The sequence below is a fragment of the Myxine glutinosa genome, chromosome 12 (assembly GCF_964187855.1).
Source record: "Myxine glutinosa chromosome 12, kmMyxGlut1.1, whole genome shotgun sequence".
NCBI classification, from domain to species: domain Eukaryota; kingdom Metazoa; phylum Chordata; class Myxini; order Myxiniformes; family Myxinidae; genus Myxine; species Myxine glutinosa.
This window is the reverse complement of record NC_136272.1, coordinates 36,241,912-36,522,922: the sequence shown is the minus strand read 5'-3', so window position 1 is coordinate 36,522,922 and position 281,011 is coordinate 36,241,912. Positions and strand designations below refer to the sequence as shown.

The following is a 281,011-nucleotide window of genomic DNA, read 5'->3' as shown; positions in this document are numbered from 1 at the left end:
CTGAGTTGGTAACAGGAGAATACGGAGAGCCTGACATAATGGAGCTCCAACAGATGCCGACATCTCCAGTGATTTGCGAGCATGCCAAATGGTCTGGAAAGGAGGTACCTGGAGATGTTACAACAGGTGAATAGGTGAGTCGTTGGTGGATTCTGGCATCCATGGCGGAAGCTTGTGGACGGATTTGGACGGGATTTGGCAGGGAAATCGCGAATTTCACAAGAACAAATGATTCGATTTGGTGAGGATTTGAGTATGGATTTGGATATGAGAATTATTTAATTTTTGTTGAAGTGATTCTTCACCATTGAGTGATGTGGTCAACCAGGTAGAGTTGTGTTCTCTACTGAGTGCCATTCTAGTTGTAAAATGATAGGGCCAGAAGGCATTTTTGCAGAACGATGGGAAGGGTGAGGGGTATGCAGGGAGAGGGTGATGGTCCGCATACATGGCAATGTTCTGATTTTAGTGTGCATGAGAGAATGTGTTGCAGGATTCGTGGAATGTTCAAGGTTGGACATGATCGATGGAGAACTTACATTGATTTAAAAAAGTGAATTTCCATAAAATACTTTCATAAAAGGAAGAAAATAAAATTGAATGCAGATATTGGCAAATTCTGGAAAATTGATGGAGAAATATATTATATGGACAAATATATGGACAAATGATGGACAGATATTGGCAAATTCTGGAAAATTGATGGACAGATTTTATGAAAATGACCAAATAAGGATACAATGCTATCTATGGGTAGAAGGTTTACCAGGTAGAGGGTGGTGATATGCCTTTGGGAGTAAAGTTAGCCAAAATTGTAAGGGATCTTACACGAACTTAGCAGAGTACTCTGCTCACGGATTTCTGATACATATAAATTTGTATTTTGTCAGAATGTAATATTATGCTGTAGGTATCGACGGTTCGGCCGGACTTAAGGGACACGCCATTGGATATTAAAGGAAGGCGTGTCCCTATCAAATGTAAGACAGTATAAATTACGACCAGAGGCTGACAAAGGGCATTGTAGCGGTCATCAAAGCATTGCGTAAGCAAGGGATAAGTGGTGAAACAGGTGCATGGTAAACAGGTACATTAATTAAACAGCTGCATGATGGAACAGGTGCATGATATGCTGGGGGCGGGACCCGGGCAGAGGCCGGGTGGATTGGAGTGGATTGGATTGGTGTGGAGTGGATTGGAGTGGTGTGTGTGGTGGCGACCACCGACTGGTGCCTGCTTTCGGGATGTGTTTGGAATCCACCTGGGGGATGGACCGCATGGGATTAATCGGGCTAGGCATTTTAAAATATACAAGATATTTTGCTTTGTGAAATTGTAATTTTGGGGTCCAGATGTAATTTTTTTTTTGGTGGCTTTGGTAGCTTTGGTGGTGGGAGCTACTGTGTAAATTGGGGTGTGCTGTGTTGTGCACAAGGTTTGCAGAATTTACCCGTGATGACAAACTATTTGGCATGTTGGAGTGTGAGTGTCGAGCTGTGATCAAAACGCTTGGCCTGTGATTGAAATCTCAAAATGTTCAAATGAGATTTTGAACATTGGGGGTGGAACACGAATCTCAAAGAGGACGCAGACAGGTGTGTCAGTTGACGGATCGACAGGCAGAATCGACAGTCTGGATCAAATGGGCATCTGTGAGAGCTGTACCTTTTGTAGTGGCTGAAGGAGACAGAGAAAATTGGTTTGTTTAAATAATCGTTGGAATTGTAGCGGTTACCGCTGGATGTACATAATCGCCTTGCACCGGCCAGAACACGGCCAGACGCGCCTCTCCCGGGCATGCCCGGACTCACTGTTCCCGGGCACGCCCGAACCTCCCGGGCACGCCCGGTCTCGTCTTTCCCGGGCATGCCCGCTCTCGCCTTTCCAGGGCTTGCCCAGAGCGTCCGGGCATGCCCGCTATCGCCTTTCCAGGGCTCGCCCGCTCTCGCCTTTCCAGGGCTCGCCCAGAGCGTCCGGGCATGCCCGCTATCGCCTTTCCAGGGCTCGCCCAGAGCGTCCGGGCATGCCCGCTATCGCCTTTCCAGGGCTCGCCCAGAGCGTCCGGGCATGCCCGCTATCGCCTTTCCAGGGCTCGCCCAGAGCGTCCGGGCATGCCCGCTATCGCCTTTCCAGGGCTCGCCCAGAGCGTCCGGGCATGCCCGCTATCGCCTTTCCAGTGCTCGCCCAGAGCGCCCGGGCACGCCCAGCCTCGACTTGCCAGGCCGCAGCCAAACACGCCCGGGCAGGTCCAGACTCGCCTTTCCAAGGCTCGCCCTTGATACCCGGGCATGCCCGGTATAGCTTTTGCCGGGCAAACTTCCCGACATAAATGTGTATATATATTGTTGCCCGAAAAACGGGCTTGTCAGAATACCTGAGCTGTTTTGTTTCAATAAAGCAACTCGGACGAATTCCGTCTTTGGTCGCGTCAATTCTTTCGACTCGCGTTGGAGCGCAGTTCCTTCATTGGTGACCTACCGACATGGATACGGCAGTGACGCTTAAACTGCCTACCTTCTGGGAGGCTCACGCGGCTGTTTGGTTCGCCCAGGCGGACTCTCAGTTCGCCCTGCGAGGCATCACCGCGGACGACACCCGCTTCCACCATGTTGTGGCGGCGCTCGGTTCCGCCACCGCAGCCCGCGCCTTGAGCCTCCTCCAGCACCCGCCGGCTGCTGACAAATACGACGCGCTGAAGACGCTCCTCCTCGGCGCTTTCGCCCTCTCACCGGCAGCACACGCACGGCGCCTGCTTGACCTGCCCGAGCTCGGCGACACGCGCCCGTCCGAGCGCATGGACTATATGCTCTCGTTGCTCGGCGAGCACTCTCCGGCATTCCTGTTCCGCGAGCTGTTCCTCCGTCAGCTACCTAACCCGGTACGCCTCGCCCTGGCTGGCACGTTGATCACGGATTCCCGCGCCCTCGCCAGGGAAGCCGATAAGATCTCCTCGGCGGGCCAGCACATCGGCGCGGTTACCTGGAGCCCGCCGCCGTCCGAGGCGACGCCCGAGCGCCCTGCGCGGTTGGAGGCCGAACTGCCGGTGCAACTGGCGGCCGCCACGCCGCACCGCCCGCTTCCGACACGACGGCCGGGGCCTCCACCTGACCGGGCGTGGTGTTATTACCACGCCAGGTTCGGACACAAGGCTCGGACGTGCCGGCCCCCGTGCACTTTCGGCAGGTCGGGAAACGGCCGGGCCGGCGTTCATTCCCAGCCATGAGCGCCGGCCACTCGGGCAACTTGCTGTTTATTCGGGACAAAGCGTCTGGACGGCGTTTCCTGTGCGACACCGGCGCCCAACTGAGCGTCATACCTGCCTCCGAGCAGGACAGGCTGGACGCAGTTTGCGGCCCCTCTTTGGTCGCTGCTAATGGCTCGGCCATACGCACATTCGGCCCACGCGTCGTCACCCTCTGCTTCGGCAGCCAGCGCTTTCAATGGACTTTTGTTACCGCCAGCGTCCCCGTGGCTTTGCTGGGCGCCGACGTCCTCTGCGCGCACGGGCTGCTGGTCGACGTCAAACGACGTCGCCTTGTCCACGCCGAGACCTTCAGCTCCCTGGCGTGCACAATGAGCAGCTCCGCGCCGACCGAACTGGCGTGCGCCCTCCCGGCAACGAACGAGTTCGCTCGCCTGCTCGTGGAATTCCCGGCCCTCACGCGGCCGACGTTTTCGGCCGTCGCGGTGCGGCACGGGATCGAGCACCACATACCCACTACGGGCCCGCCGGTCTACGCCAGGGCCCGCCGCCTCGACCCAGCCAAGCTCGCCGTGGCAAAGGCCGAATTCGACGCGTTGGAGCACCTCGGCATCGTGCGGCACTCCGATAGCGCGTGGGCCTCGCCACTGCACATCGTGCCAAAGCCGGGGGATGGATGGCGCCCGTGTGGCGACTACCGCCGTCTCAATGACGCTACCACCCCCGACAGGTACCCGATCCCGCATATTCAGGACTTTTCCGCCCGTTTGGCGGGACGGGTCATCTTTTCGAAAATTGACCTGATACGGGGCTACCACCAGGTACCTGTCCGGGCGGCCGACGTCCCGAAGACGGCCGTCATCACGCCGTTCGGCCTGTTCGAATTTTTGCGGATGCCGTTTGGCCTCAAGAACGCGGCCCAGGTGTTCCAGCGCTTGATGGACGGCGTGCTGCGCGACCTGCCGTTTCTTTTCGTCTATCTGGACGACATCCTCGTCGCCAGCACGTCCCGCGCCGAACACCTCCTCCACCTCCGAACACTGTTCGGTCGCCTCAGCGAGCACGGCTTAATTGTCAACCCGGTCAAATGCCACTTCGGCGCGACGACCGTTGACTTTTTGGGCCACCGCATCACCAAGACCGGGGCCGTGCCGCTGCCGACCAAGGTCGAGGCCATCACCACGTTCCCGTGTCCCCGTTCCATCAAGGCCCTCCAAGAGTTCCTCGGCATGGTGAATTTTTATCACCGATTCGTGCCCCGCGCTGCTCAGCTCATGCGGCCCCTTTACGAGGCCCTCCGGGGCAAGCCGGCCAAGCATGACATTGTTTGGTCCGCGGCCATGGACGCGGCTTTCGCCAGTGCCAAACGGGCCCTCGCCGACGCAACGCTGCTGGCTCACCCGGTGCTCAACGCGCCCATCGCCCTCACTACGGACGCCTCCAACTACGCGGTGGGCGCCGTCCATGAGCAATGGGTGGACGGGGTTTGGCAGCCACTCGCTTTTTCAGCCGGCAACTCCGGCCGAACGAGTTAAACTACAGCACGTTCGACCGCGAGCTGCTCGGGCTATTCCTGGCCGTTCGCCATTTCCGACACCTCCTGGAGGGCCGCCCGTTCACGGCTTTCGTCGACCACAAGCCGTTGGTCTACGCAATGGCTAAGGTCACGGAGCCGTGGTCGGCCTGCCAGCAGCGCCACCTCTCCGCCGTGTCGGAGTTCACCACGGACATCCAGCACGTCGCCGGCAAAGACAACGCCTTGGCCGACTGCCTTTCGCGGGCCAGCGCAAACGCGGTCCACCTCGGCGTGGACTTCACGCTCATGGCGGCCGACCAGACCACCGACGCCTCGGTGCAGGCACTCCGCGTGGTGGACACGGGCCTCCGCCTGGCCGACATCCCCTTCGCGGGCACCGTCCTGCTCTGCGACGTCTCCCAGGGCCAGCCTCGCACCATCGTGCCCATTTCCTGGCAGCGCCGCATCTTCGCCTCCATCCACGGCCTTTCTCACCCGGGCCGGGAAGCTTCTCAGGAGCTGGTGTCGGCGCGTTTCGTCTGGCACGGCCTTCGACGAAACATCCGCGACTGCGCCAACGCCTGCACGGCCTGCCAGCGAGCCAAGGTCCACCGCCACACCCAGGCCCCGCTGGCACCTTTCGCCGTGCCTGAACGGCGTTTCGACCACGTCCACGTGGACCTGGTGGGTCCCCTGCCCCCCTCGCGGGGGTTCACCCACCTGCTCACCATGGTGGACAGGACCACCAGGTGGCCGGAGACCGTGCCCCTCACCTCCACCACCACCGCCGACGTGGCGCAGGTGTTCATCGCCACCTGGGTCGCGCGCTTCGGCGCACCAGCGGACATCTCGTCCGACCGCGGCCCACAGTTCACGTCTGAGCTTTGGGGCGCGGTCGCCCGTTCGTTGGGGGTCACGCTGCACCGCACCACGGCCTACCACCCCCAAGCCAATGGGTTGTGCGAGCGGTTTCACCGCTCCATGAAGGCCGCACTCATGGCCGGCCTTCAGGACGACGGTTGGGCCGACCGGCTGCCGTGGGTCCTTTTGGGCCTTCGCACGGCCCCCAAGGAAGACCTCCAGGCGTCCGCCGCCGAGCTCGTCTACGGCCAGCCACTCCGCGTCCCGGGCGAATTCGTGCCTGACGCTACCAGTCCCTGGTCCGCCGCTCGCCAGCGCTCGGACCTCCAGGAGGCCGCCCGACGATTTGCCCCCGTGCCGACGTCCCGCCACGGTGGCCCCCAGTCCTACGTCCCCCCGGCGCTTCGCACAGCGGAGTACGTCTTTGTGCGTCATGACGCGTACCGGGGGCCACTCCGGCCGCCGTACGACGGGCCCTTCCGGGTCCTGCGACGGGGCGACAAGTCTTTCATCGTCGACTTCGGCGGCCGGCCGGACCGGATTTCTGTGGACCGCCTCAAACCGGCGCACATGGACGTCGACCGACCACCACGGTTGGCCCTTCCTCCGCGGCGAGGCCGCCCCCCGTCCACAGTTCCCCCCGCTCGACCACCCACCACCACGTCAGACCCCTCCCCACGACCCTCCAGGGGTCGCTTCGGCCGGGTCATCCGGACCCCCCTTAAATTGACCCTGCCGGTGCAGGTCGATTCTGGAGGGGCGTGTGTAGCGGTTACCGCTGGATGTACATAATCGCCTTGCACCGGCCAGAACACGGCCAGACGCGCCTCTCCCGGGCATGCCCGGACTCACTGTTCCCGGGCACGCCCGAACCTCCCGGGCACGCCCGGTCTCGTCTTTCCCGGGCATGCCCGCTCTCGCCTTTCCAGGGCTCGCCCAGAGCGTCCGGGCATGCCCGCTATCGCCTTTCCAGGGCTCGCCCAGAGCGTCCGGGCATGCCCGCTATCGCCTTTCCAGGGCTCGCCCAGAGCGTCCGGGCATGCCCGCTATCGCCTTTCCAGGGCTCGCCCAGAGCGTCCGGGCATGCCCACTATCGCCTTTCCAGTGCTCGCCCAGAGCGCCCGGGCACGCCCAGCCTCGACTTGCCAGGCCGCAGCCAAACACGCCCGGGCAGGTCCAGACTCGCCTTTCCAAGGCTCGCCCTTGATACCCGGGCATGCCCGGTATAGCTTTTGCCGGGCAAACTTCCCGACATAAATGTGTATATATATTGTTGCCCGAAAAACGGGCTTGTCAGAATACCTGAGCTGTTTTGTTTCAATAAAGCAACTCGGACGAATTCCGTCTTTGGTCGCGTCAATTCTTTCGACTCGCGTTGGAGCGCAGTTCCTTCGGCGGGTGTCGTCCGCGGTGATGCCTCGCAGGGCGAACTGGGAGTCCGCCTGGGCGAACCAAACAGCCGCGTGAGCCTCCCAGAAGGTAGGCAGTTTAAGCGTCACTGCCGTATCCATGTCGGTAGGTCACCAATGAAGGAACTGCGCTCCAACACGAGTCGAAAGAATTGACGCGACCAAAGACGGAATTCGTCCGAGTTGCTTTATTGAAACAAAACAGCTCAGGTGGAGAACTTACATTGATTTAAAAAAGTGAATTTCCATAAAATACTTTCATAAAAGGAAGAAAATAAAATTGAATGCAGATATTGGCAAATTCTGGAAAATTGATGGAGAAATATATTATATGGACAAATATATGGACAAATGATGGACAGATATTGGCAAATTCTGGAAAATTGATGGACAGATTTTATGAAAATGACCAAATAAGGATACAATGCTTTCTATGGGTAGAAGGTTTACCAGGTAGAGGGTGGTGATATGCCTTTGGGAGTAAAGTTAGCCAAAATTGTAAGGGATCTTACACGAACTTAGCAGAGTACTCTGCTCACGGATTTCTGATACATATAAATTTGTATTTTGTCAGAATGTAATATTATGCTGTAGGTATCGACGGTTCGGCCGGACTTAAGGGACACGCCATTGGATATTAAAGGAAGGCGTGTCCCTATCAAATGTAAGACAGTATAAATTACGACCAGAGGCTGACAAAGGGCATTGTAGCGGTCATCAAAGCATTGCGTAAGCAAGGGATAAGTGCTGAAACAGGTGCATGGTAAACAGGTACATTAATTAAACAGCTGCATGATGGAACAGGTGCATGATATGCTGGGGGCGGGACCCGGGCAGAGGCCGGGTGGATTGGAGTGGATTGGATTGGTGTGGAGTGGATTGGAGTGGTGTGTGTGGTGGCGACCACCGACTGGTGCCTGCTTTCGGGATGTGTTTGGAATCCACCTGGGGGATGGACCGCATGGGATTAATCGGGCTAGGCATTTTAAAATATACAAGATATTTTGCTTTGTGAAATTGTAATTTTGGGGTCCAGATGTAATTTTTTTTTTGGTGGCTTTGGTAGCTTTGGTGGTGGGAGCTACTGTGTAAATTGGGGTGTGCTGTGTTGTGCACAAGGTTTGCAGAATTTACCCGTGATGACAAACTATTTGGCATGTTGGAGTGTGAGTGTCGAGCTGTGATCAAAACGCTTGGCCTGTGATTGAAATCTCAAAATGTTCAAATGAGATTTTGAACATTGGGGGTGGAACACGAATCTCAAAGAGGACGCAGACAGGTGTGTCAGGTGACGGATCGACAGGCAGAATCGACAGTCTGGATCAAATGGGCATCTGTGAGAGCTGTACCTTTTGTAGTGGCTGAAGGAGACAGAGAAAATTGGTTTGTTTAAATAATCGTTGGAATAATGCTTTTTATTAGATGCTTGAAAAATTCTAATTGTGGCTGTTGTCTGAAGTTTTTTTGTTTTTTGTTTTTTAGCAACGGAGATGCTACAAATGGCAGGTGGGTATTCTCAGAGCCGCAACACCAATAGGCTGCTCAGGGAACACCTGCACTCGCCCAGGGCGCCAAACAACCCCAGCACACCATGTTGCACACCACCAGCACACCGATGCGGCTGCTAGTCATGATAGAAACACCGCTGGTACAGAGCAAAGCTCTAACTTGCGCCATCCTAACAAGCAGAGATAGATTTATTTGATAACTGGAAGGGGGACATGCTAATTTAGTTCGGAGATAACCAGAGGTCCTTTTGTTAGATGGCCTCGACAATTGTGTTAAGTGTAAAAAGAAAACTAATACTAAAAATATATCGTATGTTAAAGGTAAAAAATAATAGAGTTTATCAAAAGGGAATATGTTTAGTGTGTGGCTCTAAAAAGTGTCAATTCATTTCTAAGCATAAAAGTGGGGGAGATATACAAAAGTTTTTGTCAGGGAGTAAATTTACAACAACTGGAAACCAGGGGAATTACACCTACCAAGGGTATTCTTTCTGTGGTCGGGGAACAAACTTGGATAAAAGATTAGATGAGGCTGACAATCCTAAACCTTGGTCTAAACCTCCAAATAGGGTTCATGAAGTGTGTATGAAGCATGATATTGATTATGGGAATACCACTACATTGGATGAAAAACATGAAGCAGACAGAGAAATGTTGTATAAATTGTCTTTGATACAAAATCCAACATGGAGAGAGAAAGTTGATAGGTTTATTGTGAAAAAATTGATAAGCGCTAAATCGAAACTTGGTCTTGGTTATCCAGGTGTTTCACCATGGGCGAAGCCCTCAAAAAACTATTAAGCTCTTTTTTTTTTTTTTTTTTTTTTTTTTTTTGTATACAAGATCGAGGCTCGTGAAAGAGCGAACATTAATCACACAGAAAGACAAACCGACACATAAAACATATACCATCGGGAGCGGTAGACAAGATGGGGAGAGAGGGGGAAGGACACAAACACAACATTTGAGAGCAGGGACCGAGAGACATGGAGACATCGAGAGATCTGAGAGAGGGCGAGGGCTTTGGGGGGGGGGGCATGGGAAGGGGGCGGTGGGAGAGGTATAAAACATATGGACACTGCCAGGACTTCCAGGAAAGAAGTTGGAATTTCAAACAAGGTGGATCTGGGGTGAATTAGCGGGGGTAGAAAAGATCAAGGTTTTGGATGGGGGAAGATAAGAGATGGTGGTGAACAGCTGTTTTAAAGACCTGGAGGGAGGAGTGGGATTGAAGGGAGTGAGGGAGTTTGTTCCAGAGGCGGGAGAAAAGAGGAATGAAAGAGTGAAGGTGAGCAGAGAGCCGAGATTTCGGCAGTTTAACCATCAGAGGGTTGCTGGCAGATCTTGTGCGACCTGTAGGAATATTTGGGGGACAGAGCACAGAGAGAGCTGGGGGTGCAAGGCCGGAGAGGAGTCGGTAGAAGACAGAAAGACCACCTACCTGCCTGCGGTGAGTGAGTGAAAGGCCCTCAGAGATAGCTTCATCGCGGGAGATTCCAATAATTCTGAAAGCTTTGGTTTCAACAGCGTGAAGCCGAGCTAGGTGTGAGGCAGGAGCACCGGCCCATAGGGGAGAACAGTATTCCATTGAGCTGCGGATGAAAGCCTTGTATGTGGTGAGGAGCTCAGGTGTGCCGAGGAAGGACTTCGCACGACGGAGGATGCCCAGTCGGCGACTGGCTTTGGAGGCCAGCTTGGAAATGTGGTTTTCCCAAGAAAGATCATGGCAGATAGTGAGACCCAAAATCTTGAGCGACAGAACTTCTTGGAGAGGATTGTTGAGAAAGTAGATGGGAGGGTTGTCCAGTCGATCTTTTCGGAGAGACATAGTAAGAGTGTGAGATTTGTCAGGATTGAAAGACATGTTCCACTTGTTTGACCAGTCTGTGATTTTGTCCAGGTCTTCAGAGAGTGAGGAGGCAGCAGACTGCCGATCTGAGGGAAGAGGAATGGAGCGGCAGAGAGTGGAGTCATCAGCAAAGAGATAGAGAGGATTTTCGAGAGAGTCAGAGAGATCATTGATGAAGACCAGAAAAAGCACGGGGCCCAGAACACTGCCTTGGGGAACTCCAGCCTGAACAGGAAGAGGAGATGAGAGAAACCCATTCAGGGCCACACGTTGACGACGACTAGAGAGGAAGTCCGCCAGCCATGCGTGGAGATTTCCATGGATACCAAAGGAGGAGAGTTTGGTGAGCAGAGCGGGGTGCCAGACCGTGTCGAAGGCACGTGATATGTCGAGGGAGACAGCTCTAATTTCCTGTTTGGCATTGAGGACCTCCATCCATTGTTGAGACAGCAGAAGCAGCATGTCCAGAGTAGAGTGACCTGGTCTGAAACCAAATTGATGATCAGAGATCAAGCCATTGGAGAAGAGGAAAGATTTCATATCCGAAGCAATGATGGATTCCATGACTTTGCTGATAATTGGGAGAAGGCTGATTGGTCTGTAGTTGCTAGGATCTGTTTTTGCACCTTTTTTGTGCAAAGCGGTGATGTTGGCTGATTTCCAAGCAGATGGCAGTTGACCTTGAGCAAAAGAGAGGGTGAGGAGAACAGAGAGAGGGTGAGATAGAGCGGCAGAGCAGGATTTTAGGACCCGTGGGCTGATGCCGTCGGGTCCAGTTGCAGAATCAGAGTCGAGGGTTGACAGAAACTTTTCAACCTTGTCAGGAGGAAAGGACACGGAGTCCAGGAGCAGCAGGGTACAACTGGGTATGGTGGGTACAGAGAGGGATGGGTTTGGGACACAAGATTTAGAGGCAAACACAGAGTTGAGGCATTCAGCTTTTTCACGTGCGGAGTCAGCTGTGTAGCCGTTTGAGGTAAGGGAGGGGATGGAGGGGGAACAAACACCAGAAACGGATTTGACCAGACGCCACCAGGATTTGGAAGAGGGAGACAGATAAGAGAGTTCGGTCTTGAGAATGGAGAGATATTGTTTCCTGGCTCTCCTGAGGGTGGACACACACTTGTTTCGGGCTTTGTGAAAGGAAATGAGATTTCCTTCCGTTGGATTTGCTTTCCAGGAGACGAAGGCAAGTTGTTTCTGGGCAACAGCCTCACCACAAGATTCCGTGTACCATGGACGGGAGGAAGGGTATGACAACTGAAGACGAGATGGGATAAATCTGTGCATGAGAGAGAGCAATTTACTTTGGAAGAATTCCCAGGATGAGTTGATGTCAGAGGTGGTAGAGATGGGAGACCAGTCCAGATGATTGATGGCTGCTTGAAGACCGTGCCAGTTGGCCTGAGTGAAATGCCAGACTCGTCGACGCTGAGCAGGCTCCCTGAGGATGGTCAGAGAGATGTCCACTTTAACAAGGACATGATCAGATGATCCGATCGGAGCAGAAGAAGAGCAGCAGACATTTTCAGGGAAGTTAGTCATAACCAAGTCCAGAAGAGAAGATGTTCCGTTGACTGAGATCCGGGTCGGGAAATTGACAGATTGTGTCAGTCCCAGTGAGTCGCAGAAGTCCTTTGCTGAAGAGCCATGGCTGGTGAGAGAGGTACCCACACCCAGCCAACTGGCATGGTGACAATTGAAATCACCACATATGAGGAAGAGAGAGTTGGGATGAGTAGATAGAAGTTGGTCCATATCATCAGACAGCGAGATGTAGATGGAGTCATCACTGTTTGGTGGACGGTACAACACACATATGAACAAGAGGTGGGAGCGAAGGGGAAGCCGTAGCCAGAGGTATTCCTGGGGGTGAGGTGGAGAGAGTGCAGTGCAGGGCGAGTGAGGAAGAGAGTTTTTGATAAAGATAGCAACCCCGCCTCCAGGACAAGGCTCAGGTCTATCATACCGGAGGAGGGAGTAGCCCGGGAGAGATACTATGGAATCAGAGACATCATAAAGGAGGAAAGTTTCTGTTAAGCAGATCACGTCTGGTTTGACAGCAGCAACCTGTATGGAGAGATCAGTTAAGTTTGAACGAAGGCCCCGGATGTTTGAGGTCCATACCGTTAATGAAGAGGAAGGGGGAGCATCAGATACAGAACAGGGGGGAGGAGGGGTAGGGTAAGATGTGGAAGAGGTGGAAGAGATAGGGAGAGCTGTTGAAGGTGTGTCAGAGATTTCAGAATAGCTCGGAGAAAGGGAAGGATGGGGCGGACAAAAGGTTTGATGGTGATTGGGTGAGCCACAATGAGGTGTTATTTGAGGAGGGGGAAGAGCGAGGCAGAAGGTTGGGGGAGATGGAGGTGAGAGTTTGAAGGGGGAAGAAGCGGGGAGGACGCTTTGAGGAGGGGGAGTGAGAGGGGGGAAATTGAGAAGCAATGAGGGTGGGGAGATTTGAAGGGGAGGGGTGAGGGGGTAGTTTAGGAGGGAGGGGGCAAGGGGGGAGATTTGAAAGGGATGGGTGATGGGGAAGATTTGGAGGGGAGGGGTGATGGGGAAGATTTGGAGGGGAGGGGTTATGGGGAAGATTTGGAGGGGAGGGGTGAGATTGGATTTTTGAAAGTGTACGATTTATGGGAAACGAACATTTATTGCAAAATGAGTTTCTTGTGACCTTCGAGTTAAAAATACGTTTAAGGATGCTGGATGGAGGATGGAGTGCAGGAGAGTTTAGGGAATGTAGAAAAAAGGCACTATAGGAGATGGATATTTTTTTTGGGATGAATTGATTTGGTGAGCAAGTCGAAAGCAGCCTTTTAAAGAAGAAGAAGAAAAAGGTGTTATAAAATATGACGGAATACATAACTTGAGGGGAAAGTGTAAACATTGAAGGTTAATGAGTGAAAACTATCTGGGGAAATGGGGGAGAAACACGTGGTCGAAGAACGAACGAACGAATAAGAATGAATAAACGAATGAGAACAGAGAAGGAAATGTTTTGTTTTTTTTTGTTGTTTTTTTTTTAGTTGAGATTTACACAAGGAAGTAGGCTATGGGTGAAAAGCCTGGGAATACAGAGAACGAAAGTTATTGGATCACAAACGACGGACCGCTGAGAGAAAAACAAAGCCTCAAGGTTGTACAGTGCACACTGTACAAGGCCTCAAGACACGACACGGCAAACAGACGATCAATTTATGAAAGATAAACACCGAGAAACAACCAAAGTTGCACACAATAACTTCACACACCGAAATATAAATACAGTTTCGACAAAATACAATTGTGAACAGACTTAACTTCGAAAAACGTGGAGACCGTGTGGAGCTTCGAAAATCCCTCCCACCGTCTCCGAGATCTCGCGAGAGATGTTATCTCTAATGATGTTATCAAGACTGAGGAGCTTTTGGCTGATGAATTGCATAAACCTATAATCACAAAGTTTAAAACAAGGAAGGTTTATTCTAAAGGTGTTGATTACATCTGGTCTGCTGATTTAATTGAGCTAAATAATGATAAGGGATACAAGTATGCTTTAACCGTTATTGATTTGAGGAGTAGATTTGCGTGGGTTGTTCCTTTGAAAAACAAAAAGGGTAATACTCTTATGTTAGCTTTCAGTGGAATATTTAGTAAAACTAAAAGAAAACCAAAGAAGTTATGGACTGACGAGGGAACAGAGTTCTATAACAAAATATTTATGAAATCTCTTAAGGGGGAGGGTGTTAAATTATACAGCACCTTTAATGAAGTAAAGGCAGTTGTTATTGAGCGTTTTAATCGTACTTTGAAAGAGAGGCTCTATAAAAAATTCACACAACTCGGTTCTCAACAATGGGTATATTTAATTAACGGTATTGTTGATAATTACAATAATACAGTTCATTCATCAATAAAATCAAAACCATCAGAAACATTTACAAAATTCGAATATGAAAAGGAGATTAATTTGAAAAAACCAAAGTTAAAAGTTGGTGATATTGTAAGAATATACAGATGGAAAAGTCATTTTGAGAAAGGTTATACAAAGAGATGGACTAATGAACTTTTTAATATCGTTGATGTAATGGATACCATCCCTTGGACCTACAAATTATATGATATGAATTGGGAAGAAATCTTGGGTTCATTTTATTCACAGGAATTATTAAAGACACAAATAAGCAGATAATGCCCCTGAAAGCAATGGGTTGGCGCTTCACAATCCTCTACTACACACCGCCGTGGACACTCGAGGGCCAAGTCCGGGGTGTATAGAAGGGGGCATTCTGCTTTTCCTCACCCTAAACCAAGACCAAAGCAAATTATACCCTTGAAAGCAATGGGTTGGCGCTTCAGAATCCTCTACTAAACACCGCTGTGGACACTCGAGGGCCAAGTCCGGGGTGTATAGTAGGTGTATGCTTTGGTTTTGGTTTAAGGTGAGAAAAACTGAACCCTAACCCCCACATTAAAACACTAAATTTGTAAGTCTAAACAACTGTATCCATTACATCAACGATTTTAAAAAGTTCTTAACTCCATCTCCATGTATAACCTTCCAATTCTATTCATCTTTTTCCAACTTTTTAAAACAATTCAATGATAATACAAGATAAATGAGTCTGTGAGGTATGACATTCATTCAAAAATTCACCTCACATCCAGAACCCTAACCCAACCCCAACCCAACCCTAACCCAGCATAATTTATTTCCTCTTCTTCCAATTCTGTCTTTCAAGGCTTGCAAGTTTGAAGAGGTAGAAATCGAGGGCCAAGAAAGAAAGAATTTTCGAATTCGGGGAGAAAGAATTTTCCCTCATTTTCTTCCTCAAACTTTCTTGATATTGCTGAAATATATATATATATATATATATATATATATATATATATATATATATATATATATATATATATATATATATATATATATATAATCTAATATTGAATTAAATAACTTATATAATTTTATTTATTTTCAATCAACTGAACTTACCTTAAATCAGGCGCCATTAAACGAAGAACATTGTTCATTGCTTTAGAATCCAAAGAGTCCACAATATTGGCCCCACAAGTAGAGTCTCCAAAATGAAACCAGTTTTCAAAGTCTCCAAGGCAAAACACTTTTCCTGATTTTATTAAATTTAGTGAGTCTCCAAGGTAGGTATTGAAACCATCGAGGCAGACCTCATATTATGTTTTTCCCAAATTTAGTGAGTCTCCAAGGTAGGCTCCACAGTTAGAACCATCGAGGCAGACCTCATAATATGTTTTTCCCAAACTTAGTGTGTCTCCAAGGTAGGTATTGAAACCATCTAGGCAGACCTCATAATATGTTTTTCCCAAATTTAGTGAGTCTCTAAGGTAGGCTCCACAGTTAGAACCATCTGGGCAGACCTCATAATATGTTTTTCCCAAACTTAGTGTGTCTCCAAGGTAGGTATTGAAACCATCGAGGCAGACCTCATAATATGTTTTTCCCAAACTTAGTGTGTCCCAAGGTAGGTATTGAAACCATCTAGGCAGACCTCATAATATGTTTTTCCCAAATTTCGTGAGTCTTCAAGGGAGGCTCCACAGTTCGAACCATCTAGGCAGACCTCATAATGTTTTTCCCAAATTTAGTGAGTCTCCAAGGTATAACTCTTTGGCTGGGTCATCAGGATAGAACTCATTATGTGGGTCTTGGTTGCTCAAAAGGTCTTCAAACAAATCAATCATTTCACCGCAAGTTGTGGTAAAAGCGGTATTTTCATATTGCATCTCAGATACAATTTCCTGTGAGAGAAAATAACAATGTATTAATTTAATACAATATTATTATATGTATAAATCAAACTTTGTAAAAAAAAAAAAAAAAAAAAAGATTTAATAAATATTTTAAAGAATTAAATATATAAGTGTAAAAATAAAATAAATAAATAAATAAATAAATAAACAAACAAACAAACAAACAAACAAATGAAAAATCGGTAAGAGACCGAGGACTTGCCGGAATTTACTTTTTTATCGGCCATTTAGGACAAACATGGGGGCCGAACCACATGACCGATGATGTCATCATTAACATATTTTATTCCGCATGGAGAGTTCTTTACAATGAGCCATGTCTCAATTTTTTCTATTCAGCACTTTTGGAGATATGGAGGTGATAGTTTTTTCGTTTTTTCCAAGATGGCGGCCAAACCACGTGACCGATGACGTCATCATTAACGTATTTTATTCCCCATGGAGAGTTCTTCACAATGAGCCATGTCTCAATTTTTTCTATTCAGCACTTTCGGAGATATGGAGGTGCAAAGTTTTTCGGTTTTTCCAAGATGGCGGCCGAACCACGTGACTGATGACGTCATCATTAACATATTTTATTCCCCATGGAGAGTTCGTTACAATGAGCCATGTCTCAATTTTTTCTATTCAGCACTTTCGAAGATATGGAGGTGCAAATTTTTTCGGTTTTTCCCAGATGGCGGCCGAACCACGTGACTGATGACGTTCTCATTAACATATTTTATTCCCCATGGAGAGTTCTTTACAATGAGCCATGTCTCATTTTTTTCTGTTGAGCACTTTCGGAGATATAGAGGTGCAAAATTTTTCGGTTTTTCCAAGATGGCGGCCGACCCACGTGACCGATGACGTCATCAATTGGGCACAGTCTATTCCGGGGCAAGACAAATACGTGTGCAAAGTTTGGCGATTCTATGTACAACGGTGTAGACATAGTGCTGTAAACAGACAGACAAACAGACAAACAGACAGACAGACAGACAGACAGACAGACAAACGAACAGATCAACATACTTGCCGGAATCTTTTCCGGCAAGTAATTACCTCCATTGATAAGAGGTTTGAATCCAGTCCATCAATTTGAAGGTTGAGTTCCATACAGGTAGTAGAACTCCAAGGAAGTGCAAAGTCATCCCACTCAAGCTCTGGATAGTAGTCCATTCTCAAGAGAAGCAGGAATTCTGATAAAAAAAGCCTACACTGGAACCCTTTATATAAGAATGGTTGGCGTGTGTCATTTCCTGTGGAAATTCCCTAGGCATGCCTGGGCAAGCCTTAACTGGAAATTCCCTGAAAATGATGTAATGGAAATTCCCTGAAAATGATGTAATGAAAATTCCCTGAAAATGAAGTAATGCCTTAACTGAAAATGAAAAATGGGGAGAGTGAATAAGTTAAATGCAGGGAGGGTGTGAGTCAATAAGTTTCCTTAATTTTTCCTACTGACTTCAATGTTAAATTTAATGTGTATTAGTAGTTGGTAAATGAGCTTAGTTGAAAGGGAGAAAAAGGGTGTAATTTAACGGGAGATGGGCTGTGAGTCAATAAGTTTCCTTAATTTTCCCCATTGACTCCAATGTTAAATTTGATGTGTTTTAGTCGTTGGTAAATGAGCTTAGTTGAAAGAGGGAGAAAAAGGGTGTAATTTAACAAGAGATGGGGTTGTGAGTCAATAAGATTTTCCCTTTTACCCCTTTGACTCCAATGTTAAATTTGAAGGTGTCCCAGAACCCTCATTTTCCTACTACTTATGTATGTATGTATGTCCCCTCAAACGTATACCAATCCGAGCTGAGGATCTGGTCACATGACAGGGTGATATGAATACGTCTGATGTCATTACGGCGTACGCGGCTGACTCTCCAAACACCGCCATTTTGATTTATATGCCGTTCATGCCGAACATATCGTCGAACCTGTCATATATCACAATCACCATGCTCTACCTTTACGCTTTTCATTCAGTGTGAAACACAAACAAACCGATTGTTAAAATGACCATCACATATCTAAAGCATCCGCGTTACGGATCATCAAACAATACGGTACGTATAGGCCTTCGGCTTTATGCCTCATCTTTGGACCGCTTTGGACAAATTAAGCCCAGGTTTCTTAATACACTATTGTATCCTTTCAGTAGTATCGTTTTCGTAATAATAATATAGTAAATATAACCATAATACTTCAAGCCCAATGTCATGAATGGAAGGTTAATGAATTGAAGCGGTGTATGGTTCATGATCAGTGATGAGCGTTGTTCGGCACTAATATTAATAACCGAGGAAGTAAGGAATTAGCCTCGGATTTTGATAGTAATATCATATTCGAAATAATGATAACGTAACGTTAATATTGTCGTGTGACTGCTCTCAGTTAAGACCGAGAGTAAGCCACGGATGGAAACGAGCATTAATGAAGGCGTTGTTCAATTGATAGCGGATGATACGCGATTAGGAAGACGAATACCGACTTACCTGGACGGCCTTGATGATGTCTTCACCCTTCGAAAAGAAACTCAAACCGAGACGGATTTTAGGTACAAAAATAAACAAGGCTTTATTGCCGGAACCCGATACAAAGAAAGCGACGATAAAAACTAAAACCTAAATTGGGATCCCACACACCTCACTTCAACAACAGACAAAGGAAGAATTAATGAAAGGAACCATTGTGTTCTATTGTGGGGACGTATCTCGTCTGGCTGAGCGTCAGGGATCGTCAGGCCTGTTAGCGGAAAGAAGGCCTCGACGGGCCCTCGTTCACCAGGCCTCAATGCGCCCTCATTCACCAGGCCTCGATAAGGCCTCCCACGCGAAGCTAGCGAGCGGGCATGCAACCCGCCTCCTCAGCTGTGCAATGTCCTCGCGGATTCGGCATGGAACTGTGATGCACCCAACATTCGGATCAGAAGGGAGAGAGGGTCGAGGGTGAAGGAAGGCATGAGGGCAAGAGGTCGGAGCAGAGGAATTGTGAGGGCAGGAACAAATGAGGTCCAAGCACCAAGGTCTCCAACAACGAGCAGGAACAAGAGGGAAAATGTCGGTCAGCCAGTTGTTTTATCGGCCGTCTCTTTACGTCAGTTCTCTTTCTCCCCCAATCAGTGCATCGCTTCTCGACCTCTCGAATGTTCTTGTCACGTCCGTCCCTTCCCATTGGCCAAGTGCTTTGTGCTCTTTTCCTCATGCCATCGCTCGGTGGCCAATCAGTCTGTTGCTTTTGCTCCGTTCCCTCCACCAATCAGTCGCCAGCCCCGACCCCGACCCGACCAGTTGCCCCGACCAATCACTAGCCTCATCCCGCCTCGTCTCCCCACCGATGGCGTCCCGTCCAATCGCTGCCCCTCTGGGCGTGTCCATTGCCTGTTTGCTCGATTTTTGTCTGCCAAGTCGGGGTAATGCGTGGGCGCTTCCTGTCTGTTCTTTCGGTAAGTTTTCTTGTGAGCGGGAAATTTTATTCGTGTATGCGCTAATGGGGATGGATTCCTAATCTACGTGTCAATGTGCGTTGCCATACGGGACAATGGAATGATCACAGAGGGAACAACGTAGAAGGGAATTTTACCCTTATGCCCTAATCTAGTTAACAAGCCCCCCCCCCCCCCCCTCCCGTGACGAGGACGAATAAACACTTAATCCGAACAAACTGCCTAAACAGAACTTATTACATGTGGGGTTCCCTATCACGACAACCGGAGCATGATACCTACACAGATCTACCTAAATCTATATATGTCACAACCCCAAAATTCATAACACAGCCGCCCCCCCCCCCCCCCCCCCCTCCTGGAACCGTAGCCCCTGCAAGATTCACTGCAGGCGCTACCATTCCAGTCTTAACACTTACTGCCTCACACTTAATTAACCTATGAAATAAATCAGGAGGGCTGTGGGAAGTGAGCCGAAGCTACCTGCCTATTCTCCTTAACATGCTATCCCCGTAAACAACCATGCATTTCAAATATTTACAATCATTTGGAATTCGTCGTTCCTGCGGAGAGAGGAAACAAACAACACGTAAACCTAACTTAACCACAGAACTTAACCAAACTTGAAAAAAAATTCAACACCATCCGACAGCCCACATCCCCCGGTGGATGCCACAAGACTCAACATTACCCATGGGGCCATCCCAATGCAAACCAAATTTCCGCGGGCCCTGTCCTGGTGTTACAGGTGAGTGACATGGCTCTGTGAATTTCTCCCCCATTCATTCTATACAAACCCATAACCACTCATACACAGTCCAAAAACCAAACATATTTCAAAAAAATCATTGCAACATGTATTTCACCCCCTGCAGGACCATGGCATAGATGTCATTCACATGTGTGTGTTTCTCTACTAGGCAGCGGGGAGATACCGCACAAGTAAGATGGTGGGGGCGCTCCGGGCTGTGGTGCCCGCAGTCCCAAACAAGTCGCCCGACTTACAATTTCTTTGCCCCCGCCCCCGCCCTCCCCCCCCCCCACCCCCTTTACCTCTTGGCCCGTGACAGCCAAACAGCTCCTTACGCTGTTACCCTTCCGGTGGGGTTCTCTACACACCAGGCTCCGTTGCCTCCAGCTTCCTTGCAGCCTCATGGGCCGCCAGGATTCTCTCACCCCAGGGCGCCCAACAGACCCCACCACCGACGGGCTCCAATTTCCAGACACCACTGGCTGCCAAGGGTAATTACTGCAGAGGGGGGCCGCAGTCATCACTCCTCCAGAGCTTGATCCATACTTGTGGACACACACACACCTTCCCCACCCACAAAATCCACAAAACACATTTCCTCCCCCGCTGCCATTCAATTCTCCAACACATATTTCAGAGAAGATGTTACAAAAAGTTTTTGCCATGGCCTGCCATTATGTGAAATCCCCAATTCACATTTAAATCACATTTTACAAACACCTTCCACAATAATCACCACTCATCCATAATTCTAACTCCAACCTCACAACCACATGAAAACACATAACCTCTACACATAAACAAGCACCACCCACAAGACACTGTGGCACACATTCCAATCCCCTCACCGGCCATGTCATCAATGCAGCGAGAACATAAAATTAACAACAATTTAACTAGCTAAATCTAAAATAAATCGAAATAAAACAATTATTTATTTATTTATTTATTATTATTTTTTTGTATACAAGATCGAGGCTCGTGAAAGAGCGAACATTAATCACACAGAAAGACAAACCGACACATAAAACATATAACATAGGGAGCGGTAGACAAGATGGGGAGAGAGGGGGAAGGACACAAACACAACATTTGAGAGCAGGGACCGAGAGACATGGAGACATCGAGAGATCTGTGAGAGGGAAAGGGCTTTGGGGGGGGGGGGGGCGTGGGAAGGGGGCGGTGGGAGAGGTATAAAACATATGGACACTGCCAGGACTTCCAGGAAAGAAAAGAAATTGGAATTTCAAACAAGGTGGATCTGGGGTGAATTAGCGGGGGTAGAAAAGATCAAGGTTTTGGATGGGGGAAGATAAGAGATGGTGGTGAACAGCTGTTTTAAAGACCTGGAGGGAGGAGTGGGATTGAAGGGAGTGAGGGAGTTTGTTCCAGAGGCGGGAGAAAAGAGGAATGAAAGAGTGAAGGTGAGCAGAGAGCCGAGATTTCGGCAGTTTAACCATCAGAGGGTTGCTGGCAGATCTTGTGCGACCTGTAGGAATATTTGGGGGACAGAGCACAGAGAGAGCTGGGGGTGCAAGGCCGGAGAGGAGTCGGTAGAAGACAGAAAGACCACCTACCTGCCTGCGGTGAGTGAGTGAAAGGCCCTCAGAGATAGCTTCATCGCGGGAGATTCCAATAATTCTGAAAGCTTTGGTTTCAACAGCGTGAAGCCGAGCTAGGTGTGAGGCAGGAGCACCGGCCCAGAGGGGAGAACAGTATTCCATTGAGCTGCGGATGAAAGCCTTGTATGTGGTGAGGAGCTCAGGTGTGCCGAGGAAGGACTTCGCACGACGGAGGATGCCCAGTCGGCGACTGGCTTTGGAGGCCAGCTTGGAAATGTGGTTTTCCCAAGAAAGATCATGGCAGATAGTGAGACCCAAAATCTTGAGCGACAGAACTTCTTGGAGAGGATTGTTGAGAAAGTAGATGGGAGGGTTGTCCAGTCGATCTTTTCGGAGAGACATAGTAAGAGTGTGAGATTTGTCAGGATTGAAAGACATGTTCCACTTGTTTGACCAGTCTGTGATTTTGTCCAGGTCTTCAGAGAGTGAGGAGGCAGCAGACTGCCGATCTAAGGGAAGAGGAATGGAGCGGCAGAGAGTGGAGTCATCAGCAAAGAGATAGAGAGGATTTTCGAGAGAGTCAGAGAGATCATTGATGAAGACCAGAAAAAGCACGGGGCCCAGAACACTGCCTTGGGGAACTCCAGCCTGAACAGGAAGAGGAGATGAGAGAAACCCATTCAGGGCCACACGTTGACGACGACTAGAGAGGAAGTCCGCCAGCCATGCGTGGAGATTTCCATGGATACCAAAGGAGGAGAGTTTGGTGAGCAGAGCGGGGTGCCAGACCGTGTCGAAGGCACGTGATATGTCGAGGGAGACAGCTCTAATTTCCTGTTTGGCATTGAGGACCTCCATCCATTGTTGAGACAGCAGAAGCAGCATGTCCAGAGTAGAGTGACCTGGTCTGAAACCAAATTGATGATCAGAGATCAAGCCATTGGAGAAGAGGAAAGATTTCATATCCGAAGCAATGATGGATTCCATGACTTTGCTGATAATTGGGAGAAGGCTGATTGGTCTGTAGTTGCTAGGATCTGTTTTTGCACCTTTTTTGTGCAAAGCGGTGATGTTGGCTGATTTCCAAGCAGATGGCAGTTGACCTTGAGCAAAAGAGAGGGTGAAGAGAACAGAGAGAGGGTGAGATAGAGCGGCAGAGCAGGATTTTAGGACCCGTGGGCTGATGCCGTCGGGTCCAGTTGCAGAATCAGAGTCGAGGGTTGACAGAAACTTTTCCACCTTGTCAGGAGGAAAGGACACGGAGTCCAGGAGCAGCAGGGTACGACTGGGTATGGTGGGTACAGAGAGGGATGGGTTTGGGACACAAGATTTAGAGGCAAACACAGAGTTGAGGCATTCAGCTTTTTCACGTGCGGAGTCAGCTGTGTAGCCGTTTGAGGTAAGGGAGGGGATGGAGGGGGAACAAACACCAGAAACGGATTTGACCAGACGCCACCAGGATTTGGAAGAGGGACACAGATAAGAGAGTTCGGTCTTGAGAACGGAGAGATATTGTTTCCTGGCTCTCCTGAGGGTGGACACACACTTGTTTCGGGCTTTGTGAAAGGAAATGAGATTTCCTTCCGTTGTATTTGCTTTCCAGGAGACGAAGGCAAGTTGTTTCTGGGCAACAGCCTCACCACAAGATTCCGTGTACCATGGACGGGAGGAAGGGTATGACAACTGAAGACGAGATGGGATAAATCTGTGCATGAGAGAGAGCAATTTACTTTGGAAGAATTCCCAGGATGAGTTGATGTCAGAGGTGGTAGAGATGGGAGACCAGTCCAGATGATTGATGGCTGCTTGAAGACCGTGCCAGTTGGCCTGAGTGAAATGCCAGACTCGTCGACGCTGAGCAGGCTCCCTGAGGATGGTCAGAGAGATGTCCACTTTAACAAGGACATGATCAGATGATCCGATCGGAGCAGAAGAAGAGCAGCAGACATTTTCAGGGAAGTTAGTCATAACCAAGTCCAGAAGAGAAGATGTTCCATTGACTGAGATCCGGGTCGGGAAATTGACAGATTGTGTCAGTCCCAGTGAGTCGCAGAAGTCCTTTGCTGAGGAGCCATGGCTGGTGAGAGAGGTACCCACACCCAGCCAACTGGCATGATGACAGTTGAAATCACCACATATGAGGAAGAGAGAGTTGGGATGAGTAGATAGAAGTTGGTCCATATCATCAGACAGCGAGATGTAGATGGAGTCATCACTGTTTGGTGGATGGTACAACACACATATGAACAAGAGGTGGGAGCGAAGGGGAAGCCGTAGCCAGAGGTATTCCTGGGGGTGAGGTGGAGAGAGTGCAGTGCAGGGCGAGTGAGGAAGAGAGTTTTTGATAAAGATAGCAACCCCGCCTCCAGGACGAGGCTCAGGTCTATCATACCGGAGGAGGGAGTAGCCCGGGAGAGATACTATGGAATCAGAGACATCATAAAGGAGGAAAGTTTCTGTTAAGCAGATCACGTCTGGTTTGACAGAAGCAACCTGTATGGAGAGATCAGTTAAGTTTGAACGAAGGCCCCGGATGTTTGAGGTCCATACCGTTAATGAAGAGGAAGGGGGAGCATCAGATACAGAACAGGGGGGAGGAGGGGTAGGGTAAGATGTGGAAGAGGTGGAAGAGGTAGGGAGAGCTGTTGAAGGTGTGTCAGAGATTTCAGAATAGCTCGGAGAAAGGGAAGGATGGGGCGGACAAAAGGTTTGATGGTGATTGGGTGAGCCACAATGAGGTGTTATTTGAGGAGGGGGAAGAGCGAGGCAGAAGGTTGGGGGAGATGGAGGTGAGAGTTTGAAGGGGGAAGAAGCGGGGAGGACGCTTTGAGGAGGGGGAGTGAGAGGGGGGAAATTGAGAAGCAATGAGGGTGGGGAGATTTGAAGGGGAGGGGTGAGGGGGGAGTTTGGGAGGGAAGGGACAAGGGGAGGGATTTGAAAGGGATGGGATATGGGGGAGATTTGGAGGGGAGGGGTGAGGCAGGAGTCTAGGAGGGGAGGGGCGAGGGGGCGTCTTGGCGGGGAGGGGTGAGGGGGTAGTTTAGGAGGGAGGGGACAAGGGGGGAGATTTGAAAGGGATGGGTGATGGGAAAGATTTGGAGGGGAGGGGTGATGGGGAAGATTTGGAGGGGAGGGGTTATGGGGAAGATTTGGAGGGGAGGGGTGAGATTGGATTTTTGAAAGTGTACGATTTATGGGAAACGAACATTTATTGCAAAATGAGTTTCTTGTGACCTTCGAGTTAAAAATACGTTTAAGGACGCTGGATGGAGGATGGAGTGCAGGAGAGTTTAGGGAATGTAGAAAAAAGGCACTATAGGAGATGGATATTTTTTTTGGGATGAATTTATTTGGTGAGCAAGTCGAAAGCAGCCTTTTAAAGAAGAAGAAAAAGGTGTTATAAAATATGACGGAATACATAACTTGAGGGGAAAGTGTAAACATTGAAGGTTAATGAGTGAAAACTATCTGGGGAAATGGGGGAGAAACACGTGGTCGAAGAACGAACGAACGAATAAGAATGAATAAACGAATGAGAACAGATAAGGAAATGTTTTTTTTTTTTTTTTTTTTTTTTTTTTTTGAGTTGAGATTTACACAAGGAAGTAGGCTATGGGTGAAAAGACTGGGAGCTTTTATAATAATATAATTATATAATAATTTAATAGCTTTTATAATAATTTAATAGAATTTGGAATCTGTCAATCACGAGGACATCGGCGACCATCGAATCATCCAAGTAACCGACTACTCATGAAGTAATCGATTACTCCACCATTCTTAACAGTAATCAAAGTAATCGATTACGTTTAATCGATTACGCCCATCACTAGTCATCACTCTCACCCGCCCCCTTCTCCAAATTACATGTCCCCAATTTACATAGCAAGTCCTGAAGCCTGGGACAGTACACATCCAAGCATTTACCTCAAGTGCAGGTAGTTGCAGGTTGGTCGGGTCCAAAGTGCCATCCACCCTCAAAATCCCAAAATTTATCCCATTGGGCCTGCCAAACTCACCAAATTGCCTTTTGCCCCATGGTACTGGCAGGTATGTGGATCCGCCTCCAACGGTGAACTGTACCAAACTACTACACTTGGCTACGACAGCTCCGCACCTCCACCGTGCAAGGGCCATTGGGACAATCTGTGCAGTCAAAACGTTAACATGGCCCATGAGTGTCCATAAGGGTGCGACCCACCATCCAACCTTCGGCCCCCCTGTAAGGAACACGGCCACACTAGCCCCAGCTGGCCAATGTGGTGAGCACCTGCTGCCAACACTACCACACCCACAAACCTCGCCCCTGGGGGCAGCGGTCGCAGTGCATGGCATCCAAATCACGTCACCTGCACTGCCCACATCCCCCAGTCCACACAACTGCAGCCCCCAGTGCCCACCCACACTTGACCATGCCAAGGTCTAGTCGACAGCCATGCTCCACCAGGAGGCTCCTCCAGAACACATGGTCCACACACCTCAGACACGCACAGCACCACGTTGACCTCCAGATTACCCAACTAAATCACCACAACCCCGCGTCCCAAATATCGGCACAGTCGCCCCTGTAACCAGTTGAAGGCTGTGTCCTGCTAACCTATCAATTTTTATTCCAGCCTCCAACACTTTGGTCTAGCACACCTGGATCAATAATGGTGCCACTGTGCAGTGTCCACCATGGCATCACAAAATTCACCCTTAAACTTGCATCTACCCTCAGATTACCCGTGCCAAATATTTTTCACATTTTATTAATCTCACCAAAGAAGGATGCTTTTCCGTACACATGCCAGCCGAGCATGGTCCATATGCTCAACTCGTTACAATCTCCCGATTCAACAATCCCATGGCTTTCTTCCCAAGCCGAGAGTCCACAAATCATATCAGAACATCTGTGGAAGACCACTCTCACACCATCATGTTCCACAGATGCCCCAATGGTTGTCCGGTGGGCTATACTTCATCTCTGTCCATGCGGTTCGACCCGCATCCATAGACCAGCACAGCATGGCAGGTCACCACATGCTGGCTGTTCCAGAGTCTCAGGGAGAGGCTGTCAGGCCGCATGCCCGGGCGGTCACCACATCAGGCCCATGTTGGCCATACGTTGTGCCACTACGAAAGCACGACCTACAACATCTCCCCCTCATGGTCCTCATTATACACCATCCCAGGTACCTGAGAAACCACCGCGGACCCCCGGATGTCTTAACCCCCACCAGGGTCTAGTGACCCTGCCGGCCCGAGACACACGCTCGGGCAGCAGCCCGATGGACAAGGAGTGCCACACTCCACCAGACCCCCTGTGGGGCCCAGGTCATACCACGACATCCATGGTCGGACCCCACGTCCAAATCTCGCCAGCACAGCCCACCCAGCTGGCTGGCATACCCAAAGTTTGAAAGGGGCAGGTTTTCCCCGAGGCCATCCCCAATGACCTCTCCCAGTCCAAATCCTGTGGCAAAGGGACCAACTCACACCAAGGCTGTTCCAAATCAAATTCCCATTTCAATTTAATTTTAGATTTTCTTCAAAAAAATTTGGCCCCAGGTATCCAACAACCACAGCTACAGGTGACAACCCTTTCCTCGGGTTGTTCTACCCCTTCCTGCAGCTGCTCCACATTCCCTACGGGGACCAGTTCCTCCGATGCTCTATTTTCCGACTCTTCCGTATCCAAATCCAGCTCGGAGCCAAAACACTCCCCCTGCTGGGAATGCAATTTCGCAGCCTCCTGTACCAAATTGTTGTGCATGGTGAGGGTCCCCTCGGTCACTTCAGTCTTCTCCTTGGACCAACTCACCTCATCCCCCACGCTCCCTTGGACCTGGTCAACCTTTTCCTCCATGGGACTGTCACAGGTATTCAGCCGCTGGATCAAATCATTCTCATCCCCATCAGTCATTTGCGGTCCCCACAGTAGAGTCCCTGTATAAAGAGAGTTGCGCCATGCGCTGACCCGAGATTTCTGGGCATGTGATTTTGTGGCGCCATTTTGTGTCTAACTTCACCGTGCGTGAACGTCAGCTTGGTACGGGAATGTTGTTTATTGCCAAACAAAATGACTGGTTGTTCTGCTTTTGGTTGTTCAAACCAATCTGGGAAATATAAGATGTATAGATTTCCAAGTGATAAAGTCAGAAGACAAATTTGGGAAGCGAAAGTCAGACGAAAGAGCTGGAAAGCGATCGACTCCTCGAAACTCTGCCAGGTAGGCCCACGCTGCTTGATGATCGATGGTCAAAAGCAATTCTATCTGCTCAGTTTTTTTTTGGTTGTCTGTCCGTTGAAAACCCTTTTAAAGGGAAGTGATTTGTGTTTGTTTATAATCTTCAAGGAGCTGACCAAAAATGCATTTCCGTGGGAAGAACCCTGCTCAATTTTTTTCGGGTAGTCCTAGCGGACCGCATATTGTCATTGATTGATGAAATGTCCCGGTACAGTGACATTGCCTGGTCTGCGGTTGGGTAGTCTGCGGGTTTTGTCATACTGAATGTATGAACCAAGTTTTGTACTAAATGTTTACTGTGTTGGCCTCATCGTGTTCCTGGTGAAATTAAACAAGTTATGGTGAATACGACGTCTTATCTGTGCTTTTCCATATCTGTTCGACTCGACGAACCGTGGACACTGCGGGTATTTTAAAAAGTTTTTTCTCTGTTTAATTACGGCTTGGCGCAGTCGAAAATTAAGACAGTGTTAATTAAGTCGCCAGCTATGAAACATATTAATCGATCAGGCAATATCCATCAGAGTTCTGGGCAAGGGTGTAGTAATAAATGAACGTTTCAATCTTACTAGATGCCGATGACGTTTTCCTTATGTCAGAGACAGAAGCTGACTTGCAGCTTGTTAAATCATTACAATGGAAATTGAATAGAAATGTCGATAAAACTAAAGTTGTACACTATAGAAATATGGCAATACCACGTACAGAATTTGTTTTAAGTGTGTTAGACTATATGTCGGCTGGAAGTCCTACACCGGAATTGCTCTCGGCACCCTTTAAAAAATATTGGATATGCCCACACTCCTTTCTAAAAGTTATTAAAATTCAGAGAACGACAGCATTGGTTTGTCTTACTTATAATGTTAGCTCTTATATGCAGTGTTGGCTTGTAATATGCATTGCCATACCACTTTTAATATCACCACACAGCTCTTTTTCACGGCAATAGCTGAGTTTTTGACAAAACAAATATCACCTGTATGTAATAATAAGACTAAATATGTGTAGTAAATTTTTTTTTAGCAGGTTTAGAATATATCACCCCATATCGCGAATGTACATGTATATCTAATCCGACACACTTAGACACAAAATGGCGTCCAAATTTGAGTTGACACAACTCTCTATATACAGGGACTCTACCCCACAGGCCTTCATCAATAGATACCCGGTCCATTTCCGTTACACGGACCCCCAATACCTCTACCCCCTGTTGCTCTGCACAACTGCCCTTGTGCTGCACAATTCCAAATTAATCCCACTGTTGATGTGTTGTGGCATCCACTCCGCCCCGATAACCTTCCAGGCCTTCATGTAACAAACATTCCCCATTTAAATTTGATTCTCCCCTATTTACATCTTGACACTCCCCATTCACCTCCAATTGTTCATTTATCTCCCTTATTTCATTCCCCTGTTCACTCATTTATTCATTCATTCCCTCTATCTTTCCTTCCAACCGATCACTCATCTCCTTTATTTCCTTCGTTTGTTCTCTTTGGGTTTGCGTCTTTTTAATCTGGGCATCCAATCATTCACTACCTCCCCTCATTATCCTCCCCATTTCTTCATGATGGGCATCCATTTCGTTATTTATTTCTCCCATCTTCTTACTCATTCTCTTCATTTCTCCCTTCAATTCTTCCTTCATTGTGTCTATTTTGTTATTAATTCACTCATTCTGTCGATCCCCCATTCCCTTTATTAGATTTACCCTGGCTTGGAAAGTTATCGGACCCGTCTCTGTGGCGGAGGAGGTTCCATCTGACCATCAAATTAACTTCCGGGTCATTCGCCTAGCAGGCTGAGCTGAGTCGGTCGTCCTGTGTATTTGATTGATTCTGTTGGATTTAGCGTGTGCTGTCATGTTGTGCTTTGTGTGAATGATTGTGATGGATCCCTGTTTCGTTTCCTGGCTTATGGCGGCGTGTCTGCCCGTGAGATTTGCAGTACTTTGGTTTTTACTCGCCACCAAGTTGAAAATTTCGAACTGTAAGTACCCGCCATGTTTTTTCGTTGAGCCTCACGCAGCCCCGGTGTGCGCCTCTCAACAAGACAGTTCTTTTCCCCGTCTCGCCCCATCGCTAGTCCCATCGCTCGCCCCATCGCTCGTTCCACCGCTCGCCCCATCGCTCATCCTGCCGCTCGCCCCACCACTCGTCCCATCGCTCGTCCCACCAGTCGTCCCAGCGCTCGTCCCATCGCTCGCCCCAATGCTCGTCCCAGCGCTTGTCCCACCGTCGCCCCATCGCTTGTCCCATCGCTCGTCCCATCGCTCGTCCCATCGCTCGTCCCACCGCTCGTTCCACCGCTCGTCCCACCGCTCGCCCCACCGCTCGCCCCACCGCTCGTCCCATCACTCGTCCCACCGCTCGCCCCATCGCTCGTTCCACCGTTTATCCCACCGCTCGTCCCATCGCACGTCCCATCGCCCACCCCATCGCTCGTCCCACCGCTTGCCCCACCGCTTGCCCCATCACTCGCCCCATCACTCGCCCCATCACTCGCCCCACCTCTGCACACACCCCTGCATGTACCGAGCTCGACTATCCGCTCAAACTCCTCTATCCCGAGGCCTATTCGCTACACTCGGCAAAACTTTTGTCTTGAAACAACACCACTCGATTGACTCCTGGACTCGTGTCAGGCCTCAGAGAACTTGAAATTGGCGTTGGTCTCCCGAGAAAACGCACAAAGCGAGGCGGGAGGAGAAAGCAGAGAAAAATACCGATTGTGATTTCTCTTCGCGACCATCGACGGCCCGACCCACATTTTAATAATTCCTGCGAAAAAGTGTCCCCTGAAAACTTCAATAACCTCATCTATACCTGTAGAACATACACAGCACCAAAACAACACCGTTCTGACCTGTATCTCGCCTTATTCAACGCTCAGTCTGTAAGTAGTCCTGACAAGCGAACCGAAATTACCTCTTTTATTCAAGATAACGATATCGACGTGTTTTTTCTGACCGAAACTTGGCTCCGACCCAGTGGCGACGAAGCGAGATGTGCTGATCTCACCCCACCTGGATACACCCTGCAGTCATTTCCTCGCTCCTCCAGGGGTGGGGGCATGGCTGTTATTTACAGAGACAACTTCTCTCCCTTTGTCTCCTTCACCACGACTTTTTCGTTCGACCATTCATCCTACGAGCTATCCCATGTCACCTTCACTCTGTCAGAAAACACTCTTCATTTCTTCTGCCTCTACTGACCTCCACCTAACCGGAAAAACAAGCTTACTGACTCTATGTTCGTGACCCAGCTTCCTAATCTGCTCGACCACTGCAATACTCTTCCTGGTTTCGTCTTGATTCTTGGAGATTTCAACGTCCACTACGACCAACCACAACTTCCTCTCACTTCAAAGATCATTGACCTCCTTTCTACTTTTAATCTGTCTCAGTCTGTCTCCCAACCTACACACGTTAAAGGACACATCCTGGATTGGTTAGTGCACAGATGCGATGATCAGTTGGTGCAGTCCACGTCAGTGACCTGTGCTATCACCTCGGACCACTTCTGTGTCACCAGCCACCTGAGTATTGCTGTTCCTCGTCTTCAGCCCACCTTGATCACTGCCCGCAACATTCGTGCCATCGACCGTTCCGCCTTTAAAGAGGACCTTCACACCCGTCTCTCTGGCCGTTCCTATGTCACTGCAGAAGACCTCGATTGTTGCCTCCGCACAGCGTTGGACTGTCATGCTCCAGCGACACGGCGCGCCGTTCCCAGACGCAGGAGTACTCCGTGGTTCAGCGCAGTCGGCGACGAAGTCAGGGCTGCCAAAAAGGAACGACGACGTGCCGAGAGACAGTGGCTGAAGACTGGCCTCACAGTCCATAAACAGTTGTATAACATAGCTAAAAGACTCGTCATAAAAATCATTCTGAAAGCAAAAACGTCATATATTTCTGATCGGATTACTAGGAGCTCCTCCTGCAAGCAACTGTTCAGCACTACCAACCGCCTGCTTGCCACCAAAAATAAATCCGTTCTTCCCACTGTATTTCCTCAAAACGAACTACCCCAACGCTTCCTGCATTTCTTTCACAATAAAATTCAGTCAATAAGAAACAATCTTGACAAGCAGTCACTCCTTTCCTTCGATGATGCTGAACACTGCTTTCACGGACGACCTCTTAGTTCGTTTACTCCTGTTACTGAGGAAATTGTCAAATGTACAATCCTCAAGTCAAACACAAAAACATGTGATCTTGACCCCCTTCCCACCGATTTGTTTATTGAGTGTTTGGACACCCTCCTCCCATTTATTACTGCAGTTATCAATGATTCTCTGACTACGGGTTCATTTCCGCTTCTCTTTAAACAAGCTCTTGTTAAACCACTTCTTAAAAAGCCCACCCTTGACCTTAACGACATGAAAAATTACCGTCCTATCTCCAACCTGTCTTTCCTGTCAAAGATCACAGAAAGAATTGTGCTATCACAGATGAATGACCATCTAGTTTCAAATAATCTTTTCAATTCTCGCCAGTCAGCATATAGACCAGGCCATAGCACCGAGACCGCTCTCCGAAGAATAACCAATTAACTTCTGACCTCTCGACTGTGGTAAGGTTTCCGTTCTTGCTCTTTTGGACTTGTCTGCCGCCTTTGACACGATTGACCATAGTGTCTTAATTCGTCGTCTTGAAATCACATTTGGTATAACTGGTACTCCCCTTTCTTGGCTGATGTCCTATCTTACTGATAGAGTGCAAACAGTTGTTGTCAATGGCCAGAAATCAGCCCCTTCTCCACTTTCCTTTGGCGTTCCCCAGGGCTCAGTCCTGGGACCTATCCTCTTTCTTTTGTACACTCAGCCTCTATTTGATCTTGTTGCCAGACATTCAGTTGATCACCACGCCTTTGCGGACGACAATCAGCTGTACAAAGGAAGCACGATTCAACAAATCGTGCCCACTGTTGAAGTGTTAGAAGGCTGTATTGCCGACGTGAAGGCGTGGATGACCCAAAACAAACTTCAGCTGAACGATGCTAAAACAGAGTCTATGATTGTAAGATTGCACAGATGTCCTCTACAATGTTCTTCACTTCCTACCACTATTCATGTTGGTGAAACCGATGTAAACTTTGTTTCGTCGGCCAAGAACCTTGGTGTGGTTTTCGACTGTAACATGACATTTTCCAAGCAAGTACTTAAAACTTGCAAATCAGCATACTTTCAGCTGCGAAAGATCGCATCCATTCGCCACTTTCTTACTCCTCAAGCTGCTCTGACTCTGGTCTGTGCCCTTGTCCTCTCAAGGCTAGACTATTGTAATTCTTTGTATGCTGGCTGCCCTCAGTTTCTCTTGGATAAGTTACAAAAGGTTCAAAACTCTGCCGCTCGTCTTGTCTGTAAGGCGAAGAAGTCCGACCATGTTACTCCGCTTCTTGAATCTTTACACTGGCTGCCTGTCTCTGCTCGTGTGCAATACAAAATTTGCACACTATGTTATAAATCATTGTGTGGAACGGGACCTCACTATCTCTCCGATTTGCTCACTCTCTATGAACCTCGGCGACGGCTTCGTTCAAGCGACGACTCTATGACCTCAGAGCCGCCGCGCACCAGCACCAAGTCGTTTGGCGAGAAATCCTTTTCCTTTGCTGCACCTCTGCTCTGGAATGACTTGCCTTCCTCTGTTCGACATGTTGACTCTCCTCCTGCCTTTAAAACCTCCCTCAAAACCTATCTGTTTCACAAGTCTTTCAAAGTCTAAGTCCTGTTTTCCCTTTGGTTTGAGGTGGGACAGAGATCGAGAGTATGTCTGTGTGCATGTGCGGGGGAGGGAGGGGAGGAGGGCGGGGAGTACACATCTGTGGGTTTTGAATGGGGAGGGAGAGGAATAGGGCAAGAGTGAAGGTGTGTCTGTGTGTGTGTATGTTTGTGTATGTGTGTGCGGTGTGTGTGCGTTCGCATGATAATGTAAAGCGCCATGAGGGTCGTTTACTCTGCTTGATGGGGCTATATAAGACTCCTTTATTATTATTATTATTATCTCTATGCTCCACCCCCTCTATATTCGGCCCACTTCCAAGTTCCAATGCCTTCAGCATCCCAACCCGTTTGGCCATCTCACTCGCTTCTGCCATCCGCAGTGAGAAAATAGTTCCCCGCGTGTATATTTTACCTCAGAAAAAAAAAATATTTTAAAAATTTTCGAAAACGTGATGTTGCGCTTCGTATACCCCAATTAAACTACAAAAGTTGACACCCCGGTACTATGACGACCTCCCCCTCCATGAGGGAAAGACAATCGTTAAAATTTTGAATAACGAACGCTAAGCGCAATTTTGCCCTCAGCTGGTGTTGAACTCACAACCTTTGGGCACCGAATGTCTGCTAGGCTGGAATCCTAACTCTTGATTAAAATCGTCCAAGGAAACAAATTAGCCGATCAAGCTTTAACTCCGAAGGCGTTCAGTTCGAATATGGCAGAGTTCATACACGCAGGGAAGGAGGAGGGGTAACGAGGAGGGTGAGGCTACTGAAGTTCCTTACCTCACGGTTCCGATGGCAGCCCTCAAACCTGTGGAGATTAACTCAAGCAAAAACGGAATTATGTACAAATATAAACAGATTTATCAAACGGAACCCGATAACAATGAACGCGCCGGTAACTAAAATCCCCCTCATGAGCGCTCCTACACACAGACACTCACACGCACAGATGGGGAGGATAAATGAAAATAAACGTTGTATTTGTCGTGGGGACTTATCTTGTCTGGCTAAGGTGTGTCGGGGATCGTCAGGCTCGTTGGCGGAAAGAAGGCCTCGACGCACCCTTGTTCGTGCGCTGCTAGCCCAGCGTACGCTGCTGCGGCAGGCCTCACATCCCTGCGCGATCGCTCGCGAGGTCCTGTGCGTGAATGCAGGGAAGGAGGATCGTCAACGCTCCAACGTCTCTCCACCATCCTTCGTCGCCCAACAAGCAAGGGTCCAAGGTCAGAGAGCAAAGGTGGCGAAAGGAGCAAGAGATCGAGGGAGAGGAATCACGAGGCAGCAGAGGGGGGAGGTTCGGGCATGAAGGGATCCAAAAACGAGAAGAAGAAAATGGGAGAGAAAATGTCAGTCCACGACCATCCGCTATGGCATCCAGAATGAGAAGAAGCAAATGCCGGCTCACGAGTCGTTTTGTCGCTCGTCGTCTGACGTCACCGGCCCTCCCCTACAATCAGCGCTTCGCTTCTTGACCACCCGAATTTTGCTCTTCCGTCAGTCCCCAACCATTGGCCGATCACCTCACGCTCTCCTCCTCGCGTCATTGGTCGGTTGCCAATCAGTCTGTCGCTTTTGCTCCGTTCCCTCCACCAATCAGTCACCAACCCCCCCCCCCCCCACCCCTACCCCGACCAATCACAAGCCTCATCCCACCTCGTCTCCCCACCGGTGGAATCCCATCCAATCGCTGCCCCTCCGGGCGTGTCCATTGTCTGTTTGCTCGATGTTTGTCTGCCAAGTCGGGGTAATGCGTGGGCGCTTCCTGTCTGTTCTTCTGGTAAGTTTTCTTGTGAGAGGGGAATTTTATTAGTGTATGCGCTAATGGGGATGGATTCCTAATCTACGTGTCTATGTGCGTTGCCATACAGGACAATGGAATGATCACAGAGGGAACGACGTACAAGGGAATTTTACCCTTATGCCCTAATCTAGTTAACAAGCCCCGCCCCCTGCCCCTCCACCCCCCTCCCCCCTGTGACGGGGACGAATAAACACTTAATCCGAACAAACCGCCTAAACAGAACTTATTACATGTGGAGTTCCCTATCACGACAACCAGAGCATGAGACCTACACAGATCTACATAAATCTATATATGTCACTACCCCAAAATTCATAACAATATTATAGTAAATCTAATCATAACACTAATCCATTCGTAGTGACTGCAAACGTACTGGAAGTTAAAATATATCATGTTCTACATATTAAAGTACCGGTAGTGGCGATTTTGTGTCTGTTACGTCATTACGTCTATGATGTCATCACGATGGCTGATTGCACCGACCGACATTTGAACTTACAAGTATACCCGCTCACTACGGGAGTGGCAGGAAGGGCCATTCATCTTTGGGGTATATAGATTATAGTCGATCTATGGTCCGGTCTCAAGAACATTGGATGTGTGTTAATTTACCGAGGTTCTTGTGGAGAGATCGCCATTTGGTTTAAGCATTCGAGCAAGCACTCCATTCAAAACCGTTAAGGAACGGCTGGCTTGGCAAGGGCTAGCCAGCTGCTTGGTGAATGAGCACACCTCCAACCCTTGTGGGGTATATAGATTACAGTAGATCTTCCCTCAGTTCTGAAAGTAAAACTTACCGCATGGATGTCGAGATTCCTCCAAATTTCTTTGTTTAATGTTATAAACAGCATTAGTGACTGTTTGAAAATCTAATCATATGTGTGGTTTATAATATTTTACAAGCCCGGCTACGCCGCTGTTCGCCTTATGGTCTTGTTTTTTATTGCATGAATAGTGTCACTGCAAGGCTTATGGTGTTGAGTTCCTTTAATGGGGATGATTTTGGTATTTTTGGTGTGTGTGTGTGTGTGTGTGTGTGTGTGTGTGTGTGTGTGTGTGTGTGTGTGTGTGTGTGTGTGTGTGTGTGTGTGTGTGTGTGTGTGTGTGTGTGTGTGTGTGTAAAAAAGCATGTTGGACATTTGTGCTCCACTAAGCACTCCAAGTGCTTCCACAGCGATGAAGTAAAAGCCACATAAATGTTGTAAGTACCTCTAGACTTTTACAAGGTACATAATGGCTCGTTAAGAGGGTAAATTATGGCCGGTACTTGGTTCTGTCCCTCCCACGTTTCTGCAGGGTGCATACCGTCGGCCAATAACCCTCTACTTGATGCAGTCCCAAACATCCAGGCTCACCATGCTCACCTCCAACACTTTTCTCTCACATGTGGAACAAACTTCCCCAGGTCTGTTCAGTCACATTCTCCCTCCAGTGCTTCAAGACAACTGCTCACGACTTCCCCATGTCATCCCTTATTCAAACTCATGATCTCTTCAACCTCAAATCCAAATGACCCCATTTCCAAGCATTCTTATATTCCCAGGTTATTGTGATGTTTTTCCCCTTCCCCCTCACCTAATTCGTTTGTTAGTTGTCAGTTTATACCTGGTGTTGGCCTAATGGTTAGGGTGGTGGGCTTGGGATCCTAAGGTCCTGAGTTCGCAATCCCGTTGAATTAATGCCAGGTGGGGTTGACTCAGCCTGTCATCCTTCCGAGGTCGGCAAAATGAGTACCAGATAACTGGTTATAGAGAGGCACTGCATCAACGACAGACGTGCCCACAGAAAAATGATGCAACCAGCAGCTGGGTTGTTGCACACGAACCACCCACCAGTTGCCAGTTGGTTTGCTCCTTTCCTGTTTCATTCCCCCTTTCCTCCTCTTCATGTGTTTCATTCATCTTGTGTGCAGCTTGTTCAACCCTGTCTTTTTATCCCCTCCAGATCTCACTCTCACCTTTTACGATTATTTTGTTATTGTGGACCGTGTGGACTTCCAAGATGTGCTTGCATCATTATAGTATACTAGCACTAAAGTGTGCACCTGATATTTGATTCGTTTACAGAATGTGACAATAACAAAAAACACCATTTTCATTATGACATAATTTACAAAAACACCTTTGATTGTGAACTAATTAACAGAACACTTTTTATCATAACCTTTTGATCATAACTTCAATAACTTTTCAGATTGTGACCTAATTAACAAAAAACACCTTTTTGCTCATAACCTTTTTGATTGTGACCTAATTTTAAAAACACCACTTTGCACATAACCTTTTTGATTGTGACCTAATTAAAAAACTTTTGTGACCTAATTAACAAAAACATTTTTTTGATTGTGACCTATTTAACAAAATCACCTTTTCATCATAACCTTTTTGATCATAACTTCAATAACTTTTCAGCTTGTGACCTAATTAACAAAAAACACCTTTTTGCTCATAACCTTTTTGATTGTGACCTAATTTTAAAAACACCACTTTGCTCATAACCTTTTTGATTGTGACCTAATTAAAAAACTTTTTGTGACCTAATTAACAAAAACACATTTTTTTGATTGTGAGCTATTTAACAAAAAATACCTTTTCATCATAAGCTTTTGATCATAACTTCAATAACTTTTCAGATTGTGACCTATTTAACAAAAAACATCTTTTTGCTCATAACCTTTTTGATTGTGACCTAATTAAAAAACTTTTTTGTGACCTAATTAACAAAAACACATTTTTTTGATTGTGACCTCTTTAACAAAAAACACCTTTTAATCATAACCTTTTTGATCATAACTTCAATAACTTTTCAGATTGTGACCTAATTAAGAAAAAAAACCTTTTTGCTCATAACCTTTTTGATTGTGACCTAATTTTAAAAACACCACTTTGCTCATAACGTTTTTGATTGTGACCTAATTTTAAAAACACCACTTTGCTCATAACCTTTTTGATTGTGACCTAATTTAAAAACATTTTGTGACCTAATTAACAAAAACACATTTTTTGATTGTGACCTATTTAACAAAAAAACACCTTTTCATCATAACCTTTTTGATCATAACTTCAATAACTTTTCAGATTGTGACCTAATTAACAAAAAACACCTTTTTGCTCATAACCTTTTTGATTGTGACCTAATTTTAAAAAACACCACTTTGCTCATAACCTTTTTGATTGTGACCTAATTAAAAAACTTTTTGTGACCTAATTAACAAAAACACATTTTTTGATTGTGACCTATTTAACAAAAAACACCTTTTCATCATAACCTTTTTGATCATAACTTCAATAACTTTTCAGATTGTGACCTAATTAACAAAAAACACCTTTTTGCTCATAACCTTTTTGATTGTGACCTAATTTAAAAAAACACCACTTTGCTCATAACCTTTTTGATTGTGACCTAATTAAAAAACTTGTTGTGACCTAATTAACAAAAACACATTTTTTGATTGTGACCTATTTAACAAAAAACACCTTTTCATCATAACCTTTTTGATCATAACTTCAATAACTTTTCAGATTGTGACCTAATTAACAAAAAACACCTTTTTGCTCATAACCTTTTTGATTGTGACTTAATTTAAAAAAACACCACTTTGCTCATAACCTTTTTGATTGTGACCTAATTAAAAAACTTTTTGTGACCTAATTAACAAAAACACATTTTTTGATTGTGACCTATTTAACAAAAAACACTTTTTAATCATAACCTTTTTGATCATAACTGGAAAAACTTTACAGATTGTGACATAATTTTAAAAACACTTGTTTCATTATAACTTGAATAATTTTTTCTCCGACTTTCATGATGTTGAGTTTTATGGATAGTTTGTAGATGGGGACACATTATCTCTAAGCTTCGACTGTGGGAGGCTTACCCTTGACAATCACATTGTAATCGCAGCTATCTAGTTCCTGAATGACGTCATTATAAGCGTATCAACAATCATGCAGACAAATAAAGTGATTCTACAATGGTGCCGGTACTGTCTGAAGTTATGCGATGAAACAGCTTCAAAACCAAATAGAATCCACATTTTTTAATACTGATATGTGCGATTTTTTTTATTATGCCGGGATGGGTGAAGAGGTGGCCCAAGGAGCCATGATAGGGGGAGAGCTGTCTTGAGGAGTCGAGATAAATTGAGAGGTGTCCCAAGAGCCGTGATAGATGGAGAGGTGTCCCAAGAAGCCAGGATAGCTGGAGAGGTGTCCCGAAGAGCCGTGATATATGGAGATGTGTCCCTTGGAGCCAGAATAGATGGAGCAAGAGAGGTGTTCCGGGGAGTCAGGATAGAAGGAGAGGTGTCCCAAGGAGCCCGGATAGGTTGAGAGGTGTCCTGAGGAGACAGCATAATTGGAGACGTGTCTCGAAGCGCAGTGATAAATGGAGAGGTGTCTCAAGGAGTGGGGCTAGTTGGAGAGGTGTCCCAAGGAGCCCGGATAGGTTGAGAGGTGTCCTGAGGAGCCAGCATAATTGGAGCCGTGTCTCGAGGAGCAGAGATAAATGGAGAGGTGTCTCAAGGAGTGGGGTTAGAAGGAGAGGTGTCCCAAGGAGCCCGGATAGGTTGAGAGGTGTCCTGAGGAGCCAGCATAATTGGAGACATGTCTCGAGGAGCAGTGATAGATGGAGAGGTGTCTCAAGGAGTGGGGATAGATGGAGAGGTGTCCCGAGGCGCTATGATAGACTGAGAGGTGTCCCGAGGAGCCGTGATATATTGAGAGGTGTCCTGAGGAGCCAAGATAGATGGAGAGGTGTCCCGAGGAGCCATGATAATTGAGAGGTGTCTCAAGGAGCCATGATAAATGGAGAGGTGTCCCGAGAAGCCGTGAAAAATGGAGAGGTGTTCCGAGGAGCCGTGATAGATGGAGAGGTGTCTCAAGGAGCCAGTATAGATGGAGAGGTGTCCCGACGCGCCATGATAGACTGAGAGGTGTCCTGAAGAACCGTGATAGATTGAGAGGTGTCTCAAGGAGATGTCATAGATTGAGAAGTGTCCCGAGGAGCTGTGATAGATTTAGAGGTATTACGAGGAGCAGTGATAGACGGAGAGGTGTCCCAAGGAGCCATGATAGATTGAAAGGTGTCCCGAGGAGCCGTGATAGATGGAGAGGTGTCCCAAGGAGCCAGTATAGATGGAGAGGTGCCCCGAGGAGCCATGACAGACTGAGAGGTGTCCCGAGGAGCCGTGATATGTTGAGAGGTGTCCTGAGGAGCTAATATAGATGGAGAGGTGTCCCGAGGAGCCAGGATAGATGGAGAGGTGTCCTGAGGGACCCTGATAGATTGAGAGGTGTCTCAAGGAGACGTGGTAGATTGAGAAGTGACCCGAGGAGCTGTGATAGATTTAGAGGTGTCACGAGGGGTGGGGATAGATTGAGAGGTATCCCGGGGAGCTGTAATAGATTGAGAGGTGTCACTAGGAGCAGTGATAGACGGAGAGGTGTCCCAATGAGCCGTGATAGATGGAGAGGTGTCCCAAATGAGCCGTGATAGATGGAGAGGTGTCCCAAGGAGCCAGTATAGATGGAGAGGTGTGCCGAGGTGCCATGATAGATTGAGAGGTGTCCAGAGGAGCCATGATATATTGAGAGGTGTCCCAAGGAGCCGTGATATATTGAGAGGTGTCCCGAGGAGCCGTGATATATTGAGAGGTGTCCCGAGGAGCCGTGATAGATTGAGAGGTGTCCCTAGAAATAGATGGAGAGGTGTCCCGAGGAGCCATGATATATGGAGAAGTGTCCCGAGAAGCTGGCATAGGTGGCCCGAGGAGTCGAGATAGGTGGCGAGGCGTCTCAAGGAGCCGGGATAGGTGGAGAGGTGTTGCAAGAAGCCGGGATAGGTGGATAGGTGTCCCGAGGAGCTGGGAAAGGTGGAGAGGTTTCCCAAGTTGCTGGGACAGGTGGAGAGGTGTCCTGAGTAGCCAGCATAGGTGGAAAGGTGTCCCGAGGAGCTAAGAAAGGTGGAGAGGTGTCCTGAGGAGCCGGCATAGGTGGAGAGGTGTCTGGAGGAGCCGGGGGATGAGGTGTCACTTGGAGCTGGGAGAGGTGGCCCGAGGAGCCGGGATAGGGGCGGCGCGGAGTTCGACGTGGAAATGACGGAATAGAGAGTGAACGGTGGAGGGAGAGGGGGTGCAGCGAGTTCAGCATTGAGATTCAGCTCGCTACGTTCCCCCAGCATCCGAGTCCCCTCCCTTCGATCCAGCGAGTCGTTCTCCCGCTCACCTCGCTTGGGCTCCAGCGGCGAGGCCGGGATGGCGAATAGACCCGGGCCTGGTTCGCATCTCCCGCGCATCCTGCTGTCATCCTTGCTTTTCCTCCTGTTTTTCTCGTGCAAACGAGCCTGGTAAGGTGTGCGTGTGTGTACGTTTGTGTGTGTGTTTCCATCTCCATTCTGACCCCCGCCCCCCTCCCCGAACCTGGTAAATTGTGAGTATGTGTGTGAGTGTGTAATCCACCTTCCCCACTCTGGTTATTTAAACGAAAATGCAAACCCCATGAGGCAAAAATGAAGAGACGAGGTTTTAAATGAGCAGATAAAGTGAAATGTTGAGGTAAATGTGGTTTTGCGTTTGAAAAAGCCCATTTTCTTCATCGGTTGTGGTTGTGAACCATCACGATCCGCGACAGCTTTTCCACGAGAAAAAGAGATACAGACGTGGGAAGTGAAGTGCACGTCGACAGATCTGGCCGATGACAGCCTGACAGAGTAGGACGTGCACGTCAATGGATTCTGAGGTTGGAGTTTCGTGTCCGACTCGTCGAACCGTCGACGTCTCTTTATGACGTGCACGTCCTAACCTTGGCCTGGAGAGGGATAATCGTGAGATTATAAAATTATTATATTTATCAAATTCAAGGACGATTCAAAGACTGTTTATAAGGAACGCGGATAATGCCTGCCGGGGTAACGTGACATTAACAATAACGTGTGACGTTGCATTAATAATAACGTGTGACGTCACATTAATAATAACGTGTGCGTGTACGTGTGTACCTGAGCAATGCCGCACGTTTGTGACGATACCTAATTACGCTCCATGCACTTGGATGTGATGCAGTCGACAGGGTTCTGGGTGTGCGTTAAATTTATCTCTCGAGTTGTTAATTATATAACAAAGAGCGCAATGAGACAAACAGACATGCTGGATGACATACAAGCAAACAAACATAGGGAGGCAATATGTGTATGTGTGTGTGTCTGTGTGTGTATGTGTGTGTGTTTATCTATGTGTGTATGTATGTGTGTGTGTGTGTGTGTGTTTGTATGTGTGTGTGTATATCTATGTGTGTGTATGTGTGTGTGTGTTTGTGTGTGTGTATATCTATGTGTGTGTGTGTATGTGTGTATGTGTGTATACGTGTGTGTGTATATGTGTGTGTATGTGTATGTGTGTGTGTTTGTGTGTATATGTGTGTTTGTGTGTATATGTGTTTGTGTGGATATGTGTACATATGTGTGTTTGTGTGTGTGTACATTTGTGTGTGTGTGTGTGTGTGTGTGTGTGTGTGTGTGTGTGTGTGTGTGTGTGTGTGTGTATATGTGTGCATATGTGTATATGTGTGTATATGTCTGCATATGTGTATGTTTATGTGTGCATAATGTGTGTGTGTGTGTGTGTGTGTGTGTGTGTGTGTATGTATGTGTGTGTGTGTGTGTGTGTGTGTGTGTATATGTGTGCATATGTGTGTATGTGTGTGTGTGTATATGTGTACATATGTGTGTGTATATGTGTGCATCTGTGTGTGTTTGTGTATATGTGTGTGTTTGTGTGTATGTGTGTGTGTATGTGTGTTTGTGTATGTGCGTGTGTGTATATGTGTGTGTGTGTACATATGTGTGTATATGTGTGTTTGTGTGGATATGTGTGTATATGTGTGTTTGTGTGTGTGTATATTTGTGTGTGTGTGTGTGTGTGTGTGTGTATGCGTGCATATGTGTATATGTGTGTGTATATATGTCTGCATATGTGTGTATGTGTGTGTGTGTGTGTGTTTATGTGTGCATAATGTGTGTGTGTGTGTGTGTGTGTGTGTGTATATATATGTGTGCATATGTGTGTCTGTGTGTATGTGTGTGTGTGTATATGTGTATATGTGTGCATATGTGTGTGTATATGTGTGTATATGTATATGTGTGTGTGTGTATATATGTGTGCATATGTGTGTGTGTTTATGTGTGTTGTGTGTTGTGTACATGTGTGTTTGTATGTGTGTATATATGTGTGTGCATATATATGTTTGTGTGTGTGTGTGTGTGTGTGTGTGTATATGTGTGTTTGTGTGTGTGTGTGTGTATGTGTGTATATGTGTGTTTGTGTGTGTTTGTGTGTGTGTTTGGGTGTGTGTGTTTGGGTGCACGTTTCCCAGCATTGTCACCATCAGCACTGTAATCTATGCATAATTATCCTGTATATTTTATCTTCGTGTTGATTGCGCTATAATTTGATAATAATCAATGCTGGTGCTACAGTTTTATGTGTATATACATACACACATAAATGCACACACACACACACACACACACACACACACACACACACACACACACACACACACACACACACACACACACATATATATACGTATATATATATATATATATGTGTGTGTGTGTGTGTGTGTGCACTACATGGCCAAAAGTATGTGGACACCCCTACTAATTAGTGGATTTGGTTGTTTCAGCCACACCCATTGCTGACAGGTATATATAATCATTAATCAAGCACACAGCCATGCAATCTCCATAGACAAACATTGGCAGTAGAATGGCCCATACTGAAGAGCTCAGTGACTTTCAATGTAGCACCGTCATTGGATGCCACATTTCCAACAAGTCAGTTCATCAAATTTCTGCCCGACTAGAGCTGCCCCGGTCAACTGTAAGTGCTGTTTTTGTGAAGTGGAAACGTCTTGGAGCAACAACAGCTCAGCTGCAAAGTGGTAGGCCACACATCACAGAACGCGACCGCCAAGTACTGAAGCGCGTAGCGCATAAAAATCGTCTGTCCTCGGTTGTAACACTCACTACCGAGTTCCAAACTGCCTCTGGAAGTAACGTCAGCACAACAACTGTTCGTTGGGAGCTTCATGAAATGGGTGTCCATGGCCGAGCAGTCGCACACAGCCTAAGATAACCATGCGCAATGCCAAGCTTTGGCTGGAGTGGTGCAAAGCTCGCCGCCATTGGACTCTAGAGCAGTGGAAAACGCATTCTTTGGAGTGATGAATCATGCTTCACCATCTGGCAGTCCGACGGACAAATCTGGGTTTGGTGGATGCCAGGAGAACGTTACCTACGCAAATATATAGTGCCAACTGTAAAGTTTGGAGGAGTAGGAATAATGGTCTGGGGCTGTTTTTCATGGTTTGGGCTAGGCCCCTTAGTTCCAGTGAAGGGAAATCTTAATGCTACAGCATACAATGAGATTCCAGACGATTGTGCTTCTAACTTTGTGGCAACAGTTTGGCGAAGGCCCTTTCCTGTTTCAGCATGACAATGCCCCCATGCACAAAGCGAAGTCCATACAGAAATGGTCTGTCTAGATCGGTGTGGATGAACTTGATTGGCCTGCACAGAGCCCTGATGGCAACCCCATCAAACACCTTTGGGATGAATTGGAACGCCGACTGCGAGCGAGGCCTAATCGCCCAACATCAATGCCCGACCTCACTAATGCTCTTGTGGTTGAATGGAAACAAATCCCCACAGCAATGTTCCAACATCTAGTATTCTAGTGGAGGGGCTTCCCAGAAGAGTGGAGGCTGTTATAGCAGTAGAGTGGGGAACCAACTCCATATTAATGCCCATGATTTTGGAATGAGATGTTCGACCAGCACATGCAGGTGTGATGTTCGGGTGTCCACATACTATTGGCCATGTAGTGTATATGTGTGTGTGTGTGTGTATATATATATATATTTCATTATATGTGTGTGTATATATATGTGTGTGTGTATATATATATATATATATGTGTGTGTATATATATGTGTGTGTATATATATGTGTGTGTATATATATGTGTGTGTATATATATATATATATATATATATATATGTCCCCTGATATTTCATTCATTCATTCATTCACACACCACCTGACCAAAAGTATGCGGACAACCCTTCTAATTGGTGGATTCTAGTATTTCAGCCACACCCATTGCTGACAGGTGTATATAATCAAGCACACAGCCATGCAATCTCCATAGACAAACATTAGCAGTAGAATGGGCCATACTGAAGAGCTCAATGACATTCAAAATGGCACCATCATAGGATGCCACCTTTCCAACAAGTCAGTTAGTCAAATTTCTGCCCTGCTAGAACTGCCCCGGTCAACTGTAAGTGCTGTTATCGTGAAGTGGAAACGTCTAGGAGCAACAACAGCTCAGCCGCAAAGTGGTAGGCCACACAAGCTCACAGAATGGGACCGCTGAGTGCTGAAGCGTGTAAAAATCGTCCGTCCTCGGTTTACAAGGTGGAGAAGTTTCTGTCAAACATCGACTCTGATTCTCCAACTGGACCAGACAGCATCAGCCCACGGGTCCTAAAATGCTGCTCTTCTGCTCTTACACACCCTCTCTCTATTCTCTTCACCCTCTCTTTTGCTCAAGGTCATCTGCCATCAGCTTGGAAGTCAGCCAACATTTCCACTTTACACTAAAAGGTGCAAAAACAAATCTTTGCAACTGCAGACCAATCAGCCTGCTCCAAATTATCAGCAAAGTTATGGAATGCATCATTGCTTTGGATATCAAATCCTTCCTGTTCTCCAATGGCTTGATCTTTGATCATTAATTTGGTTTCAGACCAGGTCACTCTACTCTGGACATGCTGCTTCTGCCCTCTCAACAATGGATGGAGGTCCTCAATGCCACTCAGGAAATCAGAGCTGTCTCCCTTGACATATCACATGCATTCGATATGGTCTGGCACCCCGCTCTGCTCACCAAACTCTTCTCCTATGGTATCCATGGAAATCTCCACGCGTGGCTTGCGGATTTCCTCTCTGGCCGTAGTCAACGTGTGGCCCTGAATGGATTTCTCTCATCTCCTCTTCCTGTTCAGGCTGGAGTTCCCCAAGGCAATGTTCTGGGCCCTGTGCTTTTTCTGGTATTCATCAATGATCTCTCCGACTCTCTGGAAAATCCTCTCCATCTCTTTGCTGATGCTTCTACTCGCTACCGCTCCATTCCTCATCCCTCAGATCGGCAGTCTGCATCCTCCTCACTCTCTGCAGACCTGGACAAAATCACAAACTGGTCAAACAAGTGGAACATGTCTTTCAATCCTGACAAACCTCACACTCTTATGATGTCTCTCCATAAAGACCAACTGGACAACCCTCCCATCTACTTTCTGAACAATCCTCTCCAAGAAGTTCTGTCACTCAAGCTTTTGGGTCTCATTATCTGCCATGATCTTTCCTCGGAAAACCACATTTCAAATCTGGCCTCCAAAGCCAGTCGCCGACTGGGCATCCTCCATCGTGCAAAGTTCTTCCTTAGCACACCTGAGCTCCTCACTGCATACAAGGCTTTCATCCGTAGGTCAATGGAATACTGCTCTCCCCTCTGGGCTGGTGCTCCTGCCTCACACCTAGCTCGGCTTCGCGCTGTTGAAACCAAAGCTTTCAGAATCATTGGAATCTCCCGCGATGAAGTTAATTCCGAGGGCCTCTCACTCACTCACCGCAGGCAGGTTGGTGGTCTTTCTGTCTTCTACCGACTCCTCTCCGGCCTAGCTCCCCCAGCTCTGTCTGTGCTATGTCCCCCAAATATTCCTACAGGTCGCACAAGAGCTGACAGCAACCCTCCTCTGGTGAAACTGCCAAAATCAAGACTCTGCTCACCTTCACTCTTTCATTCCACTTTTCTCCTGCCTCTGTAACAAACTCCCTCACTCTCTTCAATCCCACTCCTCCCTCCAAGTCTTTAAAACAGCTGTTGTTTAAAACCAGAGTCATATGCATGATTATACAAGTCATGTGTCAAGTTACTGCTGGGGGATACGCCGCTAAATGGAGTAATCCGGTGAAAGAGACAGTTGCCTGTGGGACCCCCCTCTGAACCTGTATGGAACTCCATGTATAGCAAGCTCGTAAGTAAAAGATCTGGTGATCTCCAATGGAGACCTGATCCACTGGATAGTCCCCTCCAATAAGTTAATCAACCATTTCTCTCCTACATCCACATGTTGCCCATTCTGCATATGTACGGAGGACGTGTTCCACGTCTTCATTAATTGTGTGAGATTGGTTCCTTTGTTTCGGTGGTTTTACCTTGTGGCACACAGAATGAATGTTGTTTTCTCTTTGCGTTATTTTATTTTCGCTTTAAAGCAAGGAAAACATGTTCATGAGGTTTCTTGTTGCAACATCCAAGCTGGCAATATATCTCTCAAGAAGGGAGAAATTGAAAGGTAAACCTGTCGGGGAATGCAATGTAATGTTGTTTTTCAATGCCCTCGTGTCAGCAAGACTTAAACTAGAGCTTTGTTTCTATAAGGATGCAAACTATCTTGATGAATTCACCAATGCTTGGTGTCATGAAGGGTTGTGTGAGGTTCGTGAGAACCAACTGGTAATATTTTTGTAGTTTTTTTGTAGGTTGTATAAAGTTACTGGTTTATTTTGGCAATTTGTGTGCCGTGATACTTCTGGAACCTTTTCGTTCATTGCTTTTCATGTATTTATGGTTGGTGTAAATATATAACTATTGTACACCGCTCCTTTCCTATGCCATCTCCAGGCATTGCAAATCGTCATTGCCGGGCACCGAAGGGGGCTCGGCAGTGACGCACGCTGAAAGGGAGTACTCAGTTTTCACTCTGGTTGTTTGTTTTCTTGCTTTCTTGCTTTCTTTCTTGTTTGTTTGGTTGTCCGGGCGATATCTCAGCCATCCTTTGAGCTAGGAAGCTGAAATTTTGGCACAATAGTGAGAAAGTGCTTTGTCAAAAACGGTATTTTTTGTTTTTTGATTAATCAATAAATTGAGGAGTTATTTAATTATTAGCGATTAATTAAGTACTTATTTAATTAATCAAATTTCCTTTCTCTTCTGACCATTAACTCAGGCACCTTTTGAGTTAGGAAGCTGATATTTGGACATGCCAATGACCAGGTGATTTGGCTGCAAAGGATATTTTTGATTTATTAATTAATCAATTAATCGATTAATTATTTAATTATTCAATTAATGACCAAAAATTTTTTTTTTTTAAAGTTACAGATTCTGATGAAATAGTGGTAGTTTATGTGTTCTCTGACCGAATTGATTAATAATTTAATTTTTTTATGATTATTATTTATTTATTTTCATTATTAATCATTTATTTATTTTCTTTCTCATTTGGCCAATATCTCAGGCACCTTTTGAGCTCAGAAGCTAATATTTGGACATGAGTGACCAAGTGATGTGGCTATCAAGGATATTTTTGATTTATTGATGAATCAATTAATCAATTAATCGATTAATTATTTAATAATTCGATTAATTACTCAAAAAAAATTTTTTTTTTCAGTTACAGATTCTGATGAAATGGTGGTGGTTTATGTGTTCTGTGACCGAATTGATTAATAATTTAATTTTTTAATGATTATTATTTATTTATTTTCATTATTAATTATTTATTTATTTTCCTTCTTATTTGGCCAATATCTCAGGCACCTTTTGAGCTGGGAAGCTAATATTTGGACATGACTGTGACCAAGTGATGTGGCTGTCAAGGATATTTTTGATTTATTGATTAATCATTTAATCGATTAATTATTTATTGATTAATCAATTAATTATTTAATTTTTTATTAATGACTTATTTAATTAAATTTCTAAAAGATACATCTTCGGATGAAGCACTAGTGGTTTAGTTATGCCAATTGATTGCCAATTGATTATGAAAATATTTTGTGATAATCTTTTATTGATTTTAATTATACAATTAATCAATCAATTAGTGTACACCTCTCCCTCCCAATGCAGCTTCAATGAGCTGCACTGCGGTATTGCCGGGCGCCAGAGGCGCCCCGGCAATGCCGCGCTGTAGGATATTTAATTATTTGGCATGGGGGCGGTGTACTTTGAATGTATCTTTACTTGTATAAATATTTTTTTTGTATTATTTTTATAATAAAATGACTTCAAAAGTCAAAAGTCTCTGTCTCTGTCTTGCTGGTCGTTGGTGAGTCGTGCGTGGGTGTGGCATCATGGTGGCTGTGAGTTCTCTGTCGTGTTGGTTGGTTTTCCTATCCCCCATTTCGCTCCCTTGTGTCCTTGCTTATGTTTGTAAAGTTTCCGCTGTGTGTCCTTTCATTGTTGAGACAAGAGAGAGGGAGAGAGCGGACACGGTAGGTGGTGTTCGGTTGCCTTTTTTCGAACCTCCGGGTTTGAGGCCTGGCCTCCATTTTGCCGTGTTTTCCTAGTCCAGGCAGCGCTGTTTCGCTGCTCTAAACGGTTCTTGGACCTCGTCCATTAGTTTTGGGTTTACCTCCACTTGCCGGTGTTGCTTGTGGTTGGTATCATTTTGTTGATTTCTCACCTTTTATTTATTTAATTTACGTTCGCTATGGCAAACGGTTGTTTGAGGAATAGCATGTACGAGTCGCTCACTCGCAAGCATGGGCTGGTGTGCGACCCTCCGAGTGAGGTAAAGATGGAGCAAGTGCTTCTAGCAATCGGGAAAAGCGTCGGCTCGCATAATATCCGTGCAGCCTCTCGAATGAACAAGAAGGAAGAACAAGAAGGTGGAAGGATACAAACGTATCGGCGGTGCACATGGTGAACTCCCTTGTGGAGCAAGGCCTTCTCATAGAACCCGACCTGTTTCTAGTGGTTTCCCCAGAATAGATACACCTGCGGTGAAGGTCGATGTGTCTAATGCCCCTCCCTTTGTTAAAGGTGAGGACTTGTGTGCTCAATTGAGCAAGTTCGGTACGATCGTATCAAAAGTGACAATGGTGCCGATACATGCGGCAAGGGGTGAATTTCGACATGTGATGACTTTTAAAAGGGTCGTTTACATGATATTACCCGAAAATGAGCAAAAGCTAAATGTAGTTTTGCATGCAAAGATTAATGGCCACACTTATAGAATGTATGCCTCCACGGACGTCATGACGTGCTATGGGTGTGGAGCTTAAGGACACCGGAAAGAGTTCCTGTCCCGGTTTGGTGAGACAATTAGAAAATCGAGACCAGGTGATTGCAGATTCTCCTCCCTCCCCACCTATAAATGGGGCGGATGATATTGTAGACTCCTCCCCACGACCTAATGGTGATCGGGAAACAGTTGACCCCCCTCCCGCTCCCCCTCCCCCTCCCCACCTACTGAGATACGTGGAATGGTAGACCCCTCCCTACAACCAATGGGTGAACTGGAAACAGCAGACCACTCCTCCCTACCTGCTGGTGTGACAAAAGTGATTGATCCCTCTCCTACTGTACAGGACTGTACGGGTGACAATATGCAATGGTTCGTAACAGTGGCTCGTAAAAAAGGACATAAACGTTCATGTCCCGTCGTGAAGGATGCAAGCACAGTGCAAACAAAGTAAGGTACTTGTGTGCTTTCCCTCGCGGTCCCCCTGTGCTGTCTTTCCCTCGCGGTCCCCCTGTGCTGTCTTTCCCTCGCGGTCCCCCTGTGCTGTCTTTCCCTCGCGGTCCCCCTGTGCTGTCTTTCCCTCGCGGTCCCCCTGTGCTGTCTTTCCCTCGCGGTCCCCCTGTGCTGTCTTTCCCTCGTGGTCCCCCTGTGCTGTCTTTCCCTCGTGGTCCCCCTGTACTGTCTTTCCCTCGCGGTCCCCCTGTGCTGTCTTTCCCTCGCGGTTCCCCGCAGTCCCCCTGTACTGTCTTTCCCTCGCGGTCCCCCTGTGCTGTCTTTCCCTCGCGGTCCCCCTGTGCTGTCTTTCCCTCGCGGTCCCCCTGTACTGTCTTTCCCTCACGGTCCCCCTGTACTGTCTTTCCCTCACGGTCCCCCTGTACTGTCTTTCCCTCGCGGTCCCCCTGTACTGTCTTTCCCTCGCGGTCCCCCTGTACTGTCTTTCCCTCGCGGTCCCCCTGTGCTGTCTTTCCCTCGCGGTCCCCCTGTGCTGTCTTTCCCTCGCGGTCCCCCTGTGCTGTCTTTCCCTCGCGGTCCCCCTGTGCTGTCTTTCCCTCGCGGTCCCCCTGTGCTGTCTTTCCCTCGTGGTCCCCCTGTGCTGTCTTTCCCTCGTGGTCCCCCTGTGCTGTCTTTACCTCGCGGTCCCCCTGTGCTGTCTTTACCTCGCGGTCCCCCTGTGCTGTCTTTCCCTCGCGGTCCCCCTGTGCTGTCTTTCCCTCGCGGTCCCCCTGTGCTGTCTTTCCCTCGCGGTCCCCCTGTGCTGTCTTTCCCTCGCGGTCCCCCTGTGCTGTCTTTCCCTCGCGGTCCCCCTGTACTGTCTTTCCCTCGCGGTCCCCCTGTACTGTCTTTACCTCGCGGTCCCCCTGTACTGTCTTTACCTCGCGGTCCCCCTGTACTGTCTTTCCCTCGCGGTCCCCCTGTCCTGTCTTTCCCTCGCGGTCCCCCTGTCCTGTCTTTCCCTCGCGGTCCCCCTGTGCTGTCTTTCCCTCGCGGTCCCCCTGTGCTGTCTTTCCCTCGCGGTCCCCCTGTGCTGTCTTTCCCTCGCGGTCCCCCTGTGCTGTCTTTCCCTCGCGGTCCCCCTGTGCTGTCTTTCCCTCGCTGTCCCCCTGTGCTGTCTTTCCCTCGCTGTCCCCCTGTGCTGTCTTTCCCTCGCGGTCCCCCTGTGCTGTCTTTCCCTCGCGGTCCCCCTGTGCTGTCTTTCCCTCGCGGTCCCCCTGTGCTGTCTTTCCCTCGCGGTCCCCCTGTGCTGTCTTTCCCTCGCGGTCCCCCTGTGCTGTCTTTCCCTCGCGGTCCCCCTGTGCTGTCTTTCCCTCGCGGTCCCCCTGTGCTGTCTTTCCCTCGCGGTCCCCCTGTGCTGTCTTTCCCTCGTGGTCCCCCTGTGCTGTCTTTCCCTCGTGGTCCCCCTGTGCTGTCTTTCCCTCGTGGTCCCCCTGTGCTGTCTTTCCCTCGTGGTCCCCCTGTGCTGTCTTTTCCTCGTGGTCCCCCTGTGCTGTCTTTTCCTCGTGGTCCCCCTGTGCTGTCTTTCCCTCGTGGTCCCCCTGTGCTGTCTTTCCCTCGTGGTCCCCCTGTGCTGTCTTTCCCTGTGGTCCCCCTGTGCTGTCTTTCCCTCGGGGTCCCCCTGTGCTGTCTTTCCCTCGCGGTCCCCCTGTGCTGTCTTTCCCTCGCGGTCCCCCTGTGCTGTCTTTCCCTCGCGGTCCCCCTGTGCTGTCTTTCCCTCGCGGTCCCCCTGTGCTGTCTTTCCCTCGCGGTCCCCCTGTGCTGTCTTTCCCTCGCGGTCCCCCTGTGCTGTCTTTCCCTCGCGGTCCCCCTGTGCTGTCTTTCCCTCGCGGTCCCCCTGTGCTGTCTTTCCCTCGCGGTCCCCCTGTGCTGTCTTTCCCTCGCGGTCCCCCTGTGCTGTCTTTCCCTCGCGGTCCCCCTGTGCTGTCTTTCCCTCGCGGTCCCCCTGTGCTGTCTTTCCCTCGCGGTCCCCCTGTGCTGTCTTTCCCTCGTGGTCCCCCTGTGCTGTCTTTCCCTCGTGGTCCCCCTGTGCTGTCTTTCCCTCGTGGTCCCCCTGTGCTGTCTTTCCCTCGTGGTCCCCCTGTGCTGTCTTTCCCTCGTGGTCCCCCTGTGCTGTCTTTCCCTCGTGGTCCCCCTGTGCTGTCTTTCCCTCGTGGTCCCCCTGTGCTGTCTTTCCCTCGTGGTCCCCCTGTGCTGTCTTTCCCTCGTGGTCCCCCTGTGCTGTCTTTCCCTCGTGGTCCCCCTGTGCTGTCTTTCCCTCGTGGTCCCCCTGTGCTGTCTTTCCCTCGTGGTCCCCCTGTGCTGTCTTTCCCTCGTGGTCCCCCTGTGCTGTCTTTCCCTCGTGGTCCCCCTGTGCTGTCTTTCCCTCGTGGTCCACCTGTGCTGTCTTTCCCTCGTGGTCCCCCTGTGCTGTCTTTCCCTCGTGGTCCCCCTGTGCTGTCTTTCCCTCGTGGTCCCCCTGTGCTGTCTTTCCCTCGTGGTCCCCCTGTGCTGTCTTTCCCTCGTGGTCCCCCTGTGCTGTCTTTCCCTCGTGGTCCCCCTGTGCTGTCTTTCCCTCGTGGTCCCCCTGTGCTGTCTTTCCCTCGTGGTCCCCCTGTGCTGTCTTTCCCTCGTGGTCCCCCTGTGCTGTCTTTCCCTCGTGGTCCCCCTGTGCTGTCTTTCCCTCGTGGTCCCCCTGTGCTGTCTTTCCCTAGTGGTCCCCCTGTGCTGTCTTTCCCCGTGGTCCCCCTGTGCTGTCTTTCCCTCGGGGTCCCCCTGTGCTGTCTTTCCCTCGTGGTCCCCCTGTGCTGTCTTTCCCTCGTGGTCCCCCTGTGCTGTCTTTCCCTCGTGGTCCCCCTGTGCTGTCTTTCCCTCGTGGTCCCCCTGTGCTGTCTTTCCCTCGTGGTCCCCCTGTGCTGTCTTTCCCTCGTGGTCCCCCTGTGCTGTCTTTCCCTCGTGGTCCCCCTGTGCTGTCTTTCCCTCGTGGTCCCCCTGTGCTGTCTTTCCCTCGTGGTCCCCCTGTGCTGTCTTTCCCTCGTGGTCCCCCTGTGCTGTCTTTCCCCCGTGGTCCCCCTGTACTGTCTTTCCCTCGCGGTTGTCAGCTCTTTCACGAGCCTCGATTCAGTATACAAAAATGTCTCGTCGAGCTTGCAAGATGGAGCTTGTGTAGAGAATCCCTGTTTGGGATTGCAAACTGAATCGGCACCGGGTTTAAATCTAAGCAATTCGTTTGCACCACTTGCCGAACTGTTTGAGGGTTCTGAGTGTGATATGGACATCGAGAATCCTCGTGCATCTCAGGAGGACACAAGTGGTGATATTGATAACCCTGATGTCTTACATGACATTCATGTAATGGTCACAGAGGTGGGTGCAGGGATGGCCGGGCATAATGACAGAACAGATAAGTTGGACAGCCCCTCAGATGAAACCTGTAAGCCTACACTACTGGAACAAAATAAAAGGGATGATAAGAAGGAAGCTGCATGTGAAGATGAGCAGCTAAACAGGAATGAAAACGATATCCATGTTTCTGATCCTGGGGAGATTTGTGCCTCAGAAATAAGTTTGCATCAGGAAGAGAATGACAAAGATGATGCGTTTGATTTTGATGAACCCTACTCTACCCCGTCAGGTAGTGGGTTTTGTGCCCAAGAGGATGAGGTTGGGGACACTGTAGTTGTAGAAGATGAAATAAAAAAATTCCTCGATGAATCCTTCAGGAAAAGGAATGTCAGAATTCAGGATTATTTCCCAAACCTACATGCTTTTCTAAAAACTACTAGAAACATGATTCGTGAACCCCAGCAAGTTGGGATCTCAGAACCTCAATTTCAGCGGTTGAGGAAGTGTTCCACTAAGGCAGGAAAAGAACTCCAAGAGGAGGAAAATTAATAAAGAATAAATGAAGGTAACGTGTCTCAACATAAACGGAGGCCGTAGCTGTATGTGGCGTCTGGAGGTGTTACAACTATTTGAGAAAGAAAAGATTGATATTTTCATGTTACAAGAGACACACATCAACCAATCTTGTGAAGACGAGTGGTGCAGAATGCTTAAAGGGTGCCATGTTTTCTCCAGTGCGGTTGAAGAAGCTAAAGCGGGGGTGGCAATAATCTTGCATCCTCACCTTCAACCATCTGAGATTCACTATAGAGAGATTTGTAAGGGTTTCTTGATGGTGGTGGATTTTATTAGCAGCAACCAAAGGTTAGCATTATTAATGTGTATTGGCCCAGTGACAGCGCTGAAAGGGCTCTATTTCTTCCAAAATTAGCGGATTGTTTAAGCACTGTTGATTTGACTTGTTTAATTTGTATGGGGGGAGACTATAATTGCACACTCAACCCTCGACTGGACAGGAACACTCCTGAGCCACATCCACCCAGTGCAAAGTCCTTGGCACAACTTGTGAAAAAATACAAACTTAGAGATGTATGGCGATTACAAAATCCAAACACCCGTCAATATACATGGGTGTGCTGTGCAAAAAACCAGTTAACCATGGGTCGACTGGACAGATTGTACGTGAACCATGGAATGGTGAATCTGGTTAAGAGAACATGTATAACTCAATCTGGCTTTTCTGATCACCATATGATTGCAATGGATTGTATGTTACCCTATCATTTCTGCAAGAGTGTACACTGGAATTTCAATGTGAAATTGTTACAAGATGAACATTTAAAAAATGCCTTCAGACTTGTATGGGTAGGATTAGAAAAGAAAAAGTGTTCCGATGTCGATATGCGACAGTGGTGGGACTGTACCAAGTCACAAATTCGGATTTTCTGCCAACAATATTGCTCGTATGCCACCAGTAATATGTCTGGGTTGATAAGTGCTCCAAAAGCAGATATACAGTGCATTCAGAAAGTATTCAGACCCCCTCACTTTTTTCACATTTTGTTATGTTGCAGCCTTATGCTGAAATCGTTTAAATTCATTTTTTCCCTCATCAATCTGCACTCAATACCCCATAATGACAAAGAGAAAACAGGATTTTTGAAAGTTTTGCAAATTTATTAAAAAGAAAAAACTGAAATATCACATTGACATAAGTATTCAGACTATACCCTTTGCTATGACACTTGAAATTTAGCTCAGGTACCTCCCATTTCTCTTGATCATCTTTGAGATGTTTCTACACCTTGATTGGAGTCCACCTGTGGTAAATTCATTTGATTGGACATGATTTGGAAAGGCACACACCTGTCTATATTAAGGTCTCACAGCTGACAATGCGTATCAGAGCAAAAACCAAGCCATGAGGTCGAAGGAACTGCCTGCAGAGCTCAGAGACAGGATTGTGTCGAGGCACAGATCTGGGGAAGCCTACAAAAAAAATTCTGCTGCATTGAAGGTTCCCAAGAGCACAGTGGCCTCCATAATTCTTAAATGGAAGAAGGTTGGAACAACCAGGACTCTTCCTAGAGCTGGCCGCCCGGCCAAACTGAGCAATCGGGGGAGAAGGGCCTTGGTAAGAGAGGTGACCAAGAACCCGATGGTCACTCTGGCTGAGCTCCAGAGATCCTGTGTGGAGATGGGAGAAACCTCCAGAAGGACAACCATCACTGCAACACTCCACTGATCTGGGCTTTATGGCAGAGTGGCCAGACAGAAGCCTCTCCTCAGTGAAAGACACATGAAAGTCCGCTAGGAGTTTGCAAAAAAGCACCTAAAGGACTCTCAGCGTGTGGGAAACAAGATTCTGTGGTCTGGTGAAACCAAGATTGAACTGTTTGGCTTCCGTCTGGCCACTCTCGTCTGGTCACTTCTGTCTCGACCCGGATCTCAGTCAATGGAGTATCTTCTCTTCTAGACTTGGTTATGACAAACTTCCCTGCAAATGTCTGCTGCTCTTCTTCTGCTCCAATCGGTTCTTCTGAATATGTGCTTTTTAAAGTGGACATCTCTCTGGCCATTCTCAGAGAGCCTCCTCAGCGTCGACGAGTCTGGCATTTCACTCAGGCCGACTGGCACGGTCTTCAAGCAGCCATCAATAATCTGGACTGGTCTCCCATCTCTACTGCCTCTGACATCAGTTCTTCCTGGGAATTCTTCCAAAGCAAACTGCTCTCTCTCATGCACAGATTTATCCCATCTCGTCGTCAGTTGTCTTACCCTTCTTCCCATCCCTGGTACACTGAATCTTGTGGTGAGGAAATTGCCCTGAAACAACTTCCCTTTGCCTCTTGGAAGGCGAATCCAACTTAAGGCAATCACAGTTCTTTCCAACAAGCTTGGAACAAGTGTGTGTCTACCCTCAGGACTGCCAGGAAGCACTATCTCTCCACACTCAATAATAAACTCTCAAACGTGTCTCCTTCCTCCAAATCCTGGTGGCATCTGGTCAAATCCGTTTCTGGTGTTTGTTCCCCCTCCATCCCCTCCCTTACCTCAAATGGCTACACAGTTGACACCGCACGTGACAAAGGCGAATGCCTCAACTCTGTGTTTGCCTCAAAATCTTGCATCCCAAACCCATCTCTCTCTGTTCCCACCTTACCCAGTCGAACCCAACTGCTCTTGGACTCTGTGTCCTTCTCTTTTGACAAGGTGGGGAAGTTTTTGTCAAACATCGACTCTGATTCTGCAACTGGACCAGACGGCATCAGCCCACGGGTCCTAAAATCCTGCTCTGCCGCTCTATCTCACCCTCTCTCTGTTCTTTTCACCCTCTCTTTTGCTCAAGGTCATCTGCTAGCATCTTGGAAATCAGCAAACATTACCGCTTTACACAAAAAATGTGCAAAAACAGATCTGGCAACTACAGACGAATCAGCCTGCTCCCAATTATCAGCAAAGTCATGGAATCCATCATTGCTTCAGATATCAAATCCTTCCTCTTCTCCAATGGCTTGATCTCCGATCATCAATTTGGATTCAGACCAGGTCATTCTACTCTGGACATGCTGCTTTTGCTGTCTCAACAATGGATGGAGGTCCTCAATGTCAAACAGGAAATTAGAGCTGTCTCCCTTGACATATCACATGCCTTCGATACAGTCTGGCACCCATCTCTGCTCGCCGAACTCTCCTCCTATGGTATCCATGGAAATCTCCACGCGTGGCTTGCGGACTTCCTCTCTGGTCGTAGTCAACATGTGGCTCTGAATGGATTTCTCTCATCTCCCCTTCCTGTTCAGGCTGGAGTTCCCCAAGGCAGTGTTCTGGGCCCTGTGCTTTTTCTGGTCTTCATCAATGATCTGTCCGACTCTCTGGAAAATCCTCTCTATCTCTTTGCTGATGACTCCACTCTCTGCCGCTCCATTCCTCATCCCTCAGATCGGCAGTCTGCAGCCTCATTCTCTGCAGACCTGGTCAAAATCACAGTCTGGTCAAACAAGTGGAACATGTCTTTCAATCCTGACAAATCTCACTCTCTCCGAAAAGACCGACTGGACAACCCTCCCATCTACTTTCTCAACAATCCTCTCCAAGATGTTCTGTCGCTCAAGCTTTTGGATCTCACTATCTGCCATGATCTTTCCTGGGAAAACCACATTTCCAAGCTGGCCTCCAAAGCCAGTCGCCAACTGGGCATCCTCCGTCGTGTGAAGTCCTTCCTTGGCACAGCTCCTCACCACATACAAGGCTTTAATCTGCAGCTCAATGGAATACTGTTCTTCCCTCTGTGCTGGTGCTCCTGCCTCACACCTAGCTCGGCTTCACGCTGTTGAAACCAAAGCTTTCAGAATCATTGGAATCTCCCGCGATGAAGCTAACTCTGAGGGCCTTTCCCTCACTCATCGCAGGCAGGTTGGTGGTCTTTCTGTCTTCTACCGACTCCTCTACGGCCTTGCTCCTCCAGCTCTCTCTGTGCTCTGTCCCCCAAATATTCCTACAGGTCGCACAAGATCTGCCAGCAACCCTTTTATGGTTAAATTGCCAAAATCAAGACTCTCTGCTCACCTTCACTCTTTCATTCCTCTTTTCTCCTGCCTCTGGAACAAACTCCCCCACTCCCCCACTCCCTTCAATCCCACTCCCCCCTCCAGGTCTTTAAAACAGCTGTTCACTACCATCTCTTTTCTTCCCCCATCCAAAACCTTGATCTTTTCTACCCCCGCTAATTCACCCCTGATCCACTTTTTTGAAATTCCAACTTCTTTCCTGGAAGTCATTGCAGTGTCCATATGTTTTATACCTCTCCCACCTCTCCCACCTCCCCAAGCCCTCTCCCTCCCGCATTTCTCTCAATGTCCCTGCTCTCAAATGTTGTGTTTGTGTCCTCCCCCCTCTCTCCCCATCTTGTCTACCGCTCCCCTTATTATATGTTTTATGTGTCGGTTTGACTTTTTGTCTGATTAATGTTAGCTCTTCCACGAGCCTCGATCTTGTATACAAAATAAAATAAAATAAATTTGAAGTTGAAGATTTAAGTTGAAAAACATTTTTTTTTTCCAAAAATTAAATGAATAAATGAAATATCCATTCTATCCTACTCCCTTCAGACCATATGGCCATCCACACAATAGTATGAATGAACCAGCTAGTCATTCAAAAAGTTATATCTCTATTTATTGGATTAAAAAAGTGAAATAATGTTGAAGAATCGTACATGATGTCTTTGACGGCCAAAATATCATAGTCTGTTATAGCTACTTCAGTGGTACTGTACTTGTGATGACATGCTGGCAATATTCTCCTGATATGATGTTGCTGCTTCTCAATTTTCACCTCATTGTTATTTGGGGGTTTTTTTTTTTTCAAGCATATTCAGGCTGTAGGGTTAGCATAGACGGTTCTTTCTTCTTCTATACAGTATCAGTACAGGTAAAGTACATTGGGAATGCAGTACACCTCACTCCAACCGTCATTTCTTCCCCATTGTGCAAGCTCCTACCCGTGTTCCCACTCCTTCAACTCTTTCCTTTTTCCTGTTTCCCTTCCTCGTTTCTCAACCAACACAACTCTACGAAATGGCAAAAAAAATCTCACAGTGAAGATTCGCCATTGGCACGGTGAGGCTCACCAAAAGGTCTTATATCATCAACATTGCTGTGTGATGCCGATATTATTTTTTTACCATTTATGGCACGCACGCGACATGCTAATCTTTTGCTTATCTCACATGATCAACCAATTCATAATCACAGCAATAGAAGCATTTCCAGAATATGGCACATTTGTGCTTTTTTTTTCTCTGCCGCTCCCAACTGTACCACCCCAGCATCTCTATATTTGTCTTCCTCCTGCTCCTACAAACCATTTTCTAAAAGTGAAGATATAGTGGGTTGTAAAGTTTGACCATGATGTTAAACCTTCTCTCCCATGAGTAGGGAAATTGACATTAATTGGTAATAACAACAATGCCACAGACTGATGTACATAGGATGAGATTTTCGATATCCTCTTGTTCCTGTCTTTCCGAGGAGATGACTAAAGTTAAACTGGGAATAACAATGGTGGAGCTTGCTGACTTAAATGTCAGGCAGCCCATTTCTGTAAAATATCGTCATACCACCCAGCTAAAGGCCTGAGTATGAAATGTAATTTTGTATTGTAATTTGGTGAGACTAATAATAACCAAAATACTTACAAATATGTTGTTTTTTGTAAGTCACATGATCAGCAAACAAAATGGCACCAACATGCTAATTCAAATAAAATTTATGGAAATAAGCTCGTATCACTGGAAACTAGAACTGCGTACTCTGTACCTCCGCATACCACTGGTGCATACCTCCACCAGGCTGAATAGTAGGGTGGTCCACAATTTTCTTGTTTTGAAATGTCATGTTCTCACCCTCCAGAACTGTTCCAATACCTAAGAAAACACTGCTGGTGAAATAAAAATGAAATTGAATAATATTTATGGGTAGCTCATGGTCATCAAAGTTTCCCCATATGGTCTTACACTAACATCTTACATTACCATGGACACTGAAACAGTTTCTGATTGACGCATACTTTTACAGGAAATTTAAGTTGAGTTATGAATACCCTGAAATGCAGTTATGAATACCCTGAATACCCCGGTAATGTAAGACGTTAGTGTAAGACCATATGGGGAAACTTTGATGACCATGAGCTACCCATAAATATTATTCAATTTCATTTTTATTTCACCAGCAGTGTTTTCTTAGGTACTGGAACAGTTCCGGAGGGTGAGAACATTACACTTCAAAAAACAAAAAAATAGTGGACCACCCTACGTGAATAGTTTACGCTTTCTATCCAACTGATAGGCCGGATCTGCATTCGGACCTGAACCAAAATCTAATGAGCTTGTTCTTGTCACCAAACAAACTCATCCACCTAGTTTTGTCATAACTCGTCCATAACTTTTTGAAATATCATACTGTATGTCGTTTTTGTCCCAATATCTCAATGGTGAAAAATCACTTACATTTATAAATATTCTCACATCCAGATCCGTATCTGGATCTTCACCAAAATCGAATAAATTCGTTGTTGACACACACCCAAACTGTCCACCACATTTCGTCTGAATCCATCCATAACGTTTTGAGATATCGTGCTCACAGACAGACAGACAGACAGACAAACTAACTAACAGACGGGGTGAAAACATAAATCTTCTGCACCTTTGGTGGCAGAGATAATTAATACATTGTTGCATGTGAAATTTGACTGGCTGTTCCATCTCACACCTACAAGGAACATTTTACAATACCAATTTCGTTATTTACCTCATTGGAGCCATCAAAATATTTCTTGAGAAACTCATTAGTACGCCAATTTGATTTCCATGTAGGAAAAGAGGAAGACATTGTTAACATTTACTTAATATTCATATCTCCATTCTCATTCCTTCTGCTTTATATGCATTGCTGAAAAGAATCTGCTTCTTCACTATGGTGTTACGTTAAACTTGTGCTTGCATTGATTGACATGCTGCGATGAAACTCTGTTGAAATGATACCATGAGCGAAGGAAGAGATCGGACCGAGCGTGTTGCTGTGTCTGTGCGTCAGTGTGGCGAAGCGGGAGGATGACCATGAAGACATGAATGTAAACAAGACCTGGACTCTGGCGCCAAGGGTGTATGACAGTGATGTCACAAAAATCCTCAACCATCTGCTCGATAATTATGACAACAAGCTGAGGCCTGACATTGGGGGTAAGTATTAGGCCAAAATTTTTTTAAAATTATTTTACTCCTAACCTTTAATTGTTTTGGTATTGAGGTTGAACTTCTGCCTGTGAAATATTGTTTGAATACATCAAGTTGTAGGGGTTGCACAGTGACTCATGGTTGCCAACCACTCAATGTGTGTGCCCGATAAGCGTTGATTTCCTGCAATCGGGAAACCTCTTGCGATGTTCTGTCACAACTTGAAGCAGATACTGGGTTTGCTGTTCATCCTTTGTCAGGAGACAATTGCATTCTTCAATGAGAGCAACCGCATACACCAGAGTACAGCTGTACTGTATTCAATTAACTTAAAAACAACTTCAAAATATGCAGTACATAGCAAGGTCATAGGTCAACTGTAATGGTCAAAATCACGAGTATAGCAGTGGCGAATAAATAATCAACTTCAAACATTTATGCGAGCCAAATATGTGAAATTACAAACTTCATGTGCAACTCCTAAATTTAGTCCAAATGGCTTAAAATTTCACGACAAGGGTTTTTTCATCCATACAAAATTTTTTCAGTTTTAGGAGCATGACTTTGAATTTAACTTTCATTTTTAAGAACCACCCTAGTAAGTATATCCATCAGGATGTAGTTGGCTCTCCAAATTTAAATGGATATTAGTTTTTTTCATTAGAGAAAGAGTTGTTACATTGCTATTAGCAAAGTCTGTTTGGTCGTACTTTAAAAGCAACAATGCTCTAAGTGACAGCATGTACAATATATTGTTACAGACGTGGCTTAGATGTTAGTTTACCGAGCGGTTTTGGTATGACCACGTCTGCACAAGTTACCGATTATACTCGACGTTGACGAAGCCGCGCCACGCTGGCTCAATAAGAAAAAGAAGACACCCGGCTGGATTACAATAACACAATACGACACCAATGTTTCGATTCTCAAGTATATTCGTACGGAAAAGGTTAGATTACAGGGGCTAGAGGTATATTACAGGAAGACAGGCACTTAGACACACTCTTATATTAACCCCGGACAGACGACAGACACACGGGACAACGGCTGACTCACACGGGGGTTTGATGGCTAGGAAAGGCAGGATCGATGGCTCCAGGTCCTCCTGGGCTCGGGGCAGGGTACAGTACGGTCCGGTCCGGTCCAAAGATGCGGAAGGTTGCACAGCGCTCGAGGTGGTAACGTTCTTTCACAGGCGGGTTCTCTTCCTCTCAGCGGTCGTAGGCAACGTTCTTTCTCCAGCTAGGGGCGCATCTGACTCAGCGCTCGCAGGTGGCTTTCCTTCTCCAAGCTGGGTGCGCATCTGACTCACATCCGGCGCGGGGCCGCGTATATCCGGCGGGGAGTGACACGCCCTCGGCTCGTTAGCTCCGCCTCGTGGAATCGGCACGTTGCTTCTCATTGGGTGCGTGCGGGGGGTTTACCAGGCTCCGCCCTTGACGAGGAGCTGACAAGGAGCCCCTTCGTGGTAACCCCGTGGAGCGCATGGTCTATGGCGCTAATCGAGCCGGTGTGAGGACGCATCCTCCCCCGCTCCGCCGCCATCTCCTCTGTTGTTGTTGTAATTGTTGGGGAATAAGATGGAAGGAGGTATGGGAAAGGTCCTAAACTCACTACTGATGCCATATAATCACATTCTGGTGCAACGAAGAGTCATAATTAATGGAGACAAGGCCTTAACTGACATAGAATAAGAATAACTAGGAAGATGTCCGAAAGTTGTCTACGTGTGGTGCGGTGGACCTGGGCACGACATTTAATGGGGGAATAAGGGGAAGGTCGGCTCTACTGATTGTTATTTACATGCAATGGGACTAGGGAATGGGGGATCGGGGAAAGTTGGGGAGTATTGGAGAAAATAGGGGAATATTTACAAGCGGATATGGAGGCCAAATTCCATATTCGCAACATTGCACCCTTCTCTACCCTCGGAGCGTCCCGACCCGATAAATTTTTACCTACTTTAGTGTGGCACGCAATGTAGTTCCCTCTACTATTAACTCTACCCTGAGTGCGACAGTTTTACAGATATTCACAAATGAGTAAATATGTCCCCCTGCGACGTTGCACCCTTCTCCTCACAGAAACACACCCACAGGATAACCGAATCCGGAAAGAATTCTCAAACTAAACATACAGCCGGTAGGGAGCATTATTTACAAGACTACGCTGCTATTTACACTACGATCCAGGACCTGTTTTTGGAGGAACATATGCAGATGTTATGCATAGAGAGAGAGCGCGCTTGCCAACATCGATACACCAACCCACGAGTGCTCTGTGGCCGACGGCCTTTAATAACGTGCAGAGCACCCTTCCCGAGCATCAACAGCACCACCCCACCACCAATCGGTGCAGTCACCATTGTTCATTGGAATAAAAATAAATTCGACAACCCCTAACCCTGCAGGTGTCTCTTGCTCTTCTTGTGGTGCACTTGGTGGTGTTAACTATTAGTGGTTCACCTGTATGGCATAGGTGCCACGTTGATCCATAGGTCCATCCCCGGGTGGTGCTTGGCCGCAAACGAACTGCGGTCCATTGTGGGTGGCCACAAACATTGCGGTCCATATGGTGTATCGATCCCGGCAGCAAACAGCGAAAGTGCAGGCCCACAACTGCGCAGCCAGCACCTCTCTCTCCTCTCTCTCTACCCCAAAGCCAGATCCTCGGAGGTGGGAGACAAAAGAAGAAACAAGTGAGTAAGGTGGTAAGGGCGCAAAAGTGCACGCAATGTAAGGTGATGCACACTGGGGGCACATGGGAACCAGGTGAGACAGGTACGTTCCTATCGTACGCCCCCCCCCACCAGGTAACCTACATGGCCCCTCCCTTACCCCTTACTGCATCCACAAAACACAACACTACCCATAAACATCTACTTTACAAATCAACAAACATCCCTACTGTCTTCCCCGTTCCTCCCATATACCAAATTCGTCTTCTCTCCCTCCTAACCAATCAAATTTGCCATTTTCAACTCTCATCAAAATTTGCCATCTCCAACTCAACATCATAATTTGCCATTACGAATTCATCATCAGTCCCTCCTAGGGAGGGAGAGATGGAATCACCCCAATGTCTCATCCACGTCGTGATGCGTCTCACAAATCCTCACAGCAATCCTTACTTCTGCACAGAACAAAGAAAACACAGGTGTGGAGTCATCATCATCACCTCAGGTAAGTGGCTGCGTATGGTGCGACAGGTTCATCAATCCTAACTATTTCCTAAATGACTTTAACAACTTTACACTACCCGGGGTCTCTCTCCGGCCAAACCATTGGCCCTCTTGCACTATGGGTTCTAAAAACCAATTCCCATTGGCCAGACTGTGGTGCTCTTCAATTTGGGGTCTCACTCCCCCGATTCATCTCCCGGTGCCCTCGCACAATTTCTGGGCTGCGGCGTGTACCTCTCCCAGTGGGTCTACCCACCTGCACACCTCCACCACTGCAGTTGCCTCCGAGCTTACCTGCTCCTTACCCTAACCTAACTACCAGGGGAAGGCCCTCTCGCACTCTCCCCACTCGGTGCCCTCTCTGGCACTGGGCTGCCCGATCCACACCCGGGATCCTCAGGCACCCACTCACAACTACCGGCTCCCAGAGCCCACCTGCGGCCTCACCTGGCCGACATCCTCACAGTGGTGGAGTGCCCAACCAACTACACACACTAACAGGCTACACGCCCAGCCATTTCCACAACACTAATGCACCCATTCACAACACCATTCTGCAACCGCACCACAAATGCCAATATCCAACCACAATTTACCTGCACCCTCTACCTAACACTTACACTACCCGCCCCGGGTGCTCGTGAAAGGGGTCCACTCTTCCCCCATCCACACCTTCGCACCATGCACACCACTCCGTACCACTCACTCCAACTCTCTCCACACACCTGTACCTGCACACCTGTGCTCTCACACTTGGTGCCACCGGCACCCTTCTCTCCCCAAGCGCATTCGCGCTGATCCACAACACTCACTACTCATACACTGCTCCACACACCTGTCCAGTTGCACACCTGTGCAATCACACCTGTTCAATTCTCACAAACACGGCATCATCTCAGCTAACTACTCCCTTCTGAAACTTGCGCTTCCCAGTCGTCCCTTTAAACTATTGCGCTCCCTCGTCATTATCATCCATACTAATCTACCTGCGTCCCCACTACAGGTATCAGTCACTAACTAATCTTAACGTTACCTAATGTCAATCTCTTCTAGATCCCTACACACAATATCCTAACCCACCCGGGCTAGTTTTCACTGCCATACACCCCATAAGCTATTGCTCCTTTGCCCCCCCTGGGCAGGGTGGCAGGGATGCCACTCTTACCCACCGGGCACATCGCTCCTCAATCCCCCAGTCCTCTGGCACTAATACCTCTCGGTGCGCCAATCCCTGTCCAAAGCCCGGCTTCGTAAAGCCAAGCAATGGATGCTGGTTGTTTTGTGCCTGCGGCTGGATGCGTCCGGCACTCGGTGCAGGGACGGGGGCTTACCCGGGCCGAGATCCCATGCATCACCTCGGCGTGGAGCCATCCAATGTCCCGATCTCGACCTGCCGGCACGTCTCAACAAAACGTGGTCGCCATGACGACCCTTTCTATCGGGCTGCCAGCTCCGCCTAGTGGAGCCTGGACGCGGCCGTTCAAAGCGAGGCCCGGCACGCACCGAGGGCCTGCTTCGGCTAAAAGTCGCTCTAACCTCTAACCCGTGTAACGTCGATGCTTCACCTGGACGCTTACACCCCGCAGCCCGTTCCTTGCTCACACATCCAGCCGTTTCCATGCTCCTCGTACCGTTCCTTACACACCTCGGTACACCCATTCCACTCACAGCCTTGGTCACACACCTGACCACCGAACACTTTGGCACACATTCGTTGGTCGCACACCTCACCAAAACACCTCTTCGCGCCCCCTCCTCAGTCACCTCCTCTGTGACAATCACAGGTGTGCTCTCATTCGCACACCCAACCACGTGCCTCACCACCAACTCCAGCGTGCATTCCCACTCACGCTCTACCATTCCAGGTGTGCATCCTTCCATCCCAGGTGTACATCCTCGCTCACCTGTCTCAACTAACTCACGCTCCATGTCACTCTCACTACTTTCACCTCCATTCCTGACAGCGCACTCACCCTTACTCTTGACAGCACACTCTTTCCCCATGCACCTGTCCGTCACACACCTTTCTCGCGCACACTCTCCCGTTACACCCTCTGTAACACTCACCACAGGTGGACACTCTTCCTTACTTCTGACAGCGCACTCTTTCCTCATGCACCTGTCCGTCACACACCTTTCTCGCGCACACTCCTGCGCACACTCTCCCGTCACACCCTCTGTAACACTTACCACACCACGCTTCCATGTGCCCCCTCGCACACGCGCTACGACCGACTCACTCTCGCCAGCACCCTCACTCCTTGGCACACACTTTTTCCTCACACACCCCAGAGTCGGACTTTCTCGCACACCTCCTCTTTCGCACACCAGACCTGTCACACACCTCACCAACGGCCTTTCACGAACACCCGGATCCAAACCAATCCCCAAGCTTTTTAAATCCCCTGGCGCATCATACGCACGACCATATTGGTCACCACTTACACCGGGTCCTCTTCCTCTTCGCTTCTCCTCCATCACCTGCGAATCCCTCATCCGGTTAATGAGCACATCACGATCCAAACAGACTTTGGACCAATTCTTTTATCTCCTCTTTTATCTCTTTCTTATCCCCTCTCCGTCGCTTCTTAATTTCGCTCACCCCTTCTTCCACTTCTTCTAATTTGTGCCTCACCTCTTTTATTCCCCGGTACGTCTCCTCCAGCTCGTCCTCTAAGGCTACCTTGACCGTTTCCAGGTGCGTCCTCACCTGCCGGTCCTTCGTCTCCATTACCTCTATCACCTCGTCCATTTTCCTCGTCAGGTCCTCATGCACCGTCTGGCACTCTTTTTTAATTACCCCTACGTCCTTTTTCATCTCCTTCTGTGTCGATTTTAAACCCTCTATTACCGCTGTGTTCTTCTTTACCTGGTCCGTTAGTTCTTTTTGTCCCTCTGTTAGCTGCTCCACCTCCTGCGTCAGGACCTCTATGCCCCCCTGTAACTTTACAGTCCCCTTTCTCACCTCCTTCTCCATGTGCTCCTTACAGTGCCTCACCTCCTCGCGCACTCCTCCGACCTCCTCACTCACTCCTCTTCTGATCTCCTCTCCCATCACTTGCATCTCCTGCCCAGATGCCACCCTCATCTGCTCCATTTCCTCCCTGTGAGCATCCAGTTTGGTTTCTACCCCCATTCTGACCCCCTCTATCTGCTGCCCCATTTGGTTAACTTCCCTTTCCGCTTGGTCCCTCATGTCCCTCAATTTGCCTTCCATGGTGTTTTCTAACCCCTCTAACCCATTTTTCACTCCCTCTATCTGATTCTCCTGGGCAGCCATTCTATTTTCTACCCCCGTCATTGTACCCGTGCTTTCCTCCGCTTCGCTCAACCAGCGCTTTTCGACCCGCGTTACTTCCTTGTGCACCCCTGGGACCCTTTCGCCCAACTTGCGGTCTCTGTCCCTCTGCTCCCTTTCCTTCCTATCGGCCCTCATTCCGTTTATTGTTGCTTCGATTTGCTCACTCTGAGCCTCCATTTTATTACTCAACCGCTCACTAAATCGCTCAATTTGGCTCTCCATACTCATCTGTACAGCTGCCTGTAACTGCGCAATGAGGGCCTGCATGTCAATCGGCTGCATGTTAAAGCCCGTTGATACAGCGGGCTCGGCTACCGCGCGCTCTTGCGAGGCGCCATTTTGCGTGCCTGCTACCCTCGCTGTTTCGCTCTCCTCATGTCCCTCATGTCCCTCAATTTGGTCCTGGACCGACCCTGCTTCACTCTCCCCTACCGGACCCCAGCCGTCTTGATCCGCCATGGCGCGACTTTCAAAATTCGAGTTTCGTAACACAAATTCGAAATTTCGCCGTTATAATTTCGTCGAGCGCAGTAACCGCGGGACCGCGCTCCGGATCGATTTGGTCGAGCGCCGTACGCGCTCCGGATCGATTTTCCCTCCCAAAATTTGGGCCTAACTAATTTAGTCCCGGGTCCGAATCTCACTCCTCGACACCAATTGTTACTGTACTAACACAATTGGTGTCCACAATTTGGGCTAAATAAATTTAGTCCCAGGTTCGAATCCCACCTCCTGACTACCAATTGTTACAGACGTGGCTTAGATGTTAGTTTACCGAGCGGTTTTGGTATGACCACGTCTGCACAAGTTACCGATTATACTCGACGTTGACGAAGCCGCGCCACGCTGGCTCAATAAGAAAAAGAAGACACCCGGCTGGATTACAATAACACAATACGACACCAATGTTTCGATTCTCAAGTATATTCGTACGGAAAAGGTTAGATTACAGGGGCTAGAGGTATATTACAGGAAGACAGGCACTTAGACACACTCTTATATTAACCCCGGACAGACGACAGACACACGGGACAACGGCTGACTCACACGGGGGTTTGATGGCTAGGAAAGGCAGGATCGATGGCTCCAGGTCCTCCTGGGCTCGGGGCAGGGTACAGTACGGTCCGGTCCGGTCCAAAGATGCGGAAGGTTGCACAGCGCTCGAGGTGGTAACGTTCTTTCACAGGCGGGTTCTCTTCCTCTCAGCGGTCGTAGGCAACGTTCTTTCTCCAGCTAGGGGCGCATCTGACTCAGCGCTCGCAGGTGGCTTTCCTTCTCCAAGCTGGGTGCGCATCTGACTCACATCCGGCGCGGGGCCGCGTATATCCGGCGGGGAGTGACACGCCCTCGGCTCGTTAGCTCCGCCTCGTGGAATCGGCACGTTGCTTCTCATTGGGTGCGTGCGGGGGGTTTACCAGGCTCCGCCCTTGACGAGGAGCTGACAAGGAGCCCCTTCGTGGTAACCCCGTGGAGCGCATGGTCTATGGCGCTAATCGAGCCGGTGTGAGGACGCATCCTCCCCCGCTCCGCCGCCATCTCCTCTGTTGTTGTTGTAATTGTTGGGGAATAAGATGGAAGGAGGTATGGGAAAGGTCCTAAACTCACTACTGATGCCATATAATCACATTCTGGTGCAACGAAGAGTCATAATTAATGGAGACGAGGCCTTAACTGACATAGAATAAGAATAACTAGGAAGATGTCCGAAAGTTGTCTACGTGTGGTGCGGTGGACCTGGGCACGACATTTAATGGGGGAATAAGGGGAAGGTCGGCTCTACTGATTGTTATTTACATGCAATGGGACTAGGGAATGGGGGATCGGGGAAAGTTGGGGAGTATTGGAGAAAATAGGGGAATATTTACAAGCGGATATGGAGGCCAAATTCCATATTCGCAACAATATGTTCCAATATGGGAAGCTCTACTGGTGCTGCCCCCTGTACAAATGCTGCAGCCATTAAAATACTGGACTTTCAAAATGACGTAATCCTCCCCAGAATGCTCAGCGTGCATCTGGTTTATATGCGTACCAGTGTACCCTGCCCCAGCCCTCCCCCTTCCACAGATCTCCCGATGTCTCTGTTCTCTACTGTTGTTGTGCTTCCCTCTCTCTCCCCCTCTTGTCTCCCACTCCCTTTATTATATGTTATATGTGTTAGCTCTTACAGGAGCCTCGACTTAGTATTAAAAAAAAACCACAGGGACAACGCTAACTTAACATACTAGCTAATTTATACCACCTCCAGTGTAACAATACACCCCCTACATTGAATTGAAATACTTGTATCTGACCGTCATATGCTTTTTAAGTGTTGTGCTTAATGGATTGTAAGGTAAAAAATTTAGATTTAGAATAAGATTTGTGGTGAAAAATAAATGTGAGATAGCTGTGATAAAAGTTGAAAGAGGTTTTTCTGCATTACCATCAATGTGGCAGGAGTCCTGATTCCAGAGGTGTTAGTTAATGGACCTTTTTACTATTCGTCATCAGGGCCTGTAAGTGGCCCCATGATTTGGAGTGGGGCTTCCGTCTGTGGATGTAGTCACATATAGCTGTCCCCTGTGGGTTTTTTCAATCCCTCAGCATGTGACAATCTACAGCCAGTGCTTTTGTCTTACTGTATTCTAAAGGTGACGGATTAACTGCAGGAGTGCCAATCCAAAGAGAAGCCTATTCCATTGAATGCTATATGAATGCCTTGTAAATGAGAACAATGTGACAATGTAAAATATACATCAAGGATTTTGCACCTATAAAGAAAAGTAATTTGTCAATACACATTGGTTAATGTGTTTTATACAAAAGCCGATGTTCATGGAGTCGTGACTTTATCTTAAAATAATTTTCCTCGACCCGTGAGGAGGAAAATAATAACATTATCATGCTAAGCGTTTGCTTTTTTAATCGCATATTTGGTTCATGTTGTTCAAATTTAGCAGATCAAAACAGAATTCGGTCCTCAGCTTAACAGATTCCCATTATTGGGTATTATTTAAAGTGATATTAGTCTTTTACACTTGGATTTTTCTATCATGTACAATGATGACAAAGCCCAGATCCTTGGCCATATCAAAATGCCTTTTAGTATGAATGAAAATTATTTGCATTTTGTGACCGTGTTGTTTGTTGAAGTTTGTTGCCATCAGAGTTGTATTGTGTTTTAACAGGATCAAATGAATACAAATAAAACTAGAAGGGCACTTGGTAGAGTGCACAGTCTCTCTGAACAAAAATCTGAATCTGAACATGCGCTCATTCTGAACAAAAATACCATTGTTAATTGAACATGCTACTATTATGGCCCACTGCTATTATGGCCCATATATCCGTATCATCCATGCACCCTATTGTGTCACATACATTGCCATTATTCATAACTTTATTGACTATTGATTGGTTATTCGGATATTTAATGCCCACTTTTGTGCACACGAAGGCTAAAATTCCATAATGAATATGAATGTGAATATGAAAAAAAAAATTCAAACTGTATTCCCCATGGCTAGTCAAACATATGTATGAAGTTTCAAATCGATCTTAAGTGGTTCTGGAGAAGATTGTTTAGGTTTTTATTTTCAATCCAATATGGCCATCGGATCATGTGGACGGATGACATCATAAATTTAATTCTTCACACGTTGAGTTGTAGATGAAATATATAAAGTTTCAGATTTTTACTCTCGCCAGAGGCGAGGGTATTGCGTTTGAGTCCATTTGTTTGTTTGTCTGTTTGTTTGTCTGTTTGTCCGCACAGAATAAATATAATTTTCTCTGCAACCGTTGGTCCGATTGACGGGACATTTTCACCATAGGTGCATCTCCACCTGTATAATTTTTAATGAGAATTATGACGTCATAGGTCACGTGGTTCGGCCGCCATCTTGGGAAAACCGAAAAACCTTGCACCTCTATATCTCGGAAAGCGCTGAATAGAAAAAATTGAGACATGGCTCATTTTAAATACTCTCCATGGGGAATAAAATATGTGAATGATCATGTCATAGGTGCCTCCATTATGACGTCATAATTCGACAAGTACAAAACTTCATCCAATCAAGTTGAAATTTCTTGAGCATAATCTAGGAATAAATTAGTTTAGAAAAAAAAATAATGATAACATCATCGGTCACGTGGTTTGGCCGCCATATTTGATTTAACACAAAAGCCTTAAAAACCACCGAAAATACATCCTGGCGAGGGTTTGCAATCTCCAATTGCTCTTTTTCTTGTTTAGATTAGGAAATTATGGCTGGAATACCACTTCACCAAAGACATAATCATTATCACACTAGATAACCCCATGGGAGTCTGACATATACGAGTATATGTCAAGTTTCAATTTTTTCATTGAGCTGTTTCAGAGACAAAGCTGATGTCCAAATTTTTTCCTTTAATCCAATATGGCTGCCATACCATGTGACCTATGACATCAATTAGAGTTATCAATAAAATATTCTCCATGGGGTGTCCCACCCCATGTTTAAAGTTTTGCATCAATTGGACAAGCCATTGCAAAGAAAAAAAATTAACGTGAAAATATATATATATACCTGGACAAGCATGCACATGCACATGCATGCACCTGCGCACACACACACACACACACACACACACACACACACACACACACACACACACACACACACACGCACACGCACACACACACACACACGCCTTACAATAGTCTCGCAACCCCTACGGGGCAAGATTAAAAAAGACAAGATCCTTGTGTTTTTTTAAACCCTTTGGAATTTGATTTAGTTTCTGCATTTAAATTTGATTAATTATATTTTATTGAGTCAGTGTGGTGGAGCTTATTTAAAACTTGAGACTTGAATTATATTATTTTGTAACCACTTGAAGAGTAAACCAGTTTTTCTCGTTATGTTTGGGAGTAACATTGCAACAAAGGTTTGCCTACTGCAAGCGATGGTGAGAAAACTCACATCTATTACAACACATATCAATAAAATTGCATGCATTTATTTTCTACATCACTGATTTCTTTTCAAATAATGTTCTATTCTTGTTCAATAAACTCTATTTCTATGTTAAACAAAAACAATAAAACGTACCTTCGCAGAGCCACACGCACTTTAGACTTGTGATTTATGGATATTTGGCCTTTTTAAAAACTCTAACAATGGCAGAGGCTGCTTTTGTACGTTAATGTTAAATCTTGGGGGCAGAATTCCAATACGTTCGAACCATTGCATGCATGTTGCATGTGCAATGGTCCGAACATTGTGGAACTACAATATGTCTCCAAGATAAGTGATGCTGGAAGAGTTGGGGAGGTCACAAATGCCTCCATATTTGTAAAGTAAGAATATACAGGAGTCTTTCATTGTTATCCCAAATCTTAAAGTTCTTCACAAAGAAGGAAGAGATAAGAAAAGTAAAAAATAAATAGAGGAAGCGATGAAAAAAGATTGGATTTTAAGAAATATTTATAAACCTTAATTTTTGAGGCTGTGTGACTTAGAAGCAGAGTTCCACAGATAGGGATCATATTTGAATAGTGTGTTTGATCGCTATAGACTTCATCCTGTGCAAGGAATTATGAAGTGATACGACATGCTTGATTGTAGCTTTCTTGCCAGGGTAAAAGGTCTGATTAGGTCAGAAATACAGGCAGGAACCAATTTAGATTTGGCTTTGAAAAGTTATTAACAAAAACTTAGGATGGCATAGATGTATGCACACTTGCCTCCAAGATCTCTAGCTTTGGTTAAAATACTGATCCAGCTATAAACTGTCATCCTGGTGTTTCGCAGGCCGGGCAAGGCATCAATGTGTGCACGGTCCCTAGGATGGACGTTAAACTGGGAGACTCGTGTGGGAGCATTAGTTGGTGGACGTTAAAGATCCCATGGTGTCCTTCACGAAGAGTAGGCAAGCTATCGCCAGCACCATGGCCAAATTAAACATTCCTGTTCTAGCCTACAGGGGATAGGCTAGACTGCCGCACTGCTAGGAAATGATGCAAACCAGCAGCTACTTGCTGCACACAAAATAAATGAATGAAGCAAAGACTTAATGTATACGTTCGTGTACTGGGAGCCATTCACATTTTTGTGAAATGGAGTGATGTGATCAAATTAATGAGCCTTAATGATGAGCCTTACAGCCGTGGTCTTTAATGAACTGAAAGGCCTTGAGAAATGAAGCAGACAAGCCTACTAACATGGAGTTACAGTAATTGAAGCATGATGTTATGAGAGCATGAACGTGAGTTTAATTTGTCATCTGATTTAGGCTTGAGCAGATTTGAGCGACATTGTGCAGATGGAAGAAAATATAGTTTTACAGATTTTAGCAATGTGTAGAATACAGGAAAGAGTTTGGTTCATAGTGACATCTAGATTTGAAACTGTAGAGGCAGAGATCAGGTGGTGATCCCCAAGTGTCACTCTCTGTAGATTGATCTTTTTAAGAATGGATGGAGAGCAGGGGATCAGCATGTCAGTCTGAGCAGCATTCAGGTTGAGGAAGAACATTAACATTCATGAAAAAACTGACGAAATTATATTATACTAGCAACGGTACCCATCCTATCGGCGGGGCTTCAATTGGGAGGCCCAAATGAAAAGGCAAAATATCAGAAATTGAAGGCTTTTATTTTATTTTAAACGATTCATATAAACATCCGTTGAATCTTATCACAGGCAAATCATCAAAATCTAAACAGAACATGGCGCCGATTTTGAAAAAAGATTGAATTCAGCAAAACGGAAGCGGCCGCTACACGTCTTTCTCAGTCGAACGTTTGTGTGAAGAGTGCGTGCCGAATCTGTAACACGGAAGGGGCCGCTACACCTGTTTCTCGGTCGCTTTGCACACGCTGCCATGTTACTTCGGGGCCGCACGTTTATACAGGAAGAGTTCGTCAGGAGTCTATCTACTCTCTCCTCGTACATAGAATAAACAGTATTTGTAGAATTTCAACAAAAGCCACATCACTGTTCATATCGGTAAATATTATTCCATCGTGTTTGGAAAAATGAAAAATTGGAAAACTTGGAAATATTGGAAAAACAATATGGCCTATTTTACTCCCAGGGGTCCCAGGAATACCCACCCAAAATATCGTTGCGATCGGTTGAGCCGTTTTTGCGGTACCTTCAAACGGACGGACGGATATTTGGTGAATTATAGTAAGATGCAGGACTTGTATGTTTTAAGTCAAAGATCACATGTCACATTTTCTATCTTAGATAATTGTACACCGCACCTTTCCTATGCCATCTCCAGGCATTGCAAATCGTCATTGCTGGGCACCGAAGGGGGCTCGGCAGTGACGCACGCTGAAAGGGAGTAATCAGTTTTCACTCTGGTTGTTTGTTTGTTTGTTTGTTTTCTTGCTTTCTTGTTTTCTTGTCCGGACGATATCTCAGCCATCCTTTGAGCTAGGAAGCTGAAATTTCGGCACAGTAGTGAGCAAGTCCTTTGTCAAAAACCTTTATTTTTTGTTTTTTGATTAATCAATTAATTGAGGAGTTATTTAATTATTAGCGATTAATTAAGTACTTATTTAATTAATCAAATTTCCTTTCTCTTCTGACCATCAACTCAGGCACCTTTTGAGTTAGGAAGCTGATATTTGGACATGCCAATGACCAGGTGATTTGGCTGCAAAGGCTATTTTTGATTTATTAATTAATCAATTAATCAATTAATCGATTAATTATTTAATTATTCGATTAATGACAATTTTTTTTTTTTTCAAGTTACAGATTCTGATGAAATGGTGGTGGTTTATGTGTTCTCTGACCGAATTGATTAATAATTTAATTTTTTAATGATTATTATTTATTTATTTTTATTATTAATCATTTATTTATTTTCTTTCTCATTTGGCCAATATCTCAGGCACCTTTTGAGCTGGGAAGCTAATATTTGGACATGACAGTGACCAAGTGATGTGGCTATTAAGGATATTTTTGGTTTATTGATTAATCATTTAATCGATCAATTATTTATTGATTCATTGATTAATTATTGATTGATTAATCAATTAATTATTTAATTTTTTAATTAATGACTTAATTAAATTTCTAAAAGATACATCTTCGGATGAAGCACTAGTGGTTTAGTTATGCTATTAGCCAATTGATTAAGAAAATATTTTGTGATAATCTTTTATTGATTTTAATTATACAATTAATCAATCAATTAGTGTACACCTCTCCCTCCCAAAGCAGCCTCTATGAGCTGCACTGCGGTATTGCCGGGCGCCTGAGGCGCCCCGGCAATGCCGCGCTGTAGGATATTTAATTATTTGGCATGGGGGCGGTGTACTTTGAATGTATCTGTACTTGTATACCTTTCTTTTTACCTCCACCACCAAAGGTGGATGGAGGTTATATTTTCAACCCTGTCTGTCTGTCTGTCTGTTTGTCGGTCTTTCCGTTTGTGAACAAGATATCTCAAAAAGTTGTGGATGGATTTGGACGAAATTTGGCAGAGATGTAGTGTATGTGACAAGGACGAAATTTTTAGATTTTGGTGAAGATCCGGATTCAGATCCGGCTACTAGATTTTTGTCCCCCGTCGCACCGCGGAGCGAAAGGGGGACTATGGTTTTCCCCTCAGTCGGTGTGTGTGTCCGTGCGTACGTGCACTGCAATATCTTTATAAAAGTAAGCGAAGGACCGAATTCTAATTTGGTGTGTGGGTGCAACTAGGCATATGGAAGAACCCTATTGAAAATTAGGTCGCCACATCAAAATCCAAGATGGCTGTCACCATATCTAAACCTTGTGAGCACGATGTCTTGAAAAGTAAATGTCTGAACCTTGTGAGCGGAATATCTTGAAAAATAAATGAACTACTAACTTCTAATCAGGTGTGTGGGTGTATTGAGGCATAAGGAAGAACGCTTTTGAAAATCGGGTCGCCACATCAAAATCCAATATGGCCGCCACCATATATATATATATATGTCTGAACCTTGAGAGCGAAATATCTTGGAAAAATAAACGAACTACTAACTTCTAATCTGGTGTGTGGGTGTATCTACGCATAAGGGAGAACGCTATTGAAAACTGGATCGCCACGTCAAAATCCAAGATGGCCGCCTTGCGTCTTCCACTTTGTCAACTCATCACTTCACCGACGGGGGACCTAGGCGTAACGCTTGTTTTAAAGTGATTCTTCTCCATTGGGAGATAGGGCCAAAAAGGATACATCGCAGGATATTTCAAAAAGCTGTGGATGGATTTGATGAAACTTGTTGGACAGGTTGTGTGTGTTACAAGGAAGAATCGATTAAATTTTGGTGAAGATCTGGATCCGAATCCAGCTAGTAGAACTTTTAAAGTGATTCTTCACCATTGAGTGATATGGCCAAAAACGAGGGGTAGATCAGGGTATGAAAGACTGGACCTATGGTGATTCCTGTGATTGATTTTGATTAAATGTGATTCTGTATTGTTATTTTCTGCTCTCAGATACAAAACGTAAACTGTTCACCAGGCAAAGGTATGCTCTCTACATCCTCTTAAAATTCCAAGTCAATCAGATGAAAATTGAGGATTTTAGAAATTTGGTCTATGTTGACTTCAAAAACAGTTGGTAGTTGAATTCAGTGACCATATATGGCATATGAATACTCCACCGATCTGGGCTTTATGGCAGAGTGGCCAGACGGAAGCCAAACAGTTCAATCTTGGTTTCATCAGACCACAGAATCTTGTTTCTCACAGTCTGAGAGTCCTTTCAGTGCTTTTTTGCAAACTCAGTGGGTTTTCATGTGTCTTTCACTGAGGAGAGGCTTCTGTCTGGCCACTCTGCCATAAAGCCCAGTTCGGTGGAGTGTTGCAGTGATGGTTGTCCTTCTGGAAGTTTCTCCCATCTCCACACAGGATCTCTGGAGCTCAGCCAGAGTGACCATCGGGCTCTTGGTCACCTCTCTTACCAAGGCCCTTCTCCCCCGATTGCTCAGTTTGGCCGGGCGGCCAGCTCTAGGAAGAGTCCTGGTTTTTCCAAACTTCTTCCATTTAACAATTATGGAGGCCACTGTGCTCTTGGGAACCTTCAATGCAGCAGAGATTTTTTTTGTAGGCTTCTCCAGATCTGTGCCTCGACACAATCCTGTCTCTGAGCTCTGCAGGCAGTTCCTTCGACCTCATGGCTTGGTTTTTGCTCTGATATGCATTGTCAGCTGTGAGACCTTATATCGACAGGTGTGTGCCTTTCCAAATCATCTCCAATCAATTGAATTTACCACAGGTGGACTCAAATCAAGGTGTAAAAACATCTCAAAGATCAAGAGAAATCGGAGGCACCTGAGCTAAATTTCAAGTGTCATAGCAAAGGGTATGAATACTTATGTCAATGTGATATTTCAGTTTTTTCTTTTTAATAAATTTGCAAAACTTTCTAAAATTCTGTTTTCTCTGTCATTTTGGGGTGTTGAGTGTAGATTGATGAGGGAAAAAATGAATTTAAACGATTTCAGCATTTAAGGCTGCAACATAACAAAATGTGAAAAATGTGAAGGGGTCTGAATACTTTCTGAATGCACTGCATATTCAGAGCACAAAATATATTTGGCCGACCTCTCCTACCACCCCTCCCTCCGCCCTCCTCACCCCCACCCCCATCATCCCCATCCCAAATTCACCATCCTCCCCATCCCCCCCCCCCCCCCCCTCCACTGTTCTCCCATCCCTCCACAACCCCCTGATCCACCATCACCTCACTCAACCACACCCACCACCCTTCCCTTACTCCCAGAGAAAGCAGGCATTGTCAAGGATGCCTATGCCTCTGCAGCGATGTGTGATGAGGCGCACAAAATGCACCGATCAACGCTAGTACTTATAATGGGCATATACCCTCAAAAGAAGAATATGAATGAATGATCGTTTTAAGGCCATTTTCCCCGCTAGAGCGGGGGTTAGCCTTGCGGGCCCCATGACAATCATGGTTCCCTGTTTGAGGCAATGTTTTTTATGGCCGGATGCCCTTCCTGACGCCAACCCTTGGTCACGCTCTTACGATGTGCAGGGATACGGGGTACCTATTCTAAGTCGGGGTACACACCGTGATCATTCATCCCAGCAAGCTGGTACTCAATTTGCCGACCTCGGAAGGTATGAACAGGCTGAGTCAACCCCCCCCCCCCCCCCCCCGCGTTAATTCAGTGATCGACCGGGATTCGAACTCAGACTCCTAGGATCCCAGGCCAGCACCCTAACCGCCAAGCCAACACCAGGCCTCAAAAGAAGAATATTGCACGAATAACATCCAGCCATCTATTTGAACCAAACCATTCCATATTTATATCTCTCCTTGTACAAGGATCTGAGGATTATGTTATTAGGCTTCCTCAATTTAAAAATATTTTATTATATGCCAACGTTGTCCCACACCCAGTCTAAACCGTACAAACAGCTTGAATCCCCTCTCCCCCACCCCAACACTGACTACACAAGCCCCACCAACACATACCACCCTCCACCACCTTCCACCTTGTATGAAAAAGTCTATCTAATACACAATTAACTACCATAATTATAGAAACTTTACATGTTCATGCCAGGTAGATCATGAGAATTGAGCAAAAGTATAATAATCACTTTCAGTTTGCCTTTGTATACATTTATGGCATGTGCAGGCATACTGTGACCCAGAGTTTGAAAGCTTTTCAGAAAATGTTTGGTATTTTAAAGACAAGGAAATTTCAAACATGCTGTACAAAAATGAGGATCCAATCGGCTAAAAAGGGAATCGTATAAACATGCATGCTGGGAAGGAGCATGCACATGGGATAAATGTGATGAACTAATGATGAACGTCAGCCTCGGGTAAATGATGTGTGAAACAAAATAAATCATTACGAAAGTCAAGACACTTCATTTAGAACTTTGTAGAGTACATATTGGAAACACTATTTTGAGCGAACAATAATTTGCAGACCTGTTATTATCTATAATTGTGACTTGACTGCACATGTGAGGCGAATATTTGCATATACTGTAATGATATTTTAATATAAGCATTTTTGCACCAGAATAACAAAGTGGTTATTCAGGGTGGGTGCAGAGTAATCATTATCATCATGTTATGTATAATCAACAAGTAGTGTTGTTATATTTAGTCACTTTTTATCATCACCTACAGTAAGTATGTAACAATGGAGAGAGAGAGAGAGACTGACTGTTTCTTCCTTTTATTACAAAAGTGAAAAGGATCAGTTATGTACAGCCACAAAGAAAGAAACACAATAACTAAAATGGTTTCAAGGAGAAATTATTAACAAATCATCATCATCGTTTGCATATGACATCATTAAAAACCCACTTTTCTTTAAAACATGTTAAATTCTTGTTCATTTTTAAAAACCGGTACTCTAGCTTTAGTCTTGCACTTACAAGAGCCTTAAAGGTGAGCAGTACATCATATGAAGAACCAGAAACGTTTCCCATTTTTTTCTTCCTGGACTTGTAAATTGCAAACTTGGCCTGACCAATTAAAAAGTTCATTAAAACAACATTCCTAAGGGAAGACGGTCCTAGAACACCATAAATAAAAACATTGTAATTGAAGAGAGAACCGAGCTTCACAAAGCGTTCCTGGAGGAAGGTAAAAAGAGTTTGCAATCGTTCACATTCAAGGTATATATGCGGTAAAGTTTCAACGGATGCACAGAAAGGGCATAGATTAGAATTAGCAGTAAAAAACCGGTTCAGTAAAACATTATAAGGTAAAATCCAGTGTACAAGCTTCCATTGAATATCTCCAACATACTTTGGAGTAGGCAAGAGATAAAAACTTCGCCAATTGAGACAGTTGGGGGGTATTGGGGGTAAAAAATCCCGCCATCGAAGCCTCGGGTGCTCAGAAAATGTTTTTGCATATAAAATTTTAACGTACGCGTTGTACAAAGTTTTCTTTGGAAAGGAAGGAAGGGATAATGCAGTATCATCAGGGCTGTTCAGGCCAGGGGACAGATTAAGTGGCGGACTGAAGACAAGGAGTTTAGGGAAGTCACCTGTTGTTTCCTCGGGGGAAGGTCCAAGTTCCTCGCAGGTACTACGATACGTTGTGGATATCTCTTGAAGGAACCGAGAGATGATCCTGACAGATTTTATTCCAGTTTTTTGTGCCACAGCAGCAGCACTCACCCAGCAGCTCCCAGACTCTGTCATGAGGTCTTTTACTCGCAGCAGCTTGGCATCAACAAAACGTTGAACGAGTCCCCTATTATTTAAACTGTTTTCCAGGAAGGGTTGTAGCATAGGGGTTCATTCAACAACATTTCCACGTTGTATGTTGCCATTTCACGGGAAAAGGACAGGGCTTGCCAGGCATTCATCACCCCTTGGTAAAAGGTGGGCAGCAAGGCTAAATCGATTTGATGAGGGTTCATCAAGAAAAGTTCTCGGCAGTAGCCCAGCTTGCATGTAAGCTGCGATATGCAGTTAGCCAGAGGCCTCCAGAGTAGGGCTTCATCTCCATATATAAGTTGACGAACGATATGAAGCCGGAAGACCATAATCCGGCTGCGGATGTCAATGAGACCTTGGCCACCTTCAGTGGTAAGTATGCCACGGCGGGTTGGAGCCAGTGTTTCCCACTCCAGAAAAAATCGACAATGCTCTTTTGGAGTGTGATAAGAAGGCTCCCAGGCGGTTGTAGGCATATCATCTTATGCCATAGCGTAGAGGCGACAAGATTGTTAATGACGAGAGTTCTTCCGCGGTAAGAAAGTTGAGAAAGAAGTCCTTTCCAACGGGCTACTTTTGCGATTACCTTGTCCGGTAATCCGACCCAGTTCTGCTGCTCAAAGGTGTTGTCTCCTAGGAAAATACCGAGGTATTTGATGCCATTTTTCTGCCAGTTCACTCCTCCTGGCAGGACAATTGGTGGGCAATCTCCAGGTCCTATCCAAAGGGCTTCACTCTTCTTCCAGTTCACCTGGCCTGAACAAGCTTGACAATATGTCTCTAATGCCTGAGCCACCGCAGTGACATCAGCATTATTTTTTACATAAATACAGACATCATCTGCATAAGCAGAGACTTTTAGCGGTGTGGTAAGAATTGATCCAGTGAAGCCAGAAATGTGCGTACGTAATTGGAGCAGAAGAGGTTCGATGGCAAGAGAGTATAAAAGTCCAGATAGAGGGCAATCTTGCCGTAATCCCCGTTGCACAGCAATGGGGCTACACAATACTTGATTAATTTTAAGAACACTGGATATATTACAATACAAAAGCCTAACATACGAGATAAAAATAGGCCCAAAACCAAAATTCTCCAAAACTCTAAAAAGGTACATGTGGTCAATACAATCAAAGGCTTTTCCTTGGTCAATGAAAAACAGACCAACATTCTTGTTAAACTTGTTACAAAACCGAATGGTATCACGGATAAGAAAGACATTATGAAAAATAGTACGTCCAGGGATACAAAAGGATTGATGTTCTCCTCTTCGTACTGTTACGGATTCGTCACTTCCGTTGTTGTGGTTTTCATCCAATGCAAACATTTTTGATTCCATGTACTATTATTGTTGTTGTTTGAGGGAAATAGAGATTACTATTTTCAAAAGGTGAAAAAGTTAATGTTTTAAATGAAACCGGAACCGGCCGACGACGAAGAGGAAGAGGAGGAAGAGAAGGCGGAGCGAGTGAGTCGGACAAGAAGCCGAGCTGCTTCGAGGTCTGGAGCGAACGATTGGCGAACGAGAGTCATGAGTGAACTTTGGGTTTCCCGGGAAAGGGATTCCTGCGACAGAGTTGTTATCGCTGTGACAGATCAACCTGCGTGTCAGGTTTTGTGGTTGATTCCGAGGAGAATCATCGTAGTGCCGTTACGCCTCGAGAACGGGCCGTTGGCCATTTCGACTCATGCGCTTTGCGCATCGCTCAAGGTTTTTCACTTCGCTTCAACCATTCTCACCGCATCCAGACGTTAAATTTGGTGTGTATGTGTGTACCGTGGCTTTTGAGTGGGAAATCTGCGGTTCGCCGATTGAGAGCCGTCAAACGTCCATACCTGAAGGTGTGATTTCCCCGTCGCTTCTCGGGGACACCTTCGCCCATCTTTGGCAGTGTAACTGTCAACCCAACGGGATTCTGTTCTCGATACGACATCGTACGGACGATCACTGGAGTGGATCGACTTTGGCTTGAAGCCGGATTCAACTTTGGCTTGAAGCCGGGAAAGAGACATTGGGAATGTTCTTCTTTTCGCTCACTTGGAGCACAGTGAGTTATATTGTACGAACCTGATGGTACAACAACAACAACAGGCATTTTAAGGCCATTTTCCCTGCAAGAGCGGGGGTTAGCCTTGCGGTCCCCATGACAATGTTCTCCATTTTGCCCTATTTTCTGCATCTCCCCTTGTTAACCCCCTTGCCCGCATTTCTTCTTCGACCATCTTTAGCCAAGTCTTTCTCGGTCTTCCCTGTCCTCTACTTCCTTCTACATTCATTCCCATCACTCTTTTCAACCAGTCACTTTCATCCTTCCTCAACACATGACCAAACCATCTCAACCTGTTTCTCTTCACAGCATCCATCACAGGCTCTATTCCCATCATCTTTCGCAATTCATCATTTGTCTTCCTCTCTCTCAACGATACTCCACACATCCACCGAACCATTCGCATTTCCACCCTTTCCAGCCTTCGTTGCTGCTCTACGTTCATTACCCATGTCTCACTCCCATAAATCATAACACTTCTCACACATGCAGCATACACCTTTCCCTTCAGCTTCAATGACACTCCCCTCCTCGTCAGCACGCCACTCAGTTCCCGAAACTTCTTCCATGCACACCTCACTCGAGCAACCGTTGCCGAGTCTGATCCACCTTCTCCATTCAGCATGTCTCCAAGGTAACAAAATGTTTTCACACCTTCCAGCTTCACGCCATCTCCAAGATCCAACTCAACATTTCCTCCATCTGCAGCTCCCTCTGTGCACACCTTACACTTGAATGTAGCTGCCACACTGGTTAATGACCCTCTCAAACCACTACATTTTTGATGAACCTACTCAGCGCACATTGTCCATTGAATGGAATTCACTTCGACACCCTTCCTGCACACAGCACGCGGCCACTTCCCAGTTCTTTCCACCTCACCACATGCTTTACCACTTGCCATCACCTTCGTTTTTCCGATATTCACCTTCAGACCTTTTGTCTCCATACATTCCTTCCACTTGTTCATCTTCTCCTTCAGTCCATCCATACTTTCTGCAATCAACACCAGATCATCTGCATACAACAACTCCCAATCCTTTACGTTCTGAGCCAGCACCTCCATCACAGCTACAAATAGTAGTGGACTTGGTACCGACCCTTGATGCACTCCCACCTTCACCTCAAACTCACCACTGTTCCCGTCTTCATCCTTACAGCTGTGCGCGCTCTTTTGTACATTGCCATCACGACTCTGATCAACCATTCCTCCACTCCTAACTTCCTCAATGCCCATGTCACTACTTCACGTGGAACCCTATCGAATGCTTTCTCCAGATCTACAAACTAAAGAAACAACTTCTTCCTCTTCTCCATATACTTCTGCAACTGCCTCACAATAAAAAGCGTGTCGTTCCTCTTCCTGGCATAAATCCAAACTGCATTTCATCAATCTTCACTTTCTTTCTTATCCTCCTCTCCAACACCCTTTCCAATACCTTCATTCTATGCTCCAATAACTTTATCGCTCGATACGAGCCACACTCCAGAGGGTCACCTTTCCCCTTGTATAGAGGGACGAGGGTACTCAGTTCCCAATCCACTGGAATGCGGCCTTCTTTCACCACCAGATTGCAGATCTCTGTCATTCTCTTCACACCCCAATTTCCCGCTGCCTTCAACATATCTCCCACAACTCCCGTCGGCCCTCCCGCTTTTCTACTCTTCATTGCTTTTATCGCTTCCTCAACTTCCTTCTCGGTTATCTTCTCTGCCGGTCCAAAAACTGGGTTACTCTCTATGTTGCCATCCCATTCATTCTCTGCATTCAACAGTATTTCCATATATCTCTTCCATCTTCCTTTAATTCCATCTGGGTCCACAACGATTTGTCCCACTTCATCCTTCAAGCAACTCACCCCCATCACATCACACCTCTCTTTCGCTATCTGCTTTGCAATCCTGAATACTGCTTTCTGACCCTCTTCCGAATCCAAGCGCTCTCCGAACATTTTCCTACATGCCTCCTGGGCCTTTATGCCACACACACACCTACACACTCTTTCTTTGCAGCCTTCTTGGCTGCCTTATAACTTTCATGCTCTGCCTTTTCTGCCCCCATGCCCTTCGCCTTCTGCCACTCCTTGAACTTCTTCCTCTTCTCGTCAATCTTCTTTCCAACTTCATCATCCCACCACCATGTTTCCGAGTGCCTCGGTGGTCCTTTTGTCCATCCACATACCTCACCAACGGCTCCCAACAGGCTATCTTTCATTGACATCCAACCACTTTCAAGCTCAACCACATCATCCTCCACCATACTCAGCCTCTCTTTTAATGCCTCCCTCACTGTCACCTCTTTCAACCTCCACACCTTCAATCTTGGTTGGTACTTCACCCGCCGAGCTCTCCTCGCACCTTTCACCCTTATGTCGCAGACAACCAAGTGGTGCTGTGAAACAGCCTCCTCCCCCGGGATCACCTTTGTGTCCCGGAGGTGCCCCCTATCTCGCCTACGCACCAGCAGGTAGTCAACGGTTGTCGTCGACCCACCTGACGTGTATGTAACAAGCTTATTATCTTCTTTCTGGAACTGAGTATAACAAATCAGCTCCATCAGCAAACTCCAAAATCCTTTCACCTTCTTCATTTCTCACACCATATCCGTAACCCCTATGAACTCCCTCAAAACCGTCCATACTCCTTCCCACATGTCCATTTAGGTCTCCTCCTACCACAACAACTTCCTCATCTTTCACGTTTTCCATCAGCTCCTCTATTGCACACCAGAACTTGTCCTTCTCTTCATCGCTCCGACCAACCTGCGGAGCATATCCCCAGATGATGTTCACCAAGAGCTTTCCAATCATCATTTTCACCATCATCAACCTTTCACTCACTCTAGTCACACTCACCACACTGTCTACAAACTCCTCAGAAAACAGGACATCAACACCATTCACGCTCTCCGGGCACCCTCGCCACACAAACTTGTATTTCTGTCCCTGCCTACCCTTCACCATTCTCACACCACTTCCCTTCCATCTTGTCTCCTGCACACAACATATGTCCACTCTTCTTCTGACTAATACTTCCACCACTTCTCCTGATCTCCCTGTCATTGTCCCTACATTCCATGTCCCAAATCTCAGAAACCGATCTCCACGTCGGGCATCAGACGTTTCGTCGTCATAAATGGAATGATTTCCACCCTTGCTTCGATCGGGTTCCCCACCTTGAGTTTTGACGAGAGCGAGTGGGGTCCCCCACGGGGTACTTCGGGCTGTACCCTGCCCATATGTAGTCGTAATTGTCATGGTTCTCTTTTTGAGGCAATGTTTTTATGGCCGGATGCCCTTCCTAACGCCAACCCTTTTAGTCGCCTCTTACGACACGCAGGGATACTGTGTACCTATTCTAAACGGGGGTACACACCGGGTACGAACCTGATGGTACCATCATAGGAAATATATATTGGTTGTACAATTGATTACTATTGTTGTTGTACTGTTATTCTTGTGTGATCTTAATACAATACTTGTTTGTTGGTAACAATTGGTGTGGTTTCACCATTGATCTTTGACATACAGAATAACACATCTTTCTGCCGTGACTCCTCTCGGGGCTCGGAGATGCACCGTGACCGGGGTCTGGGGAGGAGCACGTAACAGTACATTCATAAAAGGTTTCATTCGATTGGACAAGGCTTTGGCTAAAATTTTATTATCCGTACATAAAACAGAAATAGGATGCCAATTCTCTAAGTTGAGTGTCCGCTTTCTTAGGAATTAAAGTGGTGACTGCTCTCCGGCAAATCCACGGCAGTTGTCCGTCCTCTAAACATTCATTCAATACCTGCAGTAGGTGAGGTCCAATGGCGTCCCAAAAACACTGGAAAAATTCGCTCGTCAGCCCATCCAGTCCAGGGGCTTTATCGGGTTCCAAGGCCTTCAAGGCAGCGGTGAGCTCAGGTAAACTAAGAGGATCCTCCAACTGCTGCTTCTGATCCTCCACCAATGTTGGAAAGTTCGAAATAAGTTCAGATATTGCCTCCTGGTTAATGTCATGCCGCATAAACCGTTGTTTAAAATGTTTCCGGGCACATTCCCTGATTCTGCAATCTTCATAAAGGAGTTCCCCATCATGCAGCAAGCGTGTAATCACTGACGAAGAGGCCCCCCTTTTAAGGCTGAAGAAGAATTTGGTTGGAGCATCAAAGTCGTGTATGTACCTCATCTTCAGACGCAATAAAGCATTTTGTGCCCGCCTTTCAGATATGGAATTCAGCAAGGCGGTTTTTCCATGAATTTGCTGCCTCATTTCCTGGTGGCTCACAATTGCAGTTCCCTGGAGCTGTTCCTGTAATTCCAGGATTTCATCTTCAAGTAAGGTTGTGGTTTTTTTCCCCCTTGAACACCATACGCACGATATTGTTGGCAGAACAGTCTGATGTGCGTTTTGGCATTATCCCACCATTGTCTGAGGTTTGGGAAATTCCCTTGGGAGGCAACCAGGATATTCCAAATTCCGGAAAAAAGTCCTTAAAGGTACTATCATCAAGGAAATTATTATTAAATTTCCAAAAAGCACTCTTGCGTTTCGGGCAGGGGGCAGAAATTTTGAGAAATGTTGCGCTGTGGTCTGAGAATCCTGATGGGCAAATTTGGGATGACAGAACAAGGCGTTCAAGTGGAGGATTAACATAAAACTTGTCCAAGCGAGCAAGTACAATATTATTCTGAATGCATCGACACCATGTGTATTGCCTGATTGATGGGTGCTGTACCCGCCATATATCTGTGAAATTCATTTGTTTTAAAAATTTGGTGAGAGGGGTTGTGGAGGGAGGATGGGGCTCTGCACTGTTCCTGTCTAGCTGGGGTTGGAGGGTGCAATTAAAATCTCCACCAATACAAACATGATTGTCTTGGTCTTTTAGGGCATTTTGGCTGTCGAGGGAAGTTAGGTGTGTCCCAAGGTTATTTTAAAAATCTCGCCGAGCTGCAGGCGTACTTGGGGCATAGATATAAAAAATAGTATAAAATTTTCCACAGTAGTGGAATTCTAGGATGCTAGAGATCCCGTTTTGTATTTCGTTAAATTTAAGCAATGAAGGCGAAAAGGAAGGGCTAAGAATTATTGCTATACCGCCTTTACGGGAGTCACTGGTACTAAAAAAGGAAAGGCCAGGGAGGAGCCTACACCACTCTGCGACACAGCAGTCGTTGGCATGGGTCTCTTGTAAAAGGGCAATGTCAACTTTCTTCTGTAATAAAAAATTTCTTACTTGGACTTTACGGACAGAGCTACATCCTCCGTTAATATTCAAGCTACAAATCGAAAAACTCATTACAAACACATGGAGTGACAACCACTCAATTTTTTGATAGCAGTTCATTCTTAGCTTTTTGTATACACTTCTTTAAAGCCCCTGTCACACCTTGACGATTTAGCCAGCGTATGCCGACGTATCAAAATTGAGTGCTGGTGTGAGTCATACGCTGGCATACGTCGACAAATTTTGTGCATGCACGAAATTTGTCGACCAGCTCGGCGTACTACGACGTATGCCAGCGTGCTTCAGCGTGCTCTTAACGTAGCCAAATTTTTCATACGTCGGCATACGCTGGCTAAAACGTCAAGGTGTGACAGCGGCTTAACCGGTGACGTTGGGAGGAATTGAAATTAAAAACATGGGGCCGTTTTACCATCAATCTAGCGGAATGTATAAAATCAGGTCGCTCCGGAAAAAAGGTTCCTATAACAACATTCCTTTTTCGGAATGTGCCCTTAAGAAACCTTTTTATCTCAGAGGGAGGGATTGGAGGGGTTCCTTCTTCCTTAAGGCCACCACATTCACTAACAGAGTCATCTATATCAGATGGCTCGGATGATGTCATACTGGTTTTCATCATTTAGTTCCTCACCGTCATCACATCCCTCTACATTATCGGATGGGGCATAGTCCATAGAGGGAGGGGATGGGGAGGCAGATAAATGAGCCATCTTCAGGGGAGGGGGGGGAGGGGGGGGAGGGGGAGGTACTAATTTTTGCGGTTCAACCATATCAGTTTCTAGGTCAGTAGACAAGGGCGAGAATTCATCCACATATATGTCCTTCAATACAGAGAAACGATTTTCTGTGACGAGGGACAAATCTGGGGCAGGGGGGAGGGGCTGTCGGTTTTCAGTTGTAGGTTTATTAAAGAGATGACCGTTTTCATCTGTTGTTTGCAAATGTCTTTTTCCTTTTGGGCAGACTAATTGAAACTCGTCCTGGTTAGTGGGGAGAGATTGCAGGTGGTTGGGGGGAGGGGGGGGGGGGGAGGACGTAATCATCGGGGGAGAAGTGGGGAGAGATTGCAGGTGGTTGGGGGGAGGGGGGGGGACGTAATCATCGGGGGAGGATTTCCATCGGCTACTGTTACGGATTCGTCACTTCCGTTGTTGTGGTTTTCATCCACTGTAAACATTGTTGATTCCATGTACTATTATTGTTGTCGTTTAAGGGAGATAGAGATTACTATTTTCAAAAGGTAAAAAAAAGTTTATGTTTTAAATGAAACCGGAACCGGAGGAAGAGGAGGAAGAGAAGGCGGGGCGAGTGAGTCGGACAAGAAGCCTAGCTGCTTTGAGGTCTGGAGCGAACGTTGGCGAACGAGAGTCACGAGTGAACTTTGGGTTTCCCGGGAAAGGGATTCCTGCGACAGAGTTGTTATCGCTGTGACAGATCAACCTGCGTGTCAGGTTTTGCGGTTGATTCCGAGGAGAATCATCGTAGTGCCGTTACGCCTCGAGAACGGGCCGTCGGCCATTTTGACTCGCACACTTTGCGCATCGCTCAAGGTTTTCCCTTCGCTTCAACCATTTTCACAGCATTCAGACGTAATCTGGTGTGTGTGTGTGACATGGCTTTTGAGTGGGAAATCTGCGGTTCGCCGATTGGGAGCCGTGGAACGTCCACACCCGGGGGTGTGATTTCCCAGTTTCCTTGAGGCACCTTTGCGCAGCTTTGGCAGCTTGACTGTGACTGTCATCCGAATGGGATTCTGGTCTCGATTAGACATCGTTCTGACGATTACTGGAGTGGATCGACTTGGCTTGATGCCAGAATAGAGACATTGGGAATCTTCTTCTTTTCGCTCATTTGGAGCACAGTGAGTTATATTGTACGAACCTGATGGTACCATTATAGGAAATGTATATTGGTTGTACAATTGATTACTATTGTTGTTGTACTGTTATTATTGTGTGATCGTAATACAATACTTGTTTGTTGGTAACATTTGGTGTGGTTTCACCATTGATCCTTGGCATACAGAATAACGCATCTTTCTGCCGTGACTCCTCTCGTGGCTCGGAGGTACACCGTGACCGGGGTCTGGGGAGGAGCACGTAACAGAAATTGAGCACGTAACACTACCTCGGAGAGAGAGATAGGATCAGTTGTAGCAGGAAACAAGCTGTGATTTAACGATGTCGCCTGGGGGGTGAGGGCTATTATTGACGAGATGGCTGCAATTAGTTCCTGCAGTAGAGGGGGGACCCGTTTCAAGGGGAGGGGAGGGGGGTATGGCGGGGATGCTTGGATCGGTGGTAGGAAGGCTTGGGTCGGTGGTAGAAAGACTTGGATCAGTGACAGGAACGATTGGGTCGGTGGTGGGAGGGCTTGGGTCGGAGGTGGGAAAGCTTGGGTCGGTGGCGGGAAGGCTTTGGTCGGTGGCGGGAAGGCTTTGGTCGGTGGCGGGAAGGCTTTGGTCGGTGGCGGGAAGGCTTGGGTCGGTGGCGGGAAGGCTTGGGTCGGTGGCGGGAAGGCTTGGGTCGGTGGCGGGAAGGCTTGGGTCGGTGGCGGGAAGGCTTGGGTCGGTGGCGGGAAGGCTTGGGTCGGTGGCGGGAAGGCTTGGGTCGGTGGCGGGAAGGCTTGGGTCGGTGGCGGGAAGGCTTGGGTCGGTGGCGGGAAGGCTTGGGTCGGTGGCGGGAAGGCTTGGGTCGGTGGCGGGAAGGCTTGGGTCGGTGGCGGGAAGGCTTGGGTCGGTGGTGGAAGGGTTTGGATCGGTGGCGGGAAGGTGGGTGGCTTGCTTATTCTCGGTTAGGCGGGGAGGTTGTACTTGTGAAGAGTTATCTTTTCGGGGACAGTCATGCTTAACATGCCCAAATTGTCCGCAACCAAAACATTTTAGAACGTTGGTGGACACGTAAACTGTATATTCATTCTGTTGATGCTTTAATTTTACTATAAGGTTTAAATCCTTCTGGGAATCTTTTAAAATCATGAACACTTGCCGCGTGTCTTAAATGAGACATGAGACCCACGTGTCTTAAATCGTTGTTCCGTGACCGGAAGGGAATCATGGAGATACGAGACACGATGGTACCATATCGGGATAACTCTTTAATTAATACATCGTCGGATACAAATGGGGGGCAATTGGATATCACGACTTTTATTGCCGGGCTATCAAGTGGGGAAACCATAACAAATAAACCTGGATCGATTGTCAAACCCTGTTCGACAATTTGTGGAACACAATCCGCGTCGGACAGAAAAATAACGATCCGCTTGTTCATCTGCGAAGCGGCAACAACCTTGTCGATCCTGACAACATGACCAGTCGCGATGACAATGTCCTCGACACTAACCTCACGTTCCGGAGGTACACAAAAGAACCCGTTCTTACGGGTCAGGCTCTGAAAAGCCGTAAATCGAGACAGTGCAGCTGCCATGCTGGAACAGCTGCACTTACAACCCCTCCCCGACTCGGGGAGAGTGAATATGTAATATAATCTTCCCTACCCAAACTCCGGGGATGGGAAGTAAACAGACCGGTCCGATTTCCCTAACTTCGGGAAAGGGAGGCAACAAAACAAACTGAAAGAAAGATAAACGAAAGGAAAAAAAGGAAATAGAGGTTTAAGAAAGAGCATGAAAGAGCAAACACCGATAGGGCGACGGCCAAAAACGACGAACCCTTACCAGCAATCACCCTGTGCTCTCCGGCTCTCTCTCCCGTCTCAACATATATGGGAATCACGGGGAAAAAAAAAAAACACAAACAGACACAGGGACACAGAGGGGTGAATGGGGGGTGGGGAAGGGAGCACCAACACAGAGCACTCACGAGAGAGAGAGAGAGAGAGAGAGAGAGAGAGAGAGAGAGAGAGACAGACAGACAGACAGACAGACAGACAGACAGACAGACAGACAGACCGACCGACCAAGAGAGACAGACAGACCAAGACAGACAGAGAGACAGAGAGACAGACAGACAGAGAGAGACAGACAGAGAGAGACAGACAGAGAGAGACAGACAGAGAGAGACAGACAGAGAGAGAGACAGACAGACAGAGAGACAGACAGACAGAGAGACAGACCGAGAGAGACAGACCGAGAGAGACAGAGAGAGACAGACAGACCGAGAGAGACAGACAGACCGAGAGAGACAGACAGACCGAGAGAGACAGACAGACCGAGAGAGACATACCGAGAGAGACATACCGAGAGAGACAGACAGAGACCGACCACACAGACCACACACAGGACACTCCCAATCTCTCAGTAATTAAGAAAAATCTTAGAACCACAATTATGTCATATTGTAGACTAGTATAAAGCCCGTCAAAAATGACGGGTTGGAACAGTTTTTGAGATACAGCCACGTGAGCATGCCAAAGTCTGAAGTCTGGGCCTACTGTCAGGGGTGTTTATATCATCTTTATTTATTAGACATCCTACAGACATAAATGAACACTCGTTTTACTCTGCGTGCATTGCACATCACGTGCAGCAAATTTCACCTCCCTGTGCCTTGTATTTATTGTGATGAAAAAAATACCGCTTCTGTACACTGACCTTGAGACTCAGTTTGCAAGCCACCGTCTACAATTCCAACGTAAGAGGCATAATTAATCTTATTTTAGGTCTTTGGTGTTCTTGGGGTCTTTTGTGTGCTTGGGGTCTTTTGTGTCTTTTGCATCTTTCGTGTCTTTTGGTTCATTGGTGTATTTTGGGGCCTCAATCTGGATCTGTGGGGCTTTGAGGTATATTGTGTATTAGGGGTAATTTGGTGTTCACTGGGTCATCAGGGTCTTTAAGGGGCTCCGGTATCTTTTTGGTATTTTGGATTGTTTGGGTTTTGGGGTCTTTAAGGGTCTATGGGGTATTTTGGGTCTACAGGGTATTTTGAGTCTTCGGGGTCTTTTTGGTCTTCTGGATCTTTTCGATATTTTCGGTCTTCGGGGTTTTTTGGGGCTTCTTGGTCTTTAAGGGTCTTTTGGATATTTTTGTTCTTGGGGTCTTTTGGGGTCTTTTCGGTCTTCTTGGGCTTTTCGATCCTTTCAGTAACCGGGATATTTTTGGTCTTCGGGCTCTTTTTGGTCTTTAAGGTTATTTGGGTCTTTGGGGTCTTTTTGGTCTTCAGGGTATTTTGGGTCTTCAGAGTATTTAAGGGTCTTTGGGGTATTTCGGGTCTTTGGGGTATTTTGGGTCTTTAACAGTCTTCAGTGTCTTTAACGGTATTTGGGGTATTCAGGGTATTTAAGGGTCTTTGGGGTATTTTGGGTCTTTGGGGTATTTTGGGTCTTTTGGGTCTATAACAGTCATCAGTGTCTTTAACTGTATTTGGGGTATTTTGGGTATTCAGGGTATTTTGAGCCTTTGGGTGTTTATGGGTTTTCGGGATCTTTAAGGGTCTTTGGAGTCTTCGTTGTCTTTTGGGTATCTTGGGTCTTTAAGGATCTTGTGGCCTTTTGGGGTTTTTGGGTCTTTGGAGTACTTTGGGTCTTTTGGGTCTTTAGCAGTCTTCAGTGTCTTTGGGGTCTTCAGGGTATTTTGGGTGTTGGCCCATTGGGTCTTTAGTGTATTTGGGGTATTTTGAGTCTTTGGAGTCCTTGGGGTCTTGCGGGTTCTTGTGGTATGTTGGGTCCTCTGGGTCATTTGCGGCCTCGGGATTGTTTGGGTCTTTTGGATCCTCTGGGTCTTTTCTGTCTTCTGGGTCTTTTGAGTCTTTGGGATATTTTGGGTATTTGGGGTTGATTGGGTCTTCAGGGTCTTTTCAGTCGTTTGGGTCTTTGTGGTCCTCAGGGTATTTTGGGTCTTTTGGGTCTTCATTGTCTTTTGGGTCTTTAACAGTCTTCAGGGTGTTTTGGGTCTTTGGGGTATTTTGGGTGTTTGGGGTCCATTGGGTCTTCAGGGTCTTTTCAGTCTTTTGGGTCTTTGTGGTATTTTGGGTCTTTGGGGTGTTTGGGGTCCATTGAGTCTTCTGGGTCCTTGGAGTTTTTGGGTCCTCAGAGTCTTTTAGGTCTTTTAACCGGTTGACACACAGTCGTGTTCAAAGATTTCCCCTTAAACCCGCCCGCTCAAATCCCTCCTAAAGCACTACTCAAAGCCTTTAAAACCTAGCCTTAAGAAGGGGGACAGACACTCAAACACACACACACACACACACACACACACATATACACACACAAACACACACACACACACACACACACACACACACACACCCATTGTGTTTTATATGGTAGAATCTTTATACATATATATATATACGTTTTTGCCAGGGAACGTTTTTGTCCCAAGTCTTTCACAAACCGGCTGGCCAGGCCTGACATTTGACTAAAGATGATAGGAATTTGTAATTTGTTTGGGGTGCTGGTGATAACTCACCTACTCTTTGTGAAGGACACCGTAGGATCTTCAACGTCCATCAACTAATATCGGCAGATGGGGTTCTCAGTTTAACGTCCTTCCAAGGGATAGCACTGATGAATCGCCATCCTTACAAAACAGCAGGTCGACAGTTCATAGATGGGCCAAGATTCGAGCCAGGTTACACTATCCGACCAATTGTGTGTGTGTGTGTGTGTGTGTGTGTGTGTGTGTGTGTGTGTGTGTGTGTGTGTGTGTGTGTGTGTGTGTGTGTGTGTGTGTGTGTGTGTGTGTGTGTGTGTGTGTGTGTGTGAGAGAGAGAGAGAGAGAGACGTGATTCCTTGAGGCAGCTTCAAACACAATATGTTATTGCTCCAATTGATAAAGCAAATAATAATATTGCATTTGTATGTAAAACATTCTACATTCAAACACTTTTGGAAGAATTGGGCTTATAGTCTGTGGGCTTATGTAAAAAAAAAAAGCAAAATTTTGGGTAAATTCATGTTTAAACACATCTAGAAACATCACTGATTAAGAAAAAAATGGGTGCCAGTTTTTTCATTAACATTTAGGGCCATTAATTTTAGGGCCATTTTTAGGAACATTTAATCCGTAATGTCGACACTCCTGATTCATACATGTTGTACCTTTTTAAAAAAGTATCCATCTTCAAGTTCTATAACCGCCAAAATAAATTTATATTGAATTACATGTTCTACATTATTTCTATTAAATGTTTTGGAGGATTGATGAAGAGTGTTCGAATCATAAATATGTTGTTATTATTGGAATCCTCATATGCCAAAATATATGGTTAGACACCAAAAACATCTTCCTATGTCCATTGATTCAAAAGTTATGGCATTTTACATGAAAAAAAAAAGTCTGAAATTTGGTGGCCATCTTTGATTTTTGTTAATTTAGAGTATTTCTAGTGCTCTCATTTTGTTTCCAATGAATTGTTGACCCCTATATAGTATATATGAGTTTAGGTAAAATGGAATAAATATTGTATGACATTTGAATGAATAGTACGGTTAATTGGCAAATATTTTTTCAGAAATTGAGTTATAGTGGTGGCCATTTTGAAATTCAAAATGGAGGCCCTAAATATTAATGGAAAAACTGGCACCCTTTTTTTCTTAATCATTGAAGTTTCTAGATGTGTTTAGACGTGAGTGCAAATAATCTACCCAAAAAAATGACAAACCTGGAAAATGTTACATACGCCTATAGGTTATTACTTATTAGACACGGGAATTTCAAAGACCTACAAAATAAGTAACGATAACAAAACAGACTTGATACAACACCATATAAATCACTCAAAGGTGAGAAGACTGTTAGTTCCGGATAAACACCACAAATTACCATTCATTTAATGGATCCCAAAAATGCACAAACACCCTTGTAAGATGAGGTTCATCATCGCAAGTAGAGAATGTAGTTTGAAACCTGTGTCGGTTGGTATTACAGCGTCGATGAAACTAATTTTCAAATGCTTAAAAAACTACCATGAAAAGGTGAAGTTTTATTCTGGTATTAAGAAATTCTGGTTCATTGACAATTCCAAACCTGTAATCGACAGTATCCACAACGTTAATAACAAGAAAGAGCAATTAGAGATTGCAAAGCCTCGCCAGGATGTATTTTCAGTGGTTTTTAATGCTTTTGTGTTAAAACAAAATAGGGCGGGCGAACCACGTGACCGATGACGTCATCATTTTTTCCCCCTCCACCAATTTATGCCGACATGACGCTCAAGAAATTTCATCTTGATAGGATGAAGTTTTGTACTTGTCGAATTATGACGTCATAATGGAAGCACCCATGACATCATCAAGAACAAATTTTATTCCTCATGGAGAGGTCTTTACAATGAGCCATGTCTCAATTGTTTCTATTCAGCACTTTTGGAGATATAGAGGTGCAAACATTTTTGGTTTTTCCAAGATGGCGGCCAAACTACGTGACCTATGACGTCATTATCATAAAAAAATTATACAGGTGGAGCTGCACCTATGGTGAAAATTTCCTGTCAATCGGACCAATGCTTGCAGAGAAAATCATATTTATTCTGTGCAGACAGACAGACAAACAGACAGACAAACAGACAGACAAACAGACAGACAAACAGACAGACAAACAGACAGACAAACAGACAGACAAACAGACAGACAAACAGACAGACAAACACAGACAAACAGACAGACAAACAGACAGACAAACAGACAGACAAACACACAGACAAACAGACACAGACAAACAGACAGACAAACAGACAGACAAACAGACAGACAAACAGACAGACAAACAGACAGACAAACAGACAGACAAACAGACAGACAGACAGACAGACAAACAGACAGACAGACAAACAGACAGACAAACAGACAGACAAACAGACAGACAAACAGACAGACAAACAGACAGACAAACAGACAGACAAACAGACAGACAAACAGACAGACAAACAGACAGACAAACAGACAGACAAACACAGACAGACAGACAAACAGACAGACAAACAGACAGACAGACAGACAAACAGACAGACAGACAAACAGACAGACAAACAGACAGACAAACAGACAGACAAACAGACAGACAAACAGACAAACAGACAGACAAACAGACAGACAAACAGACAGACAAACAGACAGACAAACAGACAGACAAACAGACAGACAGACAGACAAACAGACAGACAAACAGACAGACAAACAATACAGACAGACAGGCAAACAAACAAATGAAAAATCACTCATAGAGTGACACTTGGCAAAAGCGAACAAAGCAGAATGGCACTCGGTAGAGCATCCTTTTGACCTCACAAATAATTTGTGGTTGAATTCAGTTAGCTGATATGAAAATCCAATTCAAATTTCAAGTGAATTGGATGAAAATTGAGGATTTTAGAAATTTGATATTGTTGTTGACCTTTGGCCTATGTTGCTCTTTTGGCCTATGGTGATCTCAAAAATAGTTGGTGGTTTAATTCAGTTTGCTGATATGTAAATCCCATTAAAATTTCAAGTGAATCGGATGAAAATTAAGGATTTTATAAATTTGAAAAAAGTGGTTGACCTTTTGGTCGATGTTGACCTTTTGGCCTACACTGATCTCAAAAATTGTTGGTGGTTGAATTCAGTTAGCCGATATGAAAATCACATTCAAATTCCAAGTCAATCGGATGAAAATTGAGGATTTTAGAAATTTGAAATTGTTGTTGACCTTTGGCCTATGTTGACGTTTTGGCCTACGCTGATCTCAAAATAGTGGGTGGTTGAATTCCGTTAGCTCATGTGTAAATCCTCTTCAAATTTCAAGTCAATTGGATGAAAATTGAGGATTTTAGAAATTCAAAATAAGTGGTTGACCTTTGGCCTATGTTGACCTTTTGGCCTACGCTGATCTCAAAAATAGTTTGTGATTGAATTCAGTTAGCCGATATGTAAATCCTATTCAAATTTCAAGTCAATCAGATTAAAAGTGAAAATAGAAATTTGAAAAAAGTGGTTGACCCTTGGCCTATGTTGACCTTTTGACCTCAAAATATATAGGATTTTGTCGGACCACGATCTCTACCATTTGGTGAAGTTTCGTGAAGATCGGTTTCAAATTGTGACCTGTACGCAAGTATAAGTGAGCGGACAGACAAACACACAATCACACACACACACACACACACACACAAACACACAAACCGGAGTGATCAACTTACTTGCGATTTTTTTTTTTTTTTTGCCAAGTAATAAACGGACTCAAATGCAATATCCGCTCCTCAGGCTCGGGTAACAAGGGTAAGGCAAAATGTCTTTCAACTTTTGATTTTTCCACCTTATACACAAACATTCCACATAACAAGCTGGTAACCGCATTGGACAGAGCGATAGATAAAGCATTTGCAGGAGGTAATAAAGTATACATTAATGTATATCAAAAAAGAGCACACTGGTCTGTAAAGAACCACCTTTAGAGGCCATTTTCCCCTGCAGAGCAGGGGTTGGCCTTTTTCGGGCACCATGGTCCCCTTTTTGAAGCAATGTTTTTTGGTTGAATGCCCTTCCTGCCGCCAACCCTGTTGGTCGCCCCTTGCGACACGCAGAGAATTACCAGTGAACTGGTACTCAATTTGCCGACCTCAGAAGGATGACAGGCTGAGTCAACCCCCCTGGCGTTAATTCAGCGATCGACCGGATTCGAGCCCAGGATCCTAGGATCCCAAGCCGGCACCCTAACCGCTAAGCCAACCTAGGATCCCAAGCCGGCACCCTAACCGCTAAGCCAACACCAGGCTCTGTAAAGGATAATCAATATGTATGCAGCCTTTCATGCAGGATACAGCAGCAAACTCTCAATCACAGAAATGGAAATAAAAACTGGAACTTCGGAAATATGTGGGCTTGGCGAGAGTTATATTAATGCATAATGGGGATAATAGAAGGGTCATGGCTGTGGATGGTGGATGATCTGAGATGGAGGTGAGCAGCTGTCCCTTGAAGGCCGAGAGGTCTCGTATGAACTGTTGAACTCTTTGGCTTGAATGCAAAGCGTGACATCTGGAAACAGAGCACAGCTCATTACCCATCTCGCACCATCCCGACCGTGTATCATGGTGGTGGCCATCTCACACCATCCCGACCGTGTATCATGGTGGTGGCCATCTAGCACCATCCCGACCGTGTATCATGGTGGTGGCCATCTAGCACCATCCTGACCGTGTATCATGGTGGTGGCCATCTCGCACCATCCCGACCGTGTATCATGGTGGTGGCCATCTCGCACCATCCCGACCGTGTATCATGGTGGTGGCCATCTAGCACCATCCCGACTGATGCAGACTGAGCATCCTCCTTCGATCCAAGTCTTTTCTTGGGAAATCAGAGCGACTCACAGTCTTTAAGGCCTTTATACATAGCCCAATGGAGTACTGCTCTCTGATACGCCCCAGCATTACATTTATCTCTCCAGGATTCTGTGGAATCTAAAGCTCTTAAAATTATTGGAATCTCCCATGATGAGGCCGAAGCTCAGGGTCTGTTGCCCTCACATCATACATAGGAAGGTCAGTAATCTGTTTTCTATCATCTATTTTCAGATATTGCTCCATCTGCTCTCTCAGTTGGCCAATCCTCCATATCTACTCCAGAATTCATGCATTCTTCCAGTATCCCCATTCTGGTTTGCCTTCCAAAATCAAAACTGACTGCACACCTCAATTCGGGTATTCCTCACTTCTCCCATCTAGGTAACAGCATTACAGAGGCTATTCTGTCTCACTCTTCCATCCAGGGCTGCAAGCAAGCAGTGTACCTCTATCTCTAGCCATCACTAATTCTTGTTCATGATTCTCCTCTTTTCCTGTTCATAATTCTCCTCTTTTCTTGCTCATGATTCTCCTCTTTTCCTGTTCATGATTCTCCTCTTTTCCTGTTCATGATTCTCCTCTTTTCCTGTTTATGATTCTCCTCTTTTCCTGTTCATGATTCTCCTCTTTTCCTGTTCATGATTCTCCTCTTTTCCTGTTTATGATTCTCCTCTTTTCCTGTTCATGATTCTCCTCTTTTCCTGTTCATAATTCTCCTCTTTTCTTGCTCATGATTCTCCTCTTTTCCTGTTTATGATTCTCCTCTTTTCCTCGTTCATGAATCTCCTCTTTTCCTGTTCATGATTCTCCTCTTTTCCTGTTCATGATTCTCCTCTTTTGTTGTTCATGATTCTCCGCTTTTCCTGTTTATGAATATCCACTTTTCCTGTTCATGATTCTCCTCTTTTCTTGTTCATGATTCTCCTCTTTTCCTGTTCATGATTCTCCTCTTTTGTTGTTCATGATTCTCCTCTTTTCCTGTTTATGATTATCCACTTTTCCTGTTCATGATTCTCCTCTTTTCTTGTTCATGATTCTCCTCTTTTCCTGTTCATGATGCTCCTCTTTTCCTGTTTATGATTATCCTCTTTTCCTGTTCATGATTCTCCTCTTTTCCTGTTTATGATTCTCCTCTTTTCCTCATTCATGAATCTCCTCTTTTCCTGTTAATGATTCTCCTCTTTTCCTGTTTATGATTCTCCTCTTTTCCTGTTCATGATTCTCCTCTTTTCCTGTTCATGATTCTCCTCTTTTCCTGTACATGATTCTCCTCTTTTCCTGTTCATGATTCTCCTCTTTTCCTGTTTATGATTCTCCTCTTTTCCTGTTTATGATTCTCCTCTTTTCCTGTTCATGATTCTCCTCTTTTCCTGTTCATGATTCTCCTCTTTTCTTGTTCATGATTCTCTTTTCCTGTTCATGATTCTCCTCTTTTCCTGTTCATGATTCTCCTCTTTTCCTGTTCATGATTCTCCTCTTTTCCTGTTCATGATTCTCCTCTTTTCTTGTTCATGATTCTCCTCTTTTCTTGTTCATGATTCTCCTCTTTTCCTGTTCATGATTCTCCTCTTTTCCTGTGCATGATTCTCCTCTTTTCCTGTACATGATTCTCCTCTTTTCCTGTACATGATTCTCCTCTTTTCCTGTTCATGATTCTCCTCTTTTCCTGTTCATGATTCTCCTCTTTTCTTGTTCATGATTCTCCTCTTTTCCTGTTCATGATTCTCCTCTTTTGTTGTTCATGATTCTCCTCTTTTCCTGTTCATGATTTTCCTCTTTTGTTGTTCATGATTCTCCTCTTTTCCTGTTTATGATTATCCACTTTTCCTGTTCATGATTCTCCTCTTTTCTTGTTCATGATTCTCCTCTTTTCCTGTTCATGATTCTCCTCTTTTCCTGTTTATGATTATCCTCTTTTCCTGTTCATGATTCCCTTTTCCTGTTTATGATTCTCCTCTTTTCCTCGTTCATGAATCTCCTCTTTTCCTGTTCATGATTCTCCTCTTTTATTGTTCATGATTCTCCTCTTTTCCTGTTCATGAATCTCCTCTTTTCCTGTTCATGATTCTCCTCTTTTCCTGTTCATGATTCTCCTCTTTTCCTGTTCATGATTCTCCTCTTTTCCTGTTTATGATTCTCCTCTTTTCCTGTTCATGATTCTCTTCTTTTCCTGTTCATGATTCTCCTCTTTTCCTGTTCATGATTATCTTCTTTTCCTTTTCATGATTCTCCTCTTTTCCTGTTCATGATTCTCTTCTTTTCCTGTTCATGATTCTCCTCTTTTCCTGTTTGTTATTATCCTCTTTTCCTGTTCATGATTTTCCTCTTTTCCTGTTTATGATTCTCCTCTTTTCCTGTTCATGATTTTCCTCTTTTCCTGTTTATGATTTTCCTCTTGTCCTGTTCATGATTCTCCCCTTTTCCTGTTCATGATTCTCCCCTTTTCCTGTTCATGATTCTCCTCTTTTCCTGTTTATGATTCTCTTTTCCTGTTCATGATTCTCCTCTTTTCCTGTTTATGATTATCCTCTTTTCCTGTTCATGATTCTCCTCTTTTATTGTTCATAATTCTCCTCTTTTATTGTTCATGATTCTCCTCTTTTATTGTTCATGATTCTCCTATTTTCCTGTTTATGATTCTCCCCTTTTCCTGTTCATGATTTTCCTCTTTTCCTGTACATGATTCTCTTCTTTTCCTGTTCATGATTCTCCTCTTTTCCTGTTCATGATTCTCCTCTTTTCCTGTACATGATTCTCCTCTTTTCCTGTACATGGTTCCCTTTTGCTGTTCATGATTTTCCTCTTTTCCTGTTCATGATTCTCCTCTTTTCCTGTACATGGTTCCCTTTTCCTGTACATGGTTCCCTTTTCCTGTACATGGTTCCCTTTTCCTGTACATGGTTCTCCTCTTTTCCTGTTCATGATTCTTCTCTTTTCCTGTTCATGATTCTCCTCTTTTCCTGTTTATGATTCTCCTCTTTTCCTGTTCATGATTCTCCTCTTTTCCTGTTTATGATTCTCCTCTTTTCCTGTTCATGATTCTCCTCTTTTCCTGTTTATGATTCTCCTCTTTTCCTGTTTATGATTCTCCTCTTTTCCTGTTCATGATTCTCCTCTTTTCCTGTTCATGATTCTCCTTTTTTCCTGTTCATGATTCTCCTCTTTTCCTGTTCATGATTCTCCTTTTTTCCTATTTATGATTCTCCTCTTTCCTTGTTCATGAATCTCCTCTTTTCCTGTTCATGATTCTCCTCTTTTGTTGTTCATGATTCTCCTCTTTTGTTGTTCATGATTCTCCTCTTTTGTTGTTCATGATTCTCCTCTTTTGTTGTTCATGATTCTCCTCTTTTCCTGTTTATGATTATCCACTTTTCCTGTTCATGATTCTCCTCTTTTCTTGTTCATGATTCTCCTCTTTTCCTGTTCATGATGCTCCTCTTTTCCTGTTTATGATTATCCTCTTTTCCTGTTCATGATTCTCCTCTTTTCCTGTTTATGATTCTCCTCTTTTCCTTGTTCATGAATCGCCTCTTTTCCTGTTCATGATTCTCCTCTTTTGTTGTTCATGATTCTCCTCTTTTCCTGTTCATGATTATCCTCTTTTCCTGTTCATGATTCTCCTCTTTTCCTGTTTATGATTCTCCTCTTTTCCTCATTCATGAATCTCCTCTTTTCCTGTTAATGATTCTCCTCTTTTCCTGTTTATGATTCTCCTCTTTTCCTGTTCATGATTCTCCTCTTTTTCTGTTCATGATTCTCCTCTTTTCCTGTTCATGATTTTCCTCTTTTGTTGTTCATGATTCTCCTCTTTTCCTGTTCATGATTATCCACTTTTCCTGTTCATGATTTTCCTCTTTTCCTGTTCATGATTCTCTTCTTTTCCTGTTCATGATTCTCCTCTTTTCCTGTTTGTTATTATCCTCTTTTCCTGTTCATGATTTTCCTCTTTTCCTGTTTATGATTCTCCTTTTCCTGTTCATGATTTTCCTCTTTTCCTGTTCATGATTTTCCTCTTTTCATGTTCATGATTCTCCTCTTTTCCTGTTCATGATTATCCTCTTTTTCTGTTCATGATTTTCCTCTTTTCCTGTTCATGATTCTCCTCTTTTCCTGTTCATGATTTGCCCCTTTTCCTGTTCATGATTCTCCTCTTTTCCTGTTCATGATTCTCCTCTTTTCCTGTTCATGATTTGCCCCTTTTACTGTTCATGATTCTCCTCTTTTCCTGTTCATGATTCTCTTTTCCTGTTCATAATTCTCCTCTTTTCTTGCTCATGATTCTCCTCTTTTCCTGTTCATGATTCTCCTCTTTTCCTGTTCATGATTATCCTCTTTTCTTGCTCATGATTCTCCTCTTTTCCTCGTTCATGAATCTCCTCTTTTCCTGTTCATGATTCTCCTCTTTTATTGTTCATGATTCTCCTCTTTTCCTGTTCATGAATCTCCTCTTTTCCTGTTCATGAATCTCCGCTTTTCCTGTTCATGATTCTCCTCTTTTCCTGTTCATGATTCTCCTCTTTTCCTGTTCATGATTCTCCACTTTTCCTGTTTATGATTCTCCTCTTTTCCTGTTCATGATTCTCCTCTTTTCCTGTTTGTTATTATCCTCTTTTCCTGTTCATGATTCTCCTCTTTTCCTGTTCATGATTCTCCTCTTTTCCTGTTCATGATTCTCTTCTTTTCCTGTTCATGATTCTCCTCTTTTCCTCTTTGTTATTATCCTCTTTTCCTGTTCATGATTTTCCTCTTTTCCTGTTCAAGATTCTCCTCTTTTGTTGTTCATGATTCTCCTCTTTTCCTGTTCATGATTCTCCTCTTTTCCTGTTCATGATTCTCCTCTTTTCCTGTTCATGATTCTCCCCTTTTCCTGTTTATGATTCTCCTCTTTTCCTGTTCATGATTCTCCTCTTTTCCTGTTTGTTATTATCCTCTTTTCCTGTTCATGATTTTCCTCTTTTCCTGTTCAAGATTCTCCTCTTTTCCTGTTCATGATTTGCCCCTTTTCCTGTTTATGATTCTCCTCTTTTCCTGTTCATGATTCTCCTCTTTTCCTGTTCATGATTCTCCTCTTTTCCTGTTCATGATTCTCTTCTTTTCCTGTTCATGATTCTCCTCTTTTCTTGTTCATGATTCTCCTCTTTTCCTGTTCATGATTCTCCTCTTTTCCTGTTTATGATGCTCCTCTTTTCCTGTTTATGATTATCCTCTTTTCCTGTTTATGATTATCCTCTTTTCCTGTTCATGATTCTCCTCTTTTTCCTGTTTATGATTCTCCTCTTTTCCTCGTTCATGAATCTCCTCTTTTCCTGTTCATGATTCTCCTCTTTTATTGTTCATGATTCTCCTCTTTTCCTGTTCATGATTCTCCTCTTTTCCTGTTCATGATTCTCCTCTTTTCCTGTTCATGATTCTCCTCTTTTCCTGTTCATGATTCTCCTCTTTTCCTGTTCATGATTCTCCTCTTTTCCTGTTCATGATTCTCCTCTTTTCCTGTTTATGATTCTCCGCTTTTCCTGTTTATGATTCTCCTCTTTTCCTGTTTATGATTCTCCTCTTTTCCTGTTTATGATTCTCCTCTTTTCCTGTTTATGATTCTCCTCTTTTCCTGTTTATGATTCTCCTCTTTTCCTGTTCATGATTCTCCTATTTTCCTGTGCATGATTCTCCTCTTTTCCTGTTCATGATTCTCCTCTTTTATTGTTCATGATTCTCCTCTTTTCTTGTTCATGATTCTCCTCTTTTCCTGTTCATGATTCTCCTCTTTTCCTGTGCATGATTCTCCTCTTTTCCTGTACATGATTCTCCTCTTTTCCTGTTCATGATTCTCCTCTTTTCCTGTTCATGATTCTCCTCTTTTCTTGTTCATGATTCTCCTCTTTTCCTGTTCATGATTCTCCTCTTTTCCTTTTCATGATCTCCTCTTTTCCTGTTCATGATTCTCCTCTTTTCCTGTTCATGATTCTCCTCTTTTCCTGTTCACGATTCTCCTATTTTCCTGTTCACGATTCTCCTCTTTTCCTGTTCATGATTCTCCTCTTTTCCTGTTCATGATTCTCCTCTTTTCCTGTGCATGATTCTCCTCTTTTCCTGTTCATGATTCTTCTCTTTTCCTGTTCATGATTCTCCCCTTTTCCTGTTTATGATTCTCCTCTTTTCCTGTTCATGATTCTCCTCTTTTCCTGTTTATGATTCTCCTCTTTTCCTGTTCATGATTCTCCTCTTTTCCTGTTTATGATTCTCCTCTTTTCCTGTTTATGATTCTCCTCTTTTCCTGTTTATGATTCTCCTCTTTTCCTGTTCATGATTCTCCTTTTTTCCTGTTCATGATTCTCCTCTTTTCCTGTTCATTATTCTCCTTTTTTCCTATTTATGATTCTCCTCTTTCCTTGTTCATGAATCTCCTCTTTTCTGTTCATGATTCTCCTCTTTTGTTGTTCATGATTCTCCTCTTTTGTTGTTCATGATTCTCCTCTTTTGTTGTTCATGATTCTCCTCTTTTGTTGTTCATGATTCTCCTCTTTTCCTGTTTATGATTATCCACTTTTCCTGTTCATGATTCTCCTCTTTTCTTGTTCATGATTCTCCTCTTTTCCTGTTCATGATGCTCCTCTTTTCCTGTTTATGATTATCCTCTTTTCCTGTTCATGATGCTCCTCTTTTCCTGTTTATGATTATCCTCTTTTCCTGTTCATGATTCTCCTCTTTTCCTGTTTATGATTCTCCTCTTTTCCTCGTTCATGAATCTCCTCTTTTCCTGTTCATGATTCTCCTCTTTTGTTGTTCATGATTCTCCTCTTTTCCTGTTCATGATTCTCCTCTTTTGTTGTTCATGATTCTCCCCTTTTCCTGTTTATGATTATCCACTTTTCCTGTTCATGATTCTCCTCTTTTCTTGTTCATGATTCTCCTCTTTTCCTGTTCATGATTCTCCTCTTTTGTTGTTCATGATTCTCCTCTTTTGTTGTTCATGATTCTCCTCTTTTCCTGTTCATGATTCTCCTCTTTTGTTGTTCATGATTCTCCTCTTTTCCTGTTTATGATTATCCACTTTTCCTGTTCATGATTCTCCTCTTTTCTTGTTCATGATTCTCCTCTTTTCCTGTTCATGATGCTCCTCTTTTCCTGTTTATGATTATCCTCTTTTCCTGTTCATGATTCTCCTCTTTTCCTGTTTATGATTCTCCTCTTTTCCTCGTTCATGAATGTCCTCTTTTCCTGTTAATGATTCTCCTCTTTTATTGTTCATGATTCTCCTCTTTTCCTGTTTATGATTCTCCTCTTTTCCTGTTCATGATTCTCCTCTTTTCCTGTTCATGATTCTCCTCTTTTCCTGTTCATGATTCTCCTCTTTTCCTGTACATGATTCTCCTCTTTTACTGTACATGATTCTCCTCTTTTCCTGTTCATGATTCTCCTCTTTTCCTGTTTATGATTCTCCTCTTTTCCTGTTTATGATTCTCCTCTTTTCCTGTTCATGATTCTCCTCTTTTCCTGTTCATGATTCTCCTCTTTTCTTGTTCATGATTCTCTTTTCCTGTTCATGATTCTCCTCTTTTCCTGTTCATGATTCTCCTCTTTTCCTGTTCATGATTCTCCTCTTTTCCTGTTCATGATTCTCCTCTTTTCTTGTTCATGATTCTCCTCTTTTCCTGTTCATGATTCTCCTCTTTTCCTGTGCATGATTCTCCTCTTTTCCTGTACATGATTCTCCTCTTTTCCTGTTCATGATTCTCCTCTTTTCTTGTTCATGATTCTCCTCTTTTCCTGGTCATGATTCTCCTCTTTTGTTGTTCATGATTCTCCTCTTTTCCTGTTCATGATTTTCCTCTTTTGTTGTTCATGATTCTCCTCTTTTCCTGTTTATGATTATCCACTTTTCCTGTTCATGATTCTCCTCTTTTCTTGTTCATGATTCTCCTCTTTTCCTGTTCATGATGCTCCTCTTTTCCTGTTTATGATTATCCTCTTTTCCTGTTCATGATTCTCCTCTTTTCCTGTTTATGATTCTCCTCTTTTCCTCGTTCATGAATCTCCTCTTTTCCTGTTCATGATTGTCCTCTGTTATTGTTCATGATTCTCCTCTTTTCCTGTTCATGAATCTCCTCTTTTCCTGTTCATGAATCTCCTCTTTTCCTGTTCATGATTCTCCTCTTTTCCTGTTCATGATTCTCCTCTTTTCCTGTTCATGATTCTCCTCTTTTCCTGTTTATGATTCTCCTCTTTTCCTGTTCATGATTCTCTTCTTTTCCTGTTCATGATTCTCCTCTTTTCCTGTTCATGATTATCTTCTTTTCCTTTTCATGATTCTCCTCTTTTCCTGTTCATGATTCTCTTCTTTTCCTGTTCATGATTCTCCTCTTTTCCTGTTTGTTATTATCCTCTTTTCCTGTTCATGATTTTCCTCTTTTCCTGTTCATGATTCTCCTCTTTTCCTGTTCATGATTTGCCCCTTTTCCTGTTCATGATTCTCCTCTTTTCCTGTTCATGATTCTCTTCTTTTCCTGTTCATGATTCTCCTCTTTTCCTGTTTGTTATTATCCTCTTTTCCTGTTCATGATTTTCCTCTTTTCCTGTTTATGATTCTCCTCTTTTCCTGTTCATGATTTTCCTCTTTTCCTGTTTATGATTTTCCTCTTTTCCTGTTTATGATTTTCCTCTTTTCCTGTTCATGATTCTCCCCTTTTCCTGTTCATGATTCTCTTCTTTTCCTGTTCATGATTCTCCTCTTTTCCTGTTTGTTATTATCCTCTTTTCCTGTTCATGATTTTCCTCTTTTCCTGTTTATGATTCTCCTCTTTTCCTGTTCATGATTTTCCTCTTTTCCTGTTTATGATTTTCCCCTTTTCCTGTTCATGATTCTCCCCTTTTCCTGTTCATGATTCTCCCCTTTTCCTGTTCATGATTCTCCTCTTTTCCTGTTTATGATTCTCTTTTCCTGTTCATGATTCTCCTCTTTTCCTGTTTATGATTATCCTCTTTTCCTGTTCATGATTCTCCTCTTTTATTGTTCATGATTCTCCTCTTTTATTGTTCATGATTCTCCTCTTTTATTGTTCATGATTCTCCTATTTTCCTGTTTATGATTCTCCCCTTTTCCTGTTCATGATTTTCCTCTTTTCCTGTGCATGATTCTCCTCTTTTCCTGTACATGGTACCCTTTTCCTGTCCATGATTCTCTTTTCCTGTTCATGATTCTCCTCTTTTCCTGTTCATGATTTTCCTCTTTTCCTGTTCATGATTCTCCTCTTTTCCTGTTCATGATTCTCTTCTTTTCCTGTTCATGATTCTCCTCTTTTCCTGTTCATGATTCTCCTCTTTTCCTGTTTGTTATTATCCTCTTTTCCTGTTCATGATTCTCCTCTTTTCCTGTTCATGATTCTCCTCTTTTCCTGTTCATGATTCTCCTCTTTTCCTGTTCATGATTCTCCTCTTTTCCTGTTCATGATTCTCCTCTTTTCCTGTTCATGATTCTCCTCTTTTCCTGTTCATGATTCTCCCCTTTTCCTGTTCATGATTCTCTTCTTTTCCTGTTCATGATTCTCCTCTTTTCCTGTTTGTTATTATCCTCTTTTCCTGTTCATGATTTGCCCCTTTTCCTGTTCATGATTCTCCTCTTTTCTTGTTCATGATTCTCCTCTTTTCCTGTTCATGATTCTCCTCTTTTCCTGTTCATGATTTTCCTCTTTTCCTGTTCATGATTCTCCTCTTTTCCTGTTCATGATTCTCTTCTTTTCCTGTTCATGATTCTCCTCTTTTCCTGTTTATGATTCTCCTCTTTTCCTGTTCATGATTTTCCTCTTTTCCTGTTTATGATTTTCCTCTTTTCCTGTTTATGATTTTCCTCTTTTCCTGTTCATGATTCTCCTCTTTTCTTGTTCATGATTCTCCTCTTTTCCTGTTCATGATGCTCCTCTTTTCCTGTTTATGATTATCCTCTTTTCCTGTTCATGATTCTCCTCTTTTCCTGTTTATGATTCTCCTCTTTTCCTCGTTCATGAATCTCCTCTTTTCCTGTTCATGATTGTCCTCTGTTATTGTTCATGATTCTCCTCTTTTCCTGTTTATGATTCTCCTCTTTTCCTCGTTCATGAATCTCCTCTTTTCCTGTTCATGATTGTCCTCTGTTATTGTTCATGATTCTCCTCTTTTCCTGTTCATGAATCTCCTCTTTTCCTGTTCATGAATCTCCTCTTTTCCTGTTCATGATTCTCCTCTTTTCCTGTTCATGATTCTCCTCTTTTCCTGTTCATGATTCTCCTCTTTTCCTGTTTATGATTCTCCTCTTTTCCTGTTCATGATTCTCTTCTTTTCCTGTTCATGAATCTCCTCTTTTCCTGTTCATGATTCTCCTCTTTTCCTGTTCATGATTCTCCTCTTTTCCTGTTCATGATTCTCCTCTTTTCCTGTTTATGATTCTCCTCTTTTCCTGTTCATGATTCTCTTCTTTTCCTGTTCATGATTCTCCTCTTTTCCTGTTCATGATTGTCCTCTTTTCCTGTTTGTTATTATCCTCTTTTCCTGTTCATGATTTTCCTCTTTTCCAGTTCATGATTCTCCTCTTTTCCTGTTCGTTATTATCCTCTTTTCCTGTTTGTTATTATCCTCTTTTCCTGTTCATGATTTTCCTGTTTTCCTGTTCATGATTCTCCTCTTTTCCTGTTCATGATTTTCCTGTTTTCCTGTTCATGATTCTCCTTTTCCTGTTCATGATTCTCCTCTTTTCCTGTTCGTGATTCTCCTCTTTTCCTGTTCATGATTCTCCTCTTTTCCTGTTTGTTATTATCCTCTTTTCCTGCTCATGATTTGCCCCTTTTCCTGTTCATGATTCTCCTCTTTTCTTGTTCATGATTCTCCTCTTTTCCTGTTCATGATTCTCCTCTTTTCCTGTTCATGATTTTCCTCTTTTCCTGTTCATGATTCTCCTCTTTTCCTGTTCATGATTCTCTTCTTTTCCTGTTCATGATTCTCCTCTTTTCCTGTTTGTTATTATCCTCTTTTCCTGTTCATGATTTTCCTCTTTTCCTGTTCATGATTCTCCTGTTTTCCTGTTTGTTATTATCCTCTTTTCCTGTTCATGATTCTCTTCTTTTCCTGTTCATGATTCTCCTCTTTTCCTGTTTGTTATTATCCTCTTTTCCTGTTCATGATTTTCCTCTTTTCCTGTTCATGATTCTCCGCTTTTCCTGTTTGTTATTATCCTCTTTTCCTGTTCATGATTTTCCTCTTTTCCTGTTCATGATTCTCCTCTTTTCCTGTTTGTTATTATCCTCTTTTCTTGTTCATGATTCTCCTGTTTTCCTGTTCATGATTCTCCTGTTTTCCTGTTCATGATTCTCCTCTTTTCCTGTTTGTTATTATCCTCTTTTCCTGTTCATGATTTTCCTGTTTTCCTGTTCATGATTTTCCTGTTTTCCTGTTCATGATTCTCCTCTTTTCCTGTTTGTTATTATCCTCTTTTCCTGTTCATGATTTTCCTCTTTTCCTGTTCATGATTCTCCTGTTTTCCTGTTCATGATTCTCCTCTTTTCCTGTTTGTTATTATCCTCTTTTCCTGTTCATGATTTTCCTGTTTTCCTGTTCATGATTTTCCTCTTTTCCTGTTCATGATTTTCCTCTTTTCCTGTTCATGATTCTCCTTTTCCTGTTCATGATTCTCCTCTTTTCCTGTTCGTGATTCTCCTCTTTTCCCGTTTGTTATTATCCTCTTTTCCTGTTCATGATTTTCCTCTTTTCCTGTTCATGATTCTCCTGTTTTCCTGTTCATGATTCTCCTCTTTTCCTGTTTGTTATTATCCTCTTTTCCTGTTCATGATTTTCCTGTTTTCCTGTTCATGATTTTCCTCTTTTCCCGTTTGTTATTATCCTCTTTTCCTGTTCATGATTCTCTTCTTTTCCTGTTCATGAATCTCCTCTTTTCCTGTTCATGATTCTCCTCTTTTCCTGTTCGTGATTCTCCTCTTTTCCCGTTTGTTATTATCCTCTTTTCCTGTTCATGATTCTCTTCTTTTCCTGTTCATGAATCTCCTCTTTTCCTGTTCATGATTCTCCTCTTTTCCTGTTCATGATTCTCCTCTTTTCCTGTTCATGATTCTCCTCTTTTCCTGTTTATGATTCTCCTCTTTTCCTGTTCATGATTCTCTTCTTTTCCTGTTCATGATTCTCCTCTTTTCCTGTTCATGATTGTCCTCTTTTCCTGTTTGTTATTATCCTCTTTTCCTGTTCATGATTTTCCTCTTTTCCAGTTCATGATTCTCTTCTTTTCCTGTTCATGATTCTCCTCTTTTCCTGTTTGTTATTATCCTCTTTTCCTGTTCATGATTTTCCTGTTTTCCTGTTCATGATTCTCCTCTTTTCCTGTTCATGATTTTCCTGTTTTCCTGTTCATGATTCTCCTTTTCCTGTTCATGATTCTCCTCTTTTCCTGTTCGTGATTCTCCTCTTTTCCTGTTCATGATTCTCCTCTTTTCCTGTTTGTTATTATCCTCTTTTCCTGCTCATGATTTGCCCCTTTTCCTGTTCATGATTCTCCTCTTTTCTTGTTCATGATTCTCCTCTTTTCCTGTTCATGATTCTCCTCTTTTCCTGTTCATGATTTTCCTCTTTTCCTGTTCATGATTCTCCTCTTTTCCTGTTCATGATTCTCTTCTTTTCCTGTTCATGATTCTCCTCTTTTCCTGTTTGTTATTATCCTCTTTTCCTGTTCATGATTTTCCTCTTTTCCTGTTCATGATTCTCCTGTTTTCCTGTTTGTTATTATCCTCTTTTCCTGTTCATGATTCTCTTCTTTTCCTGTTCATGATTCTCCTCTTTTCCTGTTTGTTATTATCCTCTTTTCCTGTTCATGATTCTCCTCTTTTCCTGGTCATGATTCTCCTCTTTTGTTGTTCATGATTCTCCTCTTTTCCTGTTCATGATTTTCCTCTTTTGTTGTTCATGATTCTCCTCTTTTCCTGTTTATGATTATCCACTTTTCCTGTTCATGATTCTCCTCTTTTCTTGTTCATGATTCTCCTCTTTTCCTGTTCATGATGCTCCTCTTTTCCTGTTTATGATTATCCTCTTTTCCTGTTCATGATTCTCCTCTTTTCCTGTTTATGATTCTCCTCTTTTCCTCGTTCATGAATCTCCTCTTTTCCTGTTCATGATTGTCCTCTGTTATTGTTCATGATTCTCCTCTTTTCCTGTTCATGAATCTCCTCTTTTCCTGTTCATGAATCTCCTCTTTTCCTGTTCATGATTCTCCTCTTTTCCTGTTCATGATTCTCCTCTTTTCCTGTTCATGATTCTCCTCTTTTCCTGTTTATGATTCTCCTCTTTTCCTGTTCATGATTCTCTTCTTTTCCTGTTCATGATTCTCCTCTTTTCCTGTTCATGATTATCTTCTTTTCCTTTTCATGATTCTCCTCTTTTCCTGTTCATGATTCTCTTCTTTTCCTGTTCATGATTCTCCTCTTTTCCTGTTTGTTATTATCCTCTTTTCCTGTTCATGATTTTCCTCTTTTCCTGTTCATGATTCTCCTCTTTTCCTGTTCATGATTTGCCCCTTTTCCTGTTCATGATTCTCCTCTTTTCCTGTTCATGATTCTCTTCTTTTCCTGTTCATGATTCTCCTCTTTTCCTGTTTGTTATTATCCTCTTTTCCTGTTCATGATTTTCCTCTTTTCCTGTTTATGATTCTCCTCTTTTCCTGTTCATGATTTTCCTCTTTTCCTGTTTATGATTTTCCTCTTTTCCTGTTTATGATTTTCCTCTTTTCCTGTTCATGATTCTCCCCTTTTCCTGTTCATGATTCTCTTCTTTTCCTGTTCATGATTCTCCTCTTTTCCTGTTTGTTATTATCCTCTTTTCCTGTTCATGATTTTCCTCTTTTCCTGTTTATGATTCTCCTCTTTTCCTGTTCATGATTTTCCTCTTTTCCTGTTTATGATTTTCCCCTTTTCCTGTTCATGATTCTCCCCTTTTCCTGTTCATGATTCTCCCCTTTTCCTGTTTATGATTCTCCTCTTTTCCTGTTCATGATGCTCCTCTTTTCCTGTTTATGATTATCCTCTTTTCCTGTTCATGATGCTCCTCTTTTCCTGTTTATGATTATCCTCTTTTCCTGTTCATGATTCTCCTCTTTTCCTGTTTATGATTCTCCTCTTTTCCTCGTTCATGAATCTCCTCTTTTCCTGTTCATGATTCTCCTCTTTTGTTGTTCATGATTCTCCTCTTTTCCTGTTCATGATTCTCCTCTTTTGTTGTTCATGATTCTCCCCTTTTCCTGTTTATGATTATCCACTTTTCCTGTTCATGATTCTCCTCTTTTCTTGTTCATGATTCTCCTCTTTTCCTGTTCATGATTCTCCTCTTTTGTTGTTCATGATTCTCCTCTTTTGTTGTTCATGATTCTCCTCTTTTCCTGTTCATGATTCTCCTCTTTTGTTGTTCATGATTCTCCTCTTTTCCTGTTTATGATTATCCACTTTTCCTGTTCATGATTCTCCTCTTTTCTTGTTCATGATTCTCCTCTTTTCCTGTTCATGATGCTCCTCTTTTCCTGTTTATGATTATCCTCTTTTCCTGTTCATGATTCTCCTCTTTTCCTGTTTATGATTCTCCTCTTTTCCTCGTTCATGAATGTCCTCTTTTCCTGTTAATGATTCTCCTCTTTTATTGTTCATGATTCTCCTCTTTTCCTGTTTATGATTCTCCTCTTTTCCTGTTCATGATTCTCCTCTTTTCCTGTTCATGATTCTCCTCTTTTCCTGTTCATGATTCTCCTCTTTTCCTGTACATGATTCTCCTCTTTTACTGTACATGATTCTCCTCTTTTCCTGTTCATGATTCTCCTCTTTTCCTGTTTATGATTCTCCTCTTTTCCTGTTTATGATTCTCCTCTTTTCCTGTTCATGATTCTCCTCTTTTCCTGTTCATGATTCTCCTCTTTTCTTGTTCATGATTCTCTTTTCCTGTTCATGATTCTCCTCTTTTCCTGTTCACGATTCTCCTCTTTTCCTGTTCATGATTCTCCTCTTTTCCTGTTCATGATTCTCCTCTTTTCTTGTTCATGATTCTCCTCTTTTCCTGTTCATGATTCTCCTCTTTTCCTGTGCATGATTCTCCTCTTTTCCTGTACATGATTCTCCTCTTTTCCTGTTCATGATTCTCCTCTTTTCTTGTTCATGATTCTCCTCTTTTCCTGGTCATGATTCTCCTCTTTTGTTGTTCATGATTCTCCTCTTTTCCTGTTCATGATTTTCCTCTTTTGTTGTTCATGATTCTCCTCTTTTCCTGTTTATGATTATCCACTTTTCCTGTTCATGATTCTCCTCTTTTCTTGTTCATGATTCTCCTCTTTTCCTGTTCATGATGCTCCTCTTTTCCTGTTTATGATTATCCTCTTTTCCTGTTCATGATTCTCCTCTTTTCCTGTTTATGATTCTCCTCTTTTCCTCGTTCATGAATCTCCTCTTTTCCTGTTCATGATTGTCCTCTGTTATTGTTCATGATTCTCCTCTTTTCCTGTTCATGAATCTCCTCTTTTCCTGTTCATGAATCTCCTCTTTTCCTGTTCATGATTCTCCTCTTTTCCTGTTCATGATTCTCCTCTTTTCCTGTTCATGATTCTCCTCTTTTCCTGTTTATGATTCTCCTCTTTTCCTGTTCATGATTCTCTTCTTTTCCTGTTCATGATTCTCCTCTTTTCCTGTTCATGATTATCTTCTTTTCCTTTTCATGATTCTCCTCTTTTCCTGTTCATGATTCTCTTCTTTTCCTGTTCATGATTCTCCTCTTTTCCTGTTTGTTATTATCCTCTTTTCCTGTTCATGATTTTCCTCTTTTCCTGTTCATGATTCTCCTCTTTTCCTGTTCATGATTTGCCCCTTTTCCTGTTCATGATTCTCCTCTTTTCCTGTTCATGATTCTCTTCTTTTCCTGTTCATGATTCTCCTCTTTTCCTGTTTGTTATTATCCTCTTTTCCTGTTCATGATTTTCCTCTTTTCCTGTTTATGATTCTCCTCTTTTCCTGTTCATGATTTTCCTCTTTTCCTGTTTATGATTTTCCTCTTTTCCTGTTTATGATTTTCCTCTTTTCCTGTTCATGATTCTCCCCTTTTCCTGTTCATGATTCTCTTCTTTTCCTGTTCATGATTCTCCTCTTTTCCTGTTTGTTATTATCCTCTTTTCCTGTTCATGATTTTCCTCTTTTCCTGTTTATGATTCTCCTCTTTTCCTGTTCATGATTTTCCTCTTTTCCTGTTTATGATTTTCCCCTTTTCCTGTTCATGATTCTCCCCTTTTCCTGTTCATGATTCTCCCCTTTTCCTGTTCATGATTCTCCTCTTTTCCTGTTTATGATTCTCTTTTCCTGTTCATGATTCTCCTCTTTTCCTGTTTATGATTATCCTCTTTTCCTGTTCATGATTCTCCTCTTTTATTGTTCATGATTCTCCTCTTTTATTGTTCATGATTCTCCTCTTTTATTGTTCATGATTCTCCTATTTTCCTGTTTATGATTCTCCCCTTTTCCTGTTCATGATTTTCCTCTTTTCCTGTGCATGATTCTCCTCTTTTCCTGTACATGGTACCCTTTTCCTGTCCATGATTCTCTTTTCCTGTTCATGATTCTCCTCTTTTCCTGTTCATGATTTTCCTCTTTTCCTGTTCATGATTCTCCTCTTTTCCTGTTCATGATTCTCTTCTTTTCCTGTTCATGATTCTCCTCTTTTCCTGTTCATGATTCTCCTCTTTTCCTGTTTGTTATTATCCTCTTTTCCTGTTCATGATTCTCCTCTTTTCCTGTTCATGATTCTCCTCTTTTCCTGTTCATGATTCTCCTCTTTTCCTGTTCATGATTCTCCTCTTTTCCTGTTCATGATTCTCCTCTTTTCCTGTTCATGATTCTCCTCTTTTCCTGTTCATGATTCTCCCCTTTTCCTGTTCATGATTCTCTTCTTTTCCTGTTCATGATTCTCCTCTTTTCCTGTTTGTTATTATCCTCTTTTCCTGTTCATGATTTGCCCCTTTTCCTGTTCATGATTCTCCTCTTTTCTTGTTCATGATTCTCCTCTTTTCCTGTTCATGATTCTCCTCTTTTCCTGTTCATGATTTTCCTCTTTTCCTGTTCATGATTCTCCTCTTTTCCTGTTCATGATTCTCTTCTTTTCCTGTTCATGATTCTCCTCTTTTCCTGTTTATGATTCTCCTCTTTTCCTGTTCATGATTTTCCTCTTTTCCTGTTTATGATTTTCCTCTTTTCCTGTTTATGATTTTCCTCTTTTCCTGTTCATGATTCTCCTCTTTTCTTGTTCATGATTCTCCTCTTTTCCTGTTCATGATGCTCCTCTTTTCCTGTTTATGATTATCCTCTTTTCCTGTTCATGATTCTCCTCTTTTCCTGTTTATGATTCTCCTCTTTTCCTCGTTCATGAATCTCCTCTTTTCCTGTTCATGATTGTCCTCTGTTATTGTTCATGATTCTCCTCTTTTCCTGTTTATGATTCTCCTCTTTTCCTCGTTCATGAATCTCCTCTTTTCCTGTTCATGATTGTCCTCTGTTATTGTTCATGATTCTCCTCTTTTCCTGTTCATGAATCTCCTCTTTTCCTGTTCATGAATCTCCTCTTTTCCTGTTCATGATTCTCCTCTTTTCCTGTTCATGATTCTCCTCTTTTCCTGTTCATGATTCTCCTCTTTTCCTGTTTATGATTCTCCTCTTTTCCTGTTCATGATTCTCTTCTTTTCCTGTTCATGAATCTCCTCTTTTCCTGTTCATGATTCTCCTCTTTTCCTGTTCATGATTCTCCTCTTTTCCTGTTCATGATTCTCCTCTTTTCCTGTTTATGATTCTCCTCTTTTCCTGTTCATGATTCTCTTCTTTTCCTGTTCATGATTCTCCTCTTTTCCTGTTCATGATTGTCCTCTTTTCCTGTTTGTTATTATCCTCTTTTCCTGTTCATGATTTTCCTCTTTTCCAGTTCATGATTCTCCTCTTTTCCTGTTCGTTATTATCCTCTTTTCCTGTTTGTTATTATCCTCTTTTCCTGTTCATGATTTTCCTGTTTTCCTGTTCATGATTCTCCTCTTTTCCTGTTCATGATTTTCCTGTTTTCCTGTTCATGATTCTCCTTTTCCTGTTCATGATTCTCCTCTTTTCCTGTTCGTGATTCTCCTCTTTTCCTGTTCATGATTCTCCTCTTTTCCTGTTTGTTATTATCCTCTTTTCCTGCTCATGATTTGCCCCTTTTCCTGTTCATGATTCTCCTCTTTTCTTGTTCATGATTCTCCTCTTTTCCTGTTCATGATTCTCCTCTTTTCCTGTTCATGATTTTCCTCTTTTCCTGTTCATGATTCTCCTCTTTTCCTGTTCATGATTCTCTTCTTTTCCTGTTCATGATTCTCCTCTTTTCCTGTTTGTTATTATCCTCTTTTCCTGTTCATGATTTTCCTCTTTTCCTGTTCATGATTCTCCTGTTTTCCTGTTTGTTATTATCCTCTTTTCCTGTTCATGATTCTCTTCTTTTCCTGTTCATGATTCTCCTCTTTTCCTGTTTGTTATTATCCTCTTTTCCTGTTCATGATTTTCCTCTTTTCCTGTTCATGATTCTCCGCTTTTCCTGTTTGTTATTATCCTCTTTTCCTGTTCATGATTTTCCTCTTTTCCTGTTCATGATTCTCCTCTTTTCCTGTTTGTTATTATCCTCTTTTCTTGTTCATGATTCTCCTGTTTTCCTGTTCATGATTCTCCTGTTTTCCTGTTCATGATTCTCCTCTTTTCCTGTTTGTTATTATCCTCTTTTCCTGTTCATGATTTTCCTGTTTTCCTGTTCATGATTTTCCTGTTTTCCTGTTCATGATTCTCCTCTTTTCCTGTTTGTTATTATCCTCTTTTCCTGTTCATGATTTTCCTCTTTTCCTGTTCATGATTCTCCTGTTTTCCTGTTCATGATTCTCCTCTTTTCCTGTTTGTTATTATCCTCTTTTCCTGTTCATGATTTTCCTGTTTTCCTGTTCATGATTTTCCTCTTTTCCTGTTCATGATTTTCCTCTTTTCCTGTTCATGATTCTCCTTTTCCTGTTCATGATTCTCCTCTTTTCCTGTTCGTGATTCTCCTCTTTTCCCGTTTGTTATTATCCTCTTTTCCTGTTCATGATTTTCCTCTTTTCCTGTTCATGATTCTCCTGTTTTCCTGTTCATGATTCTCCTCTTTTCCTGTTTGTTATTATCCTCTTTTCCTGTTCATGATTTTCCTGTTTTCCTGTTCATGATTTTCCTCTTTTCCCGTTTGTTATTATCCTCTTTTCCTGTTCATGATTCTCTTCTTTTCCTGTTCATGAATCTCCTCTTTTCCTGTTCATGATTCTCCTCTTTTCCTGTTCGTGATTCTCCTCTTTTCCCGTTTGTTATTATCCTCTTTTCCTGTTCATGATTCTCTTCTTTTCCTGTTCATGAATCTCCTCTTTTCCTGTTCATGATTCTCCTCTTTTCCTGTTCATGATTCTCCTCTTTTCCTGTTCATGATTCTCCTCTTTTCCTGTTTATGATTCTCCTCTTTTCCTGTTCATGATTCTCTTCTTTTCCTGTTCATGATTCTCCTCTTTTCCTGTTCATGATTGTCCTCTTTTCCTGTTTGTTATTATCCTCTTTTCCTGTTCATGATTTTCCTCTTTTCCAGTTCATGATTCTCTTCTTTTCCTGTTCATGATTCTCCTCTTTTCCTGTTTGTTATTATCCTCTTTTCCTGTTCATGATTTTCCTGTTTTCCTGTTCATGATTCTCCTCTTTTCCTGTTCATGATTTTCCTGTTTTCCTGTTCATGATTCTCCTTTTCCTGTTCATGATTCTCCTCTTTTCCTGTTCGTGATTCTCCTCTTTTCCTGTTCATGATTCTCCTCTTTTCCTGTTTGTTATTATCCTCTTTTCCTGCTCATGATTTGCCCCTTTTCCTGTTCATGATTCTCCTCTTTTCTTGTTCATGATTCTCCTCTTTTCCTGTTCATGATTCTCCTCTTTTCCTGTTCATGATTTTCCTCTTTTCCTGTTCATGATTCTCCTCTTTTCCTGTTCATGATTCTCTTCTTTTCCTGTTCATGATTCTCCTCTTTTCCTGTTTGTTATTATCCTCTTTTCCTGTTCATGATTTTCCTCTTTTCCTGTTCATGATTCTCCTGTTTTCCTGTTTGTTATTATCCTCTTTTCCTGTTCATGATTCTCTTCTTTTCCTGTTCATGATTCTCCTCTTTTCCTGTTTGTTATTATCCTCTTTTCCTGTTCATGATTTTCCTCTTTTCCTGTTCATGATTCTCCGCTTTTCCTGTTTGTTATTATCCTCTTTTCCTGTTCATGATTTTCCTCTTTTCCTGTTCATGATTCTCCTCTTTTCCTGTTTGTTATTATCCTCTTTTCTTGTTCATGATTCTCCTGTTTTCCTGTTCATGATTCTCCTGTTTTCCTGTTCATGATTCTCCTCTTTTCCTGTTTGTTATTATCCTCTTTTCCTGTTCATGATTTTCCTGTTTTCCTGTTCATGATTTTCCTCTTTTCCTGTTCATGATTCTCCTCTTTTCCTGTTTGTTATTATCCTCTTTTCCTGTTCATGATTTTCCTCTTTTCCTGTTCATGATTCTCCTGTTTTCCTGTTCATGATTCTCCTCTTTTCCTGTTTGTTATTATCCTCTTTTCCTGTTCATGATTTTCCTGTTTTCCTGTTCATGATTTTCCTCTTTTCCTGTTCATGATTTTCCTCTTTTCCTGTTCATGATTCTCCTTTTCCTGTTCATGATTCTCCTCTTTTCCTGTTCATGATTCTCCTCTTTTCCTGTTTGTTATTATCCTCTTTTCCTGTTCATGATTTTCCTCTTTTCCTGTTCATGATTCTCCTGTTTTCCTGTTCATGATTCTCCTCTTTTCCTGTTTGTTATTATCCTCTTTTCCTGTTCATGATTTTCCTGTTTTCCTGTTCATGATTTTCCTCTTTTCCTGTTCATGATTTTCCTCTTTTCCTGTTCATGATTCTCCTTTTCCTGTTCATGATTCTCCTCTTTTCCTGTTCATGATTCTCCTCTTTTCCTGTTTGTTATTATCCTCTTTTCCTGTTCATGATTTTCCTCTTTTCCTGTTCATGATTCTCCTGTTTTCCTGTTCATGATTCTCCTCTTTTCCTGTTTGTTATTATCCTCTTTTCCTGTTCATGATTTTCCTGTTTTCCTGTTCATGATTTTCCTCTTTTCCTGTTCATGATTTTCCTCTTTTCCTGTTCATGATTCTCCTTTTCCTGTTCATGATTCTCCCCTTTTCCTGTTCGTGATTCTCCTCTTTTCCCGTTTGTTGTGCCTTCAATGGTATCGGTGTTGATTACCAAAACTAAAATAAGATTTTTACCACTGAGCTTGTACGCGAGTAGTTGATGAAGTCTTTTCTTGTATCTCTGCTGCATTTCTTTTTCACATTGTTGTTGTGGATGGATGCATATTCTCAAATTGAAAGGCAAGTCTGGCCTTCAAGTGCCAATGATTTGATGGCCTTTTCAGATGTTGTCGATGTCTTCACTTCACTTTTTACCACTCCAATACAAATTGGAAACTGGGCCCAGACTGGGCTTCACTTTCCCAATGCAAATTGCATGCAGATATCATTGGAGAAGATTTTCACATCCTTTGTCTGACTTTGCCTAAAAATTGACATCGTCCATATGAAGATGACTCATGGTAATATTTGGACGGTGAAGCCAATTGGACCTTTTCTCAGCAGGCCAGTCGATGCTACGAATCAGAAAATGAAGAGTATGGCTAAAAGCGTGAGCCCGCCTGACATGCCAAACCCATTCAGCCACTAAAAAGTTGGTCTCACAGAAATTGAAAATGGTTTACAGCACCGGCAGTTCTATTTGAACAGCCCATGGCAGCACACCGTTTCGGCACGATGAACACCTGATACATTGCGAGCTGACTTCGCTCCCACCATTTACATCGAGCGCCCAAAGGCAATCAAATCTCCATTTGCTGGTTGCAACGTGGGCTGTTTAAAACCCATATTATGCAAAAAGCTATATCGATTGCAGACTTGGTATTTGATAAGTAATGCATTTAAACATCATTTATTAGCATTCGGTGATGTGTTGCAGGTAAATTGATGGGGCAACTTTGCAGTTTCTTCATAACTATACCTTATTAGCCTTGAAACTTGTTTATTTGCCTATTGCTGAATTTTTTTCAATTGCATTTCTATCCTTCTAATAAATAACATGACTTAAAAATGAACACAACCTTGCAGCTTCAGCATCTCGGCATGCTATCTTAATCCTTTCTCAACCATATACAGTTTATCATTACTTTTGTTTCTATTTTGTTGGAGATTTTCTTTTTGTTATTTTCTACATTGTATAGCAGTGCGTATGTTATTAAAAAGATTATTGATGAAATTATGTTCATATTAACAGATTATGTATTTGGCTGTTTGTGCATCACAGTGCGTCCCACTGTGGTCGAGACGGATATATACGTGAACAGCATCGGCCCAGTATCTGCATTGAACATGGTAGGTGAGAGCTTTTTAAACAGTCTATACATTGCAAAGCAGATTGCTTATTGAAGAAAATACTTGTTTAGTAATGGAGTATCCTTGATGAACTGTGTACACATCTTATAGCTGTTGAATGTAAGTTTAGCTTGTTCAAAATGCCTGTTCTTGTCATGGCAAACTTGAAAAAGTAACAATAAGTGCTTCAGGACAAAGAACATTTCAGTGAATATAAACATACAATATCAAACAAATTGGTTTATGATATTATGCTGAGATTTATGTGCAGAATGTTCAGACTTTTCTGTACTTTGCCACATACAGTCACGTGAAAAAGTAAGTACACCCGATGTAAAGTTTTGACTTTTTCAACATATTTCAACATACAGCTATTTGATATTCATTTCAACAATATTGATAGATAAAGGTGATATAACATAACAAATATCATGAAATATTTACATTTTGTAGTCCATTGTATAATTTAAATAAACATAAATGCAAATTTCGCATGTGGAAAAAGTAAGTACACCCTTGGCTCTAATAGGTGGTATTGTCCCCTTTGGCAGAAACAACCTCAAGTAGGCGTTTCTTATAACTGTCTACCAGTCTCTGACATCGACTGGGAGAAATATTTGCCCACTCCTTCTTGCAGAATTCTTTCAGCTGTGCGATGTTTGAGGGGTTTCCTGCTTGCACAGCTCGTTTCAAATCCTCCCACAACATCTCAATGGGATTTAGATCCGGGCTTTGACTTGGCCATTCCAGAACCCTCCATTTCTTTCTTTTCAGCCATTCCTTGGTGGATTTACTGGTATGTTTAGGGTCATTGTCATGTTGCAAGGTCCACGTTCGGTTGAGCTTCAACTTTCCGACAGATGGCCTCACATTATCCTCAAGCACCCTCTGGTACAATGAAGAATTCACAGTGGATTCTATGATGGTGAGCTGCCCAGGCCCTGATACAGCAAAGCTGCCCCAAACCATAATATTTCCACCACCATGCTTTACAGTTGGTATCAGGTTCTTGTGGTCAAATGCTGTCTTTGGTTTTCGCCAAACATGTCTTCTGGTACTGTGGCCAAATAGCTCTACCTTTGACTCATCTGTCCAGAGCACATTGTTCCAGAAGTGCTGGTCTTTGCCTCGGTGTTCATTGGCAAACTTTAGTCTTGCCCTGATGTTCTTTCTGGACAGCAAAGGTTTCCTCCTGGCACACCTCCCATGGCGATCAAATTTGTGCAGCCTCTTTCTAATGGTAGACTCGTGCACTTTGACATCTACAGTGGCAAGAGCTACCTGTAGGTCCCGTGATGACATTCTGGGGTTCTTAGAGACTTCTTTCAGCATCTTGCGGACTGCTATCGGGCTGAACTTGCTGGGGCGGCCTGGCCTGAACAAGTTGGCAGTTGTTTGGAATCGTCTCCACTTGTAGATGATCTTCCGGCCAGTCGAATGATTGATTTCAAATTGTTTGTAGATCTTTTTAAATCCCTTCCCAGACTCGTAAGCATCTATAATCTTCTTTCTGAAGGCCTCAGAGAGCTCTTTTGATCTAGGCATGGTGACGCCGCACACTTCAACAACAAAGAGCAAACCAAACTAAATGTCTGAGGTTTAAATAAGACAGGTTCCTTCAAGATCCTCTCGGATGATGTTCTCATCATTTGCACCTGAGCTGGTGCACCTGATTCTAATTTTACGTATTTGAATAGTGATAAATGTAGGGGTGTACTTACTTTTTCCACATGCGAAATTTGCATTTATGTTTATTTAAATTATGCAATGGACTACAAAATGTAAATGTTTCATGATATTTGTTATATTATATCACCTTTATCTATCAATATTGTTGAAATGAAGATCAAATAGCTGTATGTTGAAATATGATGAAAAAGTCAAAACTTTACATGGGGTGTACTTACTTTTTCACGTGACTGTACATTGAAGAATATAAATATATTGTTGAAGTAAGCTGAATAAATTAATATAAGTTCATTTGAATTCATAAGTTCCTGCCCTAATTCAACTTTCAATTAAGCTCATTCTCTACAATTTCAATTCAAAGAGAGTCAGAAGATTGGACTAAATATGAATATGACAAAGACAAAACATTTATGTTTAACCACAATGCCATAAAGGATGAGATTCAAATTGATCATTGCACATGTACAAGTGAGGAAACCAGCAATTACATTTACTGGGAACAACTACAAATTGATACGGATGACTTTGAAGAAGTGAAGAGACATACTCGAGCAGGATGGGCAGCATTTAGCATTTGGAAAAAGGCCTAAGCCTTTTTGATTAATGACAGTTATATACAAGTACACATTCGCATAAATAAATACAAAACAATTACCAGACATTTGAACACAAATAAATCAAACATTTTCGGAAGTGTGAGAAGTTGGTGGTAAGACTTCTTCTTCTTCTTCTTGGAGAATTAATATATTGATCTCGATCTCGCGAGATCACGGCGAGGTCACGTCTTTTCGAAGCTGCTCCATGCGCTCACGCTTTCGAAGCTAAGAGATATTTCTCAATTGTGTTTTTGTCGAGACTGTATCTATCTTTCGGTGTATGTACCTATAGCGTATCTTTTGGAAAATTTTCGGTGCTAATTTTTCGTACATGTATACACAATCGTCGGTTAATGGTATCGAGTATTCTGCGGCCTAGTACTCGTAGGCTTAGACTACCGTACCGTCTCCGACCTTGTGGTTTGTTTTTCTCTCAGCGATTCGTCGAATGCGCTGAAATTATTTTCGTTCTCTGTTTCGTACCAGTCGTTCACCCCGTACCTCCTTGTTTAATATCTGTACTCACAAAAAAAAAAAAAAAAAAAATTTTTTCCTTCCCAGGTCTTATTCGTTTATTTGTTGTTCTTTTTGTTCGTTCGTTCTTCGTTCGCGATCACGCGGTTAGAAATGTATAATCTCTCCCCTGAACAACTATTTTCTCTCATATATTATAACACCCTTTTCTTCTTTTCCTACAAAAGGATGCTTTCGTCTTGCTCACCAAATCTATTCATTCCAAAAAATATATATAATACCATCTCTTACAGTTCCTCCTTTCTACATTCCATAAACTATCCAGAACTCCATCCCTCCTCCAGTGTCCTCAAACGTATTTTTGACTCGAAGGTCTCAAACTCATTTTGCAAAAAATGTTCGTTTCCCATGAATCGTACACTTTTCAAAATCCAATCTCACCCCTCCCCTCCAAATCCTCCCCATCACCCATCCCTTTCAAATCTCCCCCCTTGCCCCTTCCCTCCCCTCCCTCCTAAACTCCTCCCACACCCCTCCCCTCCGAGACTCTCCCTCGCTCCTCCCCTCCTAGACTCCCCTCTCACCCCTCCTCCTCAAAGCATCCTCCCTGCTTCTTCCTCCTTCCAACTTTCACCTTCATCTCCCCAAACCTTCTGCCTTGCTCTTCCCCCTCCTCAAATAACACCTCACTGTGCCTCACCCAATCTCCATCAAACCTTTTGTCCGCCCCATTCTTCCCTTTCTCCAAGCTATTCTGAAATCTCTGACACACCTTCAACAGCTCTCCCTACCTCTTCCTCCTCTTCCACATCTTACCCTACCCCTCCCCCCCCCCCCCTGTTCTGGACCCGATGCTCCCCCTTCCTCTTCATTAACGGTATGGACCTCAAACATCCGGGGCCTTCGCTCAAACTTGACTGACCTCTCCATACAGGTTGCTTCTGACAAACCAGACGTGATCTGCTTAACAGAAACTTTCCTCCTTCATGATGTCTCTGATGCCTTGGTATCTCTCCCAGGTTACTCCCTCCTCCGGTATGATAGACCTGAGCCTCGTCCTGGAGGTGGGGTTGCTATCTTTATAAAAAACTCTCTTCCTCACTCGCCCTCCACTGCCCTCTCTCCACCTCACCCCCAGGAATACCTTTGGCTAGGGCTTCCCCTTCGCTCCCACCTTTTGTTCATATGTGTGTTGTACCGTCCACCAATCAGCGATGACTCCATCTACATCTCACTGTCTGATAATATGGACCAACTTCTATCTACCCATCCCAACTCTCTCTTCCTCATATGTGGTGATTTCAATTGTCACCATGCCAGTTGGCTGGGTGTGGGTACCTCTCTCACCAGCCATGGCTCTTCAGCAAAGGACTTCTGTGACTCACTGGGACTGACACAATCTGTCAATTTCCCGACCCGGATCTCAGTCAACGGAGCATCTTCTCTTCTGGATTTGGTTATGACAAACTTCCCTGAAAATGTCTGCTGCTCTTCTTCTGCTCCAATCGGCTCATCTGATCATGTGCTTGTCAAAGTGGACATCTCTCTGACCATTCTCAGAGAGCCTCCTCAGCGTCGACGAGTCTGGCATTTCACTCAGGCCAACTGGCACGGTCTTCAAGCAGCCATCAATCATCTGGACTGGTCTCCCATCTCTACCGCCTCTGACATCAACTCATCCTGGGAATTCTTTCAAAGTAAATTGCTCTCTCTCATGCACAGATTTATACCATCTCGTCTTCAGTTGTCATACCCTTCCTCCCGTCCATGGTACACGGAATCTTGTGGTGAGGCTGTTGCCCTGAAACAACTTGCTTTCGTCTCCTGGAAAGCAAATCCAACGGAAGGAAATCTCATTTCCTTTCACAAAGCCCGAAACAAGTGTGTGTCCACCCTCAGGAGAGCCAGGAAACAATATCTCACCATTCTCAAGACCGAACTCTCTTATCTGTCTCCCTCTTCCAAATCCTGGTGGCGTCTGGTCAAATCTGTTTCTGGTGTTTGTTCCCCCTCCATCCCCTCCCTCACCTCAAACGGCTTAACGGCTGACTCCGCACGTGAAAAAGCTGAATGCCTCAACTCTGTGTTTGCCTCTAAATCTTGTGTCCCAAACCCATCCCTCTCTGTACCCACCGTACCCAGTCGTACCCAGCTGCTCCTGGACTCTGTGTCCTTTCCTCCTGACAAGGTGGAAAAGTTTCTGTCAACCCTCGACTCTGATTCTGCAACTGGTCCTGACGGCATCAGCCCACGGGTCCTAAAATCATGTTCTTCTGCTCTTTCACTCCCTCTTTCTGTTCTCTTCACCCTCTCTTTTGCTCAAGGTCATCTGCCATCTGCTTGGAAATCAGCCAACATCACCGCTTTGCACAAAAAAGGTGCAAAAACAGATCCCAGCAACTACAGACCAATCAGCCTTCTCCCAATTATCAGCAAAGTCATGGAATCCATCATTGCTTCAGATATTAAATCTTTCCTCTTCTCCAATGGCTTGATCTCTGATCATCAATTTGGTTTCAGACCTGGTCACTCTACTCTGGACATGCTGCTTCTGCTTTCTCAACAATGGATGGAGGTCCTCAACGCCAAACAGGAAATTAGAGCAGTCTCCCTTGACATTTCACGTGCCTTCGATACGGTCTGGCACCCTGCTCTGCTCTCCAAACTCTCCTCCTTTGGTATCCATGGAAATCTCCACGCATGGCTGGCGGACTTCCTCTCTGGTCGTAGTCAACGTGTGGCCCTGAATGGGTTTCTCTCATCTCCTCTTCCTATTCAGGCTGGAGTTCCCCAAGGTAGTGTTCTGGGCCCTGTGCTTTTTCTGGTCTTCATCAATGATCTCTCTGACTCTCTTGAAAATCCTCTCTATCTCTTTGCTGACGACTCTACTCTCTGTCGCTCCATTCCTCATCCCTCAGATCGGCAGTCTGCAGCCTCCTCACTCTCTGCAGACCTGGACAAAATCACAGACTGGTCAAACAAGTGAAACATGTCTTTCAATCCTGACAAATCTCACACTCTTACAATGTCTCTCCGAAAGGACCGACTGGACAACCCTCCCATCTACTTTCTCAACAATCCTCTCCAAGAAGTTCTGTCGCTCAAGCTTTTGGGTCTCACTATCTGCCATGATCTTTCTTGGGAAAACCACATTTCCAAGCTGGCCTCCAAAGCCAGTCGCCGACTGGGCATCCTCCGTCGTGCGAAGTCCTTCCTTGGCACACCTGAGCTCCTCACCACATACAAGGCTTTCATCCGCAGCTCAATGGAATACTGTTCCCCCCTCTGGGCTGGTGCTCCTGCCTCACACCTTGCTCGGCTTCACGCTGTTGAGGCCAAAGCTTTCAGAATCATTGGAATCTCCTGCGATGTAGTCAACGCCGAGGGCCTTTCACTCACTCACCGCAGGCAGGTTGGTGGTCTTTCTGTCTTCTACCGACTCCTCTCCGGCCTTGCTCCCCCAGCTCTCTCTGTGCTCTGTCCCCCCAATATTCCTTCAGGTCGCACAAGATCTGCCTGCAACCCTCTTATGGTTAAACTGCCAAAGTCTAGGCTCTCTGCTCACCTTCACTCTTTCATTCCCCTTTTCTCCCGCCTCTGGAACAAACTCCCCCACTCCCTTCAATCCCACTCCTCCCTCCAGGTCTTTAAAACAGCTGTTCACCACCATCTCTTATCGTCCCCCATCGAAAACCTTGATCTTTTCTACCTCCGGTAATTCACCCCAGAGTCCTTGCAGTGTTCATATGTTTTAATCCTCTCCCACCTCCCCCCAAGTCCTCCCGATGTCCCTGCTCTCAAATGTTGTGTTTGTGTCCTTCCCCCTCTTCCCCCTCTCTTTTGTGTCCTTCCCCCTCTTCCCCCTCTCTTTTGTGTCCTTCCCCCTCTCTCCCCATCTTGTCTGCCGCTCCCCTTGTTTTTTGTGTTTTGTGTGTCGGTTTGTCTTTTTGTATGATTAATGTTAGCTCTTTCACGAGCCTCGATCTTGTATACAAAAAAAAAGAAGAAAAAAAAAGAAAAAAAAGAAGAGATTGTTATTTACAGTATTTACAGTATTTATTATTTATTACTAGCTGAAGTACCCAGCGTTGCCGGTGGAAGGGAGGGGAGAGGTAGGGAGTACGGGGAGTGCAAGGGGGGGGGGGGTGGGGAGAGTGGAAGGGGTGGGGGGAGGTGAGGGGAGAGGGAGGGGAAAGATATCCGACATATACATCTTTTGTGGGTGGGGGGAGGGGTGGTGGCTTTCACAGGTTACTCTGTTTTGGGGGTAAGAGGGAGAAGGAAAGGAGGAAACACAAAGTTGTATTTGTATTTGAACCCCTAGTAAAGTATAAAAGCGTTTATAGCTGGAGTAGGGGAGAGTGGGGTAAGTTGAGCCTAAGGGTAAGTTGAGCCACCCCATGTTTCTTAGAAAGTGAAATATTTGAAGGTGTGAGAGCGTCATCTATACTTTCATAGCAACAGTCTTTCTTCCTGAGTCCACATGCAGAGGAATATGAAGCAGGGGTAAGTAAGATCTAATGAAATTTGTATTTTTTTCAGAATTTCCCAAACTTTGAGTTATGGTGTTTTGAGGGTGATAACAATAGAATTAATGGAAGCTTAATGAATTGTTTATGTAGTAATGTGAACATGAATGGTGTAGATTATTTACCTGAGTATGAATTATAAATTGAATCAATACGTGAAATGAGCATGTTTATATTCAAAGTGGCGCCCGTTGGGGTAAGATGATCAATTGGGTCGGGTCAAGTTGAGCCATGGCTCATCTTACCCCATGAACATGTGTGCAAGATAAAGTTACTGCTTTATACGCAAGTTGGAGTTGAAAACTGTAGTTCTTGTAACACTGATACTTGTGAGATCTAAATCCTATTCCTAAGAATGATTGATGTAAATATTTTTGCATTAATCACAGGTAAATGGAAAAATGCTTTGGGACTATAAAAGGAAGACAGCACGTGGTTGTTCTTCATAATTATTTGAAATACAAACCAGTTCATCAGCATATCTGACTGATAAATCTTGACGATTACATATGTATGAACATTCAGCCAAAGTTTACTGATAATTCATGTGGCTTACCAATAATCAGAACACAATACATGTATAATTATTTTAGTTCAAACTGTTAAATTTCATTACATCAATTACATCATGTTACTTTGTAATAGACACGAGGTGCTTCTTACATGTGCGTAAATTTCACACAAGGGAAAGGACCATTTATCAAGTTTCAATTATTGAACTGAAAAATCTGATCTGAAAAACGTGAACATTTACAGGAAACTACTTTGTCTTGTTTTGCATTGTTAAAGCTATAAGCAACAGCTTTTGCGTGATTGTTTTAAAAATGTGTATTCATTAATACTTCATGCATTCCCAGTTTCAATGTGTTTTCTCAGTGTTTTATCAATAATAAGCTTTTCCAGTGGATCTGGACTTAAACTTTGTCTCAAACTTGTTTTATTGCTGTTCTGTCCTGTATTGAGCCGGTGAATTTGATGGGACACAAAATGTTTCATGCTGTTTTTTTTCTTGTGGCTCAACTTACCCACTGGCTCAAGTTACCCCGAACCCATGATCAACCTGCCCCATCATTGGGGCAAAATGAGCCATTAGACAACTTTTTTTTGAAGGCCTCTGCTAATTAATTACATGAAAATGAAATGGTAACGTGTATGAGGGGAGAAGCAAGTATTTACACCATCATAATCACTATGGCTCTAATGCACAGCACTTTATATTTGATGTCCAGAAGGCCATTACTGAAAAATGGCTCATCTTACCCCACTCTCCCCTACCCAGCGTTGCTCAAGCGAAAAAGAAAGATTAACATATTTGAAATGAGGGCAAATATAATAGAAAAGCAATTACGTCCAAATCAGAATCCATCACAAATGTCAAATCATCATTTTACCTTTAGACATCTTCATGACCTCAGTGTATTATTGCAGTCTTGGGATATACAACATCTGCAGTTTTCCCATTTGGGGCTCGGATGAAGAGGTTCTTTGGATTTCCAACTCTTGAACATCCGACAAAAAGTTGTCCATGTGAGAAGCATGGTGTCCCCAGGTTAAGGCCAGCAACTTTGAGCGATTGCCCCTGGGCCTTGTCCATAGACATACAAAAAGCTGAGTTTGATGGGAAATTGAAGTCTCTTAAAATCGAAAGGCATGTCTATGGGTATAAAAGGTATTCTGGGAATGAAAACATCTTCGCCTTTGGCACAACCAGTAATAATGGTGGCCTCCAAAACATGTCATTAGCCTCTTCACAGTAAGTCTGGTTCCATTGCATAGCGTTGGTGGGTCCAGGTTTGGCAGTAACATGATGGGTGCACCAACCTTCAGTTGAAGATTGTGTGGAGGCATCCCTGGTGGTTCCAGTGAATTCAGAATGTCTGTTGGATATTGAACTGCTTGATCAGTATCAACAACAGTGTCTAGTGACTTGGAAGATTGCTCCTGGCAAGGTATCTTTGCTCACAGTTTGTGATTGATGATGCTCACTGGGTCATTCCTTGGTGCTAAGATGGCTCTTTCACATAGCCATTGAGGATTCATGTGGTTTGTTTCTATATTTGGGTAGACCTTGAACATCAGTTCTTCCACTGTACATGCAAAGTTTCCACAGCCTGCAGGGATGTAAATTTTGCCATCAGCAGGATCAACAGGTACTTGGTCATTGCCCAACTGCAGGAGAAGTGCAGCAAATGCTGCAACTGTCTGATCTCCTTGGATATAAATACAGTGCATTCAGAAAGTATTCAGACCCCTTCACTTTTTTCACATTTTGTTATGTTGCAGCCTTGTGCTGAAATCGTTTAAATTCATTTTTTCCCTCATTAATCTACACTCAATACCCCATAATGACAAAGAGAAAACAGGATTTTAGAAAGTTTTGCAAATTGATTAAAAAGAAAAACCTGAAATATCACATTTACATAAGTATTCATACCCTTTGCTATGACACTTGAAATTTTGCTCAGGTGCCTCCCATTTCTCTTGACCATCTTTGAGATGTTTCTACACCTTGATTGGAGTCCACCTGTGGTAAATTCAATTTATTGGACATGATTTGGAAAGGCATGCACCTGTCTATATATAATGTCTCACAGCTGACAATGCATATTAGAGCAAAAACCAAGCCATGAGGTCGAAGGAACTGCCTGCAGAGCTCAGAGACAGGATTGTGTCGAGGCACAGATCTGGGGAAGCCTACAAAAAAATTTCTGCTGAATTGAAGGTTCCCAAGAGCACAGTGGCCTCCATAATTCTTAAATGGAAGAAGGTTAGAACAACCAGGACTCTTCCTAGAGCTGGCCACCCGACCAAACTGAGCAATCGGGGGAGAAGGTCATTGGGGTCTTGGTCACCTTGGTAAGAGAAGTGACCAAGACCCCAATGGTCATTCTGGCTGAGCTCCAGAGATCCTGTGTGGAGATGGGAGAAACTTCCAGAAGGACAACCATCACTGCAACACTCCACCGATCTGGGCTTTATGGCAGAGTGGCCAGACGGAAGCCGCTCCTCAGTGAACGTTAATTTTACAAAACTATTATCAGAGTGCGTTGGCACTGTCGACTCTATGTACTAACGTCGGGATGACACGGATTTTAAAAATGTCGGCCCTACCCACTGATACAAAACAAAGGTTGGAGTATCTTTTCGTCCTCTCATCGTAGTTTATCGAGGACATTTGCATTTTCAGTGTATAATAGGTTTTATTGACACTTCAAGTGAACAAAACAGTAAAACCCACTAGTGTCTTTGACATGTCCAGCCGTGCATAAATTCCTCGAGAGGCTCCGCCCCTCCCCTCTGTCCCCGCCCTATTGGTTAGAGCAGTGGTTCTTAACCTTTTTTAAAGGCGCCGAACCCGAACGAAACCCACCGAACACTCGCGGAACCTCTCAAATTTGACCAAAAAATTAAGAAGAATTGCATCTTAATGCGTTTTCTGTTCTTCTTTTCGGGAGGCGATCTGGGAAATGCGTGGTTTTGTTTTGGCAAGGGCCACCCTCAAATCATTTTCGCATGCAAGCCTGCTCCATTTCTTTGTTTTAATGTACCCGGTGTGTACCCTGGTTTAGAATAGGTACACCGTATCCCTGCGTGTCGTAGGAGGCGACTAAGAGGGTTGGCGTCAGGAAGGGCATCCGGCCATAAAAACATTGCCTCAAAAAGAGAACCATGACAATTACAACTACATATGGGCAGGGTACAGCCCGAAGTGGAGATCGGTTTCTGAGGTTTGGGACATGGAATGTAGGGACAATGACAGGGAGATCAGGAGAAGTGGTGGAAGTATTGGTCAGAAGAAGAGTGGACATATGTTGTGTGCAAGAGATGAGATGGAAGGGAAGTGGTGTGAGAATGGTGAAGGGTAGGTAGGGACAGAAATACAAGCTTGTGTGGCAAGGGTGCCCGGAGGGCGTGAATGGTGTTGGTGTCCTGTTTTCTGAGGAGTTTGTAGACAGTGTGGTGAGTGCGACGAGAGTAAGTGATAGGTTGATGATGGTGAAAATGATGATTGGAAAGCTCTTGGTGAATGTCATCTCGGGATATGCTCCGCAGGTTGGTCGGAGCGATGAAGAGAAGGAGAAGTTCTGGTGTGCGATAGAGAAGCTGATGGAAAACGTGAAAGATGAGGAAGTTGTGGTAGGAGGAGACCTAAATGGACATGTGGGAAGGAGTATGGACGGTTTTGAGGGAGTTCATGGGGGTTACGGATATGGTGTGAGAAATGGAGAAGGTGAAAGGATTTTGGAGTTTTCTGATCTAGCTGATTTGTTGATTTGTAATACTCAGTTCCAGAAAGAGGATAATAAGCTTGTTACATACACGTCAGGTGGGTCGACGACAACCGTTGACTACCTGATGATGCGTAGGCGAGATAGGGGGCACCTCCGGGACACAAAGGTGATCCCGGGGGAGGAGGCTGTTTCACAGCACCAATGGGTTGTCTGCGACATAAGGTTGAAAGGTGCGAGGAGAGCTCGGCGGGTGAAGTACCAACCGAGAATGAAGGTGTGGAGGTTGAAAGAGGTGACAGTAAGGGAGGCATTTAAAGAGAGGCGTCATTGTTGTGAGAGGCTTGCAGAACAGAAAGTCTTCCTTGATCTCGTCTCCTTTGACATAACACACAAATAAGATGAGCTGGCTCAAATTCGAAATGTCGGTGGTCTCGTCGAGTTGAAGGCTGAATTTCGGTTGGACTCGTGACTAAATCTGCAACTACCTGGGCGAGGATGTCGTCGCTCATGTCGTCGATTCTGCATCTGATGGTGTCATTTGAGAGTGGAACGAGAGTCGACTTGTTTTCAGCAGCTTTTCCCAGCATGATGTTGGCCATCTTCAACGTGGCCTGTTTGATGAGTGTCTCGCCCAACGGTGTGCGGTTTGCCCTGCTTTGCGATCAGGTACGCAACTTCATACGACGCGGTGAGGATCGGTTTGTCAATTGGAACGAAGCCGAGAGTGGGCAAGGTAGCACTTGCGTCGAATCGGACTCTCTTAAATTTGAATTCATCCAGCGTTGCATCTTTGTACTGCCCCTCGCCGTGCAGTTTTTTGAAGTGTTCTCGTAGTTTTGCTGGTGCTTGGCTGGAGTTGCTCAACTTGACATTGCAAAGCATGCATTGAGGACGCTGACTTCCGTCCCGTTCCGTCAAACACGTGAACCCGTACCGCACGTAATCCTCTGACCACTTCCTTTTTTTGCTCGACATACTGCAAAAAAAAAAGAAGTAACAAACTGATCTTAATTGAGTTCGGGCAAATAATTATATGACAAAAATTAAAAAAGGAACATGCTTAAATATAAATCAGTACCCCTCTGAAAACAGAAATTTTAACGAAGAAAACATAACTTGTAGTTATGATGATGGGATTTATTATCTACTCAACTCCATGTCACCTCAAATCCCATTATAATATTACATAGAAAACTGTGAATTGTTAGTTTTGAATTGCGACCAAAGGAGTTATATCACCTCCACCTAATTTTCTGTGTAATTCAATCATATTTTATAATCACCATCCACTTTTGACTTTAATATAACTCTGAACCTGCCCTGCATATCCACAAACATTTCCAACTTTCTTTTCAATTAATCAGTAACTCCAAAGTAAGGCGCGACCAATGACGCACGGCACACGGCAAGGTAATCGAGGGCTATTCACTGGAATTTCCGAACTTCTGCAAAGTCCAAAATCCAGCAAGTAAGTAAGCAAGTAATCACCATCAACAGAATAATTAGCAAGTTGCTCATTGATTCAACTTACTACAATCAGTGTGAAACAACTTATCTTAAACACAGACCAGAGAAACCATGAATGGGATGGGAATACAATTACAAATAACATTTCCATTCGTTCGTAACATACATAGCAAAATAATAATAATATTAGTAATAAGTGTAATAACACATAGATTCAAAATGATACAAAACTAAAAAAACAAATTGCAATGCGTTTCGGAGGACCTCCGCCGAACCCCCGAGACTGGCTCACTGAACCCCTGGGGTTCGGTCGAACCCAGGTTAAGAACCATGGGGTTAGAGGGAAACCACACCAGTTATTTTGGGCATTTATAAGTCCAGGTCCTTGTGTGGCCTGAGGCTGGATGAAGACATTACTCTTTGAGAAACGAGCAATAAGACAGAACTGCAAGATACAGTCAGGGTTACGTAAGACAATATAGGAACATGTGCAGTGTTTGACATTGCTAACTAAGATATATTGGCACTTTTGCTCCAAGACTGGGTATCCTCTGAGTACCGTACCATTGTGTTATTCCACATTGTAAAAAAAATTACAGAAACAAGTGAATAAAAAAATGTATGCTAAATTAAAAAGGCAATGTGGGGATGACAAACTACAGTCTAAAAAAGGTCCTAAACAAGATAGGGATGATGTTGGTTTAGAGAGTAGCTAACAATATTGCCATCACATAGCAATCCCTCCATCACTGCCTCATTTACACTGAATCAGTTATTGCTTCAAGCTTCTACAAACACTCCACTGGTTACAACAGTACTTGATTACTCCTGTAGTGTAGCCACATACTGAGACTCTACAAATTAGCAGCCTGAGTACAATGTTATAATATCAGTACATGATCATCAACTTCTTACAAACTGCATGAACATCTCCAATGACAGCATTCTTTAATTATCTCCATTTGTGATTGGTTACTCTAAGTTGATAAAAAAGAAAAGTAGGAAAGACAACTGAAGCTGCACGAAGTCCATGAAATTATATAGGAGCTTCTTATACTTATGCAGAAATTAAATATAGGAGCTTCTAATACTTCTAGTTAGGCCTAGCCCTAGGCCTAGAGTCTAGACAATAGTCTGGAGGCAATGCGCCATAACAACCGCCTGCCACACGGTAATATTATCTCTGGTATCCACTCACGATATGGAGTCGACCTTGATGTGGTTGGGAGTAACTAATTCGCATATATAATTTAGTGCTCCAACCTAATGAGCAAACGCCGTGACATCACCGCCACGTGTGTCCACCTTGCCTGCCAAGCTCAGGAGGAGCCATCTGGCAGTGTCATTTTATAGATGTTGATTCAGATACTGTCAATGAATGATGAATAATGATTACGTTAATTCAGTCACAATAAATATACTATACAGTCACGTGGAAAAAGTAAGTACACCCCATGTAAAGTTTTGACTTTTTCAACATATTTCATCATACAGCTGTTTGATCTTCATTTCAACAATATTGATAGATAAAGGTGATGTAAATGTTTCATGATATTTGTTATATTATATTTTGTAGTCCATTGTATAATTTAAATAAACATAAATGCAAATTTTACATGTGGAAAAAGTAAGTACTTTGGCTGCTTGTGTAGCCATTCGAGCACGGCCTCTTGGACCTCTTCGTCGGATTGGAAAATGGTTCTACCAAGCGCCTCTTTAAGTGGCCCAAATATGTGGTAATCCGAAGGGTCGAGGTCTGGCGTGTAGGGTCGATGAGGAAGACACTCAAAATGCAGGTCCTAGATTGTTGCAGCTGTAGCGCAGGCATTATGGGGCCGAGCATTGTCATGCTGCAGCAAAACACCGGTAGGGAGTAGTCCACGACGTTTTGATCTGTTTGCTGATTTCAGATGATTTTTTAATGAGGTCGCAGTGTGATGCACTGGTGACTGTGGTCCCTCTGGGCATGTAATGCTCTACACGTGGGCCTCGGCTATCCCAGAAGAGCGTCAGCATCATTTTTCCAGCGGACGGCTGTGTGCAGAATTTTTTGGGCTTCAGTGAAGTTGAATGGTGCCACTCTTTGCTTGCCCTCTTCATTTCTGGCTAAAAGTACCTCTGCCAAAGACTTCCGTTTCCGGTCTTGCTGGCGAGGGTTCGTTTATTCTCAGCTCTCCATGCTATCCATCGAAATCGAAGTTAAGTAATTGTTCCCATTTGTATTTTCGTTATAACTATTTATTTTATGGTGTATATATTGTCTCCCGACGAAGATTTTCGGTGCAAATCTTTCATACCTGTATTGAAAATCGTGTTAATTCGGGTCGTGTTTTGAGGCCTTGTAGTTGTACAGTGAACACTGTACAACCTTGAGGCTTTGTTTTTCTCTCAGCGGTCCGTGTTTTTGTGATCCAATAACTTTCGTTCTCTGTTTTCCCAATCTTTTCACCCCATAGCCCTCTTCCATGTGTAAATCACAACTCAAAAAAATCCCCAAAAAAAACATTTCCTTCTCTGTTCTCATTCGTTTATTCATTCTTATTCGTTCGGTCGTTCGTTCTTCGACCACGTGTTTCTCCCCCATTTCCCCAGATAGATTGTCAAATTTCAACTCGTTATTTTATCGTCCATGCGTTATTGTTTTGATTATAGTTACTTTTGGTTTGAATTTCCTGTAACTTGTAATTATTTAATCGTGTTCTGCTCCTCGTGTGCGGCCTTGTACTTGTAGTTGTACCCCCGTCGGTGTTTGTTATCTTAATCGTGTTTTGCTTGGCTCTTAGTTTTTTTCCCTTCTACCCCGAACATAATACTCTGTCTAACGTTATAAATCCCCACCTCCCCCCCCCCCCCCCACCCCCAAAAACCAAACAAACAAACAAACAAAAAAAACATTTATTTTCCTTTCTCCACGTGTACTGTTGACTCATCCTGTATTTTCTGTCCAGGTGTGCTGTTCGCCCCGCCCCCATTAACTCCTTGCCATCCACCGTTTGCCCTTCACGTGACTCGTGGTGGTCCCTCTCGGCTCTCCCCCCGTTGGTATTTTTGTGCACATAAGATTGTTCACGGTTCTGTTTAAATATTATTTAAATATGTATAACCTTTCCCCTTCAGTGTTTTACTCAGTGGTATTTTACAACACGCTGTTTTTCTTCCTATTTAAAAGGCTTTTCTCAATTTCCTCTCCAACTCATTCCACCTCAAAAAAAAGAAATTCAATATCTTATACGTCTCCCTCACTACATGGTCTAAATTCACATTCATTCCATCCCTCCTCCATCATTCTGAACCGGATTGCTAACTTGAAAATCACAACAAACCCAATTTGTTTTCAATGTTCGTCTTTCATTAATCATCCACTTTCTAAACTCCCCTCTTGCCCCTCCCATCCAAATCCCTCCCCTTGCACCTACACTCCTAAACTCCCCCCTTGCCCCGCCACTCTTAAACTCCCCCCCTACCCCTCCACTCCTGAACTCCCCCCTTGCCCTTCCACTCCTGAACTCCCCCCTTGCCCTTCCCCTCCTAAACTCCCCCCTCACTCCTCCCCTTCAAAACTCCCCCCCCCAACCCCTCCCATTCAAATCTCCCCCCATACCATTCCTCTCCAATTCTCCCTCCTCCCCCCTCCTCCTCAAAGCTGCCTCCTCCCCACTTCGTCTCCCTTCTATCTCATACCTCCACCCCCCCCCCAACCTTATTCTTTCCTCTGCCCCCCCTCAAACAACCCCTCTCTGTGCCTCATCCCTTCACCTTCAAACCTTTCATCCTCCTCATCCTTCCCTTTCTTGGAACTCTTCTGCAATCGCTGACACACTAACAACTGCTCTCCCTACCTCCCCCTCTCATCCTTCTTCTTACCCTACTCCTCCCCTCCCCTGTCCTGTACCCGATGCTCCCCCTCTCTCTTCATTAACGGTATGGACCTCAAACATCCGGGGCCTTCGCTCAAACCTGACTGATCTCTCCATACAGGTTGCTTCTGAAAATCCAGACTTGATCTGCTTAACAGAGACTTTCCTCCTTCAAGATGTCTCTGATTCCTTAATATCTCTTCCTGGTTACTCCCTCCTCCGGTATGATAGACCTGAGCCTTGGCCTGGTGGTGGGGTGGCTATCTTTATCAAAAACTCTCTTCCTCACTCTCCTTGCACTGCCCTCTCTCCTCCTCACCCCCAGGAGTACCTCTGGCTACGGCTTCCTCTCCGCTCCCACCTTTTGTTCATATGTGTTCTGTACCGTCCCCCAAACAGTGATGACTCCATCTACATTTCACTGTCTGACAACATGGACCAACTTCTATCCACTCATCCCAACTCTCTCTTCCTCATATGTGGTGACTTCAATTGTCATCATGCCACCTGGTTGGGTGTGGGTTCCTCTCTCACCAGTCATGGCACCTCAGCAAAGGACTTCTGTGACTCACTGGGATTGACACAATCTGTCAATTTCCCGACCCGGATCTCAGCCAATGGAGTATCTTCTCTTCTAGACTTGGTTATGACTAACTTCCCTGCTAATGTCTGCTGCTCTTCTTCTGCTCCAATCGGTTCTTCTGATCATGTGCTTGTCAAAGTGGACATCTCTCTGGCCATTCTCAGAGAGCCTCCTCAGCGTCGACGAGTCTGGCATTTCACTCAGGCCGACTGGGACGGTCTTCAAGCAGCCATCAATCGTCTGGATTGGTCTCCCATCTCCACTGCCTCTGACATCAATTCTTCCTGGGAATTCTTCCAAAGCAAACTGATCTCTCTCATGCACAGATTTATCCCATCTCGCCTTCAGTTGTCTTACCCTTCCTCCCGTCCATGGTACACTGAATCTTGTGGTGAGGCAGTTGCCCTGAAACAACTTGCCTTTGCCTCTTGGAAGGCTAATCCAACTGAAGGAAATCTCAGTTCCTTCCACCAAGCTCGGAACAAGTGTGTGTCTACCCTCAGGAGTGCCAGGAAGCACTATCTCTCCTCACTCAAGAATGAACTCTCAAACCTGTCTCCTTCCTCCAAATCCTGGTGGCGTCTGGTCAAATCCGTTTCTGGTGTTTGTTCCCCCTCCATCCCCTCCCTTACCTCAAATGGCCACACAGTTGACATCGCACGTGACAAAGCCGAATGCCTCAACTCTGTGTTTGCCTCAAAATCCTTAGTCCCAAACCCATCTCTCTCTGTTCCCACCTTTCCCAGTCGAACCAAACTGCTCCTGGACTCTGTGACCTTCTTTCCTGACAAGGTGGAGGAGTTTTTGTCAAACCTCGACTCTGATTCTGCAACTGGACCAGATGGCATCAGCCCACGGGTCCTAAAATCCTGCTCTGCCGCTCTATCTCACCCTCTCTCTGTTCTTTTCACCCTATCTTTTGCTCAAGGTCATCTGCCAGCATCCTGGAAATCAGCAAACATTACCGCTTTACACAAAAAAGGTGCAAAAACAGATCCTTGCAACTACAGACCAATCAGCCTGCTCCCAATTATCAGCAAAGTCATGGAATCCATCATTGCTTCGGATATGAAATCTTTCCTCTTCTCCAATGGCTTGATCTCTGATCATCAATTTGGTTTCAGACCAGGTCACTCTACTCTGGACATGCTGCTTCTGCTGTCTCAACAATGGATGGAGGTCCTCAATGCCAAACAGGAAATCAGAGCTGTCTCCCTTGACATATCACGTGCCTTCGATACGGTCTGGCACCCAGCTCTGCTCACCAAACTCTCCTCCTATGGTATCCATGGAAATCTCCATGCATGGCTTGCGGACTTCCTCTCTGGTCGTAGTCAACGTGTGGCCCTGAATGGATTTCTCTCATCTCCCCTTCCCGTTCAGGCAGGAGTTCCCCAAGGCAGTGTGCTGGGCCCTGTGCTTTTTCTGGTCTTTATCAATGATCTCTCCGACTCTCTGGAAAATCCTCTGTATCTCTTTGCTGATGACTCCACTCTCTGCCGCTCCATTCCTCTTCCCTCAGATCGGCAGTCTGCAGCCTCCTCACTCTCTGAAGACCTGGACAAAATCACAGACTGGTCAAACATGTGGAACATGTCTTTCAATCCTGACAAATCTCACACTCTTACTATGTCTCTCCGAAAAGATCGACTGGACAACCCTCCCATCTACTTTCTCAACAATCCTCTCCAAGAAGTTCTGTCGCTCAAGCTTTTGGGTCTCACCATCTGCCATGATCTTTCTTGGGAAAACCACATTTCCAAGCTGGCCTCCAAAGCCAGTCGCCGACTGGGCATCCTCCGTCGTGCGAAGTTCTTCCTAGGCACACCTGAGCTCCTCACCACATACAAGGCTTTCATCCGCAGCTCAATGGAATACTGTTCTCCCCTATGGGCTGGTGCTCCTGCCTCACACCTGGCTCGGCTTCACGCTGTTGAATCCAAAGCTTTCAGAATCATTGGAATCTCCCGTGATGAAGCTATCTCTGAGGGCCTTTCACTCACTCACCGCAGGCAGGTAGGTGGTCTTTCTGTCTTCTACCGACTCCTCTCCGGCCTTGCTCCCCCAGCTCTCTCTGTGCTCTGTCCCCCAAATATTCCTACAGGTCGCACAAGATCTGCCAGCCACCCTCTGATGGTTAAACTGCCGAAATCTCGGCTCTCTGCTCACCTTCACTCTTTCATTCCTCTTTTCTCCCGCCTCTGGAACAAACTCCCACACTCACTTCAATCACACTCCTCCCTCCAGGTCTTCAAAACAGCTGTTCACCACCATCTCTTATCTTCCCCCATCCAAAACCTTGATCTTTTCTACCCCCACTAATTCACCCCAGATCCACCTTGTTTGAAATTCCAACTTCTTTCCTGGAAGTCTTGGCAGTGTCCATATGTTTTATACCTCTCCCACCCCCCCCCCCCTTCCCATGCCTCCCCCCCACAAAGCCCTCTCCCTCCCACAGTTCTCTCGATGTCTCCATGTCTCTCGGTCCCTGCTCTCAAATGTTGTGTTTGTGTCCTTCCCCCTCTCTCCCCATCTTGTCTACCGCTCCCGATGTTATTTGTTTTGTGTGTCTGTTTGTCTTTCTGTGTGATTAATGTTCGCTCTTTCACGAGCCTCGATCTTTTATACAAAAAAAAAAAAAAAAAGGTAGTGGACCCAGCTTTCATCCCCAGTCACTACGCGGTGTAAGAAAGCATTGCCTTCTGTTTCGTAAAGTCGCAGAAGTTCTTCACATGTGTCCACTCGCCGTTCTTTCAGTTCGGGTGTGAGTTGTCTGGCCACCCACCTTGCAGACACTTTGCGGAACCCCAGCACGTTGTGAATGATATGGTGTGCTGAACCATGGCTAATGTTCAATTTGGAGACCACTTCATCCAGTGTAATGCGACGGTTTTCCATTAGCATGCGCTCAACTCCTGCAACCATTTCTGTTGTGTCAGCTGTGTGAGGCCGGCCCGAGCAGGCAGCGTCTGCCACACTGGAGACTTCACTTTTGAACTTCCTGTCCCAGTCGTACACCTGCTGCAGCGATAAACATGTGTCACCACATTGCACCATATTGGGACAGAACATTGCTCCTCCCTGGTGCATGCTTCTAAGGGAGCCGCCATCTTGGAACTGCTCTACTGACGTCATACGCTCAATGTTGCCAGATCTAAAACAGGCAAAACATGACTTACCCATATACAGGGCGAGTCAATGTCTACAACTACACACATTACATTCTCGAATTTATATCGCCATTTTAAGGTTACTTATTGACTGGCTCTCGTGTGTGTATATATATATATATATATATATATATATATATATATGTTATGTATGAATGTATGCATGTATATATATATATATCATGGTATCTGTAATCTGGTTCTCCAACCTAATGAGCGGACAACATGACCATCGCCATGCACGTCCGCCTTGCCTGCAAAGTTCCAGAGGAACCATCTAGCAGTGTGTCATTACGGATTATAAATACAGATACTGTCACAAGTGCATGCAAAACTCACAGTTACCGACCTGGTTTCGCCCTTGTTGGGGCTTCATCAGGGCAACGCAGTGAGGCTTTCCATACACTTGTAACTCTGTGACCCTTTCGGTTTTTATATCAGTCACTATGCGACCTTCATATGTATGGGACACTGTATGGGACAGTCACTGTATGGGACACCTTGCTGGCGGTTCTCCACTGATGATATGAAGATCGCATAGTGACTGATATAAAAACCGAAAGGGTCACAGAGTTACAACTGTATGGAAAGCCTCACTGCGTTGCCCTGATGAAGCCCCAACAAGGGCGAAACCAGGTCGGTAACTGTGAGTTTTGCATGCACTTGTGACAGTATCTGTATTTATAATCCGTAATGACACACTGCTAGATGGTTCCTCTGGAACTTTGCAGGCAAGGCGGACGTGCATGGCGATGACGTCATGTTGTCCGCTCATTAGGTTGGAGAACCAGATTACAGATACCATTATTAGTAACTCCCAACCGCAACCAGATCGATTCCATATGATGAGTGGATACCGGAGATAACGTTGCCGCGTGGCAGGCGGTGCTTATCGCTCCCAGCAAGGTGCAGCAGCAGCTGTATGGGACACCTTGCTGGCGGTTCTCCACTGATGATATGAAGGTCGCATAGTGACTGATATATATATATATATATTATATATATATATATTTCATCTTAAATGCACTTTCACACTTACATACACATACATACACTCACATCCGGGGTCTGCATGTAAGACATTGGCCATTATAAAGCTTGCAGTGTTAGTGTGAGAAATCTCTGAGGATATTCCGGAGACTCAATAGCTCAGTGGGCTGTCACCGCGTAAGTGATGAGGTTCCTGGGTTTGAGTCCCGGGTTGTCAGAATTTTTCACACCAGCCCCACGCAGGAATTTACTTCCTGTTTCTTAAAAAAAAAAAAAAAAAAATATATATATATATATATACAGACTTGGCACTTAATATGGAATATTTTTTTTGTGGGGGTGAACTTACTTTTCAAGATGTCTTAGAACCAAAAGTTCATTGGAATTATGTTGAAATTATTCTAGATTTTGTTAATGTGACCTTTAAAAGAAACAAAAACCACATTTGACATTTCAAAACAAATAAATTGATCCTTGAAAATGATGTAAACTGATATCGAACTCGATTCATGGACAGTACTGTGTTAAACTTCTGTACGTTTTCCAGAAGTATCTCTTTATTTTGCACATTAGCCAAGTTTTTTTTCAACAAAAACAAAAGTTAAATTACGACTGGGATTACGGACAGTAAAATTACAGTTCAGTACTTAGTGTAACCCCCACGAGCATTCAGGAGAGCACGTACACGTTGAGGCATGCTGTTCACGAGATTTGCCAAGGTTTGGACAGGAATCGCTTGCCATGCAGTGACAATAGCCTGCTGCAATTCATGCACAGAGGTCGGCTGCTGGTCCAAGTGGTCGATTTGACGCGTTAATTCTGCCCACAGGTTCTCTATCGGATTCATATCCGGGGACATGGCAGGCCACTCCATATGCTCTACACCACGGTCAGCAAGAAAGTGTTGGATCATGCGAGCACAATGAGGCCGTGCATTGTCATCTTGGAAGACAAAGTTTCCTCGAAAGGCTGCACGAGCAAATGGAAGCAATGTTTCTTCCAGAATGGCCCTGTACTTGAACTGGTTCAGGTTTCCATTCAGAACAACCAGGTCAGTTTTGCCCCCTGCATGAAAAGCAGCCCAAACGGTCACCCCACCACCTCCAGCTTGGACTCTTGGCACTATACCATCTTTGTTGTAGGCTTCATGCACTTGTCTGCGCACTCGGACGCGGCCATCTTGACGATAGACCAGAAATCTAGACTCGTCACTGAAGATCACGTGATTCCAGTGTCCTGGCTGCCATTGACGGTGCTCTCTGGCCCACTGCAATCGGCGCTGGCGGTGTTGTCTGGTCAGGCGTGGCTTTCTCAGGGGACGCCTGGCATGATAGCCTGCTTGAACCAGTCGTTGGTCGACAAGCCTTCTGGGTACAGGCACATTTGTCAGTTGCTGCCACTCAGCCCTAAGCCGATTAGCTGACTTGGTACGGCCATTGCGGACTAACCGGTGCAGCTGGTGATCATCCCTCCTTGTGGTTCTGCGGGGACGTCCTGGCCTCGGTATTGGAGTAGGGACACCCCTCTGAGCATTTCGTTTCAGGATCTTTCACGCCTGACCTTGAGTGATGCCATACTGCCGAGCAATAGCACGCTGTTTCATGCCCTAATTTCGTAAAGCCACCACTCCATGACAAACAACATTGTCGAGTTGACGGACCATCTCCATAGGAAGCGGCAATAACTTTTGGAGACGTGCAGCAGTTGTTTTCCACTAATACAGAACGCAACAACCCTTGTATACCCGACTGTGAAGCCAATCATCAAATGCACCTGTCCGTACATTTTGCCACGCCACCTGTGATATAATCCTGTTGTTGACTTCTTGCTGCGACAGAAAATCAGTGACATGGTTCTTTTAACAAATAACTCACCAAAGTGTAAAAGAAACTCACCAGATTGATATACTGAGTTAAGAAGGTAAACCCAAGTCAAGAAAAAAAAAATATTCCATATTAAATGCCAAGTCTGTATGTATATATATATATATATATATATATATATATATATATATATACACACACACATATATATATATTTTGGGAGGGGTAAGTGAGGGGAAAGGGGTGGGGGAGAGAGAGGGGTTGGGGAGAAAAAGAAGAAAGAGAGGGGTGTGGGAAAGACAGAGAGGGTTGGAGGAAGGAGACAGAGGAGGGGAGAAGGGAGGGGAAAGGGTTGGTAGAGAGAGGGAGAGGGGTGGGGGGTGGCAAACTACCCATCATTTTCAAACAGCATGTTACATTTTAAAAGATATTATAACATGGGCTTCCCTTATAGGATGTGACTCAACCTGCAGCTGGCACGACTACTACCCATTCCCCTCCATAGTCTCATATTTTCTATGCCACAATTCAGGAATGAGAAAGTTCTCCTGAATGCTTGCTGAGTTGCAATAGCAGAGCCTAATTTAATATAGAGTTCTACAATTTTAACCTGCATTGGCACGTCGTAATGCTCCATCATGTCTTCACCTGTAACACACAAAAATAAATAATTAATTATGCAGATATTTCTTTTAAATATATATGTACATTACAAATGTACCACATATAAATGCCACACCCTGTACAATATACTGTAGAAGCATTTTTCTTGGCAATGCCAGGCCATATCTTGGGAAAGCAATCAGTCCACAGATGTATATCTGGCTCACTGGCGTTCTTCACTGTGCAGTGGATATGAATTGAGCTGCCAAGCCATCCCAGGAATGATTACATTAATTCCACCCCTTCATTGAAATGGTAACTGTGAATCTACAGTATGTGACATAGTTACTACCACTTACTGCAAGAGTTCTGACCAATGTGGGTGTTGCTTTCCTCTTTTTTTCCACACTTTCCAAATTCTTGCTTTTTTCCAATGGCCTGATCTCAGACCATCAGATCGGTTTCTCAACCCTGGACATTCTCTTGCTCTGCTCCCAATATGGAAGTGAGGGCCGGACATGGTGGCCTAGAGGTAAAAACACGACAAATCCGGCTCGGACAACTTAGCCTTAATGAGGTGGAAGCGGCAGCTGCAGATTCGACCAACATGTGGAAATGTGATGTGCAGATGAAAGTTAACGGTCGTACAGACCCACCCGTGCTCCTCATCACTGCTATGTACATATTCCCAATTACCTCTTGTGCTTGCACATTGTGCGGCCCAGCGCATGTTTTAGCGTCTTGTGCCATACTTTACTCCAAAATGTATTCACATAATTACAAATACCATTTGCAGATAGGGCCTCCGTTACACGTAATTGACGTTTGAATTCCCTTTGAGCTTTAACGATTGAACCAGTTGCAAAAATCAGTTCTACAACAGTTGGTCTTCCTCTGTTAGACCAACGATCCTTGTCTTCGCAATTTTAAACCCTAATGTGCAACGAAGGAAATGACTAACTCCTGTTCTATTAATTAACTTCATGATATTGAAGTGTGTGTGTGTGTGTGTGTGTGTGTGTGTGTGTGTGTGTGTGTGTGTGTGTGTGTGTGTGTGTGTGTGTGTGTGTGTGTGTGTGTGTGTGTGTGTGTGTGTGTGTGCGCATATACGTACTTTACAGGATGACCTGGATGTATTGTTCTGGCATGAATTTAATTACATAGAATTAAAAATTTTTTTTATCTATATCGTAATGAGGCATAGAGTACTGTATGTGCATCATGATACTTTACGGACAATACCAACCAACCTCATGGACATGACATCTGTCAGGGGATATCATTAACATCTCTGATGTGGCCTCTTGTGAGCCCGTGCGCAGACTATCACATGCTTTTCCCCAATGTACTTACTCCCGTATGTCATGGTCCCCTACCTGTTAACACAACTATTCTCAATGTTATTCGCCAGCAGGGGTAATAGGATCTTTGGACCATCCTTTGTATATGGAGCATCCCTTACAAAAAAATAGGGATTCTGGCCAGAGGTGATCACCAATGTGAAGTACAGTGCTGAACATTCAAAGTGACTTGCTGAGAATCCTTGCATCAAGTCTTAATCTTTGATGAAAGTTTGTTATGCCATGAAACAAATCACATGGTTTGATACGTATGTGTTCGAGCATGCAGAAGGAATATTGCTTGCCCTATAAGAAAAAGCTAAAGTGAGAGACCATGTGCACAGAGATTCTATATTGCTCATCTAGTATTCCACGTGCTGGCAGATTGTTGAATTGTAGGTAACACCTCCTGTAATGAGAACTTTTCCGAATCCTGAATCGAGCTTCAAATATATAACTAATTAATTAACTAATTGGTGTACACATATGGTGAAAAAGTTTGCACTGGAAGGAAAAGATTGCAATGGCTATTGGTGTGATCATGGTGGCAATATATGAATGTTGAGAATCTGCCACAATAACGCAGAGGCAGCTCACTCGCCATCGAGGTGAGAGTCTCAGGTTGATTCTTGGCCTGAATATAACCTGTTGGGCTCGTGCTCTTCGGGTTGGGTGCTGCATACACGAATACACCTGTCGGTCGAATACGATGTTAATCCGGTGACCTGTCTGCACGCATGATCGCATTAAAGACCTCAGTGTCTTTCACAAAGAGTAGGTCGGTGATTGTCACCGCCACCCTGTTCAAATCCTAAATTCCTTCCCTAACTAATTCTACAAAGTCCAATCCCTGAGTTAAGTCTCTTTCCCCCATGCACTATATTGACCAATGATCCACGACAGAGCCTGACATAACATATGCACTACAACTTATGGGGATGCCTCTTCGTGGTGGTTGTACCCCCCAATGCAAGTGGGGTCAAAATCTTCCCCATTCTTCCCTGCTGTCCGGATTCGTCAGGGCAGCGTGGTCGTGGTCAGAGTGCTGATCGGTCTCCATGGACCGGCCTTTTCCCTCTTGTCCCTGTCTCTTCTCTCTCCTCTCCCCGCGCCCCCAACCCCCCCCCCCCCCCCACCCCGCCCTCCACCTTCTCTCTCTAACTCTGTCGTGGCTCTGACTTCATGAAGGCAGGAGTACACCATCCTGGATGTGGGGGATCTCTGGGTCGCTCCTGCGAGATTGATCGGCTGTCTCCCTGCCGCGGGATTATTCGAGAGAGCTATCTGGGGCTATACAACAACAACAAGAACAACATATATGTAGTGAAATCGTATTAATGCTGAACCCAGGTGATGCTCGCTGCTCGCTGACACCGCTAGGGGGGCGTGGCTATAAGACCCGAAACGGCCGCTGCTCTAGGCGTCTTCTCCTGTGACATGTTACATTGACTAGTAGACTCGTTAACGGTACGTACCGCATAGAATATTACGCTTGCTTTCATTGAATGATATTGTGGATTGACCTATGTGAAACCAAACCTTATTTCTATTGCATCCCTGTATTTGCAGAATGATGTCAAAGGTCTTGATGGAATTAAACCAACAGATGGACTAAAGTTGTGACTTGAATTGATTTCCACAACACTTAATTCCATTAATATCTACGGACATGGCGGGAAGCAAGATGCTGGCGGTTTCGCAATTCTGCGCCGACCCGCAAGCCCCGGATGCTGGTTTGCAACTGACTCACTGGTTGAAAACTTTGGAGAATCAGTTCGCTGATCAGGACACCGTGCCGACCGCTGCCGCGAAGCTAGCAGCGCTCCAGTCCAAAGTCGACTACAAGGTGTACAACAGTATTGCGCGATGTGCGACATACGACCTCGCTGTTGCGGAGCTCAAGCGATTGTACATAAAGCAAAAGAGCGTCATATATGCTCGGCATTTGCTGTTAACGCGACGCCAGCAACCAAACAAGCCGATGGATCACTATGCCCAGGAGCTCCGGCAACTCCTGCTAGACAGCACCCAGGAGCCACGGACTCACGAGCAGGTTCAAGATGACCTTCTCCTAGACGCCTTCATCTCCGGGGTCTCCTCTCAGGACCTCAGGCTCAAGCTCTTGGAGAAGACCGACCTGACCTTCACGGCGGCTCTAGAACAAGGAAAAATATATACCGAAGCGCGGCTGCAGTCGAACGACTATGATCGCACGCGCCTCTTGGCGGGGACCTCGCTACACGCACGGCCGGAGAGTGCTACCGCCGACGACCCGGGAGCGGACCCGCTCGCGGAACTCCAGGTTGCCCCGGCGGAGGATCCGGGGATCCTGATGGCTGCCGCTATGGCCAGACCCAAGGCCTTACGCGGCGCCACATGCTACTTCTGTGGGGGTCAACGACATCCCCGGCCAGTGTGTCCGGCTCGGGACGCGATATGCCATTTGTGCTCGCAGAAGGGGCACTATGCAAAAGTGTGCCGGAAAATCGCACGCGGTTCGCGGCCGCGCGCGACCTTGAATGGGCTCATTGCGGAGCCTACGGGCCGAGCACGGAACACGGCGCCTTACCCGGCTTTGATGGGCAGTGTCCCTCCTTGCGGGCCCCTGGTCGCCCAATCGACCTTGGCAAGAGACACCGAACAGCCACAACAGTCTCATCCTCAATCTGACATGGAACGTGCGTCCTTGACTAAACTCCGGGCAACGCCAGGGCCTTTGGAGCCTCGCCCAACCCCGGCGGTACGTACACGCTACGTCTCTCAAGAGCGTACGGCGTCCTCTGGCGGCAACACGCGTTTGGTACAAACTACGGAGGCCCATACTCGTCAAATGGCGATTTTGAATGGCAAGACTACGGAGGCCCATACTCGTCAAACGGCGATTTTGAATGGCAAAACTGCGGAATGCATGGGGAGGCTCTCTGACAGCTTTAACGAATGCCCCATGAACAACGAATACTCCGGCAACGACCGCAACACTGCAGATTGCATGGGAACGCTCCCTGACAACTTAAACGAAACTCCACGGGCACCCTCTGACGCCCGGAAAACTGCGGCTGGCATAGGACCCACCCGCGAGGCGCGACCGACTCACTCGGGAGGTTCGGTCCCACTCCCAGCAGGCTCGTCCGGCCTGGCTCAAGCCGTTATTCCCCTCATGGTCAAGGGCCATTGTGTGCGGGCCTTGGTGGATACAGGGTCTACGGATAGTTTTATCGATCAGCGACTAGTGCACAGGCATGGTTGGCGGGTCTTGGGGACTACGAGACGGATCTTCATGGCTTCCCAGGGACTTCGGCTCAGCACGAAGGGGGAATGTCGATTGAAACTCGTGATATAGGGACGGGTTTTCCCAGATGTACACCTCATGGTCTTACCTGCTTTATGTGCGGACGTTCTGTTAGGACACGATTTCCTTAAGCGACATGGACGACTGGAAATGGAGTTTGGTGGGCCAGACACGCTTGCTGTTGGTGGGACTGACACGCTTGCTGTTGGTGGGACTGACACGCTTGCTGTGTGTGCCCTAGCGAAAATGGACATCCAGCCACTTTCGCTGTTCCCCAATTTAACCTCCGACTGTACACCTGTAGCGGTAAAATCACGGCGCTACTCTCGAGCAGACGTGCAATTCATTGCGGGAGAGACGGCTCAGCTCTTGAAAGACGGCATCATAGAACCCAGCCGGTCGCCGTGGCGGGCCCAGGTCTTAGTGGTGTGAAGCGAAGCACACCGCAGACGCATGGTAATCGACTATTCCCAAACGATTAACCGTTTTACACAGCTGGATGCCTACCCCCTTCCGGGGATGACGCACTGGTGCGACAGGTGGCCCAATACTCGATCTATAGCACTCTCGATCTCCGTAGTGCATATCATCAGATCCCTATCTCTAGGGCAGATCGTATCTATACCGCTTTTGAGTCGGGGTAACGGTTGTACCAGTTTACTCGATTGCCTTTTGGGGTGACGAACGGGGTCCCCTGTTTCCAGAGGGCCATGGATGACCTCATTGCGAGGGAGAACTTGACCGATGTTTTCGTCTATCTAGACAATCTTACGGTTTGTGGGTATGACCAAGGGCACCATGATACTAATCTGAAGCGCTTCCTCGAGGTCGCGCAGAGGTATCGCTTAACCATGAACGAGGCTAAGTGTCAATACTCCCTACGCAAGATAGATCTTCTGGGGTACACCATGACCCATGGCTCTGTCGCTCCGGATAAGGAGCGTCTGCGACCTCTGCTCGACATGGCCCCTCCCAGCGATCGGGCGTCCCTGAAGCGCGCTCTCGGGCTATTCGCCCATTACTCTAAGTGGGTCCAAAATTTCTCCGCGAAACTTCACCCCCTTGTGACCTGTGACACATTCCCTCTGCGTCCGTCCGCTTTAGCGGCCTTTGGAGGCCTTAATGCCGACATCGCCAGTGCCGCTGTGGCGACGATCGACGAGAGCGGATCTTTCGTCCTAGAGAGTGATGCCTCGGATCATGCCATAGTGGCGACCCTCTCCCAAGGGGGGCGCCCGGTGGCTTTCTTTTCACGGACTCTTACCTCCGCTGAGCGGCGACATTCGTCTGTCGAAAAGGAAGCGTACGCGATCGTCGAGTCGATTCGGCGATGGCGCCCGTACTTACTCGGGCGGTGCTTCCAAATCATCACGGACCAACAAAGTGTTGCGTTCATGTACGACACCTTACACGCCCAGCGCATTAAGAATGAGAAAATCACTCGCTGGCGTATAGAGCTTGCCGACTTCTGCTACACTATCAAATACCGCCCGGGGAAGGATAACCAGGTCGCCGACGCCTTATCGAGGTCGGTTACGTGCGCGGGTATCGTCACTGGAGGGCCTACGCGTTTTGCACGCAACTGCAGGGCATCTGGGCATGACGCGTTTCGCTCATTTTGTGCGTAGTGGTAATCTGCCGTACTCGATTGACGATATCTGCCGTATCTGTCGCGACTGCGCTATATGCGCAGAAATCAAACCGCGTTTCTATAACCCTCCCATGGGGACACTGGTTAGGGCTACGAGGCTGTGGGAAAGATTGGCGATGGATTTCAAGGGCCCGTTGCCGGTGTCGAGTAACTCTCGCTATCTGCTCACTATCGTCGATGAGTACTCGCGATTTCCTTTTGCTTATGCGTGCGTGGATATGACGGCTGCCACGGTAATGCGATGCCTGCAAAATTTGTTCTCTATGTTTGGGTACCCGGCCTACGTGCATACAGATCGGGGTGCGGTCTTTTTGTCTCAGGAAGTGCGAGGCTACTTGTTCCAAAATAATGTCGCTTCTAGTTATATCATGCCGTACAGACCCCAAGCGAATGGGCAGATCGAACGCTTCAACGGGATTATATGGAGGGCCGTCGTGCTCAATCTCCGGACCCTTGGCCGGGGCCTCGATAAGTGGGCTTGGTCGCTACCTGCGGCGCTGAACTCGATTAGGGCTCTCCTATGTACGGCCACCAACCAGACTCCACACGAGAGACTTTTCCACCACCCGAGGAGCTCGGGGTGTATCCGGGCTTTACCCAGTTGGCTCGCTGAGCCCGGGCCGGCCTATCTCAAACGGGCGGTCCGCACGAGCAAGTACGACCCCTTAGTGGACAAAGTGCAGGTGCTCCAGGCTAATCCCGAGCATGCACGTGTGATGATGGCAGATGGGCGTGAGTCCACTGTCTCCGTACGCCATCTTGCCCCATGCGGGGTCACCGACCCTTATAAGGAATCGGACGAGCCAATCTATGAGACTATGGACTCTTCCGACACTTCCGTCGCTGAACGTCTGCCGACCCTCCCTTCGCCACAGCCGCCCTTGCCTGAAGGCTTGGCGGTACCCCCTTCGTCACCTGACTCCGGCAGCTACTCCGACGCCGGGGTCTCTGGGTTACGTGATGCCGTACCCAGAGAATTTCGGACACGTGCTGGCAGGGAAATTCGCCACCCGGACCGGTACGGTTGGGCCGACTGATACCATATTCCGCACCCTGTTAATGCTGACGCCTCGCTCGATTCTAGCCGCACGGCAGTGTAATTCTAACGGCGGGGAGAATGTAGTGAAATCGTATTAATGCTGAACCCAGGTGATGCTCGCTGCTCGCTGACACCGCTAGGGGGGCACGGCTATAAGACCCGAAACGGCCGCTACTCTAGGCGTCTTCTCCTGTGACATGTTACATTGACTAGTAGACTCGTTAACGGTACGTACCGCATAGAATATTACGCTTGCTTTCATTGAATGATATTGTGGATTGACCTATGTGAAACCAAACCTTATTTCTATTGCATCCCTGTATTTGCAGAATGATGTCAAAGGTCTTAATGGAATTAAACCAACAGATGGACTAAAGTTGTGACTTGAATTGATTTCCACAACAATATACACTTAGAATCACGTATATTCAACAATTCTTAATATATTTCCACACTGCGACCATGAAGGAGAGTAAGTTGCACATCATGGGAGGACGTCACCTTTTAATTTTACTCTTTTGCAGTTTTTCAAAACACACCATGCTAGATAGTCTGTTAAAACGGTTGCCTCATCTTTATTTGCCATTGGTTTTGAAAACTATATGAAGAGTCTAAAGTTATAAAGAGTAAGCATTTTTCTTTGTACCCTGAGGAGGTTAAGATTCACTGGGTTCCAAGCTATCCAAAAGCAGACATTAGACCATTGGTTCAATTAGGTTTTAAAGGTGGTAACAGAACATTACGATTAAAAACAGCAAGGCAGTATTCCCTGCTGTTTTATCAGCACCTGTTGTCTTCCTTGTATAACGCAAGGTGAATTTTAATGTAACTGTGCAGATAATCATATTGGAACTTAGAGAACTCTTAAGAGCATGCATGAGCCATTCACATTAGATCTGAGCCTCTGGAGATAAGGAGATCAAATTCCTTAATTGTCATTAATAGAACTGCTAAATGATTTACTTTGAAATACGAATGATAAACCTTATTGTGTTCCAAGGGAGGGTCTCACTATCTGCCATGATCTTTCCTGGGAAAACCACATTTCGAAGCTGGCCTCCAAAGCCAGTCGCCGACTGGGCATCCTCTGTCGTGCGAAGTCCTTCCTTAGCACACCTGAGCTCCTCACCACATACAAGGCATTCATCTGCAGCTCAATGCAATACTGCTCTCCCCTCTAGGCTGGTGCTCCTGCCTCACACCTAACTCGGCTTCACGCTGTTGAAACAAAAGCTTTCAGAATCATTGGAATCTCCTGCATTGAAGCTAACTCCGAGGGCCTTTCACTAACTCACCGCAGGCAGGTTGGTGGTCTTTCTGTCTTCTACCGACTCCTCTCCGGCCTTGCTCCCCCAGCTCTGTCTGTGCTCTGTCCCCCAAATATTCCTACAGGACGACACGAGATCTGCCAGCAACCCTCTTCTGGTGAAACTGCCAAAATCAAGACTCTGCTCACCTTCACTCCTTCATTCCCCTTTTCTCCCGCCTCTGGAACAAACTCCCTCACTCTCTTTAATCCCACTCCTCCCTCCAGTGTTTAAAACAGCTGTTCACCGCCATCTCTTATCTTCCCCCATCTCTTATCTTCCCCCGTCCAAAACCTTGATCTCTTTTACGCCCGTTAATTCAAATCCTGGAAGTTCAAGCAGTGTCCATGTGTTTTAAACCCTCCCACACAACCCCGCCTTCCCATGCTTCCTCCCCCCAAGCCCTCTCCCTCCCACAGATCTTCCGATGTCGCTGTTCTCTGCTGTTGTACTTGTGTGCTTCCCTCTCTCTCCCCATCTTGTCTCCCGCTCCCTTTATGGTATGTTTTGTGTGTCCATTTATTTTTTGTGATTGATGTTAGATCCTACACGAGCCTCGATCTTGTATACAAAAAAATTTAAAAAAATAAAAAATGGAAGCATCTGCACATTTAATCAAGATTTCCTAATGTTCAGGTGCGGACCCAGAACCGGCCTGTCAGTGGGATACAGAATCCGAATCCGGATTCAAGTCTTCACCAAAATCGAATATATTTGTCCTTGGCACATGCCCAACCTGTCCACCAAGTTTCCTGCAAATCCGTCCACAACCTTTTGAGATACCGTGTTAAATATACCGTGTTAAGCCTTATCGTTCATTGGCGAAGAATTACTTAAAAAATTATCAGATACATATCCGGATCTTCACCAAAATCTAATCAATTTGTCCTTGGCACACTCAATCTCTCCACAATATTTCGGCCGAATCCATCCACAACCTTTGGCGATATCCTGCTCACAGACAGACAGGGGTGAATCATCATAACAGACCGGAGTGCACGCCGAGGACAGCTATGAGAAAAAGCTAAAAGGATTGCACACGGGCTGAATCTTGTGAAAACAGGCCAAATGTACTCAGATCCATAGCACTGGAATAATGGAACAAAGAAAAGTAGGAAACAGTAAAGCACTCAGGACGGAAAGATAAGAGGGATTACATTGACAAACAGGCATGAGAGGCTGAACTGTCTGCACCAGGAGACATGAGGACTCCACCAGAAAGGTCTGCAGGAGACTTTTGGCAGCTCAGACTGGGCAATCAATGTGTCACAAAAATGGCTCAGAATGTGTCACAAAGGATTTTCCTATCACGCGAACCCGGGTTACACTCCCCCTAAATAGATTAATTAATTATGTAAAATGATTAAAAATCACGGGGCAACCCGGGTTACCGCGTGGTGGATCATTTGCTTTTAATATAAAATGGCTGCTATACCACGTGACCTATGACGTCACAATTATCATAAAAACATTCTGCATGGGTGCCACTCCTACCCTGAAAGTTTCGTCTCAATCAGACATATGGTTGCTGAGAAAAACGAGGTTTAGCCCGTACAGACGGACAACCCGAAAAGATAATGCCTCCGGCGACTTTGTCAACACAAAGTCGCCGACGACTTTGCCGAGAAAGTCACCGGAGGCATGATGTTTTCGGGTTATCAGTACGTCCGTCCGTCCGTCCGACATATCCAAGAAGACTCGAAGCTATAATTGCTGCCAAAGGCGCTACTCAGGGGGTTGAATATTGTATTGAAGTATTGACTCAGGGGGTTGAATACTTATGTAAATTAGATATTTATGTATTTCATTTTTAATTATTCTGTAAAATTTTCTAAAAAACAAATTCCACTTTGCCATTATGGAGTATTTTGTGTAGATCAGTGACAAAAAAATTCTCAATTTAATCCATTTTACATTCAGGCTGTAACACAACAAAATGTGAAAAAGGTTGAGATCTCGGAGACGGTGGGAGGGATTTTCGAAGCTCCACACGGTCTCCACGTTTTTCGAAGTTAAGTCTGTTCACAATTGTATTTTGTCGAAACTGTATTTATCTTTCGGTGTGTGAAGTTATTGTGTGCAACTTTGGTTGTTTCTCGGTGTTTATCTTTCATAAATTGATCGTCTGTTTGCCGTGTCGTGTCTTGAGGCCTTGTACAGTGTGCACTGTACAACCTTGAGGCTTTGTTTTTCTCTCAGCGGTCCGTCGTTTGTGATCCAATAACTTTCGTTCTCTGTATTCCCAGGCTTTTCACCCACTCTCACCTCCATCTCCCCCAACCTTCTGCCTCGCTCTTCCCCCTCCTCAAATAACACCTCATTGTGGCTTCCTTGTGTAAATCTCAACTCAAAAAAAAAAAAAAAAAAAAAAAAAAAAAACATTTCCTTCTCTGTTCTCATTCGTTTATTCATTCTTATTCGTTCGTTCGTTCTTCGACCACGTGTTTCTCCCCCATTTCCCCAGATAGTTTTCACTCATTAACCTTCAATGTTTACACTTTCCCCTCAAGTTATGTATTCCGTCATATTTTATAACACCTTTTTCTTCTTCTTCTTTAAAAGGCTGCTTTCGACTTGCTCACCAAATCAATTCATCCCAAAAAAAATATCCATCTCCTATAGTGCCTTTTTTCTACATTCCCTAAACTCTCCTGCACTCCATCCTCCATCCAGCGTCCTTAAACATATTTTTAACTCGAAGGTCACAAGAAACTCATTTTGCAATAAATGTTCGTTTCCCATAAATCGTACACTTTCAAAAATCCAATCTCACCCCTCCCCTCCAAATCTTCCCCATAACCCCTCCCCTCCAAATCTTCCCCATCACCCCTCCCCTCCAAATCTTCCCCATCACCCATCCCTTTCAAATCTCCCCCCTTGCCCCCTCCCTCCTAAACTACCCCCTCACCCCTCCCCGCCAAGACGCCCCCTCGCCCCTCCCCTCCTAGACTCCTGCCTCACCCCTCCCCTCCAAATCTCCCCCATATCCCATCCCTTTCAAATCCCTCCCCTTGTCCCTTCCCTCCCAAACTCCCCCCTCACCCCTCCCCTTCAAATCTCCCCACCCTCATTGCTTCTCAATTTCCCCCCTCTCACTCCCCCTCCTCAAAGCGTCCTCCCCGCTTCTTCCCCCTTCAAACTCTCACCTCCATCTCCCCCAACCTTCTGCCTCGCTCTTCCCCCTCCTCAAATAACACCTCATTGTGGCTCACCCAATCACCATCAAACCTTTTGTCCGCCCCATCCTTCCCTTTCTCCGAGCTATTCTGAAATCTCTGACACACCTTCAACAGCTCTCCCTATCTCTTCCACCTCTTCCACATCTTACCCTACCCCTCCTCCCCCCTGTTCTGTATCTGATGCTCCCCCTTCCTCTTCATTAACGGTATGGACCTCAAACATCCGGGGCCTTCGTTCAAACTTAACTGATCTCTCCATACAGGTTGCTTCTGTCAAACCAGACGTGATCTGCTTAACAGAAACTTTCCTCCTTTATGATGTCTCTGATTCCATAGTATCTCTCCCGGGCTACTCCCTCCTCCGGTATGATAGACCTGAGCCTCGTCCTGGAGGCGGGGTTGCTATCTTTATCAAAAACTCTCTTCCTCACTCGCCCTGCACTGCACTCTCTCCACCTCACCCCCAGGAATACCTCTGGCTACGGCTTCCCCTTCGCTCCCACCTCTTGTTCATATGTGTGTTGTACCGTCCACCAAACAGTGATGACTCCATCTACATCTCGCTGTCTGATGATATGGACCAACTTCTATCTACTCATCACAACTCTCTCTTCCTCATATGTGGTGATTTCAATTGTCACCATGCCAGTTGGCTGGGTGTGGGTACCTCTCTCACCAGCCATGGCTCTTCAGCAAAGGACTTCTGCGACTCACTGGGACTGACACAATCTGTCAATTTCCCGACCCGGATCTCAGTCAACGGAACATCTTCTCTTCTGGACTTGGTTATGACTAACTTCCCTGAAAATGTCTGCTGCTCTTCTTCTGCTCCGATCGGATCATCTGATCATGTCCTTGTTAAAGTGGACATCTCTCTGACCATCCTCAGGGAGCCTGCTCAGCGTCGACGAGTCTGGCATTTCACTCAGGCCAACTGGCACGGTCTTCAAGCAGCCATCAATCATCTGGACTGGTCTCCCATCTCTACCACCTCTGACATCAACTCATCCTGGGAATTCTTCCAAAGTAAATTGCTCTCTCTCATGCACAGATTTATCCCATCTCGTCTTCAGTTGTCATACCCTTCCTCCCGTCCATGGTACACGGAATCTTGTGGTGAGGCTGTTGCCCAGAAACAACTTGCCTTCGTCTCCTGGAAAGCAAATCCAACGGAAGGAAATCTCATTTCCTTTCACAAAGCCCGAAACAAGTGTGTGTCCACCCTCAGGAGAGCCAGGAAACAATATCTCTCCGTTCTCAAGACCGAACTCTCTTATCTGTCTCCCTCTTCCAAATCCTGGTGGCGTCTGGTCAAATCCGTTTCTGGTGTTTGTTCCCCCTCCATCCCCTCCCTTACCTCAAACGGCTACACAGCTGACTCCGCACGTGAAAAAGCTGAATGCCTCAACTCTGTGTTTGCCTCTAAATCTTGTGTCCCAAACCCATCCCTCTCTGTACCCACCATACCCAGTCGTACCCTGCTGCTCCTGGACTCCGTGTCCTTTCCTCCTGACAAGGTGGAAAAGTTTCTGTCAACCCTCGACTCTGATTCTGCAACTGGACCCGACGGCATCAGCCCACGGGTCCTAAAATCCTGCTCTGCTGCTCTATCTCACCCTCTCTCTGTTCTCTTCACCCTCTCTTTTGCTCAAGGTCAACTGCCATCTGCTTGGAAATCAGCCAACATCACCGCTTTGCACAAAAAAGGTGCAAAAACAGATCCTAGCATCTACAGACCAATCAGCCTTCTCCCAATTATCAGCAAAGTCATGGAATCCATCATTGCTTCGGATATGAAATCTTTCCTCTTCTCCAATGGCTTGATCTCTGATCATCAATTTGGTTTCAGACCAGGTCACTCTACTCTGGACATGCTGCTTCTGCTGTCTCAACAATGGATGGAGGTCCTCAATGCCAAACAGGAAATTAGAGCTGTCTCCCTCGACATATCACGTGCCTTCGACACGGTCTGGCACCCCGCTCTGCTCACCAAACTCTCCTCCTTTGGTATCCATGGAAATCTCCACGCATGGCTGGCGGACTTCCTCTCTAGTCGTCGTCAACGTGTGGCCCTGAATGGGTTTCTCTCATCTCCTCTTCCTGTTCAGGCTGGAGTTCCCCAAGGCAGTGTTCTGGGCCCCGTGCTTTTTCTGGTCTTCATCAATGATCTCTCTGACTCTCTCGAAAATCCTCTCTATCTCTTTGCTGATGACTCCACTCTCTGCCGCTCCATTCCTCTTCCCTCAGATCGGCAGTCTGCTGCCTCCTCACTCTCTGAAGACCTGGACAAAATCACAGACTGGTCAAACAAGTGGAACATGTCTTTCAATCCTGACAAATCTCACACTCTTACTATGTCTCTCCGAAAAGATCGACTAGACAACCCTCCCATCTACTTTCTCAACAATCCTCTCCAAGAAGTTCTGTCGCTCAAGATTTTGGGTCTCACTATCTGCCATGATCTTTCTTGGGAAAACCACATTTCCAAGCTGGCCTCCAAAGCCAGTCGCCGACTGGGCATCCTCCGTCGTGCGAAGTCCTTCCTCGGCACACCTGAGCTCCTCACCACATACAAGGCTTTCATCCGCAGCTCAATGGAATACTGTTCTCCCCTATGGGCCGGTGCTCCTGCCTCACACCTAGCTCGGCTTCACGCTGTTGAAACCAAAGCTTTCAGAATTATTGGAATCTCCCGTGATGAAGCTATCTCTGAGGGCCTTTCACTCACTCACCGCAGGCAGGTAGGTGGTCTTTCTGTCTTCTACCGACTCCTCTCCGGCCTTGCACCCCCAGCTCTCTCTGTGCTCTGTCCCCCAAATATTCCTACAGGTCGCACAAGATCTGCCAGCAACCCTCTGATGGTTAAACTGCCGAAATCTCGGCTCTCTGCTCACCTTCACTCTTTCATTCCTCTTTTCTCCCGCCTCTGGAACAAACTCCCTCAATCCCTTCAATCCCACTCCTCCCTCCAGGTCTTTAAAACAGCTGTTCACCACCATCTCTTATCTTCCCCCATCCAAAACCTTGATCTTTTCTACCCCCGCTAATTCACCCCAGATCCACCTTGTTTGAAATTCCAACTTCTTTCCTGGAAGTCCTGGCAGTGTCCATATGTTTTATACCTCCCACCGCCCCCTTCCCATGCCCCCCCCCCCCCAAAGCCCTCGCCGTCTCTCAGATCTCTCGATGTCTCCATGTCTCTCGGTCCCTGCTCTCAAATGTTGTGTTTGTGTCCTTCCCCCTCTCTCCCCATCTTGTCTACCGCTCCCGATGTTATATGTTTTGTGTGTCGGTTTGTCTTTCTGTGTGATTAATGTTCGCTCTTTCACGAGCCTCGATCTTGTAAACAAAACAAAACAAAAAAAAAAAAAAAAAAAAAAAAAAAAAAAAAAAAAAAAAAAAAAAAAAAAAAAAAAAAAAAAAAAAAAAAAAAAAAAAAAAAAAAGGCAAGTGGTGTGAATACTTTCTGAAGGTGCTGTATAAGGTAGCCCAGTTCTTTTGGAAGAAGGACGATTGCAGTCCATACCAGTTAATCTGGATACACAGCCATATTATGCCATATTATGCGGTATTGTGGATGCTTCCTCACAATAGCCTGGGAGATAGAGACATGAGTTTTCATAAGAACATGGTCAGATGAGCCAGAAGACGCATAGGAGGCACAGAATCAATGGGATTGTTTGTCATTTACGATAAGTTTGTCATTGCCATGTCCAGGGAGGTGAAGGTACCACTTGCAGAAATCCAGGTTGGGAAGTTTACAGATTTAGTCAAACCCACAAAGTCACAGAAAGCCATTGCTGGAATGCCATGGCTGGTTGGTGCTGAACCAATACCCAGCTAGCTGGCATGGTAACAGTTGAAATTGCCTCAGATGAATAACAGAGTTGGGATGAATCGTTACAGATTGATCCATGTTCGAAGAAATAGAGATATTGTAGCGGCTACCGCTGGGTTTTCACAATCGCCTTGCACCTATCAAGGACGCGGAGCGATCACCATGCCGGGCTCGTCCAGGACGCCCGGGCAGGCCCGCACTCAACTTGCCAGGCCGCAGCCAGGACGCTCGGCCACGCCCCCTCTCGCCTTTCCTGGGCAAACGCTCCAGGATAATGTGTGTATATATATTGCTGCCCGATAAACGGTCCTTTCAGAGTACCTGAGTGTTTTGTTTGAATAAAGCAACTCGGACGAATTTCAGCTTTTTGTCGTGTCCATTCTTCCGATCGACGTGGGAGCCCGAGCTCCTTCATTGGTGACCTACCGACATGGGCACGGCAGTGGCCCTTAAACTGCCTACCTTCTGGGAGGCTCACGCGGCGGTTTGGTTCGCACAGGCGGACTCCCTGTTCGCCCTGCGAGGCATCACGGCCGACGACACCCGCTTCCACCATGTGGTAGCAGCGCTCGGTTCAGCCACCGCGGCCCGCGCCCTGAGCCTCCTCGAGAGCCCGCCAGCCGCTGACAAATACGGCGCGATTAAAAAGCTCCTCCTCGACGCTTTCGCCCTCCCATCGGCGGAACGCGCACGGCGCCTGCTCGACCTGCCCGAGCTCGGCGACACGCGCCCTTCCGAGCGAATGGACTACATGCTTTCGCTGCTCGGCGAGCACTCTCCGGCATGCCTGTTCCGGGAGCTGTTCCTCCGTCAGCTGCCTAGCCCGGTGCGCCTCGCCCTGGCAAGCACGACGATCACGGATCCCCGTGCCCTTGCCAGGGAAGCCGACAAGATCTCCGCCGCAGGCCAGCGCATCGCAGCAGCGACCTGGGGCCCACCGCCGTCCGACGCAACACCCATGGCGCCCGAGCACCCGGCACGGTCGACGACCGAACTGCCGACGCAATTGGCGGCCGCTACACCGAGCCGACCACCTCCAGCACGACGACCGGGGCCTCCACCTGACCAAGCGTGGTGTTACTATCATGCCAGGTTCGGACAGAAGGCCCGGACATGCCGACCCCCGTGCACCTTCGGCAGGCCGGGAAACGGCCGGGCCGGTGTTCATTACCAGCCATGAGCGCCGGCCACACGGGCAACTTACTGTTCATCATGGATAAAGCGGCCGGACGGCGCTTCCTGTGCGACACCGGCGCCCAACTGAGCGTCATACCCGCCTCTGACCAGGACAGGCAGTCCGCGGTTTGCGGCCCCTCCTTGGTTGCGGCCAACGGATCGGCCATCCGCACCTTCGGCCTGCGCAACGTCACCCTCTGCTTCGGCGGCCAACGCTTAGCTTGGACGTTTGTAACCGCAAACATGCCCATGGCTCTGCTAGGCGCCGACTTCCTCTGCGCACACGGACTGGTGGACGTCCAACAGCGTCGTTTAATCAACGCCGAAACCTTCAGCTCCCTGGTATGCACATTGAGCAGCTCCGCGCCGACCGAGCTGGCATGCGCCCTCCCGGCGGCGAACGAGTTTGCTCGCCTGCTCACGGAGTTCCCGGCCCTCACGCGGCCGACGTTTTCGGCCGTCGCAGTACGGCATGGGATCGAGCACCACATACCAACTACGGGCCCGCCGGTCTACGCCAGAGCCCGCCGCCTCGACCCAGCCCAGCTCGCCGTGGCCAAAGCCGAGTTCGACGCTTTAGAACACCTCGGCATCGTGCGGCGCTCCGATAGCGCGTGGGCTTCGCCACTACACATCGTCCCAAAGCCAGGGGGCGGCTGGCGCCCATGTGGCGACTACCGCCGCCTTAACGACGCTACCACCCCCGACAGGTATCCGATCCCGCACATCCAAGACTTCTCCACCCGTCTGGCGGGACGGGTCATTTTTTCGAAAATTGATCTCATACGGGGATATCACCAGGTACCTGTCAGGGCGGCCGACGTCCCTAAAACGGCAGTCATCACGCCGTTCGGCTTATTCGAATTCTTACGGATGCCGTTTGGTCTCAAGAACGCGGCTCAGGCGTTCCAGCGCTTGATGGACGGCGTGCTGCGTGACCTGCCGTTCCTTTTCGTTTACCTGGACGACATCCTCGTCGCCAGCACGTCCCGGGCCGAGCACCTCCTCCACCTCCGAACACTGTTCGGGCGCCTCAGCGAGCACGGCCTCATCGTCAACCCGGCCAAATGCCACTTCGGCACGACGGCCGTTGATTTTCTGGGCCACCACATCACCAAGAACGGGGCCGTGCCGCTGCCAACCAAGGTCGAGGCCATCACCACGTTCCCGCGTCCCCGCACCATAAAGGCCCTGCAGGAATTCCTGGGAATGGTGAATTTTTATCACCGCTTCGTGCCCCGCGCTGCTCAACTCATGCGGCCCCTCTACAAAGCCCTCCGGGGCAAGCCGGCCAAGCACGACATCGCCTGGTCCGCAGCAATTGACGCGGCCTTCCAAAGCTCAAAGCGGGCCCTCGCCGACGCAACACTGCTCACTCACCCGGTGCTCAACGCTCCCATCGCCCTCACCACGGATGCCTCACACTACGCGGTGGGCGCCGTACATGAGCAATGGGTGAACGGGGTTGGGCAGCCACTCGCTTTTTTCAGCCGGCAGCTCAGGCCGAACGAGCTCAAATACAGCACGTTTGACCGTGAGCTCCTCGGTCTACACCTGGCCGTCCGCCATTTCCGCCACCTCCTGGAGGGCCGACCTTTCACGGCGTTCGTCGACCACAAGCCGTTGGTTTACGCAATGGCCAAGGTCACGGAGCCGTGGTCGGCCCGCCAACAGCGCCACCTCTCCGCCGTGTCAGAGTTTACCACGGACATCCGGCACGTCGCCGGCAAAAACAACGCCGTGGCCGACTGTCTTTCCCGGGCCAGCGCGAACGCGGTCCACCTGGGCGTGGACTTCGCGCTTATGGCGGCGGACCAAACCACCGACACCACGGTGCAAGCCCTCCGGGCGGCGGACACGGGCCTCCGCCTGGCCGACATCCCCTTCGCGGACACTGTCCTGCTCTGCGACGTCTCCCAAGGCCAGCCTCGCCCCATCGTGCCCGTCACCTGGCAACGCCGCATCCTCGCCTCCCTCCACGGCCTTTCCCACCCGGGCCGGAAAGCTTCCCAGAAGCTGGTGTCGGCGCGATTCGTCTGGCACGGCCTTCGTCGGGACGTCCACGAGTGGACCAGCACCTGCACAGCCTGCCAACGGGCCAAGGTCCACCGACACACCCAGGCCCCGCTGGCCCATTTCACCGTGCCCGAACGACGTTTCGACCACGTCAACGTGGATCTGGTGGGCCCCCTCCCCCCGTCACGGGGGTTCACACACCTGCTCACCATGGTGGACAGGACCACCAGGTGGCCGGAGGCCGTTCCCCTCGTCTCCACCACCACCACCGACGTGGCGCAGGCTTTCATCGCCACCTGGGTCGCCCGCTTCGGCGCACCGGCGGACATCTCGTCAGACCGCGGACCACAGTTCACCTCCGAGCTGTGGGGCGCGGTCGCCCGCAACCTGGGGGTCAAGCTCCACCGTACTACGGCCTACCACCCCCAAGCAAATGGGTTGTGCGAGCGATTCCACCGCTCAATGAAGGCCGCGCTCATGGCCGGCCTTCAAGACGGCGGTTGGGCCGACCGGCTGCCGTGGGTCCTTTTGGGCCTCCGCACGGCCCCCAAGGAGGACCTCCAGGCATCCACCGCCGAGCTTGTCTACGGCCAGGCGCTACGCGTCCCGGGCGAATTCGTGCCCGACGCTACCAGTCCCTGGTCCGCAGCTCACCAGCGCTCGGACCTCCAGGAGGCCGCCCGACGGTTTGCCCCCGTGCCAACATCCCACCACGGTGACCCCCAGTCCTACGTCCCCCCAGCACTTCGCACAGCGGAGTATGTTTTTGTGCGTCACGACGCACATCGGGGGCCACTCCGGCCGCCGTACGACGGGCCCTACCGGGTCCTGCGACGGGACGACAAGTCGTTCGTCATCGACATCGGCGGCAGGTCGGACCGGATTGCGGTGGACCCCCTCAAGCCGGCGCACGTGGACGTCGACCAACCACCACGGGTGGCCCTTCCGCCGCGGCGAGGCCGCCCCCCGTCCACGGTGCCCCCCACTCGACCGCCCACCACCACACCGGACCCCCCCCCCACGACCCGCCAGGGGTCGCTTCGGCCGGGTCATCAGGACCCCCCTCAAATTGACCCTGCCGGTGCAAGTCGATTCTGGGGGGACGTGTGTAGCGGCTACCGCTGGGTTTTCACAATCGCCTTGCACCTATCAAGGACGCGGAGCGATCACCATGCCGGGCTCGTCCAGGACGCCCGGGCAGGCCCGCGCTCAACTTGCCAGGCCTCGGTCGGGACGCCCGGGCATGCCCGGGCATGCCCGGGCAGGCTCGCCCTCAACTTGCCAGGCCGCAGCCAGGACGCTCGGCCATGCCCCCTCTCGCCTTTCCTGGGCAAACGCTCCGGGATAATGTGTGTATATATATTGCTGCCCGATAAACGGGCTTTTCAGAGTACCTGAGTGTTTTGTTTGAATAAAGCAACACGGACGAATTCCAGCTTTTTGTCGCGTCCATTCTTCCGATCGACGTGGGAGCCCGAGCTCCTTCAATATATAGAAAGCCCTCGTCATTCAGTGGAGGGTACACCACACAGATAAACATTGGGTGGTTGCGGAGATATATACACAGCCAGAGGGACTGCAGAGGGCTTGGAGGAGTTAGTGTGGATAATGGACTGTGAGGAATGGAGTTTTTGACACAGACAGAAACATTACCACTGGGAACTGTCTCGGGCCTATATCTTTGTACAAAAATAAATAATGAGGAGGGATATTTGTTGGTGGCAAAATCATGAAATGTGCGTTTTTTGATAATCCAGTGGTAATTTTTTCAGCACCACTGGTGCTATAAGCTGTTAATTTGTTGAATTACTCGGAGGCACATTAAACCCCAGAGGTGTGACCTCAGTATCAGGAGCAAAGACAAGATGGGTGGGAATGAGATGCATTCGATAATCTGTTTGACTATTCATTGTGTTTTAGCCATTGGAGCTAGAGGAAGAGAAAAGCTATTAATATACTCCACATGGCCAAAAGGATGTGGACACCCAAACATCACACCCGTAGGCTCCGAACATGTGCTCGTCAAACATCTCATTCCACACCTCAATTTTCTAGTTTTTATTGGCATTAATATGGAGTTGGTCCCCCCCTTTGCTGCTACTCAGGTTCAGGCTTTTCAGATAGGCTTCAAGCGTTGTTGAGTCGTCTTCAATTCTACGAATTAATTCCCGCCTGTAATTCTGCTTGAATACGGAGATGATCCCCTGATCTAGGGGCTGGATCTTGGATGTAGTGTTCTTGGGGAGGTAAGAAACTCGGATCTTTCCATCACGGCTTACTAGGTTGGCAGCTGGCGGATGAGCGGGACAGTTGTCAAGCAAAAGAAGAGCTTTGGGTTCCAGCCTTTGCTTTCGCAAATGAGCGCGGACGGCAGGGACAAAAGTTTTGTGAAACCAATCCTCAAAGATGACACTTGTCATCCAAGCATTGCTGCTGTGTGTGTACTCGAACGGTAACGACTTCATGTTGACATGGTGGAAACAGCGGGGCGAGCGAGATTTGCCAATCATGAGCGGTTTTAACTTATGTGTTCCAGTCTTGTTTACACAAAACAACAACGTCACGCGATCTTTGCATTGTTTGAACCCCTCATGTCGGTGGGCGTCATCTTTTCTAGCCAGTGTACTATCTGGGATCATCTTGTAGCAGAGGCTTGTTTCGTCACAGTTGTACACTTGTTCTTCCACGTAGCCACCTTCTTCTAAGAGAGTTTTTAGTTCAGCCGGGTATTCGCTGGCGGCGGCACTGTCGGCTGAGCGAATTTCTCCCGACACTAACACTTGAGAAATCCCGTGACGGTGTTTAATCCGGTCTAGCCATCCATTGCTAGCTTTGAAGTGTGAGGTTTCTCCGTTGATCTGCTTGTCAAACTTCTCGGCTTGAGCTTTGAGAATAGGACCGGAAATTGAAAGGCCTTCTAAGCGAGCTTGAATGAACCACTCGTACAGGGAGTCATCGAGGCTGACATCTTTGGCTGTCTTCAGGCGTTTGGCTTTTAGTTCTGCTTCTTTTTCAACTTTGCAAAGCGACGCACGTAACTTTTCTTCTTGATATTTCCAGCCACGAAGTGTTGATTCCGGTATCCCGAGGTCTCGTGCAACTTGAGTTTGACTTTTAGTCTTGATCGCGTCAAGTGCATGAAGCTTATCTTTCACAGAAAAAGATTTTCTTTTTCTAGCAGTTTGTTCCATTTCTGGAAAGAAGTTCTGGAAAGAGCAAAAAAAAAAAAAAAAAAAAGGCCCAACGACTCATCGCGTTATATCCGAATTTGCGGAAAATCGGGCCGCGTAAAATCGGGGTTTCACTGTATATATATATATACACTACCGGTCAAAAGTTTTAGAACACCTCATTTTTCTAGTTTTTATTGAAATTTATGCAGTTTAATGTCCCGTGAATAACCTGAAATGTTACAAAGGTAAGCAGTAAACAGCTCGAGGTTAAAAAAAAAATTTAGGTTAGCAAAAACGGGAAAATAATGCAAATTGCACAGTTATATTGTAAAAAAAAGGCCTTCTTCAGGGAACAAGTTATGGGTTAACAACTTACAGCTGTGCTGCAGCAATGTAAGTAAATGAAGCCTTGAAAGTTTATGCAAACAATTCCTACAGGTGTCCCAACCTCTGCTGATTACTTGATTACAAACCCCCTCCCTGTCTGTATACAAGCAGTATTGGAACAGACTGTTATTACACCCTCTGAAGCATTATTTGGACAATTTTGCACTGCAGGAAGTAGTATATTGGAAACTGGAGGAACCTCTGACAGGAAGAGGTCTGGCAGACCCAAAAGCCACAACAGAATCAGCAGACAAGTTTCTGAGAGTCAACAGCTTGCGTGATAGGCGGCTCACAGGACAACAGCTTCAAGCACAGCTTAACACTGGTCGAAGTAAGCATGTCTCAGTTTCAACTGTGAAGAGAAGACTTCGAGCTGCAGATTTGACAGGTCGAGTGGCAGGAAGAAAGCCATTGCTAAGATGGGAAAATAAGAAAAAGAGGCTTGCCTGGGCCATGAAGCACCGCCAGTGGACTACTGAAGACTGGAAGAAGGTCTTATGGACCGATGAATCAAAATTTGAAATATTTGGTTCATCACGCAGGGTTTTTGTACACCGTTGAGTAGGCGAAAGGATGGTTCCTCAGTGTGTGACACCAACTGTCAAACATGGAGGAGTAAGCGTGATGGTCTGAGGCTCTTTTGCTGGATCCAGAGTCGGCGACTTGCACAGAGTGACTGGCACACTGAACCAAAAGGGCTACCACAGCATTTTGCAGCGCCATGCAATACCCCCCTGGTATACGTTTAGTTGGTCAGGGAGTTCATCCTACAGCAAGATAATGACCCTAAACACACCTCCAGGCTATTTCAAAACTACCTTCGAGGAAAAGAACAAGATGGTAGACTTCAAATCATGGAATGGCCAGCACAGTCTCCAGACTTAAACCCCATCGAGCTGGTTTGGGATGAGCTGGACAGAAGGGTGAAAGCAAAGCAACCTACAAGTGCAACAAGTGGAACGATCACGAAGATGCTGCAGCACAATCCAGCGGTCTTGGTTTGGGGTGGTGATCCGTGGTCTTCCTCTTCGTGGACCATCATTCACAGTTCCAGTTTCATCGTAACGCCTGGCCAGGTTGGAAATTGCAGGCTGTGAGCAACCAAGACGTTGGCCAATTGTTCGCTGGCTTACACCAGCCTCAAGCATCCCAATTACCCTTAAACGTTGTTCAGATGTCAGGCGTGGCATCTGAATTTTCTTGTTGTTTTCCCTGTCAGAAGCCTCTAGAGTGACTATAAACAGCAGTAAATGAATTTCTAACCAGGAGAACTGAAGGATTTCATTATGAGGGTCATTATTTAAAGGGAAAGATCCCTATACAGAACCACTCAAGCATGCCATTGTTGATCAACCAGGTGATTGAAGTGAAGTTCCCATTACATAATCAGTCATTACAATTGAAGAAACGTGTTTGTAAAGCTGCATATTTCAAAAAATGAAAGTGATAAGTTTCTTTTGATGTTCAGTATATATATTTATTTATTTCTATTAATTTCTTTATATATATATATATATATATCTATATATATATATATATCTATATATATATATATATATATATATATATATATATATATATATATATATATATATATACATATATATACAGTCACGTGAAAAAGTAAGTACACCCCATGTGAAGTTTTGACTTTTTCAACATATTTCAACATACAGCTATTTGATCTTCATTTCAACAATATTGATAGATAAAGGTGATATAATTCAACAAATATCATGAAACATTTACATTTTGTAGTCCATTGTATAATTTAAATAAACATAAATGCAAATTTCGCATGTGGAAAAAGTAAGTACACCCCTACATTTATCACGACTTCAAATACCTAAAATTAGAATCAGGTGCACCAGCTCAGGTGCAAATTATTAGAACATCATTGGAGAGGATCTTGGAGGAACCTGTCTTGTTTAAACCTCAGACATTTAGTTTGGTTTGCTCTTTGTTGTTGAAGTGTGTGGCGTCACCATGCCTAGATCAAAAGAGCTCTCTGAGGCCTTTAGAAAGAAGGTTATAGATGCCTACGAGTCTGGGAAGGGATTTAAAAAGATCTCCAAACAATTTGAAATCAATCATTCGACTGTCCGGAAGATCATCTACAAGTGGAGAAGATTCCAAACAACTGCCAACTTGTTCAGGCCAGGACGCCCCAGCAAGTTCAGTCCGAGAGCAGACCGCACGATGCTGAAATAAGTCTCTAAGAACCCCCAGAATGTCATCACGGGACCTACAGGTAGCTCTTGCCACTGTTCATGTCAAAGTGCACGAGTCTACCATGAGAAAGAGGCTGCACAAATTTGATTTACATGGGAGGTGTGCCAGGAGGAAACCTTTCCTGTCCAGAAAGAACATCAGGGCAAGACTAAAGTTTGCCAATGAACACCTCGGCAAAGACCAGCACTTCTGGAACAATGTGCTCTGGACAGATGAGTCAAAGGTAGAGCTATTTGGCCACAGTACCAGAAGACATGTTTGGCGAAAACCAAAGACAGCATTTGACCACAAGAACCTGATACCAACTGTAAAGCATGGTGGTGGAAACATTATGGTTTGGGGGCAGCTTTGCTGCATTAGGGCCTGGGCAGCTCACCATCATAGAATCCACTATAAATTATTCGTTGTATCAGAGGGTGCTTGACGATAATGTGAGGCCATCTGTCAGAGAAGTTGAAGCTCAACCGAAGGTGGACCTTGCAACATGGCAATGACCCTAAACATACCAGTAAATCCACCAAGGAATGGCTGAAAAGAAAGAAATGGAGGGTTCTTGAATGGCCAAGTCAAAGCCCGGATCTAAATCCCATCGAGATGTTGTGGGGGGATTTGAAACGAGCTGTGCATGCAAGAACCCCTCAAACATCGCACAGCTGAAAGAATTCTGCATGGAGGAGTGGGCAAAAATTTCTCCCAGTCGATGTCAGAGACTGGTAGACAGTTATAAGAAACGCCTACTTGAGGTTGTTTCTGCCAAAGGGGGCAATACCACCTATTAGAGCCAAGGGTGTACTTACTTTTTCCACATGCGAAATTTGCATTTATGTTTATTTAAATTATACAATGGACTACAAAATGTAAATGTTTCATAATATTTGTTGTATTATATCACCTTTATCTATCAATATTGTTGAAATGAAGATCAAATAGCTGCATGCTGAAATATGTTGAAAAAGTCAAAACTTTACATGGGGTGTACTTACTTTTTCACGTGACTGTATATATATATACTAGCGGGGTCACCCGTGGGAATCCCACGGGCATGGATGTGTGTGACATTTCGACATATTGAGTTATATGCTGCACATTCATTTTTACAAAATGGTTACTGGCAAGTCATCAGATCCAGAAATGGTGTGAATTTAGTTATTTCACATAATATGTGACCCCTCACTCCTCTCCACCTGACACTCTCCTGTCTCCACCTGACACTCTCCTGTCTCCACCTGACACTCTCCTCTCTCCACCTAGCACTCCTCTCCTCTCCAAACCCTCACATCCCTCTCCTTTCCAATCCCTCACCTCTCCAATCCCTCACACTCCTCTCCTCTCCAATCCTTCACACGCCTCTCCAATCGCGCCTCACACTCCTCTCCAATCGCGCCTCACACTCCTCTCCAATCGCGCCTCACACTCCTCTCCAATCGTGCCTCACACTCCTCTCCAATCGTGCCTCACACTCCCCTCCAATCACTCCTCTCCAATCGTGCCTCACACTCCTCTCCAATCACGCCTCACACTCCTCTCCAATCGTGCCTCACACTCCTCTCCAATCGCGCCTCACACTCCTCTCCAATCGCGCCTCACTCGCCTCTCCAATCGGCTTTCCCCGTCTCGTTTCTCTCCTTTTTCTCCCGTCTCGTTCTTTTTCTTGCTCCAAATCGGCCCGTCGGAATCGGAAATCGGCCCGTCTGGCCCGTCGGAATCGGAAATCGGCCCGTCTTGCTTTTGTGCTTGTGCGTAAATAAATTGTGTTCATGACACCATTTCTGGTGTTGGGCTAGCGGCTAGGGTGCCGGCTTAGGATCCTGGGTTCGAATCTCGGCCGATCGCCGAATTAATGCCAGGGGGGTTGACTCAGCCTGTCATCCTTCCGAGGTCGGCTAATTGAGTACCAGTTCACTGGTAATTCCCTGTTTGTCGTTGAAGGCGGCAAAAAGGGTTGGCGTCAGGAAGGGCATCCGGCCGTAAAACATTGCTTCAAAAAGGGGACAAAAAAACAACAACTACCACGGTCCCCGAAAAGGCCAGCCCCGCTTTGCGGGGAAAAATGGCCTCTAAACGGTGGTTTTTACACCATTTCTGGATCTGATGACTTGCCAGTAACCATTTTGTAAAAATGAATGTGCAGCATCTAACTCAATATGTCGAAATGTCACACACATCCATGCCCGTGGGATTCCCACGGGTGACCCCGCAAGTTTGCATTGACGTTCGTCGATGGACTCGTTCGCCCGTCTCATTCGTTTTCTTGCTGCATCCTGTTCAAGTCTGCGTTCTTCATCGATCGTCTCATTCATTTTGGAAATAGAAGTTTCCACGCAGCGCATGAATTGTCACGATCCTCAAGAGGAATTTGTCTCGTAATCATCAAATGATAAATGGCAAGTAAATTATATTGTGGAAAATTAAAGATTTCAAATAAACCTATTTAAAGTGTATTCGCACATAACTAATTTTAAAAAACGAAGAAATATCTCTCGGTAATTTCCTGAAACATATTTTACTTCCGGCTAATAATGTTGAATTAAATAAAAACGAAGAAATATATGTCGGCATCATTGTTGACGTTTTTGTGACGACTGTCATCAAACGAAAAAGTAATATATCTTAACGGAAAAGCAAAAGCGAATTTTTAATATATATCGACACGTTGCCGTCGGTGTCATGTTGGGCGGTGTATGATACACCATGACGCGATTTTAAAAAATATATCTCTGCATTTTCCCGCGTGTGTGGAATGTTCTCAATTATTGCTGACACCGAGTCCAAAACCATCGATAAAAATGAAATCATATGGTGAGTTAGATTGGAGATAAAGGCGTGAGAGAGACTCAATGGCCTTGAAGTTGAAGTTACAGGCGTTTGAGAATTCATTTCGTTCTATAAACGGCAACTTTCATTGGATTTCCTTCCCGTTTTTTTTCAACCGAGTCGAAAACTATGTTAGCGACTGTGAAAAATGAAATGATATATCGAATTTTTAATATGTATCGACACGTTGCCGTCGGTGTCATGTTAGGCGGTGTATGATACACCATGACGCGATTTTAAAAAATATATCTGCATTTTCCCGCGTGTGTGGAATGTTCTCAATTATTGCTGACACCGACTCTAAAACCATCGATAAAAATGAAATCATATGGTGAGTTAGATTGGAGATAAAGGCGTGAGAGAGACTCAATGGCCTTGAAGTTACAGGCATTTGAGAATTCATTTCGTTCTATAAACGGCAACTTTCATCGGATTTTCTTCTCGTTTTTTTTCAACCGAGTCTAAAACTATGTTAGCGACTGTGAAAAATGAAATGATATATCGAATTTAAAATAGATATCGACACATTGCCGTCGGTGTCATGTTGGGCGGTGTATGATACACCATGACGCGATTTTAAAAAATATACCTCTGCATTTTCCCGCGTGTGTGGAATGTTTGTGGAAAATTAAAGATTTCAAATAAACCTATTTAAAGTGTATGCGCACATAACTAATAAAAAAAACGAAGAAATATCTCTCGGTAATTTCCTGAAACATATTTTACTTCCGGCTAATATGTTGAATGAAATAAAAACGAAGAAATATATGTCGGCATCATTGTTGACGTTTTTGTGACGACTATCATCAAACGAAATAGTAATATATCATAACGGAAAAGCAAAAGCGAATTTTTAATATATATCGACACATTGCCGGCGGTGTCATGTTGGGCGGTGTATGATACACCATGACGCGATTTTAAAAAATATATCTGCATTTTCCCGCGTGTGTGGATTGTTCTCAATTATTGCTGACACCGAGTCTAAAAGTAAAACCATCGATAAAAATGAAATCATATGGTGAGTTAGATTGGAGATAAAGGCGTGAGAGAGACTCAATGGCCTTGAAGTTACAGGCCTTTGAGAATTCATTTCGTTCTATAAACGGCAACTTTCATCGGATTTTCTTCCCGTTTTTTTTCAACCGAGTCTAAAACTATGTTAGCGACTGTGAAAAATGAAATGATTTATCGAATTTGATTTGAAATAAAACTGGGGGAGAGCAAGACACCACGGGCCTACAAAACAGGACTCAAAGCTATGCGAGTTAATAAAATGGTGGATATTTGTTTATAGCCACTCCCAGAATGGGTGGAGCTATGGGTGGAGCTACTCTGCAAACCGAGTAAGCCACACCCCGGACAGACACCCAACAGATAGACAGACAGACAGACAGAATCATCTACGGCTATTATAATATAATATATATATATATATATATATATATATATATATATATATATATATATATATATATATATATATATATATATTTACTTCTTTCTTTCTTTCTTTCTTTCTTTTCTTTCTTTCTTTCTTTCTTTCTTTCTTTCTTCCTACCTTTCTTTCTTTCTTTCTTTATATATATTTAGTTGTTTTTTATTAATTTATTTATATACACTTTTATGTATGTATGTATGAATGTATGTATGTGTAACGTTTTACCATTTGAGCTTTTGTCATCAAATTTTCAACAAAGTTTTATTATAAGAATATGGAGAAGACAAATTAATAATTTGTTCAAAAGGTCAAAGAACAACATCTAATAATATCGCAATTTTCATCTAATTGACCTGATATTCTAATAATTTGCATATCGGGTCACTGAATTGGTTCACCAATCAAAAGAAGCCGATTGTTTTTTTTTTGATCAAAAGGTCAAAGGTCAAGGTTGCATGAAATTGTTAATTTTCATCTGATTGACTTGAAATTTAAACAGGGTTTGCATATGAGGTCACTGAAGCCTATTGCTTTAGAGGTCAAAAGGTCAAGGTCCCCTCAAATCGTCATCTTTTTGTATTTTTGTTTGGCTGTTTTCGTCATGTTTTGCATACAGAAGAAGAAATCTGAAAAGAAAGCAGCCATACGAACAGGCTTTGTAATTTCAGATGCTTTCTAGTTACATCTGTAATTGCATCCTTCGTAACTTAATGGGGTTGTTTTCAATAATAACCTCAGTAACCTGCAACTAGAAGTTACAATACAGCATCCGAATTCAATTTGAGTATTACTCTCGGTCGGCCCAGTCGTTTAAGCACCAAGAGCAATGGTTGATGAGCCGATAACTTGACAACCATGTAAACAACACAAGTGTCTCCGTCTGAAGTGCCAATGATTTGTAGATGTTTCATTCTTTAATGGGGTAATAGTCTTCAATCCTGGCTTGATCGACCTCATCAAATAGATTGTGCAAATGTCCAATGTTAAACACATGAATTAGCAAAAATGTGGAAATCTTTCAACTGAAAATACACAAGGAAACTCCAAAAAAATGCAAAGCCATTCATTCAACCATTTATTTTTTCTCCGATGAAGGTTCGTGCCTTTAGTATTAGCATACTCCGATCAACACCCTCTGATTTAGGGCTTCATTTAACCATTCAATCCTGTTTTTCATTCGGATGCTGTTTACTCATTTTGTTTTCACATCAAAACTTTTATTCACTTACATGACATATACTATACTGTATTATCCTTGTATATTGACATTGTAATAACCAAGCTGCCATCCTGATGCTCTGATACATCTTTGTTTAAATCAAGTAAATGTATATCTCAATATCTTCACAAAAACTAGAAGTAGTTATTTGAAAGAATATGACAAGTGACAAAAGGAACGTAATTTAAAAGCATTCTCTGGAACATTTGGCAATCCACAGTAGCTTGAGATCATTCAAGCTTATGCGGTTACCTGTAAGTTGATCCCATGTACCCCACCCCAGCCCTCTCCTTTCCACAGATCTCCTGATGTCATTGTTCCCTCCTGTTGTTGTGCTTCCCTCTCTTGCCCACTCTTGTCTCCTGCTTCTTTTGTTATATATTATGTGTTAGCTCCGATACGAACCTTGACTTAGTATACAAAAAGAAAAAAACATGCAACCACGTGCCTGAAAACTTTGCATGCATGCTCAGCGAACTCCAAGGTAGTGCATGGATGAAAAGTGGGTATTTGGGTGTGTTTAAACGCCATTTTTGAAGGTAATTAACTGGCTTATTTAATTAAAACAAAAACCGGCTTCATCCTTGGTCAGTTTGCTATCCCTCGCAGGGGTCTTAAGCATTTTTGGCCTGCTCAAAAATGGCTTGCTTTGAAACAGGCTGCAATGGTTTCTGCCCGATTAAGCGCCCAAAATTTACGTTTTCACTTTCCTCACTGACATCTTCGAATGTCTGATCTTAATACCTACAAATCGCTGTATACATCACTATTGTATGTGCTAAGGTTTTCAATTTAGGATATTTGAGCAATTTTATGCATTATATGATGTGATTTTCCACAATGGCCTCTCACGGACTAATTAAAGTATATAATCGAAGTTTTGAGATTTTAAAAAGAGAGCGGGAAATCCATATAGTATTACGGATTACATAAAGGCTCCTTTGTTCATCATTGCTATGTCTGACCACCCCTCCTTGCACTTGCCTCCCTCCCGGAGTGTACAGTATGGCGACATGTGGTGAGGATTCGCTCTCCCTCCTCCTCTCCATCTCTCTGTTCCCTCCCACCCCCTCTTGTCTCTCCATCCTACTCTCCCTCTCTCTCTCTGTTCCCCCCCCCCCCCACCCCCTCTTGTCTCTCCAGTCCCCTCTCTCTCCCCCAACTGAATCCTTCTTTCTCATTTCCCTCTCTCTCCACTCCCACTCTATCTCCCACTCCTCTCCCTTTCTCGCACCTCTTTCTCTCTGTTCCCGTCTCTGGGGTGCTAGGAGTCTGGAGGGAGGGGGTCAGGGTGGGAAGAGGGAGGGGAAGGAGTAGGAGTCTGGAGTCTGGAGGGAGGGCGTAGGTGGGAGGAGGCAAAGGAGGTGTTGAATGAGGGAGGGAAAGACGTGGGAGCTGCGAAGGGGTGTAATTGACTATTTTGTCGTTTTTGAAAAGAAAATTTAAAATTGACATTCAAGGCAATGTTAAGGTGATCAATTAAACGTGTGTTCCGGTATCTGACAAAAATTTTAAATTTAACCTTCACCTCGAGAGGCCCAGTTTCACTGCGAATACACGTCATGGTTGCAGCTGCAGTTTAAGTCGCATCCCTCAATGGAAGCCCGTGTTATAATAATCTCTTTTAAAATGGTACATGCTGTTTGAAAACGACGGGAAGTATTGCTATCCTGTTTGAACGGGATATCCGGAGATAGTAAATATTTCTAATTAAGTTTATCTTTTATTAATTATTTTGTTATTTTGCACCTGTTGTTAAGTTTGTCAAATCCTCATATTATATTGCACTGTCTTCCCTTTCCCCTCCTCTCATGCTGCCTTTCGTTCCCCTCCACTCACGCTGCTTTCCCAACACTCACATTTAACAAAGACGCTTAACGTCCCTCCACCCCTCATGGACGTCTACGGGGGTTGTCCGGGTGTCTCCAGGCGATGTTTAGTATGACCCATTTGAACATGCTGTTTTAACATACCCTGTTTCATTCAATCCTGTACTAATGCTGGCAGATGGGAGCATCCCCATGCCCCCCTAACCCCCCCCCCACCTCCCCGCTTTCCCTGACATCCCCCTACCAAATGCAAGTTGAACCCCCCCCACTTCCCCTTTCCCAAAAAGTCCCGCTACCAAATGCAAATCGAAAACGTCTCCCCCCTCTCCCTCCTCCCTTTCTCCCTCAAGCCCCCCTCCCAAATGCAAGTCCATAACACCCCCTTCGCCTCCCCACTATCCACTCTCCTTGCTCTCCCAGTCTCCCATCCTCCTTGCTCCGGCCCACCTCCCTTCCCTCTCTCCCTTTCATTGCCCTCCACTCCCCTACCCCTGTTCCTCCATCACCCCCATCCCACCTACACCCATCCCCTCCTCTCTCCCTCTCCCCTCTCTCCCCCTTCCTCTCCCCCACTCCTCCTCTGTCTCCCACCCTCTCTTAAGATAATCATCAGCGAAATGACTCTATCCCCCTCCCCTCCTCCTACCCCTGTGGCTCCCCCTCCCCCATCGCACCTCCATCCATCCCCTCCTCTCTCCTTCTCCCCTTCCTCCCTCCTCTCTCCTCTGCCTCCCACCCTCTCTTAATATTCCCGTCAGCGAAGCAACTCTGCGTTGATGGTACCTTTGCTTCTGTGGATACCTTTGCTAGTTATATATAAAAGCAACAAATATCACCATATGGAGATTGATAAATATAATAATCATACCAAAATAGTTAGACTCTCTGTATGTGGGTAAGTATGAACCTTTTAATGCTTTTTTTAGAAAGATGTCTTTTGAAAAATATTTATCTGGAGTAAGTGCTGAAATCTATATATCCGGGTTCTTCCCAACATCTTTGTTGTTTGTTCCTTTCACACTTCGTTCTACTTTTTCACATTTTTCTTTATTCGTTCTGATTCTTGCTTTTTCTTTTGTTTTATCCCTTCCTTTCCTGTTTATTTCTCTCTTTATTTATCTATCTCTCTGAGGAGAAGTGAATTATTGCAGATATTTTTCTTCAAGGGTCACTTGGCAGCGCCTGGATGGGTTTGAGGATAGTGGAGTAGCAGCTGAAACCCGAATCCTATCCAGGTTCCTCTTGATGACTCCATCTTTGCTCTTTACGTCTTTGGGCTCCTTGTGATGACTCCAGTGCGGTGTTTGAGCTTCCCTTTGATTATAGAATCAAAAAGAGCTTGGCTGATCCCCACCAAATTTTGCATAAATGTTTGGGCTACCCAAGGTCTGATCACGGGCACAAAACAAACCACCACTCCAGCCCTCTCCCCTTTCACGACTGTGGGGAGATGACTTGCAATTTTTGCTTGGACATGTGGAATAGTGCAAATGGTTTAACCACTGACCCCTGCTGGAAGGAGATGGTATTGAAACCTAATTTTGTGATTGATTAGTAACTGCAAAAACATGATAAACCAGAACTAGAGAGTCTATAGAACATATTACCCCACGCAGGCACGTAGTCTTGAGAAACAAGGACATGAGCGGGCTCTATGACCAGGAAATTTGATTTTGTCGTGATGTAAAATGCCATAATATTTTGTCCACGTTATGCTAAATGGAAGCGATTTGAAAGTGCCGAAAAGGCGATTTTTGTTCTGCACTGTTGAAGTATGTATATAATTACTGTACATTGAAATAAAATAAAAAGATTTTAAAAGGTTCTGGAAAACTTTGTTTTTCGGAAGTCATCTTCGGCACCACCTTATTTAACACTTAATAGGACAAATATTGGGGATGCCTCTTCGTGGTGGTTGTAGCTCCAACACAAGTTGGGGGGACAAATCTTCCACATTTTTCCCTGCTGCCTGGATTCATCAGGGCAGCGTGATCACGGCCAGAGTGCCGATCGGTCCCCATGTGGACCGGCCCTTTCCCTCGTGTCTCCCCCTGTCTTCTGTCTCTCTGTCTCTCTCTCTCTCTCTCTCTCTCTCTCTCTCTCTCTCTCTCTCTCTCCTCTCTCTCTCCTCTCTCTCTCTCTCTCTCTCCTCTCTCTCTCTCTCTCTCTCCTCTCTCTCTCCTCTCTCTCTCTCTCCTCTCTCTCTCCTCTCTCTCTCTCTCTCTCCTCTCTCTCTCTCCTCTCTCTCTCCTCTCTCTCTCCTCTCTCTCTCTCCTCTCTCTCACCTCTCTCTCTCTCCTCTCTCTCTCCTCTCTCTCTCCTCTCTCTCTCCTCTCTCTCTCCTCTCTCTCGCCTCTCTCTCTCTCCTCTCTCTCTCTCTCCTCTCTCTCTCTCTTCTCTCTCTCCTCTCTCTCTCCTCTCACTCTCCTCTCTCCTCTCTCTTCTCTCTCTCCTCTCTCTCTCCTCTCACTCTCCTCTCTCCTCTCTCTCTCCTCTCTCTCTCCTCTCTCTCCCTCCTCTCTCTCTCCTCTCTCTCTCCTCTCTTCCCTCGCTCTCTAACTCTGTTTCTGTTGTGGCTGGTGGAGGTACACCATCCTAGATGTGGGGGATCTCTGTGTCGCTCCTGGGAAATAAATCGGCTGTCTCCGTGCTGCGGGCTTGTTCAAGAGAACTGTCCGGGGATATACAACAAAACAACAACAACAATACCAACCCTTAATAGGTATCCTGTTTTTTTTGAGGACCCCAAACTCAACATACAGACTTGGCATTTAATATGGAATATTTTTTTTTTCTTGACTTGGGTTTACTTTCTTAACTCAGTATATCAATCTGGTGAGTTTCTTTTACACTTTGGTGATTTATTTGTTAAAAGAACCATGTCACTGATTGTCTGTCGCAGCAAGAAGTCAACAACAGGATTATATCACAGGTGGCGTGGCAAAATGTACGGACAGGTGCATTTGATGATTTGCTTCACAGTCGGGTATACAAGGGTTGTTGCGTTCTGTATTAGTGGAAAACAACTGCTGCACGTCTCCAAAAGTTATTGCCGCTTCCTCTGGAGATGGTCCGTCAACTCGACAATGCTGTTTGTCATGGAGTGGTGGCTTTACGAAATTACGGCATGAAACAGCGTGCTATTGCTCGGCAGTATGGCATCACTCAAGGTCAGGTGTCAAAGATCCTGAAACGAAATGCTCAGAGGAGTGTCCCTACTCCAATACCGAGGCCAGGACGTCCCCGCAGAACCACAAGAAGGGATGATCGCCAGCTGCACCGGTTAGTCCGCAATGGCCGTACCAAGTCAGCTAATCGGCTTAGGGCTGAGTGGCAGCAACTGACAAATGTGCCTGTATCCAGAAGGCTAGTCAACCAACGACTGGTTCAAGCAGGCTATCGTGCCAGGCGTCCCCTGAGAAAGCCACGCCTGACCAGACAACACCGCCAGCGCCGATTGCAGTGGGCCAGAGAGCACCATCAATGGCAGCCAGGACACTGGAATCACGTGATTTTCAGTGACGAGTCTAGATTTCTGGTCTATCGTCAAGATGGCCGCGTCCGAGTGCGCAGACAAGTGCATGAAGCCTACAACAAAGATTGTATAGTGCCAAGAGTCCAAGCTGGAGGTGGTGGGGTGACCGTTTGGGCTGCTTTTCATGCAGGGGGCAAAACTGACCTGGTTGTTTTGAATGGTAACCTGAACCAGTTCAAGTACAGGGCCATTCTGGAAGAAACATTGCTTCCATTTGCTCGTGCAGCCTTTCGAGGAAACATTGTCTTCCAAGATGACAATGCACGGCCTCATCGTGCTCGCATGATCCAACACTTTCTTGCTGACCGTGGTGTAGAGCATATGGAGTGGCCTGCCATGTCCCCAGATATGAATCCGATAGAGAACTTGTGGGCAGAATTAACACGTCAAATCGACCACTTGGACCTGCCGCCCACCTCTGTGCGTGAATTGCAGCAGGCTATTGTCACTGCATGGCAAACGATTCCTGTCAAAACCTTGGCAAATCTCGTGAACAGCATGCCTCAACGTGTACGTGCTCTCCTGAATGCTCGTGGGGGTTACACGAAGTACTGAACTATAATTTTACTGTCCGTAATCCCAGTCGTGATTTTAACTTTTGTTTTTGTTAAAAAATTTTTTGTCTAATGTGCATAATAAAGAGATACTTCTGGAAAACGTACAGAAGTTTAACACAGTACTGTCCATGAATTGAGTTCGATATCGGTTTACATCACTTTCAAGGATCCATTTATTTGTTTCGAAATGTCAAATGTGGTTTTTGTTTCTTTTCAAGGTCGCATTAACAAAATCTAGAACAATTTCAACATAATTCCAATGAACTTTTGGTTCTAAGACATCTTGAAAAGTAAGTTCACCCCCACAAAAAAAATATTCCATATTAAATGCCAAGTCTGTATATTTTCAAAAATAAATATTTTTCTAAATAATTTTTTTCCAAACAAAACTGAAATAGAAACACTTACTAATAGTAGATTAATCTAGTTTTAGCCTTAAATATTGCAAAGGGCTTCAATTTGATTTGCACCTCATGTTATTGTAATAAAACGATGAGAAGTTTTTTTCCTTTCCAATATATGTTACTATAATAATAATATAATAATTCATTTATTTTGTATAGCGCTTTTCCAGAAGCCCAAAGGCGCTTTGACAGAGTGGCAAACATAATGCATAACAATACATGAAAACAACAATTGCAAAAAGACAAGAATCAATAGGGAAATATTTAAAGCAAAAGGAGGGAGAAGGAGAAGAGATAGTCAGGGGTTAAATGCTGTGGGTTGAATGTTGAATGCAGTGTTGAACAGGTGGGTCTTTAGTGATGTTTTGAATGTGGTGAGTGAGGAGGAGTCTCTGATGGTGTGAGGTAGTGAGTTCCAGAGGGTGGGAGCAGCGATGGAGAAGGCCCTGTCCCCCCAGGATCTGAATTTGGTCCGGATGGAGGGGGTCAGGAGGTTGGTACCAGCAGAGCGGAGGTTGCGGGTGGGAATGTGTCTGGAGAGGAGGTCAGCCAGGTAGGATGGGGCCAGGTTATGGAGGGCTTTGTATGTCAAGAGGAGGATTTTGTACTGGATTCTCTGGGGGATGGGGAGCCAGTGAAGCTTGTAAAGGACGGGGGTGATGTGGTCACGGGTCCGGGAATGGGTGAGTAGACGGGCAGCGGAGTTCTGAATGTATTGGAGTTTATTGGTGATTTTTGAGGGTGAACCATAGAGGAGGCTATTGCAGTAGTCCAGACGGGAGGTGATGAAGGCGTGGATGAGGGTTTCTGCAGCCGTGGAGGAGAGGGATGAGCGGAGACGGGCAATGTTTTTCAGGTGAAAGAAGGCTGACTTTGTGATCTGTTTAGTGTATTTGTCGAAGGAAAGGGTTTGGTCAAAGATGACGCCAAGATTCCGGATGTGAGGGGAGGTGGATACTGGGATACCGTCGATGTTGAGGGCAAAGTTATGGGTGGATTTTGTGAGCGTTTTTGGGCCAATGATGATTATTTCAGATTTATCACAGTTAAGCTTGAGGAAGTTGATTTGAAGCCAGGATTTTATTTCAGTGATGCAGTTTGTCAGGATAGAGTGGGTGTCGGTGGAGACGGACTTGGTGGAGATGAAAAGCTGGATGTCATCGGCGAAGCAGTGGAATTGGAGACCATGACGGCGGATTAAGTGACCGAGCGGGGACAGGTAAAGGATGAAGAGGAGGGGGCCAAGAACTGAACCTTGGGGGACACCTTGGGGGAGGGGAGCAGTGGGGGATTTGCAGTTATTGATGGAGATGAACTGGCATCTGTCAGAGAGGTATGATTTAATCCAAGAGAGGGCAGTGCCGGTAACGTTAAAGGTGGATTCAAGTCGGGTGAGGAGGATAGTGTGATCGATGGTGTCAAAGGCAGCGCTGAGGTCGAGGAGGACGAGAATGTTGAGGTTGCCAGCGTCAGAGGAGAGGAGAAGGTCGTTGGTGATTTTGAGGAGAGCAGTTTCAGTACTGTGGTTGGAGCGGAATCCGGATTGGAATGTTTCATACAGGTTATTGGCAGAGAGATGATGTTTGAGTTGAGTGGCTACAGCGCGTTCCAAAACTTTTGACAGAAAGGGTAGGTTGGAGATGGGTCTGAAGTTGTTTAGGGTGTCAGGGTTTAGACCAGGTTTTTTTAGAATGGGGGTAACAGCAGCAATTTTGAGGGAAGGTGGGACGATGCCTGTAGACAGGGAGGAGTTTATTGTTGCAATGATAAGTGGAGAGAGAGCAGGGAGGGAGGCTTTGACAAAGCTGGAGGGGATGGGGTCAAGAGTGCAGGTGGCAGTTTTCATTCCTATGAGGAGTTCAGAGAGGTCAGTAGGGGAGATTGGGGAGAACCGAGACAGGGGATGGCAGGACAAGGGGGGGCAGGTGGTTGGAGGGGGAGCGGGTGCGGCGGTGGTCAAGCTGTTGTAGATGTTGTCAATTTTGCGTTGGAAGAAAGAGAGGAAGGAGATGCAGTTGTCTACTGTGAATGACTGGGTGGTGGTGTTCAGGGGGCGGAGGAGTTTGTTTATTGTCGAGAAGAGTGCTTTTGGGTTTCCGGAGCCAGAGTGGATAATTTGAGAGTAGTAGGCAGAGCGGGCGCGGGAGAGGGCATCTTTGTAGTGTTGTAGGTGGTCCTTGTAGGCTTGGGAGTGAACTGTGAGACCCGTTTTATTGCGGAGTCTTTCAAGTTGGCGAGCACGAGTTTTCATCAGGTGGAGTTCAGGGGTAAACCAGGGAGCAGAATGGGTGAAAGAAACTGTTTTGGTTTTTACAGGCGCAAGCTGGTCAAGGCAGGAGGAGAGAGTGTGGTTGTAGTAGTCAGTGAGGTCGGAAGGGGTGTGGAGGTCAATGAAGGGAGAAGTGGACATTTTTTCAGAGAGGGTGGATGAGAATGAGGTAGGTGAAAGAGCGTTTAGCTTACGGAAGTTGATAGTGCGATAATGCCTTGGTGTTGGGGCGGGGATGTTGATGGTCAGAGTGATGGCTAAGTGGTCAGAGAGGGTGAGGTCGGAGCCATAGAGATGGTGCAAATTTAATCCAGTGGAGCAGACAAGGTCCAAAATGTGACCACGGATATGGGTAGGAAAGTCGACATGTTGAGTGAGGTTAAAGCAGGTGAGTAAATCAGTGAAGTCAGTGGTTATTGTGGAGTCAGTGGAGTCCATGTGGATATTGAAATCACCAAGGAGGAGGATTGAGGGGGAGAGGGAACATAGCTGGGTCAGAAAGTAGGAGAAGTCAGACAGGAATGATGGGTGTGGTTTGGGAGGGCGGTAGACGACAGCCATGACTGACTGCGTGCGACCAGAGAGTTTTAAAGCCAGGTGTTCAAATGATGGAGCAGATGAGATGGAGATGAGGTTGGTCTTGATGTCTTGACGGTGGATAACGGCAATTCCACCACCTCGGCCCTCCGAGCGTGGTTTATTGACGTAGGAATATCCATTGGGTGTGGTGAGGTTAAGTGTGTAGTAGTCCAGAGGTTGTTGCCAGGTTTCGGTGAGACAGAGAAAGTCCAGTATAATAGCCAGGATGTATTCGTTCAGGATGAGGCATTTGTTGTTGAGGGACCGGGTGTTGAACAGGGTGAGCTTGATGTTGTTTTGAACAGCCGGGATGAATTCAGGTGATTTAGCCAGGGTTCGTAGGCAGGAGGTGCGATCATGTGCGTTGCTGTGACCAGGTGCGCTGGGACGAAGAGTGAGAGTGCGCTGAGCCGACCAGAGGACGGGGATGGAGTGACCTGATTGCAAATAAACAAACTCACGACCGGAGCCACGGTGAATGTACCTGGGTCGTCGGAGGAGTCCATTTGATTTGATGGCAGAGATGCATGATGGGGTGGAGCGGGTATTGAGCAGAAGAAGCCTTGCGGCGGAGTACCTCAGAGCCATGCCAGGCAGGAGCGAAGGGACGAGTACGAGGCCAAGGTCGAGGAGGCAAAGCGGCAAACGCAGCGGCAAACGCAGCGGCAAACGCAGCGGCAAACGACTGCAGCCGCTAATCAAGACCACAGCGGCAAACAGCCATCGCCGCAAACAACGGCCGCAAACAACGGCCGCAAACAACGGGAGCGGGCCTGAGGAAACAGTGGAGGAGCCGGGCAGGCGAAGCCAGGAGCAGAGCCGGGACCGAGCAGAGGGCAGACCCAACGGTCAAAAATCCGCCACGACCACCAGAAAAGCAAACTATGTACAATGGCCCAGTCGGAGAAGCGGCGAACAAGTAACGCCAGCGTCCTCTCCAGACCGGACCGGAAGCGGAATGTTGATGGAGGGGAACGCTCGGTGGAGCCAACTATGGGGTGAAGGTTACCTATTAAGGGTTAATATGGTACATGAGTTATTCGCGCCTGTTGTTTGTGTCCTTTGTGACGTCTTTAAAAACAGTGTTTCCTGTTTGGAATGATTTCCAATTGTCCGAAGGAAGCAGTTCAGGTTGGCATTTTAATATGAAATAGGCAAAACCTCGAAATTAATGAAACCTATTAGAATTACTCTTTATAATTACTCCTTAGAACCCTCTAGAATTTCCCTTTAGAATCCTTCAGAATTATCCATTAGAATTATCCATTAGAATTACCAATTATAATTTCCCTTTAGAATTACCCTTTAGAATTACCCATTAAAATTAGCTATTACAATTACCCTTAAGAATTATCCATTACAATTACCCTTTAGAATTATCCATTAGAATTATCCATTGCAGTTACCCTTTAGAATTACCCTTTAGAATTACCCATTAAAATTATCCATTGCAGTTACCCTTTAGAATTACCCTTTAGAATTATCCATTTCAATTACCCTTTAAAATTACCCATTAAAATTATCCATTACAATTACCCTTTAGAATTACCCATTAGAATTACCATTTAGAATTATCCATTACAATTACCCTTTAGAATTACCCTTTAGAATTACCCATTAGAATTACCCTTTAGAATTACCCATTAAAATTATCCATTGCAATTACCCTTTAGAATTACCCTTTAGAATTACCCATTAAAATTATCCATTGCAGTTACCCTTTAGAATTACCCTTTAAAATTACCCATTAAAATTATCCATTACAATTACCCTTTAGAATTACCCATTAGAATTACCATTTAGAATTATTCATTACAATTACCCTTTAGAATTACCCTTTAGAATTGCCCTTTTGAATGACCCTTTAGAAATATCCATTCTAATTACCCTTAAGAATTATCCATTAGAATTACCCTTTCGAATTATCCTTTGGAATTACCCTTTAGAATTACCCATTGAAATTATCCATTGCAATTACCCTTTAGAATTACCCTTTAGAATTATCCATTACAATTACCCTTTATAATTACCTTCGCAAAAGCGGAAGGTTATGTTTTGATCGCTGTGTATTTATTTGTATGTCTGTGTGTGTGTGTGTATGTTATTCGCATAACTCAAAAAGTATTCAACCGAATTGCATGAAATTTGGTGGGATGATTGGTTATTATACGGGACACATTTGATTAGATTTTGGGAGCAATCGGGTCAAAGGTCAAGGTCAAGGTCACGAAAAGGTCAAAATCGTATTTTTGTTCTGTTCCCTACACTCCCATGCCAAGTACAGAACAGTAGCTGCGGCGAAGGTATGCGCTCTACCGAGTGCCCATTCTAGTTATCCTTTAGAATTACCCTTTAGAATCACCCTTTAGAATTGTCTTTTCGAATTACCATTTAGAATTACCCTTTAGAATCATCCATTAGAATTACCCTTTAGAATTACCCTTTAGAATTACCCTTTAGAATTACCATTTAGAATTACCCTTTAGAATCATCCATTAGAATTACCCTTTAGAATTACCATTTAGAATTACCCTTTAGAATCATCCATTAGAATTACCCTTTAGAATTACCCTTTAGAATTACCCTTTAGAATTACCCTTTAGAATTACCCTTTAGAATTACCCTTTAAATTACCCTTTAGAATTACCCTTTAGAATTACCCTTTAGAATTACCCTTTCGAATTACCCTTTCGAATTATCCTTTCAAATGACACTTTAGAACCCTTTATAATTAAACACGGTGGGTTATAAAGGTTCTTCTTCTTCGTTTTTGCTGGACGGATGGACGGATAGAAGAAAGGACATGGCCAAATATTGAAGCGATTTCATTGCTTAAAAATATCTCACTGCTCTCTGTGCATGCACAATCGGGATGAATTCAGAGGCAAAGTACTGCAGAATTACTGGTTCCTTTTCCAATTCATGTTCCGATTCATGTTCAAAATGTAACATTCAATTGAAATGAACTTGTTCCTCGATCATAAACTGACCTTTGTAGGCAGATAAAGATTTTTGCTTCACACGCGTGGTAAAAACAACAACAGTACAACAATACCTATACTTGTCATTCTTTGCCTAATTCAGTCACTCCAGCCCAGACAGAAGGAGCAAAGCTAAATAGTTCAAGGGGTAATCCCCTTGGGGTGTTATCTACACCAGTGGTTCTTAACCTCTTTCTCAACAGGGACTGGCAAAGGTCAGCAATAAATGACCACGGACCGTCAATTGGGAATCACGCAATTAATGGTCTTTACTGTCTATATACTTCAGCACATCATAATCTCTAATAACTTTTTACAGTAATATACTTTTTTTTAGAATTGCATAGTTGCAAAAATTGCCTAGTTTAGCTGTCTCTGATGTCACCCACCTTTGAGTACATATGAAGTACAGTCATTGCCAAAAATATTGGCACCCTTGCACTTTTTTCAAATAACCCGCAATTTTCTCGAAAAATAAGTTGAAATTGACTAAAGTTTTTGGTCTCCACAATTCTTTATTTTGCTGTTAATATTACAGAACTTTTGATTTTGATTCAGAACTTAATATATCCTTTTAAATAAGAAAATAAAAATAAATGGCATTCACAAACCTATTGACACCCTAGACTAAATATTTGGTAGCACAGCCTTTGGACAAAATAACTGTAGTCAAGAGCTTCCTAAAACCATGAATGAGCTTCGTACACCTCTCTACTGGCAGTTTGGCCCACTCTTCTTGTGCAAACTGCTCCAGTTCTTCCAGATTTGAAGGGTGCCTTCTCCCAACTGCTGTTTTCAGATCTCCCCACAGGTGTTCAATGGGATTTATATCTGGACTCATTGCTAGCCACTTCAGAACAGTCCAGCGTTTTGCCTTGAACCATTCCTGGGTGCTTTTTGAAGTGGGTTTGCGGTCATTGTTCTGCTGCAAGACCCATGAGCTTCGACGTAGACCCAGTTTTGTGACACTGGGTTGAACATTGTGCTCCAAAATGCCTTGGTAATCTCCTGATTTCATGATGCCATGCACACATTCAAGGCACCCATTGCCAGAGGCAGCACAGCAACCCCAAAACATCACTGAACCTCCTCCATGTTTGATTGTAGGGCAGGTGTTCTTTTCTTTGAAGGCTTCATTTTGTTTTCTGTAAACATAGAGATGATGTGCTTTACAAAAAAGCTCTAATTTGGTCTCATCTGTCCACAGGACATTCTCTCAGAAGGATTTTGGTTTGTTTAGGTGTGTTTTGGCAAACTCCAGTCAGGCTTTCTTCTGTCTGTCTCTCTCAGCAGTGCGGTCCTCCTGGCTCTCCTGCCATAGAACCCCCTTTCATTGAGTTGGCAACAGATGTTGCGAGTTGAAACTGTTGTACCTTGTGTCTGAACGTCAGCTTGAATCTGTTTGGTAGTTGATTGAGGTGCTTTCTCCACCATTCGAACAATCCTTCGCTGCAATCTTCGATCAAGTTTTCTCTTGTGGCCACGTCCAGGGAGGCTTTTTTTTTTTTTTTTTTTGGATACAAGATCGAGGTTCTTGTAAGAGCTAACATTAATGACAAAAAAAAAAAACGGACACATAAGACATAATAAAGGGAGTGGGAGACAAGATGGGGAGAGAGGGGGAAGCACACAAGTAGAACATTTGAGAGCAGGGACATCAGGAGATCTTTTTGAGGGAGAGGGCTTGGGAGGAGGAGGCGTGGGAAGGGGGGTTGGGGTGGGAGAGGTAAAAACCACATGGACACAACTAGGACTTCCAGGAAAGAAGTCGGTATTTCAGAAAAGTGGATGTGGTGTGATAAGGAGGAATTCCTGCAATAGGGGAGAGATTGATCTTAAGTAAGTTCACATATTATAGAACTGATCATCCCTAGCTAAGGACACCTGATTATTGATGACCTTACACAAGGTCAATCGTTTATTTATTGATATTAGCCATAAACAAGGCTAAGAGCCACTAAATGTGAAGTGCTACAAAGAAAAAGAAGAGGAAAAACTGTCAAAACCTTCACCTAGCCCTGAAACAAGTAAAGTTCTTCACAGGACCACTGTGCAGGAGAGGTGGAACTGAGAGGTGGAATAACCAGGCCAGGTGGAACAATAAATTTTCCTACCCCGATTGAGTGTTTTTTTAGGATTCATCATCTCCATACTGGATGGCCGTTGGCTCGCTAAGGGAGCTCATCCGCCCTTTGTCAGGTGTTGTTTTTAATCCTGGCAGGGCATCACAGTCACTCTCCCCACTAGCAAAGCCAGTGAGGAGTGTCAGTGTCGTCTCCGACATCACGACCATGCGGAAGGTAGCACTGGGTTACATGTTACCAGTGGCAATCCCAAAAGACTGACCTGACTGACAATCAATGCTTGGGTTTTGTAAGCACCAGAGATCATGGAGACCAAAGTTCCTTACTAGGTCATCTAACAGTTTGTCCGGCCTAGGATGAGATTCTGCACTGTTCCGGTCATTATTCAGTTGCAGAATGCAGTTGAAATCACCACCCACCCCTATTATAATGCACCTGTGTCGATCAATTTGCCTGATTATAGGGTCCTAATCTAGCAAAAAGACTCCTCGCTTTGTAATATTTCAAGGGTGCATAAACATTTAGCAATGTAAATTTCATATTGGTGTCAACAGATCCCAGGGAGTCTAAATAACCAGGAAACTCACGTGGTTCCATTCAGCCTGGAACACTAGAGTAACATGCGTTTCTTGCAAAAGACCATCTAGTTTTTCTGCATCACAAGGTTATATTCTTGTAGCTTCCATGACTGGGCTTCCATGACTGGCTGCCACCACCATTAATGTTGAGGCTACCAAAATTAACCATGACGATGTAAGTGTGGACAAGCAAAGGTAAACGGATCATCATTTCAATTCCTCTTTTGCTTTAAAAATATACCTTTGTAGCCTACAACACTGGGGTTCAGTAAAATTACTAGGCCGGTGAATAATGTTCCTCGCCCTATCAATAAAACCGTTCAGGTCAGAAAAGTGATCTTTAATATCAATACGGTGATACCCCGCACTGCGCGACCCTGATTTCCGCAGATTCGCTTTAGCGCAAACGAAATATTCCGTTTTTAATTAGCAAAAAAGTAAAAAATAAAAATTATTTAAATCCATCAATTGTCATACGTTTCCTGGACACTCATTTATCTTTTGACAAATTGTTTTCCTCTCTATCATATTTGCATTTTGTTCATTTTTACATCTGATTGTTGCTTTGTTGCTCCCGAAACAGCGGCAGAAACAGACAAAGAGATAGACAAGCGTTTCCGCTAAAGATGACTATTTGATACTTTTCCTGCAGGAGTACACAATCGACATCTTCTTTGCGCAGACGTGGTATGACAGCAGGTTGAGATTCAACAGCACAATGCAAGTGTTGCGCCTAAACAGTAACATGGTGGGGAAGATTTGGATCCCGGACACGTTCTTCCGGAACTCTAAGAAAGCGGACGCCCACTGGATCACAACACCTAATCAACTCCTCCGCATTGAGAAGAATGGTCGAGTGCTTTACACCCTCAGGTATAACATTCTTGTATACATCGGTTATGTTTCTTGGATATTGTTACCTTCGCCACCAAAGGTGGATGGAGGTTATGTTTTCACCCCTGTCTTTGTCTGTCCGTTTGTTTGTGAACAAAATATCTCAAAAGGTTGTGGACGGATTCGGACGAGATTTGGCAGCGATTTAGCGTATGTGACAATGACTAAATGATTAGATTTGGGTGAAGATCCGGATTCGGCTACTATAATTTTAAAGTGATTCTTCACCATCGGGAGATAGGGCCAAAAACGATAAGTAGCAGGATATCTCAAAAAGTTACAGACGGATTTGGACGAAACTTGGTGGAGACGTTGGGTGTGTGACAAGGACTAATCGATTCAATTTTGGTGAAGATCTGAATATGGATTCGGATACGATAATTATTTAATTTATAAGTGATTCTTCACCATTGGGAGATAGGGCCAAAAACGATAAGTAGCAGGATATCTCAAAAAGTTACAGACGGATTTGGACGAAACTTGGTGGAGACGTTGGGTGTGTGACAAGGACTAATCGATTCAATTTTGGTGAAGATCTGAATATGGATTCGGATACGATAATTATTTAATTTATAAGTGATTCTTCACCATTGGGAGATAGGGCCAAAAACTATACATTGCGAGATATATCAAAAAGTTATGCATGTATTTGGACGAAACTTGGTGGAGACGTTGGGTGTGTGACAAGGAAGAATGAATTCGATTTTGGTGAAGACCTGAGTGAGTATGGATTCGGATATGAGAGTTATTTAAATTTTTCAAGTGATTCTTCACCATTGAGAGATAGGGCCAAAAACTATACATTGCGGGATATATCAAAAAGTTATGCATGTATTTGGACGAAACTTGGTGGACATGTTGTGTGTGTGACAAGGAAGAATGAATTCGATTTTGGTGAAGATCTGAATATGGATTCGGATATGAGAATTATTTAATTTTTTAAGTGATTCTTCACCATTGAGTGATATGGCCAACCAGGTGGAGGTATGCTCTCTACTGAGTGCCGTTCTAGTTGTTTATGTTTTTGATTGAAATGGTGATATCGGTGATATTCATCCTCCTTCAACTATATTCATTGATTTGAATGTTGTGTTACGGGAAGGGTTGAATATATTTCTGCTCAGCATGTTTTCCTTGCAAGGATATAATATTCTTGTATCGCTTAAAGACATGAAGATACCATGAGAAATATCTGACTGCCGTTGTTTGCTCTGCTCACGTCACGATTTTCGTTGAATATTCTGGAACGATGGGAAAAGGCAGAGAATGCCTGAGGGAGGAAACAAAATTGCTGAGCTTGTGGAAATTTCCTAATCTCAAAGCAAATGCCCAACCAATGTCTAGCATGCATTCAACCATAGCCATTGGAATGTTGTAACATGGTGAGTTGAAAAAGGCTTGTGAACCACAGGTTCTGGGCTGGCTCAATTGGCTGAATACCCGTTTTATAATTCGGTGGTTGCAGGTACAAATCCCAACCCACTGAGTTGTCATCCATTGATGGACTCCCTTGTGTGCTCGTTTCTAGGGGGTATTAACCGCATCAGTGAAATAGCCACATCCCAATCATAATGATGATGATGCAACCTGCACATTAGAAGTACATGCACGATTGATTGATTTTTGAATCAGCTTTTAATGATGCCATGGAGAGCTGACTAGATGTTCAGGCCTTGTAGCTAATAGGGTATGCTGAGGCAAGGTTCCCTTGGCATAATAGCTGCGGTAAGATGTTTTCCCCTCCCCAGTTCCCCTTCCCCCAATATAACGAAAAAATTTCATATGACAGATTTGGAGGGATATGAAGGAAGGGAGAGAAGGGAGGGAGGGGCAGAGAAGATGGAAGTTGTCCCACTTTTCCTACCAGGGGCATCTTGCCCCATTACTCTTGTCCTTATGCAAGGAATATACTGATGGGCTGAGAGTCAGGATTTTCTTCCTACTTTTCTGTACTTAGTGCTGATAAAGACTTCTAGCCTGGTAAATTTTTCCCAACTTTTGTATAATTACTAGCTTTTTGTGAATCCCCCGTATTGATCCAGGCAGGCAGAGACATGTGGCAAATGCCTCTGCCAATGAGCACCAATAAATAATTGCTAAAATGATGCCAATTTTGGGGACCGGTGATTGTACGTGGACATTGAAACTACAGCTTAGAGTTTTTTTTAATAATCAATACAATTGGCTCAATCGATTATAGCCAAATTTTGGTGGATGGAGGATTGTTGAAACACCCCACATTTTCATATTTGTTAACTGTTGGGCATTGATATTTGGAGAGGCCATCAACATATTACGTATGCAAAATGCTTCAAAATACATCAAAATAGGAATTTCCACACATCATTTTCCTCCCTATTTTCCTTCCTTCCCTTCATTTTTATTTTCAGGTAAGCCTTATATTTTGCCTGATTTAACCCTTCGCACCCTCACGTCCAAGTACACAGTATGTAGTTGATGACTTATAACCTGATTAAATAAATTGCTATCATAATATAATTAATTATATGGTGTGAGGAGCCTGGAGCCTGGTGTTGGTTTAGTGGTTAGGGTGCCGGCTTGGGATCCTACGATCCTGGGTTCGAATCCCGGTCGATCGCTGAATTAACACCAGGGGGGTTGACTCAGCCTGTCATCCTTCCGAGGTCGGCAAATTGAGTACCAGCTTGCTGGGATGAATGATCCCGGTGTGTACCCCGGTTTAGAATAGGTACACCGTATCCCTGCGCATCGTAAGAGGCGACTAAGGGTTGAGCGCTAGGAAGGGCATCCGGCCATAAAAACATTGCCTCAAACAGGGAACCATGATTGTCATGGGGGCCGCAAGGCTAACCCCTGCTCTAGTGGGGAAAATGGCCTTAAAACGATCATTCATTCATTCATTCATCATATAATTAATTAATTTATATGAAGTATTTAACTCCTTTCTTATCTGATCATGTGATATCAATATATTGGATTCTAAGTTATCTTTAAGTGCAGTTTACAGTAAAACATTACATGAAACCTCCTTGTACACAGAAAAGAAACAGTTCAGGTTGTGTTTTTTATTCTTCTTTGTGATTCTTGTTGTGCAGATTGACCATTCATGCCGAGTGTCAACTACAGCTCCACAACTTTCCGATGGATGAGCACTCGTGTCCACTTGAGTTCTCCAGCTGTACGTAGTGCTGAGAGCTACAGAGATATGGCAAAGCAACACACGCCATGTTTTGTGTGAGCACAATAAGCGATAGAACAGTACAGTATAGACCTTCTTCAGAAACAGGCAAAAAATAATTTGGGGAAGTGACGCAGAAGAGTTAAAAAAAAAAACAGGAAGAAGGCAAAATGTTAGTTTGTGGATGAATGAACACAGGTGCTTTATTGAAGATTTACAGAGCAAGGTGTCTCAGAGGAGATATAATACAATGCGCAGATACAAGACAGTGAGGTGGCCAGCTTTTTTGTAATTGGGAGGGATGCCTTATTTTACCCTGTTGATGGGTCGTCTTGGCCTACTTTGTACTACAGGTTTAGCTTTCACTCTGAAGCAAAATATTAAAGGTGGACATTTGAGATCCAGCACGTAAAACTTTATAATGGTATGACGTTTGTTTCCCTCCATGTTCATGAGGTCATAGCAAAGTCAAAACAACACAGGCAGAATGTGGCAGTTGAACAATGCACGTTATAGAATCCACAATCATTGCAGAGGCCAACCACAAATTTTGAGACTTTCCTTTGAAAACTCAATGCTCAAGTGGCAGGATGTGAGGAGAGGAGCTGAGTTGGAAAATTATGTGAAATATTATCAAGAACTGAAGCCACGAGGATTAAAATGTGTTGCAAAGTAAACAAACCATGTCAGCCATTAAGCATCACAAGCAATATCATTATCAATCACACTGGATATACGCATCATATCGATTTTCAGCTCTAACACAAGCACAATGATTGCAGTTTATATCACCACATTATGTAATATCGGAATAATTTAACAGTCGACTCTCGTTAAGGGGGCACTATACACACAGGCAGCAGCAGAAAAAAAAGACAAAAAAAGTTTGTACGATGCTGCTAGGAAAGCTTCCGTTCAGGAAACAAAGATACGGGAAAATATTTCAAAGGCAAAAAGAAAAAAGGAGGAAAGCTTTATTGAAGAAGAAGGCCAAACATATGGTAGTGGGGAGTTTGGAGAGGCGTTTGTCCATCAACATACAAGTACAAGGGTGAAAAGAATGAAAAAACTTGCAAAGTGAACTCCAGATTCATGAAATAATGGAAAAACATTGTACGCAATTGTAATTTCAATGTATAGGAAACGGAATCCTGATGTCAATGGCCACTTACAGCAAATGTGTGTTTACATAATATTAGTTTACATTTTCCCCTATAACTTTGGAATTCTTAAGTCTTTTCACTTCAAATTTGGCACAGATATTGATAATGACCCAACAAAGATATTAATAGAGTTTTATTGTATTATGACCTTGGGTTTTTAATTTAAAGGATGTCAATTCTCATTGGACGATTAATGGTTGCCATGGCAACACGAAATGCCAATTATACAAATGCATCAATTAAAATGTTTGTTTCCTAGTATCGTATATATGTACCAAGTTTGAACGTAAATGGACTTGTCATAGAGAAGATATAAGCTGAAAAGTGGTAATTCATCATTTGTATGCATCTGGTTACCATGGTAACCATGCATACTATAATGCTATGTAATGTATACCAATGTAATGTTCATATATCAAGCAACATGTACATATATAGTTTTGCATATTTTCAATCAAGACATTTTATCAAAAAGTGCATTACTGTGATTCAGTGTTGTTTTTACTGTGTTCAGTGTAGTGCTCCCTTAAGCCAACCAACAGTTGACATAGATTTTACCTAAGATAGGAATTTCAGTGACCACTCCTGATAAACCATGCAGCAACCCATATTTTTGTACACCGCTCCTTTCCTATTCCATCTCCAGGCGCTGCATGCCCCCTTTCCGTGCCTGGCGATGACGCACGCTGAAAGGGAGTACTCAGTTTTTCACTCTGGTTTTTTGTTTTCTTGTTACTTGCAGAAATCGAAGATTTTTAAAGTATATTGGTTGGTCTTGTACATTATTCTGTCTGTTTGCCTGTATGTCAGTTGCCAACAGGTCACAATTTTCATCCGATCTTCATAAAACTTCACCAAACGGTGGAGTTGGTCATAATCAAGAAGCCTATTGTGTTTGGGGTCAAAAGGTCAATAGGTCAACAAAGGCCAAAGGTCACCAACTTTGTCGAATTTCTAAAATCCTCAATTTTCATCCAAATGACTTGAAATTTGAAGAGGATTTGCTTATCTGGTCACTGAATTCAATCACCAATTATATTTTAGGTCAACATAGGCCAAAAGGTCAACATAGGCCACATTTCTAAAATCCTCAATTTTCATCTGATTGACTTGAAATTTTAAGAGGATTTGCATATCTGGTCACTATAATATAATACAGCCCTCATTTTATGATGCAAAGTTTGTGCAAAACTTTTAGTCTTCAACGATCCATGAGCTGTGAATTATTTTACCAATTATTAATGAGAGGCCTGGGTAGTATGGAAGCACACTCACTGTGTCAAATCATGTCTAATTCCATACGCTCTGCCATTTTTAGTTCTCAGGCTGTGCACAATTTTGGATCACATCCTTGTTTTTGCACAACCTCTCTTGCTCGTTTAATCTGTTTAATTTAACCATTCCTGGTAAATGACAATACATGTATAATAGGTTATGGTACTTGGGGCATTTCTTTTGTGGCTGATGAGGTTGCAAAAATTCTATAATCCAATTAGAGTGGATTATATCATCTCCCCCCCCCCCCCCCCCTTATCCCCTATATGATAGGGGATGGTTTACACCTGTTGTTCGGTTTGTTTTAGTGATTTCACAATCAGTGCCCCAATTTTTAATACCTAAGAGTTTCTCAGATCACTCGGAGTACGAAACCACCATTTAGGTTTTTGGTTTTCTTCCTAACTTTTCTTTTCTGCCAATGTCCAAACTATATCTTGGAGCTGGCTGGGACTTTCAGAATGAAATTTTGCGTTAATAATGGTAATAAAAAGTATGCGAGGTTGACTTATTTATTTTGACCTTGACCTAATTATAAGGTCATCACCTAATTATAGAAAAAATACATTTTTTTTGCCATAACTCAACTAATTTCTGTCTAAATGGAACAAAATTGCCCTGGAGTTCACGTTAAAAGTAAAGGTCAAATGGTGGCCTTTAAGTCACATATATATGTATCTATGTGTATATATGTATATACGTGCATATATATATGTATATGTGTGTGTAAATATATATATATATATTGTTACGTTTGTGGGGGGTAGGCAATGGATTACCTTAGAGCCTGGTAGAATTGTATTGATACCATGCTCTGAATGTCCTGTAGCCATCTTGATGTATATACGTCAGGCCGGATGTCACGTAAGAGTGTATCATTGTCCTCATGACGAGGGGTGGGGTTATGTTAATTAGTTAGGGATTAATGGTAAATTCCCTGCATCTAAGTGCGTTTGTTTGCACTAAGTGCACATCTAAGTAAGTGCGTTTTTTTTTTTTTTTTTTTTTTTCAAGTGCGTCTGTAATCTTTTCCTGTGTTCCTTATGATACTGCAACACACACACATAGACAAGCCAAGCAATCGTGCATTAAAACAGCAAATAAAAACCAACAGGAAACAGGCCATTCATTGAGCACCATATATATATATATATATATATATATATATATATATATATATATATATATGTGTGTGTGTGTGTGCGTAAATATATATATAAATATATATATATATATGTGTGCTTAAATATATATATATATATATATATATATATGTGTGCTTAAATATATATATATATATATATATATATATATATATATATATATATATATATATATATATATATATACATATATATATATATATACACACCGTAACAATATATATCGTGTTACGGTTGAGAAATAAAAGAAACCCACTCTAGTTAATTACACGACAACACGTAGCCTGCATTAGTCAGTTATTTCTTATTAAATGTAAAGATTCGCTTCCTTTCCATTGTGTAGTGATTAAAGGTGCATATATGTGTTGAGTTAGGCAGGATCCCAACCCCTCGTGTTGTTGAAGAAGACGTTGGTTCGTGGGTGGGCAAGAACGGTCCACGTGGAACCTTCCAGAGGGAGGCGTTGTTGAATGACAGCACGTGACCAGTGGCAGCCAGTTGTAGGCCGTGGAACCTTCCAGAGGGAGGCGTGTTGAGTGACAGCATGTGACTGGCAGCGGCCAGTGGTAGGCCGTCGAACCTTCCAGAGGGAGGCATGGTTGAATGACAGCACGTGACCAGTGGCAGCCAGTTGTAGGCCGTGGAATATTCCAGAGGGAGGCGTGTTGAGTGACAGCACGTGACTGGCAGCGGCCAGTGGTAGGCCATGGAACCTTCCAGAGGGAGGTGTGGTTGAATGACAGTACGTGACCGGCAGCGGTCAGTAGGGGTCAGTGGAACCTTCCAGAAGGGCATTCCCCCCACCCCACCCCCCGATAAAGGGCAGGGCTAGTCGTTCTTCATAATGATCTTCCTCCGTGCTGGCCGTTCTTCGTGCTGATCTTCCTCGGTGCTCATCTTCCTCCGTGCTGTCTACCGGATCGACCCATACGCTACACGCAGGAACTGCCCTCACCAGAATCAACGTCCGCACGTCCTCCCAATACAAGTATAACCGGTGTGATTTATCCCCTCTGTGCGAGTGTGTCATGCACCTGTGTTGGGAATAGTTATGTAAGGATTTATGATAACCCTGCTTCTCGTGCTTTTTCTGTGCTTTTTGCGAATAAAGACGTGTACATTTTATTTCCTCTCGACCTGCTCGTGTGCGTCTTTTTCCCCATTGACCCGGCATCGTTCGAGCCGAATTCGGCTGCTCGGTTAGGTGTAAAAACGTAGTGTAAAAGACGATAATGATAAGATGTAGTAACGATAAGATATAATGCAGATAACGTCGTGTAAAAACGCGACCCACACCGCGCGATTTGCTCGGCGCGCCAGATTGAACTAGGTGTGGGATCGCGAAGGGTTCAATCTCCGGTCTTCCCGGTCATGTGATCTCAAAGGTATTCGGATCACGGTCGATAACCCTTTCTCAATGGAATACTGTTCTCCCCTCTGGGCTGGTGCTCCTACCTCACACCTAGCTCGCCTTCACGCTGTTGAAACCAAAGCTTTCAGAATCATTGGAATCTCCTGCGATGAAGCTAACTCCGAGGGCCTTTCACCCACTCACCGCAGGCAGGTAGGTGGTCTTTCTGTCTTCTACCGACTCCTATGCGGCCTAGCTCCCCCAGCTCTATCTGTGCGCTGTCCCCCAAATATTCCTACAGGTCGCACAAGATCTGCCAGTAACCCTCTTCTGGTGAAATTGCCAAAATCAAGACTCTCTGCTCACCTTCACTCCTTCATTCCCCTTTATTCCCACCTCTGGAACAAACTCCCTCGCTCTCTTCAATCACACTCCTCCCACCAGGTCTTCAAAACAGTTGTTCACCTCCATCTCTTATCTTTCCCCATCAAAAACCTTGATCTCTTCTACCCACATTAATTCACCCCAAATCCATTTTTTATTTTTTTTTGGAAATACCGACTTTTTTCTTTCCTGGAAGTTCCAGCAGTGTCCATGTGCTTTATACTTTCCCACCCTCCCCCCCCCCCCCCCCGCCTTCCCATGCCTCCACTCCCCAAGCCCTCTCCCTCCGACGGATCTTCCATTATCCCTGTTCTCTGCTGTTGTACTTGTGTGCTTCCCTCTCTCTCCCCATCTTGTCTCCCGCTCCCTTTTTTGTATGTTTTGTGTGTCCATTCGTTGTTGTTTTTTGTGATTGAAGTTAGCTCTTACACGAGCCTCGATCTTGTATAGAAAAAACAAAAACCCTTCAGCTCGTGGTTGGGGGATTGGCGATTGGAGTTGCTTCGCAACCCTCCGGGCGCGAGCTTCGTCGTTGTCGACGGTCCGTGGACCCGGTGTGTGTGGGGAAACGGGGTCTTAATCCCTCCCCCCCCCCTTAGACACGGGATCCAAAACAATATATATAGTTATGTTTGTGGAGGGTAGGCAATGCAATACCTTAGTCCAGGTAGATTTGTATGGGTAGTGTGCTCCCACTGTCGTGAAGAAGAAGAAGCCCCATGTACCATAAGTAGGGATCCGTTTAGACCGGATGTCGGGTAAGAGTGTATCTTTGTCCCCATGACGTGGAGTGGGGTTATGTTAATTAGTGAGGGATTAAGGGTAATTTATCCCCTGTATGTAATTGCCTCTGTAAACTTTTCCTGTGCTCCTTATGACACTGCACCACACACCACAACCAAGCCAAGCAATCGACACCATAATTAATAACACTAAATAAAACAACTGGAAGCAGGACATTGAGAACTACCGCGGGTTCTGCCAGCCGAGCCATCACAAAGGCTGGCAAGTGGCAATGTGGCCACATCCCAAAGAACGATTGGTCAGGACGGCGATAGTGATGTGGTGGCGGCCGTTGATTGGACCACGCGGAGGATTGTCAGGTGACGTAAGAGCTCTGAGAACCAAAAGACTTGAGTCCCGACATTTTGTCCTCTTGCGTGGGGATTTCATCACGAGCAGTGGCATTCATTATCGCTCTTGCGCAAGGGACATTGAAAAAGGACAGTTGGATTCATTACCTCTCTTGGGTCCTGGCTTTGGTGGCGAGCAGACGTGGACATTTTGGCTCTTGCATGGGGATTTCATCACGGGCAGTGGCATTCATTAATCGGTCTTGCGGACATTGGAGTCGGCATTTTATATCCCTGGCTTTGGGTTTTGACGATCGTGAGGAGGGGCGATCGCAGCTCGTGGACTCTGGTGCGCTTGGCCCGTAGCTTCGTGACGGCGAGAGCCATGCCAAATGAACCGGAGAGACGTCGGTGCTGTGTGAAGCAGGCGGCGAGGACGAGTGCGGCTGGAGTGAAGAAACGGAGCGCTAAGGTCTGTTTTCCCGTGCACAAACTGTGCACAAAGGCATGTGTTCCCACGCAAGGACGCGGGGGCTCGGGGTTTAAGAGCCGCTCGAAGCTGAGTACACTACATTTTTACTTTTGTTCTTTTATCATCCCCTTGTGTGTATTTGAGTCCATATAGAGGATCCTCAACTTAGGAATATTTTACCATGCATTCTTTGTTCCCTGGCATTATTTTTATTAAACCTGTTTATTTGTACATTTTAATTCCGTGTCAAGTTTATTTTTATTGTATGTATGATGTCGATATATATTGTTACAGACGTGGCTTAGATGTTATTTACCGAGCGGTTTGGTATGATCACGTCTGCACAAGTTACCCGATTATACCCGAACGTTGACTAATCGCGCTACGCTAGGTCAATGAAGGAAAAGACACACAGCTGGGATTCAAATGACACGACACCAGGGTTCAGTTCTCAAGACCTCCGGAGGAGGTTATATTGTTACGGAAGGTTAGATTACAAGGACGAGAGGTACAGCATAGAAAGACAAGCACTTAGACACACTCTTATATTATTCCCAACAGACGACAGATAAACGGGACAAAAGGCTGACTCACACGGGGTTTGATGGCTAGGAAAGGCAGGATCGATGGCTCCAGGTGCACCTGGGCTCAAAGGTCAGAATCGACTCGTCCGGTCCAGAGATGCGGGGAGGTATTCAGCGCTCGTACGTGGCAACTTCTCTCTCCAGGCTGGGGGCGCATCTGACCTCACATCCGGCAAGTGGCTTCGTATATCCGGCGGGGAGTGACACGCCCTCGGCTCGTTAGCTCCGCCTCGTGGAATCGGCACGTTGCTTCTCATTGGGTGCGTGCGGGGGGTTTACCAGGCTCCGCCCTTGACGAGGAGCTGACAGCCAGCCCCTTCGTGGTAACCCCGTGGAGCGCATGGTCATGGCGGCTAACCGAGCTGGTGGGAGGACGCACACTCCCCCCGCGCAGCGTCGTTGTTGTTGTAATTGTTGTTGGAGTTGTAGTTGTAGTTGTAGTTGTTGTTGTTGTTGTTGTTTGGGGAAGAAGATGGAAGGAGGTATGGGAAAGGTCCTAAACTCACTACTGGTGCCATATAATCACATTCTGGTGCAACGAAGAGTCATAACTAATGGAAACGAGTCCTTAACTGACATAGACTAAGAATAACTAGCAAGATGTCCGAAAGTTGTCTACGTGTGATGCGGTGGACCTGGGCACGACATTTAATGGGGGAAAAAGGGGAAGGTCGGCTCTACTGATTGTTGTTTACAGACAATGGGACTAGGGAATGGGGTATTGGGGATAGTTGGGGAGTATTGGGGAAATAGGGGAATATTTACAAGCGGATATGGAGGCCAAATTCCATATTCGCAACAATATATTATGTCGAGTATGTCTATATTTAAAATAAGTACTTAATTATTGATTTCCCTGTATATGTTATATTATGCAACTTTCAGTTCCAGCTACACATCTGATATGATATGCATGTCTTGTCTCTGTCTAGCAGTGTAGATTGGCACCCCTGCATTGTGTGCTGCTTTGGTGATGATCAGTGATTTGTCTTTTGTTTATAGGGTGTGTGTTCAAGAAAGATGAGGAGGATGTGGTCCAGGCAGGCCATTGACATAGATTCAGTTGTCAAAGAGGAGAAGGGGCAAACTTAAATTGAATTGGTGGCAAAAGCCACGAGAGAGGTAGGGTGCAGAGAGAGATTACTAGAGATAGAGGAGAAATATTCATGCGACCAATCAAACAAGAAGGTGGGACTAATTTGAGCCATTAAAGAAGAATTAGTAGTAGACATTGGAATCCCCTTTTCAGGAAGTCAGCCACATATTACTTCTATAAGAGGGTTATCACTTGGGTTGCAATGAGCATTTCCAAACTGTTTTTCTTGCATCTGATGATGCTTTCTTGCATCAACTTCACCCTCACTTTGTTTTTCTTTGCTTTATTCTATTTTAATTCCCCAGATGGGTACCCAAAAGAAGAAATCATCTATCGGTGGAGCCAAACATCAGTTGAAGTTGCAAACGAACGATCGTGGAAGCTCTACCAGTTTTCCTTCCTTGGCTTGAGGAATGATACAGATTTGCTGAAAACTCCATCAGGTAAAACCAATCCGACTTCACTTCAATAGTTTTTCTCACCTCAAACAGTTAACGTAAAAACAAAAGACTCAGTATAATTGTGGTTGGAAGATCTGTTCCGAGTCTGCGAGGTCGGCAGTACGATTCTTACCCTGGCCAAGTTTTACCGAAGACTAAAAATGGTACGTGCTACTTCCTTCCTTGACACTCAGCATTTATAGGCTAGAGCATGGACAAATCCCAAGGATTGGCATCCGATGGAGGGGGAGGGCAATATTTCTCCTTTATTTCCCCGTTGACTTTGTATGGAAAATTGATATTGCAATATAACATTGCCAACACCCAGTATTGGAACAGTGAAGTCAAATTTGCTATTATTGCTATGTACTCAATAATTTTTGATTTGAGATTAAAAGATGAATGTGAGATAAGAGTACAGAAGGTCATCTTTTATTTCTTGGTATTTCTTTGCATATGTTTTACCATTGTAGAAAAATAGCACTTTGTATGTTCAGTGCCCTCATTTTAGGTAAGCACAAATATTGGAACAGATTAACTAGAAGTAAATTAAAGTAGTATAATAGTTAGTAAAACCCTGGTGTTGGGCTAGCGGTTGGATGCCGGCTTAGGATCCTAGGATCCTGGGTTCGAATCCCGGTCGATCGCTGAATTAACGCCAGGGGGGTTGACTCAGCCTGTCATCCTTCCGAGGTCGGCTAATTGAGTACCAGTTCACTGGTAATTCCCTGTTTGTCGTTAAAGGCGGCAAAAAGGGTTGGCGTCAGGAAGGGCATCCGGCCGTAAAACATTGCTTCAAAAAGGGGACCAAAAAAACAACAACAACCACGGTTCCCGAAAAAGGCCAACCCCCGCTTTGCGGGGAAAAATGGCCTCTAAAGGTGGTTATTATTTTTATATAATAGTTAGTATTTGGTCACATATCCTTTACATGCAATAACTAAATCGAGCCTGTGGCCCGCTGACATCACCAAACTCTTGGTATCTTCCTTTGAGATGCTTTGCAAGTCGTTACTGCAGCCATTTTCACTCTAATCCCCACGGGGGTGCAACTGGCACATGGCCTCCATAATTCCCTCCCCTCCTTTCAAAAGTGATGGTTTTTTTCATAAGTATTAATGTGTATATAACCGAAGATGTGGTCACGGAATGTGGGATCACCCGACTCATACCACAGCTGATGTTTACAAAAGCGTTCAGCATGGAACTGATTTGTACCATTCCGTTTGTTCCCATGGTGGATACTTGATGATTAACAAATCACCGGAATCATTGATTTGTCATCTGAGATGCTTCTTTTCTCCTAACCATTCACGAACCATTAAGTTGAATGTTAACCCAGATTATCAGATAATCCAGAGTCCCTATCATTCTGTTTGAATTCAGCACACAGTCTGTTTTCATTTTTCAAGATCATGATTTTTGAGCGTGGGAAATTCTCCAGGGTATACAATAGGCATCAAATGTGTTGGAGAAGAAAGTTTTGTTATAAGTGATTCACATCGTTCAGATGATCAAGGCAAATGTTCCGCTGATGGCAAAACCGTAATTATATGAGGGTCACTTGTTCAATATGTCAGAGACATTGGTTTGTTTTGATCATTATTTCATTTGTTTCATTATATGCATGTCTGCTTTTAACTCAATTGAATTTCTATGATGAGACGATAATTAAAATAAATGTTGAGTTTTGAGCAAAAGATTTTTCTTTACAGAAATTATTTTCCAAGTCTATTAGAGGCTTAGCTGGTGGCTTTAGCTAGAGGCTCTTAGAGGCTAGAGGCTAGAGGCTCTTAGCTGGAGGCCTCTATTAGAGGCTTAGAGGCTAAGCCTGGTGTTGGCTTAGTGGTTAGGGTGCCGGCTTGGGATCCTAGGATCCTTGGTTCGAATCCCAATCGATCGCTGAATTAACGCCAGGGGGGTTGACTCAGCCTGTCATCCTTCCGAGGTCGGCAAATTGAGTACCAGCTTGCTGGGATGAATGATCACGGCGTACACCCCGATTTAGAATAGGTACACCGTATCCCTGCACATCGTAAGAGGCGACCAAGGGTTGGCGTCAGGAAGGGCATCCGGCCATAAAAACATTGCCTCAAACAGGGAACCATGATTGTCATGGGGCCCGCAAGGCTAACCTCCGCTGTAGCGGGGAAAATGGCCTTAAAACGATCATTCATTCATTCATTCATTAGAGCATTCTTTGTATATACAGTATTTAGTATATTACGTGTCTTTGTGTATATTACGTATGACGTGTCTTTAGAATTTATGACAAAAGAAACACACAAAAAAATTGGCCTCCATAGGTCTTGCTCTACAACAACAACAACAACAGGCATTTTAAGGCCATTTTCCCTGCAAGAGCGGGGGTTAGCCTTGCGGTCCCCATGACAATCTTCTCCATTTTGCCCTATTTTCTGCATCTCTCCTTGTTAACCCCCTTGCCCGCATTTCTTCTTCCACCATCTTTACCCAAGTCTTTCTCGGTCTTCCCCGTCCTCTACTTCCTTCTACATTCATTTCCATCACTCTTCTCAACCAGTCAACCACTCTTCATCACTCTTGCTCTGTTCAGCAAAATTACATTTTTTACGAAATGTACATTTTTTTTGTGCCCCCCTAACCTAAAATCGTGGATCCATGCCTGAGATTGAAGAGGATGTGGAACATGATTCCACAGGTGGGGAAAAAGAGGAAAACATATAAAGAAATCTGAAATGTTTTTTTTTGCTATTATCCTTTCTAAATTTGGCTCAAGACTTATTTTAAAGCAGATTCTCCAGTATTTCCATCCCAAAAATTGTTTCTGAGATTTAAAAAGTTTTTAAAGGACTTTTGCAAAAAAAAAAAAAAAACCAGCAAAAACAAACAATACAAAATTCAAAACAGCAGGCAGGTGCTGCTGATACAAATGAATGAAATTTTATTATCTTTTATAAAAGCAATGACATGGGGGTTAATATGAAATGCTTTATTTGCGAAGACATTGTTGAGAGGAGGGTTCTGGAAATGACAGACTCTTGTGGCAAAATTATCCTAATCTCGTGATCGGTTACATTTAATCTTTACCGCCTGAGCTCCATTTTACCCTTCATGATTATGACAAGCCACTACATATATGTTGAGTGCAGACAACTGGCTAATAGCTTTGGCGTAAAGATACTGACAACGTCGATAAAACAGCCGCAGCTCTTGATGTCCATGGACCATGCACTCATGCAGCCATAAAATGCAATAGCCGTGATTTAATCCAACCTGAAAAACGCACTACTTTTCTTGCTTATGTTGTTGGCTTAACAGTTGCATGCGTCTGCCTTTGGGCTTCTGTCCTTGGGTTTATTTAATTTTACTTCAAGTACTAATTTCAGAAGTGAACAAAAAGTTGGAGATAGTTTCAGAAAAGTAGTGCAATATTGCTGCCCAGAATTAGGTACATGGAAATGATAACGAAAATGGCCCTGATAGTTTGGGAGAAAATAAATTGAAGAATTAAAATAATAACGAACCATTGAAGGCCAAAATATCTTTGTAAGAGCAGTATTCCAACATCTTTGTTGCATTGTAATAGCTTCAGGAATGAGTACACCAAAATAGCCAAAGGCCCACGAGCTTCTGTAATCAAAATAAAGACCAGTTACTGCATTGTAGTTACAAGAAGGAAGCCGGACATTAACAATACATACATACACACACATGCATAAACACACACACACACACACACACACACACACACACACACACACACACACACACACACACACACACACACACACACACATCATATATATATATATATATATAATATATACACAACACATACATACATACACTACACATGCACATACACTACACATGCACATACACTACACATGCACATACACTACACATGCACATACAAACACATACATAGATATATTACGTACTTACAAGTACTTGTAAAAGCTATTTTATATTTGAGTTTATTACCTTAACCAAAAAGCAATTGACTGGTTTTCCAAATGCCTGGATAATCAGATGGGCACCGTTTTTCATCAAGGTTTTGATCCTTTCAGCCCAGCAAACCTCATGGGATCCGAGCAGCATGATATCGAACCCCATTGGATCCCAGCAGCATGATCTCAAACCTCATGGGATATCAGCAGCATGATCCTGAGCTTAATGGTATCTTAGCAGCATGAGATCATCATAGGATCCGAGCAGCATGATTTCAAACCCCATGGGATCCCAGCAGCATGATCTCGAACCTCATGGGATCCCAGCAGTATGATCTCGAACCTCATGGGATCCCAGGAGCATGATCTCAAACCCCATGGGATATCCCAGCAGCATGATCTCGAACCCCATGGGATCCTAGCAGCATGATCTCGAACCTCATGGGATCCCAGCAGCATGATCTCGAACCTCATGGGATCCCAGCAGCATGATCTCGAACTTCATGGGATCCCAGCAGCATGATCTTGAACTTCATGGGATCCCATCAGCATGATCTAGAACCTCATGGGATCCCAGCAGAATGATCTCGAACCTCATGGGATCCCAGCAGCATGATCTTGAACCCCACGGGATCCCAGCAGCATGATCTTGAACTTCATGGGATCCCATCAGCATGATCTAGAACCTCATGGGATCCCAGCAGAATGATCTCGAACCTCATGGGATCCCAGCAGCATGATCTTGAACCCCATGGGATCCTAGCAGCATGATCTCGAACCACATGGGATCCTAGCAGCATGATCTCGAACCACATGGGATCCCAGCAGCATGATCTCGAACTTCATGGGATCCCAGCAGCATGATCCTGAACTTCATAGGATCCCATCAGCATGATCTCGAACCTCATGGGATCCGAGCAGCATGATCTCGAACCTCATGGGATCCCAGCAGCATGATCCTGAACTTCATAGGATCCCATCAGCATGATCCTGAACTTCATTGGATCCTAGCGGCATGAGTTCAAACCTCATGGGATCCGAGCAGCATGATCTCGAACTTCATGGGATGCCAGCAGCATTATTTCGAACTTAATGGGATCCGAGCAGCATGATCTCGAACTCCATGGGATCCCAGCAGCATGATCTCGAACCTCATGGGATCCCAGCAGCATGATCTCGAACTTCATGGGATCCCAGCAGCATGATCTTGAACGTCATGGGATCCCATCAGCATGATCTAGAACCTCATGGGATCCCAGCAGAATGATCTCGAACCTCATGGAATCCCAGCAGCATGATCTTGAACCCCATGGGATCCTAGCAGCATGATCTCGAACCTCATGGGATCCTAGCAGCATGATCTCAAACTTCATGGGATCCCAGCAGCATGATCTCGAACTTCATGGGATCCCATCAGCATGATCCTGAACTTCATATGATCCTCGCAGCATGATCTCGAATCCCATGGGATCCCAGCGGCGTGATCTCGATCTTCATGGGATCCCAGCAGTATGATCTCGAACTTCATTGGATCCCAGCAGCATGATCTCAAACTTCAAGGGATCCCAGCAGCATGATCTTTAGCCCCATGGGATGCCAGCAGCATGATCTCGAACACCAAGGGATGCCAGCCAGCAGCATGCTTTATTGTACTTCGATGGGAACAGAGCAGCAGGCTATTACATTTAATATATTTGCACGTTTTTTTGTTGTTGTTTTTTTTGTATACAGGATCGAGGCTCGTGAAAGAGCTAACATTTATTACAAAAAAAAAATCAAACAGACACATAAAACATATACTAAGGGGAGTGGTAGACAAGATGGGGAGAGAAGGGGAAGCACACAAACACAACATTTGAGAGCAGGGACAACGGGAGATCTGTGGGAGGGCTTGGGGGGAGGAGGCGTGGGAAGGGGGGGGGGAGGGGTGGGAGAAGTATAAATCCCAAGGACACTGCAAGGACTTCCAGGAAGGAAGCTGGTATTTTAAAAAAGTGAATCTGGGGTGAATTAACGGGGGTAGAAAAGATCAAGGTTTTGGATGGGGGAAGATAAGAGATGGTGGTGAACATTTGCTTTCTGTGTTTGCTGAAGAAGGGATTCATTGTTTTTCACAAAGTTAATAATGATGAGACAAATACCCTCTGTCCCAGTAATACTTTCGAAATAAGTCATTCATTGATTTTAGGCATGATACTCATTTTTTATATGGTAATTTAAGGTGTAAATACATGTGAGTATATGTGTATATTTATGCGAGCTGTTGCCATGGGCCTGTGATCCGGCGGCCAAATCCCATGCCATTTATGAATCAGAGACGAGAATTTTAATCCTCCAAGGACTGCGGAAAAACCCGGTTTATCGTCACAAAATGTCGGCAGACATGAGGTGCACGCCGTTCCTCAATAAATCAATAATTAATTTGTCGCATAAAAACATGACGGATAAAACGATTCCCACTTAATAAAACCACAATACATCAATCTGTCTTCTCGGTGCCACACACACAATCAGTCACATAGACCTGGGCAGTGTTTAAGCCTTTAAGAGGTACGACAAGTGCCAGTCTTGCCTTTAACCACAGTAGGAGAAGGCGCTTGCTCAAGGTGGTAGGTGAGAGGATACAAGATGGAATGCATGGACGGTGGTTGGAGAGGAAATGCACAGTAGGCTAGCAAGAGAGAAACCGATGACCTCCGTCCATGTCTGCTTCTTCCTCTCTCTCCCATTCATACAATCGTGGAGCAGCATTGGGGAAATATGGCCAAAATGCTGGAATTTGCAAGGTAATACAGCAGGGAGCCTGGCTTTTATGCTCAAAAACAAACTTCTTTATTTTACACATGAAGCAGCAGTTGTGCCACCTGTACCAAATCAGGATCAGGGGAGTGAACAATTGTATAGGAATTATTATTATTACTATTACCAGCAGAGTACCCACCCTGCCAGAGTACCTGCCCTACAGGCGATCTTGTTTCAAGCGTGCAACACATTCTTCTGACACATTCCTTTATTTTGGTGGTGTATAGGCAACATACCACTGCCTCAATCACTCCTGAAAATTAAAAAAAATTATATGGGTTATGTACATGCAGCAAAAATCGTGCCTACTAATTATTTGCATATACTCGTATAATACATCGTAGTTATAATAACTCTAAAAAAAAAAAAAAAACACCTTTAGAGGCCATTTTTCCCCGCAAAGCGGGGGTTGGCCTTTTTCGGGGACCGTGGTTGTTGTTGTTTTTCGGTCCCCTTTTTGAAGCAATGTTTTACGGCCGGATGCCCTTCCTGACGCCAACCCTTTTTGCCGCCTTTAACGACAAACAGGGAATTACCAGTGAACTGGTACTCAATTAGCCGACCTCGGAAGGATGACAGGCTGAGTCAACCCCCCTGGCGTTAATTCAGCAATCGACCGGGATTCGAACCCAGGATCCTAGGATCCTAAGCCGGCACCCTAGCCACTAGCCCAACACCAGGGATTGATAACTTAAATTATTAAATTATAACTTAAAATATTATAATAACTCTGATAACTTAAATTGCAATGGGCCATATTCTGACACCAGAGGCCAGAAGCCGGAGGCGTATACGTAGTCACTTTCTTCAAATCAATCAAATAAAGTTTATTGTTATAGGTATAAAATGTAGAATGAAATTTGTTTTAATCTTGGCCCTCAGAAAAAAGATAGGCCCATGATGTCTACCTGCTCCAACCTTTTGATATTTAATGATCCTTTTAACAGTCCCTTAGTATTTTACACTGAACGGATAACTTATCGGGAGGGCATGGTGATTGTGAATATAAACTTCCGAAGATGCGTTAGGCTACCATAGCACAAATGTGTTTTTTTTTTTTTCAGTTTACAATTGTGGGTGACATCTGGCCAGCTGTCCAACCATTAGTTATAGAGCAGACATACATATGGTACATACATACATACATACATACATACATACATACATACATACATACATCCAAACACTTGCTCCATTATATGTAGATAATTATTGTTATTATTATAATCATAAAAACTTGTAACCATCAAACCATCATCATTACTATCAAAATAACAGGAAACATAAAACAAACTAGATGGTATTCATAGGATACCTATACCCTGAGCAGTCAACTTTGTGCGAGCCAACTCTTCTGATTTTGGAAGGGTTTTTTTCTTTGATCCCATATTCCAATGATCACGTGATCGATGACAGACCACGTGATCGATGACATCATAAATTTACATTCTCTAATAAAATTGTTGTGTCGATCACGCTTACTAAATTTCAAACTAATCAGACTAAGCGTTGTCCCTATCGAATTATGACGTCATAATTAAGGCACCAATGATGTCATCGTTAACGACACTTATTCCCCATGGGGATAAGTTGACAACGCACCACGTTTCAATTTTTGCCATGGAGCGGTTTCGGAGATAGAGGTGCAACGTTTTTTAATTTTTCCGAGATGGTGCCTGTACCACATGACCTATGATGTCATAATTATCATTACAAAATTCTACAGGAGGAGGTGCTCTTATGGTGAAAATTTAGTGTCCATCAGACAAACAGTTGCAGTGAATTTTTTGTCATACTGATCAGATAAAGCGTTGTACTTGTCGAATCATGACGTCATAATGAAAGCACCGATTACATCATCATTAACATATCTTATTCCCCATGGGGTGCACTTCACAATGAGCCTTGTTTAAATTTTTTCCATTTAGCTGTTTCGGAGATATAGAGGTGTAACGTTTTTCCAAAATGGCGTCCATACCACGTGACCTATGACGTCATAATTAGGAATAAAAAAATCCTACAGGTAAAGGCACCCCTATGGTAAAATTTCGTGTCAATTGGACCAACGGTTGCGGAGAAATATGATTTTTTTAAAATGCAGAATGCACGTACGCAACACGTACGCACGTGCGCACGTGCGCAATCGAATGCCTAACCCTGTTTTCGCTTTGCGAGCGCAGGGTAACAATAGCATTGTGGAGGAAAAACAGGTTACACATGGAATAAAGAAACAAATGTGTGCTGGTGCAATATAAAAAAAAAAATTTAAATATGTAGCTGAAGCAGTACCAAGTGTGATACACTACATGACCAAATGTATGTGTACACCCGAACATCACACATCTCATTCGAAAATCATGGGCATTAGTATGGAGATGGTCCCCCCTTTGCTGCTATAACAGCCTCCACTCTTCTGGGAAGACTTTCCACTAGATGTTGGAACATTGCTGCAGGGATTTGCTTTCATTGAACCACAAGAGCATTAGTGAGGTTGGGCACTGATGTTGGGCGATTAGGCCTGGCTCGCAGTCGGCGTTCCAATTCATCCCAAAGGTGTTCGATGGGGTTGGGGTCAGGGCTCTGTGCAGGCCAGTCAAGTTCTTCCACACCGATCTCAACAAACCATTTCTCTATGGACCTCACTTTGTGCATGGGGGCATTGTCATGCTGAAACAGGAAAGGGCCTTCCCCAAACTATTGCCACAAAGTTGGAAGCACACAATCGTCTAGAATGTCATTGTATGTTGTAGCGTTAAGATTTCCTTTCAATGGAACTAAGGGGCCTAGCCCGAACCATGAAAAACAGCCCATACTATTATTCCTCCTCCACCAAACCTTACAGTTGGCACTATGCATTTGGGCAGGTAGCGTCTCCTGCGCGCCCGCAAACCCAGATTCGTCTGTCGGATTGCCAGATGGTGAAACATGATTCATCACTCCAGAGAACGTGTTTCCACTGCTCCACAGTCCAATGGTGGAAAGCTTTACCCCACTCCAGTCGACACTTGGCATTGCGTATGGTGATCTTAGGCCTGTGTTTGGCTGCACGGCCATGGAAACGCATTTCATGAAGCTCCCGACGAACAGTTGTTGTGCTAACGCTGCTTCCAGAGGCAGTTTGGAACTCGGCAGTGAGTGTTGTATGCCACTACGTGTGATTTTGTGTGATTTTTACGCACTACACGCTTCAGCACTCGGCAGTCCTGTTCTGTGAGCTGGTGTGGCCTACCACTTTGTGGCTGAGCTGTTGTTGCTCCTAGACGTTTCCACTTCACAATAACAGCACTAACAGTTGACCGGGGCAGCTCTAGCAGGGCAGAAATTTGACGAACTGATTTGATGGAAAGCTGGCATCCTATGACGGTGCCATGTTAAAAGTCACTGAGCTCTTCAGTACGGCCCGTTCTTCTGCCAATGTTTGTCTATGGAGATCGCATGGCTGTGTGCTTGATTATAATATACACCTGTCAGCAATGGGTGTGGCTGAAATAGCCGAATCCACTAATTAGAAGGGGTGTCCGCATACTTTGGGGCATGTGGTGTATATACTTGAGCACCATTTGCTGAGTGGCACCTGGTGGAACTACTGTAGAATAATGAAAGCTGATACCATAAACACATTTGGCTCTGGCCTCGTCTCTTATTACTCGTATTTTTGATGAAACACTTGACAGTTGGCAAAGAGGATGGACATCAATGGAGTCAGCATTGATGATGAAGTTGCCACGTTCCATGGCGACGATTTTTAACTTTTAGCTGAACAATTGGAGTTATATTTCATCAACACATACAAGGCTTTCATCCGCAGTTCAATGGAATACTGTTCTCCCCTCTGGGCCGGTGCTCCTACCTCACACCTAGCTCGGCTTCACGCTGTTGAAACCAAAGCTTTCAGGATAATTGGAATCTCCCGCGATTAAGCTAACTCCGAGGGCCTTTCACTCACTCACCGCAGGCAGGTTGGTGGTCTTTCTTTCTTCTACCGACTCCTCTCCGGCCTTGCTCCCCCAGCTCTCTCTGTGCTCTGTCCCCCAAATATTCCTACAGGTCGCACAAGATCTGCCAGCAACCCTCTTATGGTTAAACTGCCAAAATCAAGACTCTCTGCTCACCTTCACTCTTTCATTCCTCTTTTCTCCTGCCTCTGGAACAAACTCCCCCACTCTCTTCAATCCCACTCCTCCCTCCAGGTCTTTAAAACAGCTGTTCACCACCATCTCTTATCTTCCCCCATCCAAAACCTTGATCTTTTCGACCCCCGCTAATTCACCCCAGATCCACTTTTTTGAAATTCCAACTTCTTTCCTGGAAGTCCTCACAGTGTCCATGTGCTTCATACCTCTCCCACCTCTCCCCAAGCCCTCTCCCTCCCACAGATATCTCGATGTCCCTGCTCTCAAATGTTGTGTTTTGTGTCCTTCCCCCTCTCTTCCAATCTTGTCTACCGCTCCCCTTATTATATGTTTTATGTGTCGGTTTGACTTTTTGTGTGATTAATGTTAGCTCTTTCACGAGCCTCGACCTTGTATCCCCCCCTTCCCCAACCCCCCCCCCCCCCTCCCACCCCCTCCCAAAAAAGAAAAAAAAATCACAAAAGGCAAGGACAACAAAATCACAAACAAGGCCATTCTTCTTTCTTTGCTGTCGGTGTATGGCCTGATCGCTCCCAACAAGATGAAAAATGATGTCTTGATGTTCCGATCTATTGTCCAGAAAATGAAGGAACATACTAATCCCGAAAAATCCGCGGTAAAAAAGATAGTCAGGTATGAATTCAATAATAATTTGACGAGGAACTCTGAAGAACATGTAAATGATCTTGGCTGTCTGTCACCTGCAAATTTATGCCAGATGAGAGTCCAGGCTCGAGGATAACTTTATTGCCAATCTACAAGATGAGAATATGCTTTCTGCGATACTTCGCATCAAGTTAGAGGACATTAAATTCAACAAGGCAGTTGACACCGCATCAACTGTCGAACAGTCCCTCAATGATGTATAGGCCATCGCCAATCAGAAAGTGCAAATTGACATGGGACATCAACAAGATATCTTGTTCACCTCAGACTCTGAAAACAACCAAGGAACAACACACTAAGGAATACCACAGGCTGCAGATATAACACTTCGAGTGGGGGTGACAAGGTGCCTGCTCAGGCCTGTGGGGTTTCGGAGGTCAACATTCCCATCATGCTTGTCTCTATAAGGATAGTGTGTATTTGAATTGTCAGAAGATGGGCCATTTGAAACGCGTTCGGCGTGCGACATCATCCATCGCACACGTCATGGAAAGTTGTGCGGGCCAAGATGTTCAACCCATGCTGGGTCTTTATTCAGTTGGAACCCCAAAACCTCAACCAATAACACATACAGTATATGGAAGTTGACAATACTGTTATGTCGGGGGGTAAAGGAATATCTAGAGCCAGGTAGATCTGTATAGGTAACATGCTTCGACTGTCGCGATAGGGAATCTACCCTGTAATAAGTTCTGTGTTTTTAGGCGGTTTGTCGGGGTAAGAGTATACCTGTGAACATACAAGGATGTTTGTGTGTTAAATAGTTGTAGGGACTAAGATAAACCCCTGGGTGTCAGACCTGGTAATCATTCCTTTGTCCCTTTTGGCAACGCACTCATATAAACACTTAGATAGGTCCTTAGTGCACACATTAATTAGTTCCCTTCCCTTACAATGACCTTGGAAGAAGACCGGCAGGAAGCCAGATCGGGGCACAGCCGGATGGCCGCCGCCAGCCGCACTACCAGGTGGCCTAGCAACATCGCATGAGACGAGCTGTAACCACGCCCAGGAGGACTGTGATTGGTTGACGCGGAAGGCGCGAACCTGGAACCAATCAGCGCGGAAGGCGCGAGAAGGTTCGGTGGACAGCAGGAAGCTACGAGGCTCTGATTGGTGGCGCGCCAGAACTGATGTCACAGGCCAGGTTACAAAAGGACGCCCTGCACGACATTTTGTCTCTTGGCTTCTTCGCTTGTCGTTGTTCGTCCTTGGCTCTTAGCTCTTCGTCTTGAGAGGTCCTGGTGGTCGTTGGTTCGCCATCTGTGTGGTGCTTGGAGCGTTCCTCCTCGTGTGCGATCGATTCAGAGCTTGGAGTGGTGCTGGGGCCTCGTGTGCGATCGACTCAGAGCTTGGAGCGGTGCGGGCCACGCGGGGCCTGGTGAAGCGTGCGAGCGAGCGGACGTAGGGTTTCCTCGCGCCGGAGCTTGGAGCCGGACGGGGCCGCGTTGGATGATGGACAGATAAGCTCGCACCACATTACACAAACCCACGACGAACGTATTCTTTTGTTAATTCATTTTCCCCTGTCTCGTATTTGGAAGTCGGTGTGTGGGATCCCAATTTAGGATCATTATTTATTTACCGTCGCGTTCCTTGTTCTCGGGTTCCGAAATAAACGTGTTTCCTTTGGTACATTTTACCCCGGATTCCCGTTTTGAGTTAATTCCCCTGCAGGATCGGAGCTGCGGTTGGATCGCTATTGGTAAGCGCTTCCGCCTCTTCCTCTTCACTTCTTCATCCCGCGGTTGATAGCAAATTCCGTATTTGGTTGTCGCCTCCATTAAAGCCGTTCGGTCTTCCGCAGTCCCTGGTGTTAACCTTGAGGGATTCGCACAACAATACTATCACATTTTAAGTTGACACTGGTGCTGCAGTCTCCATCATTAGCATATAGACCTCTCATAAGCTGAATGGTCTAAAGCTCATCAGTTCAGACCTCACACTTTATACCTACACCAGTGAGAAAATAAAGCTGATTGGGGTAGCTGACATCTGAGTGAGCTATCAGGGCCAATATTCCAGTCTCAAGTGATTCGAGAAAGTGGACCATCCCTTCTCGGTCATAACTGGCTGAATCACATCAAGCTCGAAGTCAGCCATTCATCTTGTGCAACTCACACCACCTTGGTTGGAGCAAATCCTTCAAAAGCATCAAGGCCTATTTTCCAATGAGCTTGGTAAGCTCTAAGATATACAGGCCAAGCACTTTATGAAGTTGGCCCTGTTGACTTGGCTGCTCAGAAAGGAGGACTGCTTGATATGGAGATCTGACCAACAGGCCTAGTTGTTGTTGAATCAGCCCAAGATCCTATGTCGCCTGTGTCATATGGGCAATCTCCAATGGTAGTTGGAATGACCTTCTATAATCACCTGAGCATCAGCCTATACATCTAAGTCATCATAGCTGTCTCTAGCTCAAGATTATATTATGTGGTGTATGAGGACAATGATTCCTCTGAAGTTCAGATAACATTGTCTCGATGAGCTACAAGCCAGTCTTCTCGGAGCTGTTAAAACCAAAGTAGTCTCTTGTGGTGTCCCGGTCTGGACAAGGACATTGAATGTAGGCTTCGGCATTGCTCTCCATGCCAGTCAAATGTCAACAATCAACGTCGGATATTGTTCTTATGGCCTGCTCCAGCCAAACCATGACAAAAAATTCATGTCAACTTTGCTGGCCCAATTAGGAACATGTTCTTCATTGTAGTTATTGCATTCTTCAAGTGGCCAGAGGCCATTATCATGCAATCTACAACCGCAGAAAACAGTTGAGAAACTGCGGTCAATTTTTGAAAACAAAAGTGTACCTGAAGATTTGATTTCAGAAAATGGTCCTCAGTTTGTTTCTGGTTTTTAATATCTTAATGGTTCCAAATGGTATCAAGCACCTCAAATCACCACCATACCACCAAAGCAATGAATGGCCAGGCTGGGTCTGATGATGATGATGGAAAAATGTGAAAATGTCACGTTAACCAAATTCATGACCATATCTCAGCACAGCTATCAGTTAGCATTGATTCTGAACTTGTTGTACCACCACATCAGGTTTCTGCTGAGCCGGCAATCCTGGACATTCTAGCACCAACTAAACCAGTTAGTCCAAAATGTGTGTCTGAGTCATTTCCAACCAGAACAAATGCACAGGCCCTCATGTCTGGTTCACATGATGCTCAAAATGTGATGAGTCCTTCAGTTATGTCTCCCCTACCAAGTCAGGAAGAATCTGTCTCTGTGTCACCTTGTCGCCCTATTCGACCTGTATGTATAAGAAAGCGTCCTCAGTATTTGGAGGATTTTGTCTGTTAACTAGCCATTTAGAGGAGGAAGAAAGTGTGCTGTGTGTAGCTAAAGCAGTACGAAGTACAGTATTTGATATATGTTTGAGTGCCATCTGTCGAGCGGCGTGTGGCTGCAACTACGGTGGAATAAAGAAGTCTGATATCATGCAGTCGTTTGTCTCTGTCCTCACCTCTTATTATCCCATTGCCAGTGAAACACACTGCGATTTTAGAATGCACCAATTTTTCTTTACTTACAAAACACGATTTTAACTACGATATTAGATAAAATAGTGCAAGTCCTGAAGCAATTTTATGAGTCATATTGACCAATATATTTTATTGATAAAGCAAATCCAAGAAGTATGACAAAGACTTGAATGCCATAGCTTGCTCCATCTGAGCCCTGCTAATGCTCTTTTTTAGTTCGGGTACTATGGAACGCGTGCTGTGTTTCGTACGCAGGTGAGTACGTGGTAATGACGGTGTACTTTGACCTGGTACGACGGATGGGCTACTTCACGATTCAGACATACATCCCCTGCAGTCTCATTGTCGTCCTCTCTTGGGTCTCTTTTTGGATCAACCGTGATGCTACACCAGCACGCACTTCATTGGGTATGGTTGTCATAAGGCAGTACTTTCATCACGTTTGTTTTAGCCATAGCCATTTTGGCATTAATTTGGCTTTTTCTTTGCTTTTTTCAATATGTGAAAAATTCTGCCTCTTTTCATAAAAGTGTGACCTTTAGCTCAATAGCGTATGAAGGCATATGAAGCAAATATACTTATGGAGCCATGCTAAATTGTTCTAAGGATGGTGGTAGCCATTCTTCAAAATGACCACCTGACTGCATGCTATATGAATCATAAGCCAAGCTGATACAAATGCATTAACTGTCAAGTTCTATGTTTTGTAACCAGAGCTTTAGGTAAACTATGGTTTTAGGATATTAGGAACATAGTTATTTGTAACATTCTGTTGATTTTTGGGTGGGTTTTCAACTCTGACCTGGTGGGATGGGTCATGGTGGACCCCATCCATTTAGTGAACTTTTTACCTGCACCAACAAGAAGAAACGTGCTGAAACTTTGACCCTTTATAGCTTATCATATATGGGTAATTGAGCCTTTGTAAGGATCAATAACCCTTTACAGCTTTTTTTTTTACATCCACCGCTAGCAAATAAGATCTCAGAATGATTATTTAGGCCTCTGGAAGTGTGGTCAAAAGTGGCTTCCAGCTTTGGGGGTCAGACCATCCCCAATCATAAGAAGAAGGCATTTCAATAAGTGGTGTTAATGCTTGTCCCCAGCAACAACCACCCTGGTGCACAGTTCTCTTCACATACTGAAGAAGTGCTGCTTTGGTTGGTGGGATGGCCTCGATAGCTCTTCCTTTAAAGATAAAGAGTTGTTTGCGGACATCATGAATATTCTCTACACTGTTGGTTTGGTCGTACATCAGTATAGTATAGCATTCTAGAACAGCCATGCATTCAGCAGAAATGTGATATGGTGGACAAGACATGGCATTGAAAACTAACATGACGTCTTCTTGCACCAGACAGATGTCCCAGGCCTTCTTTTCCCCCAATGTTTGCAAAGGCTGGCACTGTATCACATCTGGTGTAAGTGTAAAACATTATTAGGGCATTCACTTTCTCAGGGCCTTGTGAAATGGTAATCTTGTTTAAGCAGGTATGTATCAATAATATCTCCCAGAATCTAATACAAGCCACATACAACTCGATCACATTTACCTTCATCACAACTGATATTTCAAAAACGTCATCTGTGTCCACAGTGGGAACACAAACTGTATCTTCTTGAAACTGTGATAAGAGGTGTTTGCCGTATGAAGAATCATCTGGGTGTCTGTTTATTTGTGATCACAAGTCTCAAGTGCAGTAGAATCCCACTGAAGATTGCCTTCAGAGAACATCTGAACCTTCAGCTGTGACAAATTGCTCCTCTCCCATCAGATTCCCAATGTGATCTGCAAGGATAGCAAATGACGCTTCCTTGTTCTCGTCAATGTGAAGAAACTGTTGTCAGTTACAGGAGTGTCAAACCTAATTCTTCTCCTGGCTTGCTTCTCATCTGTGACTTCAAACTGTTGTCAAAGTACCTGTGCTATACAATGTCAATTCGGCTGACCTTTTGCAATACAGCACTTTAAAAATGACGAAAACCGTCCCAAATTGCTCGGCGTGCATGTGCAGAACCCCCTAGAAATGAAAGAGATTGGGCAGCCTGGACATGCCTCCCCGATGAGAATTTGAACAATGAAAGGACTAAAAAATATTTTTAAAAGCCGAAAGTACTTGTGGCGTTCCTCTGCGAAACGGGTGTGCCCCTTTACAATGAAACAGTTGGAGAACTTCCTGATCAACTCGTCCAAAACGTTGACATGTTGCAGTGCATATTGCAAAAACGCATGACAATTTGGGTTGATGAATTAGGCCAAAGGTTCGTAGATGGTGCGTTCCAACCAAACCTTCATGCTTCTTAACACAGATGGGAAGGTTATATCTGGGGCTTGTCAATGCACAGGGTAAGTTTAAAATGAGGATATTTACTATTAATCATGTTTGGGAGGAATTTATTGATTTATTTATTATTAATCATAACATGATTGGGTGTTAGTGGGAGTTGTTTCAGCTGAGTGCCATTACAAGTACAGTACTGTATATTCTTTTTTGTTTAGTTCTGAGCCCACAAGAGAAATTATACTACATTTTTGTATCTGTTGGTGAAAGTAAAAGCGCCCATTATTGTGTGTGTGTGTGTGTGTGTGTGTGTGTGTGTGTGTGTGTGTGTGTGTGTGTGTGTGTGTGTGTGTGTGTGTGTGTGTGTGTGTGTGTGTGTGTGTGTGTGTGTGTGTGTGTGTGTGTGTGTGTGTGTGTGTGTGTGTGTGTGTGTGTGTGTGTGTTAGTTAGTGTTATATAACCACAGCCGCCGCTAGCTAGTTGTATAAACAGAAAATGGTACAAACACAACTCTTCTCTTCCACAGATATTTATTGTGTTCCTATATTTCAGTGAGTCCGATTTGCATTTGATACCACTTGATACCACTCTGTATATACAGTGCATTCAGAAAGTATTCAGACCCCTTCACTTTTTTCACATTTTTGTTATGTTGCAGCCTTGTGCTGAAATCGTATAAATTCATTTTTTCCCTCATCAATCTACACTCAATACCCCATAATGACAAAGAGAAAACAGGATTTTAGAAAGTTTTGCAAATTTATTAAAAAGAAAAAACTGAAATATCACGTTGACATAAGTATTCAGACCCTTTGCTATGACACTTGACATTTAGCTCAGGTGCCTCCCATTTCTCTTGATCATCTTTGAGATGTTTTTACACCTTGATTGGAGTCCACCTGTGGTAAATTCAATTGATTGGACATGATTTGGAAAGGCACACACCTGTCTATATAAGGTCTCACAGCTGACAATGCATATCAGAGCAAAAACCAAGCCATGAGGTCGAAGGAACTGCCTGCAGAGCTCAGAGACAGGATTGTGTTGATGCACAGATCTCGGGAAGCCTACAAAAAAAATCTCTGCTGCATTGAAGGTTCCCAAGAGCACAGTGGCCTCCATAATTCTTAAATGGAAGAAGTTTGGAACAACCATGACTCTTCCGAGAGCTGGCCACCCGGCCAAACTGAGCAATCGGGGGAGAATGGCCTTGGTAAGAGAGGTGACCAAGAACCCGATGGTCACTCTGGCTGAGCTCCAGAGATCCTGTGTGGAGATGGGAGAAGCTTCCAGAAGGACAACCATCACTGCAACACAACCACCGATCTGGGCTTTATGGCAGAGTGGCCAGACGGAAGCCTCTCCTCGGTGAAAGACACATGAAAGCCCACTTGGAGTTTGCAAAAAAGCACCGAAAGGACTATCAGACTGTGAGAAACAAGATTCTGTGGTCTGATGAAACCAAGATTGAACTGTTTGGCCTCAATTATAAGCGTCATGTCTGGAGGAAACCAGGCACCGCTCATCACCTACCCAATACCATCCCAACGGTGAAGCATCGTGGTGGCAGCATCATGCTGTGGGGGTGTTTTTCAGCAGCAGGGACTAGGGGACTGGTCAGGGTTGAGGGAACAATGAACGGAGCAAAGTACAGAGATGTCCTTAATGAAAACCTGAAACAGAGCACTCAGACCTCAGATTGGGCCGAAGGGTCACCTTCCAACAGGACAATGACCCTAAGCACACAGCCAAGACAACACAGGAGTGGCTTAGGGACAACTCTGTGAAGGTCCTTGAGTGGCCCAGCCAGAGCCCTGTCTTGAACCCAATCAAACATCTCTGGAGAGACCCGAAAATGGCTGTCCACCGACGGTCCCCATCCAACCTGACAGTGCTTGAGAGGATCTACAGAGAAGAATGGCAGGAAACCCCCAAATCCAGGTGTGCAAGGCTTGTCGCGTCATACCCAAGAAGACTCGAGGCTGTAATCGCTTACAAAGGTGCTTCAACTAAGTACTGAATTAAGGTTCTGAATACTTATGTCAATGTGATATTTCTGTTTTTTCTTTTTAATAAATTTGCAAAACTTTCTAAAATCCTGTTTTCTCTTTGTCATTGTGGGGTATTGAGTGTAGATTGATGAGGGAAAAATGAATTTGAACGATTTCAGCATAAGGCTGCAACATAACAAAATGTGAAAAAGTGAAGGGTCTGAATACTTTCTGAATGCACTGTATATGTATATATGTCTCGCATATACTTGCATACATACACTTATGTGGGAAGACCTAAATGGATATGGACCAGTGGAGAATATGTCACGGAGGAGATCTAAATGGACATGCGGGAAGGAGTATAGACAGTTTTGAGGGAGTTCATGGGGGTTATGGATATGGTGTGAGGAATGGAGAAGGTGAAAGGAGTTTGCTGATGGAGCTGGCTTGTTGATTTGTAATACTCAGTTCCAGAGAGCGGATAATAAGCTTGTTACATACACGTCAGGTGGGTCGACGACAACCGTTGACTACCTGATGGTGCCCAGGCGAGATAGGGGGCACCTCCGGGACACAAAGGTGATCCCGGGGGAGGAAGCTGTTTGACAGCACCACTTGGTTGTCTGTGACATAAGGGTGAAAGGTGCTCGGAGAGCTCTGCGGGTGAAGTACCAACCGCGAATGACGGTGTGGAGGTTGAAAGAGGTGACAGTAAGGGAGGCATTAAAAGAGAGGCTGAGTATGGTAGAAGATGATGTGGTTGAGCTTGAAAGTGGTTGGATGTCAATGAAAGCTAGTCTGTTGGGAGCCGTTGGTGAGGTATGTGGATGGACAAAAGGACCACCGAGGCACTCGGAAACATGGTGGTGGGATGATGAAGTTGGAAAGAGGATTGACGAGAAGAGGAAGAAGTTCAAGGAGTGGCAGAAGGCGAAGGGTACGGGAGCAGAAAAAGCAGAGCATGAAATTTATAAGGCAGCCAAGAAGGCTGCAAAGAAAGAGGTAGCAAAGGCGCAGGAGGCATGTAGGAAAATGTTCGGAGAACGCTTGGATTCGGAAGAGGGTCAGAGAGCAGTATTCAGGATTGTAAAGCAGATAGCGAAAGAGAGGTGTGATGTGATGGGGGTGAGTTGCTTGAAGGATGAAGTGGGACAAATCGTTGTCGACCCAGATGGAATTAAAGGAAGATGGAAAAGATATATGGAAATACTGTTGAATACAGAGAATGAATGGGATGGCAACATAGAGAGTAACCCAGTTTTAGGACCGGCAGAGAAGATAACTGAGAAGGAAGTTGAGGAAGCGATAAAAGCAATAAAAAATAAAAAAATAAAAAAACACCTTTAGAGGCCATTTTTCCCCGCAAAGCGGGGGTTGGCCTTTTTCGGGAACCGTGGTTGTTGTTGTTTTTCGGTCCCCTATTTGAAGCAATGTTTTACGGCTGGATGCCCTTCCTGACGCCAACCCTTTTTGCCGCCTTTAACGACAAACAGGGAATTACCAGTGAACTGGTACTCAAATGAAGCAATGAAGAGTACTCGATAAAAGCAATGAAGAGTAGAAAAGCGGGAGGGCCGACGGGAGTTGTGGGAGATATGTTGAAGGCAGCAGGAAGTTGGGGTGTGAAGAGAATGACAGAGATCTGTAATCTGGTGGTGAAAGAAGGCCGCATTCCAGTGGATTGGGAACTGAGTACCCTCGTCCCTCTATACAAGGGGAAAGGTGACCCTCTGGACTGTGGGTCGTATCGAGCGATAAAGTTATTGGAGCATGGAATGAAGGTATTGGAAAGGGTGTTGGAGAGGAGGATAAGGAAGAAAGTGAAGTTCGACGAAATGCAGTTTGGATTTATGCCAGGAAGAGGCACGACAGACGTGCCTTTTTCGACATATGGAAACAAACACAATTGGAAAGGTGAAATTAATGGTTGTTTAATGCACGGGGGAAAGTAGTGCTGTAAGTAGGGGGGATGGTCGAAAGACCAAGTTTTTTTGAGTGAGACAGCTTGGTTTGCGAAAGAATCCTTGTGAAGAAGGGGGATAGATCGTGATAAGGAGCAATAACCTATGGGTATTCCTGACATAGAAATAAGGGAGGTGAAGCCTTTTTCAATGTTATTAAAAGCTTTTAAAGTAAGTAGCAAAAAATTGTATTTCAGACACAAGTTGGAGGAATTTTGTTGTTTTTTTTTTTATATATATTTTTTGTATACAGAATCGAGGCTCGTGTAATAGCTAACACATTGTACATGAAAACATTGACAGACACATAAAACTTACAATGAAGGCAGCAGGAGACAAGAGGGGGAGAGAGAGGGAAGCACAAAAGCACAACAACAGTAGAGAACAGGAACGTCGGTAGATCTGTGGAAGGGGGAGGGCTGGGGGAGGAGGGAGTGGTACACGGTATAAAGCAAATTAACACTACTATAAATATCAGGAAAGAAGTTGTGGATTGAAAGAGGTGGATTTGGGGTGTTTTAACGGGGATAGAAAAGATCAAGGTTTTGGATGGGGGATGGTGGTGAGCAGCTGTTTTAAAGACCTGGAAGGAGGAGAGGGATTGTAGAGAGTGTGGGAGATTGTTCCAGAAGCGAGAGAAAGACGAATGAAAGAGTGAAGGTGAGCAGAGAGTCTTGATTCTGGCAGTTTCACCAGAAGAGGGTTGCTGACAGATCTTGTGCGTCCTGCAGGAATATTTGTGGGGAAGAGCACAGACAGAGCAGGGGGAACAAGGCCAGAGAGGAGTCGGTAGCAGACAGAAAGGGTTGCTCTCCCCTTTGGGCACATGTATTGATAAAAGAGATAAAGAATTAACAAAGGAAAGAAATACTGGGAGAAGTTATTAAAGTTCAAACCTCTCGAAGAAATTGTCTTTCAGACTTTTGGGATTCCAACACGTCAGCCAAAAGAGTGCTTGGAAAAAACAATATCCAAGTTCCTCTGAAGTCCTCAAGAAAAAAAAACCTCTGAAGCCAGCTGCCAACTGCACATCCACCTCCATTGTGCAACTCAACAAAGTCTCTCCTTGGCAAATCCAAACTTATGAAACGTACAAGGATTTATCCACAGCCCAATAGGGTAATGCTCTCCCCTTTGGGCCAGTGCCCCTGCTTCAAACCTTCTGCATCTTGTTGCCATGGAGACCAAAGCCCTCAAAATCATTAGAATCTCCCACGATGAAGATGAAGGTCCGGGCCTGTTACGTTTGGTCGGTGGCCTCTTTATCTTCTAATTACCTCCTTTTTGGTATTGCACCCTTTGTCCTTTCATTGCTCTTACCACCCTCTCTCCACCCCTAGGTTTCTGCAGGGTGCATGTGGTCTCCCAGTCACCCAGTTCTGGTAAAACTCCCAAAACCAGGCTCACTGTTTACCCTCACTCGCTTGTTACTCTTTTCTCTGACCTGCGGAACCAACCTACTCAATTTGTTCTATTTTATTCTTCCCTCCAGAATGTCAAAATGTCTGTTCACCTCCTTCCGTCATCCTTGGCCATCCATAGTCATGAACTTTTCGACCCTCATTACCGCTACCCAAGCCCACCACTGCCTCTGTCGGTTATCGTGTCACCACCCTTCACCCAACTTTTCGCTTTGTGTTTCATCCCTGGGTTTTCCCTTTCTCCTCTTGCTGTATTTGAGCTTGTATCCAGCTTGTTCGCCCCCTGTGACCACCTCCTGCCTGCACTCTCATTCTTCCCCATGCCCATTCTTCCTCTAAGTATCCCTCTGTTTGTCCCTCTACCCTGCTGTTGTGGAGTGCTTCCCTGCTTTCCACTGTGTTCTTCATCTTATGGTGTATTCTTGTAATTTCTGAGTTCTAGATGTTCCACGAAACCCGACTTTATATGTGCAAAAAAAGCTTGTTAATGATGTGTAGTCCTGTTAATGCTGTGAAAGTGCAAAAACAAATTGCATCACAAGCATCATTTAGATCTTTCACTGTGCTTACCTCACTGTGTTTTCAGGCATAACCACTGTGCTCACGATGACAACGTTGAGCACAATTGCCCGCAAGTCATTACCCAAGGTGTCATATGCCACTGCCATGGATCTCTTTGTGACTGTGTGCTTCTTCTTCGTGTTTGCTGCCATGATTGAGTTTGCCATGTTAACCTTCTTTGTGAGCCGCAAAAGGTTACAGGCAGGAAAGAAGAAAAAGCATCGTTCATCACTGGTAAGCAATATGTGACATCACCTGTATGCTTCACATGACTCGTCGCTACATCTTATACAAGCATAATTTTTCACATGCAAATCAAGAGTAATTTAACAATTTTTTCCTACTACATCTGTTTCGATAATTGCAAGATCTTTGTTTTGATTTACTACTTATATGAAGACTATTAGGACTACGTATGATAATATATCTTCCATACTATAAATGTCCATCTGTCTGACTGGGTGTTACATATACACTCCTACACCCTTTTTTTTTTTTTTTTTTGTATACAAGATCGAGGCTCGTGTAAGAGCTAACATTAATGACAAAAAAACAAACGGACACATAAGACAAAATAAAGGGAGCGGGAGACAAGATGGGGAGAAGAGGGGAAGCACACAAGTACAACATTTGAGAGCAGGAACATCGGGAGATCTGTGGGAGGGAGAGGGCTTGGGGGGAGGAGGCGTGACATCCTTGATCCCTGAGCGGATGTCGTCCAAATTTGTCAGAGGTTGTACCCGCCAGGTTTAAGTGGGGTTAGGGGCTCCTTTAGCATTAAATTTTCAAACCCCTGGAAAAATGATGGGGTACACTTCTTCGCTGTTGCAGTTGGTTTGAATAGCACCACCTTTGGTGGTGTAGTGGAACAAAAAAAGTGCTGCAGCACATTGCCAACCAAAGGTGACTGAGAAGGGTACTCCTGCCCACGGTGGGAGTGCCATCTAAAGGATGAAGCAGAACTTGAGCCCTGCAGGATGGTGTTAATTTTCCTGGGTAAGTGCATGACTGTCATTTTCTGTGGTCGTTTCCCCTCCCACCAGGCTAGGTTATCCCATAAATTAAGAAAGTGGCTTATCCTGTCAATTCCAAAATAAACTGGGTGGTGTATAGCTGACCACTACCTCCATCACTCCTAATTTTTGTTAAACATATCTTTCTTCCATAATATAGAATGCATTGCTCAGTCTTCAGTGTTGATGATGGACTGCTGCCAATATATATATTGGGCGGTGAAGAGCAAACCACTGCCTTGAGTGCGTCCAGTTTTATGTGTATGTAACTTTCTTTCATCATAAACGATGCATTGTTCAGTGCTACATCTGAGCAGGGTCATGTAGAGATGACACTGCTCAGATTTAGCACTTTGAAAGGGGACCAATGCATGGGAGAAAAGGATTTGTCTGGCGTGATGGGTCATTCACATTCGTAGGCCGGAAGTTCTTTGGGCTACATACGCAGGAGAAAGCTGACGGAAACTCCTTCCATGTGTTGACCCAGTTGAGCAAAATACCTCCGAAGAAAAGAGTTGCCTGAGGTAGGCATACTCCAAGAGCCACAATTATAAGGAGTCTTATGGTGGTCAAAGGAGTCTTCTGGAGAGAAAAAACGGTGTATAAAGCACAACAGAATTGCAACGGCAAAAGGCGCCATGCTGCAGAAACAGAAGAAGAATGAGCATTGCGTAGACAGTGCGATTGATTGGCAACAGCAAGAGGCCATGTTGCAAAAACAGAGGAAGAAGGAAGACGGTGTAAACCATGCGATCAATTGGTAAAAGCAAGAGGCATTGAGCAAGAAGATAACACACACCGCCAGAATCAGTTAGAATCAGATCAGTTACTACACTTGAGGATACAAGCTCCCTGTCCTAACGAATGGAAAGCTGTGCATTCAACTACAACCCATCTGTGCAATATGAAGATTCATCCAGTATTTTGAACGGATGTTGGGCCAGTGTTTTGTCAGGTAAGAAAATGGAAAGGTGAGTCCCACCATTGGTCACTTTTGCTAATTAGCATGCCCTCGACCAATCTCTGTCGGGGATTAAATCCCCAGTTGTTTTAGGCTGCTCAGGTCAGATAACACCCCATCTTGCACTTTCTTTCCTCACTGCAGACCACTCGGTGAAACACCAGAAAACGTTTACTGTTTGATCCGTGAGTTTAGCCTGCTTTGCATTCCAAAGCACTTGAAGTAAACGGTATGCTATCGCCAGATGCATTGGTCCACAACTTGCAAGACACATTCCAAACCGTGCACCAGCAGGACATTGCAATGCACCTTGCTGCTTTGCAAACGTATGCTAACGAAGACAACTAACTGCAAGGTCATCCATGATAATCTCCAGCATATTAGGCGCAACGTCACCACTGCCATAAATTTGGTAAAAAATCAAGTTCTCGTTCTTTGCCTCAGCCCAACAAAGGCACTCAAATGCGCACAGCACGCTTCATTGATGCACGTGCCGCATCTTCGTTCCGTCATTCAACGGACGAATGACATGATCAATCAGCTGCCTAGTACGAGTATAAACGGCCTGGAATTTGGCAAGGGTGACATCACATGATGTCGTTCAACATGACGTTGATGGCCATGAAGCACCTCAGCCGTCTACACTGGGCAGGGGCGCCGCCAGGGATTTTGGGCCCCATGAAAAGATATCACAATGGGCCCCTATGAAGCACGTGCGCACATTTTTTCCTAATGTTCTAATAATTTTTAGGGCCCCTGTCAGTGCAGGGCCCTTGGAATCATCCTAACTTCCCCCCCCCCCCCCCCCCCCCCTTACAGCGCCCCTGACACTGGGAACAGATCGAATAGCGCCGCCTTTGGTGTTTTCTCCTGCTGTTAGCCTCGTCGTAGTTTTTTTTAGCTTATCTGGAATTGGATAAGGTATTGTCATCGTGCACTGTCCGTCCGTCTCTTATTTCGACTTCTCCGACCAAACCGCTGGGCCGATCCGGCTGAAATTTGGCAGCATGGTTCCACTCCTGACTGGTAATGGGGATTGCATAGCTCGTTGAGGTTAAGTATGTCAAAATGGCGGACTTAGTAAATTCCTTCAAAAATCTTCTTCTCCAGACCCACCAGTCAGAATGCTACCAAATTTGGGTAATGACATTAGGCCAGGGTAGGGATGTTAATTTGCAGAGGTCATGCCGATCATGTGACCGGAAGTGTGTCCAAATGGCGGATTTACTAAATTATTTGGAAAATACATAAATTCTTTCACAAATCGTCTTCTCTAGACCCACCAGTCAGAATTTAGGTTACAACATCAGGCCAGGGCCCAGATAAGCTGCAGCTCCAGTGGTCCTATTTTTATTTTCCTTGCTATCATTTCTATTTTCAGTTTGTTTGCATCAACCATTACCTCTACATCTTTGGCCCAGTTGCATAAAGCATCCTTCGGGAAAGATTTGAGGGTTTACTTAAATATTTCCTTAAGTTTCCCCTAAAGGCCACCCTTAATTTGAGGATGGTTGCATATACCTTTGGGTTTCCAAAAGGCGCTCTTCATGGAAATTGGTCATGAAGGCGACAATTATCGCAGCGCGACGCCAGAGGCTGATAGAGCAATATACTTCCTCAAATGAAAAATCATTGTACATTGTGAAAAAAGCTCTAAGCGGCAGCACAGTGACTTCGATAACATTTTCACTCTTTCATGACATCCAGAATATTTTGCTTGTGGTTTCGCACTCGTATTTGACTTTCATAATTTCCCACTTTCACCATTCTCGGAAAGTTTCCAAACATTTACTGCACATAGTAACACATTCACAATAAAATGCTCATTGAGAATCGATGAATTTTACACAAGAATAATTTTATTCCTCCTTCATCTAGAAGCACGTGTTCCTCATGAAACATATAACAAACATCATTTAACATTACATGTTGTTGCTTTCAGAGACATCTTCCTTTCTCCAAACTGATTGGTTGCCTTGCGTAGCAACGGCTCCTCAGGATTTCCTCAACCTCAAGGAAATCCTTAATTGAGGATTTCTTAAGGGTTATTTATGCAACAGCCCTTAAGGAAATCCTTCACTAAGGTATCACAGTGAACCTTAAGGACATCTTTCCTTAAGGATAAGGGAATATTATGCAACCGGTGAGGGGTGTCTTCAATTTTATATTTGTTTTTTATTTTTTGGATTCTCGACTTTAGTTTTGGGCTTTTACTTCCTCTTTGGAATTGCTGAATCTGTCCTGTCTCCTTTCTGAGCATCTCCCTCTGTCTCTCAAGTCTTTGCTTCCATGGTTGTGCTTGGTGTTTATTTATGGGACTGTTGGTTTTTATTTGTCTGTTCCTGTGCTGTTTTGTTGTTACCTTTTCCTGAATGAATAGTGCTGCTGCAAAATTCACGATGTTTATTTCTTTCAGGGGGGGCTGATTTTGGCAATATCTTAGGTTACATTTTGGGTTAATTTTTGCTATAGCTTTTGGTTTAATTTTTCCTGCAGTTTTAACCTTCAATCTTATTGATCAGGTTCACGAAAGTATAAATAACCTGATGTTGATCAGGTGACCCTGCTTGTATATATGTATAACCATACCTTCTCCTTGAAATGCAGCATGGCATGATTCATGTTTCAGCAAAACATTGTGCCACTAATGCTTTGGGAACTAATTTAAATATTCATGATGTTTTTATCCAGCTGTCTCTTCTTCTTCCAGGTAAAACGCATGATAAATTACTTTGGGCTTTCTCACTTTCATCTTCTGGGAGATGTCCTTTAATTTATTAGAACGTAAAGTTGAACTTTTAGTTTATCACATCAATGTATGATACCTCAGCCTTTCTTTGTTAATTGGTGCCATAAGAAAGTCCACGGCCACGTAAAGGTGCCACCATTATTTCAAAATATATTTGGCCCGTTGGATGTTTATAAATTCATTGGATGTTTTTATAACTAAATTCCCATTACAGCAACTTAGCCTTTGATTTAATATCAAAACTCAAAAAAATTAATTGGCCTCTCACCTCACCTTGCTTGCCTAGCCCCTGAGTTACACCTGCCAGATGTGCTCTGTTTCTAGTTTCATGGAATATCTAAAATGAGAGTGTACAGTTTTAACCAATCATATTGCTAGCATATGGTGAAGCCTGCAAATGAGATTAAAATAAAAACAAGTACAGATACAGTCAAAGTACACTGCCCCCATGCCAAATAAATATATATCCTCTGGTGCGGCATTGCCGGGGCGCCTCTGGCACCGGGCGATACCGCCGTGCAGCTCATAGAGACTGCATTGGGAGGGAGATGTGTACAATAATTGTTTGATTAATTGCATAATTAAAATCAATAAATAATAATCATAAAATATTTTCTTACTCAATTGGCTAATAGCATAAACCACCATTGCTTCATCCAAAGCAGTAACCTTTTGAAAATTAATTAAATAAGTCATAAATCGAAAAATTTAAATAACTAGCAACGGTACCCACCCTACGGGTGGGGCTTCAGTTGGGAGGCCCAAATGAAAAGGCAAAATATCAGAAATTGAAGGCCTTTTTTTATTTTAAACGATTCATAAAACATCCGTTGAATCATATCACACGCAAATCATCAAAATCTAAACAGTACATGGCGCCCATTTTGAAAAAAGATTGAATTCTGCAAAACGGAAGCAGCCGCTACACGTCTTTCTCAGTCGCACGTTTATGTGTGAAGAGTGCGCGCCAAATCTGTAACACGGAAGCGGCCGCTACACCTGTTTCTCAGTCGCTTTGCACATGCTGCCGTGTTCCTTCGGAGCCGCACGTTCATTTAGGAAGAGTTCGTCAGGAGTCGATCTACTCTCTCCTGGTACGTATAATTTCAACAAAAGCCACATCACTGTTCGTATCGGTAAATATTATTCCATCGTGTTTGGAAAAACTGGAAAATTGGAAAACTTGGAAAAACAATATAGCCTATTTTACTCCAGGGGGTCCTAGGATTACCCACCCAAAATATCGTTGCGATCGGTTCAGCCGTTTTTGTGGTACCTTCGAACGGACAGACAGACGGACGGACGGACATTTGGTGAATTATAGCAAGATTAATTGATAAAACCAATAAATAATTAATCAATAAATCAAAAATATGCTTTATAGCCACATCACTTGGTCACTGCCATGTCCAAATATCAGCTTCCTAGCTCAAAAGGTGCCTGAGTTATTGTCCAGATGAGAAAGAAAACAAATAAACGATTAATAATGTAAATAAATAAATAATAATCATAAAATAATTAAATAATTAATCAATTGGCTAATGGAATACCTAAACCACCACTGTTTCATTCGAATCTGTAACTTAAAAAAAAAAAAATCAATGAAGTCTTTAATCGAATAATTAAATAATTAATCGATTAATTGATTAATCAAAAAACAAAAAATACCATTTTTGTGAAAGCACTTGCTCACTATTGTGTCGAAATTTCAGCCTCCTAACTCAAAAGGATGGCTGAGATATCGCCCGGACAAACAAACAAGAAACTGGAGTGCAAACTGAGTACTCCCTTTCAGCACGCGTCATTGCTGGGCCCGCTTTAGTGCCCGGCAATGACGTCATGCAGCACCTGGAGATGGAATAGGAAAGGAGCGTTGTACAATGAACACTCGTTTTACTCTGCGCACGTTGCACATCATGTGCAGTGAATTTCACCTCCCTGTGCATTGTATTTATTGTTATTTAAAAAAAACACTTCTGTACACTGCCCTTGATGTTCTGTTTGCAAGCTACCGTCTACAATTCCAATAGAAGAGACATAATTACTCTTTCATGGAAAATGTTTTTTGCATTTGTTGTATCCTCAAAAATATACTGTAGTGAACACACATTTGTGGTAAACGATTGGCCTTTACAACCTACCCTTATGAAGGGGGACAGACATCTCCACAAACATACAAACTAACATTGTGTTTTATATAGTAGATTTTCACAAATTAGAGAAAGATTTTTATGAATAATTCAGAAAATTCAATTATTTATGTCTTTTATATTTTTTAAATTGTTTTATGGCTCCAGTAATCTCAAGCAACGGCTCTTCTTGATAAAAAGGAAAATTGTATTGGTGCCGATGAACTTATGTTGGCCATTTCTTTTTGATACTTGCATTGTATTGATTCTTACGTGAACTGTGTTGGCATGTGAAGTATCCTACTTGAATTCAACTTTGTGTACAGTCGTGGCTAAAAATATTGGCACCGTTGCACTTTTTTCAAATAAAGCAACATTTCTTCCAGAAAATTGTTGAAATTAAAAAATCTCTTGGTATCCACATATGTATTTCTTTGGTTTGCAGTGGAATAAAACAAAAAAGCTGAAAAAAAACTACTAAATCTTAGCTTATTCCATACAGAAATCCTAAAATGGCCCGGACAATATTATTGGCATCTTTTAGAAGTTGTTAGACATAATTAGATTTTCAAGCAGGTGATTCTCCTTTACTTTGGAATTGAACTCACCTGTGCTGAGCTGTCGATGCCTGCAATATAAAAAAAATATCTCATTCAACCAGTTTGAATAGAGAAAAGGAGTCATTCTCCTGTTTTGTGTGACTGTGTGTACCACAATGAGCATGGAGAAAAGAAAGAAACCCAGATAATTGTCTCAGGAGGTCAGACAGAAGATTTTAGCGAAAAATGGACAATCTCAAGGCTACAAGTCCATCTCCAGAGACCTTGATATTCCTGTGTCCACTGTACGCAATGTTATCAGGAAGTTCAAGGCCCATGGCACTGTAGCCAACCTCCCAGGACTTGGTAGGAAGAGAAGACTTGATTGAAGATTGCAGCGAAGGATTGTTCGAATGGTGGAGATGGGCCCCTTTTAGCTCTTACACGAGCCTCGATCTTGTGTACAAAAAAGAAAAAGAAAAAAAAAAAGCACCTTGATCAACTGCCAAACAGATTCAAGCTGACCTTCAGACACAAGGTACGACAGTTTCAACTCAAACCATCCATCACCAACTCAATGAAAGGGGGTTCTATGGTAGGAGACCCAGGAGCACCCCACTGCTGAGAAAGCCCATCTGGAGTTTGCCAAAACACACCTGAACAAGCCAAAATCCTTCTGGGAGAATGTCCTGTGGACAGATGAGACAAAATTGGAGTTTCTTTTGGTGAAGCACATCATCTCTATGTTTACAGAAAACAAAATGAATCCTTCAAAGAAAAGAACACCTTCCCTACAGTCAAACATGGAGGAGGTTCCGTTATGTTTTGGGGTTGCTGTGCTGCCTCTGGCACTGGGTGCCTTGAATGTGTGCACGGCATCATAAAATCAGGAGATTACCAAGGCATTTTGGAGTGCAATGTTCAACCTAGTGTCAGAAAGCTGAGTCTCCGTCGAAGCTCATGGGTTTTACAGCAGGACAATGACCCCAAATACGCTTCAAAAGCACCCAGGAATGGTTCAAGGCAAAAGGCTGGGCTGTTCAGAAGTGGCCAGCAATGAGTCCAGATCTAAATCCCATTGAACACCTGTGGGGAGATCTGAAAACAGCAGTTGGGAGAAGGCACCCTTCAAATCTGGGAGAACTGGAGCAGTTTGTACAAGAAGAGTGGGCCAAACTGCCAGTAGAGAGGTGTAGGAAGCTCATTCATGGCTATAGGAAGCGCTTAACGGCAGTTATTTTGTCCAAAGGCCGTGCTACCAAATATTAAGTCTAGGGTGTCAATACTTTTTTCAATGCCATTTCTTTTTATTTTCTGATTTAAAAGGATATATTAAGTACTGAATCAAAAACAAAGGTTCTGTAATATTAACAGTGAAATAATGAATTGTGGAGACCACATACTTTTGTCAATTTTAACTTATTTTTAGAGAAAATTGTGAGTTATTTGAAAAAAGTGCAAGGGTGCCAATATTTTTGGCCACGACTGTATGTGTCATGCTCACAATGGTGTTTGGCCTTATTGTTTTATCATTTTATTGTCACATGCCAAATATCACATTAATATACTTTATCCACAGAGGTCTGGTATACTCACTGTTCGGCCTGGCTCAGCTCTGGGTGGCAATAAACCACTCAACAACGCACTGTACCCATCAAGCAAGGCAGCAGGTCGACAAGGATATTCTGGAGGAATTGCCTCGCTGAACTCTGAGCCTGAAAATGGCTATGAGTGCCTCGATGGTAAGGACTGCTCAGCATTCTTCTGCTGCTTCGATGAGTGTAAATATGGCAGCTGGAGACAAGGCCGGTTGCATATCCGTATAACGAAGCTGGACTCCTACTCTCGTGTTTTCTTCCCCATCACTTTTGGCTTCTTCAACCTCATCTACTGGATTGGATACCTCTACCTTTGAATCCAAGGACAGGCTGCATCAAAAGGATAGCATAATGGCTGGTCTAGTGCTACCCATGAAACTCCCCAATCCCATCTGGAAGCAACGTTGTTATGAACATAGCGCCTGCCCTGTCCATGAACACCTGTGCACCCTTCTTTCTCAGCCAGTGGCCAATCACTGTAGTTATGATCCAGGGACAGATGAGACAACATTTTGGAAGTGGTGGTTTATGTTACCTTTTCTCCCTACCCACCAGAGTCCACGGGAATGTCCCACTGACCCTGTCTGGGACTTCTGCTATGTAACTGTTGCCTTTTATCTAAGACATGTTGATCTCTATAGCCTGCAACTTGGACAAGTAGGCCTAACAATAGATTGTAAAAATGTGAGATGCGGAGGAGGAGACATGGGATAAATTTGCCATATGTGGAGGAAACAGAGGCCAACTTTAGAAAGGTGTAAATACCATGACCTTTCATGTAGCCATATCCTGTAGCGACAAAGGCCAATTTGCTGCCACTTTTGGTGAAGAAATTGAAGCCAGCTTGGGTTCTTTTCAAAAGCCTTCGACCTCAAAGACGAATTTACTAATGACAAAACTGAGCACAGCATTGGGTTTGATCTGTATTTGGCTTCCTTGGCCCCTAATGCCTGATTCGCCAGGAAAACAGCCTGCCTCACCACACAATTATTTGTCTCTCAGTATATACTATTATCTTAGTATCCTCACGTAATAAACTATTTTACACACAGGTAAATGGCACAAAGAGTGGAGAGTACAACGAGGAATGCAGCTTCCTGGGTGGCGAAGAGTTGGACAAATGAGTTTGACCCTGCATGTTTGGCGGTACCGAAACATGGAATACAGGCAGCACTTGGCGACGTACTACCATATTGTACTCGATTGGCCTTCTTCCTCACTACTGGCCTTTTATAGACATCAGGCCTGAGGTTTTTAATGTGCGGGGGATTCGTTCGTTTTCACTGTGTTTTGACGCCTCTCATTGATATCAGCAAAATAAATATGTATTTATGATTCCGCTTACATTTGCTTGCTTTTACAGAGCAACAGCATTTCCATTCACAGGTGAGATGCCAATGGGACCAGTGCTTTGCCTTGACATTTTCAGATGAGCCAGTGGGTAACAATGAAAATATCATGTTAATGCAAAAGCCAGAACATTGAAATAAACACATTATTTTAACAAACTCTCAATGGCTCGGCAATTTTTCGCCCAAGAGAAAATAAATAAAACCTGCTCAATTTTGTCTCAATTACAGACAATGACTGTCATCACACTGCCCTTACAATAAGGAAATCGATAATATTATTACGGTGTATTCCATAGGGTAATTCTGTCTGGAACAGCATTTGTTTGTCTGTCCAGTGTAGGTATAATAATAATAATAATATAATACATTTATTTTATATAGCGCTTTTCAAGAAGCCCAAAGGCGCTTTGACAGAGTACAAAAAACAAGTGCAAAAAGACAAGAATCAATAGGGAAATATTTAAAGCAAAAGGAGGGAGAAGGAGAAGAGATAGTCAGGGGTTAAATGCTGTGGGTTGAATGTTGAATGCAGTGTTGAACAGGTGGGTCTTTAGTGATGTTTTGAATGTGGTGAGTGAGGAGGAGTCTCTGATGGTGTGAGGTAGTGAGTTCCAGAGGGTGGGAGCAGCGATGGAGAAGGCCCTGTCCCCCCAGGATCTGAATTTGGTCCGGATGGGGGGGGGGGCGTCAGGAGGTTGGTACCAGCAGAGCGGAGGTTGCGGGTGGGAGTGTGTCTGGAGAGGAGGTCAGTCAGGTAGAATGGGGCCAGGTTATGGAGGGCTTTGTAGGTCAAGAGGAGGATTTTGTACTGGATTCTCTGGGGGATGGGGAGCCAGTGAAGCTTGTAAAGGACGGGGGTGATGTGGTCACGGGTCCGGGAATGGGTGAGTAGACGGGCAGCGGAGTTCTGAATGTATTGGAGTTTATTGATGATTATTGAGGGTGAACCATAGAGGAGGCTGTTGCAGTAGTCCAGACGGGAGGTGATGAAGGCGTGGATGAGGGTTTCTGCGGCCGTGGAGGAGAGGGATGGACGGAGACCGGCGATGTTTTTCAGGTGAAAGAGGGCTGTCTTTGTGATTTGTTTAGTGTATTTGTCGAAGGAGAGGGTTTGGTCAAAGATGATGCCAAGATTCCGGATGTGAGGGGAGGTGGATACTGGGAAACCGTCGATGTTGAGGGCAAAGTTATGGGTGGATTTGGTGAGCGTTTTTGGGCCAATGATGATTATTTCAGATTTATCATAGTTAAGTTTGAGGAAGTTGATTTGAAGCCAGGATTTTATTTCAGTGATGCAGTTTGTCAGGATAGATTGGGTGGTGGTGGAGATGGACTTGGTGGAGATGAAAAGCTGGATGTCATCGGCGAAGCAGTGGAATTGGAGACCATGACGGCGGATTAAGTGACCAAGGGGGGACAGGTACAGGATGAAGAGGAGGGGGCCAAGAACTGAACCTTGGGGGACACCTTGGGGGAGGGGAGCAGTGGGGGATTTGCAGTTATTGATGGCGATGAACTGGCGTCTGTCAGAGAGGTACGAGTTGATCCAAGAGAGGGCAGTGCCGGTAATGTTGAAGGTGGTTTCAAGTCGGGTGAGGAGGATGGTGTGATTGATGGTGTCAAAGGTGGTGCTGAGGTCGAGGAGGATGAGAATGTTGAGGTTGCCGGCGTCAGAGGAGAGGAGAAGGTCGTTGGTGATTTTGAGGAGAGCAGTTTCAGTACTGTGGTTGGAGCGGAATCCGGATTGGAATGTTTCATACAGGTTATTGGCAGAGAGGTGATGTTTGAGTTGAGTGGCTACAGCGTGTTCCAAAACTTTTGACAGAAAGGGTAGGTTGGAGATTGGTCTGAAGTTGTTTCGGGTGTCAGGGTTTAGTCCAGGTTTTTTCAGAATGGGGGTAACAGCAGCAATTTTGAGGGATGGTGGGACGATGCCTGTAGACAGGGAGGAGTTTATTGTTGCAGTGATAAGTGGAGAGAGAGCAGGACGGCCGTGACAAAGCTGGAGGGGATGGGGTCAAGAGTGCAGGTGGAAGTTTTCATTCCTATGGTGTGATATGTATATGTATGTATGTATGTATGTCCCTCACAAACATATGTATGTATGTATGTATGTCCCTCACAAACGTCCACCAATCTGAGCGGAGGATCTGGTCACATGACAGGGGGACAGCGTATAGTAACCATTATAGTTGTATATTTTACGAAAAGGAAATATAACTTTCTGTGGAACGGTTTGGGGTCCCAGCGGGTATCATAAGGTAGGTAGGAGGTTTCAGAAATTCCTCAATACAATTTTCATTTTAAAATGTGACCAACATATTAACACTATAGTATTAATTTGTGATTGGAATGATGAATGATGCTGTTTGGAATGAAAATATAGAGATATTGAGTTTAAAGCAGAATGAGGAAATGACGTAAGAGTTTCCATCCGTGACATTCGCGGATTCCCCATTTGCAGTTTCGCCATTTGCAGTTTTGCCATTGACTGGATATAGCAACATTCAGACTGGGTACGTTTTTTGTGCAAGTCATTCACAAACCTGCTGTCAATGTCTGACGTTCGACTGAGGGTGGCATACGAATGTGGAATTTTTGGAAATTTTTAAAATCCTTTACCTTATTTGCTACCTGGTATCCCCACCCAGGTCATACTATCCTCTTCAACTACAGTATCAAACAAGCCCGGCGACGCCACTGTTAGACTATCGGTCTTGTTTTTTTAAGCAGGAGGTCGAATGAGCTGTGATATCACACTCATTACCCTCGCCAAAGGAGAGGTTATTGCATTTAGGTCTGTTTTATTGTTTGTCCACACAGATCATGAGTATGTGTATTAATTACATTAGACCCTTTGGAACCCCAAGACCCTTTAGAACATTAACACCCTTTAAGACTCCAAAGACTCTTTAGACCCCTAAGCCACTATAAGATGCCTAAGACCCATTATACCCCTAAGACCCATTATACCCCTAAGACCCTTTAACATCCATTACAACCTTCAGACCTTTTAGACCCTTTAGACCACTAATACCTTGTAGACCCCTTCGGCATTTAGACCATTTTTAGATGTTTTAAGACCCTTTAGACCCCTTCAGACAATTCCAACCCTTTAGATCCATTTTTACATTTACACATTCACAACTGGACCATTTAAACCTTTCTTTTACAATCGATGACCTTTCATTTAGTACATCCTTCCATTTATTTGCCACACAATACAAGTCCCGGCGAGGGTCTGCAATCTGATTGCTCTTTCATTTTAACTATTAGTATTTCACCCACGATGGCAGCCACAACAATTGACTCCTAATTAATTGCTGCTTCTGTGTTGTACCTACGATGAAACAGAGAATCCCAAAGTAATCTTTCTTTCTACCACTGTAGTTTTATTTAATTATCTTCTACAAGGGGATATCAAGGTCCTATACATTCATGTATATATTGCATGTTTAAAATGAAAGGGCCTACAGGCAGTATTGCCTCAAATACATACGTTCAACTTGAGAGTTCATAGAACACGTTACCCCACACAATCTTGAGAAACAAGGTATTAGGTGGGGTCTGCGGGCGGCAGATTTGATTGGTCGTGATGAGGTAAAATATCGTAATATTTAGTCTAGGGTCTGCTAAATGGAAGGTTTTTGAAAGTGCCAATAAGGTTGGTACCACTGAAAGTAAAAGAGCAGTGTTGAGTACCGGATGGAACACGCACCGACGATGGGCAGCACTCTTCAAGGACTGGAGGAAGGGGTGAGACGACGGATACACCTGCATTATTTGGTTGTTGTGTACAACTTTGCTTTTTTATTTTGCTAAGGTGAGAGAGATGTCGACATTAATTTAAAAGATGTTTTTTGGGATGCAATATATTGACTCGTAGAAGAGCAAGGAGAGTATAAGAGTAACCTGGTAACAACCAGACATTGAAAAACAGGTGAATGATCAAACAGGAGTAGAATAGAAAAGACAAAGAAAGAAGGACGGTAGCCTAAAATAGTTAGGGGTATATATATATATAATAATAACCACCTTTAGAGGCCATTTTTCCCCGCAAAGCGGGGGTTGGCCTTTTCGGGCACCGTGGTTGTTGTTGTTTTTTTTGGTCCCCTTTTTGAAGCAATGTTTTACGGCCGGATGCCCTTCCTGACGCCAACCCATTTTGCCACCTTTAACGACAAACAGGGAATTACCAGTGAACTGGTACTCCATTAGCCGACCTCGGAAGGATGACAGGCTGAGTCAACCCCCCTGGCGTTAATTCAGCGATCGACCGGGATTCGAACCCAGGATCCTAGGATCCTAGGCCGGCACCCTAGCCGCTAGCCCAACACCAGGGTCCCTAGGGGTGGGAGAAGTTAATGGCTGTAGAAAGGATAATGGGTTATGGATGTAAGATGGTGGTGGTACTGCCATATTGAAGTCCTGGAGGGAAGAATATTATTGTACTGACTGAAAGATGTATTTCCAAAATTGGGAGAAAATAGGAACAAAGGAATTGCGCACAAAGCTTCGATTTTTGAAGGAAAACAAGGAGCAGGTTACTAAAAGTGAATGTGCATTATGGCAGGAATGGATCAGGGCTGATGGCTAAAAGGGGATGGGGAGCAAAACCAGGAGGGGGTGGTATAAAAGAGACAAGATACCAACCTGTCTGATATCAGAGAGCGACATGCGCTACACCTGCTTCATTTTTGGAGATTGCAGTGATGTTTAAGCTTTGGATTCCATATCAACCAGATGAAACAGATGTGATGGGAGAGCACACACACACACACACACACACACACACACACACACACACACACACACACACACACACACACACACACACACACACACACACACACACAATCTCTCCCATATCAGTGCATGTGAGTGGACAGTTGCCAGTGAGATGCTGTAGCATGTTCGAAGTTCTGTTACTGTAATTTAATATATACATACACAGACACGCACAGCATCAAAACAACAATTCAAAAGGTTTACCTTGACGCAGAGGTCTTTCAAAGAGGAATTCAAGTAGAAAATTGTCATAATTCAATTCAAAAATATATCAAGTCACAGAGAGCACACAATGTCATTTGATGCTTTTCATAACTCGAACCAACATGGCGGAACTCCAACACGAGGTCGGTGAACATTATTTTTTATATCTATTGATGTGGAAGTGACGAGCCGTATAATGAAAGCAGATCGCACAAAAAGGGAGAAAATAAAATAGCATAACAAAGGTGAGACACCTCCCAGGGTACCACACGGTGTCTGACACTGCGGGCCCGAACGGTTGCAGGTGGGATGGGCAGTGGGCAGTCTCACTTCGTCGATATATGTACTTTTTAAAGGAAGAAAGTAAATAAGATAGATTCAATCTGAGGAGGGAGCAGGGGTGTTCCATCTAGCAGGATGTTCCATTACCAAGCTGCTTGTAGAGCGTCGCCAAGCGTCTTAAGCACTCAAGTAAGCACTCCAACAAAACTGTTTAGATGCCCATAGTGTCCCACAATATCCGAATTAGACAAATGAACACTTTTTTAATAGTCGGAACTGCTGCTGAGGTCAATTCCACAGTTAAAATATTGACATTCGGTTAAGGTGAAGAGATTCTCGAGCTTTGCAGGAAATTGAACAAAGGCACACGCACGGGTGTTTATTAGCATTGTGACGTATACAGGAATACAGTGATTTGTCGGTATGAAAATCAGTCATATTACCATTCGTAAATATGAAGCTTTGTTGTACCGAAACCGAGCTGTTCTGAGGCAAGGCATGCTTGAGTTGAGCGGATAAAATGGCGGAATTAAGACCCCCATTTGAGCGACCTGAACGCAGGCTGACCGAAGGTAAGCCTGTTTCTAGTTATCGTGTAAATTTTAGAATAAATTATCATCAAAAACACACCCAAACACCCAGTTTTCATCCATGCACTCCCGTGGACTTCAATAAGTACTCCATGTTATTGTCAAACGACGTCGACGGCTTCTAACCCACAATAAGTTGCTACTTAAGTGCCATTTTTACAATGCTTAACAACCAAGTTCACATTTCTGGCAACGTTACTCAACTAACATTGGAAATACTACGCAATTGTATGACAAAACAACAATAACATAATCGTTTATGTACTCGTACTAAAATATGTCTAATAACAACAATAATTACATCATCAACCATTCCACTTAATAAAAGGAAAGCTCACAATAAAAATCTTGAAATTCTCAACACAGAAGTATTTAATGAAACGTGACCTTTTATAGATAGTTTGAGATCAATGAAGTTTTCTCTTTTATTATTATCATTTTTTTTGTATACAAGATCGAGGCTCATGTAAGAGCTAACATTCATGACAAAAAAAACATAAAACGGACACATAAAACATATAACAAAGGGAGCAGGAGGCAAAATGGGGAGAGAGAGGGAAGCACACAAGTACAACAGTAGAGAACAGGGACATTGGGAGATCTGTGGGAGGGAGAGGGCTTGGGAGGAGACAGCATGGGAAGGCAGGGGTGGAGGGGGGAGAGATATAAAACAAATGGACACAGCTTCCAGGAATGAAAGAAGTTGGAATTTCAAAAAAGTGGATCTGGGGTGAATTAACGGGGTAGAAAAGATCAAGGTTTTGGATGGGGGAGAGATAAGAGATGATAAGAGATGGTGGTGAACAGCAGGTCAACAACTTTGTCGAATTTATAAAATCTTCAATTTTCATCTGATTGACTTGAAATTTGAAGAGGATTTTTTATATCTGGTCACTGAAATTAACCATGAAGTATTTTTGAGGTCAACCTAGGCCAAAAGGTCAACATAGGCCAAAAGGTCAACAACTTTGTCGAATTTTTAAAATCCTCAATTTTCATCCAAGTGACTTGAAATTTTAAGAGGATTTGCATATCTGGTCACTGAATTCAATCACCAATTATATTTTAGGTCAAAATGGGCCGAATTTCTAAAATCTTCAATTTTCATCTGATTGACTTGATATTTTAAGAGGATTTGCATACCAGGTCACTGAATTCAAGCACCAATTCTTTTTGAGGTCATCATAGGCCAACAACTTATTTTAGGGATTTCGCAAGTATCATGCTATGCACAACATATTTCTTGTTTGTTTGTCTGTCTGTATGTCAGTCACCTACAGGTCACAATTTTAAACCAATCTTAACGAATTTTCACCAATTTGTAGAGGTCGTCACAATTGAGAAGCCAATTGATTTTGAGGTCAAAGGTCATCTGGGGGTCAAATTTCTAAAATCGCCATTTTTTATCTGATTGACTTGAAAATTGACCAGCATTTGTATATTGAGTCACTAAATTGGGAAACCAACTATTTTTGAGGTCAAAGGTCAACTCATGGTCAAACTTCCAAAATCATAAATTTTCATCTGAAAAACCATCAATTTTCAACCGATTGACTTCAAAGTAGAACAGCATTTGCATATTCCCTCACTGAATTGGGAAACCAACTATTTTTGAGGTCAAAAGGTCAAAGGTCAACTCAAGGTCAAACTTCTAAAATCATCAATTTTCATCTAAAAAGCATCACTTTTCATCCTATTGACCCGAGCTTTGATCAATATCATCAATTTTGATCTTGATGAAATGGACAATTTGCTGGATCAATTGCAACCTTTTTTCTGGGGAGGGGGGAGGTGGATTTTGCAAGTATCGTGCTCTTCATGACGTCTTCTTGTTTGTTTGTTTGTCTGTCTGTCTGTGAACAAGATATCTCAAAAAGTTGTGGACGGATTCGGACGAAATTGGGCAGAGAGGTAGTGCATGTGACAAGGACAAAGTGATAGATTTTGGTGAAGATCCGGAGTCGGAGCCAGCTAGTAGAATTTTTTAAGTGATTATTCACCATTGAGTGACATGGCTAAAACTGACATATAGCACGATATCTCAAAAATGTACGGACAGATTTGGACGAAATTTGGTGGACAGGTTGTATATGTGACGAGGACTAATCGATTCGATTTTGGTGAAGATCTGAATATGGATTCAGATACGACAGTTATTTAATTTGTAATTGATTATTTGCCAATGAGAGATTTGGTGAAAAGCGAGATATAACATGATATTTAAAAAAGTTATGGATGAGTTATGACTAAACTTGGTGGACAAGTTGGTAAGGTGACAATAACAAGCCGATTAGATTTTGGTTCAGGTCCGAATCCAGATCCGGCCTATCAGTGCGATGGAAAACAAACTGCTCAGCCTGGCACTACCGAGTGCCGTTCTAGTTACATCAGTATTTTGCACCGGATCCGAATTTTTGTACTGTTAACCAGAATCTAAGTTTCAGTGGTGATATGCCAGCCATATTGGTTTTCTTGTGGGCCTAAGGTCACCAGGCCTGTAGGCCTCTGCTGATTAAACACTGCCTGGGTTTGTTGCATCAGATTTCCATTGGCTTTATTTGGGTCGAATGTTACTCACGATGAGGGACCTTGAAAAATCTAATTATATGTTGAATAAAAATTAGTAGTAAGATTTAATCAAGTCCGTCGGTACACGCCTCTCAAAAAAAGAGCGTTACGTAATTTTTGAACAGCCCCATATTGGGGTGAAACAATCCGTGACCATGTGATGGATCAGCTCCTTCTGATATAACCGTGGAGGAGGTTGTGGTGGATGAAATGTGGTGCGTTAATCTTTTAAAAGCGCATTAAAAGTGTTTCCTAATTGGGCTGTTCAAATTTTAAGAGTGTTTTAAATGTGCAGTTCCCAATCAGCTCATTACCGGATTTTGCCACAGGTTGTGAACACAATGAGGTTATTCTTGTCATAAATTATTCACAATTTTCATCCACAATTACACCATGTGATACCGATAAACCTACTAGGTATTACCATAACATCAAATTAATCCTGGAATCCACATATTACACACAGAGCTAAGTCTGAGTCCTGTTCAAGAATAAACTAGGAGTCCTGTTCAGATGTCGAAGATTCTTCTTCTCTCATCAGTTGCTTCAACTCTATAAAGGATTTATTTGTTCTTGTATAGAGCACTGCTCTCACATCTGGGGAGGTTTTAGCTCCATATACTTACTGGACAGAATTGAATCCAAAGTAATCCAACTTGTCTGAACTCTCCCAATCTGACCTCAAAACTCGACCCGCTCGAATTACACCACAAAGTTGGCTCTTTCTCTTTTCTACAGATATTACTTCGGTTTCTGTCCCCAAGAACTTGCTGCTTGTATACCTCCGCCATTAGCGTGACCACAGAATACTCGACAAGCCACTACATCTCCTGATTGTTATGTGGCCATTGGCAACTCAAGGGTTGGCCGTTATGATGTTTGTTTCTTCTCCCCTCCACTGCCAAACTCTGGAACTCTTTACCTTCCCCATGTCTTTCCAAACACTTACGACCTTCCCCTTTTCAAAAAGCAGGTTTTTTTACTTCCTCAAAAACTCTTAGACTATTCTCTCTTTCTTCACTTTTCTATCAATGCAGTTAAACTCTTTACTGGGTTAGTGTTGACATGCTCAATCAAGTCTGCAGATTTTTCCAGTGTCTGTATTCTGTGAACCTTCATTTTACCCTGTGCTTGGCAAAACATGCAGAACGACCAGTCGATTGCTGGACGATAACTGTGCATTGTGGGTGCTGAAGGGATGCTTGAGCACGGATCAGATTTAGCACTGGTTGATGCCTCTACTGATTCCAGGCATTGCTTTGTTTACTCTGCACAGCTTGCTTTCGGAGCTGAAGGTAGACTAGCAGGCTTTATGCCATCTGATTTCCAGTGGATAAAAGTCTTCCTCTGAAAGGATCTCGAGTCTTTCTAATACATCCGCGTAGCTGGTATCACCAGGTTTTCTCCGCTGCTGACCAACAGTCCATATCCTGGCCTTTCCATCTGATGACGCTATGCGAAGGTCACCTGCACTGCAGTGACAGAAGAAGCATGCCAACTTATCAATGCCTCTGTGCTACCTTTTGCACTTGATGGTGCACACAGGATCCAGGCTATTGCATATCAATTCAGGGTTTATGTTTCAGGTGTTCAGGGGTGCTGCCAGTTCCTGCTTGTAAATTAAAAGACACAAGCAATGTTAAATCCTGTACTGAGGTAAGCCACTGGTAAATGATGTGTCCTGCGTCCATTGATTGTTTTTGATTTTGATATCTAGCTATAATTTGCTACTAATTTCCATCAACCTATCTATTATATGTCTCGATAATGAGTGTATATATATGACTTTGTATGTATATAATTCTCTCTTTGCTATGGCAATTTATGAAAGTAAATTCAAAATGCGGTGAAGACTTTATCACGTATCAGAAGCACTTAAATACTCATCATTTTTACTCTCGGTGATGAAATCAAATTATGGCCTGGCAATAAAAGCAATGTGTAAATCATTCCGTCTATTTCCTCCTGGACAGCGTGGGAAGAATCCTTAAGAATTGCATTTTCTGACCTCGTGTTTGTATATGACATCAAACTCCCAGCCTGTGTTTGGTGCTAATGTTCTTATGACACCTGGAGGAAAAGAAGGTGAAGGTTTAGAGTGAGCAGGGTGAGCCTCGAAAAGGAGACAAGGAAAAAATAATTTCAGCCATGACGGAGACTTTCATCTTAAAACTTTGTCTTGCCTTACAGACATACATATTTAAATATGTATGATCTTATATAATATATATCATAATATATTTAAATATGTAATATCTCGTGATCTCACAAGCAATGTCTTTCTGAGTTTTACCTGCCATTTCAATTTTTTTTTCTTTTTTTTCTTTTTTTGTATACTGAATCGAGGCTCGTGAAAGAGCTAACATTTATTTCACAAACAAATCAACCAGACAAACAAAATATATAAAAAGAGGGAGCGGAAGACAAGATGGGGAGAGAAGGGGAAGCACACAACCACAACATTTGAGAGCAGGGAGAAGTGTGGGAGGGAGAGGGCTTGGGGGCAGGAGGCGTGGGAAGGGGGGGGGGGGGGGGGGAGGTATAAAACACAAGGGTTTAATGGAGAACCTTTAATGAAGGTTTTCATGAAATCGACCATGTATACACACCAATTAATTTCTGGAGAATAAGTCTGCAAACTACAGACTCTGGAGATGACGTCTGCAGTTCATTTAAATATAAATTTAAATATAAAATGCATGAAGTTTATTGCGCAAGGTTCATTTAAATATAAATGAACCTTGCGCAATAAACTTCATGCATTTTTGCTCATGACAAAACAGTTCTTATAACAGTTATGGTTCTCTTTGGCGAACAATTAGTTTTTATCCTCCTTCCTGAAGATTCTTGATAACTTTCTGAATGTGATATTCCGAATTGAATTTATAAAACGGCAAATAAATACAATTGTATCTTGGATTCGGGAAAATTCCAACAAATTGATGAAAAAGTGACGAAAAACTGAATGGTGAAGAAGCACTTTGAACTTCTCAGATCCGGATCTTCACCAAAATCGAATCAATTCATCCTTGTCACACACCCAACCTCTCCACCAACTTTCGTACGAATTAGTCCACAACTTTTTGAGATATCCTCTCAAAAACAAAAACCAATAAATATGTCGTGCATGGTATGATACTTGCAGAACCCCGAAAAGAAGTTGTTGACCTTTGGCCGATGTGACGTTTTGGCCTATGTTGACCTTTTGGTCAATGCTGACGTGAAAAATAATTGCGGGATATATTTGCAGACCTTATGTGCAAATCTTCTTCAAATTTCAAGGCAATCAATTTCAATCGTTTTGCTTTAAAAATGCTTAAACTCCCCCCTGCCATGATGTATTCCTTTGTATACCACCACTCGCTTTTTTTCTTCCTGTTGAAAAGGATGCAATCAATCCGCTCATTAAATCCTTCATGACCAAAACAAAATTTAATCTCGTACAATTCTTTCTTTCTTCATTCTCTAAACTCACACTCATTCCACCCCTCCTCAAATGTTCTCAAACAGATCTCTGATTTGAATATCTCAAGAAACCCAGTCTGTAACAAATGTTCGATTTTCTTTAATCATTCAAAACTTTTAAATTTCTCCCCTCACCCCTCCCCCTCAAATCTCTCCCCTCACCCCTCTCCTTCAAAACTCCCATCCCACCCCTCCTCTTCAAAACTCCCAACTCACCCCTCACCCTCAAATTTCCCCCCTCGTCCCTCTCCCTCAAATCTCCCTGCTCACCACTCCCCCTCAATTCCCTCCCCCTCCTCACCCTTCCCCTCAAATCTCCTTCCTCACCACTCCCCTTCAAAACTCCCCCTCACCATTTTTCTTCAATTCTCCCCTCTCACCCCTCCTCCACAAATCTTCCTCCTCCCCGCTTCCTCTCCCTTCCAACTCACACCTCCACATCCTCCAACCGTGGACTTCACTCTGCCGCCCCTCAAACAACACCTCACTGTGTCTCATCCCATCACCATCAAACCTTTTGTCCTCATCCTTTCCCTTCTCCGAGCTTTCCTGCAATCTCAGACACACGGTCAACAGCTCTCCTTTCCTCCCCCTCTCCTCCCTCATCTTTCCACACCCCTCCAGTCCCCTGTCCTGTATACGATGCTCCCCCTCCCTCTTACTTAACGGTATGGACCTCAAACATCCGGGGCCTTCGCTCAAACCTGAATGATCTCTCCATACATGTTGCTTCTGACAAACCAGATGTAATCTGCTTAAGTCTTAACAGGAACTTTCCTCCTTCAAAATGTCTCTGATTCCTTAATATCTCTTCCTGGTTAATCTCTCCTCCGGTATGATAGACTTGAGTCTCGTCCTGGAGGTGGGGTTGCTATCTTTATCAAAAACTCTCTTCCTCACTCGCCCTGCACTGCACACTCTCCACTTCACCCCCAGGAATACCTCTGGCTACGGCTTCCCCTTCGCTCCCACCTCTTGTTCATATGTGTGTTGTACCGTCCACCTAACAGTGATGACTCCATCTACATCTCGCTGTCTGATAATATGGACCAACTTCTATCTACTCATCCCAACTCTCTCTTCCTCATATGTGGTGATTTCAATTGTCACCATGCCAGTTGGCTGGGTGTGGGTACCTCTCTCACCAGCCATGGCTCCTCAGCAAAGGACTTCTGCGACTCACTGGGACTGACACAATCTGTCAATTTCCCGACCCGGATCTCAGTCAACGGAGCATCTTCTCTTCTGGACTTGGTTATGACTAACTTCCCTGAAAATGTCTGCTGCTCTTCTTCTGCTCCAATCGGCTCATCTGATCATGTGCTTGTTAAAGTGGACATCTCTCTGGCCATTCTCAGAGAGCCTCCTCAGCGTCGACGAGTCTGGCATTTCACTCAGGCCAACTGGCACGGTCTTCAGACAGCCATCAATCACCTGAACTGGTCTCCCATCCTGGGAATTCTTCAAAAGAAAATGGCTCTCATGCACAGATTTATCCTATCTCGTCTTCAGTTGCCATACCCTTCCTCCTGTCCATGGTTCACAGAATCTTGTGGTGAGGCAGTTGTGCTGAAACAACTTGCCTTTGGACTGCATGGCAAATTGCAAATTGACTCTTCGAAGGCAAATCCAATTGAAGGCAATCTCAGTTCCTTTCACAAAGCCCGGAACAAGTGTGTGTCTACCCTCAGGAGAGCCAGGAAACAATATCTCTCTTCTCTCAAGACTAAACTCTCAAACCTGTCTTCCTCTTCCAAATCCTGGTGGCGGCTGTTCAAATCTGTTTCTGGTGTTTGTTCCCCCTCCATCCCCTCCCTTACCTCAAACGGCTACACAGCTGACTCCACACGTGAAAAGGCTGACTGCCTCAACTCTGTGTTTGCCTCCAAAATCTTGTATCCCAAACCCGTCTTTCTCTGTACCCACCTTACCCAGTCATACCCAGCTGCTCCTGGACTCTGTGTCCTTCCCTCCTGATAAGGTGGAGAAGTTTATCTCAAACCTCGACTCTGATTCTGCAACTGGACCAGACGGCATCAGCCCACGGGTCCTAAAATCCTGCTCTGCCACTCTTTCACTCCATCTCTCTGTTCTCTTCACCCTCTCCTTTGTTCAAGGTCATCGCTCTTTCACGAGCCTCGATCTTGTATACAAAAAAAAAAAAAAAAAAATCTGCCATCTGCTTGGATATCAGCCAACATCACCGCTTTACATTAAAAAAAAGGTGCAAAAACAGATCCTTGCAACTACAGACCAATCAGCCTGCTCCCAGTCATCAGCAAGGTCATGAAATCCATCATCGCTTCTGATATTAAATCCTTCCTCTTCACCAATGGCTTGATCTCGTATCATCAATTTGGATTCAGACCAGGTTACTCTACTTTGGACATGCTGCTTATGCTATCTCAACAATGGATGGAGGCCTTCAACGCCAAACAGGAAATCAGAGCCATCTCCCTTGACATATCTCATGCCTTCGATGTCGTCTGGCAGCCTGCTCTGCTCACCAAACTCTCCTCCTATGGTATCCATGGCAATCTCCACGCATGGCTTCTGGACGTCCTTTCCGGTCCCAGTCAACATGTGGCCCTGAATGGATTTCTCTCATCTCCCCTCCTGTTCTGGCTGGAGTTCCCCAAGGTAGTGTTCTGGGCCCTGTGCTATTTCTGGGCTACATCAATGATCTTTCCGACCCTCTGGAAAATCCTCTCTATCTCTTTGCTGATGACTCCACTCTCTGCCGCACCATATCTCAACCCTCAGATCGGCAGGCAGCAGCCTCTTCACCCTCTGCAGACCTGGACAAAATCACAAACTGGTCAAACAAGTGGAACATGTCTTTCAATCTTGACAAATCTCACACTCTCACTTTGTCTCTCTGAAAAGACCGTCTGGAAAACCCTCCCATCTGCTTTCTCAACAATCCTCTCTAATAAGTTCTGTCACTCAAGCTTTTGGGTCTCACTATCTGCCATGATCTTTCCTGGGCAAGCCACATTTCCAAGCTGGCCTCCAAAGCCAGTCGCCGACTGGGCATCCTCCGTCGTGCAAAGTCCTTCCTTTGCACACCTGAGCTCCTCACCACATGCAAGCCTTTCATCCATAGCTCTATGGAATACTGCTCTCCACTCTGGGCTGGTGCTCCTGCCTCACACCTAGCTCGGCTACACGCTGTTGAAACCAAAGCTTTCAGGATCATTGGAATCTCCTGTGATGAAGTCGATTCTGAGGGCCTTTCACTCTCTCATGACGGGCAGGTCGGTGGTCTTTCTATCGTCTACCAACTCCTCTCTGGCCTAGCTCCCCCAACTCCGTCTGTGCTGTGTCCCCCAAATATTCCTGCAGGACGCACAAGAACTGCCATCAACCCTCTTCTGGTGAAACTGCCAAAATCAAGACTCTCTGCTCACCTTCACTCTTTCATTCCTCTTTTTCCCGCCTCTGGAACAAACTCCCACACTCTCCTCAATCCCACTCCTCCCTCCAGGTCTTTAAAACAGCTGTTCACCACCATCTCTTCATCTCTAATCTTCCCTCACCCAAAACCTTGATCTTTTATACCCCTGTTAATACACCCTAAATTCACATCTTTCAATCCCTGACTTCATTCCTGAAATTCCTTATAATGTCAATTTGTTTTGTACCATGTACCCCTTCCCCCCCCCCCCCCACCCCAGCCCTCTCCCTTCAAACAGATCTCCTGATGTCCCTGTTCTCTACTGTTGTGCTTGTGTGCTTCCCTCTCTCTCTCCACATCTTGTCTGCCCCTCCCTTTATTGTTTTACGTGTCCGTTTATGTTTTTTGTGTTTTATGTGCTAATATGTGTTTGATGTGCTTGCTCTTAAACGAGCCTCGATCTGTTATCAAAAAAAAAAAAAAAAATCAGTGAGAAATTGATGATTTTAGAAATTTGACAAAGTTGTTACCTTTGGCCTATGTTGACATTTTGACCTCAAAATCAATAGGCTTATTGCTCATGACCAATTCTACCATTTCATGACGTTTCATGAAGATCGGTTTAAAATTGTGACCTGCAGACAATGACAGTCAGACAAACAGACAAACAAGAAGATGTCATGCAGAGCACGATACTTGCAAAATCCACCAACCCCCACCCCCTTCCCCAAAAAAATAAAGATTGCCATTGATCCATCAAATTGTCCATTTCATCAAGATTAAAATTGACGATCTTGATCAAAGCTCGGGTCAATGGAAGGAAAAGTGACGATTTTTAGATGAAAATTTATGATTTTAGAAGTTTGACCTTGAGTTGACCTTTTGACCTTAAAATAGTTGGTTTCCCAATTCAGTGAGGCACTATGCAAATGATATTAAATGTTTGTCAACTGGATGAAAATTTATGATTTTGTAAGTTTGACCTTGAGTTGACCTTTGAACTCAAAAATAGTTGGTTTCCCAATGTAGTGACTCAATATGTAAATGATGTTCAATTTTCAAGTCAATTGGATGAAAAATGGGCGATTTTAGAAATCTGACCTCCAGATGACCTTTGACCTAAAAAATCAATAGGCTCCTCAATTGTGACGACCTCTACAACTTGGTGAAGTTTCATGTCGATCAGTTTAGAATTGTGACCTGTAGGCTTGTGATAGGCAGTCAAACAAACAGACAGACAGAATAAGAAACGCACCTTCTGAAGTCGGACAAGTATACAAGAGATTTATTGATCTAGATAAGATTATTAAACATGCATGGTAGATATGGGCGCTTAAGCTAGTAGCACCTTTTGGTCCTCATACAGCCAGCAACCAACAACATCTCAGTTCGTTCCAACTCGTATTCTGTGTAATATACTTCAAAGATCAAAAAGAAACTCAAAACATTTCCCCAGTTTCCCAGGCTGGGCTTCAGAGAAAGGCAAGGGCAGGCAAGGAGCTCATAGGAAGGAATGTTTAACGCAAGGTCAGACGAGGATGTTTGACTCAGCAGCTTCCCAACGACCAGACAGCCACCAATATACTTGAAAAATCTTAGATTTTGCAAGTAACAAGAAAGACGTTATGCAGAGTATGGTACTTGTAAAATCCACCATCTACCCCCCCCCCCCCCCTCCTCCTCAAAAAAAAGGTTTCCATGCATACATTAAATTATACCTTCCGTTAAGATATAAATTAATGATCTTGATCAAAGCTCGGTTCAATCAGATGAAACTTGATTCTTGTATCAATGTAATTATATTATATTAATGATTTTATACGTTTTACCTTGAGTTGACCTTTGACCTTTTATCTTAAATATAGTTGGTTTTGCAATTAATTGAGGCACTATGCAATTGCTGTTTTATTTTCAAGTTAATCGGATGAAAATTGATGATTTTTTCAGATGAAAATTGATTTTGGAAGTTTGACCTTGAGTTGACCCTTGCCCTTTTGACCACAAAAATAGTTGGTTTCCCAATTTAATGACAGTATGCAAATGCTGTCCAATTTTAGGTCAATCACATGAAAAATGATAATTTTAGAAATTTGACCTCAAGATGACCTTTGACCTCAAAATTAGTAGGCTTCTTCCATATGACCAATTCTACCATCTGGTGAAGTTTCGTGAAGATAGGTTTAAAATTGTGACCTGTAGGCGATTGACAGACAGACAGACAGACAGAATAACACGCAAGGCCAAGCAATACACTGTACTTGAAAAATGTTTGATTTTGCAAGTGAAAAACAGACAGAACAACACACACGATCAACCAAATGTTCGATTTTCACAAATAACAAACAGACAGGGGTGAAAACATAACCTCCGTCCAATTTTTGTGGCGGAGGGAAAGACTAACGAAGAAAACCAATGTGGATTCAGAGCAGGTGCAAACATGCAATGCAACATGGTGTGAAGGACTGTGGAAACTACAATCACAACACCAAACTCATAAATATAGTTTAATTCATTTAAAATGTATACAATGGTTCCAGGACAATTGTAAGATTTGAAATGATGCAATTACAATTACTAGGGCATGCCCGTACTCTATATATATCTAAAATTATATCCCCCCCCTCTATTTACATGAAATGGTTTGGTCCAAAGCGAACGGCTTGCGAGTGGTGACAATCCCCCCCCCTCTATTTACATGAAATGGTTTGGTCCAAAGCGAACGGCTTCCGGAGTTTGGTAAAGAAATCGCCATCGCGTGCACAAACGCGCAGGAAAGCGAATGAATCGCAAATTCGTTTTTATTAGTTTTAAAACATAGTTTAACGCCAACATAGCGCCAACATAGTTTGCAAACGTGAAATAAATGAATACGCTCTCAAATGTGCCATCCGAGGCAGAGTGTGTCCGCCACGTTCGGCACACGCGATAGTTCGCTGCTCTCTGATTGGTTGAATCGTTTTTTGGACATAGCTCGGTAAGTAATTGTCCGATAAATATGAAACCTTGAAAAGGCACATCCTCGGGTCCCCAGCAATATACCTGGCAAGTTAAAAGTATATCGGACCCGTGGTTGTCGAGAAACAGCGGTCACAGACAAACGTACAAACGTACAGAGATTACTGGAATTATAGATAGATGAAAATACAATTATGACAATTACGAAAATAATCAAGTGGATTAGACATCGTAAGAATGTAGGAGAACTAAATTGCAGATAAGTGGAAGCCAATATGTAAACAAGTGACCAAACTACAGATTATTATTGATCGACTGCCTGAAAAACAGTTCAGGGCCAGACTAGCTCAGCGGAATAACAATGGGGTGAAAGCGGACGACCCTGGAAGCGATGGATAAAACAGACGGATGTGACTAAGGCATCAATAGCTGGAGACGGCAGACAGTTGCGACCTCAACTGATCTGATGAGTGTTGGACAGAACTTCAGATATTGTTCCACTGCCAACAAGAAACAAAAAACAGGAAGATGGGAGAAGACACGATAAATATATAGATTAACGAAAACAACTTGCAAAGGAGATGGCCAAGGGGAAAAAAGTGAAGATGGGAGAGAAGAGGAAAAGGAGGTAAGATAGATATAATGGATGAATTCAAACTAGAGTGAAGTTGATGATGCGCCATCGCAAATAGCCCCACTTCCCACTGAAAGCAAAGTTTAAACATGCCAAATAAAACGTTCCACCAGGAATGGCCCAATATCAAATATTGAGTTAATTTTTTTCCATTTTTGACCCTGTGACCTTAAGTCCCCACCCCTTGGGTAATGAAAGGGGTCAAATTCAAAAAAAATCTTTACGTATCTCATGCACCACCAAATGTTGATTGCGTATACAAATTTTCATTTAAAATGTGCCAGTAATTGCATTTTTCGGTTTTTGACCTTTTGACCCCGGCACAGGGGCGTAGTCAAAAAATGGCACTACTCCTGCACATTCTTGCAATGTGGTAAACATAACTACCAAGTTTTGGTGAATTTCTGCCCAACTGTTTAGGAAATAGTGTGATAGACAGACAGTGACAGTCCTGAAATGTTCTGCTGAGAAAGGTGACCGATGTACCTGAACCCTGACTGCTGAAAAAGGTGACTAAGGTACCTGAAATGTTCTGATGAGAAAGGTGACCGAGGTACCTGAACTCTCACTGCTGAGAAAGGTGACCGAGATACCTGAACTTAACTCTTAAAAAGGTGACCGAGGTACCTGAAATGTTCTGCTGAGAAAGGTGACCGAGATACCTGAACTGACTGCTGAAAATGGTGACCGAGGTACCTGAAATGTTCTGCTGCGAAAGATGACCGAGGTATCTGAACTGACTGCTGAAAAAGGTGACCGAGGTACCTGAAATGTTCTGCTGAGAAAGGTGACCAAGATACCTGAACTCTGACTCTTAAAAAGGTGACCGGGGTACCTGAAATGTTCTGCTGAGAAAGGTGACCAAGATACCTGAACTCTGACTGTTGAAAAACGTGACTGAGGTACATGAAATGTCCCGCTGAGAAAGGTGACGAGGCACCTAAAATGTTCCATGTGAAATTGCTGTCGGGGTGAAATGCCTTAATAGAGTCGTCAGACCATACAAGACCCTCTTTGCTGCAAGATAGAGTACCGATGCAGTCCACGTAACGGCCAATAATTAATTCATGGTTGAAACCGCCAAACTAGTGTAAAATTATCATCTTAAGAACATAAAACATAATTTTTCGTCCTCGCCAAGCTTCTCCTGGGAACTTGGATGATCCATCATCTCCTGCCCAATTTTTCGATCGCTTTATATTATTTGCAGTTTCACAGTTTTACAGTGAAAAATGGCAATGCATCGACAGCGGGGCAACGGACGTGGGGGAATGGAAGAACAGGAAAAGAGGAGGAGGATAAAACACACCAACGGAGCATAAGATTTTCAGGGCACACAGTCATTGCTCTTCGGCAGTGTCTTTCTCCTGCACCCTTTCACCTTCCATCCCAGCAGGTTACCGCAGCAATATGTTTATACTGCTCCTGATTAGTGCACCTGCGGCGATGCAACATCTGCAGCCTCACCTTATACCCCATGGAGCCAATCACAATTATTGCCGTTACCTACTACACCATCGCTCTGCATTTGTTCCACTGCGCTACTTATTTTCCTTTCTATTAATAACATATCCTTGAGCACACAAGCATTCTGGTATGGGGGAAAAGTAGTTCTCGGGAGGAAAAAGGAACAGAAGTCATGCTAAATGCGAAAAAGATGACGACAATCATTTACCATGACTCCTAATTGAAAGTACTAGGGCATGCCCGTACTATATATAAGCTAGGACGTGCCCGTACGTGGGTGCCCGTTCCTTGCCAAAAAAAAAAAAAAAAAAAAATTTGTGTAGGGGTGTGTGTGTGTAAACATCCTAGGGCGTGCCCGTACGTGGGTGCAAAAAAACATGCGTGCAAACAACAACAACAAAAAAAAACTTTGAAACCACGTGGCAGTAACGACCACAGAACCCCCCCCCCCCTCTATTTACATGAATGGTTTGGTCCATTCGCAACGACCACAGAACCCCCCCCTCTATTTACATGCAATGGTTTGGTCCAAAGCGAACGGCTTGCAGTGTTTGGTAAAGAAATCGCCATAGCTCGGTAAGTACTTGTCCGATTAATTTCAAACCTTGAAAAGGCACATCCTCGGGTCCCCAGCAATATACCTGGCAAGTTTCAAGTATATCGGACCGGTAGTTGTCGAGAAATCGTTGTCGCATACACACACACACACATACACACACACATACACACAGAGATTAATGGAATTATAGATAGATAAAAACATGGAGAACCCAACAACCAAAATTGATCACAATTATAATTTTACTGACCATTTCATAAAGATATTCAGGCTAATGTAAATGTATTCTGAACACAAAATAATCTATTGGTTTGTTAAAAAATAAAAAACGATATCATGGATGAATGTGCACACTTACGGAAAGACAAACACAATGGATGCGCGACAATCGAACATGTTCCCATGGCAACTCACAGGATGTGAAACAATATCTCACATGCCTCTTGCCTTTTTGCTATATTAGTTTGATAAATCTTCGAGGAAAATCCTATTTTGTTTGCGGGTAGATAATATTATATGAAACGAGCGATTTACAGCTCTACGCGTGCGCTATGACTACATCTTTGAGTTCCGTGTGTATCTTCCACTGTGCACAAAAACCTGTTCGCCATGCAATGTCATACAAACGAGCAATGGCTTGTTTTGATATGGTTTTCCTGATGGATGGTGGAAGGGAAGAAAAGGAACCTTCTGCCACTGGGTAAGCATTTGCCTCGAGGGACTGTTATTGTGAGCAATAGTAATAAGCAGAAAGATTGAACCGACAGCCTGGCAGTAATGTGTGATTATGAACCATCCCGGAATGTCTGTGGTGCTGCGATAATGGATGATAACATTACTGTTCTTAAAATATGCAAATATCCCCAGAATATAGAATAATAATGCTTGATTGTGAGGCAATGAAGTGGTGAGTTATGCTCCAAATCAAATGATATTGGTTATTTTGGCCCTCCGAGGGTCTTGTAAACGTTTCCAACCTGAAATGGGCCATTATTTTAGGGAATAAACGAGACTGTGTGATTATTACATGTATAAATAATATTAATGTAGGCTCAATAAACATGGAGCACTTTTACATCATAACATTGCTAGTTTGGTGCTCTCACGTGAGCGCGTAGCTCTTGGCGCTACGACTCCACGTATCTACTAAGGTCCTTGAAACTCATGTAAAACTAGCACGACACTCGACACTAGGTAGAGCGAAAACCTCCGCCAGGTTGAACAGTTTACGTTTTGTATCCACTGATAGGCCGGATCTGGATTCGGACCTGAACCAAAATGGAATTGGCTTGTTATTATTGCCTAACCAACTCATCCACCAAGTTTCGTCACAATTCGTCCACAACTTTATGAGATATCGTTATATATATCGTTTTTGGCCCTACTACTCAATGTTGAAGAATCACTTTAAAAAATTCTCTGATCCGGATCCGGATCTGGATGTTCACCAAAATTGAATCAATTCTTCCTTATCACACACCCAGCTTGTCCAGCAAGTTTCGTCCACATCCTTCCACAACTTTTTGAGATATAGTGATATATATATATAGTTTTTGGTCCTACCTATCAATGGTGAAGAATTACTTAAACTCGAGCTATGTGACTGTGTCGCCAATATGCCTCCGCATAGTCCCACTACGGGTAGATGCCCTCATTCACTGTCCTAAAAATGAACAGGTTTGATTTAAATCCCTTCAGCTGTTTTCAAGTATCACATTTTCACCAGCCATGACAGGTTTCACATCGATCGGTGAAGCGGTTTCAGAGAAGGGATTTTTAAAAATATCGACATTCAAGCTGATGTGGCTGCCACACCACGTGACATATGACCTTTAAAAATGTACACTGCATATGTATGGGTAGGGGATCACGTTTGTGAAGTTTCATGTTGATCGGATAAGGTTCGTTTTTCTATACAAGATGGCTGCCAAACGACATGACCTACAATGTCATCATTTTCAAACTAAATGCAACAGTGATGTTCGATGATATTTGTAAAATTTCACATCAATAACAAACGACATGACCTACAATGTTATCATTTTCAAACTAAATGCAACAGTGGTGTTAGATGATATTTGTAAAATTTCACATCAATAGGGTAAGCGGTTTCAGATATAATTGTTTAATTATTTCCTTAAATCCAATATGGCTGCCACACCATGTGACCAATGATGTTTTCGTTATCATCTATTAAACACCATGCTTAGTCAATGACACACCTAAAGTTTCAAGTCAATCGATTTGGTGATTTGGGAGAAGATGTTTTTTTAAAGGTTTTAGGTTAAATCCAATATGGCTGCCAAACCATGTGACCGATTATGTCATAAATTTAATATTTCAATACAAATGGGTCATAGATCATGTGCATGCCATTTCAGATTTTTAGGATACTGAATTCGATTAAAACATTTTTTGCTGGTATATCACTTCACCTATGATGCCATCCTTATCATGCTTTTTGTTCCCCATTGGGAGTACTTGACCATGTGCCAAGTTTCAAATTTTTCCATTCAGCAGTTTCTGAGAAATAATTTTTTAATTATTTGCGTTTATTCCAAGATGGCTGCCATACCACGTGACCTATGACGTCACAATTATGATAAAAACATTCTGCATGGGTGTCACTCCTACCCTGAAATTTTCGTCTCAATCGGACATATGGTTGCTGAGAAAAACGAGGTTTAGCCCCGTACGGACAGACGTAGGTACGGAAGAACGCACGACAACCCGAAAACATAATTCTTCCGGCCACCTTCGGGGGCGGAGGCATAAAAAATCTCTGATCCGGATCCGAATTCAAATCTTCACCAAAACGGAATCGATTCTTCTTTGTCATACACCCAATCTGTCCACCAAGTTTCGTCCGAAACCGTTGATATAAGAAAAAGAGTTGAGACGTTCAGCCATTTAAGCCAAGGTAATGGATGAAGGCGGAGCAGGCACCATTGGCAGACTTGACGAAGTGACTCCAGGAGTTGTAAGGAGAGAGGTTTAATAGTTCAGCCTTGACTTTGGTCAGATGTTGTATTCTGGCTCTCCTGAGAATGGCCACACTTGGTGTAGGCTTTGAAGAATGATCTGAGATTTTCTTCTGTCAGATTTGCCTTCCAAGAAGAGGAGGCAAACTGGTTGAAGGCAACTGTTTCATCTCACAGGATTTAGTGTGCCAGGGGTGAGAGGGTGGGTAGAATTAATACAGATGAGATGGGATAAGTGTGTGTGTGTGTGTGTGTGTGTGTGTGTGTGTGTGTGTGTGTGTGTGTGTGTGCGTGTGTGTGTGTGTGTGTGCGTGCGTGCGTGTGAGAGAGAGAGAGAGAGAGAGAGAGAGAGAGAGAGAGAGAGAGAGAGAGAGAGAAAAAAAAAGAAAGAAAGAAAGAGCAAGAGAAAAAGACAGAAAAAAAAAGAAATTTAGCATTTTTGAAACGAGTATAACTACAAATTTATAAAAAGCCATTTTTTATTGGTCAATATAGCCATTCGTGTCTTGGTTGCTATAGACGCCATCGTCGTTGCTGAAGGAGGATTCCCCGAATTTTGACACGTGTTTAAGTCATAATCACTATATTCTATAACCTATACATACTAGTTTTCTCCATCAAAATCCATCAATTTCCTGATGTCGAAAAATTGTCCGTTTTGATTGGCTCATTCTGGCCAATCTATTTTGCAGAGATACTGCTTCTCCTTTGCAAACATGCTCCATTGATGATGCATTTGAAGTTTTGAATTGATCGACTCAATGGTTTTGGAGAGGAACTTGGAAAATAATTCATAAATCCAAGATCGCTGCCAAGCCTTTGTACGGCTCGGCTCCATCGAAGGGCATGCACCAAATATTATGACTCGTAAGAACGCCATTAATTTTGAAGCTTATTGGTGTCATGACCTTCGAGACAAACATGTCACAAAATATGACAGAATAATAATACAAACAAGAAGACGTCATGCGCAGCACGATACTTGCAAAATCCGCCCCCCCCCCCCCCCCCCCCGCCCAAAAAAAGTTTTCCATTGATACAGCAAATTGTCTATTTCATGAAGATTAAAATTTACAATCTTGATCAAAGCTCGGGTCAACAGGATGAAAAGTGACGTTTTTTCAGATAAATACTGATGATTTTGGAAGGTTGACCTTGAGTTTACCTTTGACCTTTTGACCTCAAAAATAGTTAGTTGCCCTATTTAGAGACTCAATGTGCCAATGCTGTTCAATTTTCAAGTCAATCGGATGAAAATTGAGGATATTAAAAATTTGGCCTATGTTGAACTTTTGGCCTATGTTGACCTCAAAAATAGATGGTGGTTGAATTCAGTGACCATATATATAAATCCTCATTGAAGTTCAAGTCAATCAAATGAAAATTGGTGATTTTAGAAATTTGGCCTATGTTGACCTTTCGGCCTGTGTTGACCTCAAGTATACTTGGTGGTTGAATTCAGTGACAAGATATGCAAGTCCTCTTCAAATTTCAAGTCAATTGGATGAAAATTGAGGATTTTAGAAATTTGGCCTATGTTGACCTTTTGGCCTATGTTGACCTCAAGTATACTTGGTGGTTGAATTCAGTGACCAGATATGCAAGTCCTCTTCAAATTTCAAGTCAATTGGATGAAAATTGAGGATTTTAGAAATTTGGCCTATGTTGACCTTTTGGCCTATGTTGACCTTTTGGCCTATGTTCACCTAAAATATAATTTGTGATTGAATTCAGTGACCAGATATGCAAGTCCTCTTAAAATTTCAAGTCAATTGGATGAAAATTGAGGATTTTAGAAATTTGGCCTATGTTGACCATTTGGCCTATGTTGACCTCAAAAATACTTGGTGGTTGAATTCAGTGAACATATATGCAAGTGGTCTTCAAATTTCAAGTCAATCGGATGAAAATTGAGGATTTTAGAAATTTAGCAAAGTTGGTGACCTTTGGCCTATGTTGACCTATTGACCCCAAAACAATAGGCTTCTTGCTTTTGACCAACTCTACCATTTGGTTAAGTTTCGTGAAGATCGGTTGAAAATTGTGACCTGTAGGCCTGTGACAAACAAACAGACAAACAGACAAACAGACAGACAGACAGAACCACAAACACAACCGACCAATATACTTGAAAAATCTTCGATTTTACAAGTAATAATAACAATAAAAATAATAATAATAGGAATCAAAACTCCAGAAAGAACAATAAACCTTTTGCAATATCACCCCAGCGTGTTCTCTTACTAACATGAGGCCTGTTCATACCTTGCCCACATATGGACCTTAGGGACCCACTAGGTAAACTATATAAGAGGGAACAGGTATCTAGCTCCTCCATGAGCCTAGACAGTGTATACAAAAACACACTGATCCACAAGGTAACTTATACTGGAGATAATCTTACAATCATTGTTATTCGATAGTTTCCAAAAACCAAGAAAGCAATTATGTGCTAGCCACTGCCTGCACTAACTCGATTGATGTGCTAGCCACTGCCTGCACTAACTCGATTGATGGGCTCGCTACTGCTTGCACTAACTCGATTGATGTGCTCGCCACTGCCTACACGAACTCGATTGATATGCTAGCCACTGCCTGCACTAACTCGATTGATGTGCTAGCCACTGCCTGCACTAACTCGATTGATGTGCTAGCCACTGCCTGCACTAACTCGATTGATGTGCTAGCCACTGCCTGCACTAACTCGATTGATGGGCTCGCTACTGCTTGCACTAACTCGATTGATGTGCTAGCCACTGCCTGCACTAACTCGATTGATGTGCTAGCCACTGCCTGCACTAACTCGATTGATGTGCTAGCCACTGCCTGCACTAACTCGATTGATGTGCTAGCCACTGCCTGCACTAACTCGATTGATGTGCTAGCCACTGCCTGCACTAACTCGATTGATGTGCTAGGCACTGCCTGCACTAACTCGATTGATGTGCTAGGCACTGCCTGCACTAACTCGATTGATGTGCTAGCCACTGCCTGCACTAACTCGATTGATGGGCTAGCTACTGTGTGACTAACACTAGGTACAAAAGAGGATAAATGACGAGCCCAGCTGTGAACCTCCTCTGCTCTGCCTGATAAGCGAGCTATGGTGACTGAAAAAGTACATATAGTAGAACAGTTCCTTAATTATCAAGTCCAACAGAGAGAAAATAAATACACATCCATGCATCTCAAGGAGCCATTTATAAATTATTTTTAAAACACTGATAAGTAGCTAGCCCATCAATCGAGTTAGTGCAGGCAGTGGCTAGCACATCAATCGAGTTAGTGCAGGCAGTGGCTAGCACATCAATCGAGTTAGTGCAGGCAGTGGCTAGCACATCAATCGAGTTAGTGCAAGCAGTAGCGAGCCCATCAATTGAGTTAGTGCAGGCAGTGGCTAGCACATCAATCGAGTTAGTGCAGGCAGTGGCTAGCACATCAATCGAGTTAGTGCAGGCAGTGGCGAGCCCATCAATCGAGTTAGTGCAAGCAGTAGCGAGCCCATCAATCGAGTTAGTGCAAGCAGTAGCGAGCCCATCAATCGAGTTAGTGCAAGCAATAGCGAGCCCATCAATCGAGTTAGTGCAAGCAGTAGCGAGCCCATCAATCGAGTTAGTGCAAGCAGTAGTGAGCCCATCAATCGAGTTAGTGCCGACAGTGGCGAGCCCATCAATCGAGCTAATGAAGGCAGTGGCTTGTCCATCAATCTATCCAGTGCAAGCAGTAGCTACTGTATGCCATCATTTGAGCTTATGAAGGAGGTGGCTTGCCAATAAATCGAGCTAATGCCAGCAATCGCTTGCCCATCGCTCGCCCTTCAACTGTGGTCACTTTGAAGGAAATCACACCTCCTAGCAATCATGAATAGGAATATCATGTTATTTGTTTTGTTTTCATGCTGCACAAGTTGTCATCAATGTCTTTGTTATGAAATCAAGTCGAAACCACCACTCGAGTATCATTGATCAAAACATAGGTGAATTCCTTGATAAGGAAATCCTTTGTTGCTAGGTTCTTCAATTTTGTCATATGAAGTGTTTTGGATGGTTGTGGTACCGTCTAATTATGGTGGGTGCTTCCTGCGACATTTGAGAGGCATAATAGAGTGAATGAGCTGGTAGCCTGTATAGCAATTAGTGTCACTCTTAGCACATGCTAATCGAGCATCTGGCAGGACAGACTGACATTTAATCACATAGTCAATAAGCTGCAAATACTTTGAACAAGGATACATATATGACATGTTGTAGATATTAGGTAACTGAAACATCAACATCCACAAATAGCAAGATGCACAAGTTGAGCAGCACCTCACCTTTGCTATTCACTATGCCAATGCCGTGATCCTGATGATATTCAATCATTGAAGATACCTGGATTCGAAGTGACTCCAATGCATTGGCAGAGCAGAACTATCATAGGGTGAAAATGATAGTTCTGGGACACTTTACTTCAGACACCCCCAACGCTCCAATGACGAGTGTAAAAAGGAAACGACACCTTCAACATAGCCCAATAATTATATTTAATGATTAAATTAGGTAATAAATGTGTAATTTTCTCTCCTTTAAATAATAAGAACAAGAAAGAGCAATCAGAGATTGCAGATCCTCGCCAGGACGATTTTGTGTGGTGTATTTTGTACATTCTTTCATTTTTTGTACAACCCCATTTTCATCAGACACACGTGACACATGACATCCTCTTTATAAAACCGAATTCAGTACTGTATTTAAAATATTGTTACGGACACGGCTAAAGATGTTGCTTGACCGAGCGGAATGGCCGCCGTGTTCGTACAGTTCCCCCGATTCTTCCCCAACTCACCCGATTCCACTCGAACGTTGGCCAAATCGCGCTACGCTAAATCAATGATGGAAAGGACACAACGACTGGGATAAATGAAACGACGCAAGGGGTACAGTTCTCAAGACCTCCGGAGGAGGATATAATTAGTGGTGGAGAAAAGGGGTAGATTACAAGGTAGAGTGAGGTAAAAGACACAGAAGAGATAGGCACTTAGATACAATCTTATCTATCCCAGACAGACCACAGACAAACGGAACAAGGCTGACTTACACAGGGATTGATGGCAGGGAAGGACAGGTCGGTTGATAGCACAAGGTGCACCTTGGCTCGGGGACAGGATCAAGCACGGTCCAAAAGATGCAGGGAGGCCTCACAGCGCTCGGAGGTGGCGTCTTTCTTCTCCAAGCTCAGCGCGCATCTGACGTCACCTCCCTCTTCCTGCGCATGCTCAGCGGGGAATGACACGCCCTCGGCTCGTTGGCTCCGCCCCAGATGGGATCGGTCCGCCGCTTCTATTGGGTGCGGGGGTTACCGGGCTCCGCCCTTGACGAGGAGCTGACAGCGAGCCCCTACTTGGTAACCCCGTCGAGCACATGTTCGATGGCGGCTCGTTGGAAAGGCCTGGTGCCCTCCCAACACCCCCTACCAACCAAGCCAGAGTGAGGACGCACACTCCCCGCGCCGCCGCCGCTGTCGTTGTTGTTGTTGTTGCTGAACCGTGAGGAAGAGCTGCGGGGAGGTATTGGGAGGTCCTAAACTTCCTAACGGTGCCATACAATCACATTCTGGTGCAACGAAGAGTCAGAATTAATGGAAACGAGTCCTTAACTGACATAGACTAAGAATAACTAGCAAGATGTCCTATAGTTGTCTTACATGAGATGCGGTGAACCTGGGTGCGACATTTAATGGGGGAAATAGGGGGAGGTCGGGTCTACAGAGTGTTGTTTACAGAAAATGGGACTAGGGAATGGGGGATTGGGGATAGTTGGGAAGTATTGAGGAAATAGGGGAATATTTACAAGCGGATATGGATGGATCCAAATCCCATATCCGCAACAATATATATATATTATAATTAGGCTGTCCTCAGAGTCCTTTGAGTCTCCGGGGTCTTTTGCATCCACGGAGTCTTTTGGGTCATCAGGGTCATATGGCTCTTTTGGGTCATTGGGGTGTTTTGAATCCTCAGGTTATTTTGGGTCTTTGGGGTCCTCAGGGTCTTTTGGGTGTTTTGAGGTCCTCTCGGTCATCTGGTTCTTCATGGTATTTGAGGGGCTTCGAGGTATTTTGGGTTCTTGATGGTCTTAAGGGTCTTGGGAATCTTGGGTCTCAACAGTCCAAAGCAGTATCGAAAGATACATTCAGATAGTACATAATTAATAGACATACGTAATAAATAGACAGGATGCCACTAACTTCGAACAGTACATAATTAATAGACATATAGAATACCCACACAGCTGGATAAGAGAACATATTGGAGTTTCTTCTTCTTCAAACAATAAGTCCTTCCTTGGCACACCTGAGCTCCTCACCACATACAAGGCTTTCATCCGCAGCTCAATGGAGTACTGTTCTCCCCTCTGGGCCGGTGCTCCTGCCTCACACCTCGCTCGGCTTCACGCTGTTGAAACCAAAGCTTTCAGAATCATTGGAATCTGCCGCGATGAAGCTAACTCCGAGGGCCTTTCACTCACTCACCGCAGGCAGGTTGGTGATCTTTCTGTCTTCTACCGACTCCTCTCCGGCCTTGCTCCCCCAGCTCTCTCTGTGCTCTGTCCCCCAAATATTCCTACAGGTCGCACAAGATCTGCCAGCAACCCTCTTATGGTTAAACTGCCAAAATCAAGACTCTCTGCTCACCTTCACTCCTTCATTCCTCTTTTCTCCCACCTCTGGAACAAACTCCCTCACTCTCTTCAATCCCACTCCTCCCTCCAGGTCTTTAAAACGGCTGTTCACCACCATCTCTTATCTTCCCCAATCCAAAACCTTGATCTTTTCTACCCCCGCTAATTTCACCCCAAATCCACTTTTTTGAGGTGACTTTTGACTTCTTTCCTGGAAGTCCTTGGTGTCCTTGCGTTTTATACCTATCCTGCCTCCCCCCAGGCCCTCTCCCTCCAAAAAATATCTCCCGGTGTCCCTGCTCTCAAATGTTGTGTTTGTGTGCTTCCTCCCCTTCTCTCCCCATCTTGTCAACCGCTCCCCTTTTTATATACTTTGTTTGCTTGTTTGTTTGATTTGTTTGTTTGATCAATGTTAGCTCTTTCACGAGCCTCGACTCTGTACACAAAAAAAAAAAAAAAATATCCTATTCACTATTCCCAATTTCGAATCAAAACACTATTATCATCACAGTCCATTAAACTTGAGCCTCTCGGTACGTCATGACATTTTCAAAGCTCGGCTTCCCAAAGCCGAGCAATGCATACGGGTGGTTTGGTCACCTGCAGGTTGGGTCTGTCCGGCATTCGGTTCAGGGGAGGAGGTTTGGTTGGGCCAAGGTTAAAAGCACCATCCCGGCGTGGGGCCTTTCGCTCCCATGCGCGGTGGGCCAACCTTGCCCGGGTGGGACGCCGCAACCACAAGGGGGCGCCGTTCCGATCCCTCCTACCTTCCCTCGAACCGGGCCGGTCGCCTTGCCCGGCAAAGCCCGGACTCGACCGTGCGGGGCGGGGCCTGGCCCGGATCGTGCGTGGCGCTCCGAACAGGAGCCACGCGGCACCGATCCCGCCGGCTCCCGCAATACCCAAAGCCCGGCACGGACCGGGAGCTCGCGTCGGCTATACGTCGGGCTAGGCGCTAACCCGGTCAACATGGATGCTTTACTCGCATGCTCACATGCATACGCGACCCCTTTTACACTCACACATCCAGGTGTCTCAGCGCCTCTCGTACATCCCACGCATTCTACCACTGTACTCGCTCATGCGTTCTCTTTCGCTCCATACTCCGGTCTACTCATAACGCTCACCACACACTCTCGCGCACATTCTTGCACACCCATTCTCCTCGTACACTCTATTATCATGCACACCTCCGTTCCACACCTCTCCTCCGTTACGTCCTCCGTAACAATCACCACGGGTGTGCATTCCTGCACATACCCACTCACGCGCTCCGGTGTGCTCTCCCGCACCCGCGCCACCACCAACTCAGGTGTGCGTTCTCACACACTCTCTCCATCCATCCCAAGTGTGCATCCTCGCACCCGCTCCTCATCCATCTCACTCTCCGTATCACTCTCATCACACATACACTCCGACGTGCATTCTCGCTCGCACTCGGTTTCACTCCCACACTTTGTGACACACTCACTCTTCGACGCACACTTTTTCCTCACACGCGTGCCATTTTCTCTCACACAGCGCACCACGGACCTCCCACAAACGCCCGCAGTACGCTGGGATCCCAAGCACGCGGAAATTCTTTTCGCGCCAAACATTCTCCCGCAAAACCTCTTAGCACCATATACCACCTTACTCACCTTTGGGATCCTCCTCTCCACACGCACCTGCAAATCTTTATAAGGATTAGCAAGTACGGCATCAGGATGTGAATTCAGACTTTGTACATTATCCATTTCTTCCTGCCGCGAGTGCTTTTCTAAGTCCCCGGTCTCTCCAATTTCAATTCCCACTATAATTAATTCGTTAGTGTCTTTCTCTTCGACGCCCGCTGGCTTTATTAAAATTTTCTCTTGTACCTCAGCGGTCGCCGGCTTCCCCATACCCTGGGTCGCGATCTCTATACCCATCATTTTAACCGCGCTCTGCTCCACCTTGCTCAACCCGCGCTCCGCGACTCACGTTACCTCGTCGCGTACCCGTGTGCCTTTCCCGCTCAACATGCGATCCATGCTCTCCCCACATCTTTGTATGCTCTCACCAATTCTGACCCCAAATTTACCTATTCGCTCCAATTTGCTGTCTAACCCCTCAAATGTGTTGTCTAACTGCTCCAATTTGCTGTCTAACTTCCCAATTTGGTCACAGGTACCCCTTGCTTCGTCCCTCATTGCTCCAATTTGGCCTCCCAATCGCTCCCCCTGAGCATCCATCTGCCTACTATTCCTTGCCATGTCTTCTCCCGTCTTGACCATAAAGGCCCTCATTTGTAGCATAAATAGGCCCTAGTCTACTGGTGCCACGGGCTCGGCCTCCGCGGCGCCGCCATTTTGTGCTGCCACGACCACATGCGAGGCGCCGCCATCTTGTGCTCCTGCAACCCCCGCTACCGCACCCTCATTGCTCTCCTCCTCCAATTCCTCCCTGGGGTCCTGGGTTGCCTCTAACCCTTCCTCTACCTCACCTACCGGCATCCGATTGCCTTGATCATCCATGGCACGATTTTAATTTGGGAGTTATAATAAAATTTCGGCCGCTCGGAATTTTGACCAAATTTCTTCGATGGATTAAAATTTGGTTCGGGCTTCAAATCCCTCTCCCCGACACTAATTGTTACGGATCTCAGAGACGGCACTCCCCTTAGCAAGTGGGGGGTGGGGGAGTTAATCCCCTTGGCCTGTTAAGCTGGCCGTCTCTGGTCCTGGTACTTGTAACGCTCTTTTGCGGGGTGGAATTGATCAGGGTTATTGTTCAAGGTTTTCTCCCGAATACCTTTACCAATCCCTCCGCAAAACAGGGAGACAAGTACCGCTCGAACCACGGACAAGATGGTATTTGCCGAGCGGTTTAGCAATCCGCGGCTCGAGCCATTAACAAAGGACTAAACCCGATTCCGAGCGTTGGCCAAATCGTGCCACAGGTACTCAATTGGAGACAGGACGAGAATGATCGGGGGAAAGAAGAAACCAAAGGTAAGAAATAACAGGTATTTATTAATTATTTACAAAACCAAAGAAACCAAAGAAGAAACGAAAGTAACATACAGAAGAAGAAGAAGACACAGGGCAAACCTTGAAACGATCTTATATTATTTCCCAGGACAACAAACAGGACAGACAAACAGACTTACACGACAAGGGAATAGCAGGCAGGAACGACTGGAAGAAGGGATGAGAAGGCCCAGGCAGACGGTAGGCGTCGAGGTCCGGCTCCAGGAGTCGACTCGCGTCGTGGCGGGAAACTCTGGCAGGCAGCGAGCGCGTATCGTTCACCACGGGCGGACGTTGCATACAGCGATGGGATTGGGATGCTCCGTCTTCTTACGCGTCTCTCCCTTGTTCATTCCTCGTTCATTACCCAACCGTGCATTCTCACCGACTCTGGATCACGTCTCTCTCTGCCTTCCTCATCAAAAGGCTTCGCGCTCGTCCTTATATTACGCGTGTTGCAATCAATGCGCGCTTCATGGAGCCACGCCCGCGATGGTACCTCGCCAGCCCTGGTTGGTCGGTAGGGGCTCGCTGACTCCGCCTCGGGTGGTGCGTCGGCGTGCCACGCCCGTCATCTGGCGGCTCCACCCCCTTCTTTCTCGGCTTGACCGCATGGCTAATGGCGGCGTGGTGCCAACCCGAATCAAGGCAAGGAGCAGCGAACGCTGCTGGCAACGAAGTACTGGGGCCTATCTTATTTGATTAATGCAACGCAGATTCAACGATTGGGAACAGGTCCTTAACTGAAACACATAATAATGAAATAACTACGGAGAGGTCCTATGGTTCACTACGTGTTGTACATGGACTAACTAGGGTGCGATCTTTAACAAGCCAATTGATGGGAATATTTACAGGGGAACATTTATAAGGGATGCATTTACTAAAATTTACTAGTGAAGGTTCTAAAAACCGTAACAATATATATATATATATATATATATATATATATATATATATATATATATTGTTGCGGATATGGGATTTGGCCTCCATCCATATCCGCTTGTAAATATTCCCCTATTTCCCCAATACTCCCCAACTATCCCCAATCCCCCATTCCCTAGTCCCATTGTCTGTAAACAACACTCTGTAGCCCCGACCTTCCCCTTTTTCCCCCATTAAATGTCGTGCCCAGGTTCACCGCATCTCACGTAGACAACTATAGGACATCTTGCTAGTTATTCTTAGTCTATGTCAGTTAAGGACTCGTTTCCATTAATTCTGACTCTTCGTTGCACCAGAATGTGATTGTATGGCACCAGTAGTAAGTTTAGGACCTCCCAATACCTCCCCGCATCTCTTCCTCATGAAACAACAACACCAACAACAACAACAGCGGCGCGGGGAGTGCGCGTCCTCACTCCGGCTTGGTTAGCCGCCATTGACCATGTGCTCCGACGGGGTTACCACGCAGGGGCTCACTGTCAACTCCTCGTCAAGGGCGGAGCCCGGTAACCCCCCGCACCCAATAAGAAGCGGCGGACCGATTCCATCTGGGGTGGAGCTAACGAGCCGAGGGCGTGTCACTCCCCGCTGGACATGCGCAGGAAGACGGAGGTGACGTCAGATGCGCCTCAGCTACGAAGAAGAAAGGACGCCACCTCCTAGCGCTGAGAGATACCTCCCGCCTCTCTGGACCGGACCGGGTCGATTCTGCCCCTGAGCCAAGGTGCACCTTGAGCCATCGACTGCCTGCCCTTCCTTGCCATCAATCCCTGTGTGAGTCAGTCTTGTCCCGTTTGTCTGTGGTCTGTCGGGGCTAAGATAAGACCGTGTATAAGTGCTTATCTTTCTGTGCTGTACCTCTGTGCCGTGTAATCTAAACGTTCTGCATAACCCATATTATATCCTCCTCCGGAGGTCTTGAGAACTGTACCCCTGGTGTCGTGTCATTTAACCCAGCCGTTGTGTCCTTTCCTTCATTGATTTAGCATAGCGCGATTCGGCCAACGTTCGAGTGTAATCGGATAACTTGTGCGAACACGGCGGCCATTCCGCTCGGCCCATCATAACATCTAAGTCGTGTCCGTAACAATTGGTTGTCAGGAGTTGGATTCGAACCTGGGACTAAATTTATTTAGCCCAAATTTTGGACACCAATTGTGTTAGTACTGTAACAATTGGTGTCGAGGAGTGAGATTGTACCCGAGCGCGTGAAACGCGCTCGAAATTATAACGGCGAAATTTGATTGTGTTTTACAAAAATAAAAACCCGAATTTTGAAGTCGCGCTATGGCAGATCAAGACGGCTGGGTTCCGGTAGAGGAGAGTGAGGCAGGGTCGATCCAGGACCAAATTGAGGGACATGAGGAGAGCGAAGCAGTGAGGGTGGCAGGGTCGCAAAATAGCGTCGTCGCGCACGAGGTTACGGGCGCGCAAAATGGCGCCTCGCACATGGCCACGGCGACCACGCCCGCGACCGTAGTAGCGCCGCTGGTAGATTTGAACCTTTTTTTAATACAAATGAAGGCCCTTATGGCCCAGAATAGTGAGCAAATGAGGGCTGATAGTAAGCGATTGGGTGAGCGATTGGAGGGCCAAATGGGGGTAATGAGGGACGAAGCGAGGGCTCAGAGTGAGCAATTGGGGGTAATGGGAAACCAAATGGGGGTAATGGGAAACCAAATGGGGGTAATGAGGGACGAAGCGAGGGGTACCGGTGAGGGATTAGACAATAAATTAGAGGGGTTAGACAATGGGATAGAAGGGGTGAAACATGGGTTAATGGGGGTGGAAAATAGAATGGCTGCCCAGGAGAATCAGATAGAGGGAGTGAAAAATGGGTTAGAGGGGTTAGAAAACAGTATGGAAGGCAAATTGAGGGACATGAGGGACCAAGCAGAAAGGGAAGTTAAACAAATGGGGCAGCAGATAGAGGGGGTTAGAATGGGGGTAGAAACTAAACTGGATGCTCACAGGGAGGAAATGGAGCAGATGAGGGTGGCATCTGGGCAGGAGATGCAAGTGATGGGAGAAGAGATCAGAAGAGGGGTGAGTGAGGAGGTCGGAGGAGTGCGCGAGGAGGTGAGGCACTGTAAGGAGCACATGGAGAAGGAGGTGAGAAAGGGGACTGTAAAGTTACAAGGGGGCATAGAGGACCTGACGCAGGAGGTGGAACAGCTGACGGAGGGACAAAAAGGACTAACGGAGCAGGTTCAAAGGAACACTGCGGTATTAGGAGGGTTAAAAGCGACACAAAATGACCTAAAAAATGACTTGATAGCGACGAAGAGGGAATGTCAGATGGTATGTGAGGGACTGACAACGAGGTTGGACGAGGTGACAGAGGTAATGGAGACGAAGGACCGGCAGGTGAGGACGCACATGGAAACGATCAAGGTAGCCTTAGAGGACGAACTAGAGGAGACGTACCGGGAAATAAAAGAGGTGAAGCAGAAATTAGAAGAAGTGGAAGAAGGGGTGAGCGAAATTAAGAAGCGACGGAGAGGGGATAAGAAAGAGATACAAGAGGAGATAAAAGAATTGGTCCAAAGTCTGTGTTCGGATCGTGATGATGTGCTCATTAACCGGATGAGGGATTCGCAGGTGATGGAGAAGAAGCGAAGAGGAAGAGGACCCGGTGTAAGTGGTGACCAATATGGTCGTGCGTATGATGCGCCAGGTGATTTAAGAAGCTTGGGGGTCGAGATGGACCCGGGTGTTCGTGAGAGGCCGTTGGTGAAGTGTGCGACAGGTCTGGTGTGCGAAAAAGGAGGTGTGCGAGAAAGTCCGACTCTGGGGTGTGTGAGGAAAAAGTGCGTGCCAAGGAGTGAAGGTGCTGGCGAGAGTGAGTCGGTCGTAGCACGTGTGCGAGGGAGCACATGGAAGCGCGGTGTGGTAAGTGTTACAGAGGGTGTGACGGGAGAGTGTGCGCAAGAGTGTGCGCGAGAAAGGTGTGTAACGGACAGGTGCATGGGGAAAGAGTGCGCTGTCAAAAGTAAGGAAGAGTGTACACCTGTGGTGAGTGTTACAGAGAGTGTAACGGGAGAGTGTGCGCGAGAAAGGTGTGTAACGGACGGGTGCATGGGGAAAGAGTGCGCTGTCAAGAGTAAGGGTGAGTGCGCTGTCAAGAGTGGAGGTGAGAGTAGTACGAGTGACACGGAGCGTGAGTTGGTTGTGACAGGTGAGAAAGGATGCACACCTGGAATGGTAGAGCGTGAGTGGGAATGCACGCTGGAATTGGTAGTGAGGCACGTGGTTGGGTGTGCGAGTGAGAGCACACCTGTGATTGTCACAGAAGAGGTGACCGAGGAGGGGGCGCGAAGAGGTGTGTTGGTGAGGTGTGCGACCAACGAATGTGTGCCAAAGTGTTCGGTGGTCAGGTGTGTGACCAAGGCTGGGAGTGGAATGAGTGTACCTGGGTGTGTTAGAGAAGGTACGACGAGGAGCATGGAAACGGCTGGATGTATGAGCACGAAAGGGGTAGCGTATGCTTGTAAGCATCCAGGTGAGGCATCGACGATAACCAGGTTAGAGGTTAGAACGACTTATAGCCGAATCGGGCCCTCGGTGCGTGCCGGGCTTCGCGTGCCGCGAGAACCAGCGGGGATCCGAGCCACGGCGGGTTCGAAAGGACCGCCGTGCGCGATCCACGCTGGGCCTCGCTTTGAACGGCCGCGTCTGTGCTCCACTAGGCGGAGCTGGCAGCCCGATAGGAAGGGTCGTCATGGCGACCACTTTTTGTTGAGGCATTCCGGCAGGTCGAAATCGGGCCATGGGATGGCTCCGTGCCGAGATGGTGCGTGGGATCTCGGCCCGGGTAAACCTCCTTCCCTGCACCGAATGCGGGCCGTATCCAGCCGCTGGCACCAAACAACCCGCATTCATTGCTCGGCTTTACGAAGCCGGGCTTTGGACAGGAATTGGCGCACCGAGAGGCATTAGTGAGTAGACTGTGTGATGAGGTTAGTGTTTTGGACCCAAAATTAGAAAAAAACAAAATTTGATGATTGGCAAGGGATTGGCAGTAATGATTGGCAGATGATGAGTAGTGATTGGCAAATTTTTGATTTGTTGAAATTTGATGTGAAAAATTGGTAGTGGGAGATGCCCGATGTGGTGGGATGGCAACTCTGTCATCCCTCACAAACGTGGGGCAAAGGAGCTATAGATTATGGGGTGTATGGCAGTGAAAACTAGCCCGGGTGGGTTAGGATATGGTGTGTAGGGATGTAGCGAAGATGACATTAGGTAACGTTAAGTTTAGTTAGTGACTGATACCTGTAGTGGGGACGCAGGTAGATAAGTGTGGATTATAATGACGAGGGAGCGCAATAGTTTAAAGGGCCGACTGGGAAGCGCAAGTTTCAGAGGGGAGTAGTTAGCTGAGATGATGCCGTGTGTTGAGAACTGGACAGGAGTGTGGAGCAGTGTGGAGCAGTGTATGAGTAGTGAGTGTTGTGGATCAGTGCGAATGCGCTTGGGGAGAGAAGGGTGCAGGTGGCACCAGGTGTGAGAGCACAGGTGTGCAAGTGCAGGTGTGTGGAACACATGGAGTATTGGAATGAGTGGTGTGGAGAGAGTTGGAGTAAGTGGTACGGAGTGGTGTGCATGGTGCGAAGGTGTGGATGGGGGAAGAGTGGACCCCTTTCACGAGTACCCGGGGCGGGTATTGTAAGTGTTAGGTAGAGGGTATAGGTAAATTGTGGTTGGATATTGGCATTTGTGGTGCGGTTGCAGAATGGTATTGTGGATGGGTGCATTAGTGTTGTGGAAATGGCTGGCCGTGTAGCCTGTTAGTGTGTGTAGTTGGTTGGGCACTCCACCACTGTGAGGATGTCGGCCAGGTGAGGCCGCAGGTGGGCTCTGGGAGCCGTTAGTGTCAGTGGGGCCCGAGGATCCGGAGGACGGACCCGGGTAGCCCAGTGCCAGAGAGGGCACCGAGTTGGGAGAGCGCCAGAGGGCCTTCCCCAGGTAGTTAGGTTAGGGTAAGGAGCAGGTAAGCTCGGAGGCAACTGCAGTGGTGGAGGTGTGCAGGTGGGTAGACTTGCTGGGAGAGCTACACGTCGCAGCCCAGAAATTGTGCGAGGGCACCGGGAGATGAATCGGGGGAGTGAGATCCCAAATTGAAAAGCACCACAGTTTGGTCAATGGGAATTGGTTTTTAGAACCCATAGTGTAAGAGGGCCAATGGTTTGGCAGGAGAAAGACCCCGGGTAATGTAAAGTTGTTAAAGTCATTTAGGAAATAGTTAGGATTGATGAACCTGTCGCACCATACGCAGCCACTTACCTGTGGTGATGATGACTCCACACCTGTGTTTCTTTGTTCTGTGTGCAGGAAATAAGAATTGCTGTGAGGATTGGTGAGACGCATCACGACGTGGATGAGACATTGGGGTGATTCCATCTCTCCCTCCTTAGGAGGGACTGATGATGAATTGGTGATGGCAAATTTTGATGTTGAGTTGGAGATGGCAAATTGTGATGAGAGTTGGAAATGGCAAATTTGATTGGTTAGGAGGGAGAGAAGACGAATTTGGTTTATGGGAGGAACGGGGAAGACAGTAGGGACGTTTGTTGATTTGTAAAGTAGATGTTTATGGGTAGTGTTGTGTTTTGTGGATACAGTAAGGGGTAAGGGAGGGGCCATGTAGGTTACCAGGTGGGGGGGGGGGGCGTACGGTAGGAACGTACCTGTCTCACCTGGTTCCCATGTGCCCCTAGTGTGCATTACCTAATGTTGCGTGCACTTTTGCGCCCTTACCACCTTACTTACTTGTCTTCTTCTTTTGTCTCCCACCTCCGAGGATCTGGCTTTGGGGCAGAGAGAGAGGAGAGAGAGGTGCTGGCTCTGCAGTTGTGGGCCTGTACTTTCGCTGCTTGCTGCCTGGATCGATACACCATATGGACCGCAATTTTTGTGGCCGCCCACCATGGACCGCAGTTCTTTTGCGGGCAAGCACCACCTGTTGATGGACCTATGGGTCAACGTGGCACCTATGCCATAGAGGTGAACCATTATAGTTGGCCCCCTGACACCACAATACAGAAATGGACGCGTTTGGCGCCTTTCTTTATTTTTGAAAGAAGCCAGAACACCAAGTGGGCTCCAAGGCAAGACCAGCGGCAGAACATCGGCCGGCTGCGACACCACCGGTGATTATTGAACACTTTATTGGTGCACCGGATGGTGCTGACTGTGTTATGGGGTGGTGCTTTTGGTGCTTGGATGGGGTGCTCTGCACATTATTAAAGGCCGTAGGGCCACAGAGCACTCGTGGGTTGGTGTATCGATGCTGGCATGCGTGCTCTCTCTATGCATAACATCTGCATGTGTTCCTCCAAAAACAGGTCCTGGATCGTAGTGTAAATATCAGTGTAGTCTTGTGTAAATGATGCTCCCTACCGGCTGTATGTTTAGTTTGAGGATTCTTTCCGCGATTCGGTTATCCTGTGGGTGTGTTTCTGTGAGGAGAAGGGTGCAACGTCGCAGGGGGACATATTTACTCATTTGTGAACATCTGTAAAACTGTCGCACTCAGGGGTGAGTTAATAGTAGAGGGAACTACATCTGAGTGCCACACTAACGTAGGTAAAAATTTATCGGGTCGGGACGCCCCGAGGTAGAGAAGGGTGCAATGTTGCGGATATGGGATTTGGCCTCCATCCATATCCGCTTGTAAATATTCCCCTATTTCCCCAATACTCCCCAACTATCCCCAATCCCCCATTCCCTAGTCCCATTGTCTGTAAACAACACTCTGTAGCCCCGACCTTCCCCTTTTTCCCCCATTAAATGTCGTGCCCAGGTTCACCGCATCTCACGTAGACAACTATAGGACATCTTGCTAGTTATTCTTAGTCTATGTCAGTTAAGGACTCGTTTCCATTAATTCTGACTCTTCGTTGCACCAGAATGTGATTGTATGGCACCAGTAGTAAGTTTAGGACCTCCCAATACCTCCCCGCATCTCTTCCTCATGAAACAACAACACCAACAACAACAACAGCGGCGCGGGGAGTGCGCGTCCTCACTCCGGCTTGGTTAGCCGCCATTGACCATGTGCTCCGACGGGGTTACCACGCAGGGGCTCACTGTCAGCTCCTCGTCAAGGGCGGAGCCCGGTAACCCCCCGCACCCAATAAGAAGCGGCGGACCGATTCCATCTGGGGCGGAGCTAACGAGCCGAGGGCGTGTCACTCCCCGCTGGACATGCGCAGGAAGACGGAGGTGACGTCAGATGCGCCTCAGCTACGAAGAAGAAAGGACGCCACCTCCTAGCGCTGAGAGATACCTCCCGCCTCTCTGGACCGGACCGGGTCGATTCTGCCCCTGAGCCAAGGTGCACCTTGAGCCATCGACTGCCTGCCCTTCCTTGCCATCAATCCCTGTGTGAGTCAGTCTTGTCCCGTTTGTCTGTGGTCTGTCGGGGCTAAGATAAGACCGTGTATAAGTGCTTATCTTTCTGTGCTGTACCTCTGTGCCGTGTAATCTAAACGTTCTGCATAACCCATATTATATCCTCCTCCGGAGGTCTTGAGAACTGTACCCCTGGTGTCGTGTCATTTAACCCAGCCGTTGTGTCCTTTCCTTCATTGATTTAGCATAGCGCGATTCGGCCAACGTTCGAGTGTAATCGGGTAACTTGTGCGAACACGGCGGCCATTCCGCTCGGCCCATCATAACATCTAAGTCGTGTCCGTAACAATATATATATATACATATATATATATATATATATATATATATATTGTAACGGTTTTGAGAAGTGTAACGAATCTGAGAAGTGTAACGGTTTTTGGGAAGTGTAACAATTTTGGAGGAAGTGTAACGAATGTGAAAAGTATGGTTTTATTGTGTGTAACACCCTCGTAATGTAAATAATGGTCGCAGCCATCCTCCTAGTTAATTCCATGAAACTTACACACAGGCCACGATATATCTTTTTAAATAGTGTATTTCCTTATTCTATGTAGGCTAAATATGTGTTTC

The 281,011-nt window shown here is 44.8% G+C and overlaps 1 protein-coding gene across 3 annotated transcripts; it reads left to right on the top strand.

Annotated features, from left to right (window-relative positions):
* Positions 1-41,708: 41,708 nt before the first annotated feature.
* Positions 41,709-238,686, top strand: LOC137437954 (gamma-aminobutyric acid receptor subunit gamma-2). 3 transcript variants are annotated; one of them, XM_078766723.1, is made up of 11 exons: positions 41,709-41,968; positions 60,138-60,158; positions 62,136-62,281; positions 122,893-122,960; positions 192,543-192,763; positions 195,862-195,944; positions 204,811-204,948; positions 220,228-220,380; positions 228,217-228,425; positions 237,162-237,324; positions 238,233-238,686. In XM_078766723.1, exons 1-11 carry the CDS (start codon positions 41,877-41,879, stop codon positions 238,427-238,429), a joined length of 1,491 nt encoding a protein of 496 aa, XP_078622849.1. In that variant the 5' UTR covers positions 41,709-41,876; the 3' UTR covers positions 238,430-238,686. The 3 variants fall into 3 exon arrangements, with proteins under 3 accessions (XP_078622849.1, XP_067988842.2, XP_067988843.1); XM_068132741.2 differs by lacking the exon at positions 60,138-60,158 and having other exon boundaries at positions 238,233-238,685; XM_068132742.2 differs by lacking the exons at positions 41,709-41,968; positions 60,138-60,158 and adding an exon at positions 49,817-49,837 and having other exon boundaries at positions 238,233-238,682.
* The last annotated feature ends 42,325 nt before the right edge of the window (positions 238,687-281,011 follow it).

Coding starts and splice junctions, on each gene's coding strand:
- LOC137437954 (XM_078766723.1), top strand. CDS start 41,877: ATGGCGAATAGACCCGGGCCTGGTTCGCATCTCCCGCGCATCCTGCTG. Junction 204,949..220,227: donor TTTGCTGAAAACTCCATCAG/GTAAAACCAATC, acceptor TTTCGTACGCAG/GTGAGTACGTGGTAATGACG. Junction 237,325..238,232: donor TGGCTATGAGTGCCTCGATG/GTAAGGACTGCT, acceptor TTTTACACACAG/GTAAATGGCACAAAGAGTGG.